Source organism: Odocoileus virginianus, chromosome 15, assembly GCF_023699985.2.
Source record: "Odocoileus virginianus isolate 20LAN1187 ecotype Illinois chromosome 15, Ovbor_1.2, whole genome shotgun sequence".
Taxonomy (NCBI): domain Eukaryota; kingdom Metazoa; phylum Chordata; class Mammalia; order Artiodactyla; family Cervidae; genus Odocoileus; species Odocoileus virginianus.
Genome location: NC_069688.1, coordinates 40,846,118 through 41,069,567, shown reverse-complemented (window position 1 = coordinate 41,069,567; position 223,450 = coordinate 40,846,118). Strand labels below are relative to the sequence as shown.

The window sequence follows — 223,450 nt, the reverse complement described above, 5'->3', positions numbered from 1 at the left end:
AACTTGATCAGAATAGAAAAAAATCACTATAATTGTACTTAGCAGGGAGAGCTGAAATTATCTTTTTACCCTGATTTTGCTATGACACAAATCTGTATCCCACTTATCTTTTGATCTTCAATGTGTAACAGAGTGTGTAATAGAATTCCTAATATGTTCTTTTAAATGAATACATAAATGGCAAAGGAGAAAACCTGTTTATTCCAGATTTTGAATTATATTTGGTTATTCTGCTCATCAGTCACCAGGGGGCAGTTGAAGCCTATACTTTGATCCTCTCTGGGGCTCACTGAAATATGTTCTCATGTCAACAGGCCCAAATCCAGGCCAGTCAGCTTTTTCAATATGATAATGCAATTGAATTAAAACCTAATATAAAGACCTCAGAATGTGCTTCTTGTATATATTAAGATTAAGCTACACTTAGATGCTATTTTAGTGGGATAATAATGTAGATATTATTTTACTGGGATCATTTTCTGAAGCCAATTTAGTAATTCAGACAGCAAATTGATTTAAATAGCACAACTGATATAATTCTATTTCAACTATTTTATCAAAAAAGCACAGTATGTAAATTCTTAATAAATAGTTTCCAGTACATTTTCTATCACTATGCTCCTCAGAAAGCCCTTTTAAAAGAATATTCATATTTTTTCTCTTACAATGTAACTTTGTTAAAATATGTATATATGCATGTCATGAAGTGTGAAGTCACTTCAGCAATGTCTGACTCTTTGTGATCCTATAGGCTGTAGCCTTCCAGGTTCCTCTGTTCATGGGATTCTCCAGGCAAGAATACTGGAGTGGGTTGCCATGCCCTCCCCTAGAAATATATATATATATATATATATATATATATATATATATATATATATATGTATGTATACATAAATAGAGCCTCATATAGTTCCAAATGAATGCTGGCTTGTGGTAACAGTGAAGAAAGCCAATGAATAAAGGTAGATAGAATCTGCATGCATGGTGGATTGTTGCTCATAAAACAGCTTTGATACTGGAGCTGGTACTCATCACATCTATAAATGCTTTGGCTTTGTACCTGGAACCACCAGAATTAAGTGATAATAAAGGCCTTCCAGTTACTTTATACCTTTGTATTCTAAAATTATTTGTGGAGGGCACAGCTTTAAGAATGTATCCTTCCCAGACAGCTTCTTATATCAAAGTTGGGCTTTGGCAGCATAAGAGTCCCTAAATAGAGTAATTGAAATAGAGATGTGCATTAAACCGTAGCCTGTGTGATGTGCTTCCCTGGTGACTCAGAGGGTAAAGTGTCTGCCTGCGATGTGGGAGACCTGGGTTTGATCCCTGGGTCAGGAAGATCCCCTGGGGAAGGAAATGGCAACCCGCTCCGGTACGCTTGCCTGGAAAATCCCATGGACGGAGAAGCCTGGTAGACTACAGTCCATGGGATCGCAAAGAGTCAGACACGACTGAGCAACTTCACTTTCACTTTGTGTGATGTGCAGGTGACTTAGGTAGCAATACTGATGCCAGCAAATTTGGAAAACTCAGTAGGGGCCACAGGATTGTAAAGGTCAGTTTTCATCCCAATCCCAAAGGAAGGCAATGCCAAAGAATCTTCAAACTATCACACAATTGCACTCATTTCACATTAGCAAAGTAATGTTTAAAATTCTCCAAGCTAGGTTTCAAGAGTACACGAACTGAGAACTTCCAGATGTTTAAGCTGGATTTAGAAAAGGCAGAGGAACCAGAGATCAAATTGCCAACATCCTTTGGATCACAGAAAAAGCAACAGAATTTCAGAAAAACATCTGCTTCACTAACTATGCTGAAAAGCCTTTGACTGCATGGATAACAAACTGGAAAATTCTTAAAGAGATGGGAATACCAGACCATCTCACCTGCCTCCTGTGAAACCTGTATGCAGGTCAAGAAGCTACAGTTAGAACTGGACATGGAACAACGGACTGGTTCAAAATGGGGAAAGCAGTACGTCAAGGCTGCATACTGTCACCCTGCTTATTTAACTTAAATGCAGAGTACATGAGGCAAAATGCCAGGCTGGATGAAGCACAAGCTGGAGTCAAGATTGCCAGGAGAAATATCAGTAACCTCAGATATGCAGATGACAACACCCTTATGGCAGAAGGCGAAGAGGAACTAAAGAGCCTCTTGACGAAGGTGAAAGAGGACAGTGGAAAAGCTGGGTTAAAACTAAGTATTCAAAAAACAAAGATCATGGCATCCAGTCCCATCACTTCATTACAAATAGGTGGGAAAACACTGGGAAACAGTGAGAGACTTCATTTTCTTGGGCTCCAAAATCACGGCAGATGGTGACTGCAGCCATGAGATTAAAAGACGCTTGCTCCTTGGAAGAAAAGCTATGACAGACCTAGACAGTATATTAAAAAGTAGAGAATTTGTCAATAAAGGTCCATCTAGTCAAAGATATGGTTTCTCCAGAAGTCATGTATGGATGTGAGAGCTGGACCACAAAGAAGGCTGAATGCCAAAGAATTGATGCTTTTGAACTGTGATGTTGGTGAAGACCCTTGAGAGTCCCTTGGACTGCAAGGAGATCCAATCAGTCCATCCTAAAGGAAATCGACCCTGAATATTGATGCTGAAGCTGAAGCTCCAATACTTTGGCCACCTGTTGCAAAGAACCAACTCATTAGAAAAGACCCTGATGCTGGGAAAGATTGAAGCCAGGAGGAGAAGGGGACGACAGAGGATGAGATAGTTGGATGGCATCACCGACTCAATGGACATGGGTTTGAGTAATCTCCAGAAGATGGTGAAGGACAGGGAAGCCTGGCATGCTTCAGTCCATGGGGTTGCAAAGAGTTGGACACGACAGAGAGACTGAAAAACAACAGATGGCACTAGTGGTAAAGAACCTGCCTGGCAATGCAGGGGATGTAAAGAGACGCAGATTGGATCCCTGGGTGGGAAGATCCCCTGGAGAAGGGAATGGTAACCCACTCCTGTTTCCTTGCCTGGAGAATTCCATGGACAGAGGAGCCTGGCGGGCTACAGTCCTTGGGGTTGCAAAGAGTCAGACGCAACTTAGCATGCATGCACACACACATCATGTGATTTGGGGAGTGTTCAGCACTCCAGTGTTCTTGCCTGGAGAATCCCAGGGACGGGGTCGCACAGAGTTGGACACAACTGAAGTGACTTAGCAGCAGCACGGCTAATACAGTACGTGTGTGGGTGCTCTGGTCTTCCTCTCAGTTTTACCATTATTGAGCCTAATGACTTCATTAGTCACTTAAATGTTCTACATGACAGACGTCTGTCAACAACACATCTCCTTTCTGCTAAGGATGCCAGGAGTATAATAAAGAATGAGAATTATGGGCATTCCTCTTCTGAGGTGTGACATCAAGTCAGAGTTACGGTAAAAGACTTTTACAAGTCTTTAAATATATGCTGTATTTTTCTCCCTAGTAATGGGGCTCATAAAACAATTTTGTGTATGGGATCTATCTCCCATATTTTACCCCATCCATAAGCACTGGGCTTTCAGCAGACCTAGTTCATGTAAAAGCACAGATGTTTTCATTGACCAGCTACATTTCCTATGTTCCTGATATAATTCTTTCACTTTTTAGAGACTTCGTAGAACTTCCAGCCAATTGGTGACCTTTTTAACATTATTATCTCCTCCCTCTCTACCTGCTTAGATTTCATGGTTTATCAATAGAACTCCCTTACAATGACCCTGAACTTCTCTCTTCTTTTTTTTCTAATCACACACAATCCAGATTAAACCTAATTGCCCTGAGGGCTTCCTCCCTGTGTGCACCTAAACACCTGAATTTTGCTGAGGAAAATCACATAACCCTTCTCTAAATTTCACTCTAAAACAGCAATGACAACATTCTCAAAAACAACTGGCATGACCTTTTCAAAAACGTTAATGTCAAGAAAGAATGAAAGACTAAAAAAAGAAAAAGGAAAGAAACAAAAGCCAGGAACCGTTGAATGTTAAAAGACAATGAAGAGACATTAGTATTTAAAGCAATGTGTAAACACACAAAACACAACTATTAAGAACATTATTAGGGCAAATAGAAAACTTGGAAAATGAACTGTGGTATCACTGTTAAAATTCCTGAGTGTTACCTTTGTATTCAAGTAGAAAGACCTTGTTCCCCAGTGAAGCATTTAGGGGCAAAGTGTCACAATGCAGTATGTGTGTTAGTTGCTCAGTTGTGTCTTGCCTCTTTTGCGACCCCAAGGACTGGGGTCAGGCTCCTCTGTCCATAGAATTCTCCAGGCAAGAATACTGGAGTGGGTTGCCATGCCCTTCTCCAGGGGATCTTCTTGACCCAGGAATTGAACCCGGATCTCCTGCATTACATGCAGATTCTTCACTGTCAGGGCCACCAGGGAAGCCTGTCACATTGCAGCTGACTCTCAAACAGTTCAACAACAGAAGTGTATATATACATTAAATATGAAGAGAGAGAAAGAACACGTTAATCTAAGGGGAGGGGATGTAAATACTTATTTCAGATATGTTTGAAATTTTTCAAAGTAAAATTCTGAAAACAAGTAATGATCACAAATCTCAATGAACACTTTTCACTGCCCAAGAATCCTCCTACGCTTTGCTAGTCTATACACTGCCCACTCCCCTGAAATGCCTATTTTACCCTCCTTTCCTGAACAACACTGCCTCATGCTTTATCAAGGAACAGCTGCAATCAGACAAGAATTCAGCAATCATACAAGCACCTTCATTAGTTCAGTTCAGTTCAGCCACTCAGTCGTGTCCGACTCTTTGCGACCCCATGAACTGCAGCACACCAGGCATCCCTGTCCATCACCAGCTCCTGGAGCTTGCTCAAACTCATGTCCATCGAGTCAGTGAGGCCATCCAACCATCTCATCCTCTGTTGTCCCCTTCTCCTCCTGCCTCCAGTATTTCCCAGCATCAGGGTCTTTTCCAAGGAGTCAGTTCTTCACATCAGGTGGTCAAGGTATTGGAGCTTCAGCTTCAGCATAAGTCTTTCCAATCAATATTCAGGACTGATTTCCTTTAGGATTGACTGGTTTGATCTCCTTGAAGTCAGGGACTCTCGGGAGTCTTCTCCAACGCCACAGTTCAAAAGCATCAATTCTTTGGTGCTCAGTTTTCTTTATAGTCCAACTCACATCCATGCATGACTACTGGAAAAACCATAGCTTTAACTAGATGAAACTTTGTTGGCAAAGTAATGTCTCTGCTTTTTAATATGCTGTCTAGGTTTGTTATAGCTTTTCTTCCAAGGAGCAAGCGTCTTTTAATTTCATGGCTGAAGTCACCATCTGCAGTGATTTTGGAACCCCCAAAAATGAAGTCTCTCACTGTTTCTCCATCTATTTGCCATGACATGATGGGACTGGATGCTATGATTTTTGTTTTTTGAATATTGAGTTTTAAGCCAGGTTTCTCACTCTTTCACTTTCATCAAGAAGCTCTTTCGTTCCTCTTTGCTTTCTGCCATAAAGGTGGTGTCATCTGCATATCTGAGGTTATTGATCTTTCTCCTGGCAATCTTGATTCCAGCTTCTGCTTCATCCAGTCCAGCATTTCGCATGATTTACTCTGCACATAAGTTAAATAAGCAGGGTGACAATATACAGCCTTGACGTACTCCTTTCCCAATTTGGAACCAGTCTGTTGTTCCATGTCCAGTTCTAACTGTTGCTTCTTGACCTGCATACAGATTTCTCAGGAGGCAGGTTAGGTGGTCTGGTATTCCCATCTCTTTAAGAATTTTCCAGTTTGTTGTGATCTACATAGTCAAAGCCTTTTTGTTGTGATCTACACAGTCAAAGGCTTTGGCGTAATCAATAAGGCAGATGTAGATGTTTTCCTGGAATTCTCTTGCTTTTTCTGGAACTCTTTTGCACAACTGCACTCATTTCACACAGTAACAAAAAATTCTCCAAGCCAGGCTTCAACAGTACATGAACCGTGAACTTCCAGATGTTCAAGCTGGATTTAGAAAGGGCAGAGGAACCAAAGATCAAATTGCCAACATCCGCTGGATCACAGAACAAGCATCCTCATCACTCATCACTAAACCTATCAGCCTTCCTGAACCTGTACCCACGTGTCCAGCCTTTCCTCTGTCTCTGCTCTGTGCTTCTCTCTCTTTCTCAGTGATTGCCTTCCTGCATTTGTCTCCCTCTCTTTCATCTGAAGTTTCTCCCTAGCAGCACAGTCATTTAGCCAAGTAGGTCCCCTCTTTTATAAAAACCATTTCTTGATCACAGATCCCAGGAACTGCCCCATTTCTCTGCTCCCATTCACAGTGAGGAAAGCTTCATCACTGAGTTGTCTGTAGGTACTGTCTCCACTTCTTCACCTGCCACTCATTTACTCATGGGAATTACATTCCAATGAAGCTATTCATGTCAAGGTCAAGGGAAACTACTTTAATCAACCTCTTGGCAACATTATAATAAGTGACCACTCTCCTTCCTTGGACACATGGAAGTGATTTCCATTCTACAAAACTGTCCGATTTTCCTCCTAACTTATGGCTGTTGTCTTTCAGTCTGTTTGCTAACTTCTCTTGCTGTTGCTGTTTAGTCACTAAGTCATGTCCAACTCCTCTGCCATCCTATGGACTGTAGCCCATCAAGCTCCTCCACCCGTGAGATTTCCAAGGCCAGGATACTGGGGTGGGTTGCCATTTCCTTCTCCAGGAGATCTTCCCAACCCATGGATTGAACCTATGTCTCCTGCATTGGCAGGTGGGTTCTCCACCACTGAGCCACTAGAGAAGGCCAACTTCTCTTCTGCTAGACCTCTAATTGTTAGTTCTCAAATCCTAATCACGTGACTCAGTTTTTTTCCTCTACCTGTAACCTCTCCCTAAATCAAGGGTTCTTAACCATTTTTAGCAGTAAAGTGAAGCCTATGAATTCTCTCCCAGAATAACATATTTAAATGAAAAAAATAAACATTTTAGAATTACACAGAAAACGGTACTGAAATGTAATTATAAGATATTTCCAAATAAATGAATGATATTCCTCTTTATTAACACAGAAATAAGGCAATGCATTTCAAATACAGGTAAGCTTCATGTTTTATTATCTTAAATATCAGTGTAAAGGCTTGTTCTAGTTCTCTATTAACTTGTAAAATGACATTAAATTGTGAGGTGATTTTCAAAAGGACAACATATCATACATGGTATGTCAGAAATTCCTTCAATTTCAAATTTTTGTTTTAATGGTTGCAAGTATCAAAAATCTTGATTGGTTAAGGTATATATATTTTTGCAAATGGAGTTAAAGCTTTTTACCTCACTTGAAAATGCCAAAAAAAAAAAAAAATCTTGTCTCAAAGAACACCAGAATTCTCAAAGGCTTTTTGTGTTTAGCTATAATAAGATTCAGTCCTAAGATCAAAGACTGTAAGCGAGGACAAAATCTTTAATAGAGTTTATATCAGGAAGAAAAGGGTTTTAGATCTATAGTTCAGATTTAATACCATCGAGATAGAAGTAACTTCTGAAGGAGTCCTCTCTACTTTCTAGGTGTTCATGGATTTCTTTTTTTAGAAAAATTGATAACCATCTCAGAGTAAAGCCCATCCTTAGCATTTCAGTTTGGAAAGGATGTCAGCCTCTATTCTGGTCTTCCCAATCAGCTGCTAATCCTAGAGAGCTTACAATATTTTTTTTTAAGTAGAAAACATAATAGGCTTGAAATGAAAACTTTATCTCATTCACATGGTTAAAAATAACTGCCAGGTAAGGCAGCACATGGATAAATCATTCTTTTCAAGGTATTCTGACTGTGGAATTTCTTTTCTTTCAGAAAAATTAAAGCAACTGTCCTTAATTCAAAGAAGCACTTAGGTATTGCTCTCCAGGAAAGCCAGTGAACTATTTGGTAAACATACATTTAATATCCTGGTCCTCTTATTGGCAATTTTTTAAATTCAGAGGGATTATCAGAGGATAATACTGATGACTTTGATGGTGGTTGGCAAAGGTTCTCACAAGACTTCAAGAAGGGTTTACATTCCCAGCGCATGTCTGTGTAGAAAACAAGAAGTGATGGTATCATGAGATGCTTCCTTTTCTGTTAAGGTAGCAATTCCAGATACATTACCATGCCTTGCTGGGACTGGTCAGGTAAGGCAGTGGTCCCCAATCTTCTTGGCACTAGGAACTGGTTTCATGAAAGATGATTTTTCCACAGACCAGGGAGAGGGAAAATGATATGGAGATGATTCAAGAGCATTATGTCTGTTGTACTAATGATAATGTATTTGCAGCTGCTCCCTAGTGCCAGCATGATGGCCTCAGCTCCACCTCAGCTCATCAGGCATCAGACTTTCATAAGTAGTCACAGCCTAGATCCCTCCCATGCACAGGTCACACTAGGGTTCGCGCCCCTATGAGAATCTAATGCCATGGCTGATCTGACAGGAGGCGGAGCTCAGGTGGTAACGTGTGCAATGGGGAACAGTTGTAAACACAACTGAAGCTTTGCTCGCTTTCCCACTGCTCACCTTCTGCTGTGTGGCCCAGTTCCTAACAGGTCATTGACCAGTTACTTGTCTGTGGCTTGGGGTTTGGGGACCCCTGATGTAAGAAGTACAAGTCTTTTTTCCAGTTGAAGATTTGTTTGGAAAAATAATTTTTTAAAAACAGAGCAATAAAACAACCTTTCACCATTTCCAACACGTCCAAAGCCCTGAGTGTTCCCAAAAGAGACTCACAAAATAAGAATTCTTCCAGGTGCATATGCAAGGAGAATACTGGGGCTGTCAACTCCTCTATTGCTTATTTCAAGAGGCTAAGATATTTCAATAATTCTACAATGTATCAAAACATCTGGCATTAGAACCTTTCCTAGAATTCTGTTGGTCTGAAACCTTGGGAGTTAACCAGCTGAAATCTGAAACTGGCCCCCATTCATGGAGGGCAAGGAGAAACTGAGGAAAAAGGCAGATCACTCCAGATTGGTAGGTGGACAGTTTAACTAGCAAATGAGCTTACATGTGAGGCTTATCTTGGGTGGCTGCAAGACAAGTAGATTTATGGACTTGCCACCCCCCAACCTTAAAAGTTTATGTGAAGGCCTTAACTGGGTTCGGTCATATATTGAGTCCAGATGGTCTCAACACCTTATTTTCTCAAATTTATGACATCTTTGAAAATGGCTCCCAAGGTGGGAACAGTGGGCAGAATGTATATTCCAAAGACAGGGTGGGGATGAGGAGCCTCAGGTTGCCCGGGTTCAGCTTGAGGGTCAACCAGCTGTCATGTCCTTAATTGGATGAACTCTTCCTACAATTTCTCTTCCGTTTCAGTCCAAAAGCCAACCTGAACATTTTCAGTGAACATTGTTAAACTAAATTCTCTCTATAGGATGTTAGAGAAAAGAATTTTGTTAAATGGCAAATCCAAGTTTTGGGAGTATTTTAGCTCTTCCTCTTGAGATTTTCTTGCATGAAAAAGCCTGCTGTTTACAAGAATTTTTAAAAGATTAAAACACTGTGGTGGCACAAAAGAACTAACTGATAAACTAGACTTCATACAAATTAAAAATTTCTGCATTGCAAAAGACTCTGTCAAGAGGACAAAAAGTTAAGCCACAGACTGGGAGAAAAATACTTGCAAAAGATATTTCCAATGAAGGATGAATAATCTAAAATATCTGAAAACTCCTAAAATTCAACAATAAGAAAACAAACAACTTGATTTTCAAATGGGCCAAAAACCTTAACACACACCCCCCAGAGAAGATAACACAGCTGGCAAATAAGCATATGAAAAAGATGTTCTGCATTATCTGTCATCAGAGAAATGCAGGTTCAGACAATTATGACAGTGTCACACACCTAATAGAATGGTCAAAATCCAGAACACTGACAATACCAAATACTGGGGAAGACCTGGAGCCACAGGAACCCTCACTCATTCCTGATAGGAACTCAGTCACTTTGGAAAACAGTTTGATGGTTTTTTACAAAATTAAACATACTCCTACCACATGATCTAGCAATCACACTCCTTGGTATCTACCTAAAGGAAGTGTTGCTGCTGCTAAGTCACGTCAGCTGTGTCCAACTCTGTGTGACCCCATAGACGGCAGCCCACCAGGCTCCCGTCCCTGGATTCTCCAGGCAAGAACACTGGAGTGGGTTGCCATTTCCTTCTCCAGTGCATGAAAGTGAAAAGTGAAAGTGAAGTCACTCAGTCGTGTCCGTTATACCCACATAAAAACCTTCACGCAACGTTTACCACGACTTTGTTCATAACTGCCCAAACTGGGAAGCAATTAAGATGTCCCTGGGCTTCCCTGGTGGCTCACATGGTAAAGAACCTGCCTGCAACACAGGAGACCCAGATTCGATCCCTGGGTCGGGAAGATCCCCTGGAGAAGGGAATGGCTACCCACTCCAATATTCTTGCCTGGAGAATTCCATGGACAGAGGAGCCTGGTGGGGTATAGCCCATGGGATCTCAGAGTCAGACATGACTGAGTGACTAATACACAAGATGTCTTTTACTAAGTGAATGGATAAATAAACCATGGTACATCTAGACAATAGAATATTATTCCGTGCTCAAAAGAAATGAACTATCAAGTCATAGAAAGACATAGAAGAAATTTAAATCCATATTACCAAGTGAAAGAAACCAATCTGACTACATACTGTATGATTCCACCTATATGATATTCTGAAAAAGGCAAAACTATGGAGATGGTAAAATGATCAATGGTTGTTAGGGACTGGGGGGAGGGAGAGATGAATAGGAGTGCAGAGGATTTACATGGCAGTGAAAAACTACTCTGTGCAAACTTTAGTGGTGTGTGCATGCCATTAAAAATTTGTCCAAGTCCACAGAAAGTTCAATACTTTGAGTGAAACCCTAAACTATGGACTTCAGGGGACAATGAGTCAAAGTTCAGTTCAGTTCAGTTCAGTTCAGTTGCTCAGTTGTGTCTGACTCTTTGCGACCCCATGGACTGCAGCACCCCAGGCTCCCCTGTCCATCACCAACTCCCAGAGTTTACTCAAACTCATATCCATTGAGTCAGTGATGCCACCCAACCATCTCATCCTCTGTCGTCCCCTCCTCCTTCCACCTTCAGTCTTTCCCAGCATCAGGGTCTTTTCAAATGAGTCAGCTCTTCGCATCAGATGGCCAAAGTATTGGAGTTTCAGCTTCAACATCGGTCCTTCCAATGAATATTCAGGACTGATTTCCTATAGGATGAACTGGTTGGATCTCCTTGCAGTCCAAGAGACACTCAAGAGTCTTCTCCAACACCACAGTTCAAAAGCATCAACTCTTCAGCACTCAGCTTTCTTTATAGTTCAACTCTCACATCCATACATGACTACTGGAAAAACCATAGCCTTGACTAGACGGACCTTTGTTGGCAAAGTAATGTCTCTGCTTTTTAATATGCTGCCTAGATTGGTCATAACTTTCCTTTCAAGGAGTAAGCGTCTTTAAATTTCATGGGTGCAGTCACCATCTGCAGTCATTTAGGAGCACGAAAAAATAAAGTCAGCCACTGTCTCCACTGTTTCCCCATCTATTTGCCATGAAGTGAGCCCAAGTAGTTTCATTAATTGTAACAAATGTGTCACTCTGGTGGGGAATGTTGATAATAGGGGAGATGACATATGGAGGCACAGGGGATATGTGGGAAATCCCTGTACCTTCCACTCTATTTTGTGAACCTAAAACTACTCTAAAAAGTAGTCTATTAAAAAAAACAAAGAACACCAGTGTAACCTTTGTATCCCATCACTTTAACTAATGTACAAGTGTCTGAGACAAAGTGTAGTCATGTTGGTCTTATTGTGGGTTTAATAATTCCCTTGAGAAGTCCTGGGCATAAATGACAATATGATATCACCAACAACTGTAATAACATGTGAAAATATTGAAATATCTATGCTTTCCTTGGGTTACAAATTGCAGATACTGAAAACAATACTCTGGTTTGTTGTCCACACTAATAATTGAAGGAAATGCAAATTTTCACTTAGATGAAAGTGAAAATAAAGTTGTAACTTTTTCCCAGTCAAATTCATGAACATCTGCCCTCAAGGATCTCAGCCATTCTTGTGGCTTTAAATTCTATCTACATGCTGCCGAATAACTCCACATTTGTTCAGGTACTTCACATTTACAGTAAGTTTGTAAGGATAGTTAGCTAGCATTTGTTGAGGGCTTACCATATGCTAGGCACATTTCTATTTACTAAATCACTTATTTCTCAAAACAACACTATCAGATAAGTTGTGTTATTTTCATTTTACATAAAAAAAACCTGAGGCACAAGACTGTTGGATAGCTTGTCCAAGGTTTCCAGCTTCCGAGTGGCAGAGTGCAGAAAGGAGCCCAGGCACTCAGCCTCCCCAGCCTGTGCCCTTAACCTCTAAGCAACCCTTCTCCTACCTGGTGCCTTGAACTCAAGTTGGACCAATAGGAGTACAGATCCCCTGCCCCAGAACAGAACCTGCTCCAGCCTTTCCACCTCATAGTAAATGGCACCACCATGCACCAAGAATTAACACTCAAAACCCGGAGCATCACAGGTATCCCTTACCCCATAAATCCACTCCAAAATATAATTCCACAAGCTAATAGGAGTGCTATCTCCAACCCATATCAAACAATCTGCCCATTTTATCACAATTCCAATCCTGCTATTCTAGTTCCATCTTCACCATCTTTAGTTTAGACCACTAAAATAGCATCCTAAACTGGTAAACTGGTCTCATTTCCCTCCTTGTCTCCAATTTAATCCCTTCACACAGAGGAGCTACAGTGCACTTTCTGAAACATGAATCAAGCAAGTCACCTACCTCCACTTCAAGTTGGACACCTCCTTACTTGAGTTCCAAAAAGCCTTTCTGATTTGCCCCTACCTCTCTTTCCAAGCTCATCTCATATTCCCTTCCCCCTCATTTGCTTCCACAACTGACACTGGATTTTTGTTCCTTTCCAGGTATTTTTTTTTTCTCACTCAACCTTATTTGCCATTTATTTTAAAAGGGAGGGAAGAGGGCATACAGACAAATTGCAAACCATCAGCACCTACTTGATCAGGAAATATTGTGAAACATTTCATAATATAAAGTCAGGATCAATAGCTTCTTTTCTGCCTCAAAACATTTATTACCTTCTGGCAAAGGCTCATAGGTGGTTGACATGCTCTCAGTTCTATACTAGAAAAAATTTTCTCAGCTAGGATTATTCCACCTTATAGTTATTTGAGGAAGGGAGGCTTAATAACCTAGTGACTAAAAAAACTGAGGCTCAATATAGCTTCCATATGTCAATATACATAGGGTTTTGGAAAAATGCAGAATTACCAAGTGATTCAGCCCTCTGAGAACACTGCCATCTTACTAAATGATTTCACCCAGCGCTGCATTTTCCAGGCATTTCAAGCAAGTTATACTCTTATAAGATGGTTTGTTTCTTTCAATTCATATATAATAAAAATAAGCATGTAGAACAAACATTTAAGCCATGATATAGGGCTAATTTCTACTATCAGTTCATATAGCTAGGTGCCAATATGGCTCATTTACTATTACTAATGCTGTTTGTTTTCCAAAATTTGTTCAAGAAAAAAGTACTTTTGCCATAGAAGACAACAATTATGACACTGCTAGCGAGCTAAAAACATCTAGATTAGGGGCCCCCAACCTTCAGGATCTGATGCCTGATGATCTGAGGTGGAGCTGATGAAACAAAGTGCACAATAAATGTAATGTGCTTGAATCATCTAGAAACCATTCCTCCTCCCTGAGTCTGTGTAAAAATTGTCTTCCGTGAAACTGGTCCCTAGTACCAAAAAGGTTAAGGATGGCTAGTCTAGAGTTTTTCTTTTACATAGGTGAACATGCCTTTTTATCAAATATTGCATAGTGGTTATAGTGCAATACATAGTGGTTACTTTTTCCATTCTGACAAATAAGGAAAATAAGAGAAACAAAGAGAGGGAATACAAAAGTTCCCCATCCCCCTTGAAAAGCATGATTTATCAATATTTTTCTTAATTAGAATTTTGGGGAGGTTGCAAACAATAGTACCTGATTGGCAAACTATAGCACTATGGAAATTTATAGGAAGAATATCTAAAACTCACATTATCATAGGAAACATCAGGTAAGTCAAAATGTGGAAAACAGGGAGAAACTAAGGCATTTTCTAAGACTGCAAGGGAAAAAAACCTCTGAAACAGTCCTTGTGTGAACAATCTGTTCAGGTTACTTCCGAGGCAATGAACAAACTCCAGCATTTATGCTCTGTGTTCCTCTGGTCAAAGAGTCAAGCTCCTGGGAGAAGCTGATTGGTTTACTCTGGATCATTACCACCCCTTGCCCCCCTCCACACACACACACAAACACACTTTGACTCAACAGACTATATCTAGTGAGAAAGAAATCATTCCACGAAGGAGAAACTGGGATGCTGTTTTTAAAAGGGAGAAATAAGAGTGCTCCCCAAACAACTGTCTACTTCACACAACAGACCCCCAGATTCCCAAGGCAACAGAAAACAAACCCACAGGCTTACTTGAGAACAAAGCCTTGTTCATCAGTAGGTTTTAGAGCTTCTTTACGCCTTAACATCTTTCTAGTTTCCTGACTTTTTATCTGAGAATGCTGCTGCTGACAGTGTCATCTTAGTGTAGGAAAATGACTTCAAGTCTGGAGAGTAAAACCACTAGTTTGCCCAAAGTTGCCTGCTCAGAAAGTCTGCACGTGCACACTTCAAGTAGCTGGAGAAAAAAAAAAAAAGGCACCATTCTCATTGATTTCACTTCAATTTAAGATCACAACCCTGGCTTGCTGTAGTGACTTTATTTATCCCTGGGCAATTGATTCCCCAACTCTTCTAGCTTATTGTGACAGGTAGACTCTAACATGATCTCCAATTCCTGTCTATTCTTTCAGGAACCACTCCAATCAGGATTTCACCCCCACCAGTTTACTGAAACTGCTCGTAGCAGTGTCCAATGAGCTTCACATTGTTCAATCCGAAGGTGATTCTCCGTACTCTTCTTGCTTGACATAGCAGCAACAATTGGTGGTTATTACTTCCTCCTTATCTCTACTTGGCTTCCCAGACAATACTCTCACCTGATTTTTCTGTGCCCTCTTGGACCACTCCTCCTCAGTCAGCTTTGTTTTTCTTTTTCTTTCCTACTAATAAGCATTGGAGTTTTCCAAGGCTCAAGCTTCCGATCTTTTCATGTTTTCATCTATATTCTACTCTCTAGGTGATCACAGTTGGTCTCACTGTTTTTAAAACACGGGCTCTTGATGCACTCTCTCAAATCCACCCCTTCAACATTCTTCCCCAGCAGTTAATGGCCCCCATATCCCTGGGTATTAAGACCCAAACCCTTGCAGTCATGTCCGACTTCTCCTTTTTGTCTCTTACTCTCCGTACTCCCTGTCAGCAAATCCTGTTAACCCAGCTCTCAGATGTATCCAGGATCTGACCCCTTTGCACCACCAACACTGTTCCCATCCCGGTCCAAGCTACCCCTTGCTTGCCCAGGTTATTTGCCCTAGCCATCTAAGTGATCTCCCTGCATCCACCCTTGCCCCAGTACAACAAAATAGCAGCTGGGTGTTGAAAACATAAATTGGAACCCATGGCACATTTCAGCTCAGTATTCTACAGTGGATTCCCATCTCACTCAGAGTCAAAGCAATGATCCTCCTGACCTGTCCCTCCTCTCATTGCTTCTCACGTCTCCCAGCAGCCTGCTTGCTCTTGCCACTCGGGCCACTCTGGCTTTCCTGCCCCTTACACGCCAGACACCTCCTTACCCGCTGGCATTTGTTCTCCCAGTTGCCTAGATTGCTCTTCTCCCAGATGTCCATGTGGCTAAGCTACTCACTTCAGACCTGCGGATCTGCACTCAAAATTCACTTTCTCCGTGACAACTTCCTGTTCATCCTATCTAAAACTCCATTACATCCTACACTCACACACACATAATTCTGTTCTTCCCTGATTTATTTTTTCTCTCTAGCATGTATTTTCTAACATACTGTAAATTATATTTTACTCATTTATTTTGTTCATTGTCTGTTTCCACTAAAAATGTAAGTTCTATAAGAAAAGAGATTTTTAAAAAATTACTGCCACCTTCTTATGCCTAGTATACTGAATAATTGTTGAAGGCAAATTACTGTTTTGTAAGCACTTCATTTTGCTCACCATCTTTCACAGTTCAGTCTAGATTCAAAATCAGGGCTCAACACACAGCCCATTTTCCAAGTCAGTGAATTCCGTATCCCTTCCAGTTGTGCAAAAGTTATCCCTTTTTCTGGTTATGTTGAAAACAAAGAATCAACAGGTTTAAAACTTGCCTTTTTTTTAATCATAAGGGCAGGCAGGACCATCTACATAATCATGAGATCTCAGACAAAATGGAAATAGGGATTCTCCCTCATTCAGAAAGTATTACGGATTTCAAGATGGTGACAGCAGAACACTAATCCAAATCTGGGGCCCTACGAGACACCGCAGTCATAGTCCCTGGCGGCTGCCCCACAGGCGGTTTTTTTCAGAGCTAGATTTTTTTAAAAACTTGTGAAAGCAGCATGTGATTTGGTAGTTAGGATTCCCTTTTCATGTTTCCTCATGTCCATGCTCCATGATGAGTCTGTATTATAAAGGTTTAAAGATTCTAAAGAGTCTATTAACAAATCATTAGTCTTGTAAGCCACATAACCACTTTTTCTGGTTCCAATCTGACATCTTGGTTATATAAATTTCCATCTACTTATAATTATTTATTGTCTTTTATGTTAACAATTCAGGGCTTTCCTCATAGCTCAGTTGGTAAAGAATCTGCCTGCAGTACAGGAGACCCGGGTTCAATCCCTGGGTCGGGAAGATCCCCTGGAGAAGGAAATGGCAACCCACTCCAGTATTCTTGCCTGGAGAATCCCATGGACAGAGAAGCCTGCAGGCTACATGGCCCAGGGTCGCAAGAGTCGGACAAGACTTAGCAACTAAACCACCACCATGTTAACAATTTAAGATTACAAATCTCACTGCTGTGATATTTTTTAGGACATTGATTTACCACATAAATATGCACTATTTATAACAGAAATATTAAAGATGCTCATTAAATAAAAAAGAATTGAGTAAAAATCTATAAATGTAAATCACAGCATTTACATTTCCATTGGCTCTTTAAGAAATTTAGGCATTACGTGACAGGAAGGCAGACTATTTGTTGAAATATCAATTTTCCTAAAGCCAATTAGCCAAATAATCAATTTGTTAAATGACTAATTTGCCAAGTTAACTAAATTAAATTAATGTGGTTTAACATAAATATTTAGCAACTTGAATAAGACTGCTTCATTTTGGTTACTGATGACAACATATATAGAACAATTATATACACATTTTTTATATTATGTGATATTCACAGTGTCACATATATATGGATATATTATGTACACATATATGCATATATTTATATTTATATTTATACATGTGAAGCGAATGTCACTCAGTTGTGTCTGACTCTTTGTGACCCCATGACTATACAGTCCATGGAATTTTCCATGCTCTCCTGAAGGCAGATTCTTTACCAGCTGAGCCGCCAGGGAAGCCCAATAAACCTGGAGTGGGGAGCCTATCCCTTCTCCAGGGGATCTTCCTGATCCAGGAATCGAACCAGGGTCTCCTGCATTGAAGGTGGATTCTTTACCAACTGAGCTATGAGGGAATATTTATTACATACTTACATATATAGCTAACTTGTTACAAGACTAGGTGTACAGGAAGTAAAGATATCTGGGAGGGATGATTATAATCCCAAGAGGACCATGTGTGGTTAGCATAAATTAAGTAGAAAAATGAAATAAAACATAATAGAAATGACCACTTTATATATTAAATACTGTACGCCATTTGCTGGTGGAGATACTCGAAGAATTTTATGAAAGAATCTTAAAACTGTTAAAAGTTTGGCAAATAGAAATAAATAAAATGAGGTCCTTAAACACTTTATTGATATATTGAAAAGTTAGAAAAGTCTTCCTTTTTGCTATAAACAATATAGATTCTTCCTTCAAGAAAGTGTGCCTATTTCAACAACTCCTGATTAGAAACCACAACATCAGCATATGTCTGTAACAAGATTTTTCACCTAATTCTAACTTATTCCATATTTTTTAATGATATTTTCTACTTTTTAACAGTAAAAGCATTTTAAATATCCTCTTTAGTATCTTTTAGCCTCTGCCTCATAGTCCATTTAAATTAAAAAATTTAAAAGCCTGTGCAAAAATCGGAATTTTGAATAAAATTGAATTCACTTTTTAGTGAGGTCATCTAAAATATAATTTAGATTATTTTAATTTTAATTTGAAAGTGTCAGAAATAAATCAAAATTAACCAACAATTCCATATAGAAATTCCATTATTTTTATTTTGGTTATTGATATTGAAATATATACTTCTACACGGTGGTTTTGTCACTAAGTAGTGTCCAACTCTTGCGACCCCAGGAACTGTTGCCTGCCAGGCTCCTCTGTCCATGGAATTCTCCAGGCAAGAATACTGGAGTGGGTTGCCATTTCCTTCTCCAATACGTCTACAAATTTCATAGCTAATAACCTAAACTGAGCATTTTTGTTAAAACTGTTAATGACTGCTCTATTCCTCAGCGATCAGTGCAAAGAAATAGAGAAAAACAATAGAATGGGAAAGACTAGAGATCTCTCCAAGAAAATTAGAGATACCAAGGGAATATTTCATGCAAAGATGGGCTCAATAAAGGACAGAAATGGTATGGACCTAATAGAAGCAGAAGATATTTAGAAGAAGTGGGAAGAATACACAGAAGAATTGTAGAAAAAAGATCTTCATGACCCATTTAATCATGATGGTGTGATCACTCACCTAGAGCCAGACATCCTAAATGTGAAGTCAAGTGGGCCTTAGGAAGCATCACTAGGAACAAAGATAGTGGTGGTGATGGAATTCCAGTTGAGCTATTTCAAATCCTAAAAGATGATGCTGTGAAAGCGCTGCACTCAATATGCCAACAAATTTGGAAAACTCAGCAGTGGCCAAAGGACTGGAAATGGTCAGTTTTCATTCCAATCCCAAAGAAAGGCAATGCCAAAGAATGCTCGAACTATAGCACAATTGCACTCATCTGGCACGCTAGCAAAGTAATGCTTAAAATTCTCCAGGCCAGGCTTCAGCAATACATGAACCATGAACTTCCAGATGTTTAAGGTGGTTTTAGAAAAGGTAGAGAAACCAGAGATCAAATTGCCAACATCTGCTGGGTCACTGAAAAAGCAAGAGAGTTCCAGAAAAATATCTACTTCTGCTTTATTAACTATGCCAAAACCTTTGACTGCGTGGATCACAATAAACTGTGGAAAATTCTGGAAGAGATGGGAATACCAGACCACCTGACCTGCCTCCTGAGAAATCTGTATGCAGGTCAAGAAGCAACAGTTAGAACTGGACATGGAACAACAGACTGGTTCCAAATTGGGAAAGGAGTACGTCAAGGCTGTATATTGTCACCCTGCTTATTTAACTTATATGCAGAGTAAATCATGCGAAATGTTGGACTGGATGAAGCACAAACTAGAATCAAGATTCCCGGGAGAAATATCAATAACCTCAGATACGCAAATGACACTACCCTTACGGCAGAAAGTGAAGAACTAAAGAGCCTCTTGATAGTAGTGAAAGAGGAGAGTGAAAAAGTTGGCTTAAAGCTCAACATTCAGAAAACTAAGATCATGGCATCTGGTCCCATCACTTCATGGTGAATAGATGGAGAAACAGTGGAAACAGTGACAGACTTTATTTTTTTGGTCTCCAAAATCACTGCTGATGGTGACTGCAACCATGAAATTAAAAGACACTCCTTGGAAGGAAAGTTATGACCAACCTAGACAGCATATTAAAAAGCAGAGACATTACTTTGCCAACAAAGGTCTGTCTGGTCAAGGCTATGGTTTTTCCAGTAGTCATGTATGGATGTGAGAGCCTGGCTATAAAGAAAGTAGAGCACCAAAGAACTGATGCTTTTGAACTGCGGTGTTGGAAAAGACTCTTGAGAGTCCCTTGGACTGCAAGGAGATCCAACCAGTCCATCCTAAAGGAAATCAGTCCTGAATATTAATTGGAAGGACTGATGTTGAAGCTGAAACTCCAATTCTTTGCCCACCTGATGTGAAGAGCTGATTCATGGAAAAGACCCCGATGTTGGGAAAGATTGAAGGCAGGAGGAAAAGGGGACGATAGAGGATGAGATGGCTGGATGGCATCACCGAATCAATGGACATGAGTTTGAATAAACTCCCAGAGTTGGTGATGGACAGGAAGGCCTGGAGTGCTGCAGTCCATGGGGTCACAAAGAGTCAGACATGACTGAACGACTGAACTGAACTGAATTAACACTACAATCTTTAAATTTAATAAATTTGGCAAACCGTTAATTAGCAAATTGGCATTCAATTAGATAATTTTCTGCTCATTGGTCTGCTTCTGGATAGAAGAGGGGAGGAGTAAAAAAAGGAACCCTGCATTAATATCAATTTTCAGAAGATGATGGATGAGAAAAACATTAGATAGAAATAACTCGAGAAACAGGAAGAAACCCAAGTGTATTAGGAGGAATAGAATTTCAAGAAAGATGTCAACAGTGTCAGGAGCTACCGCGATTTCCAGGAGAAGAAAGGAAGGTCAGGGTACCTATGCAGGCATTGCTTTCAGCAGAGCAATTGACAGTCCCTTAAATTATAAGACGACTATAATTAACTGAATCTAACAAAAGCAAAAACATTTAACCCCGCTGAGATTCCTGAAGAGCAAGGAATCTTGCTCATTTTTATTTCTAATTTTATTTCACTTATTTTAGAGTTCTCTCTTTCCAAGTCGAGTTTAGTAAATAAAAATACAGAATGCGAATTTAAAGGCAAAATTTCAATAAATAATGAAATTTTTATTTCATTAAAAATAAAGTTTAAGTATGTCCTAAGCATTGAAGTCTGCCGAATAGGAACCAGTGCAGGGCATTAAAGCCCTGGCTCTGAAGTTTCTGGGCTCAAGTATGGGTCGACACTTAGGTTTGTATGGCTTTGGGCAAGTAACCTAAAATTCGCCTCAGTTAGGGCGTGTGAGGATGGGGGTCATAATCACAGTAACAGTCCTTACGGAACTATTGTGAGTTGAAGTCTCTAAGGCGCCTGTTTGTGGGGTGGGAACGTGCCCAGAGATCGACAAACCTCAGCAGGATGATTCATTAAAGGGGGAGCACGAAATTACAAGCATGTGAAGGGGGAACTGTCTTCGGGTTTGCGTCTTAGGTGGACTTTCAGGCTCACCTAGGGGTGATTAATAACCAAGGCAGACAGGCAGATGAAAGAGTACAGGTCCAGAAATGGCGGGGGGCGGGGGGAAAGGAGCCAAGGAAAGTTGGAAGGAAGGGAGGAAGGACAGGGATGTGGGAGGAGGGTAATAGAGATAGGCCGGGTTGATGGAACACTTGCCGCTGGATCTCTCTGGCGAAGAAAACGCGGGGTTGCTGGACCTGTGGAGACAGCCTTGCGGCGTCAGCACTCAAGTGTGAGTGCAGAGGTTCGGTGGCGACCGACGGGCCAGGGCGCTGGGCGCCGGGTGAAGGGTGTGCGTCTGCGCGCGAACCCCGGGGGCGCCCGGGCCGGCCGGGCGGGGCGGGGCGCGGCGGGCGTGGGGCGGCCCCCGGGAGGCCGGTCCGCCTGCGCGCCTGGACAGGCGGGCGCGCGAGCCGGCGCAGCAGGGACGCGGGCCGAGCTCCGGGCGAGTCGCGGGCGTGCACTCTGCGCAGCCGGCGCTGCGATGGGACACCTGTGGCTTTGGGGGACCTGCGGCCTCTGGGGGCTGCTCCTGAGCATCGCAGAGCCCCACACAGGTAACTCAGTTAGGGCACCGGGAAGGAAAGCAGGAGAGGTTGGCGTAGACGCTCCTGGGGTCCGGGTCGAGGCGACACCAGGCTCCAACCTAGGTCAAGCCTAGGTCAAGGGGCTGAGGGTGGTAACTGCGTAGAGATCCTGGGGACTAGGTTTAGGAAGCCTGGGACGCAGGGTTAAGCAGAGACAGACACGCTGTCACAGACAGACAATCGGAGACAGATTGCTCTTGCCATCAGAGGTGCTCTTTGAATTATGGAACCTCACCCCTTACATCCGTGGTGACTCGTTTGCAAAATAGACTGCAGTTTGGCTGCAGGTGGGCTTCCCTGTTGCCTCAGACGGTAAAGACCCCGCCTGCAATGCGGGAGACCTGGGTTTGATCCCTGGGTCGGGAAGATCCCCTGAAGGAGGGCACGGCAACGCACTCCAGTATTCTTGCCTGGAGAATCTCCATAAAAGAGGAGCCTGGTGGGCTTCAGTCCATGGGGTCGCAGAGAGTCGGACATGACTGAGCAACTAACACTTTCATCTTTTTCACTTGGCTGGGGGTGGAGGGTGCAATCCAACCCCTCCTTCTCTCTCGTTTTGGGTCCCTTCCCCAAAGGGACCTTCCTCTGTCCTTAAAGAAGGACAGTCTCCTAGTAGGACAGGAATGGGTCTTTGTGGCGGGTGTCAGTCATTTCCTGGGGCAGCTGCCCTGTGCCTTCAAAGTAATACCCAGGAGAGGGCTGGGAAGAGCCTTGATAAGATAAGAAACTGGAGTTGGCCGTGGAGATAACGGGGAGGGTGAACCTGAGATAGGCGAGAAGCAGCGCGGCTAGGAGGTGGGATCCAGCCTGCTGGCTGGAGTTACTCCTCTTGGCTGCGGACTGCTCCAGGTTACAAATGTGCCTGAAGCAGGAGTGGCCTTGGAACTCTTGACCAAGACAAACGTCAAGGGCAGAGTCATTGGGTCTCGGAGGGGGGAGGCAGTCTTCTTTATGCTGGAGAGCTTTTGCCACTGTAGGTGAAGTCCACACTAAACTTTTCTCAGGCAGGAATGAATTAAATCTTCATTTTTAAACTTTTTCTCGGTCGTCCATTTCAAATTTCTGTGGTTTTTCTTTTTGTCACTTAAATTTTTCCACCTATTCTGAGAATGTGTTACTGGACGGAATAATTACCTATACAGTTTAAGCAGAAAATAAATACCTTAAGCCATCCTGTAACTTTTGAGTTATTTTGAAGCATCAATTCCAGTTCCCCAAAGAAATCTGCCCACTCATCCCTGTGTTTGCAGAGGCACCTCTCTTGGCCTAGAAGTCCATCTTGCTCCCGGTTTGTCCAGTCTAGCTAATTCATGTTTGCTCTTCCAGACAGAGCAGGTACACACTCTTCTTTCAGAAAGCTAGTATGACCCAAGCAGTGTGGATGAAATGCCCCTTCTTACTCACGTCGCCCCTGCGCTCTCTTCTGTCACCCTACTAAGTTGAGCTTTTGGAAAAGTTGGGAATGTCACACATTTTTCAACGCCCAGGAACCTAACACTGTTTATTGAATGATTTAGTGACCTTTACATTGAGAACTTGCTATCCTCAGAAAGCTTCAGAAATGATCTTCCCTGAAGTCTTAACTCTGTCACAGAAAACAGTTTCTTCTTAAAACACACCATTCCTTTCTGTAGCTGGACTATTCTTTCAGTTTACCATTTTCTTAGGGGCTTTGATAATGACCTCTTTCTCCACGGAGCTGTTTCTCCAGCCTTGTCTGCTGCTGTGTGGGCTGATAGCTGTAGTTATGGAGCTGCATCTAGCAGAGCACCATATGCAATTAAGGGTCTAATAAATGTTTAATATGATAGGTACAAATGCTGAAAATGATCATGTATTATTTCTCTTTGTAGCAGGTAAGATAGTGCGCTACATGAAGCCAATGAGTATTAACTAAGTTAAAGACTCAACTCCCTGTCTGGTCATTGGTTAGTAATAGAACCAAAAATAAAACATAAGTATTTACTTTCTGTCCTGTAATCTCCATGATGATTTTCTTACACCGTTGTAATTTGTAGCACAACATTTGATGCTTGAAATGAAGTACTTGAGGCTTTTACTTCTTCTGTACTTTCATATCTTTCAGATGGCTCTAAAATAATTCCCAAAATCACAGAAATAATACCTAAATATGGCAGCATAAATGGAGCAACAAGGCTGACTATCAAAGGAGAAGGTATGGTTGCCTTTTATTTTTCACCAAGGTTGAGGTATTTTAAAGACATTCACATTTAGAGATTGATGGGTTTTGTTTTGTTTTTTTGTTTGTTTTCTTTTAAATCTACTAGAGTTGCTTCTCTATTTGGCCAGAGTAGGAAAACTCTATCCTCTTTCACACCTAATGAAACCCCTGAGAGTCTCTATCAACCTGACCATCTGAATTTGTATTATAATTACTTGCTTAACTCCAGGATCTGGACTATAATGACTGAATTGAAAGGAACATCTTTAACCCACTCTGCAGTTACTTACTTTGTTCTTCATGGGTCTAATCACATTTATTTTTATATTAAATAAAACATTTGTGGAGTTCAAGGGAGTAGGATGTTAGTAAGGGAGTGTGATGCAGAAGTAGAATGGTTATGAAGGGAGAAAGACAATTGAAAGCAAAACTTTGGATCCCTTCTTCTGCCACCCATTCCTTATCATATACTTCATCAGAGCATGGGTTATGTATGACTTTCTCCTTGCCTGGTCTTGGGATGGAAACAAAGTAGGCAATTACAGAATATATTTAATGAGCAAATGTTTCTTGAGTTAAGTAGAAATACATAGTTCGTTTAGCTATCCAGCCTTTACAATCTAAGTGATGGTAGTATTCAGATGGTTTTGAGTTTTTGAAGGATGGGAAAGAAAACGTTTTTAAAGAATATTAATAAAAAAACTTTTATTTAGTCTTTAAAATAAGAAGTGCAATGAGAATTTTTTGGAGTCAGAGAATTAACAAGGCAAGATATTTAACAATTCTGTCTTATGTATTGAAGTGTCTTTCAATATTTCTAAGTAAAATTTCTGTAGAATTTTAATCTCTCAATTATATACTTGAAATGGTTTGTGCCTCTAAATTGTGAACAGTGTATTTTGGATTAAAGTGTGGTTTTGGTTGTTTTTTATTTTTTTAAGAGTTAGACACCTGGAGACAATGTGTTTGTTAAAGACTTTTAAAAATGTCTTTATCCATAGTTCCCTTATAGTGTTTATTGCTGTTAATATTTGCTTAGATAGTGCTGGATTTTAAACATAGAGTTAAATGCCATGAGAGAAACTCCCCAAACAAAACAAAACAATAAAACCGCTCAGCTATTTCCTTCTGCCTCAAAAGTGGGAAGCTGCAGTATTAACACAGGGAGCCCAGCCTGGTGCTCTTGACTACCTAGAGGGGTGGGATGAGGTGGGTGGGAGACTCAAGAGGGAGGCATATATGTGTGTGTGTGTGTGTGTGTATATATATATAATTTTGACTGATTTGTGGTGTTGCACAGCAGAAACCAACACATTATAAAGCAATTAGCTCCAATAAAAATAAATAAATAAATGCCTACACTTTTTCTGGGGGCTTCCCAGGTGGTGCTAGTGGTAAAGAACCTGCCTGCCAATGCAGGAGATGTAAGAGATGGGGTTTTAATCCCCCTGGGTTGGGAAAATCCCCCTGGAGGAGGGCACGGCCACCCACTCCAGTATTCTTGCCTGGAGAATCCCATGGACAGAGGAGCCTGCTGGACTATGGAGAGAATCCCATGGACAGAGGAGCCTGCTGGGCTATGGAGAGAATCCCATGGACAGAGGAGCCTGCTGGGCTATGGAGAGAATCCTGTGGACAGAGGAGCCTGCTGGGCTATGGAGAGAATCCCATGGACAGAGGAGCCTGCTACGACCTGGTCCACAAGGTCGCAAAGAGTCGGATGCCGCTGAAGCGGCTTAGTACACATACTTTTTCTGATCCAGAAACCATGGCTTGAGTTTAGGTACATAGACTCAGATCATCCCTAGTTAGAAATAGGGAAAAACAAAACAAACCGTTCCATTCTTAAGGCGTTTTGGAGGAACATCTTTGTTCATCTACCTATAACCTTTTCTCTTTGGTGAACTTTCTGAGGCTCAGGAGTAGTCCTCTTACTTATGAAGCACAAAACCAGAAATTTCCGGTTTCTCTAGTTTTCCCATCAGTCTGTATTTCTGGATGCTTCTGGTCAAGAATTATAGAATAGTTAAATCCTATTTGAATTGCAGGTGCCTCTGCCCACTCTGGTACGTACGTCTTCCCTGTCCTTGCTTTAACCATATTCAGTAGGTGACTAAAGCTGTGACAGCTTATGTCTTTCTCAAAAGCGAGTCTAAATACTGTTTGGGGCCCATGATATATACAGAATGTGTCTAAGGTAATGATAATGAATTAACAAAACACACCAGATTTCCAAGTCTACGAGAATGTGGTACTTGAACAAAATTTATTTGGAGGAACTACTTTAACCCGTCAGTGTGGTGTCTGGCCCAGACTCCATGTTTAGAATTGAATAGAGAGATAATTTATTAATCATAGAAGAACTGTGATTTTAATGGGATTTTAAATACTCTATCACCTAAATGTTGGTAATGGGTTTTTAAATACTTGATCACCTAAATGTTGGTACCATATAACTTAAAAAATTTTTGTAGCAGTCACAATATGAAAAAGTAAAATATAGAAATATTTAACTTGAGTTCTCTGAAATTCTACCTTCCAAAAAGATCTATTGTTAGTATTTTTTTTTTTTTGTATTCAAATGGTTTTTGTCTATTTCCACACATAAGGAACTTTACAGGTAAAAATTTGCAAAAAAATTTGCTAGTGCTTTACTTTCTTCTAAAGTCTATCTTTAGGAGTCAGAGTTATATAGTTTTACAATTATGCTGCCCAAGTAAAAGTGTTTTGAGCAGTGGCATGATTGTAGAAATCATTGTATCTCCTTCTAAGATGACTGATTTAATGAGGAGTGTTATCATTTTGTTAAGTTCTGGAGTGTTTCTAACTTTATTATGTTTATTTCTTGATATTCATCCCTGTATTTCTCAGTTGTCTTCCTTGATATAACTCTTTGTTAAAAAAATCAACTGGAAGGTATAACATTTTACTTTTGTTGTTTTCTAGATATTTCCCTATTACAATATCTAGCAGGTATATTTTTGTTTAACTGAAGTGGTGAATTATATAAGTTTTATAATATTATGGAAAGCACATAGGTTTTAGTCAGGTCCAACTGGCTTTCAGCTCCAACTTTGCCACTTCCCACTAGGGGACTGGGGCAAGTTTCTTCTCTAAGCCTTGGCTTCCTCATCAATGAAATGGGCTATTAATTCCTACCCGTTGGGGCTATTGTGAATATTGAAAAGGATGATGTATCTAAGGCACTGGTATATAATATCTGCCCCATAAATTAGAGCCATTTTATTTCTATTATTCTTTTGCATTTATCTTATAGGGACAGTTTCCTTCTTTAGAAGTTCTCCTCCATCACACTGCATCATTTTTTCCATTGTTTTGAATGTCACAGATTTTAAGTGGGTTTGTACTTTCTCAACCCTGCTTTTTTTTATTTTTTAAACTAGAGGAATCAAAACAGCCTGCATTGTTCATAACAACTGTTGGCTGTGACAGCACACACATTTTTCATGGTAATAGCACAGGCTGCTATCAGGAGACCCAGGACTTCGTGCCTGGCTAGTCTTGTCTCCAGTTCTTCTGAAAAAAGGAAAAAAATACATCAACATGTCAGGAATTTCCATCTGAAGCCTCCACCTTTTCTGTTTCCAGGGTACACCCAACCCTTCATGTAATCTCTGTGCTTTGGAGTACTTCCAGAGATATCTTCCTTATACCCAATGACTTATTTAGAATTATACTTTTAAGTTAGAATTCTTTTTTAAAGCTGATTCTTTTCTATTGCCTTTTAACTCTTTGGAAGTAGCTAATAAGTTAGAAATATTTCTATAGTTTTTTCACCAAAATTTATAATGAGAATATTTACAAATCTTACTGAATTGGTTCATATTTTCATATATATATATATATCAGGAATATATATGTATTTATCATAGGGCTTCCCAGTTGCTCAGTGGTAAAGAATCTACCTGCCAGTGTAGGAGATGCAGGAGCGTGGATTCAGTCCCTGGGTCGGGAAGATCCCCTGGAGTAGGAAATGGCAACCGATTCCAGTACTCTTGTTTGGGAAATTCCATGGCCAGAGGAGCCTGGCAGGCTACAGTTCATGGGGTCGCAAAGAGTCAGACACAACTGGACACATGTATATGTCACATATATATGAGACATATATATAAAACACATTGAAACAATTCCTAAGCTAAAAACAATATCATCTTTTGTTGGTGTTATTTTTTAGACTTGTATTTGTCATAGAAATGCTGAAGAACATATCTGATATTACCATATCATTGATGTGACGTGTGCCTAACAGGAAAGAAAATACACATATCTCATCCTGAGCCACACCACAAGTAAAACTCTGTTCTTTAGTTAGTGGCCAGCAGCCCGTCTGTGTGTTCCAAACTCAATGTGAAGTACAGAGATAAGCAGAAATTGGCAAAAGGAAAAAGTGGCTTTGCAAGTAGTTTGCTTTTCTGTGTTTTCATGTATCTTCTCAAAATTCCATTTGAGCAGCAACTGCCTTCCTACATTGCAAACTCACTGCAGGTATCTTTCACATGTCAAATTGATATGTTTGTACTTTAGCCTATATTGGATGAGTCCTTTTTGGTTAAGTTTTAAGTTTAGAAGAAGAGAAGAAGTTTATTAAAATCCTTACCCTTTGTTTAGTTTCTGCTTACTTTTTCTACCTATAAAGAAGAGGTGCTAAGAACATAGGTTCTAGAGGAAGTTACATTGGATAACTAGGAATAGCTTTGTAATGTGCTTTTTTAAATATCATTTTTCTCTGAATATCACAAGGGTGCCAGGTTGGCATCACAGTCGTGGTTCAGATCCTGGCCTCTCACTTATATGTTTTGTTATTATTTTAAAAGTATATTAAAGTGAGGTGAAGTCGCTCAGTCGTGTCCGACTCTTTGCAACCCCATGGACTGTAGCCCACCAGGCTCCTCCATCCATAGAATTTTCTAGGCAAGAGTACTGGAGTGGGTTGCCATTTCCTTCTCCAGGGGATCTTCCCAACCCAGGGATCGAACCCGGGTCTCCCATGTTGCAGGCAGACGCTTTACCATCTGAGCCACCAGGGAATCTCACTAATAATAACTATCAATCTTTTGTGACTTAAAATATGCATGTATGCAGGCTAAGTTGCTTTAGTTGTATTTGACTCTTTGCAACCCTATGGACCATAGCCTGCCAGGCTCCTCTGTCCATGGAATTTTACAGGCAAGAATACTAGAGTGGGTTGCCATTTCCTCCTCTAGGGGATCTTCCCAACCCAGGGATCAAACCCACATCTCATGCCTGCTGCGTTGACAGGTGGGTTCTTTACTACGAAGGCCACCTGGGAAGCCTGACTTAAAATATAGTATATATCAACTGAGTATTTACCAACTGCACTCTTAACCTAGGAGCCAGGCACCATGTCAAGTACCATATATGAGGCCTCATCTAGTCTTCCTGGTAATTCCTGCTAAGTAGATTATTATGGTCATTTTTCTGATGAAAAATGACTAAGAGAGTTTATGTCTAAAGCTAATGCTCAGGTTCAGACAGCAAGGAATTGCTGAAGCTGAGATTCCAGCCCAAGACGGCAGGGTCCGGACGCCCTTTCCTGTAAACGGCACTGTGCCCTAGCATGCAGTGTTCCCACGGCTATAGTTTACGGCTCTGGCATTGGATGAACCTCTGACACAGTGAGCCAGGGATCGAACCCAGGTCTCCCACACTGCAGGCAGATTCTTCACCCTCTGAGCCACCAGGGAAGGCTGCAGACCCATAGGTCTCAAGTTAGTTTCCACGAGACAGAGCTAGCAGAACACCTGGGTTGACTGGATGACTCGTTCGGAAGCTTCTCTCCCTGGCTACTCGAGTGCTTGTCCAATGAGCCTATGAACAGAGGGCCACGGGGGAAGGCTATGCATGGGCCAACACTCGGGATCTGTTTTCACCAGCACTAAGCCACCTACTGTGGCTGCTGACTACCCGCCCTATCAGTAGCAGAGACCAGTGCGTAGGATAGTCTCAGCAGGGACCGTCCTCAAGAATCCCACCCAGTCACTCAGTCATGTCAGCTGCATCACTTTCCTTCCCTCGTGGACGAGCAGAGATTCATGACTGCTGGTACTGACACCCGCTCCACAGGAGGCTTTTGCCTTCTCTTTCTATAGTCCCTTTGCTGGCCTCATCTTCTGAGAGTATAATTCCACAAAATACCATGAAATTCCATAAAGAGCCATAAGAGTTCATAAAATAGGGCCTCAGAACAAGGAACATATTTTATAGTGAAAAAGTTGTGATAATGGGCACATGACCATGAACCTTGCATCATCCTGAAACATGTGGCCCAACAGAATGATGGAACAGCCTACAGCTGGCAAGACTAAGAGCCCAGCTTAGGAACAACATCCTGTGAGGTGGGATGCTGTCCGTCATCAGAGCCAAAGGCACTGAGCCAGTGGCAGGTCTGTACTGTTGTTTCCCAACAGATGGGTACATGGAGCTGGGAATGAAGGGTTACTCCCTGTCTTTACCACTTCCAGTAATCAAAAGATTGAATCTGTGCCTTTTGTCCCTGCAATTTTAGGTTCTCCTGGGTTCTGGGTCTGAGTTTCCAGATAGAGGATGCTTCTGGCAGGGATCCCGGTCTGGGTTCCACTGAACTGAAACTACCGCTACTGTCCTATCAGTTTGAATTCAGCAAACATAAGCGGTGGACTGTTAGAGATAGTCAGTTCTGATGATCCTGAAGAGGCAGGGTTGCTTTTCCTTAATACAGAGAAGGAGGAGTGTGTCTGGAATTTGTGGTATTCTTGGGGCGTCTCTTGGCTTCCATGTGCAGTGATCACTGTCAATAATAATAGGCGGCAGCCACAACCACAAATGGGGAAGGAAAAAAAAAGCACTCAGATCCTCAGGATGAAGGTTAGCATCACTCCATCAGCTGAAGTTCTGGCTTATGGGTAGGGAAAGTACAATAGCAGAGAGAGGTCAAACAAATATTAATTGTAGCCTCAGGGCCAATTGGTGAGGCCTGTTGCTTGTCCCATTAACCCTGTTGTGTTAAAGCTTTTAGAAAATATTTTATTTATTTATTTGGCTGCATTAGGTCTTAGTTGCCCCAAGGCAGATGTGATCTTAGTTTCCTGACCAGGGATTGAACCCATGTACCCTGCACTGGATGGTAAATTCTTAACCACTGGATCACCAGGAAAGTCCCTCTATTACATCTTTAGCAGAGCTCTTAGCTGACCACTGTCTTGTAGACTTGATAATGCATTCTACTTCAAATATAGGGTCTGAGCATATCTGTGGGCTTCCCAGGTGGCACTAGTTATAAACAACCCACCTGCCCATGTGGGAGATGTAAGAGACACGGGTTCGATCCCTGGGTCGGGAAGGTTTACTGGAGAAGGGTGTAGCAGGGCATTCCAGTATTCTAGCCTGGAGAATCCCACGGACAGAGGAGCCTGGCAGGCTACAATCCATAGGGTTGCCGAGTCAGACATGACTGAAGTGACTTAGCATTCATGAGCATACCTGTATGGCACAAGGAGTCAATTCTATCAGATGCCTTTTTTACTCAGCCACACATCCTGGTTCCCATCTCTTATTCTAGGCACAGCTGTGGCAAAACGTTCCCTGTGGACCCTGACTCAATCCATGCTTCCAGCTCTCGCCTCCAGGTCCCATAGTGTGTCTTTGTCCCAGGGCTTCATGGATGCAGTAGCGTTGGAACCTAGATGGCATATACCTATGTGCAGCCTGAAAGTGCAGAAAAAATCATTTCCCCCATGGGGAACCCTCAGTGAATGGGAGAGAGTTTGATGAATATATGCTTCTTCTCATTGATTCTTTGCTTCTGAGAGGCTGTCTGTATTTTCCTTAAAAGTCTTTCAGCCCCAGCTGCCTTCAGTGGAGTCCAGATTTTCTTCTGCAGGTTTTCTTATCTCGTGTCCCTAAGGGATCAACTCTCAAACTCTCTACCTGCAAGTCCTTACCTCAGATTTTGCTTTATTGGTACTCAAGGTAAAGATACCCCTCACCCCCGCATGCCTTATAAAATCCTGTTCACGTTGTCTGCTCTTTCTGTGCCCCTTTGCCTACTGTTTTCATAGTAGTTATCCCCACCAGATACAACATCTGTTGGTATAGATTTGTATATTGTCTATTTCTTCACCCATCTCTCCCATTAGTGGGATATAAGCCATTTTATTCCAATGCCTTTAACAACACCTGACCGATAATAGATTTGAAAGCATTGCTTTCATGAATTAATTAATTATAGGCTAATTTTTATGTTTTCAAAGTGGATTGCAATCATAGAGGTAAATGTGAAGTAGATTAACTGCTTACATCAATACTCTTCCTTATTCATTTGGTGATTCAATACAAAATGATAATTGTTAGATCCTTGAAAACAGAGTTCCATTAGTAATAATTGAGTGTTTTTACTTTTCCAGGTTTTGCTCAAGCAAACCAGTTTGACTATGGAGTTGACAATGCTGAATTGGGAAACAGAGTACAATTAATTTCTTCTTTCCGATCAATTTCTTGTGATGTAGAAAAAGATTCAAGTCATTCAACCCATATTACATGTTATACTAGGTATGTTGTAAAGTGTCTTTAATAACATCATTTTCATCATTTCAGAACCACAGTTATACATATTATTTTTGTAATAGCTTTATCACTGGCAATTACAATAATATTCTTCATTATCAGTTATTATTTTTGACTTCATGATGTTTAGACTATTTTATATCTTTAATAGATTCACTTATAGTACTCTTTCCACATACTGGCATGATCAAAATGTGTCCTATATCCTTTCCTAGGTTATTAGAACTATTATCTAATCATTATTGATCTCTTTTAGAAGATAAATGGCCACTATTAAATTGCAATGATGCTCCTCAAAATATCAAAATTATACCTTCCTGTCTGGTTTGATTAATTTTGTTCAGAATCTTGACATGCTCATTAAGATTAAAGATGATCATTTTGTAGATTGACATTTCAAGTTCTTTACTATCAACTCAAATTGATGTTTGTTATTAGCAACTTAGTAGAAAAATTAATCATTTTAAATGACCACTTTGAATACTGAGACAGGTAGCCTGTATTCCAGAGGATTCTATCTGTATTAGGCTTGTTGACTGATTTGCAGCTTACTTAGGGAGAAACATGATTAAAACTTTTTAAAAAGTAAAGCATAAAATAATTGTACCAACATGATATGTTACAATTTTAAATGATTGTTATTATTTTCTTCTCAATGACTGGTGCATTGGTTAGAATAAGTATTTGCCTGAGATCCATGATGTGAGAATTTGCAGTACAGAGTTCAGGATGGAGAGCATCTTTCCATAATATAGAATTGAATTGCACAGAAGCACAATTAATTTTGAATTTAATTATACAACAGCACAGTTGTACAACAGTGACTTAGCATGTATGCACACACATACAACAGTTAGACTTTCAGACACTTTTTTTTTACCAAAATGACATGTAGTCTGGGGTGGTATTTTTCATGAATGCTATACATTAAATAACGGAGTTTTCCATTCCATGTGTATTTTCCATTTGCCTTCCAGAGCAATGCCAGAAGATTCCTACACTGTTAGAGTCAGTGTGGATGGGGTTCCTGTTACAGAAAATAATACCTGCAAAGGTCACGTCAGCAGCCAGGCCTGCATCTTCAGTGTAGGTGGCATTTTCTTTCTAACTTAACGTATAATTGATCTTGTGCTTGGTTTCTTTCAGAACTGGATTTTTATTTTTTAATTTACAAATTGTTATCTATTTCCACATTAAAAAATTTACTAGCATGTAGCTAAGGATAATTTCACCCAGTTTAAATTATCTTCTATAGTAATGAAATCTTATCATTTCCTGTTTTGCTTTTCAAATTAATTTTATTAATGAATTCAGCTTTTTTACTTTCAAATTGTTTTCTTGTTCATACTGCTTTTTCACTTTATTTCTGCTCTTACTTTGATTTCCCTTCTTCTGTTTCCATCAGACTCAGCTTCATTTTATTTTTTTTAAATATTTATTTATTTGACTATAGTAGGTCTTAGTTGCAGCATGTGTTTTGTTTTTTTTTTTAAGTTGTGGCATGAGAACTCTTAGTTGTGGCATGTGGGATCTAGTTCCCTGACCAGGGTTCAAACCCAAGCCCCCTGAGTTGGGAGCATCGAGTCTTAGTCACTGAACCACCAGGCAAGTCCCTCATCTTCATTTTAAATAGAAACATAATTATTTTCTCTTTCTTTGTATTTTCTGATGTAGTGAGCGAAAATGCAACTGCATGTAGACTAAAATAATTCAAAATTTAGTTACCCTAAATATAGGTGTTCATAATATTTTCTTCTACAGACCATCTCATGTAATTTAAAAATTGTATTTATGTTTTAAGTTGTCGATTACTGAGTGCTGTAACATTCCAATATAAGACAAAATGCTGAGGAAATTAGTAATGACTTCTGTCCTCAAGAAGAACCTGTGATTCTCAAACATATGATTCCCAAATATCTCTGGCTCACTTTTCTCTTCCTAAATTGGGAGCCATCTTTTGTTTGCCAGAATAAAACACCTAAATGGCTCCAAAGCAACCTCAATTCAACTAATCTCAAATTGGACATCTAGTATTCCTCCTTAAACTTCAGTTCAGTTGCTCAGTCGTGTCCAACTCTTTGCAACCTCGTGAACTGCAGCAAGCCAGGCTTCCCTGTCCATCACCAACTGGAGTTTGCCCAAACTCATGTCCCTCGAGTTAGTGATGCCAGCCAACCATCTCAACCTCTGTTGTCCCCTTCTCCTCCTGCCTTCAATCTTTCCCAGCATCAGGGTCTTTTCCAGTGAGTCAGTTCTTTGCATCAGGTGGCCAGAGTATTGGAGTTTCAGCTTCGGCATCAGTCTTTCCAAAGAATATTCTGGACTGATTTCCTTTAGGATGGACTGGTTGGATCTCCTTGCAGTCCAAGGGACTCTCAAGAGGCTTATCCAACACCACAGTTCAAAAGCATCAATTCTTTGGCATTCAGCTTTCTTTGTGGTCCAACTCTCACATCCATACATGACTACCGGAAAATTTCTGATATTTATCATATGTCTCAAGCTAGAAGCCTGTTACATCCTTAGTGTCTTCCTTGCCTTCGTCTTCATCTCCAAAGCTATTCAGAAACCAAACCATGATGATCTTACCCTCCAACTTAGCTCTGAAGTTCATCGTCCCCTTATCTTCTTTCCTGCCATACCCTTGGTTTCAATTCTGGTCTTGTCATTTCTCACCCACTATCGCTGTGGCCCATTGGCCTCTCCATCCTTTTTGATATCACCATTCAGATGCTGCATTCAAAACCATGCACATTATTATGTCTTTCCCCACTCAGTATCTCTCCTTTACCCATTATCTATAGGTTTCCTCTGTTATTTCATAGTCTGGAACCAAATGTTTCCAGCAGTCTCCTAACATTCTCCCTGACCAAGGACCCATACGTCTTACTCACTTCTGCTTAGTGAGTCCTGCTCTTTGCTCAGGCCTCTGAAAATTCCCCTGTGCAGAGCTAAGTGATTTCCCTGTGTTCCTCAACTGTACAGTGGCTCAGTGCTAATCAGGGTTCATATACAGGCTTCATTATCTATTCTGATTGGTCATAGTGAAACTCTGCCTCGGTTTCTTCATTTTCTATAAAATGGAGATATGTGAAGTGGAGATTATATCATCGCATCCTGTACAATAGAGGATTAAATGATATTAATAAGGTGATCAGAAAGAACCAGCACATAGTTATTACTATATAGTGTTTTATCTATATATTCCGTTTATTACTATTTTAGCACATAATCCACTGTGCAGTAATTATATTTTAATGTGTTTTTCTCGGTTAGAGGATTTTATTCAACGTTTTGTCCCTAGAACAAGTATAACATTCAGCACTTAGCAGGAGCGCAGGTTATATTTGCTGACTTTATATCTGTACTTTTTCTCCAATTAAGACAAAAATAAGAGATTTAATGCCATGCAATTGAATCGTCTTAAATTATTTTTGTCTTTTAATAATTTCTAATTTTAGTGTTGTGTGGCCTAAAAATATAGAAAATCAAAATTTTTTTATTTAACAAAGTTATAGTTCTACATAATGAAAAACTGAACTGGTTCTACAAGTTTAATTAAAACAAATAGGACCTCCTTGACTACTCACTCCACCTCATGCTCATTCTCCACATTCCCCCACTTTCAATAACTTTAGCTTTTTATTGTTGTATTTCTAAACAAGAAGAATTTTTTATGGTTTTTAAAAAATTGAAAAGACATTTATTTTGGTTGCACTGGGTCTTTGTTGCTGTGCTGGCCTTCTGTAGCAGACGGAGGCTCCTCTTCACTGCAGTGCATTCGCTTCAGTGATTGTGGCACATGGACTTAGTTGCCTCGAAGCCTGTGGGATTTTCCTAGATCAGGGATCAAACCTGTGTTCCCTGCATTGGCAAGCAGATTCTTAACCATTGGACCAGCAGGGAAGTCCAAAGAGTATTACTTTTAATGTATGTAGAAGTATTTCATATTATCTGTTGTGATATTTCTAAATAATAGGCTTATTAAGAAATATGTTTATTGCTGTTTCTGAGTCTTTAAAGTTTATTATCTGCTTTATTCTTACAATGTAGTATGAGATTTTAACACCTGTTTTCCTACATCTATTCACTAGTATTGCATAACACAAGTCCCAAGCTTAGTAGCTTCAAGCAACAACTGTTCATATTGTTTATGTATTCATGGGTCAGCTGTGTGGTTCTTCTGGACAGAGCTAGACTGGTCTCTGCTGAACTTACTCCTGTGTCTGTGGTCAGCTGTGGGTTAGGCAGGACTGGGTACTTTGGAGGGCTTCAGCTGGAACAATCCAGCTAATTAGGCTTTGTTCTGTGTAGTGTCTCTGCCCTCCACAAAGTAGCCCAACTTATCAGATACTAGAAGCAGGGATTCCTCAGAAGAGCAGAAGCGTGCGGGGAGCCTTCAGGCCTAGTCTCAAAAACGTCATGCTGCTTGTACCACATTCTAGCGGCCAAAGCAAGTTCCAAGCCAGTCTTTATTCACGGCTCCCACTAAGAAGAGCTGCCAAGACACATTGCAGGTGAGGATATGGGGAGAGGAAGATGATAGCCATGTTTGAAATAAATCTGCTACCCCTTCCCACCTCCAACACATATATCCTCCCACTCCTCCTTCTCAGTTAGATGTGCCCAGTTTTTAGTTGCTTCCCAGGTGGTGCAATGGTAAAGAATCTGCCTGCCAGTGCAGGAGACACAGGATGCGTGGGTTTGATCCTTGGGGCAGTTTGGGAAGGTCCCCTGGAGTAGTAAATGGCAACTAACTCCAGTGTTCTTGCCTGGAGAATCCCATGGACAGAGGAGCTGGGCCGGCCACAGTCCATGGTGTTGCAGAGTTGGACACACACGCCATCTTTTAGATCAATATTCATAACATGGCTCGGTATCATGTAAAATACAATAAAAGCGTAACAGCATGTCCAGTTGCTTTAAAGTCTCTAAGTGCTCACTGTTACTTTTTGTTTTTACTGAGGACCAATAACTTTTGCACACTTTTATTGAATTGTTTAAAACCATTACAAAATTACACATTTGTAGCATCTAATTCTCATACTATTTTCTAATTTGATCATTTTCATGATATTTCATTTATCATGATAAATCATTATCCTTGACTGCTGTTGTATTTCAGGTTAATTATTCTTAATTTTCAGAATCTTCTATCTTCTTTTTCTGTTTTCTATAAAATAATTTTCTCTGCCATCTTCACTGATTCTTTGCTGATGGTGTATTAAATTGAAAATCTGTTTCTGATACGTCTCCTCAAATTATAATAGTAACTAATCTGTTGTTTAATATGCACTCTTCAATTATTTTTTGCTCAGATATAATTTATATGAGTACACTTTGACTTAGATTGATTTGCACACAATTTGACAGTTCTTCTAGCTTCTCTTCCTCTACCTTTGCTATTATTCTACCTCTAAAAGTGGTGTTTTGCCCAAAATAAAAAGAAATTTAAAAAGTGGTATTTTGACTGGGTGTTTTACTTCTTACTACTTTTACATAGATTCTCCATTAAGCATTTCTAAAATGTGAAAGAATGAGTCCAAAGTCATACTTAGCCTCAAAGTTCAAAATTTATCTCTTATTGGCAGTCTGTAAAAAAAAAAAAAAAAAAGTCCTTTCACTTCAAGTACCCGAGCATCTTTCTTTTAGGATGTTCCTGAATGAGAAGGGGTAGGGAGGGAGATAGCTGCCATTCACTGAGAGTCTACTTCATGCTAGGTTATTTTGCTTGTATAATTTTTGTATCCATGCAGAGGTCATCCTATTCTCTACCAGCAATATTGCTCCTCCAAAAACTTCAGTTATTCCTTTAAAATCCTGCCCATGTTCCTGTCCTCTTCCATTTTGTGAAGCACCCTTTTCTTTGCACAGATGGACTCTTCTTGATCTATTTCTAGCTTGCTTTCTCTTGTATTATTTGTTTCTAGGTGTGGATTTTGATCTGCATGTACCCCAGTCATTGAGGAATCTTTATCTGTCCATCAGTTCTGCTTTTTACCTGTTCAGAATTAATTTTTTTTCAATTATAGTGCATTTCCCTTTTGTGGTAATTATTTCTCATTTTTTTTTTCAAACGAAGTTGGCATATGTTTACTTGATTGAATAATAATAGGCAATGATTAATAAAATGTTGATTTTACTAATGTGTCTGGTGGTGGTCTAAGTATTTTTTGTGTAACTCTGGAGAGTTATCATGAGCTTAGTTACTAAAACTTATTTTGATGAACTCTTCCCAAGTTTTGCTTCTATGTTTTTGAAAAACGCTTTACTATTTTTTCTTTATGAATGTAACCCATAAAGGGTGAAAACCCATGTAGGCTTTCTTTAATTTTATTTCACCAAATTCTTAAAAGTCTTTACTTGACAGCTTTATTACTGTGGTTTGACTTACACTGATGACGAAAGGCTGATTGAATTTGAAACCTTCAAAAAGAAACACTTTGAAATGAAAGATGATTTTTAGGGACAGGGAAAAAAATTTTGAATAATCAGAGTAATATTTTAAACTATATTTCTTATATATAAAAAAGAATATTTTCATACTCACATTATGGCTGTTGTTCAAATATAAAATAATGAAAGAAGCAGAGATATTTCATAAAACTAGGAATAAGATAGAGATAAGATTGCTTATCAACAGTATTATTTTGCAGGCAAAAAGTTTCAGAACCCCAACAATAAGGAGCATCACGCCTTTATCTGGAACTCCAGGTCTGTTATATAATAACTGAAATATCTTTTTTGGTTTTTAGTAATTAATTTTTAGTATGTAAAATATATAATACCTAAAAATTTATAAATAGCATTTTCTGATTATAAAAGAAAGATTGTTTAATGCTTTTTAATACCTGCATCTGAATCTATTATAATATATTAAACTTTCCCTCTATTGAATGTTAGTTGGCTTACAGTGTTTTTTATAATAACTATAGTTGCATCAGTTTGTAATTCCAACAGGAATATGTGAGAATGTCCTTCTTTTTAAACCTTGACAATTCTAGGTACTCTGGTTTTTCAAGAATTTATGTGAAAAATCTACTCCTACACCAGTCCTTAGGGGGCTGACCCTGGCTTCACCGCCTCCAAACTCAGTGGACATTGGGTACTGGGAGGCAGAAGGGCTTTTCTCCTTTTCCTTTTTTCATAAAAAGAATTTATGTGAAAAGTATTGTAGGGTTTTTTTCTGAATTTTTCCACTTCTTTGATTTATGTAATTAATTTTGTATTTGTTAAAGATTTTTATTCTTCTTTCATAAGTTACCAATTCATCCCTTTGGTAATTTAAGGCTAGTCATTTATTTCCATATTAAGTTACAAGAATTATTTGTATTTTAAGACTGTATGTCATATGTATGTCATATTGATGTAAAATATTTTTTAATTTATTATTTGCTTTTTAAATCTATTAATGATGTTTCTGCATCTCTTAATTTTTATTATTAAATCTATAGATCTTAACCTTTGTTATTTCTCCCTTCATTTTATGCTCCCTTCATTTTATAGTCAGGATCCCACTATCCTGACTATATAAACACTACATAAATTTTTGCTTAGTTTTCAAGAGTTTTTGTGGTTTTATTATTTATATTTAATTTTTATTTCACCTAGAATTTACTTCATTTTTTTGATATAAAGTAGGGATCTTATTTACATTTTCTCAAATAAATCACCCATGACCCAAGCAATATTTATTGAATAATTCATCCTATCTTCCACGAAACAGCTCTTAAGCTATAAATACTTATAGATACCCCTTTAATACTATACATATTTATTTATAGTTTATTTTTTACTAGAACTTTCAGAGCTGTTCTAAATGATATAGTGAACACAAGATGTAAGTGTCTGAATGCTGGTTTTATTGGGAAAATCTGTAAAGTTTTAATATTAAATGTATGGATATATGGATAGATGATCTTACACTGAGTTTTTTCCCTGTTTGCTTTTAGGTACACTAATAACAATCCGAGGCAGAATCTTCACTGATGTCTATGGAAGTAATACGGCACTAAGCTCAAATGGGAAAAATGTGAGGATTTTGAGGTAAGTTTTTGATGTGGAAACAAAAATATTATAACTCATAGATGAGATGTGATATCCCATGAATAATGGGTTCAATGATATTAAAAACCACTACAATGTGATGAGATTCCCAGTATTTTCCAGCCATATTATGCAAGTAAAAATAGACTGTTGCATAGTTCATTGATATAGAAACAGTGGCCATCATTGTTAATCAGCTATATTCCAATACAAAATAAAAAGTTAAAAAAAGGAGAAACCATGGCCAATATACTTTTCTCTTTTGGCCTAACAGAACTACTTATTTTTCTATGATGGACTTTATTAATAGGAGGTACATGGAAGAAGTCTAATAGTAATTGAGCTGAAATCACAGAACTTCATTACTGGAGAACTTTATTACTTAATCTAGCTGCCTCATTTTGCACATATTAAAGAAAAAAAAAAACAAAAAACCTCTGAAGCCTGGAGGTCTATGGCTTAGGAAAGGTCAGGAGGAGAACCCAAGTTTCCCAACAGGCATTTTGGCACTTTTTCTACTGCACATGTGTATGGGAGAGAGCTGAAACAAAAAAATCAATAATGTATTAACAGGCTAGGATTTGAATCCTGATTCCTCCATGTTCTAACTTTGTACCAGATGGTAACATTGCTGGTTACCAAAAGTATTGTCCACATTTTGGGTAGGAAATAGCAATGTCACTAGAGTTAATATAACTTCCTGCAGCGTTGGTAGGGTTATCTCGGTCCTGCCTTAAAAGACTGGAAGTCCTGCTCATCTCCTCTGTAGTTGAGATTTACTTCTCTTTAACACAAAGGAATCGATAGATATTATTTCTTGAAATCACAGTATCACAGTCAGATAAGACTTCAGAGATTAGGCTACCCAGCCTAATTGGTAACCAATTCACACAGAATCAAATCATAGTTTCCAAGATACTTCATGCTTACTGAAAACATATATAAAATGGGTAAATGGATAAATTAATATTCAGCACACATATATGTACATATGTATATATAATTTTATAAAACATGCAATTTGAAAGGTTTTGCTAAATGAAATAAAGATGATTTGTCTAGCATTCTGTGGGGCAGAGCTCTCAATTAAATCACATTTGCATGAATCTATAATATTCTAGAAATATTTTTATTGATTCCTTATATAAAATAAACAAATATTTAACATTTTGTATGGACCGTTTAGTATAAGTATTTTGTCTATTTCTATATAGTTGAGTATTATGAATGTTTTATTTTTCATTTCTTAAAGCAGATTTTTCTGTCATCCTTTCCCTAATGATTCCAGGAAATAGAAAGTTTAACTTTAAAGTGATTCCTTTTTTCTTCCTCTGTAGTTGAGATTTACTTCTCTTTAATACAAAGGAATGGATAGAAATTATTTCATGAAATCACAGAATCACAGTCAGAAGAGACCTTAGAGCAGGCTGCCTAGCCCTTATACTCTGGTAACACTGAGATACTATTAATACATATAAATGTAGGGGGAAAAAAATCACACATTGATCTATAGGCAAAGGTTTTAGAACTGCTTTTATCTCATTTCTATCACATTCATTGAGACACTGCCCTCAAGGCACTCTGTTGTGCCTGAATTGTGTAGGTGGGAGCAGTGAATGGGCTGAGTCTTGACAGGAAGTCAGGCGACCAAGCACCCAAGCTGTTTCTGCTTCTCACAAGCTTTGTCAGTTTGGCCAAATCTCCACAATCAGACCAGGTACAAATGAAAGAGGACTTGCAAATGACTCAAGGACCTAGTGCCTACTAAAGGAGCTTTTGGTCCAAAAGAGTGACAAAAAAAAATTAAATATATGTATTTAAGGGCAAATAGGGTAATATTACCGTAGAGAGGCAAACCCACAGCACTGTAGGCATTACAGGGTGTGGTTAAGAATGTAACTGGAGCAGAGCTTTCTAGGTTTGAATTCCTGCTCTGCCCCTTCCTGGCCGCAGGCTTTGGCAGGCCACTGATCCTTCCTGGCTCGGCCTCTTCATCTGTAAAATGGAAGGACACTAGTTACTAATGTGTAAGAACTAACGCATAAGTTGCCAGGACTAAATGTAGTGATGCTGTAAATGCTGGCTGCTAAGTTTGTTATTTATTTGCAGTGAAGCGAAAGGTTATATCAGGCGAATGTATGCTGCTCGGTTCTGTCTCGTCACAACAAAGATTTGGAGTGACGGACATTAAAGCCCCCCCTCGGCGTGTCACAGCTCTCGGGTCTTGACAGACCGTGTTATAGCTCTTAGACAAATCAGTGTTACAGCTCAGTATTACAGCTCTATTTTATTTAGATAATAGCAGGAAATCCATCTTCGAGGCGTGAGGGCATGTTGACCCAAAGACGTGAAGAGAAGAGCGCCTCAGCGTGCGGAGGGGGGTCGGGGGGCGGAGGGAGCGAGCGAGCTTTGGCTCCTCTTTTTATCTGTTTCTCTCTCCCTGGGCCTGTCCTGTGTAAACTGGGCCAGCCAGGAGTGCTGTTTGTTTTACCTGAGGTTCTCGCTCCGGCCCTTGGACCTTCCTTTGTTCTATTTTCGCCGGCTTTTCCCTTCCAGGTCTTTTAGCCACCGCCATTCTGGACTCCTTTTCCCTATTCTAACTACCTAACAGTTAGAAAGAGAATATGAACTCATACATTTCTGTAATAGCATAGTAATTAAGTTTACTTTCTTTATAACCTAATGTAATGATCAAATGAAAGAATTTGTATGAAAAGTATATTAAAAAGTTCAAAGTTCTCTGCTAACAGACATGCTATTTTTTATAATTCAGGCTTGTATCTGGCCTTATTTTGTATCTGGATTTGCTGTCCCAGAAGCTGGGGATTTAGTCTGGTATTGCAAAGAATGTGAGAGTGTCAGTTAGCTACAAGCCTCCGGTATCACTGGGTTCTATCAGCCTTAAAGTAATAGGTCAATCTAGTCACCTGGAGAAAGAAATGTGAAGGCAGATTTTCCTCTCGGCTTCTAATCCTCTTCAGCTTCTTGTTCCCATTTCACTGGCACTGATCCTATTAGACATTCTTTTCATCCCAATTACTTTGTGAGACGTGAGCCTTATTTAGTTCATATGAAACTTAACTACAAAATTATATTTTGTATTGGAATTAATTGAACTTCAGATGGAAGAGTCCCCATTATCTACATTTGCTATCCCTATAGTATTAATCACTTTATAACACACCAAATATGTTATGATTATCATGTTTATTGTCATTCTTCCCCAGTTAGATTGTCAGTCCTATAATGGCAGCGATCTTGGCTCACTGATGTGCTCCAGCATCTAGAGCAAAATCTGTAACATCATAAGTGGTCAGTAGATGTTTGTTGAGTGAATGAATGATGGATACTATTAAGTGATTGGGAGAAAAAAAAATAAGGTGGCAGTAAGCTTGGTGGGAAGAGAGCGTTTTGAAACAATATATTAAACACAACTTCATCTTTTCCAATAAAATATTTATACAGAGTTTATATTGGAGGAATGCCCTGTGAACTTCTCATATCACAATCTGATAATTTGTAAGTAATTCAAATAATTTTCTTTAGAAAAATAAACAGTAGATATAAACATACTACATTTAAATAGTAATTTCTAGCAATATTGCATAACCAAATGCTTTATAACACAGTATAAATTATAATATTTGATATAGTAATTTATCAGTCTTGATATAGTTAGATATAACCTGATATCCGCTATCTCCAGTGTATTATGATATGAACTGTTGTTTAAATTATTTTGAGGAATACCTTTATCAAATAATTGTTTCACTTGGTAGTGTTTTAAATTCTTTAAAAGGAATATCAATGGGGATGACCAAATTAATGACAAAATATTTAATTTTTAAATAACTTCAACAAAGACTGGGAAATATTTATTCAAATAGCTTCAGCTAAGACTGGGAAATATTTATTCAAATAACTTCAGCTAAGATTGGAAAATATTTTACAAAAATCTTTGTTGTAGCAACAGTTTCTGTGCTGATACATATTCTGAAATTCATAAGATTTTCTGAGGGAAACACAATGTTTTAAAACTTTAATGTCAATGTAAACTTTGAAATTAAAATGCGTATTTTATTAGGTATGGTCTAAAACTAGATCACCCAAATGGAGACATGGGTTCTATGGTTTGTAAGACGAGTGGAACTTACATTGGTGAGTGTTGACCATCATTTGTCATAGTTCTCAGAAATGCCTGACTGTATTTCCTTGTTTGGTGTTTTCTTAGACCTCTCCTATAGCCTCATCCCTTTTTTAAACATTAGCACTTCCTGTTTACCGTGGCTGTTTTTCAGCATCACGTAAGCATGTATGAATTACCTTTTTCTAAGGTTTACACTGAAGTGTCTTCAAGTGTCTCTTTTTTCATTTCTTCTGTCATTTAAATGATTCCATTACTAATTTGGCTGTTTACCTGTAGCTTTAATTTTACTCTGATTTTTACTCCTTGCTCCATGTACTTCAGAATCATAAACATTTTAATTAGTTAATGAGCTTTATTCCTTCTGCCTCAGGCTTCACTGGTGGCTCAGAAGGTAAAGAATCCACCTGAAATGCAGAAGATCCAGGTTCAATCCCTGGGTTGGGAAGATCCCCTGGAGAAGGGAATGGCAACCCACTCCAGTATTCTTGCCTGGAGAATTCTATGGACAGAGGAGCCTAGTGGGCTACAGTCTATGTGGACACGACTGAGTGACTAACACGTGCGCGCATGCACACACACGAACACACACACGTACACATTCCTTCTGCCTCACAGCCTTTAGAAGTTTCCGGTCCTGAAAGTTTCAGATAAAATGTCATGTCTTCAAAAAAGCCTGATCCCCAGCTTTACATTCTCAATGTTCGTTCTCCTTTTCCTTGATAGCTTTATCACAGTTTTTAGTTCTCTGTGTCCTTGCTTTTGACTGACTATATCCTCCGTTTGACAGCGTGCTCTTTGAGAAGAGCAAACCGTGTGCTCACCCTGCACCTCTCAACCCATCACTGACCCAATTAAATAGCTGTTAAATGAATGAAAGAAAATGGAGGGCAATATGATTACATATATGTTCTTTTATTCTTCATTCATTATTATACTTTGTGAGGTTTTCCTGGTTACAACCTTGAGACATCTTATTTGTATATCTTAAAGTAGTAGGTGTTTCTTTAAGATATTTCATTTTCATTTCTTTGAGGATTAGTAGATGGTTGCATAATTACGGTGTTAATTTTCTTTGCTTTTAAATCAGCTTTATAATATATAGTTATTATTCTCCTGTGATTGAGAATTTAATTGATTGTGTATTTTAATTAATTCCAGGTCATCACAATGTCAGCTTCATCTTGGATAGTGATTATGGAAGGTAGATCATGTTGTAAATAATAATTTTCATAATTGATTCAACTGGGAAAATAAAATAAAAGTGTATATTTACTTTGTGCTATATATCCCTAGATTAAAAACTTAATTACTTTCAAAAAAATTAATCACTTTACCCAAATTAACATTTAAGGAGTCTGTAACTCCTGTTCACTAGTAATTTGTGTCTCAGACATGGCCTTTCAGTTGTTGGGAAATCTTTAGCATTACTTAAAACAATAAAAAAAAATCTTTGATTGTGATGTGAAAAAGCGTCATTTTATGTTTTGTAGCCCTTCTTGTTTATAAAATTGTTTTGATAACCAATTAAATTTTTTCTGAATGTAAGAATAAATAAAGCTTCATGGTTAATATTACCTTATACTGATGTTCTCTTAAAGTATCAGTACAAATGGAATTGTGAAAGATGGTAGTTACAGCTTTTAATCTTTCATTCTCATACCAATATTAATAACATATTTATGGTTTCTAGTAAAACTAGAACTTATTTCCAGATACCCTAATTTCAGCCAGAAAGACCATCACACACTTATAGAAATACGAGAATATGCAAATCTCAACACGTGTTGCAAGTCTGATAGATATAATAAAGAACCTTTAGTGGCAGGCATGGCCTTAAGCACTTTACATATATTATCTAGCTTGATACTCCCAGAGAACCTATAAATTGGATGTTTTCACCTATCCCATATTGCACACTGGGCGAGATTTAGGAACATTAGGTGATTTGCCTAGGGATATTCAGCTGGCAGGAAACAGAGGTGGAATGTGAACCCAGGCAGTCTGACTCCAGGACCTGAGCCTTTCGTCCAGTGCTTTGCCATGACCAATAGAGGGTTCCAGTCACAGAACCACATCTCATCACTGTTTAACACCCTGACCCAGGATTCTCTACTTTGGGGGGATCACCCCACTCCTGGAGCATTTGCAAGGGTATGTGTGGGGGCATTTGTTGGCCCTCCCAGTCACTGGAGCATGCTGCTGGCCTTTTATGGGCAACACCATGATGTGCCAAACCTAAATTGTTCTTCCCAAAATGTCATAGCATCTCCTGTTGGGAAAGTGAACTGGTTGATTGAAATCCAAATAAGTCGCATCATTTAGCCATCCAATACTAATATAGTTGTAGTAGACTGATGATGAAAAATTGTTGATTTTTTTTTTTGTCTCTGAAGAGAGACTCAGTGATTAGAAGTTTGGAAAGAGTGGCAATATTATAATCAAAGTAGATGTTATTCCTCTTCATTGTTTACAGGCTGCAAGAGAAGGGTGAGATTTGGTCTCTGCATGTATGGAAATGCAGTTGAGTTGGTGAAATTAAATCCGTTACCACTGTATTTACAGATGAGCTAGTTCTAGACACCTAAAGTCAGTAGGTTTACTTCCAACTTATAAACCTGGGCTGGACATTTTTTTTTTAATTAGTTATTTTAAAAATTATTTCTAATAATAGTAACCATAATACTTAAATTTGAGACTTACTGTGTACCTGCCCTATTTTAAGCCATTAATGAGTATCAAAACCACCTTAGGGAATGTGCACTCTTAGTACCATTTTTCAGGTGAAGAAATTGAGGCACACTTTTTAAAAAATTGTGGGTTCTCAAAGCCCAGGGACTGTATTTTTTTTTTAAGGTTTTATTATTATTACTTTTTGACCATGACTCGTGGCTTGTGGAATCTTAGTTCCCCAACCAGGGATTGAACCCAGGCTCCGGCAGTGAAAGTGCCAAGTCCTAACCACTGAAGCACCATCAGAGAATTACTTTAAGTGCCAAGTCCTAACCACTGGACACTTTATTATAGAATAATATATACTGCACTAAAATCTTGAAGAATTTTATAATTCAAGATAAAGCCAGAGTGGGTGATATGTAAACAGTGCTAAGATTTATCTTTATGATTTACATGGGACAGTGACTTAGTCCCATGACTTAACTGTGATTTTCTGTAAGGACATGGCCTACTTAAATATAACTTGATAAGATCAGACAATAGGATTTTATTGAAATATTAGTAAAACATGTTAGAAGCAATGATATCGAGATTTAAATGATTTTGTGAACTATATATGGTTCCTTTGTGCTCTCAATGTCATTCTTCCTAAGGTGAGAAAAGTGAATTCTTAGTTCCAAGTCTGAATGAGAGGTGCTAATTGCCAAATCCATCATATGTCTCTCAGAGAAATAATTATCCAAAAATAGAAGGTTTGAGTGATTGAGCTTGATTGTGATTGATAGGTATACATAAGTCAAGATGCAGCATTAACATACCCCCAAAATTAGAAAATTTGTACATATATAGGCAAAAATATTGCATAAAATTGTTAATTCTGTGATCTTGATTTATAATCACTGTTTCCTGTTTTAAGCCAATGGATTTCCTTTTGTATTAGTGTCTCAGAGTTTAAGAAATTGTATTTCTATATAAAACAGTCTTAATTTAAGGTGATTGTTTAAAACACGATATTTACTACTTAAAAATCTAGTTTTAAGATTACATGGCATTTTTAAAATGTTGTCATTTTATAATTAATAAAATCCATTTTACAAATTTCTGGAGCATTCCTGAATATCAGATGAACCAACTGGAGACCGTGTAACATCTATTTTGTATTACTTTTAAAAAGAAAATTTGTTGAAGTATAGTTGATTCACAATGTTGTATGCATTCTGTATTTCTTTTAATGGGCAGCCTTCCCTCTTCTATTACCCCAAGTTCAAACAACAGCTGTTCCAAACTGATAAGGTTTAGATGAGACTCCTTTAATTGAGAAATGCCTAGTTATTATCAATGAATTAGTGAAAATCACCTCAGTGTCATACCAAATAAATTACATTCAAATTTTATTTCAGGAGGCAATTTCCCCACCAGCTTAAAAAGCAGAGTTAATTTTTCAGAGACAGGATCTGACCACAGACATTGTTGGAACTGGCTTCATTTTAGGTTTTTAAGAAATCAACTGAAAGGCTTATAATATAAACATTTAAAATCCAGTGTGAACTTCTTAAATAACTAATTTAGCATAGCATATTTTCAGGTACTCTTTAGCTTTGCAAATGCACATTATAATGCCTGTGTTAGATTCATAGGGAGTTGACTGTTGATCTCCACCACAAGATTTCCATTATCCTTATAGATTCTATTTCATTGTGCTATAATTATAATGAATGAGTTTGGAGTCTTTAGATAACATTAGAATATCTTAACTTTTCTAATTATGAATTTAATTGAGGTAATTAAGAGAAAGCATTCAATTTTAGGATCATATTCTTTCCATTCCTAGCCCTTTAGGCTATGGAAGTCCAAGTATGTATCTATTAAAAACATGAATAGGTTCTGTGTTTATTAAGGGTGACCTAACTATGGTGGACTGTTGTGAACTTGCACTCATCCTTTGTATCTCATGTAAGTTAGTAGCTAGAGAAGAGAACTATGTAGTACCCAGGGCTCTGAACTCAAACTACCTGGTTCAGATTCCATTTCTGCTACTGTCTTTGTGATCTTGACTAAGAAAACAGTCAAATTTTTTTTTAAATTTTTTGGCCATGCTGCACTGCATGTGGGATTTTGGTTCCTTGGCCAGGGATCGAACCCATGCCCCCTGCACTGGAAGGGCAAAGTCTTAACCACTGGATTGCCAGAGAAATCACTGATCTTGACTAAGAAGAAATTTCTCTGAGTATTACCTACCTCATGGGATTGATACAAGAATTAAATAGCATAGTAATTAGAAGCTTAAAAAATTAAAAATTTTAGCATACCTGGTAAGAGTTCAATGATGTTAGTTACTCTATCACTAAATGGGTCATAAGAGCTCAGAGAGCCCCAGATGGTCATCCATAGAGCCCAACTTTTATGAAGGGCAGTCTTCCTGTGTGTTTATTTTTTATGTTAATACAAATTCTTACTTTATTGAACTATAATTTGCATATAATAGAAGGTGCATATTTTAAATATGCAGTTCAGTGAGTGCTGACAAATGTGTTTGGTGTATTTGTGGATTTAATAAACCAGGCTATAGAACATCTTTATTTTCCTCAAAAGTTCTTTCTTGGTCCTTTGCAAATTTTGATATGATTTCTATCACTGAAGTAAAAGAAAATTTCCTAAAATAAAGGTCATTTTTTAAAACAAGAATTTTTACTTTTTTTTTTAAACAGGAGCTTACCAGAAAAAATGGCATATTTTGTTTCTTCTCTCAATAAAATTTCAATGTTTCAAACATATGCAGGTATGTGACCTTTCTGTATGAGGGGAAGGCAGGGGAAGAGAAGTGCATATACTTTATTTCATCAAATCAAGTACAACAATGATTGTAAAGTATGCTATATTATTTTATGTTGTTCTAAGAACAAAAAAACACCCAAGATAAGGAGTGCAGTAGGAAGCCCTGACATTAAGCCAGGATCTACAAAAAGCCAAGATCTGTAGCCAAAAATTACATTTCTGGTGTCAGGTTGATTGAGAAATAAACTTATCTCACTAAGAGAGACAGCAGGGAAACTTAAGCATCTCAACTTGGGATGTTGATCAAGGAAGGAAAAAAAAAATCTCTGCTGTCAATTTAAACCCACAAACCAGCACTCTTGGAGATTTATGCTCTCAGTGTGGTCCAAAAGATTCCTCAAGGAGATCATAATTTATTTCAATTTAAAGAGATCTCAGTGCCAGGCCTGGGGTGATTCAGACATGAAAGATGTTCAAAAATGAAAAAAATGTGTGTCTTGGAATCAATCAAATATGATCTATCCTGGCTTTTTCTGGAAACTTACTGTGAAACTTAGTGTGAAAGTATTGGTCGTGTCCGACTCTTTGTAACCCCATGGACTGTAGCCTGCCAGTCTCCTCTGTCTATGGGATTCTCCAGGCAAGAATACCAGAGTGGGTTGCTATTCCCTTCTCCAAAGGGTCTTACCGACCCAAGGATGGAACCCAGGTCTCCTGCATTGCAGGCATATTCTTTACTGTCTAGGCTACAGAAGTCTATTTTATTTAATGTGAAACTCCTATGGAAAAAAAAACAGTTCATTTGATAGAGTGAACTAATAAGAGTAAATGTTTAAAAGAATGTACCATGTATCATTACTGGTCTATTTTACTGGTATACGTAAGACTCATATACAAAGCTGCAAGCATTCCAATCATAGTTAATGTATTAGTATGTGAGAAAAATTTAAGATGTTGGTCCGTAAATAAAAGAAAGATTTCGTTTTTAAAGAGCATAGAGAAGAGGTTGTTCTCTTGCCTTCCTGTTTTCTTTTGGAAACAAACATCTATGCTCAGCCCAGGTTTTCCTTGTTCTCTGGATCCTTCCATTACCAGTGTCTGTTTGGTACCAGTTACCACTAACCCTTGGTCCCCAGGAGATGCAGGTATGTGTGAAGCCATGTTTATTGTCTTATTTGCAAGACTGCATCAGAGACAAAAGAATGAAACACCTGCTTCATTCCTTCGGTAATCCAGTACGTTTGCTATGTTATTTGCTACGGCTAGGTAATTTGGAAAACTTATAAAAGACCAATCTTTACATTTATGTGGAATATTCATAACATTTTATTTCTTGTCCTTCCCCTCCCCATGCCAGAGATCACTAGGATTTCACCTTCACAAGGAAGCACTCAAGGCGGCACCTTGCTAACGATCAGTGGACGGTTCTTTGATCAGACAGATTTCCCAGTCCGAGTTTTAGTTGGAGGTATTTTTCATGATCTTTTAATAAAAGAATGAATACTTCCTTTAATTATTCCTGTGAAAAATAGTAGTTGTGCTCAATTAATGTCTTAAATTATGAACTGGTATTTCCAGATGGGCATTTGGTCCTGGAGCTTGATGCTTTTCCCACTGCAATTTTCCAGTGAGGACTGCTCCTGGCAGCCTCATGTGACCAGGGTTTGGGCTCTGAGGTCAGCACCAAAGGGCGTTGCACAGCAGCATCATGGCTGCCATCAACAAATTGCTCGCCACGCCAAAGACACACATAACCTCTATTTAATAGACTTTCAGATTACCTCTCTGAAATGTTACTATTTCTTAATGGGTTAGATAATTACAGGGGAATTTAAAGTGGCATTTCGGGAGACTCCTCATCCCTTTGTCATATACTCTGCATTGTCTGGACATCAGTAATTACAGATTGTATTGGCCTTAGAAAGAGCATTATTTGAATTACAAATGTACATTGGACTTGATTCTCTGGTTGTGCATCACTTTCATATGTCTGGTCCAGATCTGCTCAAAGGTAGGGAGCTAGGCAGCTCAAATGGGAAGTTGGGAATGAATGTATAATGGGGATCTTCTCACTGAGTTAAAATGACCTTACCTACCTTTATGGACAAAGGACAGGACGTCTGTCCAAGTACCTGGCATGTAATTTTTCTGATCGAGCCTTCTGCTCAGGTGATTTCTACTTTTAAGGAATCTCTGATGAGCTAGCCAAAATGAGATTTCAAGAAAAGAAATTCACAGAAAGCAACCTTGTGTAGCATTCATAGGACATCTTTCCTATCCTGTGAATTCTTCCTGGCCAGCTGCATAGGCCAAAAGATTTTAACATTTCATATAATATGTTATACTGTTTTACTACCTTTTAAATATTAAAAACAGGAACATAAACAATTTTGAATTTGTGTTTTACATCTGACATTATGATATAGCTGATATACAAAGATTACATGTTAAGTTTTTTTATAGCATTTCTTTGCCATTAAAATGCAGCCAGATTTGAGATTTTGAATCCTCAATAATTTCTTGAAAATGATTGGTTTTTGTATCTTTCCTTTGCTCCAACAAAAATGAGTTAAGTTGGTTTAAAATATTGTTAAAATATACTGTTTTACAGTTCAGTGATCTTGCATCCACAAAGCATTCAAATAGTGAAAGGTTGTATTGAAGTGTACATTTTCCAGGCCACCAAACAAAACTTGGCAAAGATACTTTCCTCCATTTCCCTTACTTCTGTATTCATGGATTATTTCCATGTCAGTAAATAGTTAATGAGGGTTGACCTTTCATGAAGCACTGTGAGGAGCACTTGGGAGTCTAAAACATAAACTCTTACTCAAGTCTAATTGTACTTATGTATTACGATAATCATTCTTATTTAAAACCTTGTCTGTTTTGGTTTCCATCTGTCTGTGAAATAAATTATTATAAATTTACTTTAAAATTATTATCCTTTTTGTTTTTATTTAAAAAACTTGAACAAAACCACTATTATCCTAAGAAGACTGGAATCATCTACTTTTGTAAATTTTAAACATCACTGATTTATTCAGAAACTTTTATCCAGGGAACAAAACATATAAGGCTTCACTTTGGACCCAGATAAAATAGTTTACAGTGACATCATTTTAATAAACTTTTGTTTCTCAGAAATTATGAAATATTCTAACTCAGATTTGTGAGATTTTGCCAGCAAGATGTTGCCTTGTGGAAGTACAACTAATGTGCAACTAAAGCACAATTAATGAGTGATAAGCTCTGATGGAGAACATGTAAAGGAAATGGAGACCCTTCAGCTTTGCCTCTTGCTTGTGCATCCTGGTTCTCATTGAAAAAGCACTCCAACTTAGGCTGGTGTGATTTGCATTCTGAAGCTCTGTAGTAATGGCTCTGCCCTTGCTTCTCTGTAGGTCAAGCCTGCCGTATTTTGAATGTCACAGAAAATAGCATATGTTGCAAGACACCCCCTAAACCTGATATTCTCAGAACTATATATCCAGGTAAGTCACCGTTGGAGAGAAAGACCATTTCTATATTTGCATAAGAGGAATATTAGTGACCTATCTGTAGTGTCTTAGTCTGTTCAGGCTGCTGTAACAAAATATCATAGACTGAGTAGCTTATAAACACCTTTGATTTCTCAAGATTCTGGAGGCTAGGATCCAGGATCATGGCACTGGCAGATTAGGTATCTGATGAGAATCTGTTCCTCATAGATTAGGCGTTCACAGGGCTAGGGGGGCTCTGTGGGGTCTCTCATAAGGGCACGAATCCCATTTGTGAGGGCTCTACTCCCGTCGTCTGAACACTCCCCACAGGTCACACCTCCTAATACCATCAGACTGGGCATTAGGTTTCATTAGGTTTCAACATTTTAGTTTTGAGGGGACCCAAACATTCAGCCCATAACATAGTAAGAAAAAATACTATCTGAGCTTTTTACAATTTGTAGTGAGAATGATAAATTTCTTCCTAGTTTTTCTTTTATTTCTGGATTAGAAAATATTTCTATTAAATTAGTTGAATTAAGGCTATACGAGTGGAGGTAAACCTGGCCTAAATTTCTCAGACACTATGTGAAAGCTCTATTGATAGAGTATGAAGGTATTTTTATTTCAAATCAAATGATTGTTACTAAATGTTGGTACAGGCTAATGGAAACATTTTAAATGCTTTTTTCCTAGTTAAAAAATAAATCAGTTCAGTTCAGTTGCTCAGTCGTGTCTGACTCTTTGCGACCCTATGGACCGCAGCACTCCAGGCTTCCCTGTCCGTCACCAACTCCTGGAGCTTGCTCAAAACTCATGTCCTTCAAGTCAGTGATGTCATCCAACCATCTCATCCTCTGTCATCCTCTCCTCCTGCCTTCAATCTTTCCCAGCATCCGGGTCTTTTCCAAGGAATCGGTTCTTTGCATCAGGTGGCCAAAATATTGGAGTTTCAGCTTCAGCATCAGTCCTTCCAATGAATATCCTGGACTGATTTCCTTTAATGGACTGGTTTTTCTCCTTGCAGTTCGAGGGACTCTCAAGAGTCTTCTCCAACACCACAGTTCAAAAGCATCAATTCTTCTGCGCTCAGCTTTCTTTACAGTCCAACTCTCACATCTATACATGACTACTGGAAAAACCATAGCTTTGACTAGACGGACCTTTGTGGGCAAAGTAATGTTTCTGCTTTTTAATATGCTGTCTAGGTTGGTCATAGCTTATCATCCTAGGAGCAAGTGTCGTTTAATTTCATGGCAGCAGTCACCATCTGCAGTGATTTTGGAGCACAAGATAATAAAGTCTCTCACTGGTTCCATTGTCGCCCCATCTATTTGCCATGAAGTGATGGGACCAGATGGCATGATCTTAATTTTCTGAATGTTGAGTTTTAAGCCAACTTTTTCACTCTCCTCTTTCACTTTCATCAGAGGCTCTTTATTTCTTCTCAAATAGCAGAGGTTAAATCCTTATCTAGAATGATTTAGGTGTGATCACAGGGAATGGGAGAATTGGAACTTGGAAGTCTTTTCAGATTTTTCACCTATGGCCATTGAAACTGCAGCTGAGGGCTTTGAGGTCTGAAACTAGACCCCCGTGATGCTGTGCATGTGTGCACGTGGATTTTGGGTCTCATCTTGTGCACCCAGTGAAATCGGTTTATAATTGTGTCATTGGTTGGTGTTTGAAGCCAAATAAATTCAGTTTATTAACCTTTTAAATGTCTTTGTTTTGAATGATATTTTAAAAGATGATTTTTTTTTATTTATTTATGGCCATGTTGGATCTTCACTGCTGTACAGGCTTGTCTCTAGTTGTGGCGAGCAGGTGGTGGTGGTTTAGTCACTCAGTCATGTCCAATTCTTTGAGGCCCCATGAGCTGCAGCCCACCAGGCTCTTCTGTCCATGGGATTTTCCAGGCAAGAACACCGGAATGGGTTGCCATTTCCTTCCACACTGTGGCTCTCTAGTTGCAGTGCACAGGCTTCTCATTTTGGCGGCTCCTCTTGTTGCAGAGCACGGGATCTAGGGCACGTAACCTCCCGGAGTTGTGGCACGTGCTGTCAGGAGTCATGACTCCCCGGCTGTAGCGCACGGGCTCAATAGTTATGGATCCCGGGCTGTTGCTCTCAGCTTGTGGGATCATCCTGGATCAGGGATCCAACCCGTGTCTCCTGAGTTGGCAGGCAGATTCTTTACCACTGAGCCACAAGGAAAGCTCTTGAATAGTTTTAAAATGACCAGTTTAAGAGGAGAATTTTGATATTTATAATTGATTACTTTAAAAAATGTTATGTATACCAGAGCTTGCTGTTGCTTAAAAAGGTTGACGTGCTCAAGCTTTCTCTAACCAAACTCAGGAGAAGAGTTGCAGTCGTTATTTTCCAGATTCAGCATTCCAGCCAAGCCTAAGCTGCTGGAGGAAGCCTGCACCTGATTGTTGTTGTATTTTAAGGAATAAAAATAAAAAATGAGATGGCTCCACTGTAATTAGGAAAAAATAACACTGGCAAGTGTTGTTCAGTCTCTAAGTCGTGTCCGACTCTTTGTGACCCCATGAACTGCAGCAGGCCAGGCAGGAAAGGAAGGACTTTCCTGTCCTTCACTATCTCCCTGAATTTGCTCAAACTCATGTCCATTGAGTCAAGGATGCCATCCAACTAGCTCATCCTCTGTCGCCCGCTTCTCCTCTTGCCCTCAATCTGGCAAGTGTAAGTTTACTTTAAATGAGAATGTTCTCTCTCTGATTCTGTCCAAGAAGGAGATGAAATCCTATAGCACAGAGTGGTGTTAAAAAGAAGAAAAGTATTAGCAGAAACCTAAGGCAAACAGTGTGTGTTCATTGAGCCATTAATTGAGTAACTTTTATTAGAGATAATAATCAGGGTGAATGTTTTGTAATCAAATAGTCTGAATCTTGAAGTTTTGAGTGTTGACTACATAAAGCAACATCAGTCTTATCGAAAATAATAATGATATTAATACTATCTTATGTAAGGCATTCACTATGTACCAGGTACTTTACATATATGTGTGCATATATATATATATATTTATATATTATATATATATTCTATATATATATATATATATATAGGACTTTCCTGGTGGCTCAGATGGTAAAGCATCTGTGCCTACAATGTGGGAGACCCGGGATCGATCCCTGGGTCAGGAACATCCTCTGGAGAAGGCAATGGCACCCTACTCCAGTACTTTCGCCTGGAAAATCCCATGGACGGAGGAGCCTGATAGGCTGCAGTCCATGGGGTCACCGAGAGTCAGACACGACTGAGTGACTTCACCATCACCATATATATATATATAAAATATATAATCCCCATAGCAGTCACGCAAGTCATAATATCATACTCATTTTATATAATGTAGAATCAGAGGTTTAGATATATGAAATAATAAATAAATTGTAGACTGTCTTAATAGCATTCTGTCCTCTGGGTACATCTAGAGATATATATAATTGTTTTGTTTATATATATACTCTAAAAATGTGAATAAAAATAGAATATCTATAAGCACTACACAAGTAAAAGTTATTGAGATACTGCATCAAAATTCTGATGAAAGCCTTCTTTTATTATGTTCAGGAGGGAGAGGTCTAAAGCTTGAGGTGTGGAATAATAGCCGGCCAGTACGTCTTGAAGAGATTCTCGAATATAGTGAAAAAACTCCAGGGTACATGGGTGCCAGCTGGGCAGATTCAGCTTCCTATGTTTGGCCCACGGAACAAGACACATTTGTTGCACGTTTCAGTGGATTTTTGGTGGCTCCAGAATCTGACGTTTATAGATTCTACATCAAAGGTGATGACCGTTACGCTATTTATTTCAGCCAGACTGGACTTCCAGTAGATAAGGTAGGGAAGCCACAGCATACCCCTTGATGTTATAGAAAAATATGATAACCTTTATATATGTCCCATTTATGCTACACTAAAACCAATGAATATACTAAGGAATTTATGTGGTGGGTACTTGGCTATTTTAACACATGTGATATGAGCCATAAAGTCATTATAGAAAACCTAATGCTTAAAAGAAAATGTTTTTCCATACCTAAATTTTTCCTAAGAAAAAGTATACATTTCCTTTAAAATTGAAGATTATTTTTATACTGAAAGAATTATAATCACTCATAGGAAATTTGGAGAGGAGTACAAATAGTGATCTTTTTCACTGTTACTTGGTCATGAGATTAAAGTGTTTTATCTCCTTTTGTCAATATTTTATTTTTTACATAAATGGATCATGCATCCAACTTTATAGTCATTTTTGTCATGTATTAGTCTTTTCACATATTATTAAATAGCTTTTATGATGTAATGTTGATGACTAAATAGTGTGTTATTGCATGAGTTACTAAACTTAAGTAACTTTCCCCATACTGGTATGTTTTTAACTTCTGAGATTCTATGATCACAAATAATACTCTGTTGAACATTTGTGTTCATTACATTATTACATGTTCTATGTTATTTCTTTAGGACCATTTCACAAATGTGAAATTAATAGATCATATCAAAAGAATATCCACTCACTACATATATGGCAAGGTTGTCTCCCAGACTGGATGAACAAGTTTAAATTCCTGCCTGTAACACATGAATTCCAATTTTGCAGTAGTTTTTCAGCTTCCTTCTTTTAAAGACAGTATAGTCATTTCTGTTGGGAAGCCCAAAGTCTTCTCTTTGTAGAATGCAGACCCATTTAGTGATCTTTGGCATCTTTCAGATCTCTTTTTAATGATCTCATTTGGATTAAGTCCCTCAAAGTTCTCTGCAGAAAAAAAGAATATTTTATTTAACAATAAACAATCTTCCTCCCAGTATGGATCTTTAAATTTCCCATTTGCAGTTCTAATTGTGGAAAAGCTATGATCTGTGTGTGTTCATGGAATAGTGTGGTTGATGTTCATTAAGGTTGCAAGGAGTGAAGTGAGCTTTGATAATTTTTTAAGATCCTTTTCATAATGAATAATATATTAGAAGAAAAATATGAAGTATTTTCATGTTTTTCTGTTCATAAAAGGTCTAAGGCTGAGAGAAATAATAAATGATAAATAAATGCTGAAAAGGTTTATTAGTAAGTTCTTTTCTGTCTCTCTTCCCCCATCTCTTTCTCTGTCTTTTTGGAATAAGGTGAGGATTGCCTATCATTCTTCCAATGCCAACAATTATTTTTCCAGCCCAACACAGAGGTCAGATGATATTCATCTTCAAGAAGGAAAAGAGTAAGATTTTTTTCTTTTCTTTAAACTATTGTGTGATATTTAAAAACCAAGAGTTTATATATAAAAATATTTTCAACTTGTTTTGTTGGTGGAAGTGATATTAATTTATTGGTTCAATTTGTAATTTGCCATTCTCCATAATTTTGTTACATTTTGTTCCTATATTCTCAAGAATACTGACATTCAGCTAACTAGGGAAATTTGAAATCTAAATTATTCCTGTTATAGAAATTATAATTTTGTGAAATTTACTCAATCCTGCTTCAGTTTCTTACTAGGACCTTTCAGTCAATCCAGCCATCAAGTTCTCTGCTCCTATTTTCTCTGTTGCTGGAGAAAAACCACAAAACCACATTGATTCGTGCCACAGTTAATATATATTTAATATTCTCATGATTTATTTCAGACCCTGGGCCAAGTACTGGAAATTTAACTAAAGATATTGAAACATACTCCCTGCCCTTAAGTGGTACATTTTTTAGTGCTGAAAAGTCCAATTTCAGAGAGAAAATGACGATATTATTCAAATAGCTAATAATCCCATTCAAAAAGCCCTTCAGGATTCCTAGAAAATAGGGAGGTAAAAAATGTGATATATGCAAAATAGCTGTTACATGGAGAACATCAAGAGGTTCATGTAAATTACCTTCCATTTACCATTTGTATTTGTTAGGTTTTGCTGCATAAGAAACCATTCCCCCAGATTTAGTAGCTTGAAGCAACCCAATTTTGTGATTATCTAGATAGTTCTTTTGATCCTGGCTATGTTAGTTGGTGATTAATGGTCCAGGATTGCCTTGTTCACATATCTGGAGTCTCGGCTGGCCTGGCAGGAACTGAGGTATCTAGGATATCTCAAGCCACAAGGTCTGTCATGACAGGCTGTTGCAGTGTCGCAGCAGTCAAGAGGGCAATTCCTAATGCACAGGGGCTTTTCAAACTCTGCTTATTGTCACATTTGCTAATATCTCAGTGACTAAAGCAAAAGGCTAGACTTAGACTCAGTGGGTGAAGACAGACTTCACTCCTTTTTTTTTTTTAATTTATTTTTGGCTGCACTGGGTCCTTATTGCTGCCCTCAGGCTTTCTCTAGTTGCAGCAGACAGGGGCTCTCTTCGTCAGGGTGCTCAGGTTTTTCGTTGCGTTGACTTCTCTTGTGGCAGAGCACGGGCTCGAGACACACAGGCTTCAGTAGTTGAAGCTCTCAGGCTCTACGGAGTGTGGCATTGGTAGTTGTGGCACATGGGCTTAGTTACCCTGAGGTATGTGGGATGTTCCAGGACCAGGGATCGAACCTGTGTCCTCTGCTTTGGCAGGTGGATTCTAAACCATGGGACCACCAGGGACATCCTGGACTTTGCTTCCTGGTGGGCAGAGTTTTGTTTATCAGTCCAGCACATCACCTTTTCAGATATTGATTAGATTATGCTCTTAGGAAGCATCATGGAGTTGGTCAGAGAGGGTTGGCATCAATGGTACCTGAGAGAAACTACACTGAATGTTCTCACATGGAATAATAAGCATTCCATTCTTTTTCTCTTCCCCCTTCTACGATCACTGCTTTATACACTTAAGCCTTTTCTTCTTTAACCAAGATCGCCAGGCCAATTCAGAGTAAATGGAGTACCTTGTTAATTTCTATTGCTATTCAGTGTCAATACACCTTCAGGCTTTGCTTTGACCTTGGAAAATGAGTTCAATTCACCTGCTTGACAAGAGCACAGAGCTTGCATGAAGGTGGCTTGTAATACATCTGCCGCCTGGTTATCTGTGCTTCTGCAAACTAGCTTGGAATTTACACATCGGCAGGAATAATGATGCCTGTGAGTTTTGAAATTGAGGCCACATGGCTGGTTTGTTGCACAGTGGTCCCTGGGACCTCTTCGAAGATAACTTGTCTTGCCCGTTCATTTTACTCAAATAATACAGCCTACCTCTACATGCATATCTCTTGGGTCACTCCCCTTTCTATTTGAATCCAACCTCAGTTACTAACTTTTAAATAATTTTTCAGTCTTTAAAATTCTTAGTTTCTGTAATTCATGTGAACAAACAATAATATATGTATTTATAGGATTTTGTGACAATTAAATAGAGTAACGTCTGTGAAGTGCTAGCATGTAGAAAGTGCCTTAAAATATATTTAAGCTGCCAATAAGGATACAGAATTTAATGGTTCTTCTCCGAGTCCGGGCTTCCCTTGTGGCTCAGCTGGTAAAGAATCCACCTACAATACAGGAGACCTGAGTTCAATCCCTGGGTTGGGAAGATCCCCTGGAGAAGGAAAAGGCTACCTACTCCAGTATTCTGGCCTGGAGAATTCCATGGACTGCCATAGTCCACGGGTTCACAAAGAGTAGGACACGACTGTGCGACTTCCACTTCACTTCAGTTCTCCAAGTCCTGCTCCCTAGTTAGTATGCCCACCTTGATTTGGCAGAGACGGCAAACAGGTTCTCAGGGCACCTAAAAGCCTGACATAATCCTCCAGTATCAGTCCTGTGGAGGAAATGACCAGGGCCCCATCTCCTTGCCAGATGGGAGATAAAAAATGCACTTCATTCACAGTCTTTCATGAACCGCGGACACTTTATCTCCATATACAAGAGTATCTGCTGAATAATGTGAGGCCATTTAAAGGAACTCCTAGCTGGCCTCTTCAAGGATGGGAGCAATGGTGACCCTGATAGAGACTTAGGTAGGAAAGATCCCCTGGAGGGAAAAATGGAAACCCACTCCAGTATTCTTGCCTGGGAAATCTCATGGACAGAGGAGCCTGGTGGGCCGTAGTCCACGGGGTCCCAAAGAGCCGGACACAACTGAGCGACTGAGCACACACATAATAGTAGCTTTGCACTCACCTGTAACAACTGGTGGGTGAACAGCTAATTCTGAATAGGCAGTTGGATGATGGGCAGGGGACCTCAGGAATCAAGAATTCCAGATTTAAGGTGTGACTCTCATCTGGCTTGTTGGTGGGCTATCATCAGTCTAATCAGTAAAAGTTTCCTGAGGCAGTGTTTTATTTCCCAAGTTACAAGTAGAGATGATATTTAAGGAACTTAGGGTAAGAGTTTCATCCCTGACACATACAACCACTCAGATACAAAATAGATGGTATATCTGAGCCTACCTGACATTTTCCTAAACACATTACAGTACTTTAACCTCTCGTGTCCCCTGTATTTTATGTCAGGAAGTTTGTTATAACCTACAATGTAATTGTTTTCAGCTCCTTGAGGATAGAGGGTAGTATCTCTTTCAGTAAATATTTATTGACAACACTAAGTGAATTAGTCATTTTCTTTATCTCTAATGCAGATATCTTACACAACTCATTTTCTTTTAGCAAACTGCTGTGAAGTATTTTGATAGTTAAAATGAGGAATGCATGTGTGCTAGTCGCTTCAGTCGTGTCTGACTCTTTGCGACCCTCTGGACTATAGCCCACCAGGCTCCTCTGTCCTTGGGATTCTCCAGGCAAGAATACTGGAGTGGGTTGTCATGCCCTCCTCCAGGGGATCTTCCCGACCCAGGGATCAAACCCACGTCTCTTACATCTCCTGCATAGGCAAGCCGGTTCTTTACCACTAGCACCACTTCGGGACAATATAAATCATTTAACGGACAGCTGTATTGTATCATGTAGAAATTTTATTCATTGAAAGCAAAATTCATGATAAGTGCTCTGGAGAAAAAGTTCCAATCTTTAGTTATTCTATTTTCCAGATATTACATTGAAATCTTGCTACAAGAGTACAGACTAAGTGCTTTTGTGGATGTTGGACTGTACCAGTATAAAAGTGTCTACACTGAACAACAAACAGAAGATGCAGTGAGTGAAGAACAGGTCATCAAATCCCAATCAACAGTTGTCCAGGAAGTACAGGTTGGCCATGATTATAGATCCACCTTAAAGAAAGCAAATGTTCAAAGATAGAACTCTATTTGGTTATTAACTGTACTAGGTAAGATACTGTTTGAAAGGGAAGCAGTCATGGGAAATTATTAAATTGTACCTTGGAATATCTGTAATTATAAAGAGCCTGTTATTTGATGACTTGCACTTTAAAGTAGTTTATTGTTTACAATAAACTATAGAGGCATTCAGTAGCTGATTTATGATGCTTTTAAAAAATGTATTTTTCCATATAGTAAATAGATGGTTTTTTTAAACTGGGGAATAGGTTATAACATTGGAAAACTGGGAAACAACTCATGCAACTAATGAAGTGCAGAAGGTCATGGTAACCGGCCCATGTGTGGAAGCTAATTTATGTTCACTTTACCAGTATAGATTGATCTATAACATGGAAAAAACTGGTAAGTTGTAAAAAATGAGGTAGGCTTTATTTCTCTTTATGTATAGACAAAATTTTGAAAAGGTATTTGCTTTAGTCAAATTCTACTATCTGGAAAATACAGTTTTAATAGTATGCTAGGTAAAGAAGCAAAGTCCTACTATGAAGAAAACTCCTCAGACTGGGATAGAAAATGGCATCAATAAAAACAACTTTCAGGTATATACTGTCATTTTCTTCTATAAGGATCTTGATAAATGCATATTTAAACACACAAAAACATATCTTCAACTCACAGGTATAAGTTAATAGAAATTAAATTTATCATTACAGACAGGTAATCATTTCTTTCAATTTCTCAAATTAAGCGATAGACCTATGAGACATTAGTTTATCTGTTAATAAAGATATTGTATTTCTTATTTTATATTAAATCCCAAAAAATAATTTTCCCTACTTCTGTCATTTCAATAAGTAAATATTGATAAATACTTACTGTTTGCCACATGGGATGCTTATTACCATGGGAGTATTAAAACAATAAAATATAAGCCCTGTCTTCAATAGATCACAATCCAATTAAGTAGTCAATAATATTGAATTTGAATCTTTCAGGACATAATTTCACTAAGTAATAACTTATGATACAGACTGTAGGTACTTTAAAAAATTCAAATATGAGACATCACTGCTGGCTGTGGTAGTATAGAGATTGCAACCCATTTTTTCTGATTAAAGTTCCTAATCATTTGACTTTTTAATTTTGTTTTATTTCGTACAAAGTCTGGCTACCTGCTGATGCTTCTGAGTTCATACTGCAGTCAGCCTTAAATGATCTCTGGTCTATAAAACCGGACACAGTGCAAGTAATAAGAACACAAGACCCCCGAAGCTATGTTTACCTGATAACCTTTATATCAACTAGAGGTAAGCATGTATTTCATTTTGAAGTTCCATAATGTTTTTTCTAGGAAACAAATTTTTATCCTGTGCACCTCCATTGAAAAAGGTAAAAACACCATAAAATAAGAGGAGAAAGGAAGTGGATTCATAGTGTTGATCAACTTCAGGAGAAACAGAAATTAGATAGTTAAATTTTTATATTGTAATTTAAATTTTAGTTGTATTTCAAGTAGTATACAGCTCCAAATGCATGAGAAATACACTACACTATAGACTACAAATACACTATTAGTAATAATCTACTTTATATTTAGTAAAAATTAGTGAAGATATTTAATTCTGGAAATGAAATTTAAGTAAATCAGTATTTCTCAGGAGACACTTAGTCTGGCCAGATCTTGCCCATTGAAAGGATTCTGTGGTCAAATCCACATAGGAAACACTGCATACCACACCTTCTCCTTGAAGATTTATAGAACCCATTAGAATATTAAAATCCCCAAGGAATGCTGCAGTGAGCAATAAAAACAACAAAGCAATAAAAACAAAAACAAAAAAAAGCAGTGCTGTATTTATCTATAGCTGTATTTAATATAGCATTTTTCAAAATTATTTGATCTCTTTACCCTTTTCAAGTAATAGCTATTAGCTTCCAATTACATTTTCAAGTTTTGAAGCCAAATTAACAACCAGTTTGGTGTCTCAGACAATAAAGAGCCTGCCTGCAATGGAGAAGACCCGGCTTGATCCCTGGGTCAGGAAGATGCCCTGGAGAAGGAAATGGCAACCCATTCCAGCATTCTTGCCTGGAAAACTCCATGGATAGAGGAGCCTGGAGGGCTACAGTCCATGGGGTTGCAAGGAGTTAGACAGGACTGAGCAACTAACACTCTTTCTTTCTTTCTTTGGGTATTTGGGATTTCTGGCTAATGTAATAGATCCCTGAAGAAGTTGCTTTTTTTTTTTTGGAGTAATCACTATTTTCTAATTGATATAAGTAAAATGTTACTTCAATGTTTATGTTTCATTAATTCAACTTCATTGTTAATTCAATGAAATTGTTAATTTCATTGCTGAGTAGAGAATTTTGTTTAACAGGAAGTTCTAAAAATTTCCCATAGGTTATCTTGTCAAAATGCTATATAAATAAAGATACTGTTATCTTTGTTCTCTCAGAAACATGTTTTTAGATCTAAGAGAAATTTTAAGGGTTCAGCAGAAACCTTAACAAATACGGTACTAAAATCATAACTGGGAAAATTCTTGGACTTTAATCAACAGAGAAAGTCATTATGATTCCATTGTTAAAGCATCTTCCCAGTGAAGAGAAACATCTGAGGACAAAGCCTGATTTCTCTGAAAGTGAGATGGTATAAACAAGACCCACAGGCATGAGACTGTTTCCTGTGATTCACCTTTGTACTCTATTTGTATCTGAGGAAAAGAGCAGTTCCCAGCCTAGCCCTTTACACAATGATGATGGTACTGGAACAAAAATAAAAGGATTTTATTGCCCATTGATTTTTACCTCTTGATTCCCACGCCAACTTCTGTTTATCTTTCAAACGTCCTTTTACACTACAAAAACAGAACCTTAATATATATAGCCCTTTATCTGCTATTTTGCTATTTCTACTATGGCTAAATCTCAAATTTGAGGCTCTGCATCTTCTCCGTTCATCCTTTTTTGTGTGTGTGTGATAATACAATACAATTCCAAATAATACAATTCCAAATTGTACAATTTGGAATATAATACAATTCCAAATAAAACCAGTTTTGTTAAATCTGAGTTTCTTTTATGGCTATATTGGTACTTAATTGACTGCCTCAAATTCTGTTTGGTACTTCATTGCAGGAGACTTTGATCTGCTCAGTTATGAAGTATTGGAAGGGAACAATGTCACGCTGGCTATTACAGAACAAACCAAAGGAAAACCCAGTTTGAACACCTTCACACTCAACTGGGATGGGATCACTTCTAGGCCTCTGACGCCGCAGTCATCAGAAGCTGAAGTATGCTGTGTTCATTTTTCAAACAGAAAGCTACTTAAACATCAGCCTTCTACAAAAATACATTTTAAACAGTGGTAATACACCTCCTACTTGGCATGGTGGGTTAGAGCCAACTCATAGCGAGCAGAGAAGTGGGAGATACCACAGTGACAGAGGGAATGAACGGGGAGTTCTTAGGTCTGTGCCAACAGGGTCCGGGTATCTGTATATGGAGCATCTGCTCATCAGGAACATTTGCTTGTGAGTTACTGCATTTCCACAACTGCCTGTACAATGAGTGTGAGTTAATATTTGTTTGATGACTAAAGATCATATTTCAAGTCTTTAATTCTACATATGTATGCTTTGCCAGAGAAATAACGGTGTGGAAATTATAGACCTCATGAATGTGTGCCAATTCCTGTATTATCCAGATTTTTTCTTAAATAATAAAGGATTGCAGAATCTGTATTTCTTCTTTTGAGAACAGAATGCACTGGAGTATATATATATTTTCCAGTTAATTTTTCATTTGATTGGGAAAGTTATTTATTTGGAACTGTTTAATGAGGGGCTAATTCACTTAGTTTTACCTCATTGATGCTTTTAAAAAACTGCTAAACAAATATGCCTACAGTATGTAATAACTAAATAAGCCCAGATCAGCCAGTTGGATGTAACTATTGACATTCTAAAATAAAAATATTTTCTTTTTTAACTAAATTGGGGGGCCATGCCAGGCATCTCATGGGATCTTAGTTCACTGACCAGAGATCAAACTCAGGCCCTTGACAGTAAAAGTGCCGAGTCCTAACTGCTGGACCATCAGGGAATTCCCTAAAATAAAAATCTTGAAACAGTCATTATACTGAAATTATCATATATAAACAAAAATTCTTTAGGAAATGACCTCATAATTATGGCTAACATGGGAATTATCTTATGAAATTATTCCTTTAAAACTAATTAGAATTAGTAGTAAAATTACTAATGTTCTAACCCTTCATAAAGAAATTACTAAAGCTTTAGTTATTATTTATTAATTATTGTTAATTTAGTTTCAGGCAGCAGTGGAAGAAATGGTTAGCAGTAAGTGTCCACCACAAATTGCAAATTTTAAAGAAGGATTTGTTGTGAAATACTTCAGAGATTATGAAACTGATTTTAACCTGGTATGGAATGTTTAATTAACCTCGGAATGGACAAGATAAGAATTCATATAAATGTTTGGAATTTTGTCATTTTTTGATTAGCATTAATTCCTTTATCATTTAAAGTCAACTTACAAATATAATTTTGTTATATGTTTATTGATAAGGTTCTAGCATCTTCTTTCATTATAAAATGATTCATTTGTAAAAGCAGTATTTCTACGACATATGAATTTTCTTAATCAAGAGAAAGTAGTCAAGATGGGTAAATGTGAGATCTGTAGGGTTTTTTGTTTGCTTTCTTAGATCCAGAGTATATTCTTTTTCCTCATGGCTTCAGAGAATATAGCTTGTAGTAGAGCATTATATAGTGAAGTTTTTCCATTTTTCCATTTCCATTGAGATCACCCTCTGGTCAGTTAATATGAGGCCTAGTCAGTATTTACTTCTTCGTAAAATACAAAGATTTTTCTTTGATTTACAGTGATAAATTTAAAATATACTTATCTTCCTAATTCTTATTTTGAAGACTCAAGGAAGCCAGATATTCACCATTTCCAAGTGAATACCTTAGGAATAAGAAATATTTAGGCAAGTTATTCAATTCAGATCAGTACTCCAGAAATAAATGAGTCCTTTAAAATATGTGTGTGTGTATATATATATATACACACATATACACACACACACATATATATAACATATATCATGTCATGCTTTATGCAAACAGATATATTAGTGAAAAGGAAAAATCATTTAATGGGCTATGTTTTCAACTTGATTTAATAAATATACATGTATTCAGGTTCTTCTGTCCTGAATGTGATACTTGCAGATAAGGAAACTAACAAGTAATTTACATTATACTCCTTTCCTCCTTCATGTACAGTCATCATCATAACACACATTCTTGACTCTGAGTTTCCCAGCACCACTCTCTCACATCCCTGCTTCTCTGCATATATTTTAACCCTCTCTCTAATGCTGCTTAGCTCCCTTTTTCTTTTAGATAGCAATCCATTTGTCTCTTCTCCTGAGTCATCTTTTTTGATACTATTATGTGAATTAGACACCTCCCTTCAGGCCTAGTTTTTTAATCCTCGGTTCCTTTGTCCCAGGTTGGTGGGCTCCTGTGTGTATGGATAGGGTGCTTCGCTCCTTGAACCCTGGAGATTAAACAAAAAACAAGCAAATGAACACACAAGCCAACACCTGGCACAGAGTGAACACTAAAAATCATCTGTGAAAGGAGTGAATAAATGTCCCTAAGGATTTCATAATATAAAGGGAAATGTAGGGCTTAGGAAATAGTCAAATACAGGTACAGGGATTATACGATTATGGATCTAAGTGAATGATATAGGATGAGAGCCTTAGACTTTCAAACAAGAGAGGAAACATTTCAAGTTAAAGCAGTTTGGGAAACAGTGGGATCTGAGTTGGAACTTGGATGACTTAACTGAAGATGCTGGGGAATAAATCAGAAAAATAAACCATGTTTTCATTTGAAATATTATTATTTCTGTAGGAACATACTAATAGAGGGCAAAAGACAGCTGAAACGGATGCTTACTGTGGTCGTTATTCCCTGAAAAACCCAGCTGTTCTTTTTGACTCAGCAGATGTTAAACCAAACAGACTACCATATGGAGACATTTTATTATTTCCTTATAATCAGGTAAGCTCAACAAAATGCTATGCTAATTGAATTTGTAAAATACCTTGGTAATAAAATTTCATGAAATTTTGAGACAAGGAAAATTGCTTGTCATGTGAAATCTCATCACATTGGCCTCGCACCATTCTTCCCATTCTGAGTGCTTGCAATTTCCTCTTCTGCTGATTCTCAAATAAAGAAATTTGGAGACACAGACATAAAGAACAGACTTGTGGACACTGGGAGAAGGAGAGGGTGGGCTGCTTCCAGAGAATAGCATTGAAACATATACATTACCATATGTAAAATAGATAGCCATGGGAGTTTGATGTATGATGCAGGAACCCAAAGCTGGTGCTCTGTGACAACCTGGAGGGGATGGAGTGGGGAGGGAGGTGGGAGGCGGTTCAGGAGGGAGGGGTCACATGTATGCCTATGGCTGATTCATGATGTATGGCACAGGCCACCACGATGTTGCAAAGTAATTATCCTCCAATTAAAATAAATAAATACGTTTTAAAAAATATGTAGTGCCACGCACATGTATTCTGCTTTATCTTATAATTTCAGGAAAAAATTATTTGCACATTAGTGTAAATAGTAAAACAATTAAAAATATATAATCTCTTCAATATTCCTTATTATTTAAGAAGAAACAAAAATGGATTGCCATTATAATGATTTTGGGTATCTACTCAGGAAAAAGTGAAAGAAAAGCACAGAGGAAATGCCAGTTTTAGGATAGGTATTACACACATCTAAGCCAAGAGATCATAGATTTACCCTTTCTATTTTTAAAAAATTATCTGGTTGTTGTAACACATGTTCTAAACTTTTAAATTTTAGATATATCTGGCATTCTTAAGGAGTTATGGAGAATTAAAATTAGTATTTAATGAGTTTTGTATGATAACAGGGCTTTCCAGGTGGCGCTAGTGGTAAAGAATACGCCTGTCAAAAAAAAAAAAAAAAAAAAAGAATACGCTTGTCAATACAGGAGACACAGATTTGATCCCAGGGTTAGGAATACCCCTGGAGGAGGGTCTGGCAACCCACTCCAGTGTTCTTGCCTGGAGACTCCCATGGACAAAGAAGCCTGGCAAGCTATAGTCCATGGGGTCACAGAGTTGGACACGACTGAAGCTCCTTAGCACGCATGATGGTAACACGTCCACCTGTAGATATTCAGCTGCATTCACATCCTAGTTAATCTACCTGAATGCTTCTGTCTTCTTTATGTGTGTAAAGGGCTTTTAAATTCACTGAAGTGTTCAGAGTTGACCTTCATCGTTACATAGCTCTATGACTAGAAGAGTGAATTATTTCCTTTTCTTAAGGAAATAATATCTAAGAAAACAATAAAAGAATCATTCATTGTGAGGTCACATCAACTCCACTTCCTCTTCTATAAAATCTTCCCAATTCTTCTGCATCTGATTGTCTAAAGTTAATCATTCCTTCCTCTATGTTCTGATATATTTTGTATTAAAAAAGCTCAGTAGACATTTATTGGATTGTATTGAATTAATTTGAATTTCTAAAAAAAAACTTAATAGTAAGATACTTTTACTAACTTTTTAATATTTTCTATGTAGTTATGTTTAGCATACAAAGGATTCCTGGCAAATTATATTGGTCTAAAATTTCAATACCAAGACACAAGCAAGATTACTAGAAGCACTGATAAACAATTTACATTCAAGTTTGCATATGGAAACAAGTAAGTTGTACTGTGAATTTGAAAACTTTATACTATAGTATGTAAACTATGAATATAAATTCATTTCTTGTTTGTCTGTTTTTGAGAAATCTTGTGCACCCGGGGTCTAACCACGATTTTTCTGTCTTCTACATAAGTTTCCTTACAGAAGTAGTTGTGCCAAAAATAATCTGTAGATTATGAAAATAAAAATTGTTTCTTTCATCATCCATGACCATTTAAAAGACAAAACAATGGTAAACTTTGGAATTCAAGTTATATATTATTAAATCTAATAGTGTTTCTAGTTAGTGAAGAAAGGTAGAGACTGCTTTATCACAGTATTATCATTAGACTGATCACTGAAAAAAAACTGAATGTGTGAATGGAGAAAATAATATATTTTGATGGACATACCAAAGGGAGAAAAGAAAGCATTAGTTGCTCAGTCCTCAGTCGTGTCCAACTTTTTGCAACCCTGTAGACTGTAACATACAGTCTTAACCACTCTACCACCACAGAATTCCTAAAAAGGGGATCTTGATGGAGGACTTTACTGCTGGATGAAGAAACTGCTCCCCAGCCCTGCCATTTCAGGCTTCCTGCTTTCTTGATCATCCAAACACTGTTTTCAAAATGCAGGGATCAGCTTTTGATTTCATACCTTCAGAAATGCGTAAGCTCCAAAACACATAGAAATATATTGGACTATAAAGGGAATTTTATTTGTTAAATATTTAAGAAAACTTTTTAGATGGATCTCCCATGAATGGGAGAAAAGGGGTGATGTAAGGAGAAAACCAGAGTTGCCTGTTGGTGCTCCCTGAATTCCATCAGGAGAAAACAAGATGTGCTCACTGGCCTGATGACAGGAGCAGTGACAGGATGGGACCAGACAGGTGAGTGGGAGCAGACAGAGCCAGTCAGAACTGTGGGCTTGGATGCAGTATCTAATGATATGCTGCACTTCTGTGCCCCATCCCAGCTTTTGTTGTTGTTATATATTATATATTTAGTTAAAATCATGTTTAACTTTCACATTATTATGCCAATGTAAATATCTGTGGTGAGCTCCTAAAATGTACCGTTATTATGTTTCCTTTTTCCTCCCTTATTTCCTTCCTTCCTCCCTTCTTTCCTTCCTTTCTCTCTTGTATGTATTTTTTAATTAATTTATTTTTTATTGAAGGATAATTTTCAGATTAATTTGAAAGTTTTAAAGTTTTGCCAGTGCTCGTAGCTTTCTCCTTGTAGAAGTGGGATGACCTTTTATTAAGAAAAGAAGGGAAGTTATAGTCTTTGGTTTTCAAAAAAAAAATGTTGTATTTCACGCATAGCCTTCTGGCATCATATCCTGAGCATATAGCCCTAATGACCTTCAGATCTTCTGCTCAGTTAGATGAAGTGGGGGCAACTGGGAACCAATTTTAGGTCCTGGTGTCAGAATCTCTCATCATGAGGTAGGAAGCCATAGTTGAAATGTAGGTACCCAAGAGATGTTTGTCAAAGAGGAAATATTTAAGAAGACCCCTTCAAAGAATGGTTCAGGACACATGAAAAGTCTACCACTGAATATTCCTTAAATTGTTGGACTAAGCATTAAAAGATACTTATTTTTGTTTTACACCAGGAATAAAATCTAGAATCTTGCTTTCATAGGATGTAAAGAAAGAAAAATTTTTTATACACAAAGACAGAAAGTTCATCAGATACTGAAGTTTGGTAAACTTGAAGTGGACTTCGAGGGGCAGAGAGCTGAGGGAGCTCTGTGTATGAAGTGGACAGTGTTGGCACAGAACTAAAGGAAGCTGCTCTCTGAGAAAATTGCAGGACACTCTTGAGTCTTGTTTTCTAAGAAAAACTTAGAATGAGTCAAAACCAATTCCTCCCCACCCTAACAAAAGAAAAGTAATCTTCCTGAATTAGTGCTTTAAAAAATGTCCTTTTACTGACAGTTCAGATTTCACTCTCCAATGATGTTGATTAAACAGAGTATGGCTCTTATGTTTGCACTTTTGACATGTTTTATTCATTTGATCCATCTTGTCTGGGGCTTCACTGGTGTCTCAGATAATAAAGAGTCTGCCTGCACAGGAGACCTGGCTTCGATCCCTGCGTCAGGAAGATCCCTTGGAGAGTGGAATGGCAACCCACTCCAGTATTCTTGCCTGGAGAATTCCATGGACAGAGAAGCCTGATAGGCTACAGTCCGTGAGGTCACAAAGATTCAGACACAACTGGGTGACTATCACTTTCACTTTTTCACTTCATCTTTGTTTTTCACAGAAGATGAAGAAGATAGGCAGAAAAAGAGAGAGGCAGAGGCATAGAAAGAGACAGAGTATTGAAGAAGGTGTTGGTTTCCCTCCCATGCATAAATGTATCTTTGAGGCTTTTACAACAGTTTAATCCAATATATAAAATGGGACCAGAGTTAGCTCCTGGAATGAATGAAGTGACTGAGAACAATCTGCAATTCCCTAGGGTAATTGTTGAATCTGGAGAGGCCACAGCCACTCTCTGTTGGCCGTCACACAGGAGGGAAGCAACGCCAAGGGTCAAGGTGTTGGTCCTTTAATGGACTGGAACCTGGTGGTCTGGAGTCCACGATGAGAGAGTGAAAGTAAAGAGGCTAATATTCCCTGGGTTACGCAGCCGGCTTCCGCGCTCCAGGGAATCAGCCAGAAATAGAGAGATAGAGAGAGAAAGAAAGAAAGAAAGAAAGACACAGGGACCAAAGCTCTGATGGAGCAAAGGTGTTTTAATCAACATGGCATGGGCATATATACTGTAACGCGATCCCTATCAAAGAGAGAGTTGCAAATAATCACCTTTTACCGTATGGTTCTTAAGAAGGAAGAGGGTATTTATCACTGTAATGAGAAATGCCTGGATTCCTCAGCCCTGGGAAAGTCGTGCCTCTCCTCTTAATTCCTGAATATTCAGGAATTAATAAGGGCCAGAGGGTTCCTGACAGATCCAAAACAGCACACAGGAAGCCTCTTGTTAAATGCTTCCTGACATCAAGGCAGCCCTCTCCACATTAATAGGCAAGGAGCATGGAAAGCCTGTGCACAGAAGGAATATATTCCACTGCGTCATATTCGGTTTGATTCAAATCAGGGGTAATCTGTGATGAATCATTGTGAAGCAGAAGTCCTTCTTGAAGGGACATTCCTCATGCCCAAATTGAACTATGGAATCACAATTCTAATTTTGATCACCACCACCTATATGCATTTCATTCTTATTGCAACGGGATTTTGGAAGATTTTACAGGTCTCAGTTCTTCCATGTCAGTCAAACCATCACTGGGCACATCACTAAGTAGTCCTCCCTTTAGCCTGCAGTGTATCTGCTGTGTATTAATGTGAAGATACATTACATTTGGTGAAATTAATGGGCTTCCTTTACCCTAAATGCCACAAGATCTCTTAACAAAAATATCACGCTTTAAAAGAGGAGGATTCTCTGGTTAAAAACTATTATTGTTATCAATGAAGACAAAGTAAATTCTCCTGCTCCTAGCAGGTGTTTCTAGACCTGCTTTTATGTATGTAAGACAGTCCATTTATAGACTGTTAGCATTAGTTTATTTTCAGTACATTGTTAGTATCAAAAAGTGCCATTTTTTCTCAAATGTTGTTTGTTGTCTAACCCTCCAAAACCAGTGATGTTTGTAGCTGTAAATCAAGCCTCAAAATCCCAAAGGCAAAATCTGGTTTTCCTTTAGAAAATGAAATTATCTAGTCCCAAAACACAGAATGTGCTGTTTGCTTAAGTTTTGATATTGTCTGTAGCCTCCATTTCTCTTATAAAGGGTCTGGCTCAGTGGGCCATTTTTTCCTAAGTAGTTTTTAGAACTTCAGAATCATATAATTAGTCATGGAAGTCTACTTAGAATCCCAAAGTACTTTTTTAATTTAGAGAGCATTTTAACTTAATGTAGTTCTGCATATAATTTTCTAAAAGGATGCAGTCTCAGCTTTGATGCACTAGAAATGGATTCCCTGATGAATTTGCAAACCACAGAGTTTCAAAATGAGAGTAGAAGGTGCTCAAACTAACCAGTTAACCAGTTCATCGGTAGCTGATGCAAAGGTTATTGTTAAACTGTACTTAGTTATTTGAATGACAGTATTTCTTTTCTTTCTTGCAAACTCCAGTTACTGAATTGCTTATGTAATTTATGAGATTTCAATGCAGTTAATATTTAATGGAACTCTGAATCTAAATTATACATTTAGAAGGTACTGTGCAACCATTTGTATGGATTAGTAACTTTTGCAATATTTGTCCCTTAGTTATAGTGGACAGTGGAACTCCACTGAGCTCTTTTGGAAGTATTATCAAGTTACAGTCTTTCCTCTTACTATTGGGGCTGAATTCACTGTTCTATCCCTGATAAATATATTTTTTAACAAAATGATTTCTTCATTCTTGTGTCTTATTTCTATGTGCTTTCCACCAAGGTGCATGCGCCTTAGTTGACTTACTTGTCACTGTAGAATGTTGCTTTACATTCCTATGTCTACTGTCAAGGCTACAAATAAAAGCTATTTTTGCAACATTAAATCTTTCCATGCCAGTGTAAGTTTCTGCCTGCTGTCCCTTTTCTGTGCCATTAAACTGTGCCACACTTATGGTCTTCTTGTGGGAAAAGAAAAACTTTTCTTCTTTAAGATTTTAATGTGTTTCATAGTATATTGGTTTACATTAAACATTGTAACTGAACTGTACATCTAATTAAACAACCATATTTCAGCTGGACCTACACGTGTATAGACCTTCTTGATCTCATACAGACCAAATACACTGGGACCAGTTTTTCTCTTCAGAGGATTAGCTTGCGGAAAGCATCAGAATCACAGTCTTTCTATGTGGATATTGTATACATTGGACAGACATCTACAATGACAACACTGGATGGTACATAGTATCATTTCATATATAAAACTTAAACCTTATAAACCTGTTTTGTACTAAAATCTCATCATAGATGTTATTTATATTCTGTAGCTTGGATAGAAATGTTAATTTGTTTCTTCTCGATAGTATTGTGGTTAAAATCATGTTTTTAATGAATAGGGCTGGGTGATTATTCTAAAGATGAAAGCATCTTTATTGTAAACTTTGTCATTATAGCAGGAATTAGCTTTATAATTCCAGATTCTGTTTATAGATAAGTACGCTGTGGAAGGGTGGCTCAGTCGGTAAAGAATCTGCCTGCAATACAGGAAACCCCTGGGTTCAATCCCTTGGTTGGGAAGATCCCATAGAGGAGGGCATAGCAACCCACTCCAGCACTCTTGCCTGGAGAATCCCCATGGGCAGAAAAGCCTGGTGGGCTACAGTCCATGGGGTCACAAAGAGTCGGACATGACTGAGCAACTAACCACCACCACGCTGTGGAAAACATTCTAATTTTTCCTAGTTTGATTTTTGAGAAATGAATCACCAACCTAGAGATCTGCTCCTAAATGGCAACTATTGCTGTTGACATCTGTCTAGTAAGAATGAGCTGAAACTTTCCATTGGCTTTATTGTGATAATTAGTAAAGCTGTAAATGAAAATGTTATTTCTGATAGTATTTCTTTCTAGTTATGTTAATAGACTCATATATGTGAAATGTGCTAGTAAGATAATAAAAATTAAACTGCAGTCTTCAGAAAAGTGAAAGTGAAGGTCACTCAGTCATGTCCGACTGTTTGCGACCCCATGGACTATACGGTTCATGGAATTCTCTAGGCCAGAATACTGGAGTGGGTGGCCTTTCCCTTTTCCAGGGATCTTCTCTACCCAGGGATTGTACCCAGGTCTTCCACATTGCAGGCGGATTCTTTACCAGCTGAGCCACAAGGAAGCCCAGTCTTAAAAAAAAAAAAAAAAAAAAAAACAACCAGCCTAATTCCAAACAGTCACCTTAATAAGTGACTTTTACCATATTTCAGAAGAGTTTTGGAATCCTTTTCTTTGGAACTATTTTAAAACTAAATGTTACTATTCTTACAGTAATGTAAGTATTCTTACAGTTATGTAAGAATAGTAACATTTAGTTTTAAATGTAACATTGCTTACAGTAATGTCGCTATTACTGTAAGAATCACTCCTTTTTAATCCACTATCCCTGGACCTACTTTGTGATTGGTGGAGCACAGAAGACAGCTGATTTGTGCTGGGTTAAAGGGTTAAAGGTCCTAGTGAGCACCACATTCAGCGACCTACGACAGAGCAAAACTAAGTGGCTGGCAGAGGGCTGCATGGAGCCCAGAGCTTGGTGGCTTTTCAGTATTTTATTTAATTACCCAAAGAGACTCATATATCAAAAGACTTCAAAGCTTTATGTTCTAGAAGTGAAAGTTCGCCAAGCCTCACAAACTACTTGCTTTAAAGTCTTCTTTCTAAATGTTTATTTTAAACAGTTTAGTCCATGACACATGGATATTATTTGATGCTTTTCTTTTTAGCAGCAGAAGCTATGCAATTTTATCTCCCATTATTTTGTTTATTTGTATTCTTTAGTAATGTCAAAGAGAAGACTTCCAGCATTAGCAGATAAAGGAATATTTTTAAAGGACTTTCAGGTGAATCAAACCAAAAGTAATGGATCAAGAATAACTAACCAGTATTCTGTCACCATGACATCATATAATTGCAGTTATAATATACCCATGATGGCTGTGAGCTTTGGGCAGGTAAGCTTAGAATTTTACAAGTAACTATTTTCAACTTATGAAACATTAGCTTTGACCTAGTAAATGTGAACATTATTATGAATAGATGATGCAGATTAGATATCTTTTAAAAAGACAAGAGAGTTATTCTAAGGATTAAATGAAGATTTAGAGGCTTGAAATTGAGCATGAATTTTCACATTGACCATAGAAATTCACTTTAAACATTAAAATTTTTTAAAGAAATGTATCAATGGGGAAAAAAGAGGAAATAACCTTAAGAATCAGCTAGCCAGATTTAAGTTTTAAATCAGCTAGCTAGAGATTTCTCTGTTGATGTAAAAGAAAAAGCTGTGGGCTCTCCCAATAAAGACCTTTGAACACAGATTATTGAAAGAAAATATCTACATTAGGTTGTTAAATTGTTTCTGTTATAAACACTGTTTATTCTTTGTATCAAAATTGATAGAAGGGGAAGAGATGGTTTTTCATAATTCCAAAAGGATCTAAACAGTTACTGTTTGAGTATGAGATCTGTATTAAATGTTACAATTATGAGAAGTATTTTTCCATTTAATTTTTACAAAATATGCAATTAGTTATATAACTTCCCACAACAAACAAAAGCCAAGTATAATGCATTCAAAATTCAAGGTTAAATAATAATTAAATATTATCATTTGAGTCTCACAAAGAACTTCCTGTTAACAGTTTTATGATTTAAAAGACTAAAAAACTATGTGTTCCACAAAAATTGCTTTTACCCCATCCAGATCCAATGTTTTAGTCTTAGTAGCTCTAAGATAAACATGTTATGTTTTTCAGTCTTAGCTGTCTAACAAAATGTATCATATGTGTATGTGCACATACTTAAATGTCCACATGAATGAATTGTTTTAGAAACTAACTTTGAGATCATTGTAGACTCATGTGCAGTTGTAAGAATTAATACAGGAATATTCCCATACCTTTATCCATTATCCCCCAATGGTAGCATCTATAAGCATAACATAATAGCACAACAGGAAAATTGACTTTGACACAGTTTACCAACCTTATTTGGATGTTGTCAGTTCTACATGCTTTCATTTGTGTGTGGTGTGTATGTGTACAATCCTTACACACAGTTTTTTATTGCATGTATAGATTCAACTGACCACCACAGAACAGTTTCATCCAGAGAATCCCAATGGATACACTTTCATATAGTCACACCACCTACCTCCCTTTGCCACTGTCTTATATCTGGCAACCACTAATTGTCTCTTAAATTGTGGCATTTACGGTGTTATATAAATGGAATTAGACTTTATATAATCATGCTAGCATTAAGTCTTTTGATATTGACTTTTTTCACTCTGAGTAATTCTCTCAAGATCTCTCCAAATTGTTGTATATGTTAATAGTTTGTTCATTTTGATTGCTGAATAGTGTTTAATAGTATGGATGCACCGTAAGTCTATTTAACCACTTAAATCTTGAAGGACATTTGAGTTGTTCCAAGTTTTGGCTGCTTGAATAAAGTTACTATGAACATTCATCTGTGGGTTTCCATGTGACATAAGTTTTCATTTTCTGAGTTAATTGCCCAACAGTGTAATTATGGGGTCATGTGATAAACACATGTACAGCTTTATAAGAAACTACCATACTCTTTTCCAAAATGGTTGCACCATTTTACATTCCTATCAGCAATGTATGAGTGATCCATTGTCTGTACAAATATGCCGGCATCTAGCATTATCACTATTTTTTACTCTAGCCATTCTGATGTGGTATATACTATTAGCTCATTTTGGTCTTAATTTGCATTCCCTGATGGCTAATAATGTCAAACACCATATATGTCCTTCTGTGATACCTGTTCATGCCTTTTGCCGATTTTCTAATTGGACTGTCTTCCTATTGCTGAGTCATCAAGACAGTATGGTACTGGCACAAAGACAGAAATATAGATCAATGGAACAGAGTAGAAAGCCCAGAGATAAATCCACGAACCTATGGACACCTTATCTTTGACAAAGGAGGCAAGGATATACAATGGAAAAAAGACAACCTCTTTAACAAGTGGTGCTGGGAGAACTGGTCAACCACTTGTAAAAGAATGAAACTAAAACACTTTCTAACACCATACACAAAAATAAACTCAAAATGGATTAAAGATCTAAATGTAAGACCAGAAACTATAGAACTCCTAGAGGAGAACATGGGCAAAACACTCTCCGACATAAATCACAGCAGGATCCTCTATGACCCACCTCCCAGAATAATGGAAATAAAAGCAAAAATAAACAAATGGGACCTAGTGAAACTTAAAAGCTTTTGCACAACAAAGGAAACTATAAGCAAGGTGGAAAGACAGCCCTCAGATTGGGAGAAAATAATAGCAAATGAAGCAACAGACAAAGGATTAATCTCAAAAACATTGCTGAGTTTTTAAGGTCTTTCTGTATGCTAGATGGAAGTCCTTTGTCAGCTGTGTGTTTTGCAAATATTTTCTCCCAGTCTGTACCTTGCCTTTTCATGATCTTCATGAGGTCTTTCATAGAGCAACAATCTTAATTTGATGAATCTCAGTTTATCAAGTATTTTCTTCTATGAATGGTGCTTTTGGTTTCAAGTCTAAGAACTCTGCTCTTAGCCCTAAGTCCTAAATATTCTTCTTCGCTTCCCCTGAAAGTTATATAGTTGTGCATTTTACATTTAAGGCCATGATCCATTCTGAGTTAACTTTTGTATAAGATACGAAGTTCTAGGTCCAGGTTCACTTATTTGCTTTTCCCTCTGGTTGCTCTAGCATCATTTATTGAGAAAGCTATCCTTTCTCCATTTGAATTACTTTTGTATCTTTATAAAAACATCAGTTGGGCATATTTGTGTGAATATATTTCTGGATTCCACTTCAGTATTCTGGCCTGGAGAGTTCCATGGACTGTATAGTCTGTGGGATCACAAAGAGTCAGACCCAGCTGAGCAACTTTCACTTTCACTTTTCTCTCCTCTGGCCCATTGTTCTGTGTATCATTCCTTCCACCAATGAATACCACACCCTCTGATCACTGTAGCTGTGTAGTGAGCCCTAACACTGGGTAGAGTGATTCTTCTCTCTTCACTCTTACTGTGAAAAATTGTTTTAGCTATTCTAGGTCCTGTGTCTTTCCATACAAATTTTGAAATAAGCTTGTTAATACATACAAAAATCTTGCTGGTATTTTGATAAGAATTGCATTAAACCAATATATTCTTTTGGAGGGAAATTGACACCTTCACCATATTGAGTCTTCTAATCTATAAAGACAATTTGTCTCTCCATATATTTGGTCTTTGCTTTTTTTCCCAACATATTTAACTTTTTGGTTACATTTACCAGCATTTTGTAATTTCAGGTCAGAGTCAGTACACATTTTGTTACATTTATATATAAGTGTTTCATTTTCTTTGAGGTCGTTGTCATGGATCTTATATTAAGTTCAGTTTCTCCATGCTTGTTATTTTCACATAAAAATATGATTGGTTTTTGTGTGTTGCTCTTGTATCCTGTAACCTCGCCAAAGTCCATGACTTATTACAAAGTAAACGCACTCATGTAATCACTTCAAGATAAAGAAAATCATTAGACCCCTGAGAACCTTCTTTGTGCCTCTTCCTTGTGATTGGATTATTTGCCTACCGCCCTAGATAATTACTATTTTAACTTTACCAACATTAGTTAGTTTTGCTTTTTTTAACTCATCATATCAATAATAATACACTATGTATTCTTTTGTTTGATATTATGAGATTTATGTTGTTGCATGCAGCTAGCTGAAGTTTGTTCTTTTTCACTGTACAGTATTCCATGGTGTTAACATACAAGAATTTATCTATTCTGTTGATGGGTTTTTGCACTATTTCAAGTTTGGGATTATTATAAATAAAGCTGCTCTGAACATTCTTGCACATGTCTTTTGGGACTTACATTTGCTCATTTGTGTGGGCAGTAGGACTTATATCTTTAAATTCCCAAGATTAACAGGGATCAGCAGCCGGAGAGTATCATCTTCACTATTAGAGTTACAATCTATGAATGTTTATCTCACACATTGCTTCTGTCACTTGGCACATAATATTGGCAATTAACATTAGACAGGTATTTCCTGAGTCTGGACTAGGCACTGTATTGACCATATATTTCTTTATATCATTAGTTAAGTTTTCAAGTTTCTGTATGTTATTTCTCCAAAAAGGTTTTAAATTTTTTGATAGCCAAGACCATGTTTCCTATTTCTTTGCCTCACCACCCAATGTGATTAGCATTTTACCTTGAACAAAATGCCTGCTCGATAAATATTTGTTCCTTGAGTGATGGCGGGCACTCTCTGAATTAATGAGGTATTACTGTGGTTCCAGCTGATTGCTGCGCAGATGACCGCGTTGACTTGAGCCTCATTAGCGCAGCCACGTCGGTTTGGCCTGTGTTGATTTATGTGACTCTCCTTAATGTTCTGAGGAGTCCTGAATACCTGAGGCTCATTTTTGTCCACAGGATTGTACCCTGGTGAAATAGAAATCGTGTTCGCCATTGTTATATTTAATCATTTTATCAATATTTATTTTGGAAATTAGAGAATCACAAATGAGACAGAGAATGAGTCTGTTTATAGAGGAAATAATTGGCCCGGGGAGTCAAAGATTCGTATTCAAAGAAATCAAGCGGCGTCTCCACCTCTCAGTGGCAGCTTTGACATTCACGCTTCTGGACATGTTCTCACAGGTACATGAAAAAGTCCATAACTTTGGTCTGTGTATCAGTTGAACTATACTGATCTAAATAACCATCATAAACATTTCAGTGTATTTCTTTTTAATGTTATTTCTTTATGTAATTTATAGAGTTGAAATCTTCATTAATGTAAAGCTAAATTGTTGACAAAAAATGAAATTTTCATGTTTTTTTCATCACCTCACCAGATACCCTAGGTTAAATTCCCAAAAGTTTGTTTCTCTTTTATGTCCATAGCTTATTGGTTACCTATGAAATTGCTTTTTTTTTTAAGTATTTGAGCCAAGGATCAATGTCTGAGGTACATTACTCATGTAATTTTTGTTTCTAAGAAATATGTAAATTTGTTGCATAAGCAATATGGAAATTTCACTTTTTTCCATATTAGAGGAGAACAGTTGGTTTACAAGTGATAAAATACATCTCATGTATGTTAAAGGTGAGCATGGGTCTTCCCCAACAGCTCAGCAGTAAAGAGTCTGCCTGCAATACAGGAGTCATAAGAGATGTGAGTTCGATCCCTGGGTGGGGAAGATCCCCTGGAGGAGGGCATGGCAACCCACTCCAGTATTCTTGCCTGGAGAATCCCATGGACAGAGGGGCCTGGCGGGCTACAGTCCATAGGGTCACAGAGAGTCAGGCACGACTGAAGCAGCTTAGCATGCACAAGAGTGACCATGGTTTTGTGAATTTCTGATTCCCACTGTCTGCTGTCCTTTTGCGAGCGCAGGTATCCCCGCTGCCGTGTCGGCCGCAGATTTGCAGTTTGCTCTCCAGAGTCTAGAAGAAGTGGGACAAGTCTCAGTGACCCGAGAGGGAGGCTGTGCTGGATACTCATGGCGTGTCAAGTGGAGAAGCACGGGTGGAAAGCAGCCTCTCCTGCAGGTTCCCTCACGTCACCTGGGTTTTGTTTTCTTCTATATTTTCTTTGCTGATTTGCACCCTGCCTGGTGCCAAAGAGACCTGGAGACTGTGTGTATTTTAAAAATGCAAATGATAGGCTAAACATTCAAGGAATTCCTTTCCATCCCTTTCCATAAAAGGAAATTGAGGGAAAGAAGATTGTTCAAAATTAAGTAGGCCAGGCATTGTCTTTTATGGAGAACAGCTGTTGGTGCTTTATGCCTGACATTGTATGGGGGAAGTTCAGGAATATACGGATTAGAAGACCCTTGACGGGGGCAGGAAGAGCACAGACAGGGCCAGTCTCAGAACTAAATCTGCGTAAACTGTGAGGGAAGGCATTGTGTAAGGGGGAGGGTGTACTGGGGATATACTCTCTGGGGGGCCAAGCATAATCTGTCTTGCTGTCTATAATTCTATCTTTTCACTAGAGCTGTATTCTGGGTCCTTGGATAGTTTTCTGGTTCCAAAGATGACCTTTTCAAGTTCATAACAGAACCACACTTTTAAGTGTTCATCTAATGACTTTTGCTTAGAGTGTGCTTGGGAGTACGGGGGTAAAGTCACATTTAGAATATGTGAAGGTGAAGGGTCTGGAAGACTTTGGGCTCAGATGGTAAACATCAAAAGTATGCTTTCTAGTGATGATGAGAGTGTGAGAGGCCCTCTTATCCTCACCTGCTATTGGTGAGACAGTGGGACGATAATTTAGTTGTGTATACCTTATGATTCAGCCATTTCAGATCTATAACTCCATTCTACTGAAATAATAATACAAATAGGAAAAGAGATAGGCACAGAGTTAGTCAATGCAGCATTATTTGTAATAGTGAAAAAAAAAAAAAAACAACCCTAGAAATCTAAATCCCCATCAATAGAAAAATAGTTGTTAAAATGACACAAACTTGGCATGAATACCGTGCAGCCATGTATAGACCCACATATATTCACCTGGAAAGATGTCCTTGACAAAAGGTGGGAAAAAATACAAAACTGCTTTCGGAAAATGACAGAGGAGACTGAAAAAAGTATATAAACGTAGAATATAATATGCCATATATAGACTGTATGGATGTCATACAGATGTGGGCCTTATGTTAAGAAAGCACATGTCCTGAAACTAGAATTAGAAAAGTCTGTAACTGAGACATCTCTAATGACTGATGTCCCCTTGGTACCTCTGCTGGTGACTGCACACTCTTCCCTTCATTCTTCCCTGACTTTATTCATTATTTCTGCTCCTGGTCACTTTGGCACCCACAGACCCACCACGAAGACTCCTATCTCTTTTCTAACCTCTGTATGCATGGGAAGACTGCCATCTTAGCAGTGCAGCTTTGGAATGACCAAAGTATGCATATTGATCTGATTTGGTTTCATTTTTACCATTGGCAGAAAATATAATTTCATCAGAAGATGAAAAACCAGGGGTAGTCAGAGGCCAAAACTGTGAAAGGGGAAACACTGACTCTTGGGTGGAAAGAAGACCACATTTTTTCAATTATTTAAGAATCATTTATCAAAATGGTCATTTTTCAGAAAGAACATAGAACATTTTGCCAAAATCAAATTAATAAATTTGTGTTTCTCAGACATATTTTATTCTAAATATTTGAGTTAATTTTAGTCATTTAATTCAAGTTGTAATTGCTGCAATATATGATAATGCAATGATGTTACCAGTTTTTTCTTTGATAGATTATGATCATTTTTGAAGAGGCTTCTTTTTTCAAAAATGTGACCAAATGATTTTGAAATTTTTTCATTTTCTGGCATTTCACTTTTAACCATGCTTAAATTTAAAAAGAAAAACTAGTGTGGTCATATTTATCATAACATTTCTAGTGAAATAATCTTATCTAAAAATAGATCAATGATTCCAACGTTTTTGGAGAAAATGCTAACATGACAGTTACAAGGATAAAGGAAGGTGGCTTATTCAGACAGCGTGTACTGGGAGACCTACTTCGTACACCCAGCAAACAGCCACAGGTATTTTTGAAAGTTTATTCATTTTCTGTTTTGCATAGAGGGTTATCGTTACCATCTTTCTAAATTCCATATATATGCATTAGTATACTGTATTGGTCTTTATCTTTCTGGCTTACTTCACTCTGTATAATGGGCTCCAGTTTCATCCATCTCATTAGAACTGATTCAAATGAATTCCTTTTAATGGCTGAGTAATATTCCATGGTGTATATGTACCACAGCTTCCTTATCCATTCATCTGCTGATGGGCATCTAGGTTGCTTCCATGTCCTGGCTATTATAAATAGTACTGCAATGAACATTGGGGTACACGAATCGGGTGGAGAGGGAGGTGGGAGAGGGGATCGGGATGGGGAATACATGTAAATCCATGGCTGATTCATGTCAATGTATGACAAAAACCACTACAATATTGTAAAGTAATTAGCCTCCAACTAATAAAAATAAATGAAAAAATAAATAAATAAAGTAAAATGTTTTAAACACACACACACACACACACAAAGAAAGCTTATTCATAATTTTAAACATATAACTATTTTGTAATAAATTAAAGACCCAGTAAAACTGAACAGATGACATCTTTATATTCATGTGACTATTTGTTAACAGAGGATCAATTCCATAATATTTCATGACTTTTGGGAAAATTATTAACATCTTCTTTATGATAAAAATGGATTTTAAGCCTTGCTGTTAGTATTTGAAAATATATCCTTTCATTTAATCTTTGTCATGTTTCTGTAAAGCGATTATTAACCTACTACTTACTGAGAGGGAGTTAAAAGAGTAAGGAGTTTAGGTGATTTTCTCAAGAGCAACCTTTGTTTTTATCCATAGCACTAATTACCCCAAGGGCATAATGTGCATTTACTTTTTTTGGTAAGTTTTTAGCCTTATGCAACTCTGTGTCCTACCTCTGCTAGAATGTAAGTTGGGTGACAACAGGAATGTCATCTGTTTTGTTAAATGTACTTATCCATTTATAGATGTGCCTGATATAATGGACACATTTGCAGAATGAGTCAATGAAGGGTCAAAACAGAAAAAGTATGAGTAGAATAAATTTTGGAAACCAGCAAACTAGCAAAATTCCATTACTTTTCTAAATCATACATATATTCGTTTAACCATGCTACCTCTCTTATCCCTGTGTTTGTTTATTTGTAGGTTGAAGTCTATGTCAATGAAATTCCAGCTAAATGTTCAGGCAACTGTGGGTTTACATGGGAACCCACAGCTACTCCTCAAATCTGGGCCATAAACCCTTCCCAAGGTAATCTCTTGCTTTCGAATTTGGAGTGTAGTGTGGAAGACAATTAGCAAAAATGTAAACTCTGATAGTGGTTAAGCAGACAGCTCTACATAGAAAAAAAATGTATCAAACCAGAAAGCTATGGAAAGATCATTAATTTCCTTCGGGAAAAGTATCATTGTTGACATTGGACTCACTAGTATTCTACTTTTCCCGGTTCACCAAGTTAAAATCAATATCTAAGATTTCTGATATTGAGGCAGTTTTGTTAAACTCTACTAGCTAGGGTTTTTTCTGGAATCTTTCATCATATGAGACCACTTCTTCTAGGAGACATAGTACTAAAACATCAGTAACAGAACAGCTGCTATTTAATAAGAGAAAATAATTAGGCCTTAGATTTGAGAATAAGAGAGAGAAAAATTATTGCCAAGAACTCAGTCTAGAGGGAACCATCATGAAACACCTTCATGGTATGTGATTACTTTTAAAAAATGTGATTACACTTTATGTCTGAACTCCCAAGGGTTGAAATAAACAGAATGACTAAGGATTGTAAGGGATGGCTTTTTTTCAGACAGAAAGATAAGCTCAGATACTGTAATTGCTTATTTAGTATTGATGGCTAGTAGGAAAACTCACCTGCTAATTATGTCAGCAAGCAAAAAAACCCATTGAAATCTTTAAAATATGAAAGAATATATTCATCAGACTTTTATCAGTGTTATAATTGTTATGATACTTTTTAATGTAACTATTATACTAATATCTTTTTATAGTATTATATATAAATTCATGTTATCCCAAAGTTAGTATCACTACTGTAAAACCTTCAGAACTCTCAAGAATAAAGATTTCATGAACTTTAATTTGGTTTTAGTCCTTTGATATTCTTATTTTTGAATCCATCCTTGTATTTTGTAATGGATTTCCACTTTTGAATTACACTTTGGTATTCTTGTTCTTGAATACATCTTTGTAGTTTGTAATGGACTTCCACTTTTAATTTTTGGAAATAATACTTCCTACTCAGTTAACGTGAAGCACCTTTTGCCACATTTTAAATGTAAAACTAATAAAAAAAAGTTAAGTATAAATAATGCTATTAAAAACACCCATTTTCTCCTCCATGAATATTTAACAGCTGTTAACACTTGTCATAGTTACTTCAAGTCATCAGAAAAAAAAATATAGGAACAGCTATAGTTGTCTCTAAGCACTATGCTCAGAGCTAGTGCCCTATCACCTTCCCCAGCGGCAAGCACAATTAATTTTGTCTATATTCTTCCATGCCATTTTAATTACCCTTTGTGTATAACACAGACATGGTGATTTTTCCACTTTTTAAGTTTATCCATGAGCTATTTCATTGTAAATATCATTTCCACTTTACTTTTGTCATTTAGCATTTGTTTTGAGAAATATATGGTTTTATGCGTATGTAATTAATCAGTTTAAAATACTTCGTAGATAAACCAATTTATTTGTTCCTCTATTGATGGACATTTAGACTGTTTACAAGTTTTTTTGTTTTTGCCCATGACTGTATTGAACTTTCTTATGCAAATCTACTATAACATATATGCTAGAACTTCTTTAGGATTTGCATCCTCCATGTAGATTACTAGGTATATGTGTATTCACTTCATTAGATGACCAAATTGCTCCCCTAACTGACTGTACCTCCAGTGGGTATGAGAACATCATATTATCCACACCCTTGCCAACAGTTAATAATATGAGTTTTCTAATTTTGGTCAATCTGATGAGTATAAAAAGTTATCTCATCATTGTTTTTACGTTGTCTATTCTTTGGTTAGTAATGCACAGGAACATCTATGTTTCTTGGACATTTAGATTACTTCTTCTTCTGCAAATTGCTTGTTAACATTTTATATCCATTTACCAGATTGTCTTTTTTCTATCAACTTGCACTGGGTATTATGGTTATCGATTCATTGCACATATCTTTTCCTAGTGTATCACTTATGATTTGTTTTAGTATCTTGTTCATGGAAACATTTAATTTATATATGCTTTCCTTTATGGTTAACTATGGCTTTTTGTATCTTACCAAATCCATCTCTACATGAAAGTCTTAAAGATATTTGACTATGTTTTTTTCTAAAATTTTGAAGTTTTGATTTTTCATTCTTAACCATTTAAATCCATGTGAAATCCCTGTTGTGTGTGATGTTACATAAGTAGGGTGACCATTTCATGTATCGATCAAACCTGGATAACTTAAGAGTCAATGGAGAACATTCAGTATAAGATGCTGGGTCAGAGAGGATAAGCCTGGAATACCCCAGGCACTTTAGGATTGGTGTCACTCCAGCTAAAGTAATCATATCCTACTTCAAATGGAAAATGTCCACTACACTACTTGTATAGTTTATTCTTTTTTCTTGAGTTTGTGATGGCAGTTCTGTCATAGTCTGAGTGACCACATGGGGATGTCTGTTTAATTTCTTTGTCATAAGAATAATTTTCCTTTGCTTACATCATTCCATACTTTGAGTAAGATAATTCTTTCCACTAATCTCTATCAACACACAGATTCCAAACATGAAGCAATGTGCAGTAATAAAATGGGAAAAAAATACCATTGCTAAATAAATGTCTTTTTTCCCTGCTTGCTTAAAGGCTTATTATTTATATCTTTTAGAAGGTAGGGTCATTTGCCTCTGAGAAATATCTGATTTAAAAGCAACAGATTCTATGTTTTGTCATTTTAATATTGTCATTTATACTTATCATTTTCAGGCTCCTATGAAGAAAGCACAATTCTAACCATCTCGGGTTCAGGATTTTCTCCTAGTTCACCTGTCTCAGTCTCAGTTGGGCCAGCAGGTTGCTCTCTTGTTTCTGTGAGTGGTAGGTTCTTTTAAAATGATTATTTTTGAGTCTAATTGCTTTTCTGTAAGAGATAATAGAATCAAAGATCAGTGTTACAATAATAATTTTCCTATAGAGTACCTTTGGGGTCATGAAATTGACAAACTGCTCTAGATAGATACCCTATCTTTTTAATCTTTGGTTATAACCACAGACTAATTCTTGCACTGTTGTACAGTACCTCTATCCATAACATTGATTTTTGTTCTTTTTCTCCTCATAAAGAGATTACACAAAGTCTTTCCTTCTTTGGTATGTCTCTGGAACACAAAAATTCATAGATTGCTGCTCTGATATTCCGTGATCCTCTCTGCTCATGCTTTGAAAATGTCACATTAGTCTTAGCAAGAGGACATAGCCATCTTCCTGCACTTCTAGTCCAAAAGAACCTCTGTGCATTAATAGAGAATTTAAATATCATTGTACTTTCTATTCATGGAAATGAGGAACATAACTACTTATTTACCTAAAAATTCTTGTTCATAATCCTAGTTATTTTTCTTAATTTTAATAAGTTTAGATTATATAAGCAAATTCACTCGCTATATCATTTCAGTCTTTTTCTTTTGCACCATATGGCATGGGGATCTTCATTCCCTGATCAGGGACTGAGCCTGTGCCTCCTGCCTTAGAAGCACAGAGTTTTAACTACTAGACCACCAGGGAAGTTCCTCATTTAAGTTGTTTTTAATTTACATCCTCTATGGATTCTTGGGATCAAATAGTCAATATTACTATATTGTGTATCATAATAACAATGATGGTGATGAAGTGCACTGTACTATAAGCACACATATACTGTTCTAAATGAAAAATAGGTTTTCACTTAGCTTTTGATCACTTTTCTTGTTGAAACCTAGTCTTTTTACTCAGTTTGTGACATAAACAATGTATTGGACCAAAATCTTTAAATTATTGATATAAATTACCTTATATATTAGGATTTTAAATTGTTATTATAGTAACTTTTTAGCCACAGTAGTACTCAGGAGCAAGTTGTTTACTCTGCCCTCATTATTATTTTACCTTACTCTTTTTCTGGGAGGGTCTGATTCATAGCATTAGGTAGATTGTAAAGGTTTTCCTCCCATTAATATATGAGTAGTTTTCCTCAGATATGTTTCTTTGGAATATAAAAATGAAGGCCACTTTTTATATTTGCAAACATAAAATTTCAGTAATTCTATCCAACAAAAGCATTTCTTGACCATTTTTTTCTTCTTTTATCACAAGAAAATGAGATCAAGTGCCAGATTCTGAATGGAAGTGCTGGACATTTCCCAGTTGCTGTGTCCGTCGCTGATGTTGGCCTAGCACGGAATGCAGAGGAGAAGGGATTCCACTTCATTTATCAGAGTCAGATCTCACGCATCTTGCCTGCTTCTGGAAGCCTCGCAGGTAACAGTTAATTGTTCCAAACAAAGGAAAATTGCCTATATTTCCATCATTCATTTCATGGAACTATTTCTAGAACAGGGTGAAGGGAGAGGACTCCAAACCTTCCTCGTACAGAACAAAGGAGACAGCTCATTCAGAAGGCACAGTGATTCTCTGGATGACTAATTCTTTTGTTTCTTATGAAGCACAAGTCAGGGTGACTGCTTCTACTACATCTTAGGTTATTGAATTAATATCATCAATTATTACATGTTTCTATAACAAGCTCATTAATTATGTCAAGATAAGATTTATTAGTTATTATTCTGCTTACCAACTGCTCCATTTGTAATCACAGTCTCAGTGGAGCTACTTGACCCAGAAAAAGTTCCAGGAATAAATCGGGGAAAGGGAGGCTGATGCAGAAGATGAAAGAAAATAACACATTTTTCCAGTCTTGCTGTATTTTTTGTGTGTTTTGTTTGCTTGTTTGTTTGATCATGCTTAGTTTTAGATTTTGTGCTTTGGCCTTGATCTTTGGGGTACGTTCTGTGTTTATATTTTAAGTTATTTTTATTTTGTTGGGATTTTTAATTTACTTAAAAGTAATTCACTCTCATTTCCCACTAGTTGAATAAATACAAATAGCATAATTTCTCTTTAGGATGAAGAAGACACTATGGAAAATAGCAGTTGCTGCTAGTAATGTCCAGAAGCAAATGTTAGTTGCAAATCTGTGTTATTTCATTCAATCACTTAGCCCAGCCCCTTTAAAATTCCAGACTCTGGAGCTCAGACTATGTGGTCCTTGATCTACTTGCCAACCCATCTCTTGGATGATTAGACAATTCTTGAATGATGAGTTAGATTACTGCCAAAGTGTCTTTTTGTTATTGTTAACCTATTGTGTTTCTGTTGTTACTTGATTTTGTGTTTTTACTAATGAAGGTGGTACTCTTCTGACTGTATCTGGATTTGGCTTTCATGAATATTCAAAGATATTAGTCGGAAATGAAACCTGCAATGTAATTGAAGGGGATTTGAATAAAATAACCTGCAGAACACCAAAAGTAAGGCATCCAGCTTTGGTCATTTTTTTCTAACTCTGAAATTGTGCGAATTAAAGAGCATCTCAGTAGAGGGTGAAACAAATGCCTTATTTACCTAATGAGTGCAGAGGTTCATAATGCTCTTTAACAATTAGTTCTTCAGAATCTTTCTGCTGAGATCCAAATACAAAATATTATCTCCACAATCTAGATACTTAACATCGTTGAGGAAGAGAAACAATAAACTAATGTTATATAGTGTGTTTCATTTGAAATAATAAAAGTAAACATACAAGTGAAGATAAAATACAGTGGGGAGAGGATGTCAGGAAGAGTTTCATGAGCAAGTTCATGTCTTATCAGAGGTGGAAGGATGATGAAAGGGAGTTGACAAGGAAAATCCAAGGATGAAAAAATATACCAGTAATAAATAGTATAAAAAATTCAGGGAGGCAACTCTAGATATTTTGGGTTTCTTAAAGGAATATATAAATACTTTAAATGTGTTAAAGTTTCAGTTTGTTGACAAAACACAAAATGTGAGTTTTCCCATGGAATTTTACATTTTAAGACCAATCATTGTTCCTCTATTTTTAAAAATAGTGTTTAAATTTAAACCAAAACTGTTTTACTTACTGTGTGCAGAAGGATGATGAATTTAGTCATTAATATCTAAGGCTATAGACAATTAAGTGTAGATATTATTATGTAGTTGATATGTGAAAGTGAAAGTTGCTCAGTCATGTCCGACTCTTTGTGACCCCATGGACTGTAGCCTGCCAGGTTCTTTTGTCCATAGAGTTCTCTAGGCCAGAATATAGGAGTGGGTAGATAGCTCCAGGGTATCTTCCAAACTCCAGGATCGAACCCAGGTCTCCCACATTGCAAGCGGATTCTTTACCAGCTGAGCAACCAGGGAAGCCCAAGAATACTGGAGTGGATAGCCTATTCCTTCTCCAGGGGATCTTCCCAACCTAGGAATAAAACAGGGATTTCTTGCATTGCAGGTGGATTCTTAACCAGCTGAACTACCAGGGAAGCCCCGAATTTGAGCATGCATTGGACTGAATGATGGAAATAAGAAACTGGGGGTTATCGCAAATTAAAACTTCATTTAAATTATGTCATTCAGTTAAACATTGAGTAGGCACTAAGTAACACTAGATGCTGGGAAAACTGTTTTTCCTAATTGGGAATTGTGTGCTGTGTCAGTGAAAGCATCACATATTTTTCTCAGGCTTTAGTCTTCGATTCTGGGACCATGTCAACGAAAGATACAATAATGTCCTTTATCCATGAAGAGGAATAAATGTTTCATTCAAGCCTATTTTAAGAGCAAAAGACTCAAAACATTTAGTATAATATGCTTTATTAATTAGAGAATCACTTGTCCAAAACATTGAGGAACCCTGGGGAGTCCAGTAATGTAGATGTATTTGAATTGATCATAAGCACCCACAAAACCACTATATCTTATACCTTTATCTAAGAATTTAAACATATAACCTACATTTGATACAATAACTTTCCTCCTTTGACATCACAACTTTCAAAGTATCTGATAATTAACTCTGATTCATGACTTTGGGGAAAAAATCTTTAAAAGTTTATTTTGAGAGATTCTTTTTGCTTTTAGCCATTGAATTTCTGTATCTTAATATTTAGTGTTTGCTAATTGTTTTATTTTTCCCTCTTGTTTCAGAGAATTGAGGGTACAGTTGATATTTCAGTTATTACCAGTGGAGTTCAAGCCATAGCAAAAAATGCTTATAGTTATAATTGTTTACAGACTCCAGTTATAACCGATTTTAGTCCAAAAGTACGGACAATACTGGGTAAGGAATTCATCAATAAAATTAGTCATTTGATATATATGTGTAGGTCCAATGCATTGGACAATATATGTATTTGTCTGATGCAATGGACATGAACTTGGGCAAACTACGGGGGATGGTGAGTGACAGGAGTTCACAGGTTTTCTTTTTTAACCAAGAACTGGTCTGTTTATTATATAACTTTGAACATTTGCAAAAAGAAGAAAGATATAAATTTTTAAAAAATTCTTTGCCATCTTCTTTCCCATGTTAAACAATTGAACATGAATTTTATCTCCCTCTGGCAGCTATTAGTTCTTTCATTGATTTCCTTTTACCTCTGAAAGTGGTTCGGTTCAGTTCAGTTCAGTTGCTCAGTCGTGTCCGACTCTTTGCGACCCCATGAATCACAGCACGCCAGGCCTCCCTGTCCATCACCAACTCCAGGAGTTTACTCAGACTCATGCCCATCGAGTCAGTGATGCCATCCAGCCATCTCATCCTCCGTCACCCCCTTCTCCTCCTGCCCCCAATCCCTCCCAGCATCAGGGTCTTTTCCAACGAGTCAACTCTTCACATGAGGTGGCCAAAGTACTGGAGTTTCAGCTTCAGCATCAGTCCTTCCAATGAACACCCAGGACTGATCTCCTTTAGGATGGACTGGTTGGATCTCCTTGCAGTCCAAGGGACTCTCAAGAGTCTTCTCCAACACCACAGTTCAAAAGCATCAATTTTTCGGCGCTCAGCTTTCTTCACAGTCCAACTCTCACATCCACACATGACCACTGGAAAAACCATAGCCTTGACCAGATGGACCTTTGTTGGCAAAGTAATGTTTCTGCTTTTTAATATGCTGTGTAGTTTGGTCATAACTTTCCTTCCAATGAGTAAGCGTATTTTAATTTCATGGCTGCAGTCACCATCCGCAGTGATTTTGGAGCCCCCCAAAATGAAGTCTGACACTGTTTCCACTGTCTCCCCATCTATTTCCCATGAGGTGATGGGACCAGATGCCATGATCTTAGTTTTCTGAATGTTAAGCTTTAAGCCAACTTTTTCACTCTCCTCTTTCACTTTCATCAAGAGGCTTTTTAGTTCCTCTTCACTCTGTTATAAGGGTGAAAGTGGTAGGATGTCCTAAATCCAATGAAAGATAAGATGAGTTGGTTTACTTCATATTCAAATTTTGTACTATATAATAAATGGACTCTTTTTGTAAGATTTTCTTTTCTTTCAAAATAATAGGAGAAGATAATTTAACGATTAAGGGTTATAACTTTGGAAATGAACTGACACAAAACATGGAGGTCTACGTTGGAGGTAAATCCTGCCAGGTCCTTCACCGGAACTTCACAGATATTAGATGCCTTTTGCCCAAGTTGTCTCCTGGAAAACATGATATCTATGTCGAAGTCAGAAACTGGGGTTTTGCATCAACAAGGTATGGTACTGATGTAAACTTGATAGAGTCATGGAGCACATGGTGCTAAGGTATTGGGATAGGAAGAGAAGCAGTAATTAACCCTGATAATATTTCAATTGATTTCTTCACCTTTCTAGAATTCCCTTTGCAAAAGATTCTGAAAATATCTCATAAAATGCAATATGATGCTTAGGTTTGAGAACAACACCACTTGGATTAGGCTGTAAGATTCTCTGCAGAACTAGGTTTATATATATGTCCCATGATTTTAGTTCATTCTGGAAATACTGTCAGGCAGTTTCTAGGGGCAGACACTTTCTTAGCCCTGGACTTTATAGTGGAGAATAAGAGGCATGTGTCCCCCACCTTAGAGCTTCTCAGGTGGCGCAGTGGTAATGAATCCACCTGCTAATGCAGGAGACAGAGGTTTGATTCCTGGGTCAGGAAGATCCCCTGGAGAAGGAAATGGCAACCCCCGCTCCAGTGTTCTTGTCTGGAGAATTCCATGGACAGAGGAGCCTAGCCAGGCTACAATCCATGGGGTCGCAGAGAGTCATGACTTAGCATGACATGACTGAGCATGCATGCATGCATGTTCCCCATCTCAATGATGCCCACAGTTTTGTTGGGAAGGCAGATTTCAAACAGATTATATCAATAACTTGATTATAAATGTGAAAAATGCCATGGATAAGCGGTCCCAAGAGCAATAGAGAGAGCCGACTTTTTCTGAGGGACTGAGAAGAGTTCTGTGAAAAACTGACAATTAAACCAAGAAATGGGTAGGAGCTGGCAGATGAGGGAGAGGATGGAAGGAATCTGCCTCCAACTGGTTTTCCTTCAGGTGCTTCCTGCTAAATCACTTCAGTCATGTCTGACTGTTTGCAATCCTGTGGCCCGTAGCCCATCAGGCTTCTCTGTCCATGGGATTTTCCAGGCAAGAACTCACTAAAGTGAGTTGCCATTTCCTTCTCCAGGGAATCTTCCCAACCCAGGGATCGAACCCTCAGCTCTTATGTCTCCTGCATTGGCAAATGGGTTATTTACCACTAGCGCCACCTGGGAAGTCCTTCAAGTAGGTATTTGGTATTTTCCGTGTATAGTATTTTCCTACCTGAAGTTGCTTGTCAACTGGTAAAATTTTAGTTCAATCATAAGGAGGTTACTGGTTTAGAATACTTAGAAAAAGAGGAAACTGTAATTTAGGGATTAAAAAAAGACAAGTAAAACTGATGTCAGAATAGAAGGAGAAATCATTGCAGGAGGATTTTGTGGGAGGTGAAAAGAGATGAGTGACAGTAAACATAGCCTCAGGACTGTTTCCATCTCTTAGATTTTCAGGGCAGAGCTCCCATGGTTCTAGAAGAGCTGTTGGCTTGTGCTTTAGCTTGATGATGTAATAGGCAGAATTCACAGCATGCAAAACTGGGTATTTGAGCGGTGGTTCAAAAATTACCTATTCAGTTATGAAGAAGTTTGATAAAAAGTTAACACAAAGACTCAAATGAGTTATGGTGGGAGCCGGGATGTGGAAGTTATTCTGTGTTATACATTTTGATGTATTATACATTTTGATGGCCTCCTAATGGATATATTGAAAAAAAAATGAAATAAACCTTGAAATAGTGGGAAGGGAGATCATGACAAATTTACAACAAATATAGCATGATACAGTCAAATTGATTGCAGAAAATAGTAATTACTTATTTTGTGTGCTGGGTGCTAAGTCATTTCAGTTGTGTCCAACTCTTTGCGACCCTATGGACATTAAATGTATGGAATTTTGTTACTATTCTTTTATAGATTATGCTGCCTTTATGTTCTGTTCTAGTGAGGAAAGTATTTTAAAGGATTTCTTGTATTTCTTGTGACCTCAATCCTCATAACCATATTTTCCCATAATATTTTAGTATCTTCCATCTCAAGTTCTTCTGCCATGGGATTTTCAGAAGCCTAATTTTCACATTTAGGGAAACAGCTATTATATATGTATATGATAAAACCAAATTGAAGTCATGATAGTTATAAGATTATCTAGTTTGAAAAACTAATGTCTAATTAGATATTCAGTTATTTTCTCTTAAATGAATTATGTCCTAAGTAGAGTTAAGCAACATGACTGTATGGAAGACTCCTTGAAATAGCTATTAATTTTTCTTTTGCAGAGACAAGTTAAGTGCTTCTATACAGTATATTTTGGAAGTGACCAACATGTTTCCACTGAAAGGCTCCTTATATGGTGGAACTGAAATCACTGTAATGGGTTTGGGATTCAGCACGATCCCAACTGAGAACACTGTGCTTTTAGGTAATAGTTTCATCCTCACAGGAGGGCTGTTATCGTATTTCTCATCTTAAAGGATGCGCTGTGGGTGCTGAGTTATTATACAAATACTCTGTCGTGGATGCTTCATATTTTCTATTAATGTATAAAAGGTTAAGTGTATTTGGTTAGCTCAGTTGTGTCCAACTCTTTGCAATCCCATGGATTGCAGCACTCCAGGCTTCACTGTCCTTCATCATCTCCAATAAATAGTCTGAATATTTAATGTGTTTCAGACACTTTAAATGAGAGGTCTCTGTTCTAAAACTAATCAGTACTCAAACATAATTACTATCAGAAAAAAAAGTACCAAAGATCCTACTGTGTAATTGGAACTTTTGTAGGGCTTTGACTATCCACTATTTATACTTCATCTCTGTATTTCTCAAAAACTATTTAAGAAAATGTTTTTTTCCACCATCTTTATTCTTTCCAGGGTCCTTCCCTTGCAATGTGACATCATCATCAGAAACTGTCATAAAATGTGTTCTACATTCAACAGGGAATGTATTCAGGATTACCAACAATGGGGAGGATTCAGGTATAAGATGGCCTTTATATATTGTAAATAATGGAAGCATGTTACCTTGGAATTTATATTTTTACTTATAATATTTCAGAGTATTCAGAGCATAAGTATTGTTATTTCTTTATATAATTTGTTTATAGTTTGTCTAGAATTTATCCATTTGACATAGGAGTCCACATATAGTATGAATCATTGGTAGACTTGAGTCTAAGAAGGCTAGATTTAAAATTTCCAAGTTTAGGAATTGCCATTTGGTTTTATTGCCATACAGAACCTTCTGAATTACTATAGTTTGTTTTCCATTGTGGGTTTCTAAGTAAATATCCAAATTGAAATTATGTAGAATTTTGCATGCCTCAATGCCTGAGAAAATTTTTTATTTTAAAGAATTGATCATAGCTTTTAAAAATACCCCATGTGATATTTCTGAACAATTTTATTTATTGACTCTGATTTTTTGCAAATTGTCTCTTCCTCATCAGTTTTGAAGTTGTGTGATTTATCTTTTCCTTAGCTTCACATTATCTCACTTTCCATTATTTCCGTTTATTTTAATTATGTGTTTGAGTTAGACACATAAAAATTTTATAATGTTAATTGAAATTTTTTTCACTAGTGGCTATATAAAAGGGCAATATTTTCAAAGATAGTTACTAAGAATTTTTCCTACTTCTCCTTTTTTCTTTAAAAAAATATGACTTAATTGCTCCCAGTACATGGATTAGGTTATGCCTGGTCACCATCAGTCTTAAATGTGTCTGTGGGAGACACAGTGATATGGCGTTGGCAAGCACATCCGTATCTCAGGGGAATAGGATACAGCGTTTTCTCTGTCTCCAGTCCTGGAAGTGTAATTTATGATGGCAAAGGATTTACCAACGGAAGAGAAAAATCTGCATCAGGTGTGTTTCCACTCTGCTGCATTTTGCATCATGTTTCTTTTTCCCAAATATAATAAAAAGAAATTTCTTTAGATTTAAAATACTTTTGCATAAATAATATATACAAATACAGGATGTGGTTTAATTGACATTTTATTGTTATTACAAAATACTTCAAATTTATAAAATATTCTTAATGAATGCCTGCAAGGTATTTTGTACATCAGAGTTGAGTTTTGATATCAGATATATCTCTTTTCATTCTGAAATAATCAACCAGAAAAATATATTGAAACAAGCAAAATACAAAGAAATATATGTTTTAATGATACCAGTCTTAGCAAGTAATGAATTTCTGTTGATTAAAATCAGCTTTAAAATCAGTCTTCCAGGACAACTTAGTGTACAATGTGCCTTTTAGACTGCCTATTTTGTTCTTCATGTGTAGCAGTTTGAACTTCTTATTCATGAACACGAACTATTTTTCATTGCCTGTTGAGTTTTTCTATAGGAGTCAGTAAGTTATGCCAGATATCACATGGTTTTTCTAGAAAAATTAATGCTGGATCTTGCCTTCATGGAATAGAATTTCATTATACAGGACAGCTCTTTCATAGCCATTTTATGGTCTTTTGATAGTCATTACCTTACACTTCTGTTGAAATATCATATGCTTGAAAACCTGTCATCTGTATGTGCATTTGAAGGATCATTTCAAATTTATTTTCAAAGATGCATTAATTGCTTGTATTTGTTATGTACAATCTCATTTTATGGCAGGTTCATTTTCTTACCAGTTTACTTCACCTGGAATCCATTATTATAGCAGCGGGTATGTTGATGAGGCTCGCTCCATTTTTCTCCAAGGAGTCATTAACGTTTTACCAGCTGAAACCAGTCACATTCCCCTGCATGTGTTTGTGGGGGGCACTGAAGCCGCATATGCTCAGGGTAAGAAGGTTAAAGATGGAAACCCTGTCACTTCAATTAAAGATGGAAACCCAGGGGGTATGCAGTCTTTCTGAAGTAGGAGGCAGATGACTGGGTCTGACTGTCTCTTACTAGCCACATGACCTTGAATGGGTCAGGACTGCTCTGAGGCTAGCACTTATTCTATAAAATGAGAATCATGTTAATATTGTCCTGCCAGTCTGCAGATTCCTCATGTGCCTCAAAGGAGATGTAATGTGAAAAAGTTCTGATACTCTGTGAGTGTCTGAAAATATATTAAAATGTGAGCTAATGTTATTATTTTATTTCCCCCATAGGATCTGGCCTTAGAGAAATTGAAAAATTAATCTTATATTCACTCTTAACCATATCATCTTTGTCCAGGTCTTTTAACTTTGCAGTACCTGGGGCTCCTCTTGTCATTTGAAAAATAAAAAGGATTTACCAGAATATAAACCACCATCATCAAAATAATGTAGCCTGAAAACAGTTCTTGTTTTAGAATTTTATCCATGACTTACAAGCAGTTCTTTTGTTTAAAGGCAGACCCGTGAGTTTGCACTTGGGAAGCTCTGTGTCAGGCTGCCAAGCAAGAGAACCCTTGTGTGGCCTGAACAGTACCAGGGTTGAAAATTCAGAGAGATTGCTCTTTGAGCTTTCGAGTTGTCTTTCACCATCTATAAGCCACATTAGTCCATCCATCGGAACACTAAATGAATTGATAACAATTACTGGACGTGGCTTCAGTAATCTCACATGTGCTAATAAGGTAAGACCATAAAGATCTTCTTTTTACTTCTGTATATGCATACAAGGAAGATGTTTCATCCATAACCTCATAGTTTAATTTATAGCAGCTAACAATTGCGATATAATTCATATACCCTACAATGCATCTATTTAACGTGCAAAATTCAGAAGCTTTTAATATTGTCACAGAGTTGTGTATCCATTACTGTGGTCAATTTTAGAATGTTTTCATTACTCCAAAAAGGAACCCCATGACCCTTAGATATTATCCGCATCCCCTCCATACCTCTAGCCCTGCCTAGAGAACCATGAATCTTTCTGTCTCTGTGGATTTGCCTATTGTGAATATTTTTATAAATAGAATCATACAATATGTGGTCATTTGTGACTAGCTGTATTCACTAAGCATAGCATTTTCAAGGTTCATCCATGATGTACCATGTAGCAGTACTTCATTTCTTTTTTGGCTGAATGATATTCCATTGCATAACGTATACAGTTTATTTATCCACCCAGTTGTTCATGGATATTTGGGTTCTTTTCAACTTTTTGGTTATTATCAATAATGTAGCTATGAATATTTGTGTATGATCATAGTTTAGGGGTTTTAAAAAATATTTATTTATTTATTTGGCTGCTCTGAGTCTTAGTTGTGGCATGTGGGATCTAGTTTCTCAGCCAGGGATCAAACCCAGGCCCCCTGCGCCAGGGGCCTGGAGTTCCAGCCACTGGACCACCAGGGAAGTCCTCATAGTTTAGTTTTAAGGTTAATCCAAAATATACTTTAATCAGTCTCCCAAATTAATTTTATGAATAAAAAGTTTTCACATGATCAATTTTTCAAATTTAGTCGTTGCTTATACAAAATTTAAGTTCATGCTAGAGTAATGTATTGACTTGTTCGTCTGTTCATTTTACTTTCAGGTTAAAATTGGTAGCTATCCCTGTGTTGTAGAAGAAAGTAGTAACAATTCCATTGTGTGTCGTATTGACCCTCAAAACTCAATGGATGTTGGCATCAGGGAAATTGTCACGGTAACTGTCTACAACCTGGGCACTGCCATCAACACACTGTCCAGTGAATTTGAAAAGCGGTTTGTACTTTTGCCAAACATCGACATGATATTACCAAATGCAGGGTCAACTACAGGAATGACCAAAGTGACCATAAAAGGCTCTGGATTTGCAGTTTCTTCTGCTGGTGCACAAGTCCTGATGGGTCATTTTCCATGTAAAGTTCTGTCAGTGAATTATACAGTCATTGAATGTGAAACATCTCCTGCACCCCAACAGCTTGTGAAAGTAAACGTCCGAATCCACGGAGTGCCTGCTCAGTGTCAGGGGAACTGCAGCTTTTCCTACCTAGAAAGCATCACTGCATTTGTAACAAGAATCTTCCCAAACTCTATCCAAGGATCTGAAAAAGTTCTTATTGAAGGGGAAGGTTTTGGCACTGTCTTGGAAGACATTTCTGTTTTCACTGGAAACCAACAGTTCAGAGCAATCGATGTTAATGAAAATAACATCACCGTTCTCGTGACTCCCCTTCCGGCTGGACTTCATTCTCTTAGTGTGGTGGTGGGAACAAAAGGCTTGGCTCTGGGAAACTTGACTGTCAGCAGCCCTGCAGTAGCATCTGTCACCCCGACTTCTGGAAGCATTGGGGGTGGAACTACTCTGATGGTCACAGGAAATGGCTTCTCTCCAGGCAACACCACAGTCACTGTTGGGGATGAACCTTGTCACATTCTTTCTGTCAATTCCAGTGACATCCACTGCCATACTCCGGCAGGGACAGCTGGAAGGGTCAGTGTGAAGATCGCTGTGAATGCAGTCGCGTACCCACCTCTGTCATTTATGTATGCCTTGGAAGATACTCCACTTCTCAAAGGAATTGTCCCAAGTACAGGTACTCTAAGACCTGCCTTTTGGGTGTCTTGATATAATATGATCAGTAATATTTATTAGCATAGAATTGAAATAATGTTTACAAATGATTATTAGGATTGTTTTTAGACAATACTCTTAATCAACATGTAGGATTTGAGTCCTGTATAGTCTCTGTTTTATGATTATTTTTTGTATATTCTTGGGTTTCCCTGGTGACTCAGACAGTAAAGAATCTGCCTGCAATGAGGGAGACCTGGGTTTGATCCCTGGGTCTGGAAGATCCCCTGGAGGAGGGCATGGCAACCTGCTCCAGTATTCTTGCCTGGAGAATCCCCATAGATAGAAGAGTCCATGGGGTCACAAAGAATCATACACAACTGAGCGACTAAGCACAGCGCATAGTGTCTATTTTGTGATTATTTTTGTACATTCTTGAGATCATAATTGTAGTGAAACTCCCACTGCTATTTTAAAACAAAATCCTCATGAACTTGAACTAATTTTGAAATGAGGAAGAAATAGATGGATATCTATGGATAAAATTGGTCATTAGTTTGTGTCATTAGTGTTGATACAGTACAGGAAATACCTGTTAAAAGTCATAAGTAGTTGTTCTTTTGTTTCCATGAAACTTCAGTTGATTATTAACACAAAAAAAATTCTTCTTAAGAGGGTAATGGGCCCATTCAGATGGAAAAAGTATTATAAAATAATAGTTACTTAATTATTTAGCGTGAGTTGTTTTTCTAAGCTAAGAATAGATGGAATGCCTTCTTGATCCTTTGCTACTGTGCTGTGCTGTTTCTGATTGTCTTCAAGCTGTTGGAATGCTTATGATCATGTAATGAATTCTGGAGAGGCAGCTATAGTCTCATGGCTGAGAACATGGCCTAGATACCTGGGTTCACATCTTCGCTCTTCTACTTTTCAGTGGTGAAACTTTGGTTAAGTTTCTTAAAATATCAGTTTCCTTATACATGCAGATACCTTTCTCATAAGGTTATAGAAGTTCATCCATATAATGCAACTTAAAAGTTCCTTTAATAAAGAACTTATTAAATGTTGGCCTTTAAAAAAAAGTCTTTGTTAGTTTACAGTGTCATGGGTAAGATGTATTCTCTGCTTTCAAGAAGCTTGCTATTGAAATTTTCTGTTAGACATCAAGTTTCTTCATTTAGAATTTTAAAGAGTAAATATTAGCAATAACAATGGCATACTTCCCCCATATATTTGTAATCACTGCAAATGAAGAACTAGATATTGACATATGCTCCTTATTTCCATGAACCATTTCTGTCTCATCTCACTTTGAATGTATCTTTGAAAGCAGTGTATCTGAAGATAGAAGAGACTTGTAGACAAGTGAGAACTGAGCTATTTTATTTACTGAAGAGACACAAGGTATAGATCATTCTTAGAACAATGCTTCCTTTTGCAAAGTGCAAATACCAGACAAGATTAAAACTTTAAGACCTTAAAACATTTTAAAATCTTATATCCTAAAATTATTCTTAACATGAAAGATGTCATTAATATCTATGATCTTTAAAATGACAACTTACATTTCAGTGATGCTTACTATGGTCAGTTATATGGTTATTTTTACTATCACTAGTTGAATTAAAAACAAATTACTAGTTGGTGATTCTGCATTTGTAACAAGTTATGTTGATTAATATCTATTCACTTATTGTTTAGGTATATAAGTATGTGTTTGGATGACCTGTGAAAAATTCCGTGTGTGTAATGCCCTCAATGCTTTTTGTCAAAAGAAGGAAGAAAGGGAACAGAAGGATTGAAATATTTTATTCCAGTTTCATTTATTCAAGGCATTAACATCAACATTCATCTATGAGTCTTTAATTCCTTATTTCTGTGTTGATTATCTTACACCTAATTATTTATATATCATGATTTGTTTATCAAGTCATATATATTGAAAATATCTGAGTGAAGAAAAAATAGTTCATTCCTCAGAAGGGTTGCAAATATCAAGAAAGTACCAAAAATTTTTAAAAGTAAGTTTCATCCCTGAAATATACTCTAACCCACCACCCACTACTCAGGCATTCATTTCATCTTTCAGGCATGTGTCCTTTCTTCCTGACTCTAGATCTTCTCTATTTTATTCTCTCTTTCCCATAAACCTGAATTATGAGTAACTTATAACTTCCATCTGTAGAATGGACAGATGCACCTGAAAATAATAAACATTGATATAAATATCTTACAGTTAAGATACCAAAGACTGCAATGAAATTATAGCCAAAATGTGTATGACATGTATTGTTCATATTATTGTTCATATGTATTGTTCATATTAATATTAGTTTTAAAATACTAGACATAATTTTGTTTATGTAGGTGAATAGGTATATCTTCAAATGCATATCTAAGTATTAGAGTTTAGGTATGTATATGTATAGGATAGATAATGGTCTGCCTTTCTTTTTAAGGTCCTCCTGAGACTGAAATTCAGATCACTGGATCTAATTTTGGTATTGACATCTTGGAAATTTCGGTGATGATAAGTAACATGCAGTGTAATGTGACCATGGTCAATGATACTGTATTGCGATGCGTTGTTGGAGATCACAGTGGTGGCACTTTTCCTGTTACGATGCATCATAAAACAAAAGGTTTTGCCATGTCCACAATTGTATTTAAGTACCCACTTACTATTGACAATATTCATCCAAGCCAAGGTAGGCATGAATGTGCCAGAGCCTAGAAATATTTAACATTGTTTCAGTAAACACTTATTTAGAAAGAAACATAGTCTTCCAACCCTGCTAAAATGTATAGTTCTTGTAGCACATTAAAATATTTTTGTTTATGCATCAAGTAAATAAGCATGCAAAGGGACCCATCATTTCAAAGTATTTGTTTAATGCCTATATTTCTCTTCATGCTATAGAATATATTTAAATTTTAATACTATTGAAAATGTCCAGATTATATGTGGAAGTATTTTTTTTTAAACTTCAAATATCACTGACATATAATTATGTCTACATAAAGAAATATCTTTTTCTGTTTGAAAATTATTTTAGTGGTTAAAAACCTTAAGAAATTATAACCAATGTACTTTTAACTAAAATAGTAATTTTACATTTGTGTTTTGACTACTAAAATTCTTTGTGACATTTCTATTAAATAAAATTTAAATTCCTAGAGGTAGTTTAAATAAATGACTAAATGTGACGTTTACTCAGTGAGGGTTTTAAAACACTACAATCAAAAGAGATTCTGTTGCAATAATATAAAAATTTCCAGTTCTAAGAATCTTTTCATTTAATGAAATTAGCTTCCATTTCAGATGTTAAATATATGTACAGATGAGGTTTTCTTTTCATTAACTTTGTCTTTCCTTCTTATGTGTCTTCACTAGGGAGCTTCGGTGGTGGTCAAACCTTGACTGTGACAGGCACTGGGTTTAATCCACAAAATTCAGTTGTGTTAGTGTGTGGCTCAAAATGTGCAGTCGACAGACTGAAATCTAATCGCACAACATTATTATGTGAAATTCCGCCAAATAATGGTAAGTAGTCCCCTGGAGGAGAGCATGGCAACCCCCTCCAGTATTCTTGCCTGGAGAATCCCCTGGACAGAGGAGCCTGGCGGGCTCCAGTCCATAGCGTCGCACAGAGTCAGACATGACTGAAGCAACTTAGCATGCACAAACAGTCAGAAAAAGAATGGCAGTCTTTGAGAACTGTTTAATTTTATAGAGATCAGTCTGAGTTTATTTTTTTTCAAGGTTTTGTGTTTATTAGAGCAATTGAATCAACTTTATGGATTTCCTGATTTTCAGCATTTTCTTCAGAATTTTGTTTTCTACCCTGTGTATTCTCCAAGAGTCATGATATTTGAGTTAGAATGAATTGTTTGTAACAAATAGCAGTTTTTTTGTTTATTACATAAGGAGAATACCAAATGGAAACCAAGCTTTTAGTACCTATTGGAGTATTAGCTTTTCCTTAAAGTTAGGGTAGTGTATATGGTACGGTATACCGTATATATAATATACATATATATATAGTATAATGGTTATGAAGGCAGTGAATTCTGGTAACTCATTGCCAAGATTCAAACCCAGGCTGTGTCTTTGAGCAAGTTATTCAACCTCCCTGTGCCTTGGTTGCTTCCTCTGTAAAAGGAAAATAATCACATTAGCCTACTTATTGTGAGGCTTGATAAGCCAATATATGTAAAGCGGATAGAATGATATCCGAAACATGATATGTGATTTTCTATTATTATTGCTCTTGTTTATTTTTTTAAATTTTTTGATTATTAATTTACTTTTGGCTGCACTGGGTCTTCATTGCTTTTTGCACAGGCCTTCGCCAGTTGGGGCCAGCAGGGGCTGCTCTTCCTTGCGGTGTGCAGGCTTCTCATTTCGGGGGCTTCTCTGGCTGTGGAGCGCAGGCCGTAGGGGCGCACGGGCTCCGTAGTTGGGGTTCACAGGCTTAGTTTTCCTGCAGCACGTGGAATCTTCCCAGACCAGGGCCGGAACCCACGTCTCCTGCATTGACAAGTGGATTATTAACCAGTGGACCACCAGGGAAGTCCACTCTTACTTATTTTTCTTTAATGGTTAAAAGCCTGCCCTCTAAGGAGCCCCTGAATTTGTTCTACCACTGTCATCTCAGCTAAGTGACTCAACTCCTTTCTGCTTCAATTTGTCCAGCTATTGAAAGGAGATAATATTAACCCTAATATGATGGGTTATTGTGAAGTTTAAATATCGGGTATCTTAAGTACACAGCAAACCTTAATTTTCTAGCAAAATTTAAGAAGAACCAAAGAGAATAATACAGATGAATAAAGGATATGGTTTATATATAAACATTTTTAAAAAGCATTAACAAAATTTGATGAAGCTTTTCTAAACATTTTTGCTTCTTCTGATTTCTTAAAGAATATTTAAGAAAATGTAACATTTTGTGACTGGGCTTGTTTATCATTTTAACATCAGAGTTGGTATTCTGATTTTTTTTAAAAAATGCAGCAATGCTTTCAAGATCTGTCAAGATTTGTTTGCCTTAACACGAGCTCTGCTTTTTTCCCAACATTTTTGAATCCCTTTTCTGTAGTTTTTCTGTCTCTTACCTTGCTTTTAACTGCCACCCCTTGCCACTGTCAGCGCACCTGCTATGAGTGTTTCTTTGTTCCTTCCTCTCTAATTTGCAGTGTTGAATCCTCTAGGACCGGGAAACTAAACAGGCAGATCTGTAGACTCATCTATAGTAAGAGGCTCTGAGGAAGGACCTAAGGGTTTTTCCTCTGGTGATAATGTGCATTTATTTTGTGAGGTTTTTGACTATTGCTAGACATTCTTATTAACTCACATATAGCCAGTGAAAGTGACTTTGGGGAAGGAAGGTCTTATGGAAAATATTTGGGGGTTTTGGACATGAGTAAGGGCCTGATGGCAGAACTGAACTCAGTTTGATGTCCTCCTATCACAGGGAGGGGACCCGAGCAAGCCTGCGAAGTGAGTGTGGTCAACGGGAAGGATTCCTCTCAGTCCACGGCTCCTTTTAGATACAACATGTCAATGACGCCGTTCATCACCAAAATAGCTCCCGAGAGAGGCAGTACGGCAGGGGGCACCAGACTCACAGTCTTGGGATCAGGCTTCAGGTACTGTCTTCACATTACACGTACATGAATGCATCTTTCCAGACTCAAGCCATTACACCTGCTTTCTCATGTGCCAGGACAGTGTTTAAATATAGTCAAATAATGTGTACCCGGAGAAGGAAATGGCAACCCACTGCAGTATTCTTGCCTGGGTAAATCCCGTGGACAGAGGGGCCTAGAGGCCACAGTCCATGGAGCTGCAAAACAGTCAGACACGATTTAGTGACTAAACAACAAACAACAACGTGTACCTGGGCTTCCCACTTGGCACAGTGGTAAGGAATCTGCCTGCCAGTGCAGGAGCTGCAAGAGATATGGGTTTGATCCCTGGGTTGGAATGAGGAGGAAATGGAAACTCGAGCCCAGCGGGCTACTGTCCATGGGGTTGCAAAGAGTTGGACACGACTGAGTGACTGAGCACCTTACAATGTGTACCCATCTGCTGAAAAGCCACACTGTTTACTGACTACATACTCTGTGTCAGAAACATTCCTACTCCATAGAGTCTTCCTGGCTTACTTTCTTAGATATTTTAAAATCCCATTTTATGGTTAGAAAACTAAAATTAAAGAAGATACTGATTTTCCCCAGATCCTAGTAACATCACAAGTACAAATCACTTTCCTGTTATGCTTTCCCCCAAATCTCATTTCCAACCATCATCTACTTCATTGATTGAATGAAACATCTCTTCAAGCATCAGATCCATTTCATTGTCACTATTTAAATTCCTTCTTCCTAAACATGTTCATTATTTGGGCTCAAACTTATGTACTGCACTGCCATCATCCTTCAAGTACTTAAGGCTGACTTCAAAACCCCAGATCATAGCATAAATCATAGCAGGCAAAGCTAATTCCTCACATGCTTATAGCTACATCGAACTTGCATTTTTACACAGGGGTTAAGTCCCAAAGTCTGTGAATATGGCAAGAATGCCAGCTAAACAAAATGATCACAGAAAGTCTCTTATTAAAGTGCCATTTTGGAGAAGAATGTAGAATCTCTCAATTATTTAAACCCAAGCATTTTTTCTCCAATGCTGCAGTACTTGCTATACAGTTTTATTTCCCAACCTCTTAATCTCTTTACTTTTTTCTCAACAAATATTTTAAAGTTTTACTACTGAAAAAAGTGTCAGTCTGTACTTGATAGCTCATGGGGTAAGACCATTATTTTTACAATAATACAAGTAACAATGTGTGTCAGTGTGACCCAGAAATTTGAGAAAAACATCAATGTTTTGTTTTCCTCCTTTTTACTTTACAGTGAAAATGTAGAGGATGTTCTTGTTACCGTAGCCGAAGCCGTGTGTAATGTTGACTATTCCAACAAGACGTGTATCATCTGCATGACAAATGCCCACACTCCTTCAGGGTGGGCTCCAGTCCATGTCAGCCTCAGAAGCACCGGCCTGGCCAAACGGGTAACAGTGCTGTGGCATAGAGTAGTCTCAGCAGTAGAAAAACTAGCCTTACAGGAAGTGAAGTCACTAGTAATGGACTTTTTACTTTGTTAATTTCTCCAAAAAATAACTGAGATGTGACTGTAACAAATTTAAAGTAGGTTTTTTTTTTTTTTACTTATTACTAAAATGTTTATAATTTCAGATTTCTGATTTTTCTGGGTTGCGGGTAATTGGCAATAGATTTTTTAAGTTTTTTATTATCGTGAAATGAATCAACTGGAAGTTCTAATGTACTTAAAGTAGATAATACTTTATTATTAATGAAGATGTTCGTTGTCTTAGATTTCTTCATTTTGAGAAATTAAATGATGAAATCTCTGAATTAAATTTTTAAAGTCTCTTGTGTTCTGCTACAGGCTAATGCTGACTTCCTGTATGTGGACAGTTGGTCCTCCAACTCCTCATGGGGAGGAAAATCTCCTCCAGAGGAAGGCTCCCTAGTTGTTATTACAAAAGGACAGATAATTTTGCTGGATCAAAATACCCCCATCCTGAAAATGTTGCTTATTCAAGGTAAATTTCTCAAAATCTGTTTCTAAGACTCTGCCTGTGAAATGGTTCTGTGAGGTTAATTTAATCAAGATTCATGATTATTTATTCAAGATTCCAGAGTTATATCATGTTTCAAACCCAGAGTGTAGTGCTGAATGTATTAAATTGAGTGTTATTATCCATTTGTGGTTATGAAATTATTGATTGTGTTGCCACCAGAATGTTTTTAATAAAATAGAATAGAAAACATCAGAGTGAACCACATTCATATGGGTAAGCATGTTTTAAAGTTAAATATCTCGTGAAACTTCTGTTTCGATAAATGTATGTGTTTGTGTGTGTATATGTGTAAGTGAATCCACATGGAGTGAATTAAACAGTAAAATATGTATTTCCTATTTAGAAAAACTGGTATAGTGGGTCCTGGGGATTGTAAAAACCTTGGAGATTTGTTAAATTCTATACTAAATGACCTCTTGCTCCTCTTGGATGTCAGATTGTGGTTTAACCTTTGCCTGTGAACCTGCTTTCAACTGTTACCCAAAGTTCTCTCTGCTTCTTAATATTCTATTTTTAATACAGAAAATTAAATAACCAGAACTGTTACAACTGTGTATAAAAGAAAGAATAATTGGCAAGAATAAAACACTTGGAGATTCAATATATAAGGCTTTGCCATAATGGTCTTAGCTAATCAAAGACCTTTGCATTTTGTTTTTGTTTCAAATCCTGGTATGATAGCAGTGTTTCACTTCTTTGAAGTTAATAACTATTGAACATTTGGACAAGTGAAGTTTTACTGTCCACAAATCTACATGAGTCTCTTAAAAAATGTATCCCAGCACATTCTTTAATTATGCTAATCATAGGCTGTAGCTATTGCTGGTGCAAATTAGTGGATAAAAGTTCGGTGCTAATGTTGATATTACAATACTTTCTATAAAAAGTATTTTTCTTTTCTTTCAATTTTTTGTTCTTAATTTAAATTTGAGGTCCTCTGTTTGTAGAACTAGAAACTAGCTGCAGTATTTAGTAGCATTTAAAATAACAAATGATCAAGGGAAAATGATCTGGTTTGGGGTTTGATTTTACTTCATATTGCCAAAGAACCGAAGTGAAGTAACATGGATAGTAAAAGCAGATCGGAATAAGAAATCAAAGTTTTAATGTATAATTTAATAAATAGATTTTAATATGAATTTTCCTTGTAATATATTTCAAAATTGTATGATTTTTAGGTGGAACTCTAATATTTCATGAAGCTGACATTGAACTCCAGGCAGAAAATATTCTAATTACAGATGGAGGCGTTCTGCAGGTATATGAGATAACTTGAACTGTGTTTATTGATAACCTCTCTCCATTTCTTTTTAAAATATCATGTGTGAAATGGACAGTTAATTATGCTAGACTCTCACCAATTTATCTTTCTGTAGATCTCAGTTCTTAGCATAAAGTCTTTTTTTCTGGATTGTAAAAGTTTTTCAGAATATTTTTGTGCTTTTAATGCAAAGATAAAGCATACTTTCGGAGAGCAGAAATTTAAATAGTGCAAAAAAAAAAAATTACCTCTGAGCTGTATGTGGCCAAAGTCAATCAGTATCCTTTCCAAAGGTCTGGCACAGTGTATTTGACTGACTAGAAAATGTAAGGTTTATCTTTTGGAGGAAAATGTAAGGTTTATCTTTCTCTTCATACTGAGAATGGAGTAATCCATTCTCAAAAGAAGGGAGAGAAGGAAGGAATTTGCTTTTAGGTGATAAGAATCATGGCTAATGAGTTTCAACTTCCTGAGTGATACTCGTGAAATCCCTTGCAGATTGGGACAGAAGCAGCCCCATTTCAACACAGGGCGGTCATTACCTTGCACGGGCACCTGAGGTCTCCTGAACTCCCAGTATATGGCGCCAAAACGCTGGCTGTGAGAGAAGGAATCCTGGATCTGCATGGTATGGCTCAGGGAATTGGTCCAGGAGAGACCAGCCAAGAAGCCAGAGATAAGCCTCCCGACAACTCTCTAAATGCAGCCTTGCCAAGCTTCTCCTGTCTTTATGTATTCTCTCCTTACCCCCCTTTATCTCTTCCTCCTTCACACAGGCCGGGTCAACCCCTACAGAGCACCAAGACGCACAACCAAGGTCACTCCTGCAAAGCCCTTCCATCACATCGTTTGCCTAATGTGGCACTTGAGACAGTCCATAATGATTGTTTTCCTTATTCATCTTATCTGAATAGAAAAGCATTAATGCTGGAAGCAAAAATTGTCACGTCTTCCATTTGTATTTTAAAATGGGCTCTTTCTAACATACAACTATAAATTTATAGTTGCATTTTTCTGTAACTATTTTCTGGACAATTATCAGCAAATAAAAACTATTGTAATCCTGTTTGTGGTGTCAGGGTAGCACTGTTTAAAGGAAGTATGGTGTGAACCTTTTTAAATGAAGTCTTCTCTATTGAAATGTGCATGCGTGCTAAGTCACTTCAGTCGTGTGTGACTCTGTGTGACCCTATGGACTGTAGCCCACTGGGCTCCTCTGTCCATGGGATTCTCCAGGCAAGAATACTGCCTTCTTCCAGAAGATCTTCCCAACCCAGGAATCGAACCCACATCTCTTATGTCTCCTGCATTGGCAGGTGGGTTCTTTACCACTAGTGCCACCTGGGACGCCCTCTTTATTGTAATAATCTACTTTTTTAATAAGTTTATAATATATAAACATGATACCTGATTGACCATATATGTCTTGCATTGGGCTAAATATGTACACTAATAAAATTTTCAGAAATTTACACATTTCATTTGTCTCCAGATTATCAATTTAAGCAACTCCTATCAACAAAGACAAAGGTAATAGGCCTCTGCCCATTTTATCAATGTATGTCTCTGGCCTTTTTATCAAGAGTATCATACCATTCTGGAGAAGGAAATGGCTACCCACGCCAGTATTCTTGCCTGGGAAATCCCATGGACAGAGGAGCCTGGTGGGCTACAGTCCATGGGGTCGCAGAGAGTCGGACGTAACTGAGGGACTAAACAGCAAAATGATGCCATTTATACTGAGTTTATATAAAGGAGATTGTCATAAATGAAATATATCATTGCAGAAGGACTTTTACAAAATGTGTAGACCCATACATGTTATTACAAATGTGACTGCTACTTTTATAAAGCAAGCACTCTAAATTTTTTTTTTTGAGAAAGGTATAAGATGCTAAGTTAAAATGAATCTTCTCAAACGTTATTCAATCCAGGAGATTAAAATGCATAAAACTCGTTACTATTCCGGAAGACGTACCTGAGGAGGCTCTCAGCTGGTTTGTATGTTGGTTCCAGGTCTGCCTCTCCCTGTGATCTGGAGTCGTTTGGCTCATACTGCAAAGGCAGGGGAACGGACTTTGATTTTACAAGAAGCGGTAACGTGGAAACCAGGAGATAAGATTGTAATTGCAAGCACAGGACACAGGTATGATATCTTCTGGATCTGATCATTTTGATTTAGAATAGAAATTTGTAACTGTGTAAAAAAGGTATGACTCAGGAGGTCCACAGCCATTTAATTTAAATTTGAAACCTCAAGTAAAGAAGCCTGGACAGCCAAATATTTATTTGTCAGATATTAACATTGAGTTGAGCCCCAGTGCGAGTTTTAATTGAATTTACCATAAGAAAAAGTGTAACTATATACTAATAAAAGATTTAGTCATTTTTCATGGTTCAGTTCCCACGTAAGATTTCTTTTGACAAGAGCATTCTGCTATTAAAAGGTATTTGAAAACCTCTGAGTGATGTCATATAGAGTACAGTAAGTCAGAAAGAGAAAAACAAATACCATATATTAATGTATGAACGTGGAATCTAGAAAGATGGTCCAGATGATTTCTTTTCGCAGGGCAGAAATAGAGACGTAGACGTCGGAAATGGACATGTGGACACAGTGGGGAAAGGGAGGGTGTACTGAACTGGGAGAGTAACACTGACATATACACACGAGCACGTGTGAAATAGATGGGCTGTGGGAAGCTGTATCGCCCAGGGAGCTCACCTCACTGCTCTGGGGTGACCTAGAGGGGTGGGATCAGGGTAGGGGTGGGAGAGAGATTCAAGAAGAGGGAATATATGTATACTTATGGCTGATTCACATTGTACAGCAGAAATTAACACAACATTGAAAGCAATTATACTCCAATTAAAAAAAAAAAAAGAAAACCTCTGAGTGAGAGCTTTAGCTGAGTACATCAATGCATGCAAAAATGTAAATGAGCTTCTTTGTTTGGGGTAACCAAGGAGCACAATTGAAAGCAGCTAGTTAAGTCTTTTTAATCTTACAGTCTTGGCAGTGGTTCCCATGGAGCAAAATTGTTAGTAATGATTGAATGATAGGGATGAAATTATAGTGTAAGTAATGATTAACATGACCTTTGATGTCTGACATTTTATCATGAAACTGCTTATGGCCCTTAATTATTGTTTAATTATATATTTTGGCAAATAAGAAATACAAGGAACAAAACTAATATAGCTACACCAAGAATTCTGGTGGGGAGATAAAGCAAAAGGAGCTTTATTTTTGCTTTATTATTCAAATTATGTAATAGCAAAATTGGATATAGTTATGTGGATCAGGGAACAAATAGTAATTTATGACAAGAAACAGCTAAGTTGTATTAAGGTTGTGACTCAATTTAGAATTAAAATTCAAGATGGCATTTTGAATTTGTCCCTTTCCAAGTTAAAAATAGACTTGCAGATGTTAGGAAGAGTTAAATATATACTTAGCTTTATAAGCACCCTCTTTTTTTTCTCTGCCCTTGGGATGATATAATGGCAAAGTTAAAAAGCAGCAAAATGACAAGGCTTCTTTATAGAATAGGAAGTCCTCATAGCTTTTCCAGGTGAAAGAAAAGTAAGTTTAGAACTTAGGGGTCTCAAAGAGTCGGACACGACTGAGTGACTGAACAACAAAACAAAGTTTTAATAAACAAGAATTTAGGAATTTCCCACCAAATCTAATTAGTTGTTCACTATTTCATTTGTAAATCCTACTTGAATGCTTGCAAAGCAGGTAGTTAAGAATACTACTTCTAAAGTTAGTTGACCTAGATCCAGCCCCAGGCAATACCACTTACCAGGCCTAATGCCATATTATTTTGCCGCTCTGTGCTTCACTGAAATTGGAATGCTGTTAGTATGTGTCTCAGAGTCGTTGTGAGGATTAAATGAGTTAATATGTGTAAAACAGAGTGGAACTTGGCTCAAAGTTAGTGCTATATGTGTGGATATTATTACCAAGGAAGGAAAGGTGCGTTTAGGTGAAATGGCAGCCTACTTCAGTGTTCTTGCCTGGAGAATCCCATGGACAGGGGAACCTGGCGGGCTACAGCCCATGGGGTCACAAGAGTCAGAGATGACTTAGTGACTAAAAGCCAAAACATATAAAAATCCTTTGAGAACTTCTTTTCTAATATATCATCTCTGTATCATCTGAATCTAAGAGAATTAGGAGAGGTTAGTCCAAATCACCTGAGGGATCTTGTAATATTATCGATATACCCTATTCAAACATCCTTAGTCTCTACTTCCCCCCGCCTCCTGCCCCTCTAATTCCTTCCTTGGGTCTTTGGGAATTATGTCTTTCCATCCACTTACCATCTTGGAAAAAAACCAGCTTTGGTCTCTTGTAACTTCTAGCTTTTCTGTCTCTCTCCCCGCCCCCTCTCTCCCCCTCCCTTTCTCTCTCTCAATTATTGAATCACTTTGAATACCATGCCCATTTCTTCCATTTCAATCTCACTTTCCATTTTTTCCCTTTAAACCCTACAATCTAATTTTCATCTTCTCAAAAATTTTCGTAGTGACCTTCTGACTATCAGCTGTCTTTGCTTCCTGCACATCACCAAGTTCTTTGGGTTCTGCCCTTGAAATGCCTCTTCCACCAGCTTTCCTTACTTTCAGTTGAATTTAGACTTCCAGTCCCTCATACTGGAATATTCCATCATCTTATTTGGGTTCCATTCCTCTACCTTCTTCCCTCAGGAATTTATTCTGCATTGATTTGATCAGTCAGTCACATTTATGACTGAGTTGTGACAGGTACTCAGTATACAGAATGATTCAACGGGTGCCTTACCTAGAGGAGCAGACAGCTATGGGAAGGACAGAGAAGTAAATGGGTGATAGGTCTGCAGTGTGGTAACTGTGAGTGCTAATGGGGCATCAGGAAGTGCTTATCGGGAATCCAGAAGAAGAGCTGGGGAAGCTGAGAGAGGTGCTTTACAATCTATTTCACATGCAACATTGTTATTTGACCTGGTAGTTAAAGGAGGAGAAAGATTTGCCAAGGAAGAGAGGAATCAAAAAGCAGTGTCAGGAAGATACATTGATAACTCCCCTAAAGGCACCTCTGTCGACAGCATCAGTCACACACTTTAGTAAATAAAACCCAAAATCATCCCTAGAAACATGTGTCTCTCTGAAGTTAGGGGCACTACTGCTTGGTACCCAACTCCCAGTACTTAACTCTGAGTCTAGAAAACAGACCTGTTCTTGTTCAGTGGCTAAGTAGTGTTTGACTGTTTGCAACCCTGTGAACTATAGCCCACCTCTGTTCATAGAATTTCCTCTGTCCATGGAATTTCCAGGCAAGAATATTGGAGTCGGTTGCCATATCCTCCTAGACACTCAATAAATGTTTGTTGGAAGAACTCAGTACATGAATGTGTATATTATCGATATGGCCAGTCCTTTTGCTGGAACTTGGGGTGTGTTGGAGGAATGGGTAGAAATGAGACCTCCTGAACTCACCTCAGTCATTTCTTTTCCCTGCTCTGGAACCTCCAGTGGACTCCCTCTGTAAGGGTTTTCCCAACCTCAGCACTATTGACGTTTTAGATAGGGTAATTCTTGTTGTATGTCACAGGAGATTTAGGAATATCCTCAGCCACTACCTACTAGTAGCAACACCACCACCATCAGTACCACCACCACCACCACCAGTACCAACACCATCAACACCACCACCACCAATACCAACACCATCATCAACACCACCACCACCACCACCACCAATACCAACACCACCACCACACCACCACCACCATCAATACCAACACCACCACCACCAATACCACCAACACCAACACCATCAACAACACCACCACCAGTACCAACACCACCAACACCACCACCAATACCAACACCACCACCACCAATACCAACACCACCAACACCACCACCACCAATACCAACACCACCAACACCACCACCAATACCACCACCATCACCACCAATACCAACACCATCATCAACACCACCACCAATACCAACACCATCATCAATACCACCACCACCAACACCACCACCACTGCCACCAATACCAACACAACCAACACCACCACCATCAATACCAACACCACCACCACCACCACCACCAGTACCAACACCACCAACACCACCACCACCAATACCACCACCACCACCAAAACCAACACCACCACCAATACCAACACCACCAATACCACCACCAATACCAACACCATCAACACCACCACCACCAGTACCACCACCACCACCACCACCACCACCAATACCACCAACACCAACACCATCATCAATATGAACACCACCATCACCAATACCAACACCATCAACACCACCACCACCAATACCAACACCACCGACACCACCACCACCAATACCAACACCACCGACACCAACACCAACACAGCACCCCCCACCCTACTGCATTATGACAACCAAAAATGTGTCCAGACATTGCCAAATGTCCCCAGGGGGACAAAATCACCCTTGGTTGAGAGCCATTGTGTGTGATCCTCAAAGCTGTAAAGGAGTTGTTCTTTTGAATACTTTAAAGAGAGTAAAACACCGTCTTCAAATTCCTCTTCAGCATACTGTATGACATAAACATTTTTTTCCTATTTTACAGATGAAGTTTTCAAAATAGACTAAAACAAACACCCCAAAACAATAGTGTGTTAATTTGTATTAATTCTGAGAGCTTGTGGTTAAAATTTTTACAGACACAGCCAACGTGAAAATGAAAAAAGGACCATTGCATCTGTATCTGCTGATGGCAGGAACATAACGCTCACTGATCCACTGAATTACACACACTTGGGGATCACTGTCACCCTCCCTGATGGAACTCTTTTTGAAGCAAGAGCAGAAATTGGAATTCTTACAAGAAATATTTTAATAAGAGGATCTGACAGTGTGGAGTGGAATAGCAAAATCCCAGCATGTCCTGATGGATTTGACACAGGTAACTTTAGTAGCCTTAGTGTGTCAACTTAAATGTTTCCAGACATTGCAGAAATACTCCCTGTGGGCAAAATAAGTTCCTGTTCAGAACTAATAGACTTGGTTATGCACTGGCAATAAATAAGCCCCAAATTTTAGTGAGTTAAAATGGTAAAGGTTTATTTCTTATTTATGCTACATGTGTCCAGTATGAGTCAACAGTGGGGCTCTGATCACTGTAATTTTCCAGGGTCTGGGTTGATGGAGGCTTCATCTCCACATGGGTTTCCATGGTCTCTGAGACAGGAGATCAGAAGGCTGGGAAGTTAATCACCAGCAGTTAGTTACTTTGGTCCTGAAGGGACATGTGTCTCTTCTACTCAGGTGTCAAAAGTTGGGACTGGTTCTATGGCTATCCTTAACTTACCATACTTCTCATAGATATATAGTATATACATATGTATATGGACTTCCCTGGTAGCTCAGCAGTAAAGAATCCACCTGCAGTGCAGGAGCTGCAGAAAACATAGGGTCCATCCCTGGGTCGGGAAGATCCCCTGGAGGAGGATGTGGCAACCTACTCCAGTATTCTTGCCTGAGGAATCCCATGGATAAAGGAGCATGGGAGGCTACAGTCTGTAGCGCTGCAAAGAGTTGGACACGACTGAAGTGACTTAGCATGCCCACATGCACATATACATATGTGTGTATATATGTTTACATAAAACTATGTATAACTATCAGAGAAGGCAATGGCACCCACTCCAGTGCTCTTGCTGGAAAATCCCATGGACGGAGGAGTCTGGTAGGCTGCAGTCCATGGGGTCGCTAAGAGTCAGACACGACTGAGCGACTTCACTTTCACTTTTCACTTTCATGCATTGGAGAAGGAAATGGCAACCCGCTCCAGTGTTCTTGCCTGGAGAATCCCAGGGATGGCAGAGCCTGGTGGGCTGCCGTCTATGGGGTCGCACAGAGTCAGACGTGACTGAGGTGACTTAGCAGCAGCAGCAGCATGTATAACTATATAAATGTGTATAGCTAGGAAGCACAGTGCATTTAAGTCTCTTCGAATATTTTATGTGATCACTACTACTGTTGTTGTTGTTGGTTAGTTGCTAAGTCGTGTCCGACTCTTTGAGACCCTGTGGACTGCAGCCAGCTAGGCTCCCCTGTCCATGGGATTCTCCAGGCAAGAATACTGGAGTGGGTTGCCATTTCCTTCTCCAGGGAATCGAACCTGCATGTCTCCTGCATTGGCAGGCAGATTCTTCACCGCTGAGCCACCAGGTAAGCCCACTGCCATTACAATCCTATAAGTAGCTAAATAATAACTGGTACACCTTAGGTACAGGCTTTTCTTCAGTGGAAACATAAGACAAAGCTCACTGGATTCAGTGTCAAGTGACCTGCATTCTGATTCCAGTTCATCTGCATCATCTCACTATGTCCATTGTAAACCTAGTTTCATCCTGTTTTATATAAAAATACTTCCTGTTCTGCCAACCTACTGTTGTAAGAATTAAGTGAGATAATGCATGTTCTAATCTTGTTCCAGTGTAAGATTGTATCAACTATGTTAATCCCAAATGTTGTGAAAAACAAATTCAGAGATAATAAAGCAAAATACCTTTATCAGCATTCATTCAGCCATTCAAATATTTATCTAGTATCTTTGAAAGATACTAAAGTAAGTACCTTTGGGCTTCTCTGGTAGCTCAGACAGTAAAGAATCTGCCCGCAATGCAGGAGACCTGGGTTTGATCCCTGGTTTGGGAAGATCCCCTGGAGAGGGCATGGCAACCCACTCCAGTATTCTTGCCTGGCGAGTCGTCTATGGACAGAAGAGCCTGGAAGGCTATAGTGGGATCACAAAGAGTCGGACACAGCTGAGTGACTAAGCACAGCACAGCAAAGTAAGTACTTTAGGGGATGCAAAGGTGAACAAGACAAGGCATTTACCTTCCTTACTGTGCATAGGAGGAGATAACGTGGATGCAAACAATTATGTTCTAGGATAAAATTAAAATTATATATAAATAAAAAGATATAACTAGGTGTGGAAAGAAGTCTTTATATAATGAGAGAATTTTGACTCGGTTTTCCTTTGTTGTATCTTAAAAATTACTTTTAAAGGTGAATTTGCTACACAGACATGTGTCCAAGGAAAGTTTGGAGAAGAAATAGGAAGTGACCAGTTTGGAGGCTGCATTATGCTTCATGCTCCTTTACCTGGTGCTAACATGGTAACTGGAAGGATAGAATATGTGGAGGTAAGAGGCACTATTATTAGCAGTTTATCCAAAGTTGTCTATACAATGAGTTTGTATTGAGCACCTGCTTTTTGCCAGATGCTGCTTATAATAATGTTTGGTAGAGGAGACATATAAATAAACAGACAGTGTCAATACATCCATTATTCATGTATATCATCATGCCAAAATTTTGTTTCTCTCTTTTTCTTATACCCACCCCATGTCAAATTCATTAACAAGTTCTATCCCAAAATAGTGTATCCTGAATCCATTATTTTTCCAGCACTCCACCTGTTTCCAAACCCAAACCACTGTCACCTCTCACCTGGACTACTATGCTTTTCTCCTAACTGGTCTTCCTGCCTCCACCTTTTCTGCAACAGAATCTCCACACTACAGCCAAAGTTCAGCTTTTTTATTTTTTATTTTATTGGAGAATAATTGGTTTATAATATTGTGTTGGTTTCTGCCATAACATCCCCATGAATCACCCACCGGTATACATGTGTCCCCTTCCTCCTGAACCCCCCCTCCCATCTCCCTAGAGCCTATTATCCAGAGTGAAGTAAGTCAGAAAGAGAAAGACAAATATAATATATTAACGCATGCATATGAAATCTAGAAAGATGGTACTGATGAACTTGTTTGCAGGGCAGCGATGGAGACGTAGATATAGAGAACAGACTTGTGGACAAAGCTCAGGCTTTAAAGTGTGAATCAGATCTTGCCACACTGTGTTCAAAACACTTCAGTAGCTTCACAATACACTTAAAACAAAATGTCCACACTTTTCCCAGAGGATCCACACTATCTGACCCCACTCTGGCCCCTTGCTGTCTCGTGTGAACTGCCCTTGGCACCCACCATGCTGGCCACATAGGCCTCCCTGCGTCATGTGACCACGTCGGGCACGTTCCTAGCTCAGTGCTTCCCACTTGCTCTTCCTTTTCCTTAGAATGCTTCTCTGCCAGGTACTTCCGTGTTCACACTCATTTCAGTCAGATCTCTTCTCAGATGTATCTCTTCAGAGAGGCCGTGCCTCACCACCTTTGTTTGAAAGAGCTGCCAAACTCCTATTTTTCTTTATTAACTCCTAACTCTAGGTATATATATATATATATATATTTTTTTTAATCTCTTCTTCTAGAACATAAGCAGTCCTTCTAGTTTTCTACTGATTCCTCTGTAGCTGGATCAGTGCTTGGTGCATAGCAGATTCTTAATTGACTATAAACTGAACAAATACATAAATAAAAGAAAAATATGCAAGTTATATCTAAGATATCAGGAGCTCCTCTGTATCTCAGTCTATATAATCTGGGTCTAGCATAGTATTTATCAAGTATTCAATAAAAGGAAGGAGGGTGTGAAGGAAGGAAGGATAGTAAAATCCACCAATCTGTTAAACTGGGAACACCCAACTGTAGTAAGGGTGGCAGAGTCAACGGTTACATTTGGTAAAACTCTCCTCCCCCTAGGTTATGTTACACACGTGTGACTTCTGGATATGGACTAAGTGAGGTTAGCAGGGTTGACCTGTATAGTAAATATTAGTAATAGTTAAGTTTTATTTTTATATGGAGAATGAGATTAAATGGATGCCCTAACATTTTATTTCCAAACCTCATAAGATTATATTTCACAGATACACACACATGCACACGCACAGAGGTGTCTTCTGTCTTAGATTATTAGATCATTTTGGTGGATCAGTTACTAAGTCATGCCTGACTCTGTGCGACTCCATGGACTGCAGCACGCCAGGCTCTCCTGCCCTTCGCTCTCTCCCGGAGTTTGCTCAGATTCATGTCCACTGAGTTGGTGGTGCTGTATAATTATTCGATCCCCTCCTGCCCGCTTCTCCTTTTGCCTCCCATCTTTCCCAGCATCAGGGTTTTTTCCAATGAGTTGGCCCTTCACATCAGGTGAGTTGTAGACCTTTGAAAGTATAGCAGAGTGGTTAATAAGAACACCAACTCTATAATCAGACCAGTGGGTTTAAGTGGAGCTTTGTGACCATGAAATAGATACTCAGCATTTCTAAATTTCACTTTCTTCATCTATAAAATGAAGCTTATGATGAGTGGCTACTTCCTAGGACTGTAGTAAAGGGTATGATCATGCATATGACATTTAGCACAATATCTGGCATTTGATGGATATTCAGGAAATATTTCTTATAATTAAGTAAGGATTAAAAGGAGGAGAAAAAGAAGTACTTTAAGAGGTTGTGTTTTGCTCAACACCAAAATTCCATAATGGAGTCAGGTGAAAAGTGGGAGAGTTGAAGATGGCTTTTGTTCACTCATTCATTTGATAAAAAGCATTAACACACATAGGCTGTTATATTAATATATTGAATAAAACAAGGTGGGTTGGGGGTCAAAGAACATTTTAAAATGATAAATAGGAATAATATGGGAGAGATCAATGCATTAATAATAATTAATGTGAAAGTGGATATTATTTTGAAGCAAGAAAGTATGAGCCAGGCAAACTCTATGTGTATCACTGAATAGCTGTGATTTCTGGGCTTGACAGATATTCCATGCTGGTCAGGCATTCCGGTTGGGACGATATCCAATACATTGGCACCTGCTTGGAGATTTACAGTTTAAATCTTATGTAAAAGGCTGTGCAATTCACCAGACCTATAACAGGGCTATTACTATCCATAACACACATCACCTTCTGGTTGAGAGGAATATTATATATGACATCAGGGGAGGAGCATTTTTTATAGAAGATGGCATTGAACACGGCAATATCCTGCAATATAACTTGGCAGTATTTGTACGTCAGAGTACTAGTCTTCTGAATGACGATGTGACTCCAGCTGCATTTTGGGTAACCAATCCAAACAACACCATACGACACAACGCGGCTGCTGGTGGCACTCACTTTGGCTTTTGGTACCGAATGAACAACCACCCTGATGGGCCATCCTATGACCGAAACATTTGCCAAAAAAGAGTCCCTCTTGGAGAATTCTTTAACAACACTGTTCATTCTCAAGGTTGGTTTGGATTGTGGATCTTTGAAGAATATTTCCCCATGCAGACAGGATCGTGTACTTCTTCGGTGCCACTGCCTGCAGTATTTCATTCACTCACAACTTGGAATTGTCAAAAAGGAGCCGAATGGGTCAACGGAGGTGCCCTTCAGTTCCATAACTTTGTAATGGTAAATAATTACGAGGCTGGAATTGAAACAAAGATGATCCTGGCTCCTTACATTGGAGGATGGGGTGAAACCAATGGAGCAGTGATTAAAAATGCCAAAATAGTCGGTCATCTTGATGAACTGGGGATGGGGTCTGCATTTTGCACGACAAAAGGCCTGGTTCTCCCGTTTAGTGAAGGACTGACTGTGTCTTCCGTACACTTCATGAACTTTGACCGTCCCGGCTGTGCAGCTTTGGGAGTGACATCCATCACAGGCGTTTGTAACCACAGATGTGGAGGGTGGAGTGCAAAATTCGCTGGCATCCAGTATTCTCACACACCAAACAAGGCTGGCTTTCGATGGGAACATGAAGTGGTACTGACTGATGTTGATGGCTCACTTACAGGTAAGGTGATGTTTTCATTTCTGACAAAATATTTTGGCAATGTATTTTTCTCTTGTCAACATGGAGTTGAATTGTCATAGCATATTTGAATGAATCACAAATCTTACCTGGTACCAAACTTTCCTAATGACTTAAAGACGTAGGTCAGCACTAGTCATAGATGACACATCCTTTTCTGGAGAAGTCCAAAGCTGTCAGATGCAGCCTCCATGTACATCCTTTTTTCCCCTGCATTTGCACTTTGGTTTTGAGTTAATAACAGATTTTAAGCAATATTTATAGAATTAGGGATCACAAAAGAAAGCCATGTCAGTCTGAGAATGACTCTATCTTTTATTCAGTTAATTACATGACTACCCAAATTCTCCAGCCAGTCAGGCCCATAGATGTATAAATTCCAGGTTTATTTACATAAGCAATGTAGACAAACTGGATACATCCTGTTCAAGTACTTTAGAGGGAAGTAGTAAGTCACAGGCCTACTGTTAGCTTTTTTCTTTCCCATCTAAATTCTGAATTTGGAATTGGTTCAAAGACTATGTGAACTCTAGTACAATATTCAACATTCTTTGTAGGTTAAATTTTTCTACCATCTGAAGTTCAGCTCTTTCTGTAAATATGATTTCTAGAATCATTTTTATAAAATTTTAATGAAAACAACTTGGCTTCCCTGGTGGCTCAGTGGTAAAGAATCTGCCTGCCAACGCAGGAGACACAAGTTCGATCCTTGGGTTGGGAAGATACCCTGAAGAAGGAAATGGCAACCCATTCCATTATTCTTACCTGGGAAATCCTGTGGACAGAGGAGCCTGGTGGGCTACAGTCCATGGGGTAGCAAAAGAGTCGGACACGACTTAGCGACTAAACAACAATAACAATTTGGCTAAATAAGATAGGAAGGATGTGTGTATGTGTATGATTCTGCATAATACCTTATAAAAGAGAAACGACTGACAAGTAAACCTACAGATATTAACAAATGTTTTTGAAAGCCTTTGAAAGAAGTTTCATCTCAATAGTCAAACAGACTGAATACTCACCTATAGTTGTTGATTTGTTTCCTATTCTAATTGTGGCTTTAAGAAGGAGAATATTTGGATAATCCCAATATACAGAGCTTTATTGACCTTTATTCCTTAATTCAACTTAGACTCTTTTTTTAAAAATATTTATGTGTTAGGCTGTGCCAGGTCTTAGCTGTAACACGCAGGATCTTTAGTTGAGGCATATGAACTCTTAGTTGGGGCATTTGGTGATCTAGGTCCCTCACCACGGATCAAACCTGGGCCCCCTGCTTTGGGAGCATGCAGTCCTAGGCACTGGACCACCAGGCATGTCCCTCAGCCTAGATTCTTAATGTTTGTTGACAGACTCTCAGTTGAGAGCCCAGGCTTTATGGTCAGACAGCCTGGATTTACATCCTTCCTTGTGTCCTTGACCAAGTTACTTATTCCCCATCCCATCCCCTACTGTGTCTCTCATGGGCTCTTCACATCCCATATTTCTGCTATGTTCATGATAAGCTCCCTGAGCAAAGAGTCCATTATAAAGCCTTTTTAGGAGGTCTCCTTACTCCATGACAAAAAAAGAAAAAAATAAGCCAAGACTTTTTGATTGTATTGGTGGCACTCTGGATCATAGTAAGCATATGTTGTAGACAGTTTGGCTTTTTAGTTTTCTGACATAAAACATGCTGTTTGCGTCCATTTCCTAGGTCACAAAGGACACACCGTCATCCCACACAGCCCCCTGCTGGACCCTTCTCACTGCACTCAAGAAGCCGAGTGGAGCATAGGGTTCCCCGGGTCTGTCTGTGACGCCTCGGTCAGCTTCCACCGGCTAGCATTCAACAAGCCTTCTCCAGTGTCCCTCCTTGAAAAGGATGTGGTTCTCTCAGACTCCTTTGGTAAGTGGAATGTAATCATGTGAACCACTCATTTAAATATGTTTTCTTCAATTTTCATCATCCTCTTCCTGAGTTGTCACTCACTTATTTAGAACACTGGAAAAAGAATAATGTTGCTATCAGTCAGAAGCCAGGCAGGAAACTAATAGCACACCCCAAAACGACTTATGAGGAGTATTGAGTAAATGCATGGACGAGCACGACTTCTGCTGATTAAGGCACGCCAATATCATGGGCTCCCCTGGTAAAGAATCTGCCTACAATGCAGGAGGCCTGGGTTTGATCCCTGGGTCAGGAAGATCCCCTGGAGGATACTCCAGCATTCTTGCCTGGAGAACCCCATGGACAGAGGAGCCTGGCAGACTACACCATGGGGTCACAGAGAGTCAGACACAACTGAGGAACTAAGCAGCATGCAACCATAGCCAATATTGTGACAGAGGGCAGGATAGTTGGCATAGCTTTTGGATTAAGACAGTGAAAATACATAATTGTTTCTGCCCCTGAAAGCAAATTATTTTTATTATCTTTGCTGATTGATGTAGGATGGGGGTGCATCTGCTAGGTGCCTGGCTGCACCCCGGGTGCCAGAGGCTGTTGATTTACTGAGTCACTTGAGTAAAGATACTATATGTGGAACACCACATGTGCTTGACATCGTTGCCTGATGAGATTGCATTAATTTACCATCATTATTCATGATCCATCTGGCATTTGCACCAGCCAGACAAGCAAGTTAAATGGAGATTGGTAGGAATCCTAATCATCACATCTTTCAGATTTTTTGTTGTGACTTTATTTTCTATATTTTCCCCCCTCAAGGGCTTGGAATTGCTTTTATTATCTTGTTAAGGTGGTGGCAGGGGGAAGTATGGTTCCTAAAGTGTTCACTAGTCCTTCCTACCTGATTTTCCTTCCCTTCATTAGGAACTCTTCCAGTTACTAAATATGTCTATTTTCATCATGTCTGACCTGATATGACTGGACTGGCTCTGATCTATATATCATTCCATCCACCCCTTTATACACACACCCATCATCTGTCTAAATTATTGGTTAAAATGTGTGTGTTCTCAGTCGCTCAGTTGTGTTCAACTCTTTGTGACCCATGAACTGTAGCCCACCAAGCTCCTCTGGCCACAGGGTTTTCCAGGCGAGAGCCCTAAGTGGGTTTCCATTTCCTCCTCCAGGGGATCTTCCCAACCCAGGGATTGAATCCACATCACCTGCATCTCCTGCATTGGCAGGTGGATTCTTTACCACTTAGTCAGCTGGAAGCCACATTAGTTAAAACATCTACAATTAATCCACTCTCCTATACACTGTTCTGATAGACTGCAGATTTTGGAAAATAGGGAAAGCATTGGTGCATCAAAGATTTGCTAAACATGATTCTCAAATATAGTTTCCCACATTTTCTGCATGAATCTAAATGATACAGCTTCTTGATGACAGTGGTTCCAAATTTCCATGTTTAATGATATTTATAAGGTAGAAACTTGCAATTTGAAACTAAAATTATGTATCTCAATGTAAGCCAAATGAATTTTGAAAACATGTAGCATGATTATACCAGTAATACTATAGCTGCTAAAATTATAGCTATGTCAAATCCATCAGGACATGCTAGTGTTTTGTTACTCCACCCCATATTATTAGATCCTTTTGGTAGGATATTTCTTGTGAGCATTTCAACCTCTGCTCTTTCTTCAAACAGAGTTCTATATCTATTCCCACTATATATTTTGCAACTGGAGGGATAATCTAAGATGACCCAGTGGCCTCAATGGACCAGCCATGAGATGAGCAAAGACTCATTCTGTGGCCTGGCCTTTGTAAGCTGCCACTCCAGCAGGTTGACCATGGTGGCATTTAGAGTCTTTGAGGGTTTGTATCAGTTCAGATCCAGAAACTAACAACTCTTGGAAGGTTTGGATAGTTTGCTTTCCCTAGTAGGCAGCAGCCCCATAAATGGCTAGAGTTCTCCCACTCAGTGTTAGGTGTTTTCAGTCTGTGAATTGGCTTGGATCTAGGAAATAGGTGAGAAGTAGCAAGTTTCCACTTGGGTAACTTGAATTAAATCTATGTCCCCAAGATCCATATACTTTTTCTATCTATGTATGTCAAACATCACCTTAGTGTGCTACCCACTATTCTCCTAGGGGAGTCTCTTTGCATTGCAGTGACAGAGGCTCAGAGGGTGTGTTTCACCCAGCAAGCACTTTTTAAGTCTTTGCGGTGTCAGTTCTGCTAATAGTCCCTGGGCCAAAGAAGTCACCCAGTATCAACAGAACTGGAAAGTGTATTCTGCCCTCAAGGAGAGGAGAGGAGTGAATATTTGCTGAATAATCCAAATTATCATAGTCCTTCTCATATACTGCATATCTTTTTAAACTGTTTTTAGTGCCTCTGGTCATGGGCTCTTCAAAACTTAATGCTAATTCATAAGCCTAAGAATATGTTCACCCCTGATATTGGAATTTGTTTTGCTTTATTCCCTAGTGGCTCAGATGATAAAGAACCCACCTGCAATGCAGAAGACCCAGGGTTGGGAAAACCCCCTGGAGAAGGGCGTGGCAACCCACTCTAGTATTCTTGCCTGGAGAATCCCATGGACAGAGGAGCCTGGCGGGCTTACAGTCCATGGGGTCGCAAAGAGTCAGACACAACTGAAGCGACTTAGCATGCATGTACACATCCCCAAAGGAAAAGAATGACAGTTTATTTTTGCTTTGTTCATTTTTTGTTTTTGTTTTTTTTAACTTTGATGTGCTTTTGTTACTTGTTTTCTAAAAATTTTTGCTTTATATTGGAGTATAGCCAATTAACAATGTTGTGATAATTTCAGGTCGACCTCTAAGGGACTCAGTCATGCATATACATGTATCCATTCTCCTCCAAATTCCCCTGCCATCCAGGCTGCCACATAACAATAAGCAGAGTACTCTGTGCTATGCAGTAGGACCTTGTTGGTTATCCATTCTAAATGTAGCTGTGTGCGCTTGACAGTCTATTTTGTAATCTCACTTCTGACTTCTTTCTCCTAATTTGGAAAGGGACGAGGTTGCAAATTTAAAGTAAAATTCAATCAAAGATGAAAGAAGGGAGAGGAAAAAATGTAATTAATCAATCACAGATTTTTTTCTTTATATTGTGAGAGATCTTTTCAAATCTTCACCCCAAGATGTCAGGCATTCTCTCAGATTAAATCTTTTTCCCATAACAGGTAGTTCAGGTTCCAGGTTTGTCATTCACAAAATTTAGAGTGTCGCGGCCAGTGTTAGAGGCTGCTTGTAGCCTAGTTCCCTAAGCGCTATCAATCAAAGATTTCCATTCATGCTCATTAGGCTGATTTTTATTAACACAGCAAGTATAAGAGAATCTAATAATGTTTAGGACATATATTTACATACTCTGCAAATAAGGATTTTGAAGAAGAATAGAAATGGAATTATATTTCAGATCAGTGATATTTTAGAAACTGTATTGATATATCTAAGCACTTTGTCTTAGTCATTATGTCATCATATTTCAATTTTATTTTTCCCCAGGGAATATAAGCTCCATATCAATTCAAAATTCCAAGTGAGAAAACATTTTGTGTTTCAGTTAAGTGTGATATTAAGTGTTGGGGCCTTCAGGTCAACAAAGACATTTAGAACATAAGTAATGAAATGCTATACTGGTCTCTTTAGAGACTTCCATTGCTGCTGCTGCTACTAAGTCACTTCACTTGTGTCCGACTCTGTGCGACCCCATAGACGGCAGCCCACCAGGCCCCCCATCCCTGGGATTCTCCAGGCAAGAACACTGGAGTGGGTTGCCATTTCCTTCTCCAATGCATGAAAGTGAAAGTGAAAGTGAAGTCCCTCAGTCATGTCCGACTCTTAGCGACCCCATGGACTGCAGCCTACCAGGCTCCTCTGTCCATGGGATTTTCCAGGCAAGAGTACTGGAGTGGGGTGCCATTGCCCTCTCCATTAGAGACTTCCATTGACTAGACTAATATTTACTTTTGCACTTACCCATAAGAGAAGAAAGTTTCTAGAGGTAGATTACTATTGTTTGTTTATGTCCTATAGGCACAAGCATTGTTCCCTTTCAGAAGAAACGACTGACTCATATGTCTGGCTGGATGGCTCTGATTCCAAATGCAAAACACATTAACTGGTATTTTAAAGGTGTAGATCACATAACCAACATATCGTATACATCAACATTCTATGGATTTAAGGTAAATAAAGAGTTGCATAATCCATCTTCTGATCATTTATGTTGCATATTATTCTAACGCAGCCCACCCACACCAATTGTGAGACCCAGATTGTCCTTGCCTCACATATTGACACTTTTCATGACCCATCTTAAATCTCAGAAGCAAGCCAAAAAAATCCTTCTTCAAAAATCAGAAGTAAGCGATCTTTCTGCCACATTCTTGTAGTACTAAGCTTATTATATCCCTGATAATAGCTGACATTTATTGAGTACTTATGATGTTTTGGAATACAGTTAAGGGCTTTATTATTTGTATTGTGAAATATAGCAGATACAGAAAATAGCAGGCCCGAATCCCACATGCCCACTACCTAGCTATCTGAATCAAACATTCTGTAACATTCTGTGACTCTTTACTTCAGATTTTTTAAAAGAAATAAATATTTTTGGGTGAAGTGGGTGTCCTCTGCATGGCTTACTCTGATATCAACCCTCACTCTCTACCGTTAATGGTCACCAGTTTTCTGAATTGGGTATTTTCCTTCCCGTTCACATTCTTCTGTTTATGCTACACGGGCAACCAAAAACAAAAAAGAAAAAAAAAGTGCCTAGCACTGTTTCAGGTGTTTTGAAATATTATATAAATTAAATATTCTCTGAATGTATGCATATGTATGTGTATGTATGTATATAGAGAGAGAGAAAGAGAGAAGGAAAAAAACTTTCACTGCCTTTGTGATAACTTAGCATTATTGCCATAGACAGATAAAATGCTAAACAAAATATAAATGCAAAATGAAAAACAAACTAAACCAAAATTTAAATTTTAACATAGGGGTCAAGTCATTCCTGTCATCAAAATGAGTGTATATTATGCAGAATATTAACATCTAAAATAAACTTTAATAGGAAGAAGACTATGTAATCATATCTCATAACTTCACTCAAAATCCTGATATGTTTAATATCATTGATATGAGGAATGGCTCTTCAAATCCGTTGAATTGGAACACTAGCAAGAATGGAGACTGGCACCTTGAAGCAAACACTAGTACTCTGTATTACCTGGGTATGTATTTAGTAGGCAAAAGTTATTTATTTATTGTTGCATCTAAAGGAGGAGAATAGTGGCTCAATGGGCAAATGCATTATATAGTGCCTTGTATACAGCAGGATTTAATGAGTGTTTGTTGATTAAAGAATGGAGACTAAATTTATGCTGGAAAAGGCCTTGAATTGAATTAAGAACTTATATTTTATGCTTGGAGGTAGCATCATCCTTCATAATTAACTCCAACATTTATTTTACAAAATTAGAGGAAATGAGTACAATGCACTGTCATATATTTTGTTTCCATTTTTATTATTTAACTATTTTGGAAAATAAAAATATTTAAGAATACAGTCTGAGTTCTCAAATATTTGTTTTTGTCAAGATACTTTGACTCTATTTCTTCTCAGATGTGCGTTTTGTTGGAATTTCTTCATGCCTATTCCATACATTTGAATTATATACTAAGTTACTATCTAAAGAATATTTTCAAATTGCCATGATTTTGTTTACATTCAAATGCTTTGATCATCATGTTAGTTTAAACTGCTTTTATTTTCACTTCCAGTGTCAGGAAAAAATGACCTGCATCAGAGCCAGTCCATTTCTGGGACCCTGGATCCTGATGTGAAGGATGTTATTATTAATTTCCAAGCTTATTGCTGTGTTCTCCAGGATTGCTTTCCTGTGCATCCTCCATCAAGAAAACCAATTCCCAGGAAGCGACCAGCCACATATAAGTATACAGGCCTTCTGTTCATTAATACGCTTCAGTAGTTCCTGACAGCATCCTTTTCCTCTGTCATCCTGGCTGAGATACTGTGTCCTCCTCCTGCACAGAGGGTCCCAAAACACTTCCACACGCGTTGCTTCACTTGAGCATTACAGCCACCATGATGACAAGATGGAAAAATCTCACAAAAATTATGTGTGAAAGTTACTGGGAATCTCATACTTGCAGAATGTTAGATCAGAATTATTAGATCAGCTCCCTTATTATTTGATGAGGTAGCTGAAGCCCAAAGACCTTAAATGAATTACCTGAGATCACAAAACTTCTCGACACGCTCAGAACAGCACCAGAAACTGTCTCCTCATCGATCCAGTGCTTTCTTGTGCTATACTATGCTTGGTTGCCCAGTCGTGTCTGACTCTTTTCAACCCCATGGATGGTAGCCTGCCAGGCTACAGCTTCTCTGTTCATGGGGATTCTCCAGGCAAGAATACTGGAGTGGGTTGCCATGCCCTCCTCCAGCGGATCTTCCCAACCTAGGGATCGAACCCAGGTCTCCCACATTGCAGGCGGTTTCTTTACTGTCCGTGCCATCACGGAAGCCCAAGAAGACTGGAGGGGGCAGCCTGTCCCTTCTCCAGGGCATCTCCTGACCCAGGAATCAAACCAGGCTCTCCTGCATTGCAGGCAGATTCTTTCCCAGCTGAGCTACCAGGGAAGCAATGCTTTCTTAGCAGCTGGCATTTCTTTCTCTGGAATAAGTCTTTTTGTGTGTGTCTGTGTGTGTGTGTTTATTTTTTATTGAAGTATAGGTGATTTATAATGTTGTGCTAGTTTCTGGTGTACAGCAAAGTGATTCGGTTATACATATATATTTTTCATATTCTTTTCCATTACAATTTATTACAAGATATTGTGTGTAATTCCCTTGCTATTCAGGAGGACTTTATTGTTTATTTTATACATAGTAGTGTATTTCTGCTAATCCCAAACTCCTGATTTATCCCTCTTATTCCCTTTTTCCTTTGGTAACCATAAGTTTGTTTTCTGTGTCTGTGAGTCTGTTTCCGTTTTGTAAATAAAATTCATTTGTATCATTTTTTACATAGACTGTCTTGATCAGATCTCATAATACAGCTTGTTTAATTTTATTTCAGATATTTGATTTCCTAAATATATGTTAACTCTCCTAGTTAAAAAATAATTTTTCTATCCTTGAAACTTGTAAAACCCTTTACCTATATTTCTCATATGAAACATCACTTTCTACCTCATATTATAGTAATTACCATATATGGTGGTCCTAGTACATGACAGTACTAGTCTTTAAGACCTTTAAAGGCATGATCCTGATTTGATGTATATTGCGTCCCCTACAGGCAAGTAATAACCATAAAAATAATGTTGGTAATGATAAAAATTAACAATCAGTAGGCATGTAAGAGTCCAGTACTGCACATCAAGTACAAATCAATATTATTTATTAAGTGAATTATAATTTCAAAATATATAGATACTGTGATAACTGTTGCATAAAAGAATAATAATTGGATTTGTTTACACATTCAACCATAAAAAAAATTTTTACTGAGTACCTGCCATGTTCCAGGCACTATGTTGAGCACTGAGATTAGGTTGAGAACAGCAGAATGTGGCCCCTGCCCCCATAACATACACTTCATGTACATACCAGAGGATCGGTTTTTTCCTCCCACAGTATGAGTTCTGCTCACTAGAAGTAGCTGCAGTTGGACTTGTTAGTTTGTATTTTGGATAGCTATCAGTGAGAGAAGGCTTCCCTGGTGGCTCAGCGGTAAAGAAACTTCCTGCAATGCAGGAGACCTGGGTTCGATCCCTGGGTCGGGAAGATTCCCTGGAGAAGGGCATGGCAACCCCCTCCAGCACTGTTGCCTGGAGAATCCCATGGACAGAGGAGCCTGGTGGGCTGCATCCCATAGAGTCACAAAGAGTTGGACACGACTGAGCGACTAACCAGCATCAGCATCAGTGAGAACAAATAGACTCTTGATCCAAAATTGTGCCTCAGGAATAGAATATTCAGTTCTAGCTACATAACACACAAGTGCTTAGTCCAAGAGGTATTAGGCTTTACTGATCATAACAATGGGCAAGTAGACGCATATATAGCATGTAGTATAGTGCTGCTGGGCATAAGACTGAAAGGCTGGAGAAAAGCTAGATGAACTCAACTATTGAATCTGCACAATGCTGATCAAGTTATTCAGTTAGACAGATATAACCTTTAAACAACCTTCATTGAGATGGCTTCATGAAAAAATGTATTATTGTAAGTATGAATAATCCTAAATGATCCGCTAACTTCTGTTTTAAACCCATGAAGACAAAATTTTTATAACAGGATTTCTGAGCAACAGCTTTTTTAATAATACACCCGAGTAATTAAAATGTGTCATAAAAATATACCTTTAACCAAACAAACTGTTTTGATTATTCTTTAGACTTCCTGCATTAGTATCAGAAAATGTTTTAAATTTCTACCTAGGCAGGAGAACAACCTCTGTGATCATTTTTAAACAGGAAAATACCCTCAACTGTGTAATAATATGGTTTGTAACAGTTTGTCCTGAGATAGTTTCTAGCAGGCATAGTGATGGTAAGTAGAGATGGTGTCTCCTCCAACACACTTTCCATATGCTGTGCTGAGCTATGCATGCATGGTCAGTCGTGTCTGACTCTTTGCCACCCCATGGAACGTAGCCCACCAGGTTCCTGTGTCCATGGAATTTTCCAGGCAAGAATAATGAAGTGAGTTGCCATTTCCTTCTCCAGGGGATCTTCCAAATCCAGGGATTGAACCTGTGTCTCTTGCATCTCCTGCACTGGCATCTCCTGCACTGGCGCCACCTGGAAAGCTGCACACTTTCCATATTTATTTCAATTTAACATAACACTTTTCACTCTGGTTATAGACTGCTATCTGTGCCTCCAGCCCAGGGGCTTACTCTCATTGACCCATCCTTGACAATTCAGAGACCATTCTTCCAGGCCTCCTTCACAGAATCTAGCCAACTATGTGGCCTCTTGTCACTTTCCCCTGAAATAGCACCATGTCTAAGAATCTTTAAATGGACAAAGGATGCATTTTTTTTTTTACTTTGCCACCTGTGCACACACTGCTATATTTAAAGTAGGTAACTAACAAGGACGTTCTGTAACACAGATAACTCTGCTCCATATGATGTAACAACCTAAATGGGTAAAGAATTTGAAAAAGAATAGGTACATGTATATATATAACTGGATCACTTTGCCGTACACCTGAAACCATCACAACATTGCTAATCAACTATGTTTCAATATAAAATTAAAAAGTTTTTAAAAAGAAACCTTCTAAAGAAATCAAATTATTCATGTGATAGACAAAATTAGGGTATCACAATAAGGCTTTAGTAGGGGAAAAAGTGATTCAGATAGTTTTCTCCAATGGCGAAAAATCTCTTATGTAGTTATGTATGTTGAGTCTTTTACTAATTGCATACGTTAGCTTGTCAGTGAAATTACAGACTATCTAATTTGCATTCTGTTATCCCCAAAACATCTAGTATAGTGCTACACCCTAAGGAGATGCTTATTAAATAAACAGAGATAATACTAAATGGAAATATTTCTTTTCTCTTTTCAGCTTATGGTCGAATAATTCTTTTTGGCAATCATCTCGAGAAAATAATTATACCATACCTTACCCAGGAGCAAATGTTGTTATTCCTGAAGGTAAATGCATAAGTGTAAATAAATAAAATGCTTGTGTTTATCACCTTTAGGATAGATGCCACAGTACTTAGCAGTTAGGGTAGATACTGTTACACAGCACACCCTGGAGAAAGAAAATGTGAAGAGATGGATTCCATTCTTGTGTCCTGGATGCTATATTATATGGAAAAAAGACTCACTAACTTCAAAATTAGGACTCACCGATAAGGCTGTCAGTGTTTTATCTATAGGCTATAGTCTATGGATTATGTTATATTCCTTACATTGAAGTCTTGTTTTATAGGAACATGGATTGTGGCAGACACAGAGATTCCACCAATGGAAAGGCTTGTGATTTGGGGGGTTCTAGAATTGGAAGATAAACATAATGTAGGAGCTGCAGGGTCTTCTTACAGAAAAGTTGTTCTGAATGCTACCTACATATCACTGCAGGTAAGACTGAGGGTCTTGTAACTTTCACCCTTACTAGCCAAGTGCTAAAATGTTGGAGATTTACTGAACAGATTATAAGAAAGCATATTCAATTGATGTGAATTGAAACATAACTGACTCTACCCCATGAAATGCAAGCCTAAGTTTAATACATTGAACTTATGTTTCTGCTCACCTTTACATTTTAACAACACCTTCCTTACGTGGGAATTATCCTGCTACTTTGTAGTGTGAGGTCTCCTCATTTTGTCCTTTAAAATAATTTATATCATTGTTAGGTAAAACTAAACTCACAGCTTGCTGCAACTAACAGAGAACTCCCTGGAGTTCTGGGGGGAAAAGAGATTTTAAACCTTTAAAAAAAAAAGTGAACAGTATTTCTTAAGATGAATGGATGTAGAAGGGATTATGAAAACCAGGAGCAGACTAATAAAAATATTTCAGTTGTTTGAAATAATCACCTCGTTCTCTCATAAACCTCAGATGGTCTTGAATATGTAGTAGTTTAATCAATTTAATTGTTCTGTCAGTGTTTTATTGGTGTTCACTTAAAAGAATAGCTTAACCAAAAGCTATTAAGCACCACTAAAAAATAAGTGGGAGCCTTTCTTTCATAAAACTAGGCCTTTAAAGCTTTAAAGATATGTGATATTTTGGTTAGATGCAGAGCCTAGAGGGAAGTTACCGCTACAATTGAATCCTTACTTCATTGTTAAATTGTTGGGTAACAGGTTAAGTTATTTGACTTCTTTCCACATCAGTTTTATCATCTCTGAAGTGAGGATAATAATTCCAATTCATGGGTTTAGTGTCAAGGTAAAATGATATAAAATATGTAAAGCCTTGCATGTTATACCTGGCATAGAATCAGAAACCATTTAGTAATAGCAATTTTTATTAACAGTGATCGTTCATGAATAGCATAGCTTGGCTTCCCCAGTGACTCAGCAGTAAGGAATCCACCTACAATGCAGGAGACAGGAGTTGGATCCCTGAGTCGGGAAAATCCCCTAGAGAAGGAAATGGCAACTCATTCCAGTCTTCTTGCCTGCAGAATTCCATGGACATAGAAGCCTAGTGGGGTACAGCCCATGGGGTCACAAAAGAGTCATAGCAACTGAACAAAAATGAAAAGAATATACTTTATATATGCTGTGTTATTTTAAGATACAGTGTGATCTGTTCAAACAGGCATTAGTTTAGGTGTCAGGAGGTCTCAGTTTTAGGTCCAGTTCTGACAAGTAGAGGTTGAATTTGACCTTGGACAAAATCATTTAAATTGCCTATCCCAAAGTGGAGGAGTTAAATTAAGATCGCTTCTAGTTACAATACTGTTTTTTGTAAAACCACAGTTCATTTATTTTCATTAGGGGAGTCTGCAAGCCTTCCTAATTCCTTTTTTATGGGGAAGATTTTCCTGCTCAGTTTCTAAGTATTAACAACTTTCTGCTTCACTGCAGGGAGGTAGATTAATCGGTGGCTGGGAAGACAACCCTTTCAAAGGGGAATTACAGATTGTTCTGAGAGGGAATCATTCTACTCCAGAGTGGACTCTTCCAGAAGGACCAAATCAAGGATCCAAGGTCTTAGGTATGTGCTCCCAGATACCAAAAGAATTGTGCTGTTTTGAGAATTTGCTTTAAAACATGGAGCACTAATAGACTTGCCCTTAGTTCATAATGTTACAGTATTAGAAGTTTTTACAAACACTGATTTGTAGTAACGGGTTATAAAAGTTGCCGACATTTTAAAAAATTAAATTGTGCCACATTAAATTCTAAACCAAAATGTAATTTATTACAAAACTAACATTGATCACTCCATATGTAGATTATTTCTCTGATGTGGTTTTCTTCATAATCTTTCATTTGTAGAAACAATAATGTTTTTCATACTTTAGGACTTTCCCCCTAAAAGGTAACTTTCCTGCACATTATTCCTACCCAGTATTAGTAATCTGTGGATCAGTTGACTCTGCTGTCAGTTATCCAGTTGTAACTGTTGCTGTGTTTTAACTTTCCAGTTGCATTTGTGTGGTTGTACAGATTCCCACTTGAGCCTAGAAAGCAATGGACCTGAGAGGGTTTAATTTGGTCCCAGTAAATAACCGCTTTTATTAATACCACTGCATCTTTTTTAAATTTATTTATTTTAATTGGAGGCTAATTGCTTTACAATATTGTAGCAGTTTTTGCATTACATTGACATGAATCAGCCATGGCTGTACATGTGTTCCCCAACCTGAACCCCCCTCCCACCTCCCTCCCCATCCCATCCCTCAGGGTCATCCCAGCGCACCAGCCCTGAGCACCCTGTCTCATGCATTGAACCTGGACTGGCGATCTGTTTCACATATGATAATATACATGGTTCAATGCTATTCTCTCAAATCACCACTGCATCTTTACTTAAAAGATACATGCTGTGTTGGCCATAAAGCTCATTTATTCAAATTTTTTTCCCCCATACTATCTTATGAAAAAACCGAAAATGAACTTTTTAGCCAACTCAATAAATGTGCTTCACTTGCTCTAATGTACAATTTCTAAAACAGTGATAGTAAGTGAGGGGATTTTTTTAATGGCTTAAAATTGAGTTAGCTCTTCTGAAACAGACAAATTCAAATCTTAAAAGTTTCCTGGGACTTTCTTGGGGGTTCAGTTGGTTAAGACTTTGCTTCTTGGTTAAGGGCTGTAGGTTTGATCCCTAGTCGGGGAACTAAAATACCACACAATGTGGGATAAAGAAAAGAAAAAAGAAAAAGAAAAATTTCCTGAGGCAGATAAATGTAACCTTAAAAAAAATTTTGTGCTTTTATGTGCTTATTTTTTAATTTCAAAAATACTCTAACAACAGAGAACAATATCAAGAAAAGACATACATCTTACCAATTCTTCTCTCTGCATGAGGAAACTAACATTAGCAGTTTCTTCATGTTCTTTTCATGCTTTTTATCTAGGTCTATATTCATATTACATAAAATGACTTGAAGCCTTATACAAAAACATGGTCAAGCTAAATATATTACTGTGTGTTTTCTTGTTAACATATGAACATCTTTCCATATCGATACTTACATATAAAACTCTTCCTTTTTATTGCATATTACACCACAGTATTATATATATTCTAATTTACTCCTTCATTATGCTATTGATGTACATTTAGATTAATTCTAGTTTTTCTAATATATCCAAATATTGTTGTATTAAGCATCCTCATTCGTGTATCCTTGTGTACTGGATTTAATTTCTAGGGACCAGATTCCTAGCAATGGGTCAGAGAGCCAAAGCCTTCTTCTATAGCCCTGAGCAGATAACCCTAATCCTTTGCATTAATTCTAAAATGTTCAATCACTTACTGAAATATATCTATTGTTTCATTTTATACTAGCACCTAACTCAGTTCTGTATGGTGAATAAATAGGAGTGGATTTTTCTCCTTCAGGGGTGTTTGGTGAACTGGACCTTCATGGAATTCCACATTCGATATATAAAACTAAGCTCTCAGAAACTGCAGCGGCAGGTTCCAAAGTCCTCTCTCTGATGGATGCTGTGGATTGGCAGGTAGAGGAATTGCTCTGTGGGGGGAAGTAAAAACACGCAGTGGGTCAACTTAAAAAGGTTTCGTCTTTATTTTCATGGACATTTATTTCTCACATGATTATCCAGGCAAGAAATGTGTGTTTTACAATGAATGTTTTAGCTTGCACTCAAAAATCTGACTTTGACAGCAGGCATTTAAAAATTGTGGTGTCAGAGGGTCTTCAGAATATATAAAGAACGTTATGTATAAATTACAAAAGGAAAATATGAAGGTTTAGGGGTAAAAGAAAATTGTTTACAAATTCTTGGCAAACAAAAAAAGGAATTTTTTTAAAATGCACTTTTGTGTTATCTCACTTTTCTGAGATTTGCTTCTAATTTGTGATTTTACACATTAAGTGTTTGGAAAGAAACCAGATCTTGATGTTTGCTGCTGCTGCTAAGCCTAGTGATATTCAAAAAAGGCCTATGTTAAGTAAGAGATTTTGGTAGAATATGAATAGTGGCAATTCCAATCTCTACTAGATTCATAGGTTTGCATGTTGTGATAGTTAAGATGTGATTACTTTTTAAAGATGACTGATTTAAATATCCCCATTATCCAATTAGCATTTATTATTACTTATCCAATTAATATTTTATGTATATTATTTATGCAGTTAATATTTAGCTGAGTGTCAAACATTTTCTAGACACAGAGGTATCATTTGTGAAGAAACTGGTCAAAATAGAGGGGAAATTGCATTGAGGTGGGAGAGGCAGACACTAAATGAATAAATAAATGTGTTAATTTTAGATCATAATCTTCATAATGAAGGAAATAAATCAGGTGTGATAGAGACTGCCATGTAGAGGGTGGCAGATGACATTAAATTGAGTTGCCAAAGAAGGCCTGTCAAAGGTGTGACAGGATTCAGGACTTGCTACTCCAAAATATTGACTATTTTATTGAAAAATTTCTGCTGCGTGCAGGAGGACTTTCTGACCTTTCCCTGAAGCAGTTCATAAAACCTTCATGTGAAAGTTGCCCACCCTATACCCGGAAGAAAAGACCATCCTCAGCTCTAAAGACAAAGAGACACTGAGAGGAATCAGAATGAACAAGTGTTGCTGTTTATCCAAGTTTCCTACACTTAGCTCACACCCTATCACATTTTCCCTGTGCTCCCCACTGTTCCATAAAAATGCTCAGGTTTGTGGTCCAGTAGTTAAGAATCTGCCTGCCAAAACAGGGGACATGGGTTCAATCCCTGGTATGGGAAGATTCCACATGCTGTGGGGCAGCTAAGCCCATGCACCCCAACTACTGAACCTGCATTCTGGAGCAACCCGGCTTGCGACAACTGAGCCCAAGTGCTGTAACTTCCAAAGCCTGTGTGCCCTAGAGCCTGGTCCCTGCCGCAAAAGAAGCCACTGCAATGGGAAGCCTGTGCACCGCGACTGGAGAGTAGCCTCGCTTGCCACGACTAGAGAAGGCCTGCGTGCAGCCACAAAGCTCAGCGCATCAGTAAATTCAATAAAGATAATTTTTTTTTAGTGCTCAGGTTTAACAATTCCTTCAAGTCTTCTGTCATATAAAACTTACACTGGATAAAATGTATACCCTTTTCTCCTGTTATTCAGTCTTTTGTTACAGGTGCCGCAGCTGAGAACTTGGAAGAGTAGAAGAAAAACATCTTTTTCCTCCTCTGCAAATATAGTTGAGCAGAGGTTTGGATGACAAAGAGGAGCTTATCATATATGACAGAGATTCTAAGATTTGACCCTGTATTTGTCACTTTTATCTGTGTTTCTCACCTTTTCAGGAATATCCAGTGATAGTTAAGTGTGTAAAAAAAATCTGGGGGAAATTTTTTTAAGTCTTAAGAACATTATTCTGAGCAATTTTTAGTAAAAATACAAATATATTTGCTTTGATCTATCTAATTTAAAAAATGTATATTAAATGACTGAATTCAACTTGAGGAAATGTTGACATAATTCAGAATATAGAATTCTTGGTATCAAACTAAAGCATATTTATTTTAGAAACCTAAAGGTATGGTTTGTTTTCTCTGATAATACTATGGTTGTAACCAATGTAAGTTAAATTAGAATTATTTAATAATTATTAAGAGATATAAGCCTATTTTTTTAAATTGTCTTGAATTTGGAATTTTTCTAAGGAGGGTGAGGAGATTGTCATAACAACCACAAGCTATGATTTCCACCAGACGGAAACTAGAAGCATCGTTAAAGTCCTGCATGATCACAAAATTCTCATTCTCAATGATACCCTTTCCTACACCCACTTTGGTAAGTGGCTGTTCTTTAACCAGATAGCTATATCATTAAAATGTCTTGAAAAAGTCACATTTTAGTCCTCTCCTCTGTACTTGCAATTGTTTGATGAAATAGCTCACAATTATTTTATAGGTGCATTTCAGTGGGATTGGCAGTGGTACCCAGAGGGTGCTGCTCTTCAGGTGTTGGCTGCCAAGAGTTTCTGCTATATGTATTCGTTTATTCAGCAAATATTCAGCGGTGACCATTATATTCCATGGGATAAGCTTACACTTTCTGTTTTAAGCAAGCTTCTAGACATACTCATGCATGCTGAAATTTGAGAAGCCTTGGTCCAAGAGCATCTTTGCCCTGATTGGTTTCACTGACACATTCCTCAGTGGTAACTGCATTTAGACAAGCTACCGCAAAATGGTAAGCTCTGATTCTCCAGGAGAGAAGGAATTAATCAGAATCACTTGGAGGTGATCTTTCAGCTTGTAGAATCAGGGCCTTCCCAGCACCCCAGGCTTTTCCCAGTTCACATGCTGTGCTGTGCTTAGTCGCTCAAATATGTCCAACTCTGCGACCCCTGGACTGTAGCCTGCCAGGCTCCTGTGTCCATGGGGATTCTCCAGGCGAGAATACTGGAGTGGGTTGTCATGCCCTCCTCCAGGGAATCTCCCCAACCCAGGGATCAAGCCCAGGTATCCTGCATAGTTGGCGGATTCTTTACTGTCTTAGCCGCCAGGGAATCCTCATTTCACATGCTGCCTTCATCTGAATCGCAGGAGGTGGAAGCAGACAGGAGTGTAATGTTAGAAAGGCCATTCAGGTACTTCTGATGTTCCCGAGAACCTCAGCTGAGATGGCATGATACACTGGTGGATATGTGACCTGCATGAAAAAAGAAACTTTTTAAAGCAGTATTTTGATAGAAGCATGTGTTTATCATTCTATATCACGTATTTTTTCTTTAAATCAAAAGTAAAGGGTTTCTTTGAAGAATATTTTAATCTTAAGATAGTTTTTGAAGTTTGATAGTATAGATTCTTTCATTTAAAGTACCAGATACTTCTCTGTTTGAAATGTACCTGCTTGTCTTAAAGTTTTGAGTGAGATCTCTTGAAATGTAGAATGTAATTTAGGTTATGTTTTTAAATCATGAAAATGTAAATGTACAGACTGTGTTTGATAAATAGGATATACTACATATTTATAAAGAATTGTTTTGGTACAAAACATATCACAGGAAAAGCAGAGCTAACTAAGGTTTAAGCATCAAGAGAGGTAATATCTATGTGTTACTGATTCTCCACGTGGCCATAGGCAAGTTCTTTTACTTCTCTATCTCATTTCCTCATCTGTTAAAATTACAGTAAGCTCCCCAACTTGCCTTACAAGTGTATTTTTATGTATAATTTGAAGTGATCACAAAATACCTATGAAACAATAACTTCCTAAGCAATTATAGTAATTGCTTTGGTATAAATAGAATAACTACTTTTGATTATTTTTTATAAATAAAAAGGTGTAATTTCTAGCTGCCGTCTGTGTACGTTTAAGCATGTGTCTCGAGTCAATTCATGTACTTGTTCTGACTTTTGGCATATTAGAAAGTTATGTGGCCTGTAAGCTGCAAAGAAACTAGTAAAGACAGATATTTCTCAGTGTTGGTAATAATCTTAACTGTCCTGCTGCAGCTGAAAGATACCATGTTCCTGGAACTGGTCAGAGCTACACATTAGCTGCCGACGTTGGGATACTGAGTAGGAACATCAAAATACTTGGTGAGGATTATCCAGGTTGGTTGAAGGAATCTTTTGGTGCACGCGTCCTAGTCAGTTCCTTCACTGAAAATATGGTGACTTTTAAAGGTTAGTACAGATTCAGTTTATTTTTCTAAATGAAATATAGGATGGTCTCTTCCATGTTTAATTCTTAAATAATCCTCACTCCTTTATAGGATCATTTGTGTTAAAAATATATATATATCCAACTGAGTAAATTTTAAAGATCTCATTAGCTTTATTCAAGGATACATGAATGGGGCAGCAGCTAATCTAACAAACGCAAAGGAGCATCAGAGAGCTGTACAAAACAGAAGACTTTTATAAGCAGAAGGAAGCAGCAACAAGATAGTTATTCTAGGCAAAAAGAGGATTGGCAATTGCCAGGCTACTTTTCTTGTAGTGGGAGCAGAGGTTTATCAAGCAGATTACCTAATCAATGCTGATAAGGCAATTCCTGACGGGCTGGTTTAAGATTCCACTTCAGGAGAGCTGAAACTGTAATTAAGTCTGTTTGGTGGTGCAGGGCTTAGCAAAAGGGACTCTGTTTTGGGCCTGATGTATTGTTTTTAACACTGTAAAACAGAGCCTTGATAAAAAACTATTATATAGTCCAGGTACCACCCTTCAGAACCAAATTCCTAACATTATTCTTCTAATTTTATCTTCATAGACAAAATAATTATCAAATTAACAATGACCTTAGGTAACAGCTTACCCTCTGTCACATGCCTGGTGCTAAGTTGCTTCAGACATGTCCAACTCTGTGATCCTATGGACTGGTAGCCCACCAGGTTCCTCTGTCCATGGAATTCTCCAGGCAAGGATCCTGGAGTAGGTTGCCATGCCCTCCTCCAGGGGATCTTCCCAAGCCAGGGATGGAACCTGCGTCTCTTATATCTCCTGCATTGGCAGGCAGGTTCTTTCCCACTAGTGCCACCTGGGAAGCCCGCCTACCATCACACTCAAAGACAAATCAATTCATAACAAGCACAACCAATCTGTTATTCTTATATGAAGGAGAATTTCTAACATATATTAAAAATAGAGAAATGTATAATGCTTATCATCACCAATTATCACAAGTATCAGCTTTGGCCAATCTTGTTTTACCTATGTGTTCACCCACTTCTTCAAGCCCCAGATTATTTTGAAGCAGCAGGCATATATTTTTTAAGATATAATGGACACATAATATTGTGTAAGTTTCAGGTGTATAGTATGTTGATTTGATACTTTTATATATTGCCATTTGATTACCACAGTAGTGTTAACTAACATCTCTGTCGTGTCATTTAATTATTATTTCTTTGGTTATGGTGAGCACAATTAAGACCTAGTCTCTTAGCAACTTTGAAGTTTATAATATGGTATTTTTACTGTTTCCCTATGCTGTACATTGGATTTCCAGGACTTATTTATCTACTAGTTGCAAGTTTATACCCTTAAATAGCTCCCTATTTCTACCACCCCACAGATCCTGATAACCACCTTTCTATTCTGTTTTTATGGGTTCAGCTTTCTTGTATATGTTAGTCGCTCAGTCGTATCCGACTCTTCACGATGCCAAGGACTGTAGCCTGCCAGACCCCTCTGTCCATGGAATTCTCCATGCAAGAATACTGGAGCAGATTGCCATTTCCTTCTCCAGGGGCTCTTCCTGACCCAGGGATTGAACCCGAGTCCATTTCATTTATATGCGGAAGCTTTTTAAGATTCTGCAAATAAATGAGATCATACAGAGTTTATCTTTCTCTGACTTATCTCACTTAATGTAATTCCCTCCAGGTCCATCCATGTTGTCCCAAATGACAGAATTTCCTTCTTTCTTACTCATGGCTGAATGATGTGATATACATATATATACAGTGGAATGTTTTAGATAGATAGAGGGGAGGGTGTCTCACATCTTTATCCTTTCATCCATCGATAGACAGTTGGGTTGCTTCTGTATCTTGGCTATTATGAATGAAGCAACCACATATGCATCTAGAGATATTTCAGTGTGTGAATCTAAGAGACATCTTTAAAAACATCTGTAAGAATCAGATTTTTAAATCTTAGCTATAATTTCGAAACATCAAACAACTGTCCAGAATTCTCCAGTTCATTCCTTCTTCCCCTTCCTTCTTTCTCCCCTCCCTCCCGCTCCCTCTTCTTTCCTCCTCCCCTTTCCCATTTTCCTCTTCTTTCTTTTTTTTTCCCTTCCTTTCTTTATTTCCTTCTTTCTCTTTGACTTTTTGTTCAAGTTGGACTCTAAATAGATCCATATCGCAACTGGTTATTAATCTTAAATCTCTGATTCAATTTTCTTCCCTTGTAATTTACTAATAAAAGAAGCTAGGTCTTCTGTCATATAGTGTCTGCAATAGCCCCAATTATTGATGCACCCCTAGAATTTAACATGCCCCTGCCTCCTTCGTATTCTCTATGAATAAGTAGAAAATTGAGAATTAGTAAAATGACCAGACCCAGACTCAATTTTTAGGCAAGAATTCCTCACAACTGGTAGTTGTTTTACCATTAATAGGCACATAATATACAATTGTTCTTCCTTTTGTGAGGTTAGCAATTATTAATAATCATTGCCTGGATCTATTAAATCACTGAGGTTTAAAAAGGTAACACTACCATTCCCTCCTCTTTTATAATCTTGAATGTTTCTATAAAGAGAAGCTTCCCCAGACAACTGTTTGACCACCTTGAAGGATAGTTTATATAGAAAAAATGTTGAATTCTTTCCTTTTATTTATTGGTTTTCAAAATAATGAATTGGTTCCCAATCATCCTCTGAAGGTGACAAGGAGTTTTAGTTTTGTTTTCTTAGTATCATTATGAGCTTCTTATGTTCTTCACCATATATCCAAACACCAGCTCATGGATTTCCAGACAGAAATCAATTTCCCTTCTAGTGTAAAATAACTCTTCTCCAATGCATTTCATTAGATATCAGTTTTTGAAACAAGGATTATTCTCTAGTGTTTTTTTTTTTTTCAGACATGAATCATTGTGCCCCAGTTAACCTGTATAAAAGACAGGAATAATCAGAGTTCCTGACTTATAGATGTACGAGAATTAAACACTGCCTGCTAAGCACTTAGTACAGAACTTGACATAGAGTCAGCTCTCACAGATTGTTATGGCTGTTCCTAATAATCTATGAAATTGCTTTTTGTCACTTCAGTGGCACTTATGACAAACTCGATCTGCAGATACTTCGCAGTGCACATTCTGGAAAAAATTATGTAAAGATAATGTCTTTAAAAAGCTCTTTGGAGCATCAAAATTGAAATGTCAGGTAAATTATAACTTGTATCTCATGTCATGCATTCTTAGCAGGGACAGTATAACACCGACAGGTGTAAACTGACTCTTGGGGGCAAAAAAAGCTTAAACAGTTTATGGTCCTTCAAAGGGCCACTATACAGTGACAGGTATGTAGTTGTTGTTCAGTTGCTAGGTCATGTCTGACTCTTTGCAATACCAATGTGTAGCACATCTGTGATATTAAAATTTCGTGGAGAATGGATGCTATTTAGAAAAAAATGTCTAAAGAGGTTTTTGGAAGGGCAGTGAAAAAACAACTTTAGAAACATTACCTTATTTGGATTAAAAGAACAACAAATGATGTAATTTCCTTGAAAAAGTTGAAAACAAATTTGTAATTTGGAAAATTACTAGAACTTTCATAGTTTTTCAAAAATTTGTATTCAGTTTCGAAGAAAAAAAATGTGTAACTCTTCCCCACCAGGAAATGCAAGAATAAGTAATGTGGAATTTTATCACAGTGGTCAAGAAGGCTTCAGAGACAGCACAGACCCAAGATACGCTGTAACATTTCTTAACCTCGGACAGGTTTGTACTTTATTTTAAATTTTTGCATATACTCAAAATTAAATATTTTAATTTATTTTCATTTAAATTTACTTAGTAGCCATATCTTAGAATTTCTAAAACTAAATTTAATATAATAAAAATTTCTCAGCTATATTTCCCATTAGCATTTTTGGACTTACCGCAGGAGTCTAACCATGTCCTCCTGGTTATGTCATGCATGTCATGTTGGAGCCATTTGACTCCAACCATGTCATCCATTTATTTAAGGCCAGTAAGGGAAAAAAAAGGAAATGGAGCACAGGAGATAGAAAAATTGAAGATCTATGATAGTATTTCCCATCTCTGCTTTGCTTTACAATGACCAAAAATATGTCCAAATAGTTACTGTTAAACAAAGTGAGTACTGCTTAAGTTTCTCAAATGAAAAGCATGTCTGAATATCCATGCCTCTGTCAAAAGGCATATTTATCTGGGGAGATATATTTCCCAGATAAATACGCCTAGAGGGCTGGTGACTTAAGAAAAAACAAGAAAGAATATATTTCTTATTTGAAAAAGAATTGATACATGTATGTATAACTGAATCACTTTGCTATACATCTGAAACTCACACAACAATGTAACCAACTACTCTCTAACATAAAATAAAAGTGCTTAAATAAAATATGTACATATATTATTGGGGAGGAGATAAATTGGGAGTCTGGGATTAACATATACACACTACTATAAGTAAAATAGATAAACAACAGGGACCTGCAGTATAGCAAAGGAAACTATGGTCAATATTCTTGTAATAATTCCTATAATGGAAACACCTATGAAAAAGAATAGATATATATGTGTAACTGAATTACTCTGCTTACACTTTAAACTAACACAACATGGTAAATCAACTATATGTCAATAAAAATAAATAAATAAAATTAAAAAAAAAATCATGTAGGTTTGAAGTTGAAACCCCTAAACTATTCATTGACTGTTTTCCTACAGATATTTAAATTTGAATCCCTTGCCTAGAGTATCAACTTTCGTGGTTAAAAAAAAAATCCCTGGTCATCATATAATAAATTATTCTGAAAAATAATTTTTAATTTCTTTGCATTTTATAAGTAGTGATAAAATCTAAATTCATAGAAGAAGCACTGGAGAATTTTTAATTCACTTTTAAAGTAAGCAAATTTTTTTTTGCTTTATTTAATCATAAATTGAAGAATATAGCAATTACCTAGGATTAAAAGATCTCCTGGGAAATCATATTCTTTCATGGAATATAAACTGAGTATTTTATTTATCAAGATTTGTTTCCTGAAAATCACCTACTTTGATTTTTTTCTTTAAATATACTTTAGTTTTATTTTTTAAATGTTTACTGAATCTCAATGTTTTATAGATTCAAGATCGTGACTCATCTTATGTTCGAGGCTGTGCTTTTCACAATGCCTTTTCCCCTGCAATTGGTGTATTTGGGACAGATGGATTGGACATAGATGATAATGTCATTCACTTTACAGTGGGGGAAGGTAATCTGATAATATTTTGGTCCAATAATCTGTCTTTCTGAGATAGTCTTGTATGCAAGCTTTGGAGCCATGGTGTCCAAAAGGCCTTTCTGCAAAAATGGAAATGGCCTAAGTTTGTGCTAACATGGGAATTGCTACACTGCATGTGGCCATTGAACACTTGAAATGTGGCTAATGTGACTGATAAGCTGTATTTTTAAGTTTAATTATACTTAATTTAATTGTACTTACTTTACATATAAGTAGTCATATGTAGCTATGGACAGTACAGCTCTAGAAATATTTACCAGATGGTGATCTTATGTGAGTTATCTAATCACCAATATTTTAAATTACTATGACTTTTAACATACTTCTCACATATCAATCAAAAAGATTATTCACAAATAAATGCTACTATTTTATAAAAAGTAAGTTTGGTTGTAGGGAATTAACCTTTCTTGAATATCAGTCTAAAGCATAATACAAACGCAATGAAGGTGTATACAGTATGTGTGTGTGTTTGTTAAAATCTAGGGCAGAGCCTGTGAACCTGCATATTTAACAAACACCCCAGAAAATTCTATTTCAGGAAATCTGTTAAAGAGGTAGAGTATCAAAGAGTTTAGAGGATTTGCTCTAAAACTGAAGAAGTTCGTTTGTCAGGCTCAAACTAGAACTTATTTCATGGAAGAAATGAACAACATTCTCCATAATACTCATTACAAATTTATATGTATTGGGGGATTTTATTTTTTTCCAGGCATAAGAATATGGGGGGATGCCAACAGAGTCCGAGGAAACTTGGTTACTCTTTCAGTTTGGCCAGGAACCTATCAGAACAGAAAAGATCTGAGTTCCACTCTCTGGCATGCCGCAATTGAGGTAGTATGAACAAATTTAAAGATTGTAAATTACCATGTGTAAAAGAGAGAGAGAGGGGGAACCTGTGGTATAACACGGAAATCAGCTCAGCGCTCTCTAATGATCTAGAAGGGCGAGATGGGAGAGTTGGGGGGGGGTTCCAAGTAGGGGCATATTTGTATACACATTGCTGATTCGTTTTGTTGTACAGCAGAAACCAACACAATATGATAAAGCAATTATACTCCAATTTTTTAAGAATGTGAGCGCCAGTAGCCATTGGATTTTTCTGTGTTGGCGTCCTTTAGTTTAAGTAGTTTTCCCTTATTTCCTTGCTTCTCCAACATTAATGACTGCTTTCAAGCTCCATACAGGGTTTCTCTACTGCTAATTGTTTGAATGCCTTACACATATTACAGTGTTTAACCCTGAATTTAGTTTCCTTCCTTATATGAAAAATTAGAATGATAGACTTATATAAAAGGTCTAAAATTCATTTTTCATCTAAAATTCTTCTATATGCAAGGTTATTTACTCTTATCAGATATTACTAATTGGACCCTATTTCCCTTGAAGTTTCTTCAGTTACTTTAGCTATTTGTTTAGATGTAGAGTGAGATTGTGAACAAGAAAATAGACAGTACAGAAGGAAGATTTGGAGGAAAGACAGCTTCCTTTTATTTTTATTTTGCTTACTTAAGCCATAGGAAGGGAAAGGTACTAAAAATAGCTCACTTGAAAAGATGGGATAGGGATTGGATTTTGTTTTTGTGCAACTGTTAATAATCACCTTAAAGCAAAATCCGGAAGTCTGGGCCTTAGTATACATTTATGAGGTAATAATGTTCTCTCTTCATCTGTTTATAGACGTTAGAATGTAACCAAATGTCAATTAAAGTTAGTTATATTTTTTGAAAGACACTTATTTTACTTTTATGAATTGTATTGGACTATTTTTATCATCTTTAAAGATAAGGGTGTTTAATATGCTTTCAGTTAGATTTTGTCTGTTTTGCTGATACTGTTAGACAAGAAATAAACCTTCTATGCTTTGTACTTTTCATTTCTACCACTCTGATTTGGCTCGTAAAATAAAATTGTTTAGTAATTACCTAATGCTTGTTCTAACCCTGTTTTTATTATAGCCGATTTTCTTTAAACTAATGAAGGCCTCTACTGAATTTAATGACCCACTGATGGCCTTAGTTGCCTTTTTCTTAACTAATCAAATTGGTGACAGAATATAGCCAAAAAGAGTGAGAAAATTTTTGTAATCTTGCTATAATACTGGAATTTTGTGTATGGCTTGTTAATATTGAACCACATCCGGTGGATTTTGTGACTGAAATGTACTTTAATGTACTTTGCTAATGAAGACTGAGGTATAGTATCTAGTGGTGGGTTTACACCAAGAACCTAAGGTAATTTCAGTACTTCATTTGTACTATAAATTAGAATGTGGGTGAATAATGAATTAGATTTTTACTTCAGAAAGCATTGTGGTCATTAGTTTACCGGTGTATGTTGCATACCTACTCTCACTGTGTAATTGTGTAAAAGCCTGACCTAAAGCATTTTCTTTATCATGGTACTAGATAAATAGAGGGACCAATACGGTCTTACAAAATAATGTAGTGGCTGGATTTGGAAGGGCCGGATACCGCATCGATGGTGAACTTTGCTCAAGTAAGTCTTTGGGTCATTATAATTAGGAAATATCTTGTCCAAATTTGTTAGAAATAAATAATTATTGTTCTTCAGTTGAATGTGTAATATAAATAATTATTGTTTGTCAGTTGAATGTGTAATATTTTCTCTTCCTGGGCACTGAAAGAACTCAACAAACAAAATTTTTTCTATAAAATATTGGGTTTAAAGAAAAAATTAAAACCAATTTTCTTCTCCTCCTTCACCCACATTACTCTTCACACAGTGATATAACCCTTCCAAAGGTGAATCTGACAAGAGCTACCAAAATTATAGAGGCATTTACCTTTGACTCAACATTTCTACTTCCTATAATCTAACAGTTGCTTCTACAACAGTGAGAAAAAGATTTGTGAACAAGGTTATTCATCACAGCATTGTCCGTACTGGCGAAAAACTGAAAACTACCCTGTGTCCAGTTGTTGTGAGCTAGTTATAGAAAGCCAAACGTTGGGACACTAGGCCCCTCTAAAAAAGAAGGAAAAAGATGCATATCTATGTATTAGCATGGAGAAATCACCAGGGTATTCTAAAATGATAAGGGGAGGTTGCAGAACAGTGTATGTAAAACTGCTTTGTGTATAGTATGTTTTGTGGAAGAAAGGGAAGAAACGACTATATGTGGTCTGTGCGGGCTTCTCAGGTGCCTGAGATGGTTAAGACTCTGCCGACAATGTGGGAGACTTGGCTTTAGTCCGTGGGTTGAGAAGATTCCCTGGAGAAGGGCATGGCAACCCACTCCAGTATTCTTGCCTGGAGAATTCCATGGACAGATGAGCCTGGCAAGCTACAGTCCATGGGGTCACCAAGAGTCGGATATGACTGAGCAACTGACTAACACACACACACACACACACACACACACACACACACACAGAGTTAATGAATTTACATAAAGAAACACTGAAAGTGTTAAAGCAAAAAGTCATTGAAGGTAAGTAGGAACAGGGTGCCTGGTCACTTACTACTGTATAAATTTTTGTAACCTCTTGACTTCTAAACCAGGTAAATTAATTATTGAATCAAAAAAAAAAAAATAGAATAAGAGAACTGCAGGCCTTACCTCTTGAGAAACTTAGCTAAAGGAAATGGAATTTTCTCTGAAAAATGTATAGTCCTTCTACAGCTGATATTTTTTACATCTCTGAAATTCTTTGAGTAAACATTTTTTCTATAAGTTCAAAAAATATTGGACTTTAGCTAATTCTGTTTTTGTGCAAAATACATTTTGAAGGAATAAAACAACTTTGGCACAGTTTTAACTGATTCCTTGATGTATGCTCCTTTTAAATATTGTAGTTCCCAACAGCTTAAAAGTGGCTTTTCTTTGACTTAAAATTTTAAAATATGTAATTTTGTAAAATTTCTTTGAAGTGTTGTTGTGGGTTTGTTTAAATCAAAATATGACCTATGAATTTGAGTATTTACTAATATGTACAGTGCCATGTAATACATTTTTACTGACTATGTTGATCTTCCGAAATAATTGGAAGTGTTTATAAGGAGGTTTTAGATTTAAAGCTATTGAAAAATGAGACATCACAAAAAAATTGAAGATTTAAGTTCCTGGGATGCAACATCAATTTATGCAATTCATGTCCCAGACAAGTGAGGGGCTGGGATGCTGGAAAGGGAACTCTGACACAAGTGGGTCCAGAGGTGAAGCCATGCTTGTCCATGGGGCTACTCTGGGCAGAAACAAGGTGTAGACATGAAAACAGCTTCTTAGGGAGAAAACAAAACAGAAATCAGGCAAACTGACCATAGGTGAAATGTCAGTCTCAAAGAAAGAAGGGAAAAGCAGTAGAAGATGGAGGAGGTGAGATCTTGGGGAACTTGGACAAGAGAGCTGGTACAATTTAGGAGACGGTGCTCCTCTTTATAAGGAATCCTTAAGTTTATGCACGGTTGGGGGGTTGTTTAAGGTTACTGCTCTGGTTTGACCATAAGTAAAACTTTCATGAAAATCCACTTTAATTATCCTGTATATTAATAATGGATATAGCTTCCATTTATTGAAGCACTTCATTTGATTATTTCATTTTGAAACAATCCTGAATTAGGCATTAAAATTTTTCATATATGAGGAAACTGAAATTATAAAATTTTAAACATCTTTCCCAAGATCATGCATGCATTAATTCAAGAAATACTTGATGAGCACCTACCTCTTCATTACTTTCTAGGCTTTAGCAATACGGCAGTGAAGAAGCTAGACACAGTTCCTTCTCTCATGAAGCTTATTTCTAGTAGAAGAGAGGACATGAATAATTCACAAATAAGTGGTAATTAAACATCAAAGTGAAAAAAATGTAATGCCATGTTAAGTGACTGAGGTGCTACCTCATTTTTTTTTTTAATATTTGCTTATTTATTTGACTGTGCCAGGTCTTAGTTGCAGCACATGGGATCTTTTAGTTGCAGCGCGCAGAATCTAGTTCCCCAGCTGGGGCTTGAACCTCCTCCCTCTGCATTTGGAGCATAGAGTCTTAGCCCCTGGACCACAAGGAAAGTCCCCCTGAAGTGCTACTTTGAATCAGGTTGTCAGAGAAAGCTTTTTAAGGAAGTGACCCTTAACTTGACAAAGGGATAATCAGAAGAAACCAGCAAAATTGATAGGCAACAAGTGGTATCATTGTATTTTTCAGTTTAGCCTTGTTTGAATCCAAACTTCATAATCTTTCTAAAGATTATGAAGAAACTTATCTTTAATCAGATATAATAAGTTAAGGGTACTAGCTCTAAGTCAAACTTTTGCAAATGAGTATATAATTATTCTGAGTAACAGTGAACAGACAAATTAGATGAGAAAAAATGCTAAATAAAGTAAACCATAAATGGCCGAGCCATGCAAATATTTGATTATCTTGTTAAAACTTGCATCGGAATTATATAATTTTTAAAAGAATTTCAACTTTAACCAATACTGCTTATAACTGTCATTTGATTCATAATGTTAATTCTTTGCTTCTTTATTTCCTTCAAAGGTCAGTCTAATTCTCTGGAAAAGTGGTTTGACAATGAAGCCCATGGAGGTTTATTTGGTATCTATATGAACCAAGATGGCCTTCCTGGATGTTCACTTATACAGGGATTTACCATTTGGTCATGCTGGGATTACGGAATTTATTTTCAGGTAAATGGATCCCCAAAAAGTGATTGTTTATTTTCTTTGATGATTGTATTCTGTACTGTGTAACCTACAAATTCTATTACAGACCCCGGAGAGTGTGCATATCTACAACGTGACCCTCATTGACAATGGAATGGCCATTTTTTCAATGATTTACATGCCATCTGCTGTATCTCACAAGATTTCCAGCAAAAGGGTGCAAATTAAGGTAAGAATTGAATGCAGCCACACAAAGCAGAAAGAACAACTCTGAAAAGGGTAAAATTACTGAATACAAATGATTTTCTCGACTTCTTCGCCCTTCTAGTCATACCTCCTGCTTTTGTGCTCATCGTCTTCTGCCAGGAATCTCTCCATCCTTCCCTCTCCCCACTCCTTCCCTCATCTCTTCTTGCTTATCATCTATTAATCTTGCCACAGTTAGTTTAATTTTCACCCATACTATGAAGTCTCCTGAACCCGCTTAGGTAGTTCTGACACTTTGTCCTCTTTCTGTTGCTACTGTTCCCTGCACAAATTCCTATCATAGAAACACCACATGCCATTATATATAATTATTTATATGCCTGCCTCCCCACTCCTGCTTTGAGTGTCGTCCACTCAGCGTAGAAATCACATCTTTTGCATCTTGGTTTACTGAATGATCCACTTCTCAAAGTTAATATAGCTTGTGCTCTGCTACAGTGGAATTCAGTACTATTCACTGTCATGTTTTCTTTTAAGAAAAGTTGTTATTAAAGCTTACCTTTTGATCTTTTTTAAATAGAACTCCCTAATTGTTGGAAGTAGCCCTGAATTTAATTGCTCTGATGTCCTAACTAATGATGATCCCAATATTGAGCTTTCTGCTGCCCATCGAAGTTCTAGACCTCCATCAGGTAAAGATTTTAGAACTTTTGATTTTGGGGTTCATAAGAGTGCACATTCAAATTTCATTGACTGACTTCTTTTTATAAAAGGTGGGAGAAGTGGGATTTGCTGGCCTACCTTTTCTTCAGCACACAACATGGCGCCTCGGAAACCCCATGCAGGGATCATGAGTTATAACTCCATCAGTGGTCTTTTGGACATCTCAGGCAAGTTTAAACATAGTCTTTGAAAATCTACTCAGTTAAGTTATGTAAAGACTATGTAGAATATAACTAGTAATTTCATTGTTAAAAAATAATGATTAAAGTAATCTGCTCAATATAAGCAAAGAAACTAGACATCAGAGTCAATTTCAAGAATGGTTCCCTGGGGAGTTCCCTGGCAGTTCAGTGGTTAGGACTCTGCACGTGATGTGGCCAGAAAAATTAAAAAATGGTTCCCTGGCCAAATTTGTATATGTATTAAAGAACTGACATTACATTTTCCTTCTCAAACAACAGAAAAGGCACTGGTATAATGATTTACTATTACTTCGTTTCTCTAAATTGGAATGCCCTTTTGTATCATTTGGGTTATATTTTATTAGAACCTTTTACAGCTGAAAAATTTTAGTTCATAGAACTTAAATGTTTTCCCAAACTTCCACTGCTTTTGGCAGAGCTAGGATTAGAATCGAGATCTCTTGACTTAAAAATGGCTGCATCCTTAAAAATATAAAATAGTTATATCCAAATTCATATAGAGAATATACCAAGTATTTTCATTTTTCCCATTAAATACACTGAACCGTTCTCTACTTCAGTTTAGCAAGTCTCCCTTTCGTGAAAACTTTAACCAGTGTCCCCTCAAAGAAACCAGGTCAATAACTTAGACACCTAAGTTTCGACATACTGTTCCTCATAATTTTAATTCCTAGAAATGCAGAACAAATTATCATCATTTGTCCATGGTCAGGACCAGAGTGAGGCTATAGTGAGGGTAAGTGTCAGGCCAAAGTGAGGATTAGGGTCAGACCCTAGTGAGCTTGAGAGTCAGCCATAATGAGTATGAGGGTCTTGCAACAAGGTGGACGAGAGTCAGGGCAGAGTGAGGACCAAAATCAGGTCCCAGTGAGGAATCATTCAGGCTTTAGTGAGAAAAGGAGTCATGCCCCAGTAAGCCAAAGAATCAGGCTTCAGTGAGGAAAACTTTCAGGCTGTAGTGAGGCATAGAATGAGGCATTTGCTAGGCAAAGAATCAGGCCATAGAAAGGACTGGTGTCAGGCTCTGGAGGATGAGTTCCAGGCCCTAGTGAGGACAAGAGACAAGCTGATGTGAGGACCAAGGTCGGACCATTGTGAGAACCAGACTCAGGGCCCATCGAGGAGCACAGTCAGTGCAGACTGAGGAGAGTTGGGGAAATGATGACAATTTGTTTCACATTTTTAGGAATTGAAATTATGAGAAATAGTGTGTCAAAACTTAGATGTCTTAAGTTATTGACCCGGTGTCTTTGTTGATGGGCTTCCCTGGTGGCTCAGCTGGTAAAGAATTCACCTGCATTGTGGGAGACCTGGGTTCGATCCCTGGGTTGGGAAGATCCCCTGGAGAAGGGAAAGGCAACCCACTCCAGTATTCTGGCCTAGAGAATTTCATGGACTGTGTAGTCCTTGGGGTTGCAAAGAGTCAGACATGACTGAGCGACTTTCACTATAATGTGGATGCCTCGCCAAAAATTGCTTAACATGCCACATAGGTTTAAGACCAATAAAGGATATCTGCATAGTGTATGAACAGCATCTACTGCTGCAATATTTTGTAAATATTATTCTACAGGTTTATATTCATGCATATGCAATATTTTCTTATAAGAAAATGTAATCAGTCAGGGTAGTAGATAGCACATAGCTAATTAGAGAATTTTTTTGAGCCACTTTTTACTGTTTTAGGTTTTGAGTAATGAAATTTTAAGTGCAAAAGAGCAATCAGTTTTATCTTTGGAGCATATAATATTTGCAGTAAAACCAAGGGAGCAATAGTGTTTCAGGTATCCTTCACTGCATAACAAACCATCCTCCAAATTCAGAGCATTTAAACAACCATTTATTAGGTCATGATTCTGTGGCTTGGCAGTCTAGGCTTTGTTCAGCTGAGTAGTTCTGCTAATCTTACCTAGGACTGTTCACTGAGCTGCTATCCTTTTACAAGATGTCTTAAGGACTGCTTAGTCTAGGATAGTTTCACTTGCATGTCTGGTGATTGGTGCTGGCCCTTGATGGGATAATGGGAATGATTGAACCAAACCTCTCCTAGGCTTATTCACATGCTGATAATCACAGAATTCCCCCAAAGTACCGAGAGAGTGAGCCCTCATATGCAACCTCTTTTCAGATCTGTTTATATTGCTCTTGTCCCATTGTCTAAAGTAAATCACAGAGAAAATATGCCAAGCTCAGAGAAAATACAAGAGAAGACTACTCAATGGTGTGGATTTAGTCCACAAATAGTGGTGGCCTTACCTGACACATGGACTTCCCTGGTAGCTCAGAGAGTAAAAAGTCCGCCTGCAGTGCAGGAGACTCGGGTTTGATCCCTGGGTCAGGAAGATCTCCTGGAGAAGAGAATGGCAACCCACTCCAGTATTCTTGCCTGGAGAACCCTGGAGGAGCCACGGGGTTGCAGAGAGTCAGACATGACTGAGTGACTAACACTTATCTGACATGTAAGAGCTCTGTGTTCAAGGTAGTGTTAAATGATACGTTTGGTGCAATAGATTTGAAACAAAACTGATTCAATACTTTCTCTACAGCAGATAATCATTTTCCTATTATTTTTATTTTAGGTACAACGTTCGTTGGATTTAAAAATGTTTGTTCAGGTGAAACTAATGTAATATTCATTACTAACCCTTTAAATGAGGATTTACAGCATCCAATCCACGTGAAGAACATACAGCTGGTTGATACTACTGAACAATCAAAAATATTTATCCATAGGCCTGATTTAAGGTAAAATATGTGAAAATTAAGCTTCTTCTTCCCTGTCATCACAGTTTTCCATTGTTTTATTTCCCTGCCATAGATCTGAGAAAGTTGCTATATTTAAAGTAAATGTTCATGTCTATGACATTTAATTGGCATTATGAAAATGTCTAATATATCTATGCGTTCAGGTAAGTTGAAGAATCTAGGCCTTATTATGTATATTTTCTCAAGCTTTTCTGCTTGTGTATCATAAATAGCACCATCTTTAAACACGAAAGATAACAGACCAAGTCCGAAGTGTATTTGTACATTAAGATCTCTCCATTAATAGTCATTAGAAATGAAAGTCATGTCTATCATTTCTTCTCTTTTCCTTACCTCTTTGTTTCCTTTTGCTTTCCAAATATCTTATTATATGCACCGCCGTGTATATTTGGAAATTAAATGGGAGTCATTATAATCATTGTGATTGAGAGTATGCAGAAAATTTTCTGAGAATATGCAGAATATGCAGAATGATGATTTTTTTCAATCGCGAAGGTCAGCTGGTGTCAGAATATTTCTAGAAGTTGAACCACTTAGATCCTAAGTCTTGAAAGAATATAGCCAATAACTGCTATTCTTCATAAGATGGACAGACCAGGAATTTAGATATAAGAAGCTACTAGAGGAAAGAAATTTTCTATTAGAGCTCTTTGACCATTTTCAGTACAGAGAGAAGACAAGAAATAATGCTAATTAGATAGACATCTTTTCAGAGAAATGCAGTATTTCACAATTAGTTTGATTTCATCTGATCTTATTTTGATGAAAACCCTGCATCTCCTCAATAATTGTTAAACCGAAGTGTTTTTTGGCTCACTGGAGGCTCTTTCCTCCTAATAGCTAATAGGAGCTATTTATTACCTAATTATTAGCTCCTATTAGCTATTTATTAGCTAATTATTAGCTCCTATAAGCTCCTATTAGCTCCTATTTAGTTAGTTATTAGCTCCTATTAGCTATTTATTAGCTAATTATTAGCTCCTATTAGCTCCTATTTAGTTATCATTGAATCTTTCAGATTTCATATATAACTTTAATATCTAGGTCATGGAGAAAAAATTATGTTTTAAAATATGTCTTTGAATTCTGTGCTTTTATTGGGATACTGTTCGCACAATCCCAGATCCCTTTTACTAGGTAGTTCATCCAGTCCTCAAATGCTCTAAATGTTGGCCAGTAATGACTTGCATTTGCCTGCTTTTCCAGAAGATTATTCGAACAGGAATAGCTCTGAGAGGCTAAAGTTCTCCCTACTACCACCTTCTTGCAGTCCATAAAAAAAATGATCATACAAGAAGAGGTAGAACCCCTCTGGGTATAATTCATGATCCAGAGGTTCTCTTGAGATCAGATTGAAGCTAGTATGTAGACCATAGTTGTCCCCCTTTTCTTTCCCTTGCTGTATACAGCTTCTCTCCTCTCTTCTCTCCTTTCCTTATTGAGGACTCCCTTTATAACTCACTTGAACAAAAATCCACATCTCAGGTTCTGTTTCTTTGGAACCTGAAGTAAGATGGAGCCCAACACTATAATGTAAGAGTGCCACTGGGCACTCCATTCACAGACTTGCTCACAAAAACACTCTGCACACCCTTGAACACAAAGAACGTATAACCTACAGAAATAGTTATTCAGATCATCTCCAAAACTAATAGAGTAGAGTGAGGAATAGTTTATAGTTTCATGTCTTTTTTAGCAAAAAGCTCAGGTCTACTAGATAGTATTTTGTTGCTATAACTCTGGAATATAATTTTATTTCCCCATTGTATATATCATATAGTGTAAGTATACTATATACCATGTATATACAATGTCTAGTACATTGCAAATTAAGCAACCATTTTTATTATTATACCTAATAACAGTTAACACTCCAGGTGGCTCAAGATGAAAGCAGAATTCCATCTATGATTGAACTGCATGATGGGTTTACAGTATTTCATCTCTTATGGTTTGTGTATCTACAGAATGATTATTAAAATATGTAGTGTAAAAATTATAATTTAAATATATCTGCTTGTGTATACATAGACAAAAACCTACAAAAATATATACTAATCTATAATTGTTGATGAGCCTAAGAACTTGGGATAGAAAGGTGAAGTAGACTGAGCTTTTATTAAGGATTTATTTTCTAGGAAATATGCAGTACATTTATAATTCTTAAAGAACCATTAAAAAGAAGAAAAGGAAGGGAAAAATATTAAGACTTCCCTGCCAACACAAGGATTTTATATGTATGCACTACTGAGTAATTTACCTACTCTTTGAGCAGTGTTAGTATATTTTGAGCAATGTACAAATATGAAATATATCATTCAACAAAATATAAAATAGCAAAATGGAATTCTAATTTTTTTCTCACAGGTATAAATTGTTCTTTTGAAATGTTAATGAATTCATAATAATAGACCAAATCAATACAATGGGAAAGCAGGTCTCATTACAATGCTAATTATATATGCTACTTGGTCCCACTTTGAATCCTTTCTGAAATAAGATTCAATCAAACAATGTTGCGGTACTTTAATCAAATATGCAAGTATATTCAAATACTCTCTAGAAATAGGGAGGTTTACTAAATCTAAGTATTTATGCATTTTACCTTTTCTCCACAGTAAGGTGAATCCATCAGATTGTGTAGATATGGTTTGTGATGCCAAAAGGAAATCTTTACTTAAAGATATGGATGGCTCCTTCCTGGGGAATTCTGGTTCAGTGATACCTGAAGCAGAATATGAATGGAATGGAAATAGCCAGTTTGGAATTGGAGATTATAGAATTCCTAAGGTGATGCTCACATTCCCAAATGGAAGTAGAATTCCTGTCACTGAAAAAGCACCTTATAAAGGTTTGTTGGATCTTATTCTGTTAGTCTTCAGGTTCATGGAACAAAATATATCTTTTATTTTTAATGATTGATGTACTCTAATGTATATTGTGTACTTATTAATCACATGTATAAACAAAAGATAATATGTGAATGCTTTTGTAAGGAGATTCTGTTTCATTTATAAATATGTTTTCTACCATTTCCAGGAATCATTAGAGATTCAACCTGTAAATACATTTCAGAATGGCAGGGCTATCAGTGCTTTGGGATGGAATATGCAATGATGGTTATCGAAAGCCTGGATTCTGACACAGAAACTCGAAGACTCTCCCCGGTGGCTATAGTGAGCAATGGTTATGTTGATCTCATTAATGGTAGGTATTCAATGTAAATCAACTAGAGTTACTCAAAGCATTCACTCTTTATTACATTCATGGACATATCTCATAAATTATCTATCACAAAGAACTAGCAAACATCTGAACTTCCTTGCCTTCTGATTGTAAGAAAGATCTAAGGAAGGGAAAGAGACTTGACTCTTCAGCAGTACCCCTCCCATTAGAAAGCAGGCAATAACTCCAAACTGACCATTAAAAGAAGAGGAAGAAGGATACCTTGAGTGATCTTTATAGGGATGAATGTGGCATAAATACATTTAAGAAAAAATTGATCTGAATGTCTGCAAAAAAAAAAAAACCCACCCAATTTTCCTTACATAAATTAAAAAACTGATAATGTGATATTTGTAATACTTGAGAATGAACAGTGTCAACCCACACCTTTCACTTTCATGAATCCTTGGAAGATTGAATCTTGAATCAGTGTATTGTGGGGTTTTCTGTTTGCCTTTGGTTTTTTTCCATCCTGATTTCTTTGACTGTGAAGACTATCTGTCAAGCTCCAGAGTCTAGGTCCCTTCCATGCTGGTCCTTGGTGGCTCTCATATAATGAAAGGCAATGGTCTCCTGAGGATTCAGATCAACTCTGGTGTCCAAGAGTTTTAGAATAAACAGGTGAAGTTCTAAAAGCTACTTAAAACAGAGGGCAAGGACTCATTGTATATCCCTGAAGTGGCATTGGGGGCTCAAATGTTAGTTCCTATTCATGCTTAGAGTCTTTGAAATGCTGAAGGGGCACATAACCAGGATCAGAAAGATCTCTCTGTCCTGGCAATGTCACAACATGTACCAGAATATTCTGAAATTCCCCAAATAGCCAGTACCCTACAAGTTCATTTTTTTAACTTGTTGAAGAGACTAGAATGAGGTATGTCAGCTACATGATTTTAAGTTGCCCCTCAATTCTGCTCCAACATATAATCTGCCTGGTTTCTATGACCTATAGTCAACCCAGTTTCAAATTCTACCTCGCAGATTTTATAAAGCAGAGAAATCATGGAAAGAATTTTAAACCAGTAAGTGACTAATGAAGAGGTGTTCAAATTGCTCTGTTTTATATGGGGAAAGATTTTATTCTATTTATTTTTACATTTTGCTTTTCCTGAAAGGCAATACAAGTTTTCCATTTATAATATACAAGTTTTCCATTTATAATAGTGATACGACATTTCTCTTTTAAGTAAATTTAAATTTTAAAAAGTGACTATCTAAGGGTAAAGAACCCATCTGCCAATGCAAGAGGCATGAGATGTGTGTTTGATCCCTGGGTTGAGAGGATCCCCTGGAGGAGGGGATGGCAACCCACTCCAATATTCTTGCCTGGAGAATCCCATGGACAGAGGAGCCTGGCGGGCTACAGTCCATAGGGTCACAAAGAGTTGGACATGACTAAACTGACTTAGCACACATACATGTCAGTTTAACGAGAATATAGTTTAATTATAAATAATAACAACGTGGCAAAAATTATGAGAGTGTTAGAAGGATTATTGAAGCTTGGGATGTCTCTATTAGGTGGAAAGAAAAATTCCAAGATAAAATTTGTACATACCACTAAAGTTTCTCTCAATTTTATTTGCTTTTAAAATATGGCTTATGTTATTCTAAATTTTTTATTTTATGCATTAAAATGTTTGTGTCCAAAACCACAAAGAAAGTTTATTTAAAAGCAGGATTTATGTTTTTAATGCTAAGGGATATGTTATGCTCTATTTGAGCTTCAGAAATTTATATTGATGTAAAATTCAATCAAAGTTCAGTTATAAATATTGATCATTCCAAACAAGCTAGGAAATTGAGCAAAACTAGTGAATAAATACTGCTCATACTGTTCATACAAGAAAATTAGAGATACCAAGGGAACATTTCATGCAAAGATGAGTTCAATAAAGGACAGAAATGTTATGGACCTAACAGAAGCAGAAGATATTAAGAAGAGGTGGCAAGAATACACAGAAGAACTGTACAAAAAAGATCTTCACAACCCAGATAATCATGATGGTGTGATCACTCACCTAGAGCCAGACATCCTGGAATGCAAAGTCAAGTGGGCCTTAGAAAGCATCACTACGAACAAAGCTAGTGGAGGTGATGGAATTCCAGTTGAGCTATTTCAAATCCTGAAAGATGAAGCTGTGAAAGTGCTGCACTCAGTATGCCAACAAATTTGGAAAACTCAGCAGTGGCCACAGGACTGGAAAAGGCCAGTTTTCATTCCAATCCCAAAGAAAGGCAATCCCAAAGAATGCTCAAACTCCCACACAATTGCACTCATCTCACACGCTAATAAAGTAATGCTCAAAATTCTCCAAGCCAGGCTTCAGTAATATGTGAACCGTGAACTTCCAGATGTTCAAGGTTGTTTTAGAAAAGGCAGAGGAACCAGAGATCAAATTGCCAACATCCACTGGATCATCGAAAAAGCAAGAGAGTTCCAGAATAACATCTATTTCTGCTTTATTGACTATGCCAAAGCCTTTGACTGTGTTCAGTCCAGTTCAGTTCAGTCGCTCAGTCGTGTCCGACTCTTTGCGACCCCATGAATCACACACACCAGGCCTCCCTCTCCATCGCCAACTCCCGGAGTTTACTCAAACTCATGTCCATTGAGTCGGTGATGCCATCCAGCCATCTCATCCTCTGTCATCCCCTTCTCCTCCTGCCCCCAATCCCTCCCAGCATCAGGGTCTTTCCCAATAAGTCAGCTCTTCGCATGAGGTGGCCAAAGTATTGGAGTTTCAGCTTCAGCATCAGTCCTTCCAATGAACACCCAGGACTGATTATCTTGACTCTATAGATCACAATAAACTGTGGAAAATTCTGAAAGAGATGGGCATACCAGACCACCTGACCTGCCTTTTGAGAAACCTGTATGCAGGTCAGGAAGCAATAGTTAGAACTGGACATGGAACAACAGACTGGTTCCAAATAGGAAAAGTAGTACGTCAAGGCTGTAAATTGCCACCCTGCTTATTTAACTTATATGCAGAGTACATCATGAGAAACGCTGGGCTGGAAGAAGCATAAGCTGGAATCAAGATTGCCAGAAGAAATATCAGTCACCTCAGATATGCAGATGACACCACCCTTATGGCAGAAAGTGAAGAGGAACTAAAAAGCCTCCTGATGAAAGTGAAAGAGGAGAGTGAAAAAGTTGGCTTAAAGCTCAACATTCAGAAAACTAAGATCATGGCATCTGGCCCCATCACCTCATGGGAAATAGATGGGGAAACAGTGGAAACAGTGAGAGACTTTATTTTGGGGGGCTTCAAAATCACTGCAGTATGGTGATTGCAGCCATGAAATTAAAATACGCTTACTGCTTGGAAGGAAAGTTATGACCAACCTAGATAGCATATTAAAAAGCAGAGACATTACTTTGCCAAGAAAGGTCTGTCTAGTCAAGGCTATGGTTTTTCTAGTGGTCATGTATGGATGTGAGAGTTGGACTGTGAAGAAAGCTGAGTGCCGAAAAATTGATGCTTTTAAACTGTGGTGTTGGAGAAGACTCTTGAGAGTCCCTTGGACTGCAAGGAGATTCAACCAGTCCATCCTAAAGGAGATCAGTCCTGGGTGTTCATTGGAAGGACTGATGCTGAAGCTGAAACTCCAATACTTTGGCCACCTCATGCGGAGAGTTGACTCATTGGAAAAGATCCTGATGCTGGGAGAGATTGGGGGCAGGAGGAGAAGGGGATGACAGAGGATGAGATGGCTGGATGGCATCACCGACTCGATGGACATGAGTTTGAGTAAACTCTGGGAGTTGGTGATGGACAGGGAGGCCTGGCATGCTGTGATTCATGGGGTCGCAAAGAGTCAGACATGACTGAGCAACTGAACTGAACTGAACTGAATGAATAAATACATCAAGAAAATTCATCATTCCATATCTCACTACTGTGTATATATATGTAATCCCAGCCACTTCAAAACTGAAATGAAATAGAGAAGTTTCTTATAAGTCACGTTACATGTGTTATGGAAATGTCTGGATTCAGATGAAATTGTCCACTTTCTTTTGCTTTTGAGAGAGTTTAATGGAATGTTATTTTTCACATTTCTTCTGTTTATTTATGCTGTTGACCCTCCAATAGTACCTATCCTCATTAACAAAAATATTAAAATAACATGAAGGCATGTTAAAGGCAATAAAAACACACTTAAAAGTTTGTCAAGTTAACAAATTAACTATTGAACAAATGAGTGTGTGAAAGAAATAATTAATACATTAGTGATTTGGACATTGAAATGTATGTGTTTTCTAGGTACAAGCTGTATTTTTAGAAAATTAGCTCTGTTACAGTGTATTTCTCAATAAATGATTTGAGAAAGTTGGTTTCCCACCCAAAGTCACATTTGGTAGGAGAAACAGGAGAAAGCATCAAGCATTTTCTTCTTCACTGTGGGGCCTGGACTCAAACATGATTATTAAAGTAGATATATAAGTAGATCTGCTATTTCCTTTAATAACCTTCCAATGCAGATCCTCAACATATTAATTCACCTTCTGACCCTGGGCTGTCTAAACGTAAGGATAGTAGAGAGGGAGTTGCTTCCCTGCTTTCCTTAAAAAAAAAAGTTTTCATGTCACCCTTTTTTGTTTGTTTAAAGTCCGTCCGGAGTCTTTATTTATTTATTTATTGGCCACACTGTGACTGTTGCCAGGCACAGATTTTTGTTGCCACGCACAGATTCTTGTTGCTGTGCACGGGCTTTCTCTAGTTGCAGCGAGCGTGGGCTGCTCTCTAGTTGTGGTGCACAGTCTTCTTGTTCAAGTGGCTTTTCTTCTTGTGGAGCTCGGGCTCTACAGTGCACAGGCTCAATAGTTGCGGTACCTGGGCTTAGTTTCCCCATGGCATGTGGGAATCTTCCCAGACCAGGGATCATATCTGTGTCCCCCACATTAGCAGGTGGATTCTTAACCACTGAACCACCAGGAAAGACCCCTACCTTCTTTTTTAAGGCAAGGCTTGAGAAATAGCTTAGATCACTGAATGGACAGGTGGATGGATAATGACTGTAAATGCTGAACTTGACCACTGCAATTTATTTTGAATACAATTACACTTCAGGCTTTGCACTAGTGATGTTCATAATATGGAGCATGAACTTTCATTTGTGTGGATATAGGCCCACAGGATCATGGCTGGTGTGCTGGGTACACATGTCAGAGAAGACTGTCCCTGTTTCACAGTGTCGTGGCTCTGGGCAAATCTTACGAGGTCTACTTCACGGGCACCAGTCCTCAGAATCTTCGACTGATGTTGCTTAATGTTGACCATGACAAGGTAAGTCAAGGTAGAAATAATTTCTTATTTTATTATTGGTTCCATGTGTATAGCAAAGTGATTGATTCAGTTGTACATATACATGTGTCTATCTGAAACTAACACAACACTGTTAACCAACTATATGCCAATATAAAATAAAAAATATTTTAAATAAATAAATGAAGTAATTATTGATAGGTATGTAAAAACTAATAAAAATTATTTCATTTATTGACTTTTTCAAGAAATGCACTTTGTCATTCAGTAATTCTATGAAGATTATTTCTGTTCAGTTACTTTGAAGTAATTTATTTTAAAAAGTCTAAAAACCAAAAAAATGAATTACTGGGGAATTCCCTGGCAGTCCAGTGGTTTAGACTCGAGGCTTCGGGGAACTAAGATCCAGCATGCCATACAGTGTGGCCAGAAAAAAATAATGACAAAACTTAAAAAATCAAAGGCTTAAAAAAAGAGTTATTGGTGTTATTTGCATATATTTCTATCTGCTAAGGACTTTACTTCCTTCCTTGTCCTCTGGAACATCATCAGCCTTAGAGCTCTTTTTCAGGAACCCTTCAGTAGGGTACCACTTTCAGTAGGTACCTCCTTTCAGTAGGGTACCACTAAGAATACTGTGAATCCAGACAGTTTTATCAGCCTGAGAGCACACAGGAGTTCCCAACACCTCTCCCCATATGTACTGGCTTGTTCTGCTACATCTGAGGTGTGACAGTGAGTCCTATGATTTGAGTGATTAGCAAGCAAACCTGAACTTTTACGTAAAAATAGCATGTATCTAAAGCTGGTCCTTTAGGATTATATTGTCATTCTTCCATGCTGCTATTATTTATATATGTCAGAAATACACCTTTGGAACTTACTTCAGAGATCACAACACATTATCTAAAATCTCTTCAATAATGTCAGCTCTTTGCTGTAAAATGAATTCTGCTGGGATAATTACCTTTATGTTATGTCAGTGGGAAAAGAGTATGAGGCTAAGTAGAGGTCTCATACTACAGATTTTTTTTCTAAGAGTATGAGACTGAGAGGTCCCAGAGTATCAGGAACTGATACTCATCAGTAATGAGTATGAGACGAGGCAGAGAGGGGAGTAAGGAAAGGAGACCCTTGAGAATGGCGAGAGCATTTCCATCCTTTCAGCTGCTCGAGATAAAACCTTGGAATCATTCTTTATTCCTCTCTTTCTCTCACATTCCTCATCTAGCCCATCTGCAAATCCTATTGAGTGTTCCTGCGAAATGTCCAGGATCTGACCATTCCTCACCTCCAGTGCTCCTGTCCAGCTTGAGCCAACATTACCTCCTCCCTGGAGTGAGGCAGTTCCCTCCCAGCTCCTCTTGCTGCTCTGCCTTTGCCCCCTCTGTGGTCTGTTCTCAGTAACCCCCGAGATACCTTCAAACACACAGGTCAGAGCAGGCCACGCCTGTACCCCAAACCTGCAGTAATTTCCCCATTGTCTCCGTACAAGAGCCCGAGTCCTCACAGTGGTCTACGGGGCACCTGAGAATCTCCCCCACCCCTCAGCACTCTGACTTCTCCCCCAGCCATGCTGGGCCCCTTGCTATTCCTCACCACACCAGACATCTCACCCTCTGGGCCTGTGTTTCTGATGATGGTGAGTCTGCCTGGAACATTCTACATTCCACTCCCAACTTCCTCAACTCTCTCCTTTGTAGGCCCACCCTGACCACCCCTCCCTGCTGGCTTGTCCAGTTACTCAGACTCTGATCTACCTTTCCTTTTTTCCTATGGCACTTCTCACCTTTTAGCATGCTTCATACTCTAATTTTCATTATTTCTATTATTTATTTCTCTCCCTATTCTAGAATGTAAGCTCAAAGAGGGCGGGAACTTTTGAAAGTTCCTAAAATAGTGCCTGAATCAGACAGGGACTCAAATTTATGACTGAAAGAGAATATTTACGTGTAGCTTATCAGATTTCTTGTAAATTCTACCCCACCTTTGCAAAAGCCAAGTCTCCTTACTTTATCTGATAGCATGAAATACGGGGAATGAATATGAAGGAGGACCCACAGTTAATCAAAATAGTTATTTTGACTGATTTTTTTTTAATCTTACTAATAAAATTTTCTTAGAGATGGGCAGTGTTTTCAACATTAAGTACCTAATTTTGTGTGGTTGCATTGTACAGAAGAGCACTGCTAACGCTCCCAGTTCCCCTGCCCCTGGAGTTGAAAGCCTGTGTTGAATGTCATCTTGAAAAGGAATTCTTTCTTTAATTTAGAATTGTCCTCTAGTATTTTTTTTCTTACATTACATTCTTTCCTATGAATGCGTGTATGCTCAATTGCTCAGTCATGTCTTACTCTTTGAGACCCTATGAACTGTAGCCCGCCAGGTTTCTCTGTCCATGGGATTTCCCAGGAAGGAATATTGGAGTGGGTTGCCATTTCCTTTTCCAGGGGATCTTCCTGACCCAGGGATTGAAACCAAGTCTCTTGCTTCTCCTGCATTGGCAGGCAGATTCTTTAGCACTGCACCACATGGGAAGCCCTTTCCATGAATTCACACACACCTTGCATGCCTGCATGCATGCTAAGTCGCTTTAGTCATGTCCAACTCCTTGCGATCCCATGTTGAATGTAAATCTGTTTAAAGTTTTTAGTTTAATATTTACCCTAAATCCATAAAACTTGGTTTTAATATTCCACGGAAGGCATGTATAAAGAATATTTTTGAAGTGCTAAATTCTAAGTATTCTGTTTAATTGTTCTCTTTAGATGTAAAAATGTTGTTTATTTTTAATAGGCTGTTCTGGTAGGAATTTTTTTCCCCACGCGTCAGCGTTTGGATGTCTATGTGAACAATGCACTTGTCTGCCCCCAAGATACAGTGTGGAACTCCCAACAGAAACATTGTGAACTTACTAGACAACTGTATACAGGTATTTGCTCAGAAAAATACAGCATACATTGTATATGTACTTAATGGTGTATAAAATTCTTCATAGTGTTTCATTATTAATATTTTAAGCTCCTTAGCCCTTGACAAATACAGAGAAAATAAATGTTTACCCATGGTCCACCGCACACTAAGATGTGTTCCTTTAGAACATGTGTGCCCTGAAAGATCCCTCCTGATGGAATTCTTATCTATCTGCAAATCTGCAGATAAAAGTCTGTATGGCTATTCCTTTGCCCCGGAAACATTTATATGCTACACATTTAGTTCAGTTATTCCTGCATACAGAAGAGATTTCACTTAGAATTTTTACCCTATGTTTGCTTCATCTCTCTTTCATAGAGGTTAGAACCTAACTTCATTGGTAGTCACCAGAAGTATTGCCGAGAAAGTTAGCATAACACCAATTGAACACCGTGAAATAAATATGTGAAGTAAACTCTGGATTTAAAGGAAATATATGACAGAAGCTAACTTGTGCATTTACCAGTGTTGCAAAACCAGGATTTATCTCTGCTCCTGGAAGTCTTTTTGTTAAACAGGGTCCTAATAAGGCCAGTCCACTCCTTTCCACATGTGCTACTTATCATCATATTTTAGCTGCACCCCCTAATCTTGGTTAACTATTACATCAGTGTGTGCTGTAGATCATAATAGAAGCTCGACAGGAGAGTATGAATGAATAACCCATAATCATTACTGTCTATGAAGCAAGTCCTACTTCTACTAATATGAATAGCTGCTATTTCCAGAGACGTTGCTATGTGTCAGGCACTGTGCTAAGTGCTTTGTATATAATAACTCACTGTTCCTATGTCCTAATAATAACCCTCTGAGGTAGGCACAGATGGGTAAATTGAGACACAGGGGGGTGAAGTAATTTGCCAAGGTCTCTGCCTTAGCTCAGGCTGCCATAACAAAATGCCATAAACTAGATGGCTTAAAAACAGAAATTTAGTTTTTTACTATTCTGGAGGCTGTGAGATCAGGATACCATTATGATCTGGTTCTGAATACTTGCAGATGGCTGCCTTCTTACTGTAATCTCAGGTGGCAGGGAGGGGCTGGGGAGAGCATGAGCTCTCTGGTGTCCCTTCTTATAAGGGCCTTAATTCTTCATGAAGTCCCCACCCTCTCGACTTCATCTAAACCTAATTACTTTGCAAAGACCTCATCTCAAAATCCTGTCACACTGGGGGTTATGGCTACCATATGTGAATTTGAGTGGGGGGGCACAACCAGTCCAGAGCAATATCAAAGCTGGTAGGGGCAGAGCAAGGTACTGAACACATAGAGTCTAGCTCTATAACCCACGCACTTTGTTATGCTCCATGGCCTCCTTGTAAATTAGGAGAGTCAGTGTTATTTTTACATACAAATGATTGCACCTATTTGCAGCTTAATTTTTATAAATTTTAACTCTGTTTTAAAAAAAAACAGTACTTTTCATACAAAGTACTCTATCATTCAAGTCAAGGAAATAGAAAGAATATCAACAGGCAGAACTTAATAAATTGGTTACAGGGAATTGATTATAGAAGTCTGCAAAACAATACCACCACTGCCGTTTTAGAAATTTTTTTTCTGAAATAGCATTGTTTTTAGACAAACATTTTGCTTTGACACTTGGAATGAGAAATGATATCCCTATATTATGACGCTGTACATATCTCTTTAGGTTGCCCAAAATGTGAAGGCATGAGAAAGTTATCTAGAATAAGTGATATATGCATCTCTAACGGTAGCTTGATAACAGCTTCAATTTATAATACAAAAGCACATGCTTCAGATTCATGGAATGTTTAAGCCAAATTGCAAGTAGAACTTATACTAGTAGATGTTTAAAAAATATATAGTAATAATGAAATAGCTTCTTAATGCCATTGCTATGAATATCTATTATGTTAGTAAGAAATAATCTCTTTTTTCTAAGATTCTAATTTCTTTTCCTCAGTATGCCCCACTATGAAATGTGGTAAGAAGCTTCATACCACATTCCAGTATTATTGTACAGTTAGATTTTGTGTTCAGTATGTGTTAGTGGATTTATTACTTCTTGGACATTTTTTATTCTCTGCCCTAAAAATCATTTTTATATATTTATTAATTACACATATATGTATATATAATCTCATCACTTTTACAAAAATTCAGTGCCTTAGAAGAATTTTTTACATTAACTGAAGGGTTTTCAGTCTGAAATGTAAACTTTTGTTATTGATGTAAGATCCTTCTGAGATCTTTTCATATAAACTTTATTTATATTATATACTTTTGTCCTTAGTAAAAATAAAAGTGCTGAATCATCATTTTTCCTTAAGAACTTGTATATAGCACTGCATAAACTAAATGGCTACATTTTTTAATTACAAAATGCCCTTAGTCAAGGCTTTAAAATTCTGAAAAAGTAAATAGTGTTACAACATAGATTTCTAGTTTATAATTAGATTTTATTTCTCATTAGTATGTGTCTATAGCTAGTTGTTTTCTAAACTAAATTTAATACATAATTATTATTAATGGTCTTATTTTAAAAATTGACTAATTTTGCATGTCAGTTCTATAAATGCTTTTGCTTTTAATTTGCACATTTTCCTGTGAAAGAATGATAATATTGAACTTTTTCAGAATTTCCTACATTTTAAACAAATATTAAATACTGCATGGTAATTATGATAAATTTAACTGTGCTATTTTGACTTTTTTTCCTTTATAGAGCAATTACTTCCTAACCTGAATTCCACTGTCCTTGGTGAAAACTACTTTGATAGAACCTACCAGATGCTTTACCTTTTGGTTAAAGGAACTATACCAGTTGAAGTTCATACCACTGCAGTCATATTTGTCTCTTTCCAATTACCTGCTGTAACAGAGGATGACTTTTATAGCTCTCATAATCTGGTTAGAAATCTTGCCTTGTTCCTAAAGATACCAAGTGACAAAATCCGTGTCAGCAAAGTAATACGAGGGGAGAGCCCGCGGAGGAAGAGATCCATGGAGCGCACCGTTGAACTGGAGATTGGTGATCCTCCCCCTCGGTTTGTAACCAATGACACCGCAGGTATGAAAAGCAGACACTTGAGAAAGGGTAATGTCATTACCAAAACCACATCCATAAGTAACACCATCGAGGCTTGGTAAGCCAGGCCTCAGGAAATCCCACCAACCCCACATTCTGAACCCTCTAAGGACCTGGAGACCCTTTTCTCTGCTCTATCCTGTGATCCCAAACTCTTTTGAATTATGAAGAAACTTCAACCTCTGTTTTGTTATTGTAGCAATTAATTACTTCCACAATAGGATTTGACCTAAGGAAAGATCCAAAAAATGACCTAAGGAAGTGACCTTATAGTTGAGAGATTCAGGATGAAAAGAGTTGGTCAAAGTGGGTGGTAAGAATACTGGAGCTGAGGAAATAGGTAGTGCGAGTTTGGTCCAATTGAAGAACTGGAAAGGACCCAGAAGATCTGCAGCAGAAGGTTCCAGGAAGTACAAGCTGCTGGAGACGAGGTTGAGAGGTAGACAGGTGCTAGATCGTGGGAAACCAATAGAGGTTCTCCTCTTCGTAAGCCAAGAGAAGGACAGTAGGGGTCTTCCTAAGGGAGATAAATAAACCCTTGGAGATTCTGAGAGGTGGAGTAGTAGGTTGGATTTCTAAAGTCACCTGTTTATACTAATAAGTACAAATGTGCAAGAATACATCCTGTCCTTCATTTCTGTGAATGACCTAATCAGCCTTATTAGCCTTCACCCCTTTCTCTGTCCCTCACTCACTATACCCTATTTTCTGGGTATCAGAGATCAAAATAAGCTTAGCTATTCCATCAAAGGTAACTTTGGTGGCTTAAATTATGGTTTCTTTAGGCTGACTCTGGTTGAACATTTGGTTAAATGTTCAGACCTTCAGATTTTCTTCCTCTCCATCTTTTCAAGTTGGTATCTGAATGTCAAGGGGCTTTCTTGACCTCAGACCCTCGCATCACCCTCTTGTCCTCATAGTTTCTGTGACAGGGTGGGTGGTCTTCTCTGCTCTGCCTGAACCTCTCTGTGGTGGAACTGAACTTTCCTGGCCTCTTGACATGCAATCACATTCTCAGCTGTAAGTCCATGCTGTTTTCTCTGGTGGTCAAGCACAAGTGTCTAGGCATACGCCTCTCCAAGCAGATGCGATCTGGGTCTCTGTAGGAGGAAGATTAGCATCCAGCTTAAGCTTCAAGTCCCTTTACTTGTATTAGTCCTGGGATGGGCTTTAACTTTCAAGACCCTGAAAGAAGGGTCCACTTAATAATGTGGTCAAATAATTGACTATTATTATAAAAGTTGTACATATAAGACTTATTCTTAAAGAGAGTCTCCATGTTGTATAAAGTTCAGACTCAGAAAATCCTCATCTACCCCATTCCTGTTAAGCATCTGTTTCATTCAACTCCCAGGCTCTCTTATGTGTCCACTTAGGTACTCAGTATTCTCACCTTCTGCCACTAGAGTCCTCACTCATTTCCCCAGGAGGCTGGCTTCCGAGTGTTAACCCCATGCACCAGCCATGTTGCTCTTCTGGAATTCTACCAGTTAGGCAGGCCAAAGCTTCCTCCCTTGTGAGGATCAGCCTGTGAAAAGGCTTGCATGAATGGAAGGAAGTACTGATCAGCTCTCTGTTGAAGGAAACAGGAAGCACAAGCTTGTGTTTGCAGCCAGATCTTCCACTGGGCTTCCCTGGTGGCTCAGCTGGTAAAGAATCCACCTGCAATGTGGGAGACCTGGGTTCGATCCCTGGGTTGGGAAGATCCCCAGGAAAAGGGAACGGCTATCTGTTCTAGTAGTCTGGCCTGGAGAATTCCATAGACTGTATAGTCCATGGGGTCACAAAGAGTCAGACATGGCTGAGCGACTTTCACTCTCTGCCCAGTCATAGGTTACTCTCCTTCATCAGCCTTGGGTTTCCTTATATCTACAGGGTCAGGGCTTTGAGATCAACATAGTCTCTATATTTAGTCCAGGAGTTGCATCAGGTTCAGATACAGGTCTGTGTATACAGATTGTTCACTGACTCTAAAAAAATCGCTGGTAAGCCCTTACATGTATTGAGGTCCAGTACCTACTACACTAGCCACTCTAATGTCAAAAGAAACTGTGATTTACTTCCTGTATGTAATCTAAATTGCTTCACATACAACCTCTCCTACCCTCCATTCTCTAAAAGTAGTTTTATCTTGCTAGCCAGATTTAGATATAAATTGGATGTTTAGATACCCAGATGCAGGCACACTGCAGTTTAAGAACATGGAAATAGGGGCAGGAGGAAAGATAGGCTAAGAGCTTGTTTCTAAGACTTAAACTGAATTAGGGTTGGAGGTCTCAAGGAAAGCCCTACAACCTGGCAAGGAGTGACATCACAGCAAAGTTTTGGCAAGTGGCAATAAAGATAAGCATGGAGGAGTACTTCTGGCCTCTCACAGCCCTCACAAAGTGTTAGGACATCCAGAAGTTTCCAGGTGTCCTAGAAAGTGGCTGCTTAAGTACTGAGGGGACCTCTCCTCTGGGCCTCAGGAAAAACAGCTCTTCAAGTGAGTCTTTGGTTTCTAGCTGGAAGTCAGCAGAAATGGATGCCTTCACTATCAGATGGTCAGAGAGAACCTGTTAACCATGCCGACAGGTCAGACGTGCCACCCTGCACCAAAAACCAGCGAGGAAGATGATCGTAGCAGTGCACGGGTGTGAACACCTTTGTACAGCTGCCCATAACCAGAAAGCCATCTTGTCGGCGAGTGTGTGGGTGGGCAGAGTCTGAAAGACTGCCATTTATCTGGAAGAGACTGAATCAACCAGAACAGGCCTTTAAAATGGAGAGGGACTAAAAATACCCGAGGCTGTGATTTTCAGTGTCACGTGAGAACTTCTGCCCCGAGAGCGCTGCCTCCTGAGCACGCTAAGCTTGAGGGCCTCGCCTTCATGGAAGAAGCCCGGTGACTAAGGCCCTCAGGGCTGAGTCTGGGTAGGGAAGGTGCTAGAGACATAGGAATAGTACACCAAAACATTGGCTGCGGTTGTTGGTGCTTTTAATTTTTTGTTTCTTTTTCATTGGAATGTAATTGATTTTATAATGTTGTGTTAGTTTCTGCTGTGTGACATCACGAATCAGCCATTGTTGTTGTTCAGTCGCCCAGTCATGTCCAACTCTTTGTGACCCCATAGAGTGCAGCACGCCAGGCCTCCCTGTCCATCACCATCTCCCAGAGTTTGCCCAGTTTCATGTCCGTTGCATCAGTGATACCATCCAGCCATCTCATCCTCTGACGTTTTCCCAGCATCAGGGACTTTTCCAATGAGTCGACTGTTCACACCACGTAACCAAAATACTGGAGCTTCAGCTTCAGCATCAGTCCTTCCAATGAGTATTCAGAGTTGATTTCCCTTGATATTGACTGGTTTGATCTCCTTGCAGTCCAAGGGACATTCAGGAGTCTTTTTCAGCACCACAGTTCGAAGGCATCAATTCTTTGGCAGTCTGCCTTCTTTACAGTCCAGCTCTCACAACACTACACGACCAATGGTGAAGACCATAGCCTTGACTATACGAACCTTTGACAGCAGAGTAATGTATCAGATTTTCAACACACTGTCTAGGTTTATCATAGCTTTCCTGCCAAGAAGCTAATGTCTTCTGATTTCATGGCTGCAGTCACCGTCTGCAGTGATTTTAGAGCCCAAGAAGAGGAAATCTGTCACTAGTTCCACCTTTTCCCCTTCTATATGCATGAAGTAATGGTACTAGATGACATAATCTTAGTTTTTTTAATATTTAGTTTTAAGCCAACTTTTTCATTCTCCTCCTTCACTCTCATTAAGAGGTTCTTCAGTTCCTCTTCACTTTCTGCCATTAGAGTGGTATCATCCACACATCTGAGGTCATTGATATTTCTCCCACCTATCCTAATTCCAGCTTGCAACTCATCCAGCTCAGCATTTCTCATGATGTGCTCAGTGTATAGGTTAAATAAACATGGTGACAGCAGACATCCCTGTTGTACTGCTTTCTCAATCCTGAACCAATCGATTGTTCCATACAGGGTTCTAACTGTTGCTTCTTGACCTGCATACAGGTTTCTCAGGAGACAGGTAAGATGGTTGGTATCCCCATCTCTTTAAGAGTTTTCCACAGTAGTTTATGATCCACACAGTCAAAGGCTTTAGTATAGTTGATAAAAGAGAGGTAGATGTTTTCCTGGAATTTCCTTTCTTTCTCTATGAACCAATGAATGTTGGCAATTTAAATCTCTGGTTCCTCTGCCTTTTCTAAACCCAGCTTGTATATCTGGAAGTTCTTGGTTCTCATAATGCTGAAGCCTAGCATGCAAAATTTTAAGCATGACCTGATTAGATGATTAAGCAGGTTCTGATTAGACCTGGGAGATGAGGCAATTGTCCAATGATTAGATCATTCTTTAATACTACCCTAAGGAGGGGATACATATGTATATATGTGTGTATATATGCCCTCCTTCTTGAGCCCCCCTCCCACTCTCCCATTCCACCCATCTAAGTTATCACAGGTTCCAGCCTTCTAGGGCATCACAGAGCACTATGCTCTATGACAACTTCCCACTAGCTATTCCACACATGGTAGGGTATATATGCCAGTGATACTCTCTCCATTCATCCCACCCTCCTTCTCCCTCTATGTCCACATGTCCATTCTCTACGTCTGTGCCTCTGTTTCTGCCCTGCAAATAGGTTCATCAATACCATTTTTCTAGATTCCATATATATGCATTAATAGACAGTGTTTGATTTTCTCTTTCTGATGGGCTTCACTCTGTAGCTGTTTCTTAAACGATCGTGCTGACTGCAGTGTGTAGAACAGAATGCAAGAGGAATGGATGCCAGGAAGCCAGTTTGAAAGCTGTTTTCGTATCTCTGCTGCTGATGGGTTTACTAAGATATGGGCAGTGGAGTCGGAGAGAATTAGAAATTGAGAACTGATTATATGTGTGGGGGACAGGTGAAGTAGAAGGGCTCAAGGAGAGTTCCATGCTTCTCTGGCAAGAGGTGCCCCTTCACAAGGTAAGGAGCCTTAGCGGGGGAAGTAGGTTTACAAGGAAATGCAAAGCTACTAAAAGGGAACAGAAACTACCTACAGTGTTAGAATTAACCTCGAAAATTGTCAATGTCCAGAGCAAGGAACATTTTTGTTGGTAATTTAATGATAATGTTAGCCACTCATTACTACATACTATAAATTTGATGATGCTAATTATCCTTCCATTCTGCAATTAACACTCTATTTTTTAAAAAAGTAATATTTGATGATAGACATACATGAGAGTGCTTCACTGCTAAACAAAGAATGACATAGGAAAGTATCAAATTAAGAAACATTTTTCCCTGCATGCTCTCACTCATTTTTCTTGAAATTATATTATCACCTTTGTTTTTTTTTCTTTAATTCTAGCTAAAAAATATATATATTCTACAGAGTTTTTTATTTTCCTGACCTCCTTAGTATGACTTTGTTATGTTTAGCTCAGGTACAGTTAGAAAGCTGTAGAATTCTTTAATGTGGATGGAGCGAATGGCACAAACAAAAAATAAAGTGGAATATTCTCACACATTCTCACTATTCCATATTCTTACAGTCCATGTGTCATAACACTTTCCTCATAGGTCAGATGCAGTTATCTGAACTCCAAGAAATTGCTGGTTCTCTTGGACAAGCTGTAATTTTAGGAAAAACCAATAGTATCCTCGGATTTAATGTCTCTTCCATGTCTATTACCGATCCTATCCCCAGTCCCAGTGATTCTGGCTGGGCTAAGGTAAGAAAATGCAACTAGAAAGATGCATTTTGTTATTTAAAACATTGCTTCTTTCTTATTTTAACTGTTCTTCTATTTCAGTACAGTACATGTCTTTCTAATTGTTGCCTATTTTTTTTACGGTATTGCCAAAATCATAAAGTAGTTGAAAAAGGAGTGTAGTTCTTCTAAAAAAGTATTTATTGGTATAAAATGTGCTTTGCTTTGGTTATTTACAACAGTGCTTCATGAATATGCTCTAGAGGAAATATTGTAATAATACTGACTTCACGCCTTGAACATACTTTTAACAATGAATGTTGCATTTAGCCTGGCTAAGACGAGTTTGCTACTGAATGTAGTTTATCATGTGATAACCACTGTGGCGCCTGACCACTCACAGGTGACTGCCCCGCCGGTTGGGAGGTTTTCATTTCCGGTCCATCATGTGGCCCTCGTGTCTTCGCTCTCAGTGGTCACTCAACCAGTGGCAGCACAGCTGGGACAGCCATTTTCTCAACAGCCGTCGGTAAAGGCAGAAGATTCGGACGTAAGTTATAACTCAGAGGTTTGTTTAAGTGGACGAATGAACTTATCAGTTCTGGAGGGTGAGCCAACTTCACTAATCCTGATACACCGGCAACCTGGGAATGGCACTGCCTCTTCAAATTTGGACTGTTATCTATGAATGTCGTCTTTTACTGTTTTTAAAATGTGCCTTTTCTCTGAACTTGCTCCACAACTTGTTATTTGAACTCTTTGTGTAGGAAAAGGAGCTTCTGAAGAGGTAAAATTTGAAATGAGACGTTTAAAAAGATAAAGTTCCACATATCTTTTTTTTAGGGGAAAACAAAAGAAGCATGGTAACAGGCCAATTGTAATTCTCTACTCTTTTATTCTTTAGGGTAATTGTGTGTCAGTTGGGATTACTGCACTGGCTTTGAAGGCCATACTAAAGGACTCCAATAATAACCAAATCAGTGGACTGAGTGGAAACACAACAATTCCATTTAGCAGCTGTTGGGCCAACTACACAGATCTTACTCTTCTTAGAACAGGTGAGTGTACTATTTTGGATCCTCACATGTATATCCATAAATAAGGATAATTATAATTTCCTTTTAATGAACAAAGTGGTCTATACTACTCTGGTCAATAAATTATAGAAATCAGAATGTCTAGCTTACAGAAATATATCTAATATGCTAAACAAGGTGAAAAATAAAATAAGCAATTAAGGAAATTAAAACAGGTAATTTGAGGATGTAGATTAAAATTATATGATGATTCATATTTTCTTTCTTATCAAGGTGTAATTTTTCTAAATTTTCTCACTATGTGAGAATTACACTTTACATGTATAGTAAGAAAATTTAATATATAGAGTTTTCAGTTCAAGAAAAGCGAAGGTAAGATAGTGTCAGGTAATTTTAATGTCCCATGCTGGAGTTCAGAGTTGGGCTGGAAAGAGGGTTCTAGGCTTTTTATAAGCCAATGCAAAGGAGAAAACACGAGCATTTCCATGATTCATGGCTCTCTAAAGATAGAACAGTTGCTCTGATGAATTACAATTTGCTCTGAGATCAGAACAAATGTCTCCTGTGAGTTCTCATGAAGTATACTCATGATCTCTTCAACATGGTTAATGTAAATATAGTCACAACTCCCACAGCGAGGTTTCTTATATTATTTCCATGTGGACTGATGGCATAGCTTCAATTGGTAAAAGCCTTTCTACTATGGCAAAAATGATTTGTCCAAAAAAACAGGTCTCTAGTGATGACAGATCAATCAATGTCAAAAAGAAGAAAATAGACTCTCTGTGTTTGAGACAGACCAACATTACTCTGTTTACCTCAACCCGGGGCTCATTTACGACCTTTTAGGCCCTAACTCCTGAAAAAGTTTTATCTCAGCCCTCACTTTCCTCACCAGTGTTATTTCAAACACACACATACTAAAGGTCAGAATAAAAGCCACAATAGGGCTTTCCTGGTGGCTCAGTGGTAAAGAATCCATGTGCCAGTGCAGGAGATGGGTTTGATCCCTGACCCAGGAAGATTCCACATGCCACAGAGCAACTAAGCCTGTGTACCACAACTACCGAGCCTGAGCTTTAGAGCCCATGCTCTGCAACGAGAGAAACCACCGCAGTGAGAAACGCTTGCGCTGCAATTAGAGTTGCCCCCGCTCACCACAGCAATGAAAACCCAACACAGCCAGAAATAAATTCTCTTTAAAAAGCCAAAATAAAGAGTCAGAGAAGTTAAAGAAATTCTAACAATAATGTGGATTTTTTTTTTTCATAAGAGCTAAATAGCAAAAGCTAAAATCATTCCAAAAGAGAGAAGCTTGATCTTCCTACTGGGCAGCAATATCTCAACCTAGAGTTTGATGGAAATCTGGTGGCAATGAGTTCAACATTGTGCTCTGGGGCAAGAACCTGGAGTGTCCTGTAAGTTTCAACAGTCAGCCTAAATGATGGGACCCTTCTATGGGCTATGAGGCACTTGACAAGAACACCATCTGAGAGAAGGTTGCCCACCTCCCCAGGAAGGTGGACTCAGAAGGTTCCCAGCGGCAAAGACCCAACCTGAAGATCAAGGTCTTCATACTACCACTTTCAGTGGCAGTGTTCCAAAGTAACTGGGATCACTGGAGTGCTGAAGCAATAATGGAGATTTTGGCACTTTTCATGATAACAAAATAGTGCTCTCCTTTTACCCAGTAAATTTTCCTTTAGAGTTCAAAGCTTCCCTTAGAGTGTCTATCTGTTATTTCTAATTCTCTTCCTCCCTCCCTCCATCCCTTCCTCCTTCCTTCCTTATTTCTTGCTTTCTTTTTTCCCATGAAGTGTAGGCTTTCAGTCCCCTGCTTCTGTACAGTAAGGAAGGTCAAATATAGTCATCTTTTCATGATTTTTAGATTGGTTAGCCAGTTTGTAGATTAACCACTGTAAAACTGTAAAAACAACAAAGCGTATACAAGAAAAGTGATAGACTGTCTTCCCATTGCTCCTTGGTCAACTATACAATGATCAGACAAGGCTCAGCACCCTCAGCTCTCTTCCATACTGTCCTTTGTTTCAAACAGCCAGTCCTGGGCACTAGGAGAGAACCCCTAAGAAGCAGGTATTGAGGTTCCAGAAAGAAAATCTATCCAGAGTCCTCCTGTCCATAGCTGATGAGCAGATAAAAGTGAAAGTGTTAGTTGCTCAGCCCTGTCTGACTCTTTGTGACTCCATGGACTGTAGCCCACCAGGCTCCTCTGTCCATGGAATTCTCCAGGCAGGGATACTGGAGTGGGTAGCCATTCCCTTCTCCAGGGGATTTTCCTGACCCAGGGATTGAACCTGGGTTCCCTGCATTGCAGGTGGATTCTTGACCATCTGAGCCACCAGGGAAGTTAACTATAGCGGATAGAACACTTCTCACTCTGAGCCCCTCTCTACACTTGTTTATATTTCAATTCATTTGACTCAGTTTCCAAAAGTACTTCATTAGGGGCTATACAGTATTTGTAAGTTGATGAAAACCCAGTTGGAAGTGTATGAAAACAAGCAGATAATCAAAGGAAGTCAAAACTGCTATTTTTTCCCCCCCCCCAGGAAAAAGTTTTAAGATTGAATTTATCCTGGATGAGTCCATTCGGGTGGAGTCCAGGCCTCTCAGCCTGGCCCCGCAGTCTGTCTCCAGCCCAGGCAGTAGCAGCGGCGGCGGCAGCAACAGCAGAGCATCCACGGTGGGCACAGCTGCCCAGAGAGTGACTACAGTGATACGCTGTCTGGTGGCAAGAGTGCTGCTCCTGGAAGTGTTTGGGACTGCAGTTGTGACATTGAACGTACTCTAGGTAAGCATGGTACATGCTGTTTGTCTCCAAATACTGAAGTATCAGAAAATGTTTACTGAATAAAGACAGCAGCGTGGCACCACTATGGACAAAAGACAGTCTCAGCCATTAAGAAAGTTGTTGCCCACCCAGCGGAGGCGTGGGTCGGCAGTGGCCTCCTGCAGGGCACTGAGTGTAGCAGTGCATGCATGGGAAGGAGGCAATTTTGAAGGAGGTCACCATTATCTTCATTACCTCCTTCATAGTTTGGCCCCAGGTCAAATAACAGGAAGGGAACACAGTCCCACCCATCAACAGAAAAAGATTTACTGAGCACGGCCCCGCCCATCAGAACAAGACTTAGTTTCTGCCTCAGTCAGTCTCTCCCATCAGGAAGCTTCCATAAACCTATTATCCTTCTCCATCAGAGGGCAGACTGAAAACCTTGATCACAGAAAACTAACCAGTCTGATCACATGGACCACAGCCTTGATTAACTCAATGAAACTATGAGCTGTGCCATATAGGGCCAACCAAGATGGGCCAGTCATGGTGGAGAGTTCTGACAAAACGTGGTCCACTGGAGAAGGGAATGGCAAACCACTTCAGTATTGTTGTCTTGAGAACCCCATGAACAGTATGAAAAGGCAAAAAGATAGGACACTGAAAGATGAATTCCCCAGGTCAGTCAGTGCCCAATATGCTACTGGAGATCAGTGGAGAAATAACTCCAGAAAGAATGAAGAGACAGAACCAAAGCAAAAACAACACCCACTTGTGGATGTGACTGGTGATGGAAGCAAGGTCCAATGCTGTAAAGAGCAATATTGTATAGGAACCTGGAATGTTAGGTCCATGAATCAAAGCAAATTGGAAGTGGTCAAACAGGAGTTGGCAAGAGTGAACATCGATATTTTAGGAATCAGCAAACTAAACTGGACTGGAATGGGTGAATTTAACTCAGATGGCCATTATATTTACTACTGTGGGCAAGAATCCCTTAGAAGAAATGGAGTAGCCATCATAGTCAACAAAAGAGTTTGAAATGCAGTACTTGGATGCAATCTCAAAAACAACAGAATGATCTCTGTTTGTTTCCAAAGCAAACCATTCAGTATCATAGTAATCCAAGTCTATGCCCCAACCAATAACACTGAAGAAGCTGAACAGTTCTGTGAAGACCTAAAAGACCTTCTAAAACTAATGCCCAAAAAAGATGTCCTTTTCATTATAGGGGACTGGAATGCAAAAATAGGATGTCAAGAAATACCTGGAGTAACAGGCAAATTCGGCCTTGGAGTACAGAATGAAGCAGGTCGAAGACTAACAGAGGTTTGACAAGAGAACACACTGGTCATAGCAAACACCCTCTTCCAACAACACAGGAGAAGACTTGACACATGAACATCACCAGATGGTCAACACCGAAATCAGACTGATTATATTCTTTGCAGCCAAAATGGAGAAGCTCTATACAGTCAGCAAAAACATGACCAGGAGCTGACTGTGGCTCAGATAATGAACTCCTTATTGCCAAATTCAAACTTAAATTGAAGAAAGTGGGGAAAACCACTAGACCATTCAGGTATGACCTAAATCAAATTCCTTATGATTATACAGTGGAAGTGAGAAATAGATTCAAGGGATTAGATCTGATAGACAGAGTTCCTGAAGAACTATGGATGGAGGTTCATGACATTGAATAAGAGCAGGGATCAAGGCCATCCTCAAGAAAAAGAAATGCAAAAAGGCAAAATGGTTGTCTGAGGAGGCCTTACAAATAGCAGTGAAGAGAAGAGATGTGAAAGGCAAAGGAGAAAAGGAAAGATACACCCATTTGAATGCAGAGTTCCAAAGAACAGCAAGGAGAGGTAAGAAAGCCTTCCTCAGTGAACGATCAAAGAAATAGAGGAAAACAATAAAATGGGAAAGACTAGAGATCTCTTCAAGAAAATCAGAGATATGAAGGGAACATTTCATGCAAAGATGGGCTCAATAAAGGACAGAAGTGGTATGGACCTAACAGAAGCAGAACATATAAGAAGAGGTGGCAAAAATACACAGAAGAACTATGCAAAAAAGATCTTCACGACCCAGATAATCATGATGGTGTGATCACTCACCTAGAGCCAGACATCCTGGAATGCGAAGTCAAGTGAGCCTTACAAAGCATCGCTACGAACAAAGCTAGTGGTGGTGATGGAATTCCAGTTGAGCTATTTCAAATCCTAAAAGATGAGGCTGTGAAAGTGCTGCATTCAATATGCCAACAAATTTGGAAAACTCACCAGTGGCCACAGGACCAGAAAAGGCCAGTTTCCATTCCAATCCCAAAGAAAGACAATGCCAAAGAATGCTCAAACTACACCACATTGCATTCATCTCACCCGCTAGCAAAGTAATGCTCAAAATTCTCCAAGCCAGGCTTCAACAGTACATGAACCATGAACTTCCAGATGTTCAAGCTGGATTTAGAAAAGACAGAGGAACCAGTAATCAAATTGCCAACATCTGTTGGATCATCGAAAAAGCAAGAAACTTCCAGAAAAACATCTATTTCTGCTTTATTGACTATGCCAAAGCCTTTGACTGTGTGGCTCACAACAAACTGTGGAAAATTCTTGAAGAGATGGGAATACTAGACCACCTGACCTGCCTCCTGAGAAATCTGTATGCAGGTCAAGAAGCAACAGTTAGAACTGGACATGGAACAACAGACTGATTCCAAATAGGAAAAGGAGTATGTCAAGGCTGTATATTGTCACACTGCTTATTTAATTTATATGCAGAGTACATCATGAGAAACGCTGGACTGGATGAAGCACAAGCTAGAATCAAGATTGCTGGGAGAAATATCAATAACCTCAGATATGCAGATGACACCACTCTTATGGCAGAAAGTAAAGAAGAACTAAAGAGCCTCTTGACGAAAGTGAAAGAGGAGAGTGAAAAATTTGGCTTAAAACTCAACATTCAGAAAACTAAGATCATGGCATCTAGTCCCATCACTTCATGGCAAATAGATGAGGAAACAATGGAAACAGTGACAGACTTTATTTTGGGGGGCTCCAAAATCACTGCAGATGGTGACTTCAGCCATGAAATTAAAAGATGCTTGCTCCTTGGAAGAAATGTTGTGACCAACCAAGACAGCATATTAAAAAGCAGAGGCATTACTTTGCCAACAAAGGTCCATCTAGTCAAAGCTATGGTTTTTTCAGTAATCATGTATGGATGTGAGAGTTGGACTATAGAGAAATCTGAGCGCCGAAGAATTGATGCTTTTGAACTATGGTGTTAGAGAAGACTCTTGAGAGTCCCTTGGACTGCAAGGAGATCCAACCAGTCCATCCTAAAGGAAATCAGTACTGAATATTCATTGGAAGGACTGATGCTAAAGCTGAAACTCCAATACTTTGGTCACCTGATGCAAAGAACTGACTCATTTGAAAAGACCCTGATGCTGGGAAATATTGAAGGTTGGAGAAGGGGACGACAGAGGTTGAGATGGTTGGATGGCATCACCAACTCAATGGACATGAGTTTGAGTAAACTCCAGGAGTTGGTGATGGACAGGGAGGCCTGGCATGCTGCAGTCCGTGGACTTGCAAAGAGTCAGACATGACTGAATGACTGAACCTAACTGAACTGAATAATTTAGGAGGAGAATGAAGTATTTCAGTACTAAAAGCCAAGACTAAATTTAAAATTAAAAAAAAAAAAGTCAGGATGAAGGGAAACAATAAGGCTGCCTTTCTGGGAGAGTGGCAGAACAACTGGAGCCTGGGGCTTCAGGAAGAAATAATCCGTTCTTCCCTCCTCCTGGTAGAAACTAATTAGAAACCAGCTGTCAAGGGAGAAGCATAATTTGAAAAAGTCTCAACCCTGCCTCTTATAGATAATAGAGAAGATGGGTCTGGAGCTGAGGGATCAAAGGTAAAGAGCAGCACACAAGTTATTGTATTTTAATGTCAGTTTTTTTGTCCCCAGAATTCTAGTAAGAGTAAAATTTGCTGTCCATTTTATAATAATGTGATAGATACTGCTTAAGTTCATTTCTTTCTTCCAAGAAGTATTAAAATACAAAGTATAAGTACTGCTTATTATTATTATATTTGTACAGTAGTATTATATGTGTACATTTTGTGTTTCTTCATTAAACACATTTTTTTCCTAATTATCTTCACTGACTTTCTCCCTACCTGTATCTTACAACTTTGGAATTTTACAAAATTCAGAAAACCCTATTTTCAAGTCATTGGTAAATGATATTGCTCTTGGTGTTTTTTAGGACTTTTTTCCCAGATGAAAAAGTTAACAGCTTCCCCTTTGCTACTAAATAATCCATAATTCTTCAATTAAGACATGGGAAGACTTAAACACTGTCTTAGTCCTTTCAGGCTGCTATAATAAAATACCAAAGATTGAATGGCTTAAGAACAACAGGAATTTATTTCTTACAATTCTGGAGGCCAGAAGTCTGAGATCAGGGTGCAGCATGGTCAAATAAGGGCCCTCTTCTGGGCCACAGACTTCCTCTGTATATTTATGTGGTCGAAGGGGCTGGGAGTTCTGTGGAGTCTCTTATAAGAATACTAATCGCGTTCATGGAAGCTCTGCCCTCAAGACCTAGGCACCTATCAAAAGCACCCTAATCCCATCACACTGGACGTTAGGTTTTAAAACATGAATTTGAGGTGGGGCTTCCCTGGTGGCTCAGCTGGTAAAGATTCCACCTGCAATGTAGGAGACCTGGGTTCAATCCATGGGTTGGGAAGATCCCCTGGAGAAGGGAAAGACTACCCACTCCAGTATTCTGGCCTGGAGAATTCCATGGACTGTATGGTTCATGGGATCGCAAAGAGTCGGACACACAACTGAGCGACTTTCACTTTTTTTCCCATTCAGATGGGGTTTCCTAGGTGGCGCTATTGGTAAAGAATCTGCCTGCCAGTGCAGGAGACTTAAGAGATCCCTGGGTAGGTTAGATTCCGGGGTGGGAAAAATCCCATGGAGAAGCAAATGGCCACCCACTCCAGTATTCTTGCCATTCCGTGGACAGTGGAGGCTGGCGGGCCACAGTCCATGGGATTGCAAAGAGTCGGACACAGCACACACTCACATATTCAGATCATAGCGACTGTTGATGAAATTCTATTTTTCTTTTCTAATAACTTTGCATTCTGAATTAGCAGTGTTTTACTTTAAGAGAGTTGTGAAATTATACTAAATAAAATAAGAAAACTTGAATGTGAAAACTACAATGTATAAGGACCACTGTTCTCTCTCCACAGTTCCATACAAGAGCAACTTAAATTGGTAAACTCTGAAATATTGATTTTTGTCTTATTAACCATCCCATGAAATAGTAAGAAAGTTAAAATTAATTAAACATATTTTAAAATCACACTATATGTCCTTAAAAATTGTTTGTATTGTTTTGCTTTTCAGGAAGCAACTGAAGTGCTATTCTGAAGAACAAGTTGAAAACACAAATATAGAAACTGCATATTTAGGAACTGTTTTGTTGCACACCAATAAAAAGTCTAATGTTTTCAAGAAAATATGCTAAAAATATTTTTATAATATATAAAATGTATTACTTAGCTTTAATCACAAAAATCAAATTTCTTCAAAATATAAATTTCTTTTGTTTCCTTGTGTTTGTATGTTATTTCATTTTTAAAACTTTTAGAAATATTTGCTTTGTAAGCAGATATACCACCTCAAGTTGCTGTCCCAACAGACCATAAAATCCTTTATAAAGAGTTGAAAGAGCTGTCTAGTTTTGACTCAATTTCTCTAGATCAGGTTGAAAGCATTCTGAATTTTTATATTGTACCAGGGGATCTGTTTTTCTCTATCCTCATAAGGCTCTAATTTCCAATGATCTAAACCATTTTAATTTCTAAAGATTTTGGAGAAATGAGAATGTTTTAAACTGCCCCCCCCCCCTCCTTTTTTCAGACAAAGTTGCTATTTTTCAGATCCACAGAAATCCCAGGGATTCTAGATTATGCTAGATTTCTGAGTCTGCCACCCCTGGCCAGTCTTCTAAGAAGAGCTTTTCTGGTGTCCTTTGTTTGAACAAATCCAAACACCTCTGCTAACCCCTTCTTCCCACTCAAAACTGTCACTACAAGAGTGTGACCTCCTGCAACCCAAGATTACACCAAAAGAGATACTTATTTTCAAGAGAGACAATTAGTGCAAAAAAGCCTCAAATTACCATAGCTAAGTTAACCAAAAGCTCTCATACTATAAAAATTGCACTTTCTACTCAGAAAAGTCTAAAGGAAATGCTCAGTTTAGAAGAATAACTCTAATCAAGGCTTTGTGGCCGTGTTGAGAGCAAGGAGAAGTGACATTCACAATCCAGCAAGTGACACTCGGGAAGCATGTGAAACAGCTGGGAGAATCCAGCGAGTCCCAGAGCACTTTCTACAGAGTACCATTCCCTAGAATGCTCACCCCAGGTCGTTGTTAATCTTGCTGAACAGAAAAGTTATTAACTTACCATGTAATAAAACCAGATATTTTTGAATATATTTACTTTGTGTACATTTACTCGATAACAGGCATTCTAGTGAGAAGACTAAAGGAGTAAAATGCTGTCCTCACCTTCCAAGAGTCTGCAGGGTAGTTGGGGAAATAATAGCGGAAAAGGTGATATGCAATACAAGGAGGTGTGATGTGGTACCCAGGAGAGAGACGTAGGGTGCCGGAGGGGTACAGTGGAGCGGCACGGCTGGAGGGAGGCGTCCTGTGAGAATGGAGGTGGGTGAGGGACAGATTGCAGAAGACGATGATGCCTGAAATAAGTGGTGAGATAAACATGAGATTAGCCAAGTAAGAGCGTTCTGACAGAAAGTGTGGGGCTAAGAACGAAGGCTGAAACACAAGACGGCAAGCTCCTCGGAGGTAGTAAGGCTCTTCCTTATTCAACATTTTTGATGCCATCGTATGAGATGTCTGAGACTAGTAGACGCAGACTCTGTTCAGTGTATGAACGCCGCCCGGAGCTTGGGGAAATCAGGAAGCCATCTGCCTGTGGGCACCGCCGTGTGTCAGACAGATGGCTAGCCCTGCGCCGAAAGCTCAGCTCTGTGGTCTGTTGATGACCTAGAGAGGTGGGATGGGGGGTGGGAGTGAAGTCCAAAAGGGAGGGGATACTGGTGGCTCAGCAGTAAAGAATCTGCTTGCAATGAAGGAGACGCAGAGACTTGGGGGTTCAGTCCCTGGGTCAGGAAGATCCTCTGGACGAGGAAATGGCAACCCACTCCAGTATTCTTGCCTGGAAAATCCCACAGACAGAGGAGTCTGGCAGGCTACACTATATGGGTCACAAAAGAGTTGGACACGATGACTGAGAGTCTAAACAACAACAAATATGCATGCACATGTCTGATTCACTTCGTTGTACAGCAGAAACTAACACAACGCTGTAAGCAACTATGCTCCAATTAAAAAAAAGAAAAAAGGAAGAAGCCATCTGATGTTCCTGGAGCGCCAGTCCACTCCATGAGGAACAGCTTTCGTGTCCAGAGAGCAGTGATGAGACCACACCACTTGTTGATTGAGGACACTAATAATTCCCTCAGTTCCAACCCTGGAGAGGTGAGAAAACTCTACCACTAAAAGGAGGAGGAGAGAGAGACTGACAAGAAAGACTTAAAAATCAGATTTCCTAATGAAAATCCAATGTACTCTCCATTTCACAACACTTCCTTTTGCTTGGAAAACTAAATTCCAAGAACTACAATTGTGACATCTAAGGAACAAATTCCTATATTTGGCTTCTGGAAGAGATGCAGAAATCTTCATATCTAAACACTGTGGAAGCCACAAAATTGATCACTAGCTTTAGGCTTTCCTTACCTCAAGCTGTATTCAGTTCACTGGATTTTTTAAAACATTTTCCATAGATTTTCAATAAAGAACTTTTCTAATGTAACAGAGCAAGGGCTCCTGGGCCTGTGGCACAGAAAGCCAAACTCTGACAGGGGGTGTTTGCAACAAAGTAAGGGTTTCTTTGCAGGGTGGCAAGCAAAGAGAAAGGGCAGCTCAGAACTCCCCAGTGACTTTTAAACAAGGGTTAGGGAAGATAATTAGGATGAAGATAACAGGGTCTCAGGACGCCTCATCAGCTCATGGACATTCTGACTCATTGGCCGGTGGTGAAGTAACAGTGATGTTTCAGGAATCTCAGTCTTCAGCTGTCTGGCTCCAGGGGGGGGTGTACGTGCGTGTGGCTAGCATGCAGTCGCTCTCCTCCACTGGGTGGGGGTGACTTAGATTTTACCGAGCAACTCATAGATATGCATCAGATTGTTTTATATATTCCTTCAGGAGAGACTAGGAGTCTTGTGACTCTACTGTTCTTATCATTAACTTCTCCAGTTTGCTCTTTGGAACATAGGGAAGGCCTCGGAGCCTAAAGTGTTTCTTCTACAAAAAAGAAAGGGGGGATATGAAGGGACTTTTATACCTGGAAAGACTCCACAGGGTTCTACTTGGTTTTAGTCCCCCCTCTTTCTTCGATATTCCTCAATCCTGAGGGGAGCAGAGATAGGACAAGAAAGGGGAAAAGGTTTAGGATAGAAATATTAACCATAATCTCAGGGGAACTCAGTTTTAAGAGGACTGGATTTCTCTAGACAAATCATTTGAGAGTAAAGGGAATTTCTAAAAATTTGCTTCTTAGCCACAGACTTTGTTAAACAGTTTCTGATTTAATTTCTCTAGATTTCTGGCTGTCTGCTTTTAAAAATTTTCCTGAAATTATTATAGTGATTACGTGCTCAGTCGCTCAGTCATGTCCAACTCTTTGCAACCCTGTGAACTGTAGCCCACCAGGCTCTCTGTCCATGGAATTTTACTGGCAAGAATACTGGAGTAGGTTGCCATTTCCTACTCCAACAGTTATTATAGTACATACCCATAGTTATTTGTGCCAGAAAAATTGCAGTTTTAACTAAGACTTTTTAAAATGCTTAATTGTTAAAAATCCATGGGCAATATGTCTTTATATAGCCTTCATTCATAAGCTGGCTACTTAAAAGTTTCTCTGAACAATTCTGCCTTACAAATTTTTGTTTAAATTTTTAAAAATACCTTTTAATGTAAAAAGTGGCTACTTAGCTGTTGAGCAAGTCATTAAAAAAATACTTTGTATATTAGCATTGTTTCTTCAGGATCTGAAAAATTCGTAAAGTAAATCAATATGATGTTCCCATCTTGGTCAATGTAAGGAACAGAATAAGGAGGTGATAATATCTTCCTGTATTTCTGATAATAAGTGAAACATTTATCTTGTACAACTGTCTACTCTTTTCTAAGTTCCATCACCTTTTGATCATTGCAGTGATTTCTGGGTAGTACATCTAATTTTACCTCTTGTCCACTTTATCCTAAAGAGTGCTATCTAAAATGCTACTACTACTACTACTACTAATAATAATAATAATAATTAGAGATTTACCACATCCTTACTACACTGAGTGTTCTACATGGATGCTTTCTTTACATTTTTACTATTAACTTATTACCCCCTTTTCCGGATTAGGAAACAAAACCTAAAAGATTAAATCAAATGTCCCAGTTCACAGAGCTTTTAACAGTAAAGCAGAGATTCAAATCTAACTCCAGATCCCAGCTCCAATATTTAATTGCCTCCCTTTTTTCCCTAAGTAGGAGAAAGTGTTTCACTGTGAAGAGAGTTTTTAGAAAAACATATTTAGGTCCAAATTCCTGTTCAAATTGTAGGTTTATGTTTTACCACCTCTGTGCCCTCAGGCAAATTCTTAGTCTCCTTTATCTTCAGTTTCTTCACCTGTATAATATGGAAAATATCTACCTTGCTATGTGGACCAATCTAAGGACTGATTACACCATACATAAGGCATCTAACACAATGCCCAACAGGTGGTAAGCTCTCAGCAATGGGTGGCCACTCCTATGATTGTTATGACTGTAATGTTGCCTATATTATGTCAGTCGCTGGCCCATTAGGCTTCTTATTACACCAGAACAGTGCCTAGCACGTAATGAACACAATACAAGTCTTATTAGAATCATTGGTGGGCACAGTGCCATGAAGAAGAGACTATTTCTCATCATTGAGTGCAGTGAGGAGTGACCAACTTGTGTACGGTGAGTTATGAAAACAAAAGTAATCTTGTGGCATATTCTAGAAACTTACCTTAAAAGATGCCTGTGATGCATTCCTTTGCCTTTCTCCAGCCTTTCCTGTTTTTCCTTGCATGGAGCAGGGTGCCTCCTCGGAACAGGAGGGCAAACGCCAGCCCCTTTGGGGAAGGTGTAGAGAACTGAGCTGAAAAGAGTTTGGGTCCCTGACAATACCAGCCTTTGCTCTTTCAGGGTTGCATTGCTACTTGACCAGAGACCCAGTCCTAACTGATATGTCTCCTGGTTTCATCAGGGAAAATGTGAGCAGAACAAGAAAATAGGGAATGCATCCTCCCTACAGGGGAAGATAGGCAGAGACAATGCTGGGGCAAAAAAAAAAAAAAAAAATTGTTTCAAATTGCACATATATTTTTAACCTTTTTATTTTGAGATAATTATTTGAGATCATCACATGTCACTTTTTTTCCAATAATTTTACCTTATTTATTTGGGGTTGTGCTGGGTCTTCGCTGCTGCACGGGCTTTCTCTACTTGTGGAGAGTGGGAGTTACACTCTAGTTGAGAGTATGTGAGCTTTTCATTGTGGTGATTTCTCTTGTTGCAGAGCACCGGCTCTAGGGAGCAAGGACTTCAGTAGTTGCAGCTCTCGGGCTCTAGAGCACAGGCTCAGCACTTGTGGCACACAGGCTTAGTTGCGCCGAGACATGTGGGATCTTCCTGGACCAGGGATCGAACCCGTGTCTCCTGCATCAGCAGGCAGATTCTTTACCACTGAGCCATCAGGGAAGCCCCAGCACATACATCTTTGAAATTATTATGTGTGTCCTCCAAAACTGAGATGCTTAACCCGTGACCTGAATCCATGGTGTATTTGGTTTGGGAAAACCATTGGAGGGTCACACCATTCTCATTAGTAGGCATTTTCAGTTTCTTCAGGTTGGCACTAGCTGAAAAGAAGTGTCCAAGCTCCAGTGAAAGAAACATTCAGATTTATCTCCCCTGACTTTGCCTTCCCTGGAAGTAGCTGCAGACAGCATGTTTAAGACCAAAAAGAAGGGGCCTGCTGTCTGGGGTTACAGTGGGTACCTGGATACTGTGGGCAGTCTGCCCAGCTACAAACCCCTTCCCACATTACTTGCAGGCTCTAATATAGCAGTCTAGTTATTATGATCAGGTCTTGCTAAAATTAAAAAAGCTCTTAGGAAAAACTGTTCTTCCAGGAATCCTGTTTACCCATGACAAACTGATTTTACTAGAGAAATTACTCTCGGTTAAGGTAATTTCAGCTCCTCTAACATGCTTAGCACACACTGTGCCCATGGTAAGTGCTGAGTAAACTGTTTAATTAAGCAAGTGAATAGACAGTATGATGAAACTTTTCTTCAATAAGATTTTTGAGATAAAAAACATCCTACCAAAATATATATTACAGAAATTGTACTTTATCCTGACTTGATGCCTAAGTATTTCAAATAACTGTATAAAATTCACACCCAGTTAGAGACCACTAGTTACAGTTTCCATGGTAATGGGTCCTGTGCCTATGAGCAGAAAAAGATGATTCCTTTTGGGCAAGATACTTGAGGGTGTCTGGCTATGTGGCAAGAGTATTTTCCTTTGGTTTTTCTTCAGAATAATTTATGTATTTAATCAGATGATCCTTTATACATGTAAATTCTTGCTAGGAAGAGGGAAAACAAATTAAGTTCTTTATATTAGAAAGTTCTAGGATGATGATAATATGGATTAAATTCTCACTTATAAAAGGTTTAATTTCACATAAAAATTAGAGCAAGGAATACATATTCCATTGTGAGGAGGTAAGTAGTTTTCACTGTATGAAATGTGCAACATATACAAACAAGTCCCTTTAACAAGAAGTATTGCTAGGTCTAATATTCTAAAGGGCCAGAGGTGGTCAGGGAAAGATCCAAGAGCAGCAGTTTGAAATTAAGAAATTGAAAAACAAAAGTCAAGACACATATCCTCCTAAGGTGAATTTGAATTGATGAACAACAGCCACTCTCTCTTTATTTTGATCAGGAGCATTAGTATGAAGAAGTATGTGCTTGAAAAATATTTGTATTAATCGTGCAGTGAAGCACCAAGCTGAATTAGAAGATCAAAGATTATTACCATAATCCTGGTATGCTAAGATAATAGATAATAGACACTGAGAAGAAAAAATGGACAAAATGTGGCAATGGATGCTATTATGAGAAAAATATACCATAAGTAATAAGGAAAAGACCAGAGAAGGAAGAAGAGGGTTGAAGGTGTTTTTGTTCTAACAACTGCTCTTTCACCCCATGTCTTTAAAGCAAAGGAGGTGGGGGGGTGGTGGTGAACCCAGAGCTTAGCTTCAAAGCTGAGTGTTTCCTCCTCTTTTCACCTTTGTAACACATTACTGATAAATATGTCTAGTTCCAGTTGCTAATGACAGAAAATTCATCTGTGTTCCTTGTGTTAGGTAGTTAGAATAGGAAACAGTCCAGAACGGCGGTGGCTAAAAGATAAGGAAGGGGAAAGCCCGAGAAAACAGAACAAAGGAAGATCCGAGGACCTCAGATAGAACAACACTCCTGGCTAGCCCAATTTACATAGGGCAGGCCCAGGGAGAGGAAAAGACGTATAAAAAGAGGAGCCAAAGGGCCCGGGGTCGGTCTCTCCCCCATGTGCTGGGGCACTCTTCTCTTTGCGTCTTTGGGTCGACATGCCCTTATGCCTTGAAGATGTATTTTCCTGCTATTTTCTAAATAAAATAGAGCTGTAACACTGATTTGTCTAAGAGCTATAACACGGTCTGTTCGAGACCTGACAGCTATAACACGGTCTGTCCAAGACCGAGAGCTGTGACACACCGAGGGCTTTAATGTCCGTCACTCCAAATCTTTGTTGTGATGAGACAGAACCGAGGAGCATACACTCGCCTCACACTGGAAGGACTTAGTCCTTGGCTTGTACACCTAAAAGCTTTCATTGATTTTTATTGCTTTGTTTCCAACACATTTCCATGTACGTTATGCCCCTTACTTTGCAAAAAAAAATCCGTAAGGCAGGAATGATTAACCTAATTTTGCAGAAATGGCTCAAATTTGTTCAAGATCAAAGCCACAATGTATATCATGCTGTAGCATCAATTAGGCTTTCATTATTGATTCAGTATTGTTTGCTTTTTTTTTTTTTTTGGCTGTGCTATGCAGCTTGCAAGATCGTAGCTCCTGGACCAGGAATCGAGCCTAGGCCCAGGACAGTGAAAACACCAAGTCTTAACTAGTTACTTCCCTACTTAATTTTTTAGTTTTCAATTCACATACAGGATAAATTATAAACTGTAAAGTTATATTGGTTGAATGCATCTCAACATATTTATCATTAGAAATAATAAATGGCATTAGATTGCCAGACTTGCTCAAATCAAGTCTACTTAACTCAATAAAGCTGAACTATATTATAGCTCTAATAACAATATGGACAGTGCCAAGGGGTATTACATGGCTAAACCTCTCTATTGAAACATAACAGTGAAGAGTTCATGCCATTTTTTATATGAATTTATTTCTAATCTATGATTAGATTATGTCTAATCTAATAAATGATTTCTCTCCATTCCTATCCAGACATCTTCTGAAGGGACCTGGTAAACTCTTAATTATTCTTAAACCTTGGATCTTCCTGTATTTAGCAGTAAAAATTACTACTAATTGAAGCTATGCTATAGAAATAACTATGATGAAAAATATTTATTTAAATGTTTCACAGAATGTTAATTTTCTTTTAATAAAAAAGAAATTAAAAAGCTGCTTCAGGGTTTTTGATTTCTCTATTAAGCAATGGTAATTTTGTATATTAAAAAATAAATTATGGTTTTCCGTAATATCAAAATGTACCATTTTGAAAGCAAGCAAAATTCTGTGGACAGAAATATCAGTAGATCAATCCATTAGAATTATCTCCAGATAATTCTTTGCTTTCAAATGTATCTGTTCAAAACTGTCACTCTATAAGCTGTAAGGTTTTGTTTTGCTTGATCAAGAAATGAATGTGACTTTATGATCCATATTCAGCCATGAACAGCTGCTCATCAATAAAAAGTCATTAATGTCAGAACCGTGCTTTCCAGGTGGCACAGTGGTAAAGAATCTGCCTGTCAATGCAGGAGGTGCAAGAGACACGGACTCAATCCCTGGATCAGGAAGATCCCCTGGAGTAGGAAATGGCAACCCACTCCAGTATTCTTACCTGGAAAATCCCATGGACAGAGAAGCCTAGTGGGCCATGGGGTCTCAAAAAGTTGGGCATGACTGAGCGACTGAGCACACAAATGTCAGGACAACAGGTCTATGATTGTGCTTGAGGAAAAACCATTCCTTTAATGAAAAGTCAGGGAACTGAGTTGGGGACGATCTGGAAGCCTTACACTGTGTATGCACGGGCTGCCCTACCTCCCAGGCAGGATGAGAGATCAGTTGTCAAGATACTCTTCAGAACCTGGGGAGCTCAGAATAGGGAAGCCTACCCAGGCTTTGAACTGGGAGACTAAGTGGTGTGTTGGAAGCTGAAAGAATGAAAAAATCAAGCTGGTGATTGGGAACTGAGCAGGCAAATCAGAAGCCTTAAAGTGGGCAAAATGGTCCTGACACAGAGCAAGTAGAATTAGTTGTACCCCATGAAAGAGAGAGCTTCTCAGGTGGTGCTAGTGGTAAAGAACCTGCCTGCCAATGCAGGAGTCATAAGAAACTCGGGTTCCATCTCTGGGCTGGGAAGATGCCCTGGAGCAGGGCATGGCAATCCACTCCAGTATTCTTGCCTGGAGAATCCCAGGGTCAGAGGAGCCTGGCAACCTAAGGTCCATAGGGTCACAAAGAGTCGGAAATGACTGATGTGACTTCACATGCACACACATGAAAGAGAGGCAATCCAAAAAGAGATATCTCACATATCAGGTTCTATCCCTTATGCTCCTCCCACCTGACATTTGGTGCTCCCCGTCCCTACCCCATCCAAGACTAGGGCAGAGGACAGGACTTTAAACTGCACACTCCCAAGAATAGTCCCCAAGCAAGACCTCAAATTATCAAGACTTAATTCCCAGTTATGGGATTAATGCTCAACAACTAATGATGATATTTAAATATTCTTTCATAGGTATTTTCCCCTGGTGGCTCAACAGTGGAGAATCCATCTGCCAATGCAGGAGACATGGGTTCAATCCCTGGGTTGGGAAGTTACCCTGGAGAAGGAAATGGCAACCCACTTCAGTATTCTTGCCTGGGAAATCCTATGGACAGAGGAGCCTGGCAGGCTACAGTACGTGGGGGTCACAGGAGTCGGACACAACTTAGCAATTAAACCACCACCACCACGTAGGTATTTTTAAAGCAAATTTTAAGTTTGCAGTCTTTAGCAAGATTTGTTTGTTTTCTTATTGTGCTGGAAAACAAATATTCATTGGTTCTAGAAAAATATGTATCTTTTGTTTCATTTGCAAACGGAAACTTTAATAAAGAAAACTGACAAATAATTTTTAAAAAGAAGAAAAGACAGAGGAGCCTGGCATGCTATGTTACGCCCAATGTCCGAATCCCAGAGCGGGAAGAGAGAAGGCCTCCAAGACAATGCAACTCGCAAAAAGGGAAGTTTATTGCTGACTTGAGTCAGGGCTCCTGCCGCATCCAACGCAGTGGTGCGGGGTCAGAGAGCCCCGAGCCCAAGCTGTTACACAAATTTATAGGGTGAGCACACGCCGTTGGTAGTTGGTTTAAGTGGATTGGTTACAAGTTTGCAAAGCAATTTCATTGGTCAAACACACTCAAAACTTTCGCGGGCACCGAACTTTCCCGAGGGTTTCCGCCCCGTTCCTAATTGGCAAACAGCGGTCAGTGTTAAGCTGATTGGTTGTATCCAGGTGGCCTGATAATCTTACCACCCAGAAATAGGAAGGCCTACTCCTAATCTAAACTGCCAGCCATTGCGTTACTTCTGCTCGCCTCACAGCTGCAGTCCATGGGGTGGCAGAGTCGGACATGACTTAGCCACTGAACAACAACAACAAATAATAATAATAAATAGCTTGAAGCAAATATACACATCACTAAGGAAAAGCATTTTGAAAATACGTTCGTATCAAGGTGTAAACTAGTCTGGATTAATGGATTTGGGGAATCAAAAAAAATTCTAGAAATTTTGAATATTGGAATTTAGGCATTTGAAGAAATTAAGGGCTAGAACAGGTGTTTAAGGGACTCTGGAGGGCAGAGTGGACTTCAGGAGCTATGGTTACTAGGAATGATGTAGTGGTAATGTAGTAGTAACAGCTCTTATTTAAGAACATTTGCTATATATCAGGTCCTGCCCTAAGAGCTTTGTAAGCTTTGACCATGAAGTAGGCACTATTACATCCATTTCACTGATGAGCAAAATGAGCTTTAGGAATATAATACCTTATTCAAGGTTGTTACATAGAATAAATCCAGAACAAAGTCATAAACATTCTCTTTCTTCCCCTCTTGAGTATAAACAAGTTAAATTAATAGAAATGTGGTAGAGATTTGGAGAGTAGAAGGGGTGAAGATATTAATACTATAAAATAAAACACGGAGATAAGTGTTGGTTAGGGTAACAGAACAAGGATCATCAGTTCAGTTCAGTTCAGTTCAGTCGCTCAGTCGTATCCAACTCTTTGGGACCCCATGAACCGCAGCACGCCAGGCCTCCCTGTCCATCACCAGAACAAGGATAGTGGTAGCCAAATAAAAGGAGAAAAAAAGGCTGGTTGGGCAACAATTTGCAAGAACAGCTTTCAGTCTTTGACTATATAAATTTCTAACCTCCCTCACCGGTCACTTTACAACAGTGAAGCAGTTACTTCAGGGCTCCTTACCCACAACGTCAAAGCATCTTAGCCCTTTAATAGCAACCGGCATGAAAAGAAACAAACAACAATCAGGCTTCAAAGAGAAAATCACAGAAAACACCTCAGTTTGAAGAAAGACTACCTCGGTAAGCAAGAGAGGAACAAAGGCAAGGATATGGTGAAATGCTACTTTTTAACTTCCAGTTAAAGGAAATTCCACCAAAAATTACTCGCAGGAGCCTAAATTCTGAATTAAACTCAGGGTTTCGCACCTGTACAGTTGTAGATTGAATGAGATCTGGCCTACCCAGATCCAATATCCCGACACATGGGACTCCCTCATTTTTGGCAATCTAAATACGTATTTTATTTCTCTTGGTTCCGTTTGGTAGGGGGGTTCTGTGGGTTTAACGAAAAAGGGTATAGTTTCGAGCGGAAGTACTGTGCACAGAAAGGAGAGCAACACGGGACCAGTGCAGCCACTCCACAAAACAAGCAGCCTGCACTGCCAGCAACGGCCACAAAAACACCTACTCCCAACGCAGCCCCCGCAGCTGCCACGCCAGCCGCCGCCGCTCGGCCCGCCCCCCAGTGCTCATTGGTTCTCAGCCCCGACGCCGACCCACAACCTCTTGCTTATTGGGCCACACAGGACCTGGGGCGGGGTGCGGAAGTGAGAGCTTGGGACTCCTGAGAGCCGCCTTCTGGAGCGAAGGAGGAGGGGCAGGAGGTGGGACCGGGGGAGGGTTTCCCGAGGAGGGGGCGGCTATGGCAGCTGCGCGGAGGCAGCGGCGGCTGAGACAGAGCGCGCGCCCGGCTTTGAATGAGCGGGGCTGGGACTGAACCGGCGGAGCGCGAGCTAGAGGAAGCGACCGGCAGCGCGCGTGCGCGCGCCTTGTGTGCACGCGCGGCTCGCGGCAGCTCGGAGCCTCCGCCGGGCGGGCGGGGAGGGGGAGGGGCAGGTGAGTGTGTGCGGCTCGCGCGCCCTCGAGGGGCTTCCCTCCCCAACCCGATCGGGACCCGGTTGTGGGGGGGCGGGGTTGTCCTCTGCTCTTGTTGGGTTAGCTCTCTTTGCCCCGCACTTCCCGCCCTCCCACCTTCCTTTTCTTTCACCCGGTCTTCCCCCCAACCCAGGCCGACTGCCACTCTAGGATACTGCTTCCGGGTCAGGGTGACCTCTGGGGTGAGGGACCTGCGACCCGGAGCGGGCCCGGGTCAAGCAGCACTCATCATCCTTCTCCCGCGTGGGAGACCGGCTGGCGGGGCCCCGGCCCGGAGTCTCCCCTCTCCCCATGTCTGCCCCCAAGGGGAAATCTGCACCTTCTTCCTGCCCTTTCTTTACAGGCCTTACTCCTTCCCAGGCAGATTTTTCCAAAATCCAAATCCCAGCCCACTGGGCACCCACTTGGAGCAATTGAGAGCGCTTCACCGAACGCCGTACGTATGGCGTCGGATTGTGTAACCTGAAAACGCTTCTGTCGATTTTTGCATCTGTTCAGTGGGTATGATTTCTTTTTTTTCATCAGTTACTTTCAGGTGGATAATCTGAACTTAAAGCATTTTAGTTTTGAAACTCGTTCCTTTTGAGCCTTTCAGGAGACTTTGTTTTGCCTTTGTAAGAGCCTCGGTGGTGTTTGAGGGTCTGGCTTTGAGTTGCCAGAGGCGGCCCGGTGTTGAACTTTACCACCTGCTCTCAGTCTACTTTTGCCTTTTCTCTTGCCGCTGCTGAACTTTGGTTTTTCAAATTTGAGTGAGGTCAGGTGGTTTTATTTTTGTAGCCTTGCGATATACCATAACCTACTTTGGAGAATTACAAACTTAATTTGAGGATTTCTGTACTGAAGTAGATCATATGGAGTTTCAGATTTTGGTATTCAGAAAATTCAGAACTATCGTTTCAGAAATTCAGCAGTTAATGACTTGTTTAGTGTGTACCAACATAGATTTTGCCTTGGCTTATTTAACGATTTATGACATAGTATGATATAGTGACTCTACAGAAAAGCGGTTTACATGGAATTACAGGGAGGAAAGGTACATTTAATCTTTCAGATTCTAATGCAGCATTCTTTTTTAAAATTGTAGGTGAATCTTTTTCACTTGACATAGCCAAGCTGTCATTGCTATTGATTCCTAGAGAGATTATTTGTCCATAAGCCCTGAAGGTCTTGATGCTTATTTTGGCTTTTATCTCAGGTTTTTGTATTTTTGTAGTAATTTTTAAGGAAATCTTAATTTTAAAATTGTATTAGCATTTCTCAGTCCTAGTAAGTAGTTTGAAGCAGTCAAAATGCAGGTAGCCTAAGATATGTACTTCTCAGATTAGTGATCTAGAGAGCATTTCAAAAATCAACTGAGGCATTGAGTGTCAAAGAGGTCTCTTAAATGGGATGTGGTGTGGGAAGAACTTTGGCTTTGGGGTTAGTCTCTTTAACTTCTGGGTGAGTGAATGTGAGTTTCACTAGTAGTTGAGCCTCATCTGTTAAATGGGAATAGTGAAATTCACCTCCTTTGTTGTTAGGATTCCTCTGAAGCTATAGAAACAAAATAGATTGTCTCCTACCACATTGAGTGCTCAAGGAATGATAATTTCCCTTCATTCAACAAATATTTGAATACCTACCTTGTGCTTGACATTAGCTAAGACCTAGAAATAACCAAACTGAGCTAGACTGATGGGGCTCTGCTTTCCTAGTCCCTTGCATTGTCACTAGCTTTTGACACTTGAGCAATGAACAGTGTTTCTGTGTACTGAGTCAGTAGTATTTCCCATCACCCAGGGTAGTTGTGTCTGTTACAAAGTAGATGCTTGAACTGGATTGGAACACTGAGTAAACACAGATCCCAAAGAATAATTCCTGGCTTGAAATCAGTGTAATTGATAAAGTCAAAAATGTTGCTTGATGTGGTTAACTTGATTGCATTTCCCCGCATTTCAGTTGCAGTTGGTCAGAAAATTAATCTTGAAAATTATAATACCATCATTGAATTGCTAAGATAGTTTATTGTTAGTGAGGTATTCTTGGTTTTTGAATTAAATAGACCTAGGTTTGTATCTAGATCATTGGGTGTGAAAACATGAGCTTACTCTTTGTGCTTCAATTCTATGAAAAGAGAACAATAGTTATCTATCTCATAAAATGGCTTTATGGGTTGAGAGAATACCTGGTGCTTGGCACATATTAGCTGGTCAGTGAATACTAGTTTTTCTCTTTTATTAATTGTAAAAGCAAATTTTCCATAAAATGAAAATATTTTTAATTGCTAGGGAAAGAATTCTGTTCTGGTGTCAGTAATAGTCCCACTTGACAATTTACTGTAGAAACAAAACTTTAGATTTTATTTGTAGGCACCATTAGTCATTCATATTGACAAATACTTATTGAACAATGATATGTAGCAATATTTATGGCAGGGTGATGACCATTGTTACCAAAACTCCAAATGAAACTTATTCTCAAATCTTCATTCATAAAAATCCTGAGACTGACTCTGCCCCAGTCCTTAAATATTAAACATCTTCTTCCTTCAAACATCCTGATAGAGGGTCTCCTCAACTCTTTCCCCTTTTCCGCCTAGTGCCACATGCTCTGCAGTTTCTTTCCTAGCTGTCTTTTTTTATTTATATTTTTTTCTGAAAATTCTAAATCTTCATCTAGGAAGTTTGCTTTCTTTTGGTTGAGTTTAATCCTTGACAAATCAGCCTTAAAATGAAGCTTTTATTCATCATCTTAATTGTTCAGATTATTCTACTTGTATGGAAGCAATCAAATCTTTCTTCCAGGTCTTACTTTGCAAATAGTAACTGGCAAGGTAACGTGAACAAGATCCTCACAGGAAGGATTGTGCTGGATGAATACAGTATATAGAAATAACTGTGGTACAAAATAGAAAATATAGGTACAGTAAGAGAAAAATACTGCAATTAAAACTTTGCAATAGTTCAGCAATAAGTAATGAAGGCTTATGCTAGGGAGACCTCAGTGGAAATAGGGAAGAATATGGGCAGTATTAGGAAACAATAAAGTCTTTTTTTGTAGTTGGCATATAAGGGGATAAGACAAAGGAGGAGTCAGAGTTGTTGCATTTTTTTGAACCACTGTTGGGTGGTTTACCACTAGTAACCCACTGTTTGGAGATGTTTTTGACAGAAATATTTATAAGTTACTTGAACAGTGAGATTTTTAATATATTTTTTGTTCAGTTTCTTTTAGAGTCACTATTCTTTTCATCCTCTCAATTAGTAAACCAACTCCAGAAATTAATGACATTGACCATTTACTTATTTACTATTGTGTATCTTCTTTGGTGAAGTGCCTATACATACCTTTCACCCAGTTTTACTTCTTCCTTTCCAATCTGAATGCTTCCTTTCCAATTTGAATCTTATTTTCTTTTCTTGCTTGATTGCACTGGCCATAGTGTTGAGCAGAAATGGCAAAAGCAGATGTGCTGGTGGGAAGCAGCCAGTTTTTCACTGTTAAGTCTCAAATTACTATAGGCTTTTCATAGGTGTCCTTGGTCAAGTTGATAAAGTTCCCTTCTATTTCTAGTTGGTTGTGAGTTTTTAAGGAGTTTTGTGTCTATGTTCATAAGATATTGGTCTTCAGTTTTCTTTTCTGGTAATGTCTTTGGTCTAGATTAGTATCAGCGTATTGCTAGCCTCAAAGTGACTTAATAAATAATCCCTTCCCTTCAGTTTTGGCAGTTTGTATAGAATTGGCACTACTTCTTAAGTATTTGATAGAATTCACTCATGAAACCATCTGGGCTTAGGGGATTTTTAACTATAAATTCAATATCTTTAATAAATTTAGAGATTTTCAAGTTATCTCTTTCTTCTTGCTATGTTTTCATAATTTGTTTCTTTCAAAGAATTTGTCGATTTCATCTTATCAAATATAGGCATAAAGTTATATTTTCTCAATATCCTTTTCATATTTACAGACTCTGGTAATGTCATCTCTCTTTTCTGATATTGGCATAATTTGTTGTTAGGGACATAAGTTTTGGATTGTTATGTACTTTTGATTAACTGATCCCTTTATCATTATGAAATGAGCATTTTTATGCCTGCTAATAGTATTTTCCCTAAAAATCTACTCTCTGACATTGAAATATTTTAACCTTCTTTTGCTTTTCTGTTGAGTATTTTCTATCTCCTTTGTTGGCTTTTTGACTGTAACTGGACTTTATCCCTCAGAGAGTATGATTTAATAGATTTGCTGGGGGTGGGCCCATTTTTCAGTATTTCTTTAAATATGTGTGAGCCACTGGACTAGATGATCTCTATAGTTCTTAACTTGTTAGCTGTGTACTTTTAGGTTATTTGACCTCTCTCAATTTCCTCATCTATAAAATGGGTGTAATGAAATGAATCTAGAAGTTGAAAGTTTAAAAATATTTTGAATAGTATTACTGTGTTCATATGATTCAAATTTCAAAGGAAAAGGAAGACTCAGTACATTCTGTTTCATACTCTTTGATTTTTTACTAGAAAACAAGTTATAAATAAATTGTAAATAAATATTTAAGTACAACTTAGAAAACTACTCTGAGAATATTTTGAAAAGATTTTTTTCCTCTCAACTGTTGAAAACTCTTCAGAACTTTCTTGTCAATATGATTTACATTTTAATTTTTAAATTTACTGTGTTTTATTTGTGCTGTCTAAAGGAAAGTAAAAATATGTCTGATTTTTACAGTTCAAAATAGGACTTTTCAGGTTGACTTCAGAACGTAAATATAACTTATGAAATCACCCTAATGCATTTATTTTTGTGCTTTTTTCCACAGGTTTTGATTTCCATCATGGCTGTCACACAGTTTCGGTTATTTAAAGTTTGTACCTGCCTAGCAACAGTATTCTCATTCCTAAAGAGATTAATATGCAGGTATAGAAATTTTATGTTCAGCTTGATCTGGTTACCTTCTTGTAATTTTGGATACCTTCATAACTTCAAAAAGCCAGGGCATATTATACTTAAGCTAAGTATCTTGATTGCAGTATTCATGCTTTAATCTCTAGTATTTTTTTTTTTAAATATTTTCTCAGAGTTTTACATGTTTTTTCAGATCTAGAAAGTAGAGATTCAGATCTTTTCATCATATTCTTACATCTTCCATTAATATAGCTGTACTGTAGAATTTCAGAGATAAGCAAACCAACTTTCATATTACAATCATCATGAAGTTTTTATGTACATAATTGTTTTATTATCAGGATATTTTTAAGATGATTAGTTGGAATTAGGCATAGGTATTTCTTTACATAGTACATTATGAGTGTTACATTTATATTGGAAAAAGAAAAGTTTAACAGGAAAATCCCCAAAGAAAATAGATTTTCTTTTTTTTTTTTTATCTCTTAAATAATATTCTGGAATGTACAGGAAGTACAGGCTCGGTAAGTCCTTCTGCTTCAGTAAGTCATTCAGAGACTTGAGTTCCTTCTGTGTTGTCATTCTGCTGTCCCCAGGGGATGCAGTTCCTGAACGGTGTGCCAGGGCACTTGACGGCTCGCATTACTCTCACAGGGGTACCGAAGGGTGCTCTGAATTTCTAACAAAACACTGAATGTGATCATGTCTATTGAACACTATACAATCTGTGGGCTCAGGGTAATTCACGTTTGTAACATTAGACCCTGCAGTATTACTTTTGATGATGTTCTTGAATATTTGAGATAAGTTTTTGTTTACTTGTATTTGGGGTGACCTATCTTTACAAAGCTAGGATTTTAGGTTGTAATTAAGAGCAAGCACTAAACCAGAATTAACATGGAACAGAAAATGAAGCTGACAGAATCCAATCTGATTCCAAGGCTTGAGAAGCTATACAGAATCCAACAGGTACACACATTCTATTAGTAAGTAATTGTAGTTATTAAAGAATGAAATGAAAATAGTTTTTCTTTAATTTCATATGTGTTTTTTTCTAATGGCTACGAAGCAGGTAGGATATACATAAGTATTATTTGGGCCTATGTACTTAATCAGTGGAACTGTTAGGTATTTCTTTTGACCTAGAGTACTGTGAAAAAAGTACCTACATAGCAAGAGTTGGCTAGAGTAAAAGAGGAAATGGAAGGTAGTCAGCTGTCTTTTTTAGTGGATATGATTTAGAAAGTACACATAATTCTGTTCATAGCCTACTGTCCAGAGCTTAGGCACCTGCTGCAAGGGAGGCTAGGAAATATATTCTGTGACTAAAGGGCCATTTTATAACTACTAAAACACTGAGGATTAAGTGGCGTAGAATTTATTGTTAGAAGTAGCATGACCAGAAAGTAACTAGGTTGAAGCAGGATGAGAATGGGTTTTAATGCCAGGAGACTAGAGGGTGAAAGGAATAAGTTGTTTTAACTGTGGTGATAAATTCTAGGTGTTTTTCTCTTTGCATCTGTTATTTCCAAAAACTTTTGTTGAATATAGATTACTTTTAGTATAAGTTATTGCAAAGTTCTATCATCTATACGAGTTTTCCTGGTATCTCAGTGGTAAAGAATTCACCTGCAATGCAGGAGATGTGGGTTCCATCCCTGGGTGGGGAAGATCTCTGGAGTAGGAAATGGCAACCTGTTCCATTATCCTTGCCTGGAAGAGTCCATGGACAGCGGAGCCTGGCGGGCTACAGTCCATGGGGATACAAAGAGTCAGGCATGACTGAGCACATACACATGCATTATCACTATAAATTTCTCTTGTCAGTGTAAACATATTTAGGATTAATTATATGTTCAATTTTAAAGAAAACTGACCTTTTGTTAGAATAAGCTTTTCTTAATTGTCAGAAGGAACGTAGATCATGTGCTCGAAAATACAGGTTTACATCATAAATTTAGGAAGTAGACTATAATACTTTTTTATTCATCCTTTAAACAAGTAAAATAGGATTTCTAAACTTAGCTGACTTTACCAACTAGCTCTAAGCAGGTGTTTCATAAATTATTTGACATGAAGCAAGTGACTAATCATTTATAATAGCTATCATTTTTTAATGTCATTAAAAAGCAGGCACATGTCTATTTTAAATATGTCAGTTAAATCCTCACAACAACCTTGCAAAGGTCGGTTTGAATACCTGCCTTTTACAGATGAGGATACTGAGGCTCAGACATAGGTAATTCTGACTAGATTCATAATTAATAGAAGTAACATTGAAAACCATGGTTTCCACAGATTCCATTGCCCATGCTCTTAACAACTCTATGACAATACCTATCTTGTTTAGTGTAATACTTCACTAATCCTTAAAAGTTACTGAGTACAGTTTACAATTCAACCCAGTGATTTTCAAACTTAATAGTTTAATAGTAATCTTAATAAAAAATCAACTATGTAAAACAAAAAAAGCCAGGCCACCCTGGTTAAAACAGCATAGGTATCCCAGAGCATCACCTACAGAAATCACAGAACTCTCAGGAGTGTGATTTGAAACCAGTTTCTGGTTTTGTTTTTGGCTTTCTAGTCATCCTGAGTTTGACTGTAATTCTGAATCGTAAGCCAAAAAGCAGTGTGTAATTCTGGTCCAGTATTTAAAAACATTGAAAAGATATCTGATACATAGCTTTCTTTTCATATATTAACGAACAACTGTTGATTATTAAATAATTCAAAGCTGCAGAAGACCTTCTCTGTAAGTCTTAAGTTACTGTCTGTAATGCTTTTACTTATGTTTGTTTTGGTGGTTTCTTGAAATAAATTATTTCATATTTTTGTTTTAGATCTGGTAGAGGACGGAAATTAAGTGGAGACCAAATAACTTTGCCAACTACAGTTGATTATTCATCAGTTCCCAAACAGGTAAAACTTTTTTTGTACATTGAATTAAGTATTCCTGAAGCATATTTTTCAAACTGGGTTGCAAACCATTAATATGTCATGAAATTAATTTGGTAGTCATGGTCAGGATTTTTATTGTTAAATTTCTTTATTCTAAAATTTTAACGTTATTCTTTATTTTCTATTTCTCTACTGAGATTTTCTATTTTTTTCATTGGTTTTAAGAGTGTTTGCTGTTGCTTATTGGAGCATTTTTGCAATAACGTATTTAAAGCCTTAGATAATTCCATCATTTGTATCATCTTGGGGTTGGTGTCTGTCGCTTGACTTTTTCCATTCAAGTTGAAATTTGTTGATTCCTTGTTTGCTGAATAATTTCAAGTTATTTCATGGATTTTTTTGAATATTATGTTTGGGACTCTATCTTATTTAAATCCTATAAGAAATATTGTTATTTATTGTTTTATCAGGCAATAAACCTAGTTAGGGATAGAGTATAAGTTCCAGTCCTCTTTCTGTGGGCTGTAGTTCTAATGTCAGTTCAGTTTTTGAAACATTTTCTTTTGCTTTGTTGGTTGTTTTTATTTTAATGGTTGAAATAGAATGTCTAATTCACAGAGTGTTTCTTTCTTAACTTTTGATCTAGTTTTGCTGTCTGGCATAAAATGTATATTTTCCCATTGGTCAAAAAATTTTGAAAAAAACACTGTTTTAGAAAGCTCATTTTTGTAATGAATGATGAAATTTTTGACTGACAGTGCTGATCATTTAAATTTAGACAGATGTGGAAGAGTGGACTTCCTGGGATGAGGATGCACCCACAAGTGTCAAGATTGAAGGAGGGAATGGGAATGTGGCAACACAACAAAATGCTTTAGAACAACTGGAACCTGACTATTTTAAGGACATGACACCAACTATAAGGAAAACTCAGAAGGTACGTTAAAGATGTGTGCTCTTGGAAATTAAACTGTTAAACTGCTCTTCAGATTCCTACAATTAAAACTAGACAGTATACTTAGTATTTGATAGAAAGCCTATTTCTGACTATCAGTTGTGTTTTCTGTCATATTAGAGAAGTTTATATATTCAAATGAGCTGGCCATAGATCTGGTAAATTGTACCCCCACGTCTTTTAAAATTATATCTAAGCATTCATAGAAATCCTCCTGTATGTCAGATTCTAGACTCCAGTCTCTGCTGTGGGGACTAAACTGAGTAAGATACAGTTCTAGCCTTAGAAGAATTCATAGATAGTGGTATCTACAAACTGATAATACTGATAGCATCCATTGTTTATAACATTATCGAACTGATGCAGGGCTCTGAGCATTTAGAGTAAGTGTGGTGGGTTTGCGTAGTCATTCACACTTTATTTCGTCCCTTTTGAATTGAATGTGGACAGTCCCTTCAATATGCAGGGAATTAGAAAAAGAACAACGGCTAAGCATTTTTCTTTCTTTTCATCAAAATAGTACATGTACATTTAAAATTTATTTTTAAATTAAAGAGTATAGAAGAGCTTATAATGAAAAGCAATAGACTTCTGCCCCATCATTCTTCAAACCAGTCTACTAGAAGCAGCCACTCAAAACTTTTTCTGTTTATCTGTATACAGTATTCTTATCTTGCTATTCCTAGGCCAGTCACAGGTATTGTCTACCAACTTCACACTGTGGTAAAGAGGGGTTTATTTCATACCACCCTTACGCACATTTCATAACGTAATGGTGTTATTCCAGTCTACCTCATCAGTCATCCTGCTGTTTCAAAAAAAAAAAAAAAGACTTTAAGTGCCATTTCTTATTCAGTCAAGCATAGAAAATATTTCTTATAAATATATTTCATAAAATGAGGACACTGTTTATTCTGCATTTGTCTAATAGGGTTTTCACCCTCTTCTACCTTCCAGTCAGTTTCAGCTGTGCCTTTATTTTTAGATGTTCAAGGCTGATAACATTGACATAGTATAATAACAACATAGTTGTTTTTATTGAGTTGTCCAAATGTCTCAGTGCTGAAAAGCATTAGGTTGTATATTCTTCAAGGAGTTTTAAGTGAATTTCTTAGTAGATGAATGCTTTTTGCTTTGAAAGTCTTTTGCTGCTCTTAATAGGAACTTAGTATATTACAAGTAACACCTTAATAAATTAAAATGAAATTACTTTTAAAGTCCAAAGCTAATACTAGTAGCTTGAAAGAGTTAATGTGTTCATAGATAGCCACATGCTTAGAGAACTGGTTATACTTATGGTAGGACAGTGTACCCTATCCTACCAGAGGATATGCTTTAAGAAAGTATAGAACAGGAAGGAAAGGTAGAACATATTTAATTATAAAATGTTTTGGTCAGTTAATTCATTTGTCTCTTTTTACAGAATGGTGTGTAAAATGTTTCTGTAATTCTATTTCAATTACTCTTTCAGATCATCATTAAGAAGCGAGAACCATTAAATTTTGGCGTCCCAGATGGTAGCACCGGCTTCTCTAGTAGACTAGCAGCTACACAAGATATGCCTTTCATTCATCAGTCTGTAAGTGTGTTAATGGTATCTAGGCAAGAGCTTTTTTTTTCATTTCTGTTTCCTTTAAGGAAAAAGAAAAAAATTAAAATGACTTGAACATAGTATTTGTATGACTTTGAAACTGGTTTAGCAGGTCAAGAGCAGTCGCCAGTCCTGTCCTTTAATGAGACTCTAAATTACATCAGATACTAAGATCAGAGTCCATTACACACATAAAAGATGGAGACAAAATGTGAAAATATAAAAATATGACCTTTAAAGAGATTACCACTAAAATTTACCTTAATAACAGCTTATTTTTAAGTAAATTATGAATTGTTAAGTTAAAGACTTGTATGTACATTTAAAGTGTGGTTTAACTTAAAATGGATTTGACTTAAATACAACACTTTTAAGCACAAAAGTAGTGAAGGTTTATGTTTTCAACCTTGGAGGCCCTCAGATCCAGCTTTGAAATTTTTAAAACACATCACTGTCCAAACCCATCCCCAGCTTTTAAGTATTGATGTGTTTTGATTATTTTATGCACAGCTTATTTTATGCAGTTATCTTCTGCATTTAATTATTTCCTCACTAACTAAACATTCCAGAATGAGCATTTTCATTGGTTTGTGGAAGGAAAAAGTAAACTTAGAGGCCTGCCCTGGGGAATAGTGGAAGGTAGTGTGGCCAGCCTAATGGTGTCAGGTAAGACAGTAAGACAGGCAAAAGGAAGCACAATACAAAAGTACTCCAATAAAGAGTAAATTTTCCCTGACTTGTCATTTTTGCCAGACAATATGTGCTGTTGAAAAGTCTAGAAAATTACTTGCGCTTAAAGGGAGATGACTGTACTAGGTTGGAAACGTAGGTTCTTCCATTTCACCTCCCCAGCACAAGAGTAGTCCAGTCAAGCATCTCTAATCCCGTGTGAGGTCATCCTCTCTCTTCTCTTTCCCCCACTTAGACACTCCTTCTTCTTACTCAAGAGAGAGAGAGAAACAGAAGAAATGTCCTATTCTTATTTTTTCCAAACTAAAGTAGGAGAAAGTAAAGGAAAAGTTAGGAAAGCAAAGGAAAAGTTAAGGAAAGTAAAGTAAAGGAGAAGTTAGTATATTAAAGGAATATCCTTTAAAACATGAAACAGGAAGAAAGCTGGACTTGCTAAGACTTGCGTATGGAAGGTCGTGCGCCTCAGGAAACCCCTTGGTTCCAGGCACACCAGGGGCAGTCATTTGATCCTGGAGAGGATGTGATAAGAAAGTGAAGAAGACACAGGGCAGTGATGAGGTCTGAGTTATGCTTTAAAATATATACTCTTCTTGACCACTGAGTGGAAAAAGGATGAAGCGAAGTTAGTCCAGTCAGTCGTGTCTGACTCTTTGTGACCCCATGGACTGGGGCTCGCCAGGCTCCTCTGTCTGTGGGATTCTCCAGGCAAGAATACTGGAGCGGGTTACCATTTCCTTTTCCGGGAGATCTTCCTGACCCGGGATCGAACCTAGGTCTTCTGCACTCCAGACTGCAGGTAGACTCTTCCGTGTAAGCCACCAAGGATGGCTCTTGACTGTTGTAATTTTGTTTTATTTTGTTTTATTGTAGCCTGAATTAGGTGACTTAGATACCTGGCAGGAAAACACCAATGCTTGGGAAGAAGAAGAAGATGCGGCCTGGCAAGCCGAAGAAGTTCTGAGGTATCTGAGTAATATTTGCACTGCCGCCGGAGTTGAACCGGTTTTGTTCATGTTACATTTAAGGTCAAGAAAGTATCTTCTGCCAAATGTTCTATTTTTCTTCCTTGTCATTTGAGCCCTAGATAATCTTTGATAGTTTTTTTGTATTTCAGACTACATGTGCTATTTTATATGATTAAAACCTCACGGAAACCAACAATTTAAAGCATTATAGATACAAAAGAATAATTTATTAACCAAGAAGGAGATTGTCTACATACAGACACCATATTGTACTATATGCTTTATGCTTCATTCCCTACAAAATATATCTCTTGAAATGTCCTGCTATGAAATGTGAGTCACGACGATATTTTAATATTTTCTCTAGGTCAAAAATTATACCTTTAGTTTTGTTTCCCCGTGGTCTAGCGTAGTCCAGCACCGCTCATTCAAGTTTAGTAGTGAAGAGCACCGCTGTGTTTTTCTGGTTGTGTCCGGTCTTAGCTGCTGCATGCGGGATCTCTGCTTGCAGGGTTGGACTCTGTTGCAGCACTCAGGCTTAGTTGCCCCGGGGCATGTGGGATCTTAGTTCCCCGTGCTATGTGCTCAGTCGCCAAGTTGTCTCCAGCTCTTTGTGATCCCAAGGTGTAGCCTGTCAAGCTCTTCTGTCCATGAGATTTCCCAGGCAAGAATACTGGAGTGTGTTGCCATTTCCTTCTCCAGGGGATGTTCCCAACCCAGGATCAAACCCAAGTCTCCTGCATTGGCAGGCAGATTCTTAACCACTGGACCACCAGGAAAGTCCCCAGCACTGCTATTTGAAAATAATTTGTGTTACTCTCTACATTTGTATGTGTGTTTCACCTGAGGTACTTGAAAACCCTGAGACAGATAACGTAAGTCATAATACTTACTGCCTACTCTACAGAAGATACTTTTTCTGGAGGTTTACAAGTTTGTTTTTGTTGGTTATGTTCTTTTTTTCTTTGTTTTTGTGAACAGTAAACTTAATCCTTGCTACTACCACATTAAATCAAAAAGTAAAAAGAAAATTTACCTTGAGACTTTGTGACTGTTTATCACTGATAAAAACTCTATGTAAATGTATCTGAGTTACTTTTGCATTTTAAAGATGATAAAGTAAAATATAGCAGTATGTTTTCTTCAAATATGGTTTTTATAATTGGGATAGAAAATGAATTACCCTTATCTGACCATCTTAAAACAACTGATTTCATTTTTGTATTTTCCTTTCCTGTGTTTACCAATAAATTATAATTACCTTGAGTAGTCAGCAGAGGGTGCAGTTAAATAACTGAGAGTTAAGACTGAATTTTTTTGGTCTTGTCAGTACTTTTTTCAGCATTTTTTTTTTTTTTAAACAGAAGGAGGTCACATTATAAAAGTCAGTAAAGGTGTGAGAGTTTTAAATATTTAGTTCCTGTTTGATAATCATTCAGTATAAAAGATAATCATTCAGTTTTAAAATTGGAAACAGCAACATTTATGTTCCATGAATTGTCAAAAAAAGATGTCACTTTTTTAAACTTTTGGATATATCTTTTGGATATATCATAGAAGTCTGAGTGTTTTTAGAACATTTTGGAATTGGGATTCTAGTGATGATTGGTTTATCGACCACAAGGATAAAGAAAAGGGCTATTCATTTTGAATCCAATCATCTTAATGACGGCACTGTAGAGTTTGTGAGTTCACTGATCATAGCTGAACATTCACAGTATAAAAACCATCTCTTTTTCACCCTGTCATCTTGCACCCTGAACAAAACAAGACAAAACCCCCCTGCAAATTCCATGCTTTTGAAATGACAGCTTGGGAGGCGGAGACTATTAGTCAGTAATAGACATGCTTCATGCTGCAAGTTGCTTAAGTAGAGCCAAAGACACCTGGAGGCTTCCATATGTTGTTACCACCCCCCAGGAGAACACTGAGAATTGTAAAAGTATCCGTAATCCATGGCTTCTCACCTAGCCTGTTTCCCATTGCCACCTTAAATACTACCAGGACCATCATCAGTATCATTAAGGAAAAAGATTCTGGTACTTTAGTCATTCCAGACATGTATCTGGACAAGAAAAAAATATTTTGTCAGCAGTAATGTCCAAGTTGCCTCTGGTACCAGGAAGATTAATTGTTGATGCTTATGTTTCTGCTGGTAACTAGGTCTGCGCTGGATTATCTTATTTGTTTGTAACCTAGCAAGCCTTTTACAATTCTTTTTCTTTTTTCTGCCACTGACATTTTGATGTTTTTAGTGTGTATTACCAGTTTTGCTTGAAAGTAAACAGAGCTAGTGAAAAGTAGATTTTTTTAAACTATTCTTTTGAAATTTTAATTAGGTGGTGGTGATGGTCAAAATGTTGCCTAAAATAAGTCTCTCTGCATTGTTGAATTTTGGTCATCCATACCTCTGCTTACTCCCTTTATAAGTATGACTGAGAATTACATATATACCTTTGACTCACTGTAGCCAGCTTTGAGCTATCCCGTGTGTGGGTAATCCACGTTAGATTTTTCTGTATATAACCCAGTGTTGCCTGTCCTGTGCCCTGCGGCTTCCTTCCTCACCTCACATGCTTCTTGACTTCCTGTCTCAGACCCTAAGCCTTCAGATCCAGGACCAACTTCTGTTCTCCTTTCTCCTATTTCATTACCCTATTCCTCTCCCCACTTTCCATACAAGTCAGTCAGTAAAGAGTGCACTCATGTGTGGAATCTGAGGTATAACACAGATACTTCCCTGGTCCCAAGGTTAATACTTGGCCTTCCTGTGCAGGGATGTGGGTTCCATGTGGCCAAAAAACCAAAACTCAGAGCAAGCAATGTTGTGACAAATTCAGTAACGACTAAAAGTGGCACACATCAAAACATCATTTAAATAATAAATAAAATATGACACAAGTGAACCCATCTACGAAGTAGAAACAGACTCACAGACATAAAGAACAGACTTGTGGTGCTGGAGCGGGGCGGGAGGTGGGGGTGTGGATCGGGAGTCTGAGATCAGCAGATGGAAACTATTGTATCGAATGGGTAAACAGTAAGGTCCCCTGTATAGCACACAGACTACATTCAGTATCCTGTGATAAACCATAATGGAAAAGAATATTAAAAAGTATGTATATATGTGTATATATATAACTAAATCACCTTGCTGAACAGTAGAGATTAACAAAACATTGTAAATCAACTGTAGTTCAATTTAAAAAATCAATCAAGATAGAAGTGTTCAGTGGTTCTGTATCAGTGGAGTTAGGGAGGGGCTGGGGAAGATCCTTCATAGTGTAATTATTAAATCTCCACCGTTCTGTCCCTTCATGAGTGAAATGAAGTGGAAGTCGCTCAGTCATGTCTCACTCTGCCACCCCGTGGCCTACTCAGTCCATGGGATTCTTCAGGCCAGAATATTGGAATGGGTTGCCTTTTCCTTCTCCAGGGGATCTTCTCAACCCAGCAATCAAACCCAGGGAAGCCCGAGAATACTGGAGTGGGTAGCCTATCCCTTCTCAGCAGATCTTCCTGACCCAGGAATCGAACTGGGGTTTCCTGCATTGCAGGCGGATTCTTTACCAACTGAGCTATGAGGGAAGCCCTTCATTAGTAGAGCTAGTTAAATTTTAATACTTAAAATTCTAGCTTCTAGTTGGAAGGTATGTCTTTGCATTTTCTTTTTGCATTGTGCTCTGTACATCTGTGTTTTAGATATCCTTCAGCTGACAAGCTTTTAACTATTATCATAGCAGGATATTTAATCCTAAATCCACAAAAGGAGATGTTGTCCAATGGAAATAGTGTTTTAGTGAAAATAACCTGAAAAGGAGTCAGGAGATATAGGTTCTTAGCCTTATACTTAATCTTATGACTTTGGCCATTTTACTTAGCCTGCATGCCCCATTTTAGTTATTCTTAAAACAGAGATAATACCTTTTTTATTTTGTAAGTCATGTTCTAAGGATTAAAAGAAGTACTATTTTGAAAATCCTTGAAATTTTCAAAGCAGTGAAAAGAATGAAGACTTTTTAAACTTACATTTGATGATAGTAGAAGGGAAGTGCTGTTTCTTTTGGACCTTATTTGCCATTTTACCTGTGTGGTGTTCTCTAAAAGTAAAAATATGCTTCTTTTCAGGCAGCAGAAGATAGCAGACAGAGAAAAAAGAGCAGCAGAACAACAAAGGAAGAAAATGGAAAAGGAAGCCCAGCGGCTAATGAAGAAGGAACAAAATAAAATTGGTGTGAAACTTTCATAACAAATGTTCTTCAGATGTCATAGTGCCAGTGGGAGAAATGCGAGCTCTACAACCCAAGCAGCATTTGTATGGAGCCAAGAGTATTTTCAGAATACAAATACCCTGCTTGATTTTAATGCATTCATCAGCCAGCCAGGACACCAGGATTCTCTCAAAGTCCCCTGAACTCTTAGTGACTGAGACTCAGAGAACAAAAAAGACTTAAGAGACTGTACTTTCTTCAACGTGTTCCAAGTGTAAGACAGTTGTTTGTTGTAGAGAAATTATTACAAATGGAATATACCAGTACCTCTTCAAGCTAGTGTTTCTAGCTAATTCAATGGGTGTAAATAATTCTGTGATGGGAAAGAATTCTGCTGTCTATAGTGCTTTCCTTCAATGTGCATAATGTTAAAATAAATAATTTTAAATATTCGTTTGTTTCCATGATTACCCAACCTAAATCAGACAGACTTGCAGGGCTTTGACTTCTTATTTCTATTGTCAGAAGCTGGTGTTGGCATATATTTGCTCTGACTTCAACTGGCATTCATTAAGGCATCTGGTCATTTCAGTTTTCAAGAAAATGACATTAAATGCAATAATTTTATTTATGACAAACATTTTATACATCGTTTTCTTTTAGATGGTGTTGTAATGTTTTACTTATTTGTAATTTATATTGCATGTATAAACATACTGAAAATCAGCTAAAATGGCAAATTTGTTTTACATTATTATAATTTGTGAGTTTTAAAAGCTAGTATTTGTAGTTTTCCCGTCATTGTAGATTTTACGATGTTATGGTATCTTTAAGTACCTTAGCTCCTCTCTGCCAAAAGCCATTAATTTACAAATGCATAAAGCCTTCAGTTCTACCGTTTCAAAGCTTTTATATGATTTCTGTATCAGTTTTGTATAATATGACATAATGCAAGTTACCCGTGTTGTTGACTAAGGTAACGATTTATTAAACCAAGATAGGAATAATAATACTTCTATTTTTGGATGTTGACAAGCTCCAAAATAGTTTTCAGGAAATAGATATAGACTGTGTTCATAGGGAAAAATGTAGATTTGATAGTTTAAAATCTCATTAATTTTGTCTCCTCAATTAAAATACATCCAGCCTGACCTTTGGCTTTGGAATTTAAGATTTTTACTTTCTTAAAAGTTGCTGCCCAAAATTAACATTTTGTGAGTTTTTTAAATGTCATAAATACAGGCCAAATACTGCTAATTCATTGGAATTAAAGTGATATTTCATAGTAAAATCACAAACTATACAATAAACTCCTTAAGTTCTTAGCCTAAGCATCTAGAGTAAATGCAGTTGTTTTTTTATTTTCTTAAAATTTTTATTGGAGTACTGTTGATTTACAATGTGTAAGTTTCAGATGTACAGCAGAGTGAGATCGGTTGAAATTTAACTTTGGTAAAAAGCTTCCTGTTATAGTCACAAGCTATATTTTTAGTTATGGTTATTAGAGAGTTTTTGCCAGTGAACTCCCAATTAAATAGAATTAGACTCAAATTTGTAATAATAAATGAATTATTTTATGTCTTTTGTATTTATTTATTTTTAGTTATTATGGGAATGCTACATGATTTCTCTAAATTGGGGGTTCATAAAGGCTAATTTTCCTTTAGTGCAATTGGTTTTTACTGCTTCTCCGCCGAGTGGACAAGTATTGAAATCTGCTTTGGTCATGATTTTCATGTGTGACATTTTTTTGTTTGATTTTTTAAGTTTTATTTAAAAGTAATGACTGGATAGAAATTACAGTCTGTATGATTAATTAGGAAGAAAGAAATTTTTCTCATGGAAAGAATAGATTGAATTCTTATATTTTTTTACCTCTGTTGCTGTAAACTAGATTCTTGTATTAAACTGGGTATATTGTCCCAATAGAAGTTGGACATATGATAAGCCCTTTACAGTAGCAAACTGGTTCCTTTAGCTTCTAAGTTTATGGTTTCTGTTTTTGTTTCCTTAATTTTAGCAAAGGATTATCAGTTTTAGGAGCTTATTAGTAGAAGTAAAAAATTCAGGATTCATCCTCTAGTTGAATTCTTGCTCTGTTTTGGTGGCATCTTTGAGTCAATACTCAGTATCTGAATTCCTCATTTTTGACATGCACTTGCCAGGGCAGTGACCGTTCCTGGATGAAGATTGGTGCTTGGGAAGCAGGTGGTAGCTATGGAAACTGGCGTGTGGATTGATCTTCAGCACCACTCTACAAGCTACTACAACAGGATAAATCTAACCACAGCTAAAATGTTCCAAAAAGCCGAAATTTTGTCAATATAGGTGTACTTTGTTTTATCATACTTTGCTTTATTGTGCTTTGCAAATAGTGTATTTTTAACAAATTCAAGGCTTGTGGCAACCCTGTGCTGAACAAGTTTATCAGCACCATTTTTCCAACAGCCTTTGCTCACTTCTTTTTCATTTCAGTATTTTCACAATATTTCAAATTGTTTCATTATTATATTTGTTATGGTGTTTTAGGGGTGTGAACCACACCCATATAAGACAGCAAATTTAGTGGATAAGTATGTGTGTTCTGCCTGCCTCACCGACTAGCCCTTCCACTGCCTTTCTCCCTCTCCTCCCACCTCCCTATTTCCTGTGACTTGGGAATATTGAAACTAGGCAAATTTAAAACTCGACAATGGCTCCTCTAAGTGCTCAAAAGAAAGGAAGAGTCACACAACTCTTTCTCTAAATCAAAAAGCTAGAAATGATTTTAGTCGTGAGAAACACCCACTGAAAGCTGAGAATAGGCCAAAACTAGGCCTCCTTGTGCCTAACAGCCAAGTTGTAAAGAAGGTGGTGTGTCCATGAAGAGTTTATTTTGGTAGCTAGTTAACTTGTTTTTCCCGTTTACACAGATTTTTTAAATTTAAGTTCCTCTCCCCTCATATCAAAGACAGCTTTTTCCCTTGGTGTCATTTACTTCCATTTTCTTTAATGCACCCAAAGCTGCCCCAAGGTTATATCAACAGCTAGCAACAGTTTCTGTTTACTTGGCTTTCTACCTTTTATCTTCAGTATCCGTTTTTCATGGCCGTTGGACTGGTCAGTAACCAGAGTAAGTTTCGGGAGTATCCGATGCTTTTTCACCACCTAGCCTCCTAGGGCTAGAAAGAAACACTTTTCTAGGAGCCCGCCTGTCCTCCACCCCATACAACAGATTTCTACGCTTGCAGAGCTACTGTGGACACTAATCACAAGCTGGAGTGTTACAGAGAAACTTGCCAGGAGTCTGTGGTGACCCAAGTCAATCTCCACCTTCCCCATCAGGGAACTTCCATGGCTATTTCTGCAGGGACTTTGCCTATTTACCACTCTGATCACATCCGTTCTGAGAGCTTCTCAGAGTTCTCCAGCTGCTGTAGAGATGCCGCAGTGTTAACGTTCCTGCAGCTGCGAGTCTTCTAAACGGAGGTGGTGGATTGAAGGATTAGCCGAGACAGTGTTCAGTTCAGTGCCTGATGCACACATGACAGGTGCTCAGCGATGGTAGGTGCTGTGGGCTCCAATACACACTTCTTTACGAGCCCCTGCACACACTCCTCATGGGATCCTGGGCACAGCTCCCATACATCACACCACCCATTGATGTTGCAGCCCTTTCCCTGAGCAGCGTGGGGAAAGTTGACTGATCTTAACTGAGTTCATTTTTACACACCTTTTAGTTGAACTGTAGTAGGAGGACACACTTCCCTGGTGCTCGGCACCACCGATGAATTTTAACTGTCAGTGAATGAATCCTCGTAATCCAGGAAGGTGAACATAATCCCCACTACACGTGTAAGGAAACAAAAGCTTAGAAAGGCATTGTGTGCCAGCTTAATTTAAAAGAGAACAGTAAGCTTTGAGAGCAGGTTTTTTAGTGGTTAGTCAACCTTCTAAGTGGACTATGATTTCCAAAGCCTCTCTTCTCTGATGAAACTGAGCTTACGCTTTTAGGAATTCCTGTCTAGTTCTTACTTAAATGGTGCTAGTGGCAAGAACCTGCCTGCCAATGCAGGAGGCATATGAAACGCGGATTCTATCCCTAGGTCGGGAAGATTCCTTGGAGGAAGGCATGGCAACCCACTCCAGTAATCTTGCCTGGAAAATCCCATGGATAGAGGAGCCTGGCAGGCTACAGTCCATGGGGTCACAAAGAGTCGTACACAACTGAGAGAGAGCACTGCACAGCACAGTGTGAAAATTATTAAGACTGCTTTCATTTTGCATTTTCTCCATACAACCAAGTCAGAAATAACATCCTGGTTCAGAAAAATTAAACGTCAGTTTAAAATGCCAGCACCTATTGTTTACTGTAGAAAGTGAGGCTACCAAACCACTTCAAACTCTGTTAGCTATTTGATTGCAAGAAAAGAGAGGAAGGATCTTATTCACCATCAAGTTAGTGAAATATTGCTGTTGTTAATGGTTGTTAATGCTGTTGTTCATAGTCTATGAAAGCTATGGTCTAGCAAACTTTTAATTTTTCAGCTATTCAAATAGCATTGATCAGAAATGATAGCTTTCAAGGAACAAGAGTGAAAATATCTCTGAAGGTGAGTCAGGTAAGATTGCCACAGGGAAGAACTCTGGCCACGAGGAGAAAAGTTCTGATACCTGCCTTTAGTAGCATTCAGTAGGTGAGCCTGGGCTTCTCCGGTGTTTCAGATGGGAAAGAATAAGCGTGCAATGCGGCAGACCTGGATTCCATCCCTGGGTGGGGAAAGTCCCCTGGAGAAGGGGGAGGCAACCCACTCCAGTATTCTTGCCTGGAGAATTCCATGGACAGAGGAGCCTGGCGGGGTATAGTGAAACAGTCAGACATGACTGACTGACTGACACACACAGACACAGGGGAGCCTGGACTGTGGTTTTACATCATCATTTCACATCCATAATCCCAGATGCCTCCATGGCCTCTGTGGATGGAATGAGAGATCCTCTTCCCAGTCAAATCAGCGGAGAGTGGCCAACAAATCTCTGTGAGAAGTGGTTAGAAAACATGGCCGTTGAGCAGGAAACATCTCCCTGAGCGTTCAGTTGGCAGGGCAGTGGAGGGTGGTTTACCTCCAGAGTGCTCACTCTTCAGTGAACTGACGGTGCCCCCAGGAGCTCTTACATGAACTGGCAGTTTCCAAAAAGCTGGTATACGGTGACCTGGCTTTCAAACTGTTCTCAGAGGTGACCCTGGAACCACTGCAGATGAGAGAGAGGCAAATGGGAGGTCTCCAGGCCTGCTGTCCTGTTCCCAGATCTGCACTTTTATGTGTTCTGTGTCTTAGGTTTTTTTTTTATGTTGAAAAATTATTTTGAGAGAGACATGCCATGCCTTTTACAGAACATAAACATTGCTGAAATATTCCGGTATTTTAACACAAACCCTTTTGAGTAGCATCTAAACCTTTTTTAAATTTTAAAATTCTTTGAGATCATTGTATAACCATTAGCTACCACAATCACTGTGACTGAAGGAGAATCAGTGGTCCAAGTGGAACCTGTCTTCCTGAGGTTTAAAAATAACTACCTGACTTACTTCACTCTGTAAAATAGGATCTGGGTTCATTGTAAAGCAATTATCCTCCAGGGAAGAGGACGGGAAAACTACCTGATACAAACTTGTATTCTATTTGGATTTCTAATTGATTTTCCAGGACCACTGGGGGTTTGTTGACATTCTTTCAAGACTTGATTTCTGTAAACTGTGGTTTCTAATGGCCCAGGTTACTGCTTCATTGTACACATTTTGCCTGGAAACACTGGGAATAAGTGAATTTTGTAAAAGAGCTCACTGAGCCAAAATGGAAGTTGGAAACCACCCCAAAACTTTTAAAATGAAAAATCCTCAAGAGAAAAACATATCAGACCCAACCACTACTAAGGCAGGGCCTAAGACAAACACAAATCACAGACTTCCTTTTTCTTCTGCCACAAATGTCAGAAACGCTTGGCATCTGAGTGTATTGCATTTTTTTTTCCTCCTTTCTGAACGGCTCAACTTGGAAAGGTCAGCCTATCCCTTTGGGAAAAATCTTTTCTTGTAAATTGGAATGTTTGCACACAAAACTGTAGGAAATGTTTAACATTTGCTTTGATGGGGCAGCAGTTTGTTCAATAGAATAGAATTGTTCTCCTTTTTCCATTTTCCTGTCTGTTTGTACATCACAGGCACCCAAATTATGGAAAGCAACTTGGAGGTGCTTTTTTTCTATGGGGTCAGATGATTCTGTCCACAAAACCAGCCAACGCCTTGGACTTCCGAAATGCAGGCTGTGTTCCATCTTTTATTTACTCCGAGGGACTCATTTGTAAGACACTTTGTTCTGAATAAAAGCAGTAATTTTCCACAGACTATACATAGTGAAACCCTGGAAAAGGAGGAGGAAGAGACAGTGGAGGAAGGAAGTGGGGAGAAAAAAAAATGGAATAACCCAAATAATCGCTCCAAGTTCTCCTGTTTTACCTTTGCACAAATTTGTTTCCATGTGTATAACACATGTTGTACAGTGTCCAGTGTTTCAATGAATTAACTTTCTGTGAG

At 38.1% G+C, this 223,450-nt stretch overlaps 2 protein-coding genes across 4 annotated transcripts; both read left to right on the top strand.

The window, feature by feature from the left end:
* The first annotated feature begins 21,821 nt into the window (after window positions 1-21,821).
* PKHD1L1 (PKHD1 like 1) lies at window positions 21,822-188,333 on the top strand. Of its 2 annotated transcripts, XM_020876376.2 has the most exons (78): window positions 21,823-21,960; window positions 24,077-24,166; window positions 32,596-32,740; window positions 33,733-33,841; window positions 39,412-39,469; window positions 40,708-40,801; window positions 44,267-44,320; window positions 44,886-44,959; window positions 46,107-46,149; window positions 50,330-50,400; window positions 51,754-51,864; window positions 53,801-53,890; window positions 57,484-57,752; window positions 59,034-59,125; window positions 62,855-63,014; window positions 63,313-63,448; window positions 64,210-64,353; window positions 66,188-66,345; window positions 67,383-67,496; window positions 69,004-69,153; window positions 70,728-70,852; window positions 75,597-75,760; window positions 77,355-77,527; window positions 82,112-82,259; window positions 82,999-83,153; window positions 85,041-85,163; window positions 86,334-86,439; window positions 89,185-89,295; window positions 90,550-90,714; window positions 91,642-91,763; window positions 93,445-93,577; window positions 94,802-94,997; window positions 97,145-97,287; window positions 97,739-97,843; window positions 98,545-98,733; window positions 99,493-99,663; window positions 100,206-100,432; window positions 101,338-102,322; window positions 104,760-105,008; window positions 105,695-105,844; window positions 107,778-107,952; window positions 109,222-109,378; window positions 109,777-109,933; window positions 111,151-111,230; window positions 111,732-111,861; window positions 113,250-113,379; window positions 117,953-118,194; window positions 120,309-120,445; window positions 122,969-123,998; window positions 125,713-125,904; window positions 129,987-130,138; window positions 131,029-131,188; window positions 131,739-131,910; window positions 135,568-135,656; window positions 135,940-136,088; window positions 137,549-137,678; window positions 139,536-139,654; window positions 141,799-141,928; window positions 143,599-143,772; window positions 147,437-147,540; window positions 148,916-149,045; window positions 149,788-149,909; window positions 151,484-151,574; window positions 154,583-154,731; window positions 154,814-154,936; window positions 155,495-155,606; window positions 155,688-155,804; window positions 158,420-158,585; window positions 161,225-161,457; window positions 161,646-161,813; window positions 166,971-167,128; window positions 169,904-170,039; window positions 172,773-173,117; window positions 178,718-178,869; window positions 179,252-179,398; window positions 179,753-179,906; window positions 182,456-182,697; window positions 188,128-188,333. In XM_020876376.2, the coding sequence occupies exons 1-77, from the start codon at window positions 21,888-21,890 to the stop codon at window positions 182,695-182,697; spliced, it is 12,729 nt and encodes a 4,242-aa protein (XP_020732035.2). In that variant the 5' UTR covers window positions 21,823-21,887; the 3' UTR covers window positions 188,128-188,333. The 2 variants fall into 2 exon arrangements, with proteins under 2 accessions (XP_070333344.1, XP_020732035.2); XM_070477243.1 differs by lacking the exons at window positions 182,456-182,697; window positions 188,128-188,333 and adding an exon at window positions 181,159-182,434 and having other exon boundaries at window positions 21,822-21,960.
* A 12,092-nt stretch (window positions 188,334-200,425) lies between these two features.
* EBAG9 (estrogen receptor binding site associated antigen 9) lies at window positions 200,426-218,207 on the top strand. 2 transcript variants are annotated; one of them, XM_070477242.1, is made up of 7 exons: window positions 200,426-200,643; window positions 205,478-205,575; window positions 208,407-208,485; window positions 209,243-209,401; window positions 210,891-210,998; window positions 212,571-212,662; window positions 216,794-218,207. In XM_070477242.1, exons 2-7 carry the CDS (start codon window positions 205,493-205,495, stop codon window positions 216,912-216,914), a joined length of 642 nt encoding a protein of 213 aa, XP_070333343.1. In that variant the 5' UTR covers window positions 200,426-200,643; window positions 205,478-205,492; the 3' UTR covers window positions 216,915-218,207. The 2 variants fall into 2 exon arrangements, with proteins under 2 accessions (XP_070333343.1, XP_020732036.1); XM_020876377.2 differs by lacking the exon at window positions 200,426-200,643 and adding an exon at window positions 200,739-201,183.
* Window positions 218,208-223,450: the final 5,243 nt, after the last annotated feature.

Excerpts from the sequence above, each read along its gene's own strand:
- PKHD1L1 (XM_020876376.2), top strand. The coding sequence starts at position 21,888 with ATGGGACACCTGTGGCTTTGGGGGACCTGCGGCCTCTGGGGGCTGCTC. Across the intron at positions 24,167-32,595 it reads GCTGACTATCAAAGGAGAAG|GTTTTGCTCAAGCAAACCAG; the intron begins GTATGGTTGCCT and ends TTACTTTTCCAG. Across the intron at positions 59,126-62,854 it reads CATCTTCAAGAAGGAAAAGA|ATATTACATTGAAATCTTGC; the intron begins GTAAGATTTTTT and ends TCTATTTTCCAG.
- EBAG9 (XM_070477242.1), top strand. The coding sequence starts at position 205,493 with ATGGCTGTCACACAGTTTCGGTTATTTAAAGTTTGTACCTGCCTAGCA. Across the intron at positions 208,486-209,242 it reads ATTCATCAGTTCCCAAACAG|ACAGATGTGGAAGAGTGGAC; the intron begins GTAAAACTTTTT and ends ATTTAAATTTAG. Across the intron at positions 210,999-212,570 it reads TGCCTTTCATTCATCAGTCT|CCTGAATTAGGTGACTTAGA; the intron begins GTAAGTGTGTTA and ends GTTTTATTGTAG.